The sequence below is a fragment of the Dermochelys coriacea genome, chromosome 7, assembly GCF_009764565.3.
Source record: "Dermochelys coriacea isolate rDerCor1 chromosome 7, rDerCor1.pri.v4, whole genome shotgun sequence".
Classification (NCBI taxonomy): Eukaryota; Metazoa; Chordata; order Testudines; family Dermochelyidae; genus Dermochelys; species Dermochelys coriacea.
In genome coordinates this window covers 29,181,048-29,429,494 of record NC_050074.1, presented here as the reverse complement: position 1 = coordinate 29,429,494, position 248,447 = coordinate 29,181,048, and the positions used below count along the sequence as shown (strand labels likewise).

General features: G+C 42.1%; 1 protein-coding gene and 1 long non-coding RNA gene across 5 annotated transcripts; one reads left to right on the top strand and one right to left on the bottom strand.

The window, feature by feature from the left end:
• Positions 1-71,262: 71,262 nt before the first annotated feature.
• FGD3 (FYVE, RhoGEF and PH domain containing 3) lies at positions 71,263-248,026 on the bottom strand. Of its 4 annotated transcripts, none has more exons than XM_038410836.2 (19): positions 247,735-248,026; positions 154,192-154,362; positions 149,498-149,666; positions 147,866-148,463; positions 135,074-135,163; positions 128,655-128,791; positions 125,306-125,462; positions 120,168-120,306; positions 119,305-119,363; positions 115,402-115,548; positions 114,973-115,065; positions 111,759-111,838; positions 111,337-111,367; positions 110,710-110,811; positions 103,425-103,487; positions 93,160-93,285; positions 90,008-90,160; positions 79,930-80,070; positions 71,263-72,658 (listed from the first exon to the last, which is right to left on the bottom strand). In XM_038410836.2, exons 1-19 carry the CDS (start codon positions 247,748-247,750, stop codon positions 72,434-72,436), a joined length of 2,697 nt encoding a protein of 898 aa, XP_038266764.1. In that variant the 5' UTR covers positions 247,751-248,026; the 3' UTR covers positions 71,263-72,433. The 4 variants fall into 4 exon arrangements, with proteins under 4 accessions (XP_038266764.1, XP_038266765.1, XP_043374206.1 ...); XM_038410837.2 differs by lacking the exon at positions 247,735-248,026 and adding an exon at positions 200,822-200,964; XM_043518271.1 differs by lacking the exon at positions 247,735-248,026 and adding an exon at positions 163,133-163,281.
• Positions 126,611-140,797, top strand: LOC122460930. Its single transcript, XR_006282560.1, has 4 exons — positions 126,611-126,795; positions 133,249-133,254; positions 133,981-133,985; positions 140,787-140,797. It is a non-coding gene; the product is annotated as an uncharacterized LOC122460930 (long non-coding RNA).
• Positions 248,027-248,447: the final 421 nt, after the last annotated feature.

The window sequence follows — 248,447 nt, the reverse complement described above, 5'->3', positions numbered from 1 at the left end:
GACTGGAGAGATGAGATTTTACAAAACACCAAACACACCAACAGTGTAATAAATTCTGCTGCCAATATTGTTTTGGCAGCATATAGTGGAGTGAAGTGAAATGGCTACTAAGCCATAGGTGTGCTATTCTACTGGATATGGACGTTCTTCACTGAAAGTCCACAAAGAATACTGCCTGGTATTTCCACATCTGTAATAAAATACATCTAAAACAGACTTTGGGGAAATACTATAGCTTGTGATGCACTGCACTGAAATTCCTTTCCACTCCCTATGGCTACACAACAGAAGCCGAGTACAAACATGCTCTAAAAACCCTTTCAAGATTCTACACAGAATAAAAACATTTGTAATCATCATGATTAGCACTTATGTTACATAGCAACTTCCATCCAGGATCTCAAAGCGCTTCACAAATATTATTTGATTAAGCCTCACACTCCCTCTAAGAGGTAGGCGCAGTCAGTATTAACCAAATTTACAGGTGGGGAAACTGGGCACAGAGAGATTAAATTATTTACTCAGCTTCAAAGTGGTCACTGGGTAAGCCAGGATCCCAAGACAAGAGGGTTTTTTTTTCTTAATTGGGCCAACCATTGACGTCTCTGGGAGCTGCAGATGTACAGAAATTCTTGGGATCAGGACTATAGAGAAGCCCACTGTACCTGGAATAGACTACTCTCTGGACACCAAAACTAAAGGGATAGTTATCACCTTTGGGTTCCATTGTTTGAGTGATTTAATGAGGTACCGAGTTGTTTGCTAATATTATACAAAATTAAGACTGTTGCAGCTACCAGGGGAAATGCATTTCAAATCCACAAACAGGTACCTGTAAGAGGAGGCAATATTGTGTAAGAGGGTCCTTGTGAGTGACATGTTCCGAAAGTGACTAATAGTATTGTATGCAGTTTTATTGTAGCTGTGTTGAGTCCAGCATATGAGAGAGACAAGGTGGGTGAGGTAATACCTTTCATTGGACCAACTTCTGAAGAAGAGCTCTATGGACCTTGAGAAATTGTCCCTTTCACCAGCAGAAGTTGGTCCAATAAAAGATATTACCTTATCCTTGTCTCTCTAATAATACAGTACACATTTGAGTCAAGCTTCACGGCAGTGATTGCTTCTTAATATGTATTTGTAAAGCCTGTAGCATGGAGTCCCAGTCTTGATGGAGTCCTGTTGGTGTTACTGTAATATCAATAAATAATGTTATGAGCTGGGTGAAACCTTGTTATGGATTGAGTTAAAACCTCATTGAGATTGACGGGTGTGAACACACACTTCAATTAACATAAATGTGTGGGCAAATTAATCACAATCCCCTACCTAAAACAAAAAGGATTATGTGACACACTCAAGAGTTTTGGACTGGGTGGGCAGAGGGGATTTATGCTGATTATTGTTTTGAGAGAGGCAGAGACAGAGTGTGTGTGTGTGTATAAAACACAAAACCAGAGGCAGGCAGACAGCCTGAAGAAATCCAAGCAAATGCTTGCAAGTGCCATTTGACCCTGAAAGAAACCTAGAGAGAAGTTCTGGATGCTGGCTGAAAAGAAGCTTGGTCCTGTAAGCTGAGGGCTAGTCTATGCTTAAAATTTAAATCAACATAGCTAGGGTGCTCATGGCATGAAAAATCTACACCCTCACCAATGTAATTATGCTGACCTAACCCCAGGTGCAGATGCAGCTCTATCAACAGAATAATGCTTCTGTCGACCCAACTACCTTCGCTTGGGGAGGTGGTATTCCTACAGCAATGGAAAAACGCCTTCCCTCATTGTAGGCTGCGTCTATGCTACAGGGTTATGCCAGCATAGCTAGGGAGCCATAGTTAGCCCACTATAGTCCTTGTAGCATAGACATGGCCTACTCCTTTTGCCTTGGGTTCCTCCTACATTCAGAGAAGCAGGACTTTGTACATTCCTTGTAAAGAAAGAAGATTGCATCAAAAAGAACAACAGATTTTTCATCAATTTCTACTATATATAGAATGTCCCCAAGGCTCCAAACTTTGATTAGCCACTAAGGTTAAAGAGGGTTAACAATAGGCAAGTGGATTAGACCTGGGTGAAATTTTTCAGCCAAAACTATTTTTGGTGAAAAAAATGACATTGAGAAGTTTTGCAAAATTTGTGTTGGTTTCACCAATTGTTTCGGATGAAAGAAAAAAACCTGAAAAAAAAATAAAAACATTTCCTTTTGACATTTTCAAAACAAAACATTTTGACTTTTCAGTTCACTTTTCATTTTTAAATTCCCTTCAGTTTTATTAAAAACAATTTAAAAACATTTTTAAAAAGGCTCAAAATCAAAATGAAACATTTCATTTCAAACAAAATAGTTCATTCAATCTCAAATTATTTTCCCCTCTTTTTGTTTTGCTGAACTTTTGGGGGGAAAAAAACATTTTTGGTTGGACTTAAAACAATTTTTTTTTTCAGAATAGCCAGTGAACTAAAAATCTGTTGTTTGCACAGCTGGAGAGCCATCTTCCAGGCTATTGCACAATTTTACATCAGAGTGAAAGAGAAAACATGTAACAAACAGGAGCCAAAATGAGATGAATCACTGATAGAGCAGAAAAACAAAGGTTTTACCACAATCAAGAACCTAAACACCACATGCCTCATATGTCCCACCACAGTCCAGTACCAAAATGCAATCGTGTGAACAGGTCAGAAGTTACTCAGTCAATTTTATTACTTCCACTAAAGCCTTCAGTTCATCTTATGTTTCACCAAACTACACTGTGAAAATAAACAAATCACTCTTTAATATTCTTTGAATATATTTTTAAATGACAGTTTCTTTCAATATATTGCATGTACAACTTCACTGAAAGTCTTCATCAGTAAGTGTGGATGCATTTTTCTGTTAAAATAGGAATACATATATTTAGAGAAATGACGACACTGTACTGCAGTCCTTACCTTAGGCCTGATCCTACCCAGTGCTTGTGGGAAGTGCTGCATGTAAAAACACATGGGGAAAAGGAATGAAGTAGCTCCGAGGACCCCAATCCTGCATTCTTGAGAGCTCTGATCCTGGCCACCCAGCTACTTCTGTCAATTGTGGGACTAAGACCAAAGGCTGCAATCATGCTTAACTAGGGTGACCATATTTCCCTGTGCTGAATATGGGACATGTGATAAAATTACTCATATTCAAGCAAGTTCCACGGGGCGCATAGGTGCCGACTTTGTGGAGCACCCACGGGGAAAAATTAGTGGGTGCTCTGCACCCACCAGCAGCCAAATTCCCTCCTTCACCTGCGCCCCACCTCCTCCACTGCCTCCTCCCCCGAGCGCGCCGCATCCCCGCTCCTCCCCCTACCTCCCAATGCTTCCTGCCTTGCCGCTGCCAGGCAGTTGTTTGGCGGCATGCTGGGAGGGAGGGGGAGAAGCGGGAACATGGTGCGCTCAGGGGAGGAAGTGGGGAGAGGTGGGGCCAGGGCAGGAATGTGGGGAAGGGGCAGAAGGGGGGCAGGGCAGGGGAGGGGCCAGGGGCAGAGAGGGGTCAAACACCTATCGGTGGAGCAGAAGTCGGCACCTATGGGGCACATGCAGGGTTTGGCTCATCCTGGCCAGTGCACCGAGCAAGATGGTCTTGGGCTTTCCCAGAGTGCCGGCCCAGCCCAAGGCAGTGGGGGAAGGAAGGAGCCTGCCAGCCAGGCTGTTGGTGAGCTGAGCAGTATGACCAGCGGCTGGTTCTCCATGCAGAACTGGGAGTGGGACATGCCCCATGGGGAGGGGGGATATGGAGGAGCAGTAGGGCTGGGAGGGGGCAAAGGGGCAAAGCAGGGAGGACAGTGAGGGGGGAGCATGTAAACGGCTGATGTGGTGACATGTAACCGGCTGCTGCCTGGTGACTGGCCGTACTCGCCAGCCACTGCAGAGTGCAGCCAGTGCCAGTCAGAAACGGGACAGGGGCCAAGAGCCAGCACGCTGCAGGGGCTACACTGACAGACCAGGACGGGGAGCAGCTGGCCCCGCATGCTGCAGCTTTGCCCTGCCACTAGCCTTGCACACCCACCCCCATCGTCGGCCGCTGGACCCTCCCACTCACTGCTGGTGTGTGGGCGGCTGGCGAGCAGGGATCCGGCCAGCAGCAGGACCTGCCAGTACTGATCGTGGGAGACAGAAAATACGGGACAATTAGCCCAATTTTAAGAAAAAGTCAGGTTACCTGCAGGAGGGCTTAAATATGGGACTGTCCCTTTAAAAATGGGACATTTGATCACCCTATGAGTGCTGGGGGGTTCTGCCACACACCCAGGCTTGAAGTGGTTTCCATCATATGCACAGTTTACTGTTGGGTTCAATGGCTCTCAGTACCCCCAATATACAAATTGTTTCAGCACTCCTGCAAGGGTAAGGGAGTGGGTACACAAGGGGCTTAAGATTTATTTCTGTCTGTGGGGAAGTGTATGCTTAACCTGATTTACTACCCACTCATTACCCCTGTCCTACCCACACACAATGGGGATAAAGCACAACCTTGAGCTCTGGCAGTAACAAGGGAAACACCCACCAAAATGTATAGCAAAAATGGGATTTTCCTATAACCTAAAAACCCTACACTTTCTTTACAGGGCACAGTCCAATATTATTAAGGGCTTGGGTACAGTGTGTGGGCATAGATCAATGAATTTCTTGTAAATGCTGCTATAAAAAGCACTTGGGCTGACTTATAGTACTAGAGATACAGCAATATGTGCCCATGCATCTCTGATCAAAACAGAATCTGAAAAGGGTACATTCATTTAAGGAGGGATCAAATTCATCCCATGGAACAGCGATGAACAACACAGCATAAGAGGCCAATTGCTCCTAATATACATGCATTTTTGCTTGAGAAAACAAACATTATGGAAACAATCATTTCTGTCTCCAGTACAATACAGCTTTATTTTGTAAGGTGCAAGCTATAGCCTCACAGAGGGATAGCACTGTTACAGTTCAGCAGAGACAGCCTTACCAAGCATTGTTTGGTTTTGGCTTCAGTACCCATGGTAATCTGGACTATGTCACTTGCTAAATTTCACAGTTCACTTGTGAAAATTTTAACAGCAAACAAATAATTCTCTTCCCCTTTTGTTCGCTCCATTTCTAGGAATAGGAGGGAGACAAAAGTTTTAAAAACATGCAAAATCCCAGTGTTACAAACACACATACTGCACAGCACCATGAAGTTAGACAGCCCTCCCATTACTGATAAACACACAGGAACCTAATACAAACCTTCCTCAGGTTGCCTATATTAACATAGAAGCACGCAGCTAAAACAGTCCAGAGCAGACCCCTTCCTCGCTATCCGTCAAACCAATCAGTTTCCCTCTTTCCTGCTTTGCTGCATAAACCCAGCACCAAAACTGGTGATCTCTCATTCTCACTTAGGCCCTGAACCCCCAGCCCCCCATGATCCCCAGCCATCCAGCCTGCACTCCCATCACCCTCTTTTATATCCACAGCCCTGAACACTTATGGATATCTTTGGGGTGGAGGGTCTGGAGACTTCCCCCCCCCTATTGCTCCTTCAGGCTTGGGAGGATACTAAATAGCTATCCCCTCCCACAGTGAATTTTGGTGTGGGCTTATCAGACAAGGGCCACCCCCCCCCATCTCATCGATTGAACCTTCGTGAGGGAGATAGGCACTCACTAGTCAGCTGGAAGTGGGACAGTCAGCCACTGCATAACTACATGACCCAGAAGCCCATAGACTGGGTTGTTGTACCACCCCCTGCCTGGGAAAGGGAGAGAGCCTTCTGAGGATACTCACGGGGGAATTCTGCACAATGCAGAATTTTGCGGAAATTAATGTTGGCCACACAGAATTTCCATTTCCCCCCACAGAAATAGGCTGCAGAAATGTTGGCCACCACTATGGGCTGTTGGACCTGGCAGAGCCCAGTTCGCAAATAGAAGACAAGGCCAGGGGGGGGAGGAAAGAGGAAACTGGAGGGTTTCCAGCAGCTGCAGTTCCCCGCATGCCCTGAAGTAAGGAGGCAAGCACGAAACCCAGTGCAACCCCTGGACCCCGCATGAGGCTGTTTCTCCCTGGGCTCTAGGAGGGTAGGGTCTGTGAGAGTCTGGGCTGGGGGGAGGGGAGGGCACAGCTGGGCTCTGGAAAAGGAGGGGTTGTGAGTGTCTGGGCTGGGGGGGCCCATGGCTGGGCTCGTGGGGGGAGGAGGTGTGAGGTGAGAGTATCTGGGCCAGAGAGGGCCCCACGCCTGGCCTCGGGGGGAGGGGGGCAGAGAAGCAGGAACTGGGTTTTCGTGGGGGTTTCTTTAACTCTCTACTCCTGGGGGAAGGTTTTGTGTGTCTGTATTGTTACAGACATACTTGCTGACAGGTATTTTGAAATAAATTACCAAAATAATTGAAACCGGTGTGATTATATGGTGTTATTTTGACAAACAAAATCTGCAGAATTTTAAAACATTGTGTGCAGAATTTTTAATTTTTTTGGTGCAGAATTGCCCCAGGAGCATGAGGAGGCAGTGAGAAGGAGCAGCAAGTAAGTGGTTGTTTTAAGAGGCCTAGGCTGGGAGTGAGTTGGGGGTGCTTGTGCCGGAAATGCGTTAACCAGAGGAATAGGAAGGATGTAGGAGAAAGAAGTGGAGGGAGAAAAAATACTTTACAGCTGAGAACTGGAATGAAATATGGCCTCAAAAACAGCTGAAGCCAGTTCTAGAGAGCAAGTCCAGCAGAGGCGAAAACTCCCACACTGGGTAGAGTGCTTGTGTAGACGGACAAACAGGAGAATGGTGCTAGAAATAGGAGTGAGTGAGCAAGTGAGAGAGAGATTCCTCTCAGCTAAGAATAGTGCTGGGCTGAGCAATATCACTGAAGACCTAATAGCTCCTAGAAACAAGATCTTTTGTAAAGATTTAAGAATTGTTGCCTTTAAACATGAACAGAATTTCTCACAGGAAACACAAGATCCTCAGAATCCTAGTGTTATCAGCAAGTTAGCAGATTTCACCATGAAAGGAGGCAAAAGGATTTGCTTCTCACACAGGATGACCCTTCCCCACCTCTTCACCCCCCCTCCCCCGGAGTGGGAAAAAATAGACAAGAGGAAATCAGAATGACCTTGAGCAAGGGCACACCTCTTAATCAGTAGCTGGTGCGAGGTGAGGTTCTCTGTTTTAAATCTTGCCGCATTAGAGAACTTGTAATGGAAGGCTTTGACTGTGCACCCACCAATTTAAAAAAGTGTGAGCATATGTGGAGAGATTAGGATGGAAGAATTTCAAAGAAACATGGTCTGTCCAAATGAGTTTCCCAATCCTATACCATACACAGCACAAAACCCCTTATTTATCTGCATAACAATCTATACCTGATCCTTTTTAAATCCCACTATTTTTAAAACAAAACAAAAGCCACAGGAAAAGAGGCTTCTGAGATGCATATTAAAAAATTTAAGGCTCAATTACTCACTTTTTAAAAACATTCTAAAGGATGAACCAAATTTGGCCCTCATGTACATTGGTGAAACTTCGATTGTCAATGGGAGTTGTTGTTTCAGATGGCAGGGTTGCATTTGGCCCTATATATCTTAACCCTTCAGAATGTTTTTCATTGAGATGGATTCTAACCAAAGGACAACAAAATATATAACTGAATTTACCAACTTTGCTTTTTATTAAACGACTCTGATGTTATCTGGTTTTCCTCAGTATATAATAAATAACTAAAAAGGATGCACCATGCCCTTGAAAGTTCAAATTCATAACAGAAAGAACAAGTGCAATGGTGATCACTTTCGCAAAGTCTCTTTAAGTGAGTTATTTTCCCCTATGGGACATATCAATGTGATCTAATACACAAGAAAAGTAATTATTAGGATACTTATGCTAATTTCCCCACCAGAAGCTAAACACCAGCATTGGAGACATTCAAAACACATTGTGTGATTTGGCAGCACTCCAAAACCTGCCAAGATACTAATTATGGGATGTATCTTTTGATTTCTTTGTAGCCACGCAATTTATTCACCTTGATACTCTGAAGATTCAGGAGCTTATTCTTAATGAATGCAGGCAATGAAAGAAATACATTCCTGACCCAAGCTGTCATTAGCAACTTCTGAAAGTGCAAGCGATATGAAATAACTCAATTGAAGCTAGTTGCTCTCTGTTTATTACTCTGTATAAAATACAGTTGCTCTTCATGCAAGCGACTGTCTGCAGTAGTCATTTGTCAGGCTTTCAACATGTTAATGTGAACAGAAAAACTATAACTTAAATATTTGGCCTGAAGTAAAAACCTGCTCTATTACCAGTGTCCAATGTTGTTAGAATTATTTGTGTTTTAAATCCTATTAACAAGGGCTTTTAAGAAAGATTGTCTCATGTCCATTTGATTTAATTGTGAAATGTACCTCCTTAGGTAAAAATCAAGAGGAAGAGCCATCTTCCTGCTGCAAATCTGCCAGCGGTATACTGTATAAACCGCATTTAATTCTACAAGCTGAATAATCTTAATAGCTTACTTTGGGCTTATTCAAAGGAATTACTGTATTTTAACTACAACTCACGAAGGGCTCTATTCTCAGAAAAATAGCTTCTGAGGCAGGCACAGACTTCAGACATTAGGTGCAATTTCAAGGCCAAAAATAAAACAAGTTCCCCTCTGCAGCAGGCACAGAATCCACATTAAGCATTCTGCAGCCCCAGGCCTCAGCATGAAACATGGAGCTTTGTCTGGATTGTTAGGGCACTCTAGTGAGTATGCTCGGCAGGTCCCTGCAAATCCTAACGTGGGGCTAACTTCTGCTTTGACTAACTGTTTTTTTCCTTCAATGAGTTGAGGAGAACTTTATGTCCTAGTGCCAGACTAGAAAATTCAGCAGAGGCACTTCTCTATGAGATATGAGCTGTCTATCAGAAGAAACCTCAATCCTATGTTAGCAGTTCAGAGAGACTCCTTGAGTATGGTCAATGAAGTCTATTTCCTCTTGGTCTTACGGTTGGCCAGATGGCACCCTAGTATCCAAGAAACGAAGCTGCTCAATGGTACTGCCAGAGTAATATAAGGAATGGGTCTGTGTGTCATAGGTGCTACTTTTAAAAAGGCTATCTGGCCATGAATGAAAGATAAAAGGTAGGAAGCTTTCTGAAAGACAGTTTTTTTCCCAGGCAGGATTTTCTAATTTTAGATTTTTGAAGGGTTGCAAAATTTTGAAGATTCAACTCTCTGAGCTTGGTCTTCCCAGCTTCAGTCACACAAGAAACCTGTTACAGCCTTCAGTTTCAAATACTTCCCAAACCGAAAAATTCAATGGATGACTGTGGGTGAGGGATAAAATATTTCACAAAATCAGGTGCAACTTATGAGGAGATTAGTCAAAACAAAGGGTTTTGGCAGACCTGCTGATTTTTCTTTTGCAGAGGACAGGAAATATTTATATTTTAATGGAAGAGATCACTAACTGAGCCTGGGCATCTATCAAGACTCATCATAGTCAGGAAAATCATGAGGTTTCACACAACCATTGGCACTCATGATGGTTATTTGTAAATCCCCAAAATTTACACACTGTCATACAAAGATTTATTCAATCAAAACCATGTCCCAGAATTTGTAGTATTCACGGTTTGTTATTCTCATGTTTAAAGTGCCTCAGTCATCCAGTCAGGGAACTGAATCTATACCATGTGAGTAGGCTGACCAACCACACAACACAACCAAATAGCTGAAGGTTGAAACAAAAAGCCAAAAGAGGTAGGTTGAAAATTATTTTTTCAACTTGTTTGGATAATATCACAAAGAAAATGTCAGACAATCCAGATCAGGTCATGAATATTTCATTGACTGAAAGAGAGATTATATTTGTAACAGACATTATTAACTAATAGTTTGACCACCTGTAGTGCTTACTATTGCAACGTGAGAGAATAGGATGAGGGAGGGATGCCTCCATGTGCTACCTTTGGTCTGTGGAGCAAATGATGGGCAACTATGTAAAATAGATTGCGAAATGGTCTCATGAAGTATGAAATATAAAAGTTTCCAAAGTAGTTTTTCTAAATGGGGCCACCCTTCCAGGTCCCTGATGGGCTGCACGGACACATAAAAGATTTCTCTTTATTTTGTTGACTGCTCTGATTTAATATTTGTCCAGTACTAGGTGGAAAAGCACTACGACCGCTGTGTCTCTGGTCACATCTTTTTGAATATTGTATGTTCACAGTGAAAACACCCTGAAAAATACTACACATTGGACACTGTACAGGACATCCAGGCAAGACGATTTACTTTCCACCCTGATGCACGTACAGTTGAAGCACCACAGTCACCATGTTTCCTCTGTGGGTGGGTTAATGACAAAGCTGAAAAAGAGGCTCAAGTCTCAGTGAAGTGAGTGGCAAAACTCCCATTGAATTCGATGTGGCCAGGATTTTTTTTACCCTACATCTCCTAGTGCATGTCTATTTATAGTCTGAGCCATTATGTCCAAAGAGTACAAGGGAGCACCTTAGCTGGCCAGGCGTGCCTGAAAACAAACCAGTTGTGTGCACACATGGATTCACACTCATAAATCAGGTGCATGCATAATTAGGATAATCTGGCTCCTAGAGCAGCATGTTAGGAAGCAATAATAAATCTTGCGAAGACAAACTTGATTGACTTAGAATTAGCAGGCAATGGGAACTCAAATCCAAAACAGAACATGCAGCTGTATAGGACTAATGGTATCATGGTCACAAAACCTTAGAAGCCCAAAGCATTTCTTCTTTTTTACCTTCTTCCTAAGCCTATTTGGTCCATTAATATTTTACAATCTATGTAGGGTCAAATTCTGCTTTCAGTTATACCATGCACTTTTCAGTAGTAATGCTGTGTGCTGAACAGCTTACCATGTCAAAATGATTGCATGCCTCGTTATTGTGAAGATGTCTGTGTCCAACACCCATTACACAACCAAGACCCCGTCATACTCTCTAGCCAGCATGGTCTGTGCTATCTAATGCTAGCACATGGTTCCTCCTTAGGTCCTTAGTTATCCAGATTTAACAGTCATGGAAGGGATTGCTGACTGCACTACTAGCACAATGCTCTCAGCCCGAGATGAATTAAGATCACCGAGGTCCCTGTTCCCTAAATTAACATAAATCTAAAATAATTGTTAAAAAAGAATAAGCCAAGTCTGAAAAGGAAGTAGTCAGAAATATATAGTACTGACTGCTGCCGTTCAAGCTAAAGAAAACAAAGAGCTAAATACAATACTTTCCTCTCTATCCAACAGCACTGTACCAGAATTCTAGACTCAATGGTATTTAGTGGTGCTTCATTCTCTTAAATTGGATTTCAGATTTAGCAAAAGAAAAGCCAGGAATCTGCAGAAAGTAAAACAATGTAAAATAACCAGGGTACTTTGGACTAGATAGAAAATTCAGGGAAAGCAGCATTGCACCAAATGGGAAAGTCCAAAGACAAGTTCAAATGCATTTCTCCCTCCAGTGCTGTAAATGTGATCAAAGAAACTTTTGTGTGTTTATCCCCTAGGGGAATATTTCCTTTCCTGTTGCTTTCCCATAAAACAAGACATCTGAAAGAGATCTTTCAGTTCCTGCACAGGTAAGATTCAGCCATCTCAGTTTACCCAACTCACAGTTGTGTTATTGCCCAAATCAGTATTGAAGTTCTTAATTCTTGTGGAATTGAAGTGTCAGAGTGTGCCACGTAATACAAGCAGTATGTCTATGCTGCAATAAAAGACCCACAGCAGCGAGTCCTAGAACCTGGATCAACTGATTTGGGCTGGTGGGGCTAAAACTAGTGTAGGCACTCTTGCTCAAGCTGGAGCCTGGGCTCTGAAACGCTACAAGGAAGTTAAAGAAGTCTTCCCCCATGCACCTTATTTATCATCAGCTGTAATTAGCTATTAAGGGACCAGCAATATTCCCAAGAAAACACATGCACACATCAGTTTACATATACTTGTGCATATGCATTTATCACGCATTGCCACATCCCCAGGGATCTTATCACACTGGATTATAAAGACAAATCAGTGGGTGTAAATGTATTCTGGAAATGAGAATGTTTTTTTGGCTGTTGAGGCGTTTAGCCGTCAAGATAACGCAGCCTCCCACTGTTATGGAAACATTTGAGTGCTGAGTGCAAGTGGGAAATCCACGTCACAAACATTTTCAGGCTGCCTAAAAGCAGAAAAGAGGATGTTTGAAATGTACCCAACCAGCAGCTTATCTGTCTGCTGGCCTCTGACTGTAACATTGTCTGTGGAGGTAACCAAAGGGGGACACAGTGAAATTTTTGCTGCATCTAGCTTGCCATTTAAATGCAGCAAAAGGTATTCCAAAGGCAAACCTTATGGCTCTCCTTATGAAGAGTGTAGAAGCATAGAGTATGATTCCACCTTGTTCACTAAACTAACCAGTCACCCAGTGCCAGGAACCAAACTTCTCACCTGCAGGGCATCCAGAGTCAGCCTTGGCAAGTGATCTCACTAGGAGTGGAGGGTGAATTTAGGTCCTAAACCCAAGAAGACACAGTTTATTTTTTGCAATTTATTACTTATAGCAAGAGCCTCAACACTCCCCACTAAAATATGGGATATGGGAACTGAGAAAATGGAATCATATTTTGTCTAGATTATTAAATGTCAAATGTAGATATTACAGCAATTTGTGCTCAATGGGTTTTTAAAACATATGGCAAATGCGCCCATTCTGTAAGACGCTGTGATACATCTATCATAAACAATAAACTTCAGAAGGGGAAAAAAAAGAGATGGAATTAATTTTTCATTTTAAAACCAGATACAATAGAAAATGAATGTTCCCCCCAGAAGATTACTCTTGCTTTTGGCTAATACGATACAATAAAACAGGCAAAAGAGAAAAGCACTAAGATAAGTTCTGCAGGAGTCTTTCATATTCACAACAGTTTCAGTCTGGTCCCAGGTGTCAAAGTTCAGGGCAAGTGCACCTGCATTTCCCCTCCATGGTCCACCAAGGGCATCCACTTTAGGCTCCCAGGGGAAATATATTAAAACAATAAAAGAATCTACACACATGCCAATAAGCTTACCAGAGGTCACCCATCAATCTTACAGGCCCTCAGTAGGCCAAAATCCTTCCAGCCCTTCCCAGGAAGGATTGGGTTTCCCTTGGACAGAAGGTCCTGTCCGCTTGTTGAATCAGAAGCAGGCCCTGGGTCAGTTTACACTCAGGATATTTATACGGAAGTCCTTTCTGTCTGTTTGTCTCAGAAGAATCCAGTCTGAACCAATATATGTGAGTGTCTCCAAGGGGTGGTACTTCTCTGGAGGTGTTACAATCTGAGTGAATTTATCTGATTACCCCACACTGTTCATAGTTCCTGGCGGCTTTGGTCACTCTCCCACAGGGAATTACATACAATCCCTACCCACCATGATACTGAAGCTTAATACAGTAAGATCTCCTGAAGATATTGCAGGACATAGTCACATCTCCAACATCACCTCACTAAAGCAGTGGATGCAATAGAGTGCTTGATGAGCATCCTAGGGGAACCCACAGTTATTTCCTGGCAATTTCTGCAATTACCTTTCATAATTTCACATTTCAACTATTCAGATAATAAACATTCTGCTAGCAAGTGATCCTTCAAAAGTCTGTACAGAGTCATCGGACAACCTGATGTCTCTTTTTAGAGCCTCTGGGGCGGAGCTCTCGCACACCCCATATCTGTCACATTGGGCATTCCACTATAGCACATCTGGAGCGTGTAAGGAGAAAGAGAGATTCAGCAGAGAAGCAAACAAAGCTATGAGTATCTGTCTTGCTCAACAGGTCATAGTTTACCTTTTCAGAGACAACAAAATTGAAGAGATCACTGTGGTGCACCAAAGCAGGTTCTACAGGGTGTTTATATTTCCACCATTTAGATAAAAAACTCAGAATTTACTCAATATGATTTTGCGTCGGTAAGCGTTTTTGGGAAAAGAATTTCTTGGAGGCATTCCCATAGAACACTGTATGCCAGGGGTTCTCAAACTTCAATGCACCGTGGCCCCCTTCTGACAACAAAGTTACTACATGACCCCCGGAGGAGGGCCGGAGCCCAAGCACTGCCCCTGGGATGGGGATAGAGAGGGCCCGAGCCCAAGTCCTGCTGCCCCGGGTCAGGATGGAGCTTGGGCTTCAGCTTCAGCCCTGGGTCCCAGTAAGTCTAATGCTTGCTCTGGCGATCCCATTAAAATGGTGTCACAACTCCACAGTTTGAGAACCACTGCAGTATGCTAAAAGGATGGATGAAGCCCTGTACAAAATATTTCCTACAAAGTCCTGTATTTTTCCGATGGTTGTGGAGAATCTCCATGCATCAATTTCTCTGCAGGTAGCAGTCTGTTTTTCAGAATCACGATATCTAGTCTGATTTCTCCTCTCGGTCTGACAGAAAAGCTTGCATTTAGCCTTGGCGATAATTAAGCTTGCATGCACGAGAGCGCTGTTTAATGATTAAAGTAGTTCAATGGACATCAGAAGAGAAGTGGGTTCTAGCCCCATAGATACTCAGGTGGCAGGCACTGAAGTATTATTACTCCATCTGTTTCACTCCATCAGCTTCAGATGTCTTGCCCTCACCTTCAAAAGGCCATCACAACCTTTCCTCTCTCTACAGTCTGGTCCATGTCACTTCCTCCATTTCCTCTGCTCCACTGGTGGTGCCAGCCTCATCCATTTGTTTATCAGACTCTCATACAAACCTCTGCACACATTTATCCACATGACCCCTTACGCATGGCTCTCCCTTTCTGAACGGACCCCTCTCCTCCAAATCTTTCTTTAAATTCACCTCTACTGTGACATTTATAAGGCCAGGATAATTAGCAAAAGGGGAAGGCTAGCCCTTGCTTAGTAATAAAAAGCTGTGCAAAGGTTTATTTACATCTAAATATTGCCTATGATGCTGAACCACCTCTTGGCACTATGGAAGTATAAATAGTAAATAGGGTACAAAATACCTGGCTTATACTTTCAGTTTCCCCACTTACCTTAGAGAGTGTGACTCAGAAATGTTGTGAGAAATGGGAACCAATATTCAAGTCTAAGTCAAGTCTCACTCAGCAATGGTCCCCAAAGCAGAAAGGCCATGGCACCTCCATTGGCCTAAATTAACCTAACTACAGACCTGTCAAGTGTCATGTGTCTCATGTGACACTCACACCTCCAGGCCCCTGACATCCATTCCCAAAGCACTGTCTGGATGTCACGTAGTCAGCAGGGCTCCAGGAAACAGGAGGGAGTTAGACTGGTGGACACTTGGAGTGCAGTGCCTGCTGAGCAGGTGGCCTTCCCTCTTCTGTACTCCACTCCCTCTGCTGGTCTCCAGCTCAAATGGCACAGGCAAGAGGGAAGGAGGGAGTGGCAGGTCAGGGGAGAGAAAAGGCTAATGAAAGGAAGGGGGGAGCTGGAACTAGCAAGGGACAGAACAGGAGGGACTAGTGAGGAGACAGGATAAAATGGATTGAATCAGGGGACAAGGGCAGTGAGGGGGGCCAGCATTGGGCCAGGCACTCAACCAAAGTGGGGATAGGGGCTGAATATGGCTGGCTGATTGAGGAGGAGCAGAGGAATCTCCTTGACTGTCCCATCACTACCCCAACAACATCCACCTTCAGGATATTCCCTACAGTTGAACAATCTCTATGCCTCCAGGTACCCTCTTCCAACTGGGTAGCAATCCCTGAGGGTCCCTCCCACTCCACAGCAAACTTTCTCCCAGGTTCACTTCAGAACTCCCAGGCTGTCTCCCACACAGTAATTGATACCCCTACAAGTTGCCTCTAGCTCCCCGCAAGCCCTTGTTCCCTCTTCTGAGGGGTGCAAAGAATAAAGTCCTTCCTCCCCACAACCACTCTCACTGCTAAGGGGAACCGGGCGAGGGAAATCCGTGATTTATCATGACTGGGGTCATGTGAAACATCACACACTGACCTGTATAAAACTGGCAGCCATGTCTCTCATTCCCAGAGAGCTAACTTGTGACACAGACAACTGGATTATCATTCCAGTCCCTCAAATCAGTGCATCCCGTCCCTCAAAGAATATTGCACCCAAAGGAGTTAGACAGGCGATTCCAGTGCCAGGCATCCTTGTTTTTATTCTAGCTAGTGAATCTGAAAACACAGACAATTGAGAGGTGCTTACATGCCCGAGTACATTCATGAGGAAGAATAATAGAGAAATTCTGAAGGTGAAGGCATACATCTTACAACTAACCAAGGAGAACAATTCCCCCAAAGAGCATCAAGAGGTGCTTAGCTAATTCCAACTTCTTGGGATGAAGAAGCTAATGACAAGGTTTCTTTCTCAGAATTTTATCAGCTGTTAATAGTTCCTTAAAATTCATCTCTATTCCCCTACTATCATTTAGATAGTTAGCTGGAAACTTAGCTATAGTTCCTAGACTGGAATTTCAATTTGCAGCAGATTAAGTTAAAGTGGGAGGAATGAGTAAATGAGGACATTTTCCCCACTGGACAAAAGCAATACCTTTTCTTACTACTATATATCAGGCTTCTTCCTGCTAATAGATATCTGCATGTTAGTATTTATCCATCTATTTAAACTCAGGAAATCTTCTCTAGGAGCTCAGTGTAATTTCTCAACCATTGAGAGAAGTGGTTTTTCTGTGTCTGTAGTCGACATTTTTCATCAATATTCATAGAATCATAGGACTGGGAAGGGACATTGTCAGGTCTTCTACACTCAAGGCAGGACTAAGTATTATCTAGACCATCCCTGACAGGTGTTTGTCTCACCTGTTCTTAAAAACCTCCAATGATAGAGATTCACAACCTCCCTACACAATTTATTCCACTGCTTTAGTTTTTCCTAATGTCCAATCTAAACCTCCCTTGCTGCAGTTTAAGCCCGTTGCTTCTTGTCCTATCCTCACAGCTTATCGAGAACAATTTTTCTCCCTCCTCCTTGTAACAACCTTTTATATACTTGAAAACTGCAATGTTCCTCCCCACCACCCAAGTCTTCTCTTCTCCAGACTAAACAAACTACATTTTTTCAGTCCTCATAGATCATGTATTCTAGACCTTTAATCATTTTTGTTGCTCTCCTCTGGACATTCTCCAATTTGTCCACATCTTTGCTGAAATGTGGCACCCAGAACTGGACACAATACTATACCACACCATATAGTTCTGTGGTCTCATAGAGGTTTAAGGCCAGAAGGGACCATTAGCTCATCTAGTTTGACCTCCTGTATGACACAGCAGAATTTGTTTCAGAGTAGCAGCCGTGTTAGTCTGTATTCGCAAAAAGAAAAAGGAGTACTTGTTGCACCTTAGAGACTAACAAATTTATTTGAGCATAAGCTTTCGTGAGCTACAGCTCACTTCATCGGATGCATTTAGTGGAAAATACAGTGGGGAGATTTATATACACACACAGAGAACATGAAACAATGAGTTTTATCATACACACTGTAAGGAGAGTGACATATTAACCCACAGAGATCTTCCTACCAACACTACAAAAAGAAGGATTCTGGGTGGACTCCTCCTGAAGGTCGAAACAGCAGACGGGACTTCTACATAGAGTGCTTCTGCCGACGTGCACAGGCTGAAATTGTGGAAAAGCAGCATCACTTGCCCCATAACCTCAGCCGTGCAGAACACAATGCCATCCACAGCCTCAGAAAAAACTCTGACATCATAATCAAAGAGGCTGACAAAGGAGGTGCTGTCGTCATCATGAATAGGTCAGAATATGAACAAGAGGCTACTAGGCAGCTCTCCAACACCACTTTCTACAAGCCATTACTCTCTGATCCCACTGAGAGTTACCAAAAGAAACTACAGCATTTGCTCAAGAAACTCCCTGAAAGAGCACAAGAACAAATCCGCACAGACACACCCCTAGAACCCCGACCTGGGGTATTCTATCTGCTACCCAAGATCCATAAACCTGGAAATCCTGGACGCCCCATCATCTCAGGCATTGGCACCCTGACAGCAGGATTGTCTGGCTATGTAGACTCCCTCCTCAGGCTCTACGTTACCAGCACTCCCAGCTATCTTCGAGACACCACTGACTTCCTGAGGACACTACAATCCATTGGTGATCTTCCTAAAAACACCATCCTAGCCTCTATGGATGTAGAAGCCCTCTACACCAACATTCCACACAAAGATGGACTACAAGCCGTCAGGAACAGTATCCCTGATAATGTCACGGCTAACCTGGTGGCTGAACTTTGTGACTTTATCCTTACCCATAATTATTTCACATTTGAGAACAATGTATACCTTGAAATCAGCGGCACTGCGATGGGTACCCGTATGGCCGCACAGTATGCCAACATTTTTATGGCTGACGTAGAACAACGCTTCCTCAGCTCTTGTCCCTTAATGCCCCTACTCTACTTGCACTACATTGATGACATCTTCATCATCTGGACCCATGGAAAAGAAGCCCTTGAGGAATTCCACCATGATTTCAACAATTTCCATCCCACCATCAACCTCAGCCTGAACCAGTCCACACAAGAGATCAACTTCCTGGACACTACGGTGCTAATAAGCGATGGTCACATAAACACTACCCTATATTGGAAACCTACTGACCGCTATTCCTACCTATATGCCTCTAGCTTTCATCCAGATTATACCACATGATCCACTGTCTACAGCCAAGCTCTATGATATAACCACATTTGCTCCAACCCCTCAGACAGAGACAAACACCTACAAGATCTCTATCATGCATTCTTACAACTACAATACCCACCTGCTGAAGTGAAGAAACAGATTGACAGAGCCAGAAGAGTACCCAGAAGTCACCTACTACAGGACAGGCCCAACAAAGAAAATAACAGAACGCCACTAGCCATCACCTTCAGCCCCTAACTAAAACCTCTCCGACGCATCATCAAGGATCTACAACCTCTCCTGAAGGACGACCCATCACTCTCACAGATCTTGGGAGACAGGCCAGTCCTTGCTTACAGACAGCCTGCCAGCCTGAAGCAAATACTCATCAGCAACCACACACCGCACAACAGAACCACTAACCCAGGAACCTATCCTTACAACAAATCCCATTACCAACTTTGTCCACATATCTATTCAGGGGACACCATCATAGGGCCTAATCACGTCAGCCACACTATCAGAGGCTCGTTCACCTGCACATCTACCAATGTGATCTATGCCATCATGTGCCAGCAATGCCCCTCTGCCATGTACATTGCTCAAACTGGACAGTCTCAGACGTCAAGAATTATAACATTCAAAAACCAGTCGGAGAACATTTCAATCTCTCTGGTCACTCGATTACAGACCTGAGGGTGGCTATCCTTCAACAAAAGAACTTCAAAAACAGACACCAACGAGAGACTGCTGAATTGGAATTAATTTGCAAACTGGACACAATTAACTTAGGCTTGAATAGAGACTGGGTATGGATGAGTCATTACACAAAGTAAAACTATTTCCCCATGTTATTTCTCTCCTCCACCCCACCCCCCACTGTTCCTCAGATGTTCTTGTTAACTGCTGGATATGGCCTACCTTGCTTGTCACCATGAAAGGTTTTCCTCCTTTCCCCCCCCCGCTGCTGGTGATGGCTCATCTTAAGTGATCACTCTCCTTACAGTGTGTATGATAAAACCCATTGTTCCATGTTCTCTGTGTGTGTATATAAATCTCCCCACTGTATTTTCCACCAAAGGCATCCGATGAAGTGAGCTGTAGCTCACGAAAGCTTATGCTCAAATAAATTTGTTAGTCTCTAAGGTGCCACAAGTACTCCTTTTTCTTTTAGAAGAATTTGTATTTGGCTAAAACATCTCTTCAAATCAAAACTGTGTGTCTCTCTGAAAGACATCAAGAGATGGAGAATCTACCACTTCCCTTGGGAATTTGTTCCAATTAATTATAATAATTTTTTATTTTTATGCCCCAAAGTATTTTGTTGATGGGAGCTTTAGAAACAGGAAAGAATATAAGTGAGAACCAAAAAATCTAAGGTTTTCCCCAGATTTCTATTATAGGTCCCAATCCAACTTCCATGAAAGTCAACGGGAAGACTCCCATGGACTTTAATGGGATTGGATCTGGTCCATATTTAGGAAATATCATATTATAGTGCAGCAATCATTTGTCTTTGCTGTAAAATGTGGAATCAGGTTACCATTACACCATTGAGAGTATGAAATATTAAAGAACTCATTTCTAAATCACTGCAATAAAACGTAATTGGGAGACAAGATAGGTATGAGAATAAAAATGTGTGAGAGGGTTAGACTGAAATACACGGTACAGGGCTTTGACCACATGCATCCCACTTTAGAGTGCTGGAGGAGAGTATGCAACGGGCAGTCACTATTCTGCATGGAGGGACTGAAAAGGAGGAGTATGCTTTCACGTTCTTTCACAACTCAATTCCTCCCAGTTTCTGTGCTTTCCCCTTTCTTCCCTCAACAAGTCTTCTCTTACTCCTCTAACCTCCCCATATAACAAACAAAAACGTACATCCACCTACTTTCTCCTTACCCCACCCTCCTCTCAGAGTCACTGACCCCACCTATCTGCTCTCCCTCTGGATAGCTCCACCTTTCAACCTGCATCGTCCCTATTGGTTCCTGGTCTCTGGGTGGGCGAGGGGTTAGAAAAAAGAAACAAGGGGAAGTTGGCCATGTCAGGAGGGAGGCTTAGGGTGAACAGGAAGTTCTCAAGCAAGTGGAGCGTGGAAAGGTTGAACTCACGGCAAGAGTCCTGAACTGCACCATCTTCTGTGCCAGAAACGGTCCTTTCCCCTCTGGCACAGCAGCCAGCAAAATATCCTGGAAATTAGACACCACCCAAGAGACATCCACCTAGGAGTTAGTTGAATGTATAAAGTTAAATTTCAAGTCTCATAATTATTGGCTTTCAAATGTATAGTATTCAATACCAGGTTGCAGGTAGTATTCAGTCTTCTCTCCTAAAAGGGTACTTATTAGGTGAGGGAGAATGTGAAAGTCATTATGTATTATTTGTATACTATCCAGAGTGTTCAAGGGGCTTTTCAGACCCATAAAAGGATATGGACCCTGCCTCAAGGTGTTTAGTCTCAGTTCATCACGTACAAATGCCCAGAAGGAGTTAGGAGGCAACACACGTAAGAACTAGGGCTGTCGATTAATCGCAGTTAACTCACGCTATTAACTCAAAAAAAGTAATCGCAATTAATTTTTAATAGTTTTAGTCACACTGCTAAACTATAGAATACCAATTGAAATGTATTACGTGTTTTTGATGTTTTTCTACATTTTAAAATATATTTCAATTATAACACAGTATACAAAGTTGACAGTGCTCACTTTATATTATTTTATTACAAATATTTGCACTGTAAAAATGGCAAACAAAAGAAATAGTATTTTTCAGTTCACCTCATACAAGTACTGTAGTGCAATCTCTTTATCGTGTAAATGCAATTTACAAATGTAGATTTTTTTTTGTTACACAACTGCACTCAAAAACAAAACAATGTAAAACTTTAAAGCCTACAAGTCCACTCAGTCCTTCTTGTTCGGCCAATCACTAAGACAAACAAGTTTGTTTACATTTATGGGAGATACCGCTTCCAGCTTCTTATTTACAATGTCACCTGACAGTGAGAACAGGTGTTTTCATGGCACTTTTGTAGCTGGGATTGCAAGGTATTTAAGTGCCAGATATGCTGAACATTGGTACGCAGCTTCATGCTTTGGCCATTCCAGAGGACATGCTTTCATGCTGATGACGCTTGTTAAAAAAATAGTGTGTTAATTAAATATGTGACTGAATTCCTTTGGGGAGAATTGTATGTCTACTACTCTGTTTTACTTGCATTTTGCCATATATTTCATGTTATAGCATCTTGGATGATGACCCAGTACATGTTGTTCATTTTAAGAACGCTTTCACTGCAGATTTGACAAAACACAAAGAAGGTACCAATGTGAGATTTCTAAAGATAGCTACAGTACTCGACCCAAGGTTTAAGAATATGAAGTGCCTTCCAAGATCTGAGAGGGATGAGGTGTAGAGCATACTTACAGAAGTCTTAAAAGAGCAACACATTGGTGCAGAAACTACAGAACCCGAACCACCAAAAAAGAAAATCAACCTTCTGCTGGTGGCATCTGACTCAGATGATGAAAATAAACATGCGTCGGTCTGCACTGCTTTGGATGTTATTGAGCAGAACCCGTTATCAGCATGGATGAATGTCCTCTGGAATGGTGGTTGAAGCAGGAAGAGACATATGAAACTTTAGTGCATCTGGAATATAAATCTTGCAACACAGGCTATAATAGTGCCATGTGAATGACTGTTCTCACTTTCAGGTGACGTAAAAAAGAAGCAGGCAGCATTATCGCCTGCAAATTTAAACAAACTTGTTTGTCTGAGCGATTGGCTGAACAAGAAGTAGGACTGAGTGAACTTGTAGGCTCTAAAGTTTTACATTGTTTTATTTTTGAATGCAGGATTTTTGGACATAATTCTACAATTGTAAGTTCAACTTTCATGATAAAGAGATTGCACTACAGTACTTTTATTAGGTGAATTGAAAAATACTATTTCTTTTGTTTTTTACAGTGCAAATATTTATAATAAAAAATAGAAAGTGAGCACTGCATACTTTGTATTCTGTATTGTAATTGAAATCAATATATTTTAAAATGTACAAAATATCCAAAACTATTTAAATAAATGGTATTCTATTATTGTTTAACAGTGCGATTAATCGAGATTAATTTTTTAAGTTGAGCGATTAATTGAGATTAATTTTTATAATCGCTTGACAGCCCTAATAAGAACACATTCAGATAAGGACCAACCTGAATGGAATCTCAAGTGAAACTTGTTAGCGACCCAAAGAAAAAAAAAGTAGTTTCTGTTGTTTGCGTGCTTCAGGGTGATTTGGATTTTCACATGCCTCTGAAATAAAGCTTGTCTGGGACTGAACAAAAATACCAAGATACTGCAAGGAAAGCCAGAATAAGGAAGTAGCAAAAGTCACACTAGATTTACTTCCCAATTCCTAGGGCCAAGATGTGTCCTGACTAAAGCGGCAAAAAGCTGAAACATTTCAATACAAGACCAGACAAATAGACCTATTGGCTATACAGTTATTTCACATGCCTCCACCACTTCAAAAACCACAGCAATTGTAGACAACCAGGCAGAGGGCCAGGGATAAAGACAGATGTGCATCCTTTTGCCTATTTGCGCACCCACCCCTGTGCCTCTCTTGTCCATTTAAGACTAAACTTTTCTGGGCAGGGTCTCTTACTATGCGTTTGCATGGTGTGCAGCACAATGGGACCCCAATGTCAGTCCATGAATTCACTACTGCAATACAAATAATGAACTAAAATAACAATGAAACTTCTAGGCTTTTTTTGTAAATGTGGATTTCAGGCCTAAAAAAAAAAAGGCACCCAAGGTAAGGCAAGGGGACTGCCACAAGATCATGCGCAGGATCTGTAAAACGTTGTAAACGCATTTTCTAATTCAAGGAAGCTCAAGTTCACCAGGGTACCAAGGTGAGGAGGGAAGGGCTAAAAGGAATGAGTTCAGTTAAGAATCAGAATCTTTTCAGGGTCCCTTCACTCCCAGCAGAAGCCAAACAGTTTCACTCTGTTCCCTTGATAGATGGCCGTGCATGCTCAGTATGGTGCTGATTTATAGTGGACATTAGAACACCATGCTCAGGAGCTTGCTAATCTTTCAAAAGCTCTTTAGTGCATCAGCTTTGCCCAGGGTATTTTTTTTTTAACCTTGTGAGAAGGAAATATTTTTGGCACAGGCTGAAAGGCTGTGCAATTATTAAAATTAATTGGGGGAAATAAGTGCCATGGACCACATCAATAACTCTCCAATATTTCGCTACACTGGGGTTCTTTTGGAACTAGATTGTGAGACCCTTTGCAGGGATCCCTGGGGAGAACTCTGACGGTAGATGTGTAGTCTAAATATAAAGGTTTGATCTGTGGCCAATGGAAGGAGAAGAAAACTTAGAAATCAAGGAAGCAGCTCACACTAAATGTAGTATTCCAGGACAGAGAATGGAACAGCTCCTACATTCTGTTAAAGTCAGCATGCTTACACATAATGCTTCTTGTGTCTTGACAAAATATAAAATATAAGGTGCCAAGAAAGAAAGAAAGAAAGAGAGCGAACCTCAAACAATTATCCTTTGCTCTTTTTAATTTGGTATTGAATATAATTGAAGGAATTTTTTTCAACAAGTATTCCTTCATATAGAAAGACTTAGTGAGAAAATTTTTTCATGTTAAAAAAAAAATTAATTTCCTGGGCTTTTATTGTCAGCCATTGTGATGGTGTCTTGTACCCTTAAGTTTCCTGGCTCTTAGATGTCTACAGTGCAGACTTAGTGGTTTATAGATTTATATTTTCAAGGCCAGAAGGAACCACTGGGATCATCTAGTCAGACCTCCTGTATAAAATAGGCCAGAGAGCTTCCCCAAAAGAAAAGCATCCAATCTTGATTTTAAAATGGTCAGTGATGGAGAATTTACCACATCCCTTGGTAAATTGTTCTAATAGTTAATTCCCCTCCTGTCAAAAATGTACACCTTATTTTGAGTCTGAACTTGTTTAGCTTCAACTTCAAACCATTAGACCATGTTTATCTTTCTCTGCTAGACTGAAGAGCCCATTGTTAAATATTTGCTCCCCATATAGATACTTATAGACCAATCAAGTCACCCTGTTACCTTTCCTTTAAGCTAAAGAGAGGGACTCGAAGAGCTCAACCACAACAAGGCGTTTGCTAATCCTTTATTTGTTCTCATGGCTCTTCTCTGGTAAGGATGCTAGCTTGGGATTTAGGAAGACCCAAATTCAATTCCTTGCTCCTTCATAGGCTGTTTGGCCTTGGGCAAGTCACTAGGTCTCTCTGTGCTGCATTTCTTTATCGGTACAAAGGGGATAATAGCACTGCCCTACCTCCCAGGGGTGTTGTGAGGACAGATACAGTGAAGATTATGAGCTACTCAGATACTACAGTAAAGGGTCATGGGTACCTAAATAATCAGGAAAAAGAAAAGGAGTACTTGTGGCACCTTAGAGACTAACAAATTTATTAGAGCATAAACTTTCGTGAGCTACAGCTCACTTCATCGGATGCATTTGCAAATGAAGTGAGCTGTAGCTCACGAAAGTTTATGCTCTAATAAATTTGTTAGTCTCTAAGGTGCCACAAGTACTCCTTTTCTTTTTGCGAATACAGACTAACACGGCTGCTACTCTGAATCCTGTAAATAATCAGGAGCTGCTGTGGCATTGTTTTGGATAAAGATCACAATCTTCCCTGTGACCTTGATCACTACACAGACTCCCTCAAGATGATTCTATAGATATATATAGGGGAGAGTGATTAAAGCCTCAGGATAAAACTGCGAGAACTCAATTCAACTCAGGCTTAAATAGAAAAACTATTTACATTTTACAGTATAAAGGAACACCTTTCATTAGCAAGCGTGTAGGTTCTTTTATTGTTTTCTCTGTAATGCTTTCATCTTAAGAGTAAGTGTGCTTGCTCAGAAAGAACTATGTGGTAGTTTAACTGTGGGCAATAACATTGTTTATTATAGCCTCTGAGCAGAAAGCAAAACAGGCCTGCTGAGGCTGTCTGACTTGCTGGGAACTCACCGTGTAGGCAAGGAGCTACACAGACTGGAAAAATCTTGGTCAGGAGGGTGTGAGACATGGGTCTCCATCCAAGACAGGTGATGGCTGAGGAGCCAGGAGCCTAGAGCATGCACCCTTGCTGGACCAGAGAGGAGAAATACAGGTGGAGTTGCCCTGAAATGTGAAAGTGTCAAAGGCATCCAGAGTTCAGAATTAGTGCCCTTTTGTTTGTTATAGTACAAATCAAAATAATAATAATAAAAACAGTAAGTGTACCACTCACCTAACCTGGACTGGATACTGTTTCCTGATGTAGGTTTGTTTAACACTTCCCCACTGATACCATGTATAACTGTGTTTACTTGTTCTGATTAGATGAAAATAGACTCAAAGGAAAAGAGAAAGTTACAGTACAGATTTTAGAAACACTACAGAAAGGGGATTTGGTATTATTACAGCGGGGGGAATTTTTTGGCTGAAACATTTTTGCGGGGGGAGTGTTGGGGCTGACGGCAAGTTACCTTAGCCTGTTGTTACAGAATAGTTCGGGCGGAGATAGTAGTGAACTCGCTTTGACCCGCCAGGCTGGCTTACAGCCACTTGACTGAATAAACGAGTAAAGAGATATGGAAGGCCAGAGAGTGTTGAGTGTGGGAATAGAGAGCAGTAGTGTTTCCTGCCAGGGCCTGCTTGTGGGTGAATATGCGCCCCCTTAGAAGGAGATGATGATAAAAGCAGCTAAGAGAATTGCTTTAAACAAACAGTCTCACCTGAGGACCTAGGCTTTGTGGGTTCCCAGGAATTCCCCACGCTGGAGTGGCACCTGCTATGAGCTCTCAAGAACAAGGCTGGAGGCAAGGCTGGCATCAGCTTTTTTGCCACCCCAAGAAGCAAAGAAAAAAAAAAGAAGCAGGACCTGCCGCGGAATTGTTGCTGAAGAAGGAGAAAGGGAGTGAAGGACCCGCCGCGCACTTGCTGTCGAAGACACGGACGTACCACCCCAATCACGGACAGAGTGCTGCCCCTTTCTATTGGCCGCCCAGGCACCTGTTTCCTTCGCTGGTGCCTGGAGCCGGCCCTGGCTGGAGGGTCCGGGACTGTCCGTAGCAGAAGGGGCGTAAGCGTTGATTCTTACTTGCTTGCTTGGTTGCTGGAAAGCATATATTTAGTAACGTGTGAAGGCTGGGAAGCTTATTATACTTTGGCAATAAAACCAGTTATACTTATGCACCAGGTGTGGCTTCATTGAGTGTATCCGAGCCCCCCCCTCCCCACTTTGGCTTGACGGGGGCGGGGGGAAAGGGGGCATTCAACCACACCAAAGAATTTTGCAAATTCGTATTGGCTGCAAAAATAAAATAAAAATATTTATACAAAGAATAAAAATCTATATATTTCATTTTGATATAAAGTAAGAGACTTTAAGGCCAGAAGTGACCACTAGAAAGATCATTTAGTCTGACCTCCTGTATAACATAGACACACTTTTGATTTTTCAGTTCAAAATGATCTTTCATTTAAAAATTTCCTTTAAATTTTGTTTTAAAAAAATTTAAAAAGTTTTAAAATTGTCAAACCTAGAAATGTTTTGTTTTGATAATGCGGAAATGAAACATTTCGTTTGAGTCACAAATAATTTACTTTTAGTTTTTGGAATTGCCGCAAACTGAAAAAAATCTATTGTTCTCACAGCTCTAGTTCTTACATACCTAGGTATCAGAGTAGCAGCCGTGTTAGTCTGTATTCGCAAAAAGAAAAGGAGTACTTGTGACACCTTAGAGACTAACAAATTTATTAGAGCATAAGCTTTCGTGAGCTACAGCTCACTTCATCGGATGCATTTAGTGGAAATGCACCACCAAATGCATCCGATGAAGTGAGTTGTAGCTCACAAAAGCTTATGCTCTAATAAATTTGTTAGTCTCTAAGATACCTAGGTATGTGTGTCTCTGGTATCGTAAAGGGCTCTGTTAATCATGTGTGATTAAATGCTAAAGAGTTTTAAAATGCCTTCATACTTTTATGAATTTGCACCTCACTATTTAGGGCTGATCATGCTGCTATTGAGGTCAATGGCAAAATTCACAGCAATTTTAGTGGATTCGGGATTCAACCCATAATTAGTATCATGGTGTTGGATGCCATCAGGTGGTGTAGAGACATCTACATAGAACACATCACCGGACATCGGCAATACCAGGAGGGATGAGCTGGAGTGTTGACGAGAAGCACAATGGGGAAAGTAACTCAAATACTTCTGTGATGGATTGTATTTTCTAATGGACAACCTACCCTCAATTCTCAATCACCGAGGGACAATCTTCACTCATTGCTATATTTGTTTTCCACAACCAGTTATATTTGTATAACTTTTCATGAGCGATGTACCCGAATACTTGGATGCTAATATCTAAACTGTATTCTTAAATTTATTCACCTAAATTTGGGTTATTGCTGATTATGCACTATATGTATCTTATGACTTTAAAAACAAACTTTGTATTTGTGAATAATCTAAGTACTATAGCCAGATGTACAGACACTCTTTTATTAACCTGTATACTATATAATTTTTTAACATTAGCTTTAATACATTTTTTAAATATGTTAAAAGAGCTATTTGTGGATTTGTATGAGAAAATGAGCATTTTATTTCGTGCAGTCAAGGATTAACACCTCTTCACAAATTCCTTGTCTTTTGACAAACTTTGGGGGTTCCCTTCTCCTCTGTATCAGGGTTATAACATACTCCATATACCCAGCTTCCTGTAATGTTGTCAGAACTCCTTCGAGGCATTGCCCAGATCCAGGTCCTGAATTTCCACTGAATGCATCCGATGAAGTGAGCTGAAGCTCATGAAAGCTTATGCTCAAATAAATTTGTTAGTCTCTAAGATGCCACAAGTCCTCCTTTTCTTTTTGCGAATACTGCTTGTGTTGCAGGCTCTTCCTCCTCTGTCAAGAGGGTTGATTCATTATCTTCTAATGTGCTTCTTCTCTGTTTGCAAACAGTTTGGCCCACCATCCTCATCTGCCGTTAACCAGCTCTATTGACTTCAGCTGAGCTATGCCAATATACATACTCCAGCTTAGCATTTTTACTTTTTAGAAGTTGTTTGCAGTGTTGTTGTAGCCATGTTGGTCCCATGATAGTAGAAAAATGGCGAGTGAGGTAATCTCTTTTATTGGATCAACTTTTGTTGGTGAAAGAGACAAGCTTTAGAGTTACACAGAGCTCTTCTTCTCAGGTCACCACAACAACACAGGAAGCTGGTTATATGAAGTATATTATCACCTTGATATAGAGATGGGGGAAGAAACCCCCAAAGTTCATACCAAGCTCAGAAGAAGAGCTTTTTGTAACCGGAAAGCTTTTCTCTTTCACCAACACAAATTGGTCCAACAAAAGATATTACCTCACCCACCTTGTCTTTCCAATACCTTGTATAAGCACAGGCTGGGAAAATCCCTGCTTAAATAGGCACACCAATGTTATGTTTTTACCAGTGCTTACCAATCTGTCTCTCTCAACTTTGGTTGGCAGTAGTGATTTGTCCCACTCCTAGCTAGCCTGTGATACACTGTTCATATCTCTATGGAGATATTTAGGAGGAGTCTCTTAACAATACCCAAACAGAACCATGATTGCCTGAAATGGCTCTGTTGACACAGGTAATAATATTGCCAATGTTGTTGCCACTGTTGTCAAATCCTATTATTAACAATTTATTTTCATAGATACCAATTACTATGGGCTTATTTAAATACCAGTTTAAAACAATTAATGCCAGTTTTCATATGTTTGCTATTCAAATTGAAAATACCCTTTCTAATTGCCTGACATATTAATTGAAGACATCGTGAACACTTAGCAATGCGGAGCCTATATTCTCCATTACTGCAGTTTTTCATATTAATGCAGGAACCCTTTAAAAATGCTGGTATATTTCTAAAGCACATTCAGATAATCTCCAGTAACCGGACAGACTCTTCGACTCAAATTCAGCTGTAGAGCATTTCTATGGTAGTAAAATATGGGAGAGCTGTCATCTTGTCATACTAGGAGCCATGCTGTGTCATAGAATGGTGCATCACATTATAAACCACTCTGACATTATATGACAAGTGATATCAGGCTTTTTTAAAGAATAGATTGGATAGCCACTCTCAATTCAATATGCTTAACTTTGTATCTGATCTGAATTTCTGGGGGGTAATAATTTGATTGATTGGGCATGAGAAAAAGCAAAAAAAAAGATGATACCAGTTAAAATAAAAAGAAAAGGATACTTGAAGTGAGCTGTAGCTCACGAAAGCTTATGCTCTAATAAATTGTTAGTCTCTAAGGTGCCACAAGTACTCCTTTTCTTTTTGCGAATACAGACTAACACGGCTGCTACTCTGAAACCAGTTAAAATAGGCGTGCTTTTAGATTTATGTCAGAGTAGCAGCTATGTTAGTCTGTATCTGCAAAAAGAAAAGGAGTACTTGTGGCACCTTAGAGACTAACAAATTTATTTGAGCATAAGCTTTCATGAGCTGCAGCTCACTTCATCAGATGCATGCAGTGGAAAATACAGTGGGGAGATTTATATACACACACAGAGAACATGAAACAATGGGTGTTACCATACACACTGTAACAAGAGTGATGAGGTAAGGTGAGCTATTACCAGCAAGGGGGGGAAACCTTTTGTAGTTATATCAAGGTGGCAGCAGTTGACAAGAATGTGTGAGGAACAGTGGTGGTGGGGGAAATAAACATGGGGAAATAGTTTTACTTTGTGTAATGACTCATCCACTCCCAGTCTTCATTCAAGCCTAAATTAATTGTATCCAGAACAAATCAGAGAAGAAGGATTTAGGGAGCTAACTGCAGATGAACATGATATGTTGTAGATACAGCTACGGACATTCTTGGTTTTTTCCACCAAATGCATCCGATGAAGTGAGCTGTAGCTCACGAAAGCTTATGCTCTAATAAATTTGTTAGTCTCTAAGGTGCCACAAGTACTCCTTTTCTTTTTGGACATTCTTGGATTCTTATTGCTTGGCCTGGTAGCAAGGGCATAGATCCAGTGGCTCCAGCTGCTCAGAACTTTCCCTTTCACTTCAGCATTAACCCTCTCTTCAACGTGATCCCCCGAGAGAGAAAAAGAAAAACAAAATCACTGAAAGAAAATTAAGGTTGTAAAGACACAGCGAACAAGTTAGCTAAAGCCACATAAGGATAATTTCTTATTAGAAATAAACACAGAACGTACACAAAGGATGTTATCCAAGCTCATCCCCCTTCCTGAGGTTTGGCTTTATTCTTAGAACAAGAAACCCCTAAGGCAGGACTGTACTTGCAAACATAGGGCTAGATTATTACTAGCAGCCCCCTGCCTTTGCATGGCTTTGGCCGAGCTGCTTGGATCACTGCTCTGATTCCCCGGCCCTACACCTGCGATTCTCCCTCCTGGGATGAAGAGAGCAGGGTGGGCAATGTGAAGTGAACAGAACTGGTTCTGCTCCTGGTCCCTGCTCCTCACTGCAGGGAGCTCTACACAGCCTTTGGCACTTGGTGGGTATAGAAAGCCCCTTGGCCTCTTCCTCTCTAACCCTGGAACCCCTTCCGAGGCTTCTTATAGCAAATCCCACCTCCAGCCTACTGTTAGGTGAGCAGGGTCACCTGACCCAACCACTGTCCCAAACCCATCACCTAGGACCAGATAACCAGACACAGGAATGGCTGAGCCCAATTCCCTTAATGGGCCAGTCCAACTTATGACAATGTTCCTCTAGCTCTCTTTTTGCCCTCAGAGGGATGCTCAGCCTTTTTGTGCCCCTGAAAAGGTCGGATCAGACCCACCTGGCCTGGCTCTCAGGGTGAGTCAACAAAATAGTCAGGGCTTTGTCTTATATAGGCTCCTATTACCCCCTACCCCTATCCCGATTTTTCACACTGGCTATCTGGTCACCCTATTCACATTCTTGTTAAGGTACAGAATAGCTAGTGCGATCTAGCCCTTACCGGCATCTAATGATATCATAGCTAGAGGTTGCAATCTATCTTTTACTTCCCAGGTAATGTGCCCTAATCTCTTTCAATTATATCCTCCTCTGATGGGTATAAATATACCTGAAGATCACCCATATTTACTTCTGAAACCATTTTGTTTCATGAACTAGTAATTATTTTTGTAAACATTTTATCATCCATATCCAGATGCAGAGTAGAGGTATCATTTCAATGTCCAGCAGTCCTTGATTACCTTGGGGCAGTTTGGAAGAAGAGTGAGATCTTTACACTTAACATTGTAAGCAAAAGGTAACCTGTGGCCATGATTTCAATGTTCAGATTTTGTAACACCATTTTTACTTGTCTTATAATCATTTTTTGGCACATTGACAGTGGTTTGATGAGGCTGATACAAAAACCCAGACAGATTAAATTATGCAAATGTATCTATCCCATCACTTACCTCTTTGTGGTTAAAAAAATAAAGTAAGACTCCATTGTCTGATTGGTGTCAGTCCGGGAGTCTCTGTTTTAAAGAAACTCTCCCATTGTTTGTAATTCCCTTGATTCAGATTGGGCAAAAATGGGTGATAGGTCAGATTCTGTCACTTTTTCAGTGGGAGTAGCACCTTACAGAAATTAATGGGACTCCACAAAACAAGTAATCTGAACATGGCCCTATATGACAGAGCAATCGGTGCAGGTGAAAGCAGAGACTATTTGTCTCTGTCACTTCACAGATGCATCTGCTATGACTAGAGCTGTGCAAAAGTCTGTCAAGTCTTGAAAGTCATGTTGTCAGTGTTCACAAACTTCTTTGTCCAAAGACTCACACATTTCTTGTCAAAGCTTGGAGGTGATACAGACCTTGAAGAAATCATAAACTCTCAATCTCACCACGCCTCCTGCCCTCAGTCCACAGGAGGGATAATCAAGGAAACCGCCTACATGCCCCCCCGCCTCCCAATAGCAATATGACTAGGAAATGCTTATATGGTCTCTCTGCTGCCTGTATTAATTGCCCTTTCCTCAGTTTGAGTTTCAGATGCCCCAAACTATACATTGGTAAATAGATTAGAGAGTAAAGGCCATTACCTCTCTGCCAAGAAAATTGCTAAAGATAAGTGAAGAAAATAAGGTTTTGTAGTGACTTTCATGGGTTTTGACTATGTTCACTGGGGGTTACACTAAACCTGAAAATCCAGGTGAAACTGGCTGGGTTCTCAAAGCTCATGTCAACCAAAATAAAAAAATAAAAATCGGTGGCTCCTCTGACAAACCTGACTGATTTTTCTGAAAGGAACTGGGCCATGTCCTTCACAGGTGTTACCAGAGAGCAGAATTTGCTCTCTTTTGTTTCTGTGAGCTGTCCTAACCCAGGTCCCAATTGAGGGAATCTTTCATGCTCAGGGGATCTGATTCTCCATCATTTGTCTTATGCGTGGTCATTTACACCAATGCAAAATGAATATGAAGTGGGTTCAAAATGCTGCCAATTCAGAGTGACACCATTTACAGTCCCTTTACATAGGTGAAATGACTACATGAGTACAGCTGGCACCGAAAAAAAAATTTTTGACAGAAAATGGCTGTGCAACTGAATGGAAATTCTCAGACATGATAAATTTCTGTTTTCACTGAAGATTTTTGGACTTTTCTCAAAAACAAAACCCAATTTTTATTTTATTTTAACACAAATATTTTTAATTTGTGATTTTCTGTTTGTTTTTTAAACAAAATAATTTGGTTTGATCAAAACATTTTGTAAGCAGAAAAAAAAGTGTCCCCACCAGCTCTATTGATAGGATTCAGGTCAATGGCGACTCAAGCTCTAAGTGTTATATTCAGTTCATTTGGTTACTAGTGTGCTCTCGCTACAGTGTTCACTGATATCCATAATATATAGCATTGCCAAGGACTTACTGAAAGAATGAAATGTTATTACAAAGGAACAGCCGTACTGGATCAGACTAATGGTCCATCTAGCCCAGTATCCTGTCTTCCGACAGAGGCCAATACCAGTGCTTCAGAAGGAATGAACAGAACAGGCAATCAAGTGATCCATCCCCTATCGTCCACTCCCAGCTTATGGCAAACAGAGACTAGGGACACCCAGAGCATAGGATTGCATCCCTGACCATCTTGGCCAATAACCTGTGATGGACCTATCCTCCATGTACAACTGAATAAACCTACAGACACAGCTGTACATCTAGGGACAATTACATACCTGATGTAACTTCCTGAACTTCAGTGGTCCTACATGAGTCACAAATATAGCCCCATTAACTGTTTCAAAATCAACATAAAGAATGGATCCTGAGATGGTGGAAATGGGTATAGCACCAGTTACTTCAATGTAGATTTACACTGGCTGAGGATCTTGGCCCAGTGTTCATTTTTACAAATGAATGCTTTGCCGAGCAAATTCACAGTGAATGTATTTAATAATGCTATTTCTCCTTTACACAGTTTTAGTGGCTGTCATGTTAAGTCATTTTTATTTAACTTTTTGTCCCTTTTGTAGATTTATCACATTCACTTTTGGTCTAGTCAATAATTGGTTGCTACACGCTCTATAGCAACATCAATTTTCTTTACAAATGGAAACTCTTGAAGAATCTAAGTAACAATGCAAGCACAAGATTAGCTTCATGAGCATTCAGTGCTTATGGTCAGTATTTCTTTCTTCAACTTGTTAAAGGAACCGAACAAAAGAAAATAAGGCCGACCAGCAAAACACTGTGCTGCATTACAACTGCTCAGGTGTCAGCTTACACAACAACATGAAAAGTAAGACAAAAAGAAGATGCTTGGCCCCAGAGTGGAGCTGGATCTTGGTAGAAATGTAAAAATAGAACATTATAAAGGCTGCATTAGCACTCAGCTAGCTTGGAAATGTTACAGGCCCCCTAAGTATATTCTAACATCTAAAACAAGGCGACCTAAGGAAAGGTGCTATTTTAACTCCTTGTGTAGGCTTTACTCTTTCATTATGCATATCATTATTCCCCTTGGATCCTTTTACACAGCAGGATAATATTCACAGGCTGCACATGTTGTTTTTTCCAAATAACTTCCCAGTTGCGCCTTTGTGCCCTCTCCCAGTGGAGGAATTGAGAGCAGGTTGAAAATGTGGCCACAATAGTTTTCTTGGGTCCTCCTATAATAGATCAAGGCACATCTGAATGCACACCAGGCACTGGACGTGTCCGATAGGCGCTGTCTGATGGTGGGGACAGTGTAGTGCTGTACTGCCCCAGGCAGGAGCTGCAGGAAGCTTTGTGGGTCAGGTAGGCCCAGTAACCCTCAGAGCTCCCTGGCACACAGAGGAAACACAGTCACTAGGTCACTCTTTAACGTGGTATAGCATGCCCCTTGCCCCACACTCGCACCCTTGCAGCTGGCCAACTCTTTGATAGAGAGGGGATGGCGGAACGAGGAAAGCACATGGCCTGGCTTCTTCACTGCCCAGTTTGGGGTAACCAACACCAGTCCTTGCCCCTGGCTGAGCCCAAAGGTGGGCACTGTGTGGAGGCATGACAAGTGCAGTGGGCTGCGTTGCTGTACCCTACACACTCATGTAGAGTTAGAGCCTCCTTTGTATAGCCCTGCTCTGGAAAGCAGCAATGTTCATCAGGAAAACAGTGCACCCGGAAATGAGTGACACTCCAATACCCGCTTCAATGCAGACTAAAACTGCTTCTCTTGATACCACCTTTTCTCATGCTTTCAAAGCTGCTGCCGCCATAGGTGCTGGAACTAGAGATGCTGCCGTGCCTCCGGCTTGAAGTGGTTTCCATCATATCCAGGGTTTATAGTTTGGTTCAATGGCTTTCAGCGCCCCCACTATAAAATTGTTCCAGCTCCCCTGGCTGCCTCCACAAACTCTGCTATTGCTTCTGATTCCCCTTCACACCCTTGGGTAGATTCAACAAAGTCCACACTCTGGATCTTCCCTTGCCAAGGGAGCTATTATTAGGGTGACCAGATGTCCTGTTTTTAAAGGGACAGTCCCATTTTCTGGGACTTTTTCTTATATAGGCGCCTATTACCTCCCGCCCCCATCCAATTTTTTCATAGTTGCTATCCGGTCACCCTAGCTATTATTGATCTCAGTCACCCAAAGCAGATCTATTGCTGAAGAAGGAAAGTGAATGTGCCCAATTGCTTGGTCGCACTGTTCCTTTGAATGAGAATCTCCTAAACAATGGCGTTTGCCCAGAACAAGATTCTTTACTCTAGCGTACCCCAGTGTTCTGCCCTGCGCACAGAAAGGAACATGGACACTTATGGAAGAAAGAAACATTCAAGGCAAAGACCACAATCAATCAGAAGGTTGAGGAAAGAAAATAGCTTGGTGGAGGGAAACTATATAGGTCTGAATTTAGTACTCTTGTGAAATAAGTTAAGAAGACAAGCCTCCTACTGCAAGACAAGCCCAAGAAAGAAACCAACAGAACTCCACTGGCCATCACATACAGTCCTCAGCTAAAACCCCTCCAACGCATCACCAGTGATCTACAACCCATCCTGGACAACGATCCCTCACTTTCACAGGCCTTGGGAGGCAGGCCAGTCCTCGCCCACAGACAACCTGAAGCATATTCTCACCAGCAACTACATACTGCACCATAGTAACTCTAACTCAGAAACCAATCCATGCAACAAACCTTGATGCCAGCTCTGCCCACATATCTACACAAGTGACACCATCACAGGACCTAACCAGATCAGCCACACCATCACCGGTTCATTCACCTGCACGTCCACCAATGTAATATACACCATCATGTGCCAGCAATGCCCCTCTGCTATGTAAATTGGCCAAACTGGACAGTCCCTACGTAAAAGGATAAATGGACACAAATCAGGTATTAGGAATGGCAATATACAAAAACCTGTAGGAGAACACTTCAACCTCCCTGGACACACAATAGCAGATTTAAAGGTAGCCATCCTGCAGCAAAAACATTTCAGGACCATACTTCAAAGAGAAACTGCTGAGCTTCAGTTCATTTGTAAATTTGACACCATCAGCTCAGGATTAAACAAAGACTGTGACTGGCTAGCCAACTACAAAAGCAGTTTCTCCTCCCTTGGTGTTCACACCTCAACTGCTAGAAGAGGGCCTCATCCTCCCTGATTGAACTAACCTCGTTATCCCTAGCCTGATTCTTTGTTGCATATTTATACCTGCCTCTGGAAATTTCCACTACATGCATCCGACGAAGTGGGTATTCACCCACGAAGCTTATGCTCCAATACATCTGTTAGTCTATAAGGTATCACAGGACTCTTTGCCAAGTTAAGAAGAGGCCATTTCTTAGCCTTTACCTATCCTTTTAGGGAAATCCCCCACTGCTGCTAACAATGGCAGGAACGCTAGTCTACCCTGGCTGCCAGTGCATCATACCAGACACTGGCTCTACTTACTGAGGTAAAAAACAAGATTCAAAAGGACTAGACATTTATATGGATAATAAGAACATCTACAGCTGCATTAGCTAGGATTGTAAGGGCTAGTCTATGCTAGAAGTGCTGCATCGGCATAGCTGTAGCATGTCTGGTGAAAATGTTCTATGCTGACAGGAGAGAACTCTCTTGTCGGCATAATAAATCCACCTCCGTGAGAAGCAGTAGCTACGTCAGTGGAAGAAGCCCTCCTGCCGACATAGCGCTCTCCACAGAGGTGTTTAAGGTTGGTGTAACTTATGTTGCTCAGGGGGCTGGTTTATTCACACTCCTTTGTGAGTGGTAGGGTAGACCTGGCCCAACTTTTTAAAGAAGTTTGGACAGGATGCAAACTCTCATGCTTCAGGGCATGAACCCACCTCTGACAAAGTTTCTTTTATGAGCAGATTATTCCTTAATTCATTGTCCACACTGGGATACTCATGCCTTCCTCTGAAGCATTTGGTACTGACCACTGTCAGAGAAAGGCGACCAGACTCGACTGATCACTGGTCTGATCTGGCAATTACTGTTATTTGGAAAGCTGTCTATAATGTACCTGAGTACATATCCCTCAGTTCCACTCATCGTCAATATTTTCTCTCTCAATTGCTCTAGCACAAAACACGAAATCCACAATTTTGTCGCCCTCGTTGAAACAGCTATAAGCACCAGTCAATAACAAGTCAATCGATGAGAACAAAAAAGATTTGAGAATCACTTTTTTTTTCTTGCTATTAGAAACTGAATTACTCTGCAAAGGTTACAATTCTCTGACCCTGCTAAACTCCTGGGTATCTCATGTTGCTCTGATCTGGCAGAAGGCCCCACTCCTCACAGCAGGATTCTGCAATGATGCAACTAGAGAACGAATTCTGTTAAACCCTTCCCTTCCCCCACCCCCTTTTGGAGCGCAGAAGTGGAAACAGCTTTTCAATTATTGCGTCTTATGGTGCTTCCTAGCAAGCAAAATGGAGGAGGTCTAGTTAATGAGCAAAACAAAAAAAGTGGAGCCTAGAAAACATAGAAAAAATTAGCTGGATCCAAGATAGACAAGTGCATTGAAGAGGAACTGTTTTTCCATTAAACGCTGTCAAAGATACTCTGGCTCAGATTATCTCCTCGAATCCTATTTCACTGGGCACAGCAGAGAGGGGACAGATTCATCAGGAGCTGACAGCAGCTCCCTCTTTCTCAGGATAGATTTGAGGCAGCCTGATCCTAGTGGAGTTTAGTGTAGTACTTTACAATCACAATATCCCAAACTGGTTGGGCATTTTCACATAGCTCAGGGCCACTGGGCAGTGTCGGGGCAAAAGTATTGTTTGTGGGCCCCCCACAAAAAAAACCCTAAACCCTATATCTGCATGTTTCATGTTTCTCATGCACATCTGTAGGCTGCATTGATTTAGGAGAAATCCCTTTCTTCCATAGACAGGCCTGATTTGCAACAGCCTTGCACCTTGTGTAGTCATTTAGATTGGTGTAAACTGAATGTGAAGTGGGTGTAAAAAGCTATCATTCTAACTGAGTCATGTTTCACATCCATGTTACACAGAAGTTAATGACTACACAAGGTGCAAGGCACTAGAGGCTTTTATTTCGTTCTAGGAAGTACTGCTCTCTGACAGGGTACTCCTAGAAATGACTTTGAAGCAGCGGAAGAAGTGGATAGGTCAGATATTCCCCCATCTGACGGTTTGTTGTCTTGTCTTATACTTAGATCATAAGCTCTTTGAGGCAGGGACTGTCCTTTTGTTCTGTGTTTGTGCAGCACCTAACACAATGGGTCCTGCCCCATGATTAGGGCTCCTGGACGCTACCCCAATATATATAACAAATAACAAAATGAGTTAATGACTCCCTCTGTGGCATAAACTATCTTGATGAATTATGTACCAGATGCATCCTATAAGGAACTACTTCAGACCCCACCTACCTCGAATGTGAATCAGCAGTAGATGAGTATTTTGAAGGCACACTGTACAGTATTGTCTATTTTCATCATATCTCATTAATGACGACTTATGTACATTTCACTCCAAGATCCCCAAAATGCAACACATACAAGACATGGATCACTGAGTGCCCCGAACTCTTTAGGAAACACTTCAGCCATGTAACACTGCGTAGCCACACTGCACAACACTTCAGGGCAAAATGTAACAAAACCATCTTCAGCTAAACCTGCAGAGGAGCACAGAGGTAGGTAATAGAATTGCCAGAAAGGAACTGTGCAAGGATATCTGAGTTAGGATATTTAATGCCCAAAGTTTTCTGATCCATAGATGACCCTTCCAGAAGCACTGTGCCCCGTAATGCTATGATGGGCCAACATTTCAGAATTGATTCAGAAAGAAGAGTATCGCTTACTGAAGACCACGCACTGCTTCCTGCAACACTCTGGTTTTCTATGGACATGCTACAGGCCAGTCCTGACCAGGCTGAATGCTGCTTACCTTCTGAGGAGATCAGACAAGTGTACAACCCAAGGTAGCATAACGGCTGGCACCAATACTTTAAATGCATACCTCATTATTTCCTGATCAATGAATGCTACAGCTAAAATCAAAATCCTTATAACCAGATCAAAAGTCACCTTGTAATTCTTTTAATTTTTGTAATAGGAAGACTCCAACCATGTGGATGAATGTTAAACCCCTTCTCCACTAGGTGCCAACACATTTTTAAACGCCACTTAATTAAAATGCATCAGCTAATACATTGTTTAAAAAAATCTCCCCCTCCCCTACAATATAGACATGCCCCGTGGAAGAAATTCAGTTCTGTGCAGAGCCAGAAAAGGTCTATCCACAACTTAAACCCTAATTTGAGGGTTCAAGTAGGAGTTATGGGATGCACAGGCCTCATGCTGCCCTCTGCATGGGGGTGAATTTCACTCAGAAAGAACAGCTTCTAGGACTGGTGAAAGTCCTTCTTTACACAAGCTTTTTAGACCAGCAGGTGACCTGTGTTGTATGGTCTTGGAGGTTCCTGCTTCCCACTAACTGAGGGAGGGGTGACAAGACAGAGAATATCATCACTTCTTACTAGGCAGAATGAGGCCCATATGCTCAGCGCTTCCAGGTTTTTCAGAGGCGGATGATACATCTCAGGGGAAACCAGTACGCATGTTCTGGGCCCCTTGTGGGGGGGCTTTAGTACAGCAAAGGAACTGGATGTGATAGAGCAGTCTACGCAAAAGCCTTTTGATATGGACCTCTCTGCCCACACTGCTTTGTTCATATATTCTTTTGATTAAGTAGATTTTCCAGTATTTGTTTAGCATGCACATCACTGAGAGATTTATTAATAAAGTCATGGTAAATGAGATTCAGGCCCCCTGCTGCATTTCCTGGCATATTCAACACACTTCTACTGACATGGTTCCAAGAATACAAAGTTTGAGTATGAGAACATTGCAAAGAGCCAGTAGTAAGTGATTGCGGCAATTAACAATCATGGCGCTAAAAGGGGGAGCAGGAAGGAAATCACAGGTTTTTTTTAAAAAAAAAAACAATGTCCAAAAGGGTATTATCTGAGACTGAAAATGTGGTGTGCATAGTTCTTCATGAACATAATCAGATCACTTCCAGTCTATCAGCATATGCAATACACACAGATCAAAGCTTCAGTTTTAGCCTTGAAACCAGCTGTCAGCATTCAATAGTAAGAAATTAAGCAGGCTACACCCCTCTACTCCACAGGTGTCATGGCTTAAATTGGCTGCTAAATTTGAACTAACCTATTATTTGTATTACAGGAGCAGTCTCACCCAGGGACCATCCCCAGCTTATGTCATGGAGGTTTATTCCTATAACAAAGGTTAACAAACAGAGCACAGTCTTAACTCAAAAAAAGAAAAGGAGTACTTGTGGCACCTTAGAGACTAACAAATTTATTTGAGCATAAGCTTTCGTGAGCTATAGCTCACTTCATCGGATGCATTTGGTGGAAAATACAGTGGGGAGATTTATATACACACACAGAGAACATGGAACAATGGGTTTTATCATACACACTGGAAGGAGAGTGATCACTTAAGATGAGCCATCACCAGCAGCTGGGGGGGGGGGGGGAAGGAGAAAAACCTTTCATGGTGACAAGAAAGGTAGGCCATTTCCAGCAGTTAACAAGAACATCTGAGGAACAGTGGGGGTTGGGTGGGGGGGAGAAATAACATGGGGAAATAGTTTACTTTGTGTAATGACTCATCCATTCCCAGTCTCTATTCAAGCCTAAGTTAATTGTGTCCGGTTTGCAAATTAATTCCAATTCAGCACTCTTGTTGGAGTCTGTTTTTGAAGTTTTTTTATTGAAGGATACCCACCCTCAGGTCTGTAATCGAGTGACCGGGGAGATTGAAGTGTTCTCCGACTGGTTTTTGAATGTTACAATTTCTTGACATCTGATTTGTGTCCATTATTCTTTACGTAGAGACTGTCCAGTTTGACCAATGTACATGACAGAGGGGCATTGCTGGCACATGATGGCATAGATCACATTGGTAGATGTGCAGGTGAATGAGCCTCTGATAGTGTGGCTGATGTGATTAGGCCCTATGATGGTGTCCCCTGAATAGATATGTGGACAGAGTTGGCAACGGGCTTTGTTGCAAGGATAGGTTTCTGGGTTAGTGGTTCTGTTGTGCGGTGTGTGGTTGCTGGTGAGTATTTGCTTCAGGTTGGGGGGCTGTCTGTAAGCAAGGACTGGCGTGTCTCCCAAGATCTGTGAGAGTGATGGGTCGTCCTTCAGAATAGGTTGTAGATCCTTGATGATGCGTCAGAGAGGTTTTAGTTGGGGGCTGAAGGTGACGGCTAGTGGCGTTCTGTTATTTTCTTTGTTGGGCCTGTCCTGTAGTAGGTGACTTCTGGGTACTCTTCTGGCTCTGTCAATCTGTTTCTTCACTTCAGCAGGTGATAGAGATCTTGTAGGTGTTTGTCTCTGTCTGAGGGGTTGGAGCAAATGCGGTTATATCGTAGAGCTTGGCTGTAGACAATGGACAATGTAGACACAGTGGTATGATCTGGATGAAAGCTAGAGGCATGTAGGTAGGAATAGCGGTCAGTAGGTTTCTGATACAGGGTGGTGTTTATGTGACCATTGTGTATTAGCAACGTAGTGTCCAGGAAATGGATCTTTTGTGTGGACTGGTCCAGGCTGAGGTTGATGGTGGGATGGAAATTGTTGAAATCATGGTGGAATTCCTCAAGGGCTTCTTTTCCATGGGTCCAGATGATGAAGATGTCATCAATGTAGCGCAAGTACAGTAGGGGCAGTAGGGGACAAGAGCTGAGGAAGCATTGTTCTAATCAACCATAAAATGTTGGCATACTTATGTTATGGGTAAGGACAAAGTCACAAAGTTCAGCCACCAGGTTAGCCGTAACATTATCGGGGATACTGTTCCTGACGGCTTGTAGTCCATCTTTGTGTGGAATGTTGGTGTAGAGGGCTTCTACATCCATAGTGGCTAGGATGGTGTTTTAGGAAGATCACCAATGGATTGTAGTTTCCTCAGGAAGTCAGTGGTGTCTCGAAGATAGCTGGGAGTGCTGGTAACGTAGGGCCTGAGGAGGGAGTCTACATAGCCAGACAATCCTGCTGTCAGGGTGCCAATGCCTGAGATGATGGGGCGTCCAGGATTCCAGGTTTATGGATCTTGGGTAGCAGATAGAATACCCCAGGTTGGGGTTCTAGGGGTGTATCTGTGCGGATTTGTTCTTGTGCTCTTTCAGGGAGTTTCTTGAGCAAATGCTGTAGTTTCTTTTGGTAACCCTCAGTGGGATCAGAGGGTAATGGCTTGTAGAAAGTGGTGTTGGAGAGCTACTTAGTAGTCTCTTGTTCATATTCCCACCTATACATGATGACGACAACACCTCCTTTGTCAGCCTTTTTGATTATGATGTCAGGGTTGTTTCTGAGGCTGTGGATGGCATTGTGTTCTGCACGGCTGAGGTTATGGGGCAAGTGATGCTGCTTTTCCACAATTTCAGCCCGTCGGTGGAAGCACTCTATGTAGAAGTCCCGTCTGCTGTTTCGACCTTCAGGAGAAGTCCACCCAGAATCCTTCTTTTTGTAGTGTTGGTAGGAAGGTCTCTGTGGGTTAATATGTTGGTCAGAGGTGTGTTGGAAATATTCCTTGAGTCGGAGACGTCGAAAATAGGATTCTAGGTCACTACAGAACTGAATCATGTTCGTGGGGGTGGAGGGGCAAAAGGAGAGGCCCCGAGATAGGACAGATTCTTCTGCTGGGTTAAGAGTATAGTTGGATAGATTAACAATATTGCTGGATGGGTTACGGGAACCACTGTTGTCGCCCCTTGTGGCATGATCTAAACTACTACATGCCACAAGGGGCCACAACAGTCTTTCTATTTTCAACGGTTGCCCCATAATCTCAGCCATGCAGAACACAATGCCATCTGTCCACATATCTATTCAGGGGACACCATCATAGGGCCTAATCACATCAGCCACACTATCAGAGGCTCGTTCACCTGCGCATCTACCAATGTGATATATGCCATCATGTGCCAGCAATGCCCCTCTGCCATGCACATTGGTCAAACTGGACAGTCTCTACGTAAAAGAATAAATGGACACAAATCAGACGTCAAGAATTATAACATTCAAAAACCAGTCGGAGAACACTTCAATCTCTCCGGTCACTCGATTACAGACCTGAGGGTGGCTATCCTTCAACAAAAAAACTTCAAAAACAGACTCCAACGAGAGACTGCTGAACTGGAATTAATTTGCAAACTGGATACAATTAACTTAGGCTTGAATAGAGACTGGGAATGGATGAGTCATTACACAAAGTAAAACTATTTCCCCATGTTATTTCTCCCCCCCACCTCACCCCCACTGTTCCTCAAATGTTCTTGTTAACTACTGGAAATGGCCTACCTTGCTTGTCACCATGAAAGGTTTTCCTCCTTTCCCCTCCCTGCTGCTGGTGATGGCTCATCTTAAGTGATCACTCTCCTTACAGTGTGTATGATAAAACCCATTGTTTCATGTTCTCTGTGTGTGTATATAAATTCCCCACTGTATTTTCCACCAAATGCATCCGATGAAGTGAGCTATAGCTCACGAAAGCTTATGCTCAAATAAATTTGTTAGTCTCTAAGGTGCCACAAGTACTCCTTTTCTTTTTGCAAATACAGACTAACACGGCTGCTACTCTGAAACCAGTCTTAACTCAATACCTTGCCCTCAGGGCCACCCCTCCCGGGAATCTCTGGCACTCCAGCTCCTGGCAGCTTCCTTGCCTCCAGCTCTGATCCCTTGTTGGATCTGCACCCATAGGGTGCTTCCCTGGCCCCCTTACTCCAGGGACCCACTGCCGGAGTTAGCTCCGCTCCAACCCAGTGTAGTCTTTGCTACCCACGACTCAGCCTGTCCCAGTCCTTCCTCCCTCCAGCTGCCCACTAGTAACCCTTTGTAGGCCCAGGTGGAGCCCAGCCCTCTTTAATTAGCTGGGGTTAGACTCACCTGCTCCAGTCTGGGGAGCTGAACTTAGTCCAGCCACAGAGACCACCTACCCTGTGACAAGCACCCAGGGCTGGTGGGAGCTTTAACCAGCAGCGGAGGGTGGGGGATCCCAGTGGGCCAGCTTATATTCCATCTTAGTCCCGCGGCCTGCCGGCAATATCAGCCAGCGGCTCCTACATGGTGTCGTGAGCACGGGCATGTACTTGGCGCAGTTCACCTCTGTCCCTGAAGCCTGTCCCTTCTGTGACGTGAGGGAGACCCTGACACATGCGTACCTTCAGTACGCCAGGCTGCAGCCCCTCTTCCAGCTCCTCTAGAACCTCCTACTGAGGTTCTGGTTGCACTTTTCCCCACACTTGTTTATTTATGCACACCCGATCCGAGGCCACATGAAGTTGCGGGACCACCTCATCAACCTCCTCCTGGCCATGACCAAGGTGGCCGTTCGTAAAAGCAGGGAGAGGAGGTTGGCAGAAGGGGGGGCCCTGCGACTGTGGGGCCATCTTTCATTCTTTTATCTGCTCACATATCCAGGCAGGGTTCCTCTAGGCAGCGTCCGTCATCTCTCTTGACACCTTTGAGGAGCAATGGGTGCTGACTGGGGTTCTATGCTCAGTGTCCCCTTCTGGTTCCCTAATTTTGGCCCTTTGACCCCCATGCCTGCTCTCCTTATTGCCTTTGTTTTCCCCTGAATTTGGTTGGGTTCTGGATCCAGTAGCTCCTCCCTAGGCTGGGGGAGGGGCTTTTAGCAGTGGGCAAGCTAGAGCAAGCCCACATCCCGGTGCTCAAAAGGACAGTCACCCAGGGTACATTTACACAGTCCACAGCAGCCAGCCTGGGCCTATAGACTGGGGCTTGTGGAGCTCTTGCTAGTACTTTAAAAATAGCTGGGTAGACAGCGCTTTGAAGTTGCAGCTCAGGCTGGAGCTCAAGCCCTGAAACCTAGGGAGAGGGATGGGCTTTAAAGCCCAAGCAAACAGCAAATCACTTTCTGCATAGCTATTTTTAGAGCACTAGTGCAAGCCCAAGTCGGTTGACCCAGATTGGAAGGCTCGCTGCCATGGGCTCTGTAGACATACCCCTAGAGTTGCTAACTGAGATCAGAGCCACGTTGTGCTAGGTGCTGTACAAATGCCAAGTAAGAGACAGTCGTTTCTCCCATCTCAAAGAGCTTCCAAACTAAACACGACAGACAAAGGGAAGGAGAGGAAGCAGATGAAGGGACTTGCCCAAGGTCACGCATCAGGTTAGAGGCAGATCTAGGAATTGAATCCCTGTCCAAGTCCCAGTCCAGTGGCCTAACCACTAGACCATCCTGCTTTTCATCTTGTCGAGGATCATTTAACACATGAACGATGAAGAAATAGTGAAGTCCTCTGAGCTGTTTGGAGCTATTCATTGATTTCAGAAAAACAGCAACGTAGTACAGCCAAGCGGGGAACACAAACAAACAAAAAAACCTTCCTAAAAGCCCAAGGATAACTCATAAGCAATGAGCTCACGAAAGCTTATGCTCAAATAAATTTGTTAGTCTCTAAGGTGCCACAAGTCCTCCTTTTCATAAGCAATCATTTCCTCTTCTGATGAATCTGCTTTTGAAATGTTGAACTAGATGAAGAACCACTTAGCATAAAACCTCTTCCTCTAGCTTCCATTTATGCAGTAAATGGGTTTTCTAACTCAGTGAAAGAATCAGTAGAGTACTCTCCAGTTTGGTTTTCCTTAAAAACTACTGAGACCACATTGCCTTGCTTAGTGCAGTGGTCTGGCAATTTGCCATTTATTCTTATAATAATACCTGACAAAGTGGTAGCCTGTTAAGAAACTTAAAAAAAAATCCCACCATCTGTGCTGCTTGGCTTCGCTCATGTTGATAAAAGATGCATGCAGTTAACTTTCAACAGGAGTATTTCTTCTGAGAACAAATAAGAAGGGTCACTATAGATGGCAGTGATCGTAACTAACGGAAGAGAAAATAAACCACTTGCCTAACAGAGTTTCCAATCAGTTCTGAATATTCAGCACTTATTTTAAATCTGAAAATGTTGGTTCAAAGTTTATCCTGAAGAAAAAAAATACATTAATTCTGTGATTTTAAATGAAAATATTTCCATGGGGCCATCTTAAGAAAAAATAAGATTGTGCTAGGATTACAGATCAAATTGGAGAAGATGACCAAGTCAAGGATGTTCATTTATCTGCAGAACACTTTCTATCTGTAACACTTTTTATCAATCTTCCTTACCAGCATTACCAATGTGAGTAATGTAAGCAACCTCTAAATCCTTGGGTATCCTCTCCGTTCACATAGACATAACAGATGCTGTTAGGAGGAAACTGCCTCTGTTTGATCAGTGACTCAAAAGAACAATAATGGGCCACCTTCCCTTTACAAATGGTGGTGAAATAAAATGAGGAGTGACTCAGGGGAATCAACATTTTTTACATTTATCTCCTATTGATCAGTCCAGAAAGATACCTGGAAGTGTGATTCTGCTCTGACAAGTGACTGTAATAATGGCATTGCAGAGTTCCGTACCTGATAATTCTCACTGATTTCTATAACAAATGCCCTCAGTTTACAGCTAACTGCTAACCTCACTAACTCACAATCTACACTGTGGGAGTCAAGTGGAAGCTTAGCGTTTCATATGTTCAATCCAGAAATAAAGATTCCATAGGCCAAATTAGACCCCAGATTTCACCCATTGTCTACAAAAATAACTGCCTAAATCCTGCTGCCTTCAAAGCATTTGCACAGATTGGGAGCTAGTAAATAGTTCCGTTGCTGAGTTAGGAGTAGGATCCAATTTGCTCTCCCCCAGCAATGATGGCTCTGTAATGCTAAGAGGCAACAGGAGCAAAAGCTATAAAATCTTATTTTAGTAACTAAAGCTGCGAGATATAGCTCTGAGCACACACTGAAAGCAGATTTGTCAAGAAAGAAGGTGCCATTTTTACACAGTCTTTCTTCAGAGAAGAGCTCCACTCCAAAGAAAGGGGGAAAATGAGAAAGAATCAGGAGTTCTAGTGTTTCCTTTCAGATTTGCATCCTTGACAATATCAGCTCAGTCACTGAAAGGTATCAAATGGGAAATGGGTTAATTCAATGGTTCATCAAATTCAGTTTATCTTATATTCTGAATATGAAGGTATCATTTCCACTCCAGTTCAACCCTGAAATAGGAATGGCGGTTAATTCAGGGGAGAGAGACTGGCCCAGTATTTTCTCAGAAATGTAATTTGGGATACTGGGTGTGAATGGATGTGAAGGATCACATAGCACCTCTAAGTCACTACAAGTGCTTCCTTTCCACTGCTCAAAGACACCGGCAGACATGGACTCATTGCTGGCCTCTGCTTTCCCTGGATTTGCAAATGACACCTGCCCCAGACATTGGTTTAGAAGCTGCCAGCTTCTCCGTCATCTAATTACAATACTTCCCACAGCAGCTTGTGTGGCAAAGGCTTGGCTACTCAGGGCTCACTCCTACAAACTTTTACTCACACAAGTAGTGCCATACTTGCCCAAGTAGTATCAGGGATGTCAGTAAAAATACTTACATGAGTAAGAGTTTGCAAGACTGGGACCAGTTACAAATGAAGATCTGCTTCTACCTGACAATACTCAGTATGCAAATACATTACAGGAGATAGAAATGAGTGCTTAGGGGAGTGATAGCTACAGATGTGCACTCTAGACTCTGCTAATAACTGGATACAGTCTATCTTGTTTGGTCCTAGTATGCAGTAGCTATACCATTATGCAAAAAGAAAAGGAGTACTTGTGGCACCTTAGAGACTAACAAATTTATTTGAGCATCAGCTTTCGTGACCTACAGCTCAAGTGAGTCTCTAAGGTGCCACAAGTACGCCTTTTCTTTTTGCGAATACAGACTAACACGGCTGCTACTCTGAAATATACCATTATGATAAAGGTCCAGAAGAAGCAAACTGCTCTCTCCAGAAGGAGATGTTTACTTACCTGCCTGGATGAAAATATTCATCCCATTTCTCTTTATGAAAGCATATAACACCTGTGGCGTGAGGACCATTTCTATAAGCAGGCAATTCTGCCTTCATTTTGTATTGTACTGGGTTACAATGGGAAAAGCTTGCAGGGTGGGATGTGAAGATTTGACAAGGCATTTTATGCCTCAATTGTTCAGTACAGAAAAGTCTTTTTTCTGCTAGTAAAGCAGGTTCTGTGACAAGCAGAGCAAAGCTTAGGGAATGCTGGGTAAATCACTACTTGGGCAGACACACTGTGCCAGAGTGGGCGTAGAAAACAATGGTAGCAGATGCAGACTATTCCTTGTTGCCATAGAGTAGAGACACAGGAGCATGCATCTAACTGGAGTAAGGCCCACGTGTCACATACCAACAGGTTTTGCAAGAAGAAAATAAAGGCGATTTGGAGCATCGAGGGGTAGAGAGGATTTTTTGTTTTGTTCTCACCCACCCCAGTCCTCCAATACTGAGCCATCCATTCCCCTCTCTTAACATGCTAACATGTGGCAAAAATCCAGCATCAAAACATCTAAAAGATAGATACAAGAACTCAAAAAATGCAGCCCTCCCATTTTCTAGGTAGAATTGAAAAAACTCAGAACCCTAACCCCACAGCAACTCAGCTCTCAGCTAAATGCCCCTACTGCCTACCTTCACAGAGGCCCTTTGGAGTGGGAACGGCTGGGAAGGAGATAAGGAGGGGCGGGACCCTGGGGATGTGAATAAGTAATCTTCACTCCTTCCTCTGCTGCGTAGCCAGCAGGGATAGGACTTTCCCTTTCTCTTCAAGAGTCAGGAAGAAGGAGCATAACCTGAGGGGGAACCTTCCGTTGCCTCTCCTGCTGGCCTGGAAGGAAGAGGGGTAGCCAAAGGAAGCTTCACTCACCTCTTTCTCCTCATCAGCCCCACCAAAGAGGGTCAGAGAAGAGGACACAGTGGACAGGAAGGAGTAAAATGTCTCTCCCCTCTTTCCTGGAGGCCACAGGGAGGAGAAATTCTGCTCTGCACTATGCTTGTGAGAGAAGCTGACTGGTGCTGTCCTAGGGATTTCTTTAGCCAGGCATGATCTCCCAAAGCATCAGAGCAGCCGGAACAGCTCTGCAGAGTCTGGCCTTCCAGAAGCAGAAACCAGACAAGTGAATAGGAGTGGTGGGGTAGACACAGTCCACGTGTCTGAGTGAGCTGATGTGCCTGGACCATAGTGTGCACATTTCCTTTTCAGCCAACCTTTCCTGAGTAATGGCAAAGGAGATTTTCCTCACACATCTCAAAAGAAGGGCTCTGTTCCAGACAAGCTGAATGCCGCCTCCTCACACCATTGTGGGCAGGGAGGTCACAGGAGAGAGATGCCTTGAAATCCTCTAAAGTGGTGCTACTCAAAGTGGTGGTCCGCGGACCGGTGCCAGTCTGCGAGCCATCGGCTGCCAGTCTGAGCGCACATTGATAAAAAAAATTGCCTGTCCCCCCCCATCAGATAGCTTGAGAAGCACTGCTCTAAAGGCCTCCTCTTGGCCCCTAGAAGAGAGGTTGGCCTCAAGCCTGGCACACTTGTGAAGCTGGAAGCATGAGCATGAAACCGTCAATGTTCTGGCTTGTTCCCTTTGAATGAACCATTGCCTGGAGATATAATATTTAGTTATAATGGGGACAACTCCAATTCCACATTGGGAACAACACTGTACAACAGGATACCTTAAGTAGCGCTTTCAAGTACAACAAAGAGGTAGAGATTTGACAAGAATCATTTCCCTGGGTGTTTCTAGGTCTGGCTGACCCACTTTCATTTAGGAAAGAACTGGCATTATCATTCAAACAGACCCTTGAAAACAAGCAGCTAATCTGAGAACTGACAATGAGGTGCTGAAATATTTATTTTAGCACTGCAGAGAATTAAAATTAGATATCAATAAAAATATGTTGAAGAACTATATGGAAAGGCAACAGATTTATTGGGCAAATCACAGGTTTTTTGGACATTTTAGTCTCAGACTAGAGTCAGTAAAGCTACATTATTTATATATTTTGTAAAGGTAATATTAATTCATACGCTAGTACAATTTTTCCCTTCTAATCTCATACTATACCTGTGTTTATTCATTGCAGGAGCCAGACCTTCAAAGACATGTTATAAAATAAGATAGTATTCTCTAAAAGATGCAAGACCCTCACTTGAGTCCTTTTGATGCCAGGGCCTTGAACCTTACACACAGCTGCAGGATAGTTATTACTGTTTCACAGTAGCAAGTGTATCTTTTTAACTCTAACCAAGATGAGAATAGCTTGACATGCCATTCAGAGAGGCAGAGGTGACTAGGGGCTGAGTCAAGAACAGCCAAGTATTTTGTTATTTTGTTTGAATTACCAATAAATCCAAACCCCGAAGCAGGGTAAGTCTGCAGTGTTCAGAGCAGTGTGTAAATTCTAGCTGTATACACAGAAGAGAAACTTTAATAGTGGAAATTACATATGGAGCTTAGGTGCAGCCTAAAACTGAGTTCATTTCAGTATAGAATACAGGAGTCACTATAGGAACATGCAGAATTCATCAGGAACATTTGCAACATTCTTATTCCATACATTGATCTTCCAGGCATTCAGCTGTGCTCACCCTCTATGGTTGGCTAGAGGCTCCAAATGGCTGGAAAAATGGGGCACAGTTAGAGGAAACTGGGAAAAAACCTCATTCTTCTTTTTTAAAAAACTTTTCTTCCAATAAACTTTTTTTTTCCAGGTGGGGATTTTTTTAAAAAGTGGAATTTTCCCATCAGAACAAAGGGAATGAAAAAATGGTTTCAAAAATTTTCATTAAAAATATTCCTATGTTAAATAAAACAAGTTTTCAAGGTTTTACATTTTCCATATAACATGCTTCCCTTTTATTCAACTGTTACTAATTGTAAATCTGAAATCTCCTCCTAACCTGCCCTTCTCAAACACAGGAAGTTCACATGAAGTCCATGATGAACTCCCTGATAAATGCAGAGCACTGCATTCGACATTCGAAAGCCCATTTGTTGGTGGCACATGGGGTGTAAACAAATACACTGGAAGACTTGAATGGAGTCTTTAGCTTTGGGTTGTTTTAGGGTTCAGTGCTACAAGCTACAGCGCACTCTGCACCAGCAAAGCTCTAAAGCATGTGCTTTACTTTAAGCATGTGAATAGTATCATTGACTTTAGGGACTACTCATACTTAAAGCTAAGCGTGTGCTTAAATGATTTACTGGACTGGGATAATCAAGTATGAGACGCTACAATGAACAACCTACAAAGAGTCATCTTATAAATTTTGGGGTAAAATATTCCAAGACACTCTACAGAATAAAGAAACCTATATTCAACAGAGGACAAATGAAGTCAATGGGAGTTTTAACACTGGACTTTGATGTGGTCAGGGCTTGGCCCCAAATCATGAAACCAAAACTAAGAGAAACCTGTCTTCATTTACTTGTAGTCCAGAAAAGCAAAACATTATTTTAACCTGAATCACAAGCTCCATCATGACTACAGTATAATCTCAGAGTTACAGAACCAGAGTTATGAACTGACCAGTCAATCACATTTCTCCTTTGGAACTGGAAGTATACAGTCAGGCAGCATCAGAGACACTTCCCCGCCCCCCCCCCCAAAAGCAAATACAGTACAGTACTGCGTTAAACAAACTACTAAAAACATAAAGGGAAATCAGCATTTTTCTTCTTCATAGTAAAGTTTCAAAGCTGTATTAAGTCAGTGTTCAGTTGTAAACTTTTGAAAGAACAACCATAACGTTTTGTTCAGAGTTACTAACATTTCAGAGTTATGAACAACCTCCATTCCCGAGGTGTTCATAACTTTGAGGTTCTATTGTATTTCTCCATGTAGTTTGATCTGCTCGCAATGAATGCAGGCTATACAATTCATTGCATTCCATATTAATCGAATGCAATACTATATTGATGTATTCTTTGGGAACATAGAATCGGGTCTATTAAAAATACTGTATTATTAAATAGATTGTCTGAAGCATTCTCAGGAGGGATACATATGCTAGCAGATTGTTTGTGATTGCAACAGGGTTTTATGGATCTTATTCTAATTTTACTGGGAGCTGTGCAACATTTTGCCTAAACTGAAAAGCTCACTGCAACAACCTTGAAGCACAAAGAGACATTTGAACACAGATCTTTGACTATAGAATTCAAGGACTCAGTATCTGTAGAATTAGCATGTTCCTTGAATAAATCCAGAAGCTTCATAAAACGGGTGAGACTAAACTAAAGATGTATCTTAGCTCTGTTTATAAGATGTGTTTCATGTATTCATTTATTCTAGCCTACTGAAATATACTCAAAGTAAATTGCATTTGAAATTAGCATTCATTACACAGTATACAGAAAACTCCCTTAGAAAGATAATGTAAAACAATCTTTTTAATTCTAGCTATTTTCTTTCCTAGTGCCACCTCCTCTTCTTCTTGGTCATTTATATTTTATCATGTGCAGCTCTCTGGTGCCTATGAAGAGCTCTTTATTAAATCTGTCATCAGGGAAAGTGTCAATGGAGATAATTAAACCTAAAGATTGTTGGCACTTACCAGAAATTGCCATTTGGATTATTTGGTAGTTCTAGGTCCTTGATGTAGTTTTTATGATATATTTTGCTGCCTTATGAACACAGGAGCACAGTCATTCATTAGATGGGAAACGTACCAGTACCCGAAGCAACCTTATGACTAATTTATGAGTAATGAGGCAGAAATCTTACACTTGTAATTTGCTGTAGTATCTCCTTTTGTGAAGGGTTCCCCCCACTCGCCAAAACAGCACTTGGAAAAGGGCATGGGGTGAAGATCCCAAATGAAATGGTGAAGTTGCTCCATAAGCCTCACCAACCTACAGAAGACAACACTGGAACGAAAAGACAACAGCAGCATGTATTTGCAGCTCACTTATTCTAGGCCTTCCTAGAATGCTTTCAGCTCCCAGCTCAAATGATTTGCTGGGCCCAAGGCTACCTAGGCTCTCGTGCAAGTCAGTGGACCCAATTCAGTGGAGATGTAAATAATGGCATCAATGGCACACTGGGGATTAGCTCGCATTGGTGGGTGTAAACTGCAAGCATCGGCATTCAGTATCAGTGTGCAAAGCTAGGATGTTGGCACACCCAGGGATGGGAGGGAGGTTGTAGTAGGAAAAGCAGCTATCATGAGGGTGTAAGGTAAAGATGATGCGCATCACACGCTCCCACAATTTACTGTATGTTGTACCATCTCCAGCCACACCCTGTGTCAAATTCTGCCCCTGGTATTAAAGGGAACAACTCTCTTTGAACTCACTGGGAGTTATGCAAATTGAGTCCAGCTCTGAATTTGGTCCTCACAGAATACCACAGCACCATCAATTAAATCACACTGATGTTCACCTGGGTGTGCAAACCAAATGTCAGCTAAACTACTTTTCTGCTTACACCCAGCATATCACTAAAGTGGTAACCCCTGCAGATACCCTTTCAGTGCACACAACGGCTTGAGCTCAAAGAGCAGCTCCTGTACCCAGAAACTGTAACAAGCTCACATCTTCTATGGATTGGACACAGAGCAGGGGTGGGGAACACACACGACCAGTGGGTTACACTAACACCACCATATATTCCATTGCTGGATTTGTCCCATGATTTTAGTCATATTAGCCTTAAACTCATGTAATAACCAAAGTTGCAGGAAGGCATTTGTGAGTCCTAGAGACATGCAGTTACTTTCAATTTTACTATTCAAACTGACACGGCTACTACCTCTTTTTATAGACACCGGTGATTGAAACATAAAAATAAAAGAGATGGAGCTTAAACCATCTGTCATAATTTATATAGTGTGACAGGTGTGATTAATACACAAGCATGTTGTTAGCTTTCACTAGATCAGACAAGGGTAAGTCCATGCATTTGAACAAGTAAATTTACTAGGATGATAACTCCATTCCCTGCCTCCTGCACCCACTGAATTGTTTACTTCTCAGGAAAGACACTACTGAGGATCAGCTTAATTATGGGCAACTCTGGAAGTTCTCCGGGCAGGAGGGAGTGGGGAGAACAGGATGGGATGGTAATTGTGTGTGTAAATTTTATGACACTGGGATGGTGAGTACTAGTTAGAACAAGGGTGGCCAAACTGGGGCTCCAGAGCCACATGCAGCTCTTCAGAAGCTAATATGCGGCTCCTTGTATAGGCACTGACTCCAGGGCTGGAGCTACAGATGCCAACTTTCCAAAGCGCTGGGGGATGCTCACTGCTCAACCCCTGGCTCTGCCCCAGGCCCTCCCCCCACTCCACCCCTTCCCGCCCCCTCCCCGAGCTTGCCATGCCCTCGCTCCTCCCCAAGCCTCCTGCACACCACAAAACAGCTGATTGTGAGGTGCGAGGATGGAGGAGGAGGCACTGATTGGCAGGGCTGCTGGTGGATAGGAGGTGCTGGGAGCAGGTTGGGGTGGGCGGGGAGAGCTGATGTGGGGCTGCTGACGTATTACTGTGGCTCTTTGGCAATGTACATTGGTAAATTCTGGCTCCTTCTCAGGCTCTGGTTGGCCACCCTTGAGTTAGAAACTGCCAACTTTGCAAATACATCTGACTCTTGAACAGAGACACCCTGTTATTCCATTATGAGGCCTTTCATATAAACCGACACTGCAGAACAGAGCCAGATTCTAGAGTGGGTTTAGGCTATTCCAGCATAACTGCCCCACGTGGACAACACTCTACTCTGGAATAAAAAGGACTATTTAAGAACAATTACTCTGTTTTGCAGCATCTCGTTATACCTGTGTAGACAAATCCTAAACAATGGATTTTGTCAGATATGAAGGATCAGTGCTTAATTTGTAATGAAAAGGTGCTGGGGCCCAAACATTTTTGTTACATTCAGAACTGATGCAGCAAGCCCAGAGAGGCCGGGGCTATGCGCTGCCAAGCCCAGAGAGGCATGGGCTCAGCCCTGGCAAGCCCTGGCCCAAATTAAGCACCGTAAGGGATATGATGTTGCATGCTTAACCCACAAGGCTTTATTTATTATCAAAGAATCTAAAAAGAGTAGCACGTAGTCTATTATTATTTAAACCAATCAACCCATAAAGAGTAGCACATGGTCTATTATCATTTAAACCAATCAACCCATAAGAGTGGATCACATTACCACATAAGGGACTTTTGAGGACATATATGAAGCTGCTAGCGTGATGGCAAGATCAGAAGCGACCAATCATTTACATTGTAAAAAAGGTTGGAAGACACAGAGGAGATATAAATTGTAGGTATCTAAGCTACTATCTTCTCTGGACTTTTAGGAAGCACCCTGGACCTCTTCCTCCCTGCAGTAATTGAACTGGACAAACTAAAACAGGATTCTTGTCCCTTTCTCATATCTACAGCTACTGAAAGGCAAACACTGTCTAGTACATTAAGCATGAGTTTGGGAGTCAGAAGAACGGGGTTCAAGTCCTGGTTCTGCTGGTGGGAGACTAGGCATGGGGATGCTTTTGGGAGCAGATGGTTGGCTGTGGGTGCTGGGCAACAAATGGTGATGATTGAGAAGATGGGTAGAAAAGACAAGAAGGGGACTGAGGCCATGTCTACAATTAAAACACCACAGTGCCACAGCTGCAGCATGGTTGCTGAACTGCTGTACTGCTTCAGTGTAGACCCTCACTATAGCAACAGGAGGGGTTCTCCCATTGCGTCAGTTAATCCACCGCCCCAAGAGGTGGTAGCTAAGTGAATGGAAGAATTCCTCCATCCACCTAGCACTGTCTAATCTGGGATTGGGTCGTCTTAACTACATCGCTCAAGGGTGCAGGTTTTTCACGCCACTGGACAACATAGGTGCATCGACCTCACTTTTCAGTGTAGACCAGCCCTTAGAGAGTGAAAGATTTTGGGGGCAGCAGTGGGAGAAGGAAGGAGTGATAGAGTCTGAAAGCACAAGGGAGGAGGTAGAGAACATAACAGAAACAAAGATGGCAGCATAGAAGGGATGGAATGTTTGTCCTATTTCTGTGCACTCATGTTCATTCTGAGATTTCTTTATTCCAGCTCCACTGTGGCTATTTCACTAGCAGGACATTTTGTTTCCTGCATGGCAGCCCAGCAAGGGTGTGCAGCAATTTCAGAGACCTTTGCTGCATCTTGTTCTTAAGCAGATTTGTCTGATCAGCAATTTTCCGTCGTTTATATTTGCTCCAGTTACTGTGAGCTCCAGTTATGTATTTCTAAAGGGAGCGTGAGAATTTCCTTGGGAAGCATCCTTTTGTCAATCCATTCCTTCCATTCCCTGGAGCACAGGACCCCTGCGCTCAGCACAGCCAGGCTTCTGCAGATCTCACCCCTTCCATCTTCCTCTTTTGTTACATTGAAAAAATTAACACATAGAGTCAACCTTCCTTTTGCTGCCACCGCTCCCAACCCCAGGACTTTGCCCACTGACCGGGGCAAAGAGCAATGCAAAAAGGGGGCAGTCAAAAATGAGCAGAATGTGGGGTTCAATTTAGGAGCCGGCATTGAAGAATGATATAAGCGCATTAAATTGGTCCCTATGGGATATCAGATCAGTGTAAATCACACCTGCACACCTGCTGAATGCCGAATTGGTGCAAGTTAAATTATTTTGCTGCTTGATAGATACGGATAGCGCAGTGTTTTAATGCACTTTGCCTCTGGAGGCTTGAATTCAACTCTAGTTTATTTCCAACAGCTACTTTCGTATAAACAACCATTTCAATAAGCCACCCGCTTGGTATTTGCCAGTGACCCAGTGAACCAGTGGGGCTGTTAAAGATTGAGCTTTTTGAAACTGGAATTGCAGAGAGGGAGGGGGATTGCCCGATATGGCGGCAGGGCAAGAAAATGTGGAGAAGAGGATGAGAGAAAGGGACTGAAATGGAAAGGAATGGGGAGTCAGACAGAGAAAGGTCAGAGGAACAATGGTGGAAATGTGAAAGCAAGTGAAGGCAGGATGGCCTCTGGTCAGAACTCTGGTGTCTGAGGATACATCTCTATCTATCCACCCATTTCTAAGATTGGTGCTTGTCATAAATATAAAGGGAAGGGTAACCACCTTTCTGTATACAGTGATATAAAATCCCTCCTGATTAGAGGCAAAACCCTTTCACCTGTAAAGGGTTAAGAAGTTACGGTAACCTCACTGGCACCTGACCAAAATGACCAATGAGGGGACAAGATACTTTCAAATTTGGAGGGCAGAGGGAAGGGAACAAAAGGTTCTGTCTGTCTGTGTGATGCTTTTGCCGGTAACAGATCAGGAATGCAACCTTACAACTCCTGTAAAGTTACTACGTAATCTAGCTAGAACATGCATTAGATTTTCTTTTGTTTAATGGCTGGTAAAATAAGCTGTGTCTTTTTGTAACTTAAGGTTTTGCCTAGAGGGATTCTCTATGTTTCGAATCTGAGTCAGCAGTGTGCCCTTGTTGCCAAGAAGGCCAATGGCATTTTGGGATGTATAAGTAGGGGCATAGCGAGCAGATCGAGGGACGTGATCGTTCCCCTCTATTCGACACTGGTGAGGCCTCATCTGGAGTACTGTGTCCAGTTTTGGGCCCCACACTACAAGAAGGATGTGGATAAATTGGAAAGAGTACAGCGAAGGGCAACAAAAATGATTAGGGGTCTAGAGCACATGACTTATGAGGAGAGGCTGAGGGAGCTGGGATTGTTTAGTCTGCAGAAGAGAAGAATGAGGGGGGATTTGATAGCTGCTTTCAACTACCTGAAAGGGGGTTTCAAAGAGGATGGCTCTAGACTGTTCTCAATGGTAGCAGATGACAGAACGAGGAGTAATGGTCTCAAGTTGCAATGGGGGAGGTTTAGATTGGATATTAGGAAAAACTTTTTCACTAAGAGGGTGGTGAAACACTGGAATGCGTTACCTAGGGAGGTGGTAGAATCTCCTTCCTTAGAGGTTTTTAAGGTCAGGCTTGACAAAGCCCTGGCTAGGATGATTTAACTGGGACTTGGTCCTGCTTTGAGCAGGGGGTTGGACTAGATGACCTTCTGGGGTCCCTTCCAACCCTGATATTCTATGATTCTATGATTCTATGATTACCCTGTAAGGTATTTACCATCCTGATTTTACAGAGGTGATTCTTTTACCTTTTCTTTAATTAAAATTCTTCTTTTAAGAACCTGATTGATTTTTCATTGTTCTTAAGATCCAAGGGTTTGGGTCTGTGTTCACCTGTTCCAATTGGTGAGGATTCTTATTAAGCCTTTCCCAGGAAAGGGGGTGTAGTAGGGCTTGGGGGGATATTTTGGGGGAAGACATCTCCAAGTGGGCTCTTTCCCTGTTCTTTGTTTAAAACGCTTAGTGGTGGCAGCATACGGTTCAAGGACAAAGCAAAGTTTATATCTTGGGGAAGTTTTTAACCTAAGCTGGTAAGAATAAGCTTAGGGGGCCTTTCATGTAGGTCCCCACATCTGTACCCTAGAGTTCAGAGTGGGGAAAGAACCTTGACAGTGCCCATCACCATGACATCCCTGCTCAGAGGACAGTGAAATGCCAGATAAAATATTCTTGTGAACAGGCATGCTTAGGGATTTGCTGCCTGTTTGGGGCCTGATCAGACAGGGCACAATGCTTTGGCCACCCCACCCACATGTCTGCTGGAGCTACTCCATCAGCTCTTACCTTTGCAGCATTTGGAGTTTTGATTAAACCATGAAGGGAGAGGGGAACAATCTTCTTCATTAAATACATGTACTTTTTTTAAAAAAACATATGCTCTTGTAATCAGGATTGCTGTTTCCATTAAACTTGGCTCCATTCTCTGCTAACCATTTGTATCCATGTGCATTACTTATTTACATTCCTCTCACATCCCTTTGGACTTGTCTGTTTAAAAGTCATGCATGCTTCTAGTAATTGTGGATAATTTCCAGACTGCAGGAAACAACATATTCCTGTTGTGGTTTCTTAACCTGTAATTCATCACCTCCTGTATTTCAAATATGTCTGTGGATTTGAAGTCATTTGTTATGATCAGCTCTGAAATTCTCCCTCACAGGGCTCCCTCACATCCTGGCCAAGGAAGCAGCAGATCCATCATGTCCCTTTGCAACAAGCATCTGAGATTCCCAGATCTGTGCAACAGCTATTGGCACAGCATGACACAACGAGTGAAATTAAGCAACGAGATACAACAGGGTGGGATGCTATTGAGCAATTAACGTAGCAACCCTACTTTATGCTTCTTGTCCCCGCGTGCTCTGGCTGTGGCCCTGTACCAATGTCAGGTTGATATTACTGTATAAAAAAAGCTTTGTTTTCACCAGACTACTTTGGCAATCACACTACCAATCCAGGCATCTAGCTATCCATAGGGGCATACTCCTAAGGGGTCACACTAGGAGAGTGGCAGCAGTTCTCACCCCAGTTTAGTTCAAGCCTTTGAAGTACTAGTGTAGACAAGAAGCACAGACCGTGAAGCTTTTACTTTTTCAATTGGTGCTCCCAGCACATTCCTGCACTGCTCCTGGCCACCCATCAGTGGCAGCTCTGAGAACACAGAGCAGTGACTATCACCTGTCAACTCCCTTCCACACAAACACAAAATAATTATTAGGAAGCATGCACACAACATGCCCTGAGGTTAGGGATTGCTGTGGCAATGATGCAGCTGCCTCAGCCTCCACCCTCAAGTTCCTGAGACCTGAAATATAGAATACAGCTAAAGGGACATGAGTAAAAGAAGATCCACAACAGGGCTACTCTCCATGCCTGAGATAAGAATTAGCTCTTTACTTATCACTCCCTGGAGCTCCAGCACCCACTCATTGTTTGCTCTTTCCCTGCAGTCCTATATGTGCAAGGGTACAGGACACAGAAAAGAGATGGACAAACTGGCTGGCCCTCAGGGAGACTCCAATAGAGATAAGGACATAAGAACGGCCACACTGGGTCAGACCAAGGGTCCAGCTAGCTCAGTACCCAGTCTTCTGCCAGTGGCTGGTGCCAGATACTTTAGCAGGAATGAACAGAACAGGGCAATTATCAAATGAGCCATCTAGTCCCAGCTTCCGAGACTCTTCTTCAGAGCGACCTCATGCCGATCTCTGGCTCCTAGTGGGAAACACAAGACAGAGACTGTTAGTTCAGCAACAAAACAAAGCACAAAACCAACATCATAAGCTGTAAGATTTTTATACCACTATAAACAGCAAACTCCTCATCTCCTCTGTCATCCAGGCTATACCAAGGCACTATCAAGCAGTGGTGATGAGGGCTGCATTTGGCCATCCAGCATGACATCTGCAGGCATTTGTGTGAAGCGTAACCCCTGCCCCACATGATGTATAAGCACATCCATGGGATGGACTTAACCATTGGAGAAAATCAGTAAAACAAACAAAATACAGCATAAGGGAAACCATTGAACATTTACAAGCTCACTCGCTCTTTACATGCTACAGTACACCATACTATAGGAAGAGCAGGTAGCACCACTTACAGTTAAGGTTACATAACTATATTCATTACAAGTTTCTGTTTTCAGGACTAAAATATTTCAATGTTATACACTCTAGCTGTTTGTTCCTGAAGTGCACCTAGTTACATTAACCAGGCTGTTTCAGCCATTTCAGCATGCCTCCACATAGCCTCCTTCCAGCCTCTGCTGTTCCTGTGCTTTGTGGTACCTATCCCATCCCAGTCACAGCTCCCCAGGCCAGGTGCATACACTGCAGTATATGTACGAAAATAGAGCAATGGAACTCTGCAGTCCCATTGTCTAGATGGGCTTTGGGTACAGGGCAGGTCAATCTTGAAGGAGGAACATACAGTGTGGAAATAGTGCGTTCCAGGTGCACAAACACTAGAGCAGGGAGGCACTTCCTACTAAGTTAAGGTGTGTGGTAGCTGGAGAGGCCCATATTTTGGAATAGGGTGGTGTGGGAGCTATAAGCAGTGGGGTGCTGGACCAGGAATCTCTCATGCAGATTGGGAAACTCCTGAGTAGAGCTGGGTGATTTTTTTTCAGTGAATAGACACTTAGCCCAAAAACATAGTGTGGGGGCACTGTAAAAATTCACAAATCTGGGGCTAATTGCTTGAACAGTTTCAGCCAAAAAACAAAAACCTGGATTATTTCACATTGCATTGACAATTTCAGAATGAACTGCTTCACCTTTTTGTTGCAAAACAGTGTTTCATTAAGAAATTTAGCTAATTTTTTTTTAAAGTGAAAAACACCCAAAGTGAAAGGCTGAAAAAAAATTGTTTTGGGTGAAACAAAATGTTTTGTTTGACTTGAAAATAAATTCTCATTTAGTTTTTTGTTTTGGGGAGGAAAACCAAAAAAGTTCCATTTTGGTTTGGTCTGAACCATTATTTTTGGTTCAGCTCCCAAAACAAAATATCCACAATTCACTCCGTTCTACTTCTTAGTCCTGAAACCAAGGTCACAAATCCTGGGTGTGAAGTAGTAAGGGTCACTTTTCTTTATTGACATCTGCCATTGAGCGGGGACCTTTTCCCCACCCTTCTTTATTCTTGATCAGGGCTTCAGAACACTCAAAGAATCCATCCCAATTTTTATAATGAGCCTAATCCATGCTGGGACAGGACTTTGACAAGTGCCACCTAAATACTGAGACAGTATAGATTGGAAGCATAGTAGTAATAATAAGGTTTATAGATATCTATCTCACTGTAGACCGTCAATGCCTTAAATGTAAGGCACTCTCAGGAACTGGGACCACAACCTGAGGGATACAACCTGTGGCCAGAATAGTCTCAGATCGGTCACTTCCATACAAACTTGTAGGTCTATACTGCAATCAGAGGTGTAATGAGAGTACACACCCAGGGTTCCTGTCTGGGCTTGTAGAACGTGTGCTGCTGTGTCTTCATTACTATTTTTTGCCATGCTAACTAGTGTGCAGCTAGGGGAGGTTATGCCCATGTTAGCTTTAATCACATTTCTGACTGCGGTGTACACATACACTTAGCTGCTCCCCAAGTCCTACGCTCCTCCTCCATAAATAACATGTACTAACTTACCATCAAGTATATTTGCTATAAAACAAGCAAGGCAATTACAGAACAATACATTTAGCAAAAGATTAAAGTGCACCATCAAAGCTAAAGAATTGAAAGCCAAAGCTGAAACCTCAGGCCAGATCCCCAGCTTGTGTAAATAATCACCACTCCATTGAGGTCAGTGGAGTTATGCCAGCTACCACCATCTGAGGATCTGGCCTTTCACCATTTACTTACAAGATTATCAGTCTATCACGCACAGCACTGAATGGTAGGTCACCTTGCACACCAGAGCTGTTACAAAGCCCAGGAACAATGGGTTGATTTAAGGACGAAATGTCAGTCTTTCTAGTTATTTAGCTTTTTTTCTTTTGTGCCTTTTATTGTTCCACCCTTGTTATTTCATTAAATTTAATGCACCATTTGTAGGTAAGGATCCTCTCCCTTTCAACAGCAGCTTGGGTTTTGGTTTCAGTTATTTTTTTTTAAATAAACAAAGACAATCCAGACTGATTTATTGCTCTTCCTTGAAGCAGTTATTTGCAATTCCACAGCCTCTAAACTTTTACTGAAAAAAAGGCAGCTACTGTTCTCCCTACTTTGAATTTTGTCTTTATAGAACGTCCCACTGAAGATTTCAGCTCAGCCGCCCCCACAGATCAACATAATGCAGCGTGCTGCTATGAGCCCTGCTAAATCTTGTTACAAGCTGAGTTAAAACAGGATTGAAAAAATATGCATCACCGTGCCCTTATTTTAAGATAGCAGAAAGAGACAGTTAAGGGGACACACCTCAGATGAGGCCCAGGAAGGAACACCCTGTGGGCAAAGGGCTCTACTGGGTATTGTTCTTATTGTACATGGGGGTGTGTGTGTGGTAAGGCCGAACACACCAAAACTGAGAACAGACAGAACAGGGACAGGCAGAGGCAAAAAGCGAGAAAGCCAAGCGGCCGCCTGTAGGTACCTTGTGACCCTGGAAAAGTTAGAGCGTGCATTTTTGGATCTGGTGTTAGCTTATAGCCTCATGCCTCATTAGCCAAGAAACTGTTCTTTTGTTTTTGGTTCCTCCTGTGTTTGGAGAAGCAAGACTTTGTATGTTTTTTGTAAACAAACACAGCTGCATCAAAGAAAATACCAGACGCTTTCATCAATTGCTACTGCAAATGGAACAACCCCAGCACGCTTAACTTTGACTAGCTGCTTAGATCAAAAAGAGGCAACACAAACCTTCAACAAACTCAGTTTCAATTCCGCCAATCTAAATCTCTTAGTAGGTTTAAACATGATTTCTGCTTATATCCAGCACCATATCACTCAATATAGCTCAAAAGAAGCCACTTCCCCCATTCGACTCCAAGATTTCCACAGTTTCATGCCACTCTGATTAGTAGTAGAGATGTGGAATGTTCCTCTCTCTTATCTCCAATGAGTCAGACCACTAAATGAACCTGGCCCAATTGCTGTACCCCACATGCTCCTAAGGCAAGCAGGTCTGGACAGAGTCAGGTCACGGTTCTTAGCTGAGTCTCTAAGGCACATTTCCAGGTGCAGACCTCATGTCTGCACCCCTTCCATGAGATGTGGGGCTCCACAGCGCAGCCGCCTTAAACAATGGTACTAGTGCATCAGCTGTCTTGAGCCCCCAGTTGCTTATACATGTTCCCTCAGAGCCCTACCTTGTGGGCACCCTGAGTTTCTCGATTAACCCTTTCGGGACAAAGTAACAGGCAAGCATGAACACAGAGTTAGCAAAGGATTTTCTGAACCACAGGAACTTTACTCTTAAGAAACCATTAGAAAGTTACAGATCTTTGCAAAATAACAAACCGTCCTGACACATTCCTCCTTCTAATTTGATCTTGTGCCTTCCGCAAATCTGAGTTCTGGCCTAGATTTCAGACTAGACAGAGTCCCACCTACTTTCTCTCTGTCTCCAGCCCAGACTTCTGGCATGTGGACAGCCCTCCTGGTCAGAGAAACCGCTCCCTGACAGATATAGTCTCTTTCCCTTTTTGCCCATGTGCTCCAACCGGAAAATTCCAGATCCTTCCCCCAGGAGGCATCTTTATAGACTGTCCACTGCCCCATGGTGCTGGGTGAGTAGTTGAGAGACAGAATTGGTGACCCTATATTGCTTTTTGATGGCTTCTCAGAAAATCATTCAACTAGGCACCAAAACTCTCATTCAAATTGGACATTCTAATCCAATGGGAAGATTACATAATGAAAGCCAGAATGAAGGTTAGCTAAGGTGGAGGTTGCAATACAAAACAGAGTTCACAATTAGGTCCTGTCACAGAAGCATCCTGGCAGAACACACATGGAAGCTGCAGGTGATGACAGGCACCATTAATGGGTTCCAAATATAAATCAAAACAACAAAGATCAGGTTTGTTTTTCCCATCTCTGAAAGCCAGGTGTCTGATTCTTCTCTCACATACTCCAGTGTTGTTCCATTGGTCTCAAGGGGGTTACTCAGGACTGACTCCTGCCAGCTGCAAACATTTTTAATTTAAAAAGGAAAAACTTGACTTTTTCCCATAAAAGAACAGCTGTTTTTGCATTATTTTCACCTTTCCCAACAAAAAATACTCTCCACAACCACAAACCTCTTCTGCCGAAAACCTAGAGGAATGGGAAATATACTTGGGAAACTCAGAGCTGATACTTGTGGAGTTTCCAAGCAACCATGAATCAGAGCATGGGTTGGGTTTTGCCCTACTATGCAAACAGGGGACATGGTCCTCCAAACTGCAGATTTTCTATGTCTATCTTCTAGCATATCTTGTGGGGCTAAGATATTTGTGCACAGAGCTGGCTTGTGTTATTCCTTGGGCTTCCATGTACTCCTTGACACCATTTGCCTACAACCTGCAGAATACCTGGTGACTACACGAGGGTAGTTTGCCAATACAGAGTAGGAACTTGCAGGAATGAACATTGATCAGGCCAGCATTCTTTGCTGTGCATATTTCCCTGCTGGTTTGTTGAGGTATGATGCTGTGCAGCATCACTCTTGGAGACATGCCGCTGCATTCAGCCACGTAACACGGGACATGCAGATTAACAACACACACAGAACTAACTTGGAGGGTCTGAAAGTGATGGAGCTGATGCCACTTTTCTCTAATTAGAGAGAGTAATCTGCAGGGTCCACACATAAGGATACTACTCTTCTATTATACATTTTTAGTACTGAGTTCCAAGTTGTTTCTTCTGCTGCTTTTAATTAAATCCCTGATTTATCCCCTTTCTAGATACAAAGGATTCACCTGGCTTTTACTTTCTTTAACTAGAAAAAAAATGTCACAAATCCAACATACTTTTTTCCCTAGGGGACAAATTAAATCCTTTGTTAAATTTTCTAAAGCGAATGAGGTGAGCTGGGATGCTCCTGGAATTAGTGCAGAAAGATGCCCATGGACTCATGTCTGTAGGAATATGCCAATACTTCAGAACAGATGTGCTGAGAACAAAGAACATCACACGTCTATACAAATAGCAACTAAGAGTTGCAAATCAGTGTTTAATTAGATGAACTCTTAGCACCTGTGTCGTGTGAGTCAATAGTAGGCTTTTTACCAAAGGGGAAAGTAGGTTAAAGTGACGTGAGCATGAGATTAATAATGAGTGACTAAAGCCATCATAGAGATTCTGTTGATGAAAGAGACAAGCTTTTGGGCTCCAGAGAGCTCTTCTTCCAGTCTGTGTAGCTCAAAAGCTTGTTTCTCTCCTTCACAGAAAATGGTGCAATAAAAGATATTACCTCACCCATCTTGTCTCTCTAATATCCTGGGACCAAGATGGCTATGACACTGCAGACAAATCCGTCATGCAGTGTTGCATTACCCTTATCCATGCGAGGTCTGACAGTCAGTGGGCACTTACCATCACTTGTCTTGCATCCAGCTGCACCACCTCAGACTGAGATTTTCCGTATGTCTCTTCCAGTAACAGAAATTAACACACTACAGCATTCATTCTAGTTCCCAGTCATTACGGCCCTCATTTTAGGCCCTGGCAGCACAAGATATCACAGAGCAACTATTTCGGGAATAAGAAAAGGAGTACTTGTGGCACCTTAGAGACTAACAAATTTATTAGAGCATAAGCTTTCGTGAGCTACAGCTCACTTCATCGAATGCATCCGATGAAGTGAGCTGTAGCTCACGAAAGCTTATGCTCTAATAAATTTGTTAGTCTCTAAGGTGCCACAAGTACTCCTTTTCTTTTTGCAAATACAGACTAACACGGCTGCTACTCTGAAATATTTCGGGAATGTGTGTGACATACTGTAAAAGCATTACCAGTTTTCTGCCTTCCACCAGGCTGATCTGGGTGGGATTATTAAAGAAAAGGGAAAGATGGTGCAAAGGAGGGTGTCATGGGAGAAGGTTATGTTCTCTTCTCCTGCACATGGCTAGGCCTCAAGTGGTTGTTATGCAGAAGTTTGAGTTGGTTGTGCTGGCTGTAAGCTGTGTTTTTGGAAATGAGGGGCAAGCCCTGAGGAAAAGGACGTTAGGACTTTTGAATTTTCCTTCCCTGGCTTGTGAGTCTGCACACTAGTTTTTAAGCAGTTACTTTGGACTGCAGTGAAATCCTTTCCAACTGGACTGTGAACTAAGGAGAAATATAGAGAAATTAATGTATTTACACAAGGAACCCATCCCCTTCCTGCACAGAGATGCTATCCTAAGCCTGGGTTAGAACTCAGAACTTCCTAATCCAGTGCTGTGTTCACCACTCTCCACCACGCTGCCTCTTACTAGAACAGTTGGCATAGGCAAGTGCTTCCTGTTCAGCCATGTGGTTTTGAATTACCGTTGGCCATTATATCTCACACTCCTATCTCACCCGTTTTTAACTAAGTCACTTTGATAGTACGAGGTATTAAATGTTAGTGGAATAGATGCACTTTCTGACACTTTGCTCTCAATCAAAATAAAACAAACTAAATAATATTCCTACAATGTATTTTAGCACTCACAACATGCAATAGGGGAAAACGTATTTAGCAGCATTCTCTTTTGACAGAGATTGGAGCAAGTCCTCTATGTAAGTTTGTATGACACCAAAGAAGAACTTAAAATTCCTCCTGTTCTAATCTTCTGTGATTATTGATCACACAGCCTCTGTGGATGGCCAGTGACTGCTTTCTGAAGAGTTTATTTTATGATCCTTACATTTTACAGCAAAATGTAATCACTCAACTCAGTCAAGCTTCCTCAGGCCCTGCAGTCTGCCCAGCCAAGTGAAACAGACAAGAGCTCCAGGCAAACAAAAAGCCACATATGGGTTGAAGAACAGAAAAAGAGAAAGGTTAGATAATTTTTTTTTAAAAAAGCAACATACTAGCACAAGTAGGATTACAAGATACACAGCCATTTATATTTAGCAGTTAACACTCAGTATTACAAGTGAAAAACAGCACAGGAAGTGAAACACGCATCACATAGGTTAACCACAAACTTTAATCTACATTTTCAGTACCTGCTGTGCACCTGTTTCTGGGAAACTGTAATAGGATACAAATATGGAAGAGACTACAAGAAACAGACTCAGGAAACAAATGTTTTGGTATCACTATCTCAGACTTTAATAAAGGCAAAATGATATCTTTGCACTTTGGTGCTGATGTGGAGGGCTGATAATTGCCTGCTCATTTAATGGTTATTCTCATTTATCTTTCTTTGAACCAGCATGTAAATAAAGGAAAGATTTGAATTACTATTAGTATGTAATGCAGACAGTTTCTTACTTGTATTATATCCATACCACACAATGTAAAAAAAAAAGTTGTTTTCCTAGTTTATCACCGAGCATTAAAAAAAAATATGCTCACCTCATTACCATTATACCTAGCAAGTCTTAGCACACAGTTGACATAGGTCATACAACCAAATGGAGGAAGCTAATTCTGAGAATTAGTGAACTCTGCTTGATTTAGCTGATGGCAATCTTGGTATATCATCAATATATATCATCATGCAAAGCTAGATACTGGAGTGATTTGTTTTTAATAAAGTCCTCATTTGCACAAGTGTATAAGACAGATGAGTATGGTTTCCTGACACAGCAGGGTATGTGGATTAACCAAGATGAAAGGAAATACGGAGTAACATGCGCCTACAAATCTTAATGAGGTACACATTATTAGAAGCAAACCTTTCCCAGTCTCAACCCTTTTAATCACTGGACCACTTCCCATAGCATCCAGCTTGCAACTCAGTCATGACCCGAGAAGAGGAAAGAAAGACCCAAGGCCTGCATAACACTGGATTTAGAATGAAGCTAACTCACCAAATGTGTGTCTACACTGCAAGGTAAGCCCAGGATTAGTGGGACTTGAGTCAGCTGACTCGTGTTAGGAAATCCTGGGTTTGAGCATCTACATTGTATTTTAACCCTAAATTAGGAATTTTCTGACCTGTGCTCAAACCTAGAGCTCAGTGCACAGACCTGAGTCAAAGTAACCATGCCACAGAGATCCTAGCCCTGCCCCCCGCCCCTCTGAAATGTGGCCACTCTAGCTCTAGGACCATGGTACACTGTGGGAAAACTTTTACTGCCTCTCCTGCACATTACCTGGAAGCAGCTTGCTTCGCAAAAGGCTTGATCAGTTTGCTCTCTATTTCAAACCCAGGAGGCTGTCTGACAGTGTGCTTGCAGATCGGTGATGAGAACAGAATGGGTTAACACTGACCTGAGCTGCTGCTGTCTGCCAAGGGGGCAGGGGGCTTCCGTTTTCAATAGAGTGCACATCAGATTGTTCAGATAGAGAGGAATAAGAAAGCTGTTCCATGGAATTGTGGGATACTTCTGAATGGTTCCTGGGACCTTAGTCAAATGGGGTTACAGCTACACTGCAAAACAACAGGGCTTGGACCTTGGGTCCCAGTTTGACTCGAGCTTGGACTTCCAGCCCTGCGGGACCTGGGACCCTGGGTTCAAGCCTTGGGTTAGCGCAATTGCAGTGTAGATGCAAGGGGTTTAACCTTAAGCGCAGGCTTACATTGCAGTGTAGACATACCCTCAGGGTCTTGTGCAACCCTCCCTGCGGTCAGTGGAGAGAGTCCCATTGACTCCAGTGGGAGCAGGATCAGGCTCTAACATTCAGTCCAGACAAGATAAGGAATACTGTAGACTGAGGAAAGGAACTGCAGGTACATCTACACTGGGGTGGGGGTGTGAAATAAACCCATGGCAACAAGTCTCAAAGCCTGGCTCAGCTGACTTGGGTATGTGCTACAAGGTTACAATAGCAGTTTAAACATTGCCACTTGGGCTACAGCCCAGGCTCTGAGACTCTCCCCGCTTGCTGGGTTCAGAGACCAGATTCCAGCCTGAGCAGGAACGCCCAGGCTATTTTTAGCCTCATAGCATGAGCCAGCTAACCCAGGCTCTGAGACTTGCTGCTGCAGGGGCTTTTTTATTATTGTTCTTGCATTGTAGACATACCCTGGCAGACTTATGACAGGTTATCTTGGCAGCCCTGACTGATGGAATGAGGCCCCAGTGTAACACAAGTCTGCAATTTCATGGTCTTGTTAGATTCTAGGCTGTTTCTGGAGGGAAAGGATTTTTATGCTGAGGTCAAATAGTACCAGAGCTCTGGAATCTGCACTGGCCTCCTGCTGATTTTCAGGTGGAATTTAAGTTTTTGGCTTCAATCTATAAAGCCCTACATTGTTTGGGGCCTGGTTACATGAAACACCACCTCTCTCTGCAGGGAGTCATGATCAGGAGAGATGCTCCAGACAAATACCTACCCAATCCCATTTTAAATGGGAATAGTTGCTGGTAGGGCATTCTCTGCGAGGGATCCTTGACTCTGGGCCACATCTCTCCTTTGGGCCTGCCAGTACACTCATATGCTGACCTCCCAGATACGCTAGAAAATGCTTTCAAAGCATTTGAGGAGGTGCTGAGCTGAGGAATTTAGGATGATTAGACATGGATTTTGTCAAACTTGGACCAGCTCTAAATAAAAAAGTTTTTATGGGAGGGCTGGGTTTCTTCTTCTTCTTTTTTTTTTAAAGATTGTTTTCTTGATAAAACTGGAAAAATGTCACCTTTTCTCTCTTTTGGTTTGTCACTTGTCTTTTTCTCTTCCTTCCCTTTTTTGTGGCAAAAAAAGAGGCGAGCAACGACTTATTGCAAAACAAAAAAATTTTCATTAAAAAATTAAATAAATAAAAAATAATTTCTTTTCAAAACCTGCACAACAAAAATACCTTTGAGAACATTTGAAAAACAGATTTTCCATTTTCTGACCAGCTCTAATCACAGTAATGATGGGCACAACTAAACGAAGTTGTATGGGCAGCTCATTACATGTATGGATTTTATTGTTTACTACTGTAGGTCTTGATTACCATTAAAGCTACGGATAGGGATTCATTCATTCAAAGTAAAAAACAATTCAATCCTTTGTCAGCAGAGTGGCTTCTTTTATAAGGGAAATACTCACTGGTGCAGAACCTTAATTTTTGACACTGCTAACAAACTCTGGCTACACGGACCAGCTTTCTCCTGTTACAAACGTCAGTTAGAAAATGTAGAAGTCTGAAGAGGAAACAAAAGTTAAATGAAACCATTTAAAATTACAGTAATGTGACACTTTATTTCATTTCTCTCCTTGCATATCAGCACTACACGATTGCTATCACTAGAAATAGACATTACTCTCATACTATACCTATGTTAAATGTTGATCTAAAGCTTGCAGTATCTTGGAGATCTGGCTCAGGCTTTAACTGTATGGATTTTATTTAAATAGATAAGCACTTAAGTGTGAAAATAACAAATACAGGTAAACAGGAAAATTACATTACAAATTGAATTCATACAAATCTCTTATTCTATGAACTAAATCCGGTTATTAGCGCAAAAACTTTAAAACGTTTGAAAATACTTATGTAACATTATTTACAAATTATATAAATAAATCCCACATTACTTTAAAGTTAACCAATACAACAACAAAAAAGTCACCTTTTTGTACGGTGTGTACAAAAAATGTTCTTGTTTATTGGTCATGTCCCAGTTTGCAGTATAAAATGTTTGTTCACTTACATTAAAATGGGCTCATAAAATGAAATAAGGAAGGTGTTTTCAAAAGAGAAAAAATTATACATAAGTGATTAATATTAATCCGGCTTCTCAATGTTCTTTTCTGCATGGTTTGCAGTAGTTATTAGAAGTCTCTTCTACAGTATTCATCTTGTGAACATGTCATCTCAAAATAGCAGAGACAAACACTTTTAGCAAAAGAAAAAATTCAGTACATTGCTTGCATTTCACAAAGACCATTTTATCAGAAGGGAAAGGACAGAGAACGGAATGTCAGTGGCCAGCCACAAGCCTTTACAACATTTACCTTAAAGGCAGCATTTATATAACTAATCACAGACTATACACATCCTGCACTGAACAACAATTGAAAGGATTGAAAAAATATACATTTAAGAAAACAAGAGACTGATGGTCTTCTGATACCTTTGATAAAATTAATGCTTTTCTCCTTGTCTTTTTACGCAAAACCAGCATAAACACTTTCAACAACTACAATTACTTTTTCCTTTAACATAATATATGCCAGACAGCTAGCACTGTACGTGATAAATGTACAATGAAAGCAGAGAAAACACTGAAATTCTTATGCGGACTCATGAAAATATAAAGCCATACAGATTCCAAAGTGCTATGAATACTGAATTCAAGTGATGGTTTATAGCATGTACTAAAGAAACTAAATGGAGCTTGCTCTACAGGAGACCAATTCCTTCAGCTATATCTTCAGTCTCCCCTTTAGCTGCTTTGGTGAGAATTTCCATCCATTTTGTTTGCTGTTCTTCATCCTCTGCACTGAAATATATAGTTTGCTGGGATTGGCAAAGCTTAAAAACGTGCTTCACTTCAAACTTCTCACCAGAACTTGGTAAACTGACTGCGTATCCAGGCAGAGGTATAGCACGTGGAGTCTGCCCATCCTAAGACACAGGGGGGAAAGGCAAAGGTGAAACCCCACCAAAATATAACATTTGAAATAGAGAAAAAAAAAGGCAATGTACAGAATATAAAGGCTTCCTCTCACCAACATGTAAGAATGATCTGAGGGAACTCATTTTCCAATGGTTTTCTAATTAAGATCTACCTGGAGCAACAGATAGGGGGACACTTCAGCTCAAAACACCAAGGAAATACCATCGGTCACAACCTATAGCTAGGGTGTCATATGGCAATTCAATACACAGTTTTGTAAGCATGTTAGAGTACATTTGCACATCAAGCGGGGGGGTGGGGGGAGGGAAAGAGTGATTCTCAGCTCATGGAGACATGCTTGCACCAGCTCTCATTGAGCTGGTGTGCTAAAAACAAAATGCAGCTATGGAGGTGGGAGGGGCCAGCCACCCCAACCCAAGTACATAACTAGGGTCTTGGATGGATAAGTAGCCTCTCCCAGTGCTGCAGCTGCATTCTATTTTTAGTGTGCTTGCTCCCTGAGAGGTAGCATGGGCATGTCTCCTCCAGCGGGAATTACACCTTCACTCAAAGTGCAGACATACCCTTATTGTATCTAATTAGGTGACAAACCTTTTTTATATCGTTTTATAACAAATAATTATATGTATTATATACACACACACGTGCACACCGTATGTCACGTTCTACGTTGACTTGCGTTGAGTTCAGTGCAATAGCTGACTTGCACTGAGCTCAGTGCAATAGCTCAGGGTACAAGCTGACATAGAATTTGACCTGTACAGCAAAAATGGTTTTAAATCTAGATTTTATTTTTTAAATGATTCAGTGGTTCTTATTTTCATTTAACAGACACTCCCTGTTCAGGCAGGAATCCTGCCCCAGCAGTGGCATGGCTAGGGATTTCTGTAGCATTTCAACTATGACTACACCCCTTTGGAAACCTAGTATTTTCTGCCTTTAGTCCCTCTTCAAACATTATATTAGCTCAATCTATGCTTCCAACCAAGGATGACCAAATGCGATTCTCCTAGATCCCAACAAGATATCCCTATGGCTAGCTGGAGGTCATGTACGCAGAGCTGGCTTTTGCAAGCAACAAAGAATAAATGTAGTTCTCCTCTAGTTTGTGGGGGGATCCTAGAAGTACACAGAAGAATCCCAGCTTTCATTCACCAATCACTAGGGTTGAAAGCTTTATTCACACTTCCCTCACAGCCATCCACATCTAGGCTTTGGAGTCCAGAAAAATCAGACCCAGAGATCCTTGGATTTCTGAGAAGACCCTGGAGATGAGTTCAGAGTTTGAAGGAATAGCACTGGTGTTACCAGGGCTGCCATAAGCTCACTACCATCCATGTGCTTGAGGATGAACCAACTCCTCTGCTGAGCCACAAGGGAAGGCACCTCAATAGCATGAGAGACACCATGATCTAGTGGACTTAGCAAGAGACAGTGCAAGAGTCTAGTCTCAGCTGACCCTGACCTCATTTGTGGCCTTTGTCCAATGACATAGGCCAGGAGTTTCAAAAGTGGGATCCTAAAGTCAAATGACTAAATCCACAGATGTTGAGCAGCCCCAGGAGCTCAATCTCCAGGAGTTCAGCAGGAGCTGCAGATACTCCGCACCTCTGGAAATCAGGACATTTTACTTAGCAGCCTAAATGTTACACACCAAAGTTGGAGCTTGAGCTCTCTCTGTGCCATAGCTTCCACATCTGTGAAATGGGGAGAATGTTAGAGCATGTTATCCTGCCAAAAGCATGTTTATAAGGGAATCCCATCCCTGGTACCAAGGGATGATTATATGATTTGGGGTGATCTTAAAAGTTTAACACCTGAATTCAAATTCCTGTAGCATCTCATGCAGTCAATGTATGTGAGCATACATAGTTATGGAGATAAAACTCATTTTATTAAATTAGCATGTGAAGCCTGATTTGCATACCAATAGTATTATACTAGCAAGATTTCCTTCAACTCGAGTTTGGTTTTGTAAAGCTGAAGTTAACCTCTTCATTGAACATGCTGGCTCAATCCTCTAGGCCAGCTAAGAGGGGGTGGAGAGAAGGACAAAGTGGCTTTGCAGCTTCCAGTTCTCAGATGGCTCAGCACAAGGCTGGTCTTCTAAAGCTGATTAGAACAGTGTGAATGCTACTGCACCAACAGCAAAAGGCCCCAAGGAACTATTCAAGCAGCAGGGAAATATCAGAGCATTGGGGCACCCCAGCCATGGCTATAACTGGGAAGTGGCAACAAAAGAGCTGTTACAATGGCTCTATGTCACCTAAGACCTCATCTTCATAGGGATTTTCCTTCAATGGGCAGGTCCATGTGCATTAGGGAAGCATTGCACTGGGAGACTGCTGTGAAATGGCCGTAAAAGATCGAAGTATCTGGTTCTGATTTTAGATACAATGTTATTGTGAAATATCAATCCAGGGAAAATTTCTAGACATTGACACCTAAGCTGCACCTACAAAACAATGCACCCGTTGTATTTGCATGCACAGACTGAGCGTTACCTAGGGAGGTGATGGAATCTCCTTCCTTAGAAGTTTTTAAGGTCAGGCTTGACAAAGCCCTGGCTGGGATGATTTATTTGGGGATTGGTCCTGCTTTGAGGGGGGGGGGGGGGGTTGGGACTAGATGACCTCCTGAGGTCCCTTCCAACCCGGATAGTCTGTGATTCTATGATATACATTGTGGCACATGGGCCTGGTTGAAGCAAGCAAATATAGGGTTTGTGCGTGTAATATAAGCACATTCATTTCTGCAGCAGGGAAGACGTGCCAAACTCAGGCCCCAGGCCTGCTTCATTGATCTCATAGTTAACATTTAAGAAAATAAGGATTAAATATTTATCATGATTAAACTGAAGGTCACTGACAGCACTGGAAAATTCTCTCTTTTGCAGTCCTGAAGTACAGCGTAAGAATAAATTGATGTTTGGGCTATATCTGATATTCCTGCACAATACTAACAGACATATTTAAAGTTAACAGTGCATATATCTTTTTTTTCCTCTTAATTTGACCAGTTTGTTTCTTCTCAAAGTAGATTTATTTTGTGTGTATATTTTTGTATATAAACTTCTGGGTGGCCCAAGGTTGTGGACACTACTGAAACAAAAGGAAGGGAATTTGGGTTACCTTTGTGCAGCTGCAACACTAATCTATAAGGGGCTAGTCCTGCCTGTTGACTGCTGGAATGGAAGTCAGTGGAAATAGAGGGCACTCAGCACCTTGTAGAATCAGACCCTTACTTGAGGGCACATATATACAGTTCTCTTTAAGGGTTCAGGAGCTTTATTAGAATTCTTGCACTTAGTATTATCCCATCATTTCTAGGTGTGCACCATTGCATCCTTCCTGTTTAAGTTTTAAACTGAGCGTTAAGTGGAGCCTAGCCTCGCCACGCTGGCCATCTGCATAGCGGTGCATTTTACATGCCATTTGTAAACATCTACTGGATTTGGCCTGCTGTGTATTGTGACACTTATGAAAGGAATGCTTTGGATTACATGGTAGCAAGAAATTATCCAATCAAACTACCCATATGCAAAAGAGAATTCTCTCTCAAGGGTTTACCCTAGCAAAATGATAGCTAAAACTGTGTTAAATTAAAATCAAATGGGTATCGAGCATTGTCACTAATCACACGCAGCATGCGCCATTTTGGTGTTACTGTCTATCATCTGTAGGATTTTTAGTAATTTGAACATTAACAGTAGGTTTATTTGTTGTTTTTAACATTATGGCATTGGTAATTACAACATGCAGCACTTGGGATTTCAAGCAAATAACTCAAGTCCACTTCCTAGTAGGGCTCTCTCAGTCAGTGAGCACCATTTTAGCTCCTCTGAATACACTAGCATAGCTCCCATTAATACTAAGAGGAGTTACATATAAATAGAGGGAAAATAAGCCATTGGCTGCAATAATGAATAATAATAGATATAAAGATTCCTAATGATGGGTTTTCTCTATTGGGTCTCCCACACACACACCTTTGTGGAGTCTCAGTGCCTGGAAGAATTCCTTACCTTTCCCCCTACTAGCTTCCTGTGTACCTAGGGACTGATCCCAAACCCATGGAAGTGAATGGAAAGACTCCCGTTGGCCTCAGAGGGAGGGCTATATATCTTATTCAGCAGCTAGGGTCAAGGATCCTATATATCAGGAATTTGAGGAGGTGCCTCCTATAGTCCTAAATGTTTAAAAGGCACTTACAAACTATGAAAATTTGGGGGGCACCACTGCTAATCTCATGCCTTGTTATTTCTGTATACCATAAGTAGCAATACCACAAAGGAGATTTATGAGGGATGGGATGGGAGTGTTATACAAAATGGATTGCCATCTAAAACACTAGTGATGCCCAGGAAAATAACATTTAAAAATGGTTGTGGAATCTATTAATCTGAATCGGAGAGCTTTTATTTATTTATTATTATCAGAAAGTGTAAGTACATTGTATAATATACCAACTGGAATTATATTGAACATTTGGATTATATGAGGGAATGCGGAATAGATTGCTCTGTAATTGTTTCCCTTCAATTTGCCATATGTGGTGGGAAGCACATGAGGGGGTGAGGGAATGCTATCTTGAAATGAGGGCTCATTTTCATTGTTATGGTTCCAGCCAGCAATTGTTGATTTCTGATAGGAAATCTACAGTTCTTGTTACTGAATGTGAGCTGGATTAACCTGGCCCTGTATGGGATTTTGGGGGGGGGTGATTTATCCTATATTTGGAATAGTCAGAAGTACTAGCCTTTGGAGTTAATGAACGTTCTATACAGTCATCAAACTAATGCTTAGTGTCAAAGGTACCCGCTTCCCCAGAATAGCTCAAGATTAAGTGTGGCAGGGAAAGGAGGAAAGAATATGGTGCCTTTGATTTTGTAGAAATTCCCCCAGTCTCCAGGCATTAGTTTCATTTCCCCAACCCGCGTATGTTGAAAAGTTTTGCATGTTACAGCTGTTTCTCTTCTGCTGTGCATCCAATGGAACTGGTTTGTCTGATGTGAGTTATTAATGCGGTGCTGAGACACTGGATTGTGTGATAAGAGTTAGAGAGAGAAATTCTCTTCCCAAGTCACATTGTGGGAGTGGAGCTGCTTTGCAGCAAATACTGCAGCCTCCCATTTGCAGTATGCTCTGGAAATGATGTACCCTGCCTCTGAGCAGAAAAGGTCAATAGATCTGGGGCTCTTCCCCCAAGCCCCTCTGTGCACTGGGGTACATGCAGAAACCGAAGACAACAGAGTTGTGCAGGACACAGGGACTTCTTGTGGGAGGTCCCTACATCCCACTCAGTCTTGCGGAGGGGAAATACTTCCATTCTGCTGCGTTCAGGGCACCCTGCAAAGGGAAGGGGGCAAGACCTGTCCCAAACAGGGGATTTAGTTCATATTGAACCCTATAACATAGGATGTCCCTTGAGGGTGAAATTCACTGTGTGCAGAGAAATTCATCACGTAAGGCCTATGTTCCACTTAACCTGAGTTTAAATGAGACTCAAATGATACACAGGAATCACGCTGGTCCTCTGCACTGGATGAATTTCACTTCAATTGTCTAATTTTTATGGAAAACAATATTTTCTGCACTATTTTAAAAACTTCTTCTACACAAAACAGACTCCAGGTGAGATCTAAAGATTAGGTTTTAGTGTATTCATTTAAGTCTCATGTCCAAGGTGATTTCTTTTTTCAAACTGACAATTTCAGCCATGCAGGCCCTGGTGCTAGAATGGAAATATGGCAGCTGAGCGCCTGTAAAATGGTTTGGAAGGCTACCCTGTTCCATAGTTCCAGCTGAAGCAAAGCCAATATCATATACACATATTCTTCAGTTCAAGCTTCCAGCTTCCCAAATATTACACATAAAAACACTACAAAAAGTGAGCTTAAAAATCCATTCTAATAGGACATGAATAGAATGCATGTCTTTGAGGATGAGCTACACATATTTACACTTGTTATATGGAAGCTTTATTTTCCTACAGTTCTACAACACATGTATAACACACAGTCACAATAACTAAGGAAAATAAAGCACTCACAGTACATCACCCATAAAAGATACAGTGCCTTGCATAATGACAGGTTTCAGAGTAGCAGCCGTGTTAGTCTGTATTCGCAAAAAGAAAAGGAGTACTTGTGGCACCTTAGAGACTAACAAATTTATTAGAGCATAAGCTTTCGTGAGCTACAGCTCACTTCATCGGATGCATCCGATGAAGTGAGCTGTAGCTCACGAAAGCTTATGCTCTAATAAATTTGTTAGTCTCTAAGGTGCCACAAGTACTCCTTTTCTTTTTATAAAAGATACATTTTCATTTACTATTAGATAAACTGGTGCCAATCAAAAGTAAATCCACTGACATCTCTGGAGTTGCACAGTGGAAACAAGGAGCTGAATTTGGCCCAAATTCTCCCCCCAAACACAGATTAAAACAAGACCACTGGCACATAACAATAAATGAGATGTGGAGCTGTGGTACTACAGCTAAATCTGAAGGACTTCTACTTTAAGCATGGTCATTCTACTTTTCCAACAATAATGGAGGGTTTGATTTCATCATCTTACATTTAGTCTGAGTACCTTTGCAAAAAATTTTAACTTTTGTTTTAAAAAATGTACATTGCATAAGTAAGCACCTAACTTACCACAGTGTATTCCCCCAATCATTTTCAAAGAAACAATTAAAAAAAAATAACATCAGCCTTAGAGCAGATGCTGTTAAGACATATGGCTTTCATTTCACAGAGTTCACTTCACCCATCCTTCAGAACATCTGAATTTGTGTAAATCCATCTAACGTCAACCCAGAATTGGAATAGCATCAATCAAAAAAGGATTAAAGCAACACCATCCTATCAGAACCACTTTGCTGTCCTACGTATTTTCTAGGTCCTATGTATTTTCCAGATAACAGGTATTAACCCTTTCAGTATTTATTTTGAAAATACACCTTTCTGAAACCTTAGGAAAATAAATCTTAACTGAAATAATTATCATTGATTTATCCTTTTCTGCTATATTTTTTAGAAAGAGATGTGAGCCTAGACATTTGCTTAAAATCTCATAAGCTCCATCTCCAGATAAGAAGGAAATTTTAAATCTCTGAGGCTTTGTGCTAAATTCAGACTACCAAATTAATTTCTGTTGTTGAAAGTAAGCCAAATCCTTTGTCCTATTTCACAGATTGACATATTAAACTTATGCTTCTAGCTTCGGATGTCTCTCAGCAATAATGTCACTTTTACCTGACTTCCTCCATGTAGATACAAGACAAGAGGTTCAGTCTTGGGGATGGTGACACACATTTTGCACCAAGTCTTCCCTTTGTCTAGGAACAGGAGGCGGCTGCTGAAAAGGCTGTTTTCAGCTGCCAAAAAGTTTGCTTTCTGTAAAAAGAAAGTAGGAGCTGCTTATACGGATGCTTATGTGGTCAGGATACTTACAATTATACATTAAGTACAATATTTAGTCATACGCAGCCAAGTGATTCAGAAGGGCAAATACTGAGTAGTTCATACCTGTACAAGAGTTTAATTATCATAACGTATCATCAAGATATAATATGCTCCTAGGTACTTAGAGGTAGGTCCTGAACTATTGTTCTCAATGACTGGGGAGTTAAAATTCCACCTCCACAGTGTAATTTGAGAAAGGCAATTAAGATGATACAGCTTGTTTCTTGCTTAGCACCAGTAGGCTGGGAGGAGATTTAAAATTAATGAAAAACATGTCTCAGCACAAGTGAACTCCATCAGAAAGGCACAGAGCCGCTGCAAGGATGTGTAAGAGCTCTGGGTTCACCATCAAGTAGTTCCTTTTACACTAATGTTCAGACAGTACGAGAGTATGACTGAGGCATATGTGGGCCAGGGTCCTATTACTGCCAACTGGCAGAGGGCATAAGGGATATACACTATGGTTTACAGCATTCATCTGGGTCAGGTATCTACATACTAGTTTGCCAAAGGGTGGCACATAAGGTCTCTTCCAAGAGACAGAAGTTTACTGGTCATCATAATCATAGTGAAATGTATGGATGGATGATATTTAACGAGTTATGTACCTGCACTGAAAACTATGTTCTTAAGGCACAAGAGTTAAGACAGGTCACCAAAATGTGGTAACAGATTCCATTCAGGCAGGGGCTGGTAGACACTTCTCTCTCTGGCTGGTCATTGTAAGTCTATTTGCATCACTGAGCAATGAAGAGAATTGAATTCATATGAGAGAACTGCAGGAAAAAAACCAGCAGGGGATGGCATCCTGTTTATGAGTGAAGAGAATGGATTTGGAGGGTATAACTGGGGGTCCTGATGTACACCCGGGGTCCTTCATCAAGGAGATGAACTGTCAGCATATTCTGTCTTATGAAAGGAGGGTCACAGCCAACCTGCCTGGGAAACACTGCGGAGACTTTTGGTGAGCTACATTTCATTCAGCAAGACAGTATTTTGTTAATTAAGATTAGGTTATAAAAGGCATGTGACAATTTTATTTTACATGTAACCATTTGTTTCCAATACTTTTACTTGATACCACTTGAATCTCTATTCTCTTGTACTTGTTTCTACTATAAACATATCTAAGTGCTGTGTGTTAAGTGGACCAGTGATCCTGAGCTGACATTGGTAAGTTGGTGTGTACTGTTCCTTTGGGAGCAGCAAGTCTGAATTCTGTGAGTGTTTAGTGGACCAGGGGCTGGACATTCCAGCAGGAGACTAGGAAGGCTCAAGGGTTGGAACACACCCATATCACCAACCTGTAGACAGACTGAGACCTGCACAGGCCAGGAGGGGTGTGCTTGTGATGCCTGTGGAGCTGTCCCCTAGTAGGCACAGAAAAAACTTCCCTCATGTTAAGGGCAAGTGGTAGCAAGGTGCCTCACAGCCCTGGGTACCCCCCAAGGAGTGTCACAGCATACTGATCATTAATACACAAACATTCTACCCCCCCACCCCACGCATAATGGCTTACCAGTACCTGTACCTCAGGATACCACCCTTCCATACTCCTCAGAAATCTATCAGCCTTCCCTTCTGCACCAGCCTTGTTCATCACACTATTAGTTGTGGTTCTTTTTCGAGTGATGGTCCCTATGTATATTCCACATGTGAGTGCACATGTGACCATGTGCCTGAGTCCAGAAGCATTTCTTAGCAGTGTCTGTTGATCCACACTTGTGTAGTGCACCCCTTCATGCTCCTGGCTGAGGGTATAATAGGTAGTGTGGGTCAACGCCTCCCCAGTTCCCTCTTACTGCCGCATGGCCTGAGTCAGAACTCCTATTCCTTCGCACTCTTAGTTTTCTAAGAGCGTGATCTACCTTTCATTTGGTGTAGATAGTTGTGGATAGTCTTTCTAGTGTAGGTAGATGAGTTAGTTTAGTTAGTGTAGTTTCTTTCCCTGTTTGGGGACTGTCCAACCTCCCCGGGGGTCTATGCCTGAGATTCTGGGATTTAAAAACTGCGTTTCCTGCCAACGTTAATTCTTTGTGAGAGACAAGCACCAATGGTGTCTACTGCCTGGACGAGGCACACATCACAGTGTGCTGCACCATTTGCATGTCCTTCCTGTCCCGAACCCAGGAAGCTCAAGAGCTCTGCTTCCTTAAGAACTTGATGGAGGAAGCTCTGAGCACTCAGATCTGGGACCGGTGGACCACCCTGTACAGTGATTGTCACTGACGCTGAGTGCCCTTCACAGCACCTTGCATGCCCCGGAACCATCAGTATCGAAAGCCAAGGACAAGTCCCGGCATGAGAGTAAAAAACACTTTCACAGGCACAAAAGCAGATCCCTGCTGCGGACTGCTCCCAAGTGCAGCATTTCCTCCCCAAGCCGGGCCGGGTCAGATGAGATGTCATGTACGGATCTGGCTGAACCAGTGCCCAAGCTTCCCCGTGAGGAGGGTAAGGCCAGGCGCAAACATGATCCAAATGGTAACAATGACAACCCCTGTACCCAGACATCCAGAACACTCACTGGCACGTGCTCCACCCACTCCGCTGGTACCTCTGCGTCTTCCAGACAGGCCTGCCTCGCAGATGCTGCCAAGGCCCTCTGGCATCTTCATGGGCACACTGCGGACTCTTCGATGCTCAGAACCTTTCTTGTCAGCAGAGGAGCTGCTCATACTCTATCAGCAGTCTCCACTCCTCTCCACCACTCGCAACCTCCCTACTCCAGAGGGCAAACCTCTTCTGCTGCCGCCACAGAAACCCTTTCCGTTGTCACATCGCAGCCCTCCGGTACCAATGGTTCCACCTTTGCCGGAACCAGCTTCAGAGTCCGAGGAGTTCTTGGAGCCGGAACCCTCGTTCTTCCTGATGTCATGCCAAAGCCCGGCTGATAGCACAGACTGCCTTACTCCCTGGCATATGATCCAGCAACAGAGGATCATTACCCATGGGGCCCACCACATCTGAGGGACCCTTTTTTTGGCTCTGCTGGGGACACTGGGATCCTTACTGCAAACGCCAGCCACCTTCTTAGGGATCCTATCGACTGTCCCCCATTCGCCCATCAGCGCCATCGGTTTATGAGGAAGAGGCAGACATCAAACCAGTAAAGCTGGCTCTGCCAGGTCCCACTGCTGCATCCTCTTTGCCTGACAAGGCTCTCTCTGCCAGACGACCATCGTCAGCACCAGGACTTGCTCCAGGGGTAGAAGCAGACCTAGATATCCCATTGGAGGAGGTTCAGGACCCGCAACACCAGCTCCTGGACATCCTCCTACCCAGGGGCCCTCTTGGGGTAGCTCCACCTATTAACAATGGCATCCTCCAACCAACATGGGCAGGATGGCCCCGACCCGCTTCCTGTGCCCCCACACCGAAGAGGGCAGAGAAGAGGCATTTCGTACCTGCTAAAGGGCAGATTTTCCTTTTACATATCCACCCCCCAGCTCTCTGGTTGTCCACAGGACAGCACAGGAGGTACGCTAGCACTCACAGCAGTCTACTCCTCTGGACAGGGCGGCGACGAGGATGGACCGCTAGGCAGGACAGTATATTCTTTGACGGGAGTACATTTCCAGACTGCAAACTATCAGACTCTGATAGCCAAATACGATTTCAACTACACCAGGCTAGCAGAATTCAAGGACAAGATGCTGCCTGAGAAACAGCAACAATTCCAGGCACTGCTAGACAAAGGACGACTGGTCGCCAAGGTGGGCCTCCAGGCCGCTGTGGACATAGATTCATAGATACTAAGGTCAGAAGGGACCATTCTGATCATCTAGTCCGACCTCCTGCACAACGCAGGCCAGAGAATCTCACCCACCCACTCCTGCGAAAAACCTCACCTATGTCTGAGCTATTGAAGTCCTCAAATCGTGATTTCAAGGAGCAGAGAATCCTCCAGCAAGTGACCCGCGCCCCATGCTACAGAGGAAGGCAAAAAACCTCCAGGGCCGCTTCCAATCTGCCCTGGAGGAAAATTCCTTCCCGACACCAAATATGGCAATCAGCTAAACCCTGACAATATGGGCAAGATTCACCAGCCAGATACCAAAGAAAATTCTTTCCTGGGTAACTCAGATCCCACCCATCTAATATCCCATCACAGGCCATTAGGCCTATTTACCATGAATATTTAAAGATCAATTAATTACCAAAATCACGTTATCCCATCATACCATCTCCTCCATAAACTTATTGAGTTTAATGTTAAAGCCAGATAGAGCTTTTGCCCCCATTGCTTCCCTTGGAAGGCTATTCCAAAACTTCATTCCTCTGATGGTTAGAAACCTTCGTCTAATTTCAAGTCTAAACTTCCTGGTGGCCAGTTTATATGCATTTGTTCTTGTGTCCACATTAGTACTGAGCTTCAATAATTCCTCTCCCTCCCTGGCATTTATCCCTCTGATATATTTATAGAGAGCAATCATATCTCCCCTCAACCTTCTTTTAGTTAGGCTAAACAAGCCAAGCTCCTTGAGTCTCCTTTCATAAGACAAGTTTTCCATTCCTCGGATCATCCTAGTAGCCCTTCTCTGTACCTGTTCCAGTTTGAATTCATCCTTCTTAAACATGGGAGACCAGAACTGCACACAGTATTTCAGGTGAGGTCTCACCAGTGCCTTGTATAACGGTACTAAAATCTCCTTATCCCTACTGGAAATACCTCTCCTGATGCATCCCAAGACCGCATTAGCTTTTTTCACAGCCTTATCACATTGGCAGCTCATAGTCATCCTATGATCAACCAATACTCCAAGGTCCTTCTCCTCCTCCATTACTTCTAATTGATGCGTCCCCAGCTTATAACTAAAATTCTTGTTATTAATCCCTAAATACATAACCTTACACTTCTCACTATTAAATTTCATCCTATTATTATTACTCCAGTTTACAAGGTCATCCAGGTCCTCCTGTATGATATCCCGGTCCTTCTCTAAATTGGCAATACCCCCCAGCTTTGTATCATCCGCAAACTTTATTAGCACACTCCCACTTTTTGTGCCAAGGTCAGTAAAAAAAAGATTAAATAAGATAGGTCCCAAAACTGATCCTTGAGGAACTCCACTGGTAACCTCCCTCCAGTTCACCTTTCAGTAGGACCCTTTGTAGTCTCCCCTTTAACCAATTCCTTATCCACCTTTCAATGTTCATATTGATCCCCATCTTTTCCAATTTAACTAATAATTCCCCATGTGGCACGGTATCAAACGCCTTACTGAAATCTAGGCAAATTAGATCCACGGCGTTTCCTTTGTCTAAAAAATCTGTTACTTTCTCAAAGAAGGAGATCAGGTTGGTTTGGCACGATCTACCTTTTGTAAAACCATGTTGTATTTTGTCCCATTTACCATTAACTTCAATGTCCTTAACTACTTTCTCCTTCAAAATTTTTTCCAAGACCTTGCACACTACAGATGTCAAACTAACAGGCCTGTAATTACCCGAATCACTTTTTTTCCCTTTCTTAAAAATAGGAACTATGTTAGCAATTCTCCAATCACACGGTACAACTCCTGAGTTTACAGATTCATTAAAAATTCTTGCTAATGGGCTTGCAATTTCGGGTGCCAATTCCTTTTATATTCTTGGATGAAGATTATCTGGGCCCCCCGACTTAGTCCCATTAAGCTGTTTGAGTTTCGCTTCTTCCTCAAATATGGCAATATCTACCTCCATTCCCATTTGTCATGCTACCATTATCCCTAAGATCCTCTTTAGCCTTATTAAAGACTGAGGCAAAGTATTTGTTTAGATATTGGGCCATGCCTAGATTCTCCTTAACCTCCACTCCATCCTCAGTGTTTAGCAGTCCCACTTCTTTCTTTGTTTTCTTCTTATTTATATGGCTATAGAACCTTTTACTATTGGCTTTAATTCCCTTTGCAAGCTCTAACTCTACTTGACTTTTAGCCTGTCTCACTTTATCCCTACATGTTTTGACCTCAATAAGGTAGCTTTCCTTGCTGATCCCTCCCATCTTCCACTCCCTGTATGCTTTCTGCTTTTTCTTAATCACCTCTCTGAGATGCTTGCTCATCCAGCTTGGTCTACAACTCCTGCCTATGAATTTTTTCCCCTTTCTTGGGATGCAGGCTTCCCATAGCTTCTGCAGTTTTGATTTAAAGTAATCCCAGGCCTCCTCTACCTTTAGATCCATAAGTTGACACATCCTCTCACTCTCTATCAACGGGGGTAGTTATGCGCTGGGACTTGTGGCTACACAATCGTCTGTCTTCCCCAGGGAGGTCCAAATCGAGGCTCTGCCCTTTGACAAGAACACATTGTTCCACAAGAAGACGGATGAATCCCTCCACGGAAGGTCTCCAGAGCCATGCTACGGTCCCTCAGTATATATACCCCGTCCCCAAGATGCCGGCATCAGAGGCAACCATTCTGCCTGTGCCCATATACTCCTTATCTGGCTAACTACAAACGTCAGCAGGAACCCCCATATCAGCAAACCCGATCTCAATGGCCATGCTTCTCTGCCTCCATCACAACCATCTCCTCAACCCTCTCCCAGCAACAGGCAAAACCTCAGTTTTGACCTGCAGGTTGAGACCCACAAACCTCCTCCGATGCCACCTGTGGTGTCCCATATTGTTTTGGGGGGCCACCTTCCCTATTTGTCCATAATTGAGGACTGACCACCACAGATACCCCCATGGGACCTTAATCTCATTCCCTCTGCCCTCACGAAGACACTCTTTGAATTACTGGCAACACGTTCCCTCTCCCACTTCTCAATGAAAGTGACATTCTTGTTAGTCATTATCTCAGCCAGACTGGGCAGCGAATAGCAGCCATAATGACAGACCGCACCGCCCCTCCCACATCCCACAAGCACAAAGTATCCTTGTGGCTCTACCCCAAATTCATCCCAAAAGTGGTGTCGGAATTCCACCTAAATCAGAGCATCGACCTGCTGGTTTTCTGCCCCAAACCACATGCTTCCCTCACTAAGAGAGCCTTGCATGCCCCTCGACATCTGCCATGCACTGGCATGCTGCCTACACAGGACTCCACCCTTTTGCACATTGCCTTCATTATTTACGACCGTTGCCGAATGGCCCTTTTGTCCAAATGGGTATCGGGGTGCAGCTATGAGTGCTACAACCAATCCAATGCACCCCCCCCCGATAAAGTCATGGCGCACTCTACATGAACACAAGCTGTCACACTGGCCTAACGGATGTGTCCTGGCAAGACATCTGCCATGTGGCAAAGTGGCGCTCCGTCCGCACGTTCACGATGCATTATGCCATTGGACAAGTGGCTGCTACAGAAGCCACGGGAGGCCAAACTATATTGCAGATTGTACTTCCACTGGTATTCTCGCACCCATCTTCACACTAACCACTGCTTGCGAGTCACCCACCCACGTGTGGAATACACACAGGGGCCATCACTCAAAGAAGAAGAGGTTACTTACCTGTAACTGGAGATTCTTCGAGATGCATTCAACTACCCTCCCTCCATCCCCTCTGCTTTAGACTGGATTCCATGACGGTAAGAGGGAGACTAGAGAGGTATCGACCTGCACTACTTATTATACTCTCAGCTGGGAGTATGAGGGGAAGCACTGCACATGTATGGGTCAACGGACACTGCTAAGAAACACTTCTGGACTCAAATGCATGATGCACATGCACACCTATATGTGGAACACAGATACGGACCACAAATCTCAAAGACTCTCCGGTTACAGGTAAGTAACTTCCTCCTGTTTGGTTTGTTTGTAGGAGGTCATTCTCCTTTAGGAGGATAATTACTCTAGTGTGGACTAGGCAAATGTCTTGATTTGAGTAGAAAAAAAAAATCAACCAACAAGAACATCGAGAAGGATAGAGTTAAGAAAATGCAGTACTTTTACTGCTGCTCTTTGGACTGCATTATAGCCTGTGTCTGGAAACCCAGTTTTTTTCCAACATTATAATTAGCAGAGACTCTGGTATATGAATGGGAGGAAGTACGATGAACCATTCCCCAAGGCTATGTGACTAAAGGAAGAAAAAAGCTTTTTGTGAATGAAAAAATGTCTGTACTGTATTGGCCCTTCCAGCGGAAAAAAATTCTTGAGGATTTTTGGCATCTGTAATAGCACTTGTGAAGTGGCAAACTCTCAAGTTGTTATTAAGCTCATTAACAAAGTTTTATGTAAAAAAGGAAGGGAAGAAACAGACTTGCTCAAATATTTCTCTTTTATGCACTTACCATCTTTCTTGCATTTTACCTGATCCTTTGAAGACTTAGCACAGAGCTAAAAGTCTGAGCATCTGAATGAAAACTACTCCATTTCTTGGATTTTTACAGTAAGTAATCTGTTCTCTGAAGTAAAGCCTTGGGTCACATTTCACTGGCTTTTAAATAGCTTTCTGACTTTTAGGATTAGCAGAGTTCTCTGTTGTTTAGGTGCAGGCTTTAACTTTCTTGGCAGATACTTCTGCTGAAATGGCTTTGATAGGTTATTGTGACATACTGCATGAAATACTGGGGCATACTCAATTTTATTCTTGGGCTGTAATCACAGGTGCATGGTATAACAGAGACTTTGCAGCGTGACGATATCAAGCCACAGAGCCAAATACTTCATTGTGCCTTGCAGAAGACACAGTTCAGGAAGGTGGCATGTATCTATGGCTTTACTCCACTTTGCACCGCTAGGATTTGGGACCAAGATGAGGGTACAAAGTTGAGGTAGAGCACCTTGGCAACAGAGAATTCCATTAATCAGAAAGACAGGTTTCAGAGTAGCAGCTGTGTTAGTCTGTATTCGCAAAAAGAAAAGGAGTACTTGTGGCACCTTAGAGACTAACAAATTTATTTGAGCATAAGCTTTCGTGAGCTACAGCTCACTTCATTGGATGCATTTTACATGAATGCATCCGATGAAGTGAGCTGTAGCTCACGAAAGCTTATGCTCAAATAAATTTGTTAGTCTCTAAGGTGCCACAAGTACTCCTTTTCTTTTTATTAATCAGAAACGTCAAGAAACTGCTCTCACTTCTGGCAGCTGCCCACAACAGTCGAAGGGCTATTCTGCAGCCAGAATAGCCAAAGCTCAAAGCACTGTAGTCATATCTCCTCCCACCCCCACCACACACCTAAGCACACCTCTGTGCCAGGGCATATGGTCATTTGCACCAGCCCCAGGTCACCCAATGCAGGCAGTATTCCTTGAGGGACAGTTAAACACATATGACACCTCCACTCCCAGCACCAGGCCTTAAGTACATGATCATCCTTATTTCTTGGTGGAGCATGGAGCAGAGCACAGCTCACTCCATCTGCCCCAAAGAGAAAAGTTGCGAAGACAGTGGCCATCCCACTCTACTACTGCTTGATGTTTCACAGACAGGATTTTTCATTTAAAAATGGCTTGGCATGCCTTTGAATGAATCACTGAGAAAAATGGTCAATTGCACTGGCATTTTGTAGGAAAGTGAAATGTCAAGAGCACAAAGATTTCCAGAATGGGAACAAGAGAAGTTACATGGAAACAGATCTGATGTCTGTACAGCTACACCTAGAGCAAGCTGGGAAAGCTGCCACTCGTTTGAACAGAATCGAATGTCCCAGCAGGCCAATTATTTAAGAACTGGGGGTTGAAATTTCCCTGCAAAACCAGTGTATCCCTGCATGAAAAGTACAAAACTCATGTTTGAAAATAAGATTCACAATGTATGTTCATACAGCTCGACAAGTGCCAGTTTGTCAGGTGTATGTTGTGAGTGATAGCCTATTAAAAGGGTGTAAGATCATGGAGAAAAGCACACCCCAAGGGATTTAATAGCAAATAAAATAACTAGCCTCTTCAGGCATCTAGCATGTTAAAAGCTTATTAGCAAGATAACTGTACCTCGACTGCAGTTTTTTTCTTTTGTTCTCCCATAGATTCAGCTCCTGCGTTGCATGGGACTGCTGATGACAGCAGAAAACAGTCTTTACACACTCGATTGTGACGGCTGTTATCTGCAAGTGGCTTAAATTCAGAGCATTTTGCACAAATAACCTGTATCAGAAAGATAATACTTCATTCTTCAGCCACTATGAAAATATAATCCCTGTTATTACAACCACTTTGCTGCAGATAAATTGCTGAAATAAAATCCTGCTAACTAATGCAAGGATGAGACAGATTGACAGACGTTCAGTATCTTACGTAAGTCAAGGTCTGAGATGGGACACCCCACTTCCCTCAATCAGAAATAAAGGATTTTTTTGTCCTGCATTGTGTTTCTAACCATTCAGAAAGTGACTGATAGGTATCTGCTTTTCTGTTCCCGTATAAAAGGTCTGAGTTATAATAATCTTAAGTTTTCAGTGCCTAATGATCATGAGTGCCCAGTATGAGATACATTAAAGAGGCCTGATTCTCACAGTTGGTGGGAGGTGGTGCTTGGTGCTTAGGACTGTCTGAAAAATCAGGCCCCTTTGAGTTGTCTGGAGCTCAAAAAGCGTCCAAAAATTGAGTCACTTTTGAGAATTTTGAGAACTGTGCACTGCATATAATGATCTGCCTGATGCCACATTGGGTTGGCAGGCAGTGATTTTATGGCTTTCAATTCTTTTTTCTGGCCCAAACAAGCAATTAAACTTGACATGAAATCAGCGCTTGGGAAAAGTGCTGGATTTACAGCGCTGGAGACTCAACTCGTCCGTTTATCTGCACAGCTCTCCTGTACGACCCCAAGCAATGAAGCTAACCACTCAACTCAAGGTACCATCCTCCTCGAGAGGAAGAGGGTAGTTCAGTCTATTGGAATTATGCACAAGAATGCAGTGAGCACAGTTGTGTTTATGTGCCCATCCCTCCAGCAGGAGCAAAAAGCACCAACTTATTTCACGTAGCCCACTGAACAGCTGCCAAAATGGCAGTAACTGTCATTCACTACTAATCTTGGCTGGGTTTGAATTCATGAGCTGGGACCACCACACACAGGGAGGCCAGTGAGGGGGTCTCTCAATTGCTTGGCCATGGAGGGCAGCTTTAATTACGCTACTGGCATAAGGTCCCATAGAGACTGAACACCAGAGGTGAATGGAGCAGAATGGAGCCTTGCTCCATCATACCGCTTCTGCTTCTCTTTCCTCCTAACACAATTTCTTCCCTCCCCCCCCCCCCCCGCATATGCCCCCTGCCTCCCCTCACACTGGGCAGTGGAATTTCCAGGACAGGCGATGATGGAGTTGGGCAACAGGGCTGGTAAAGAAGGGGCAACAGGGCTGGTAAAGGAGATGGCACAACCAGCTTTGTGTCAGCAGAGATTCCCCCTGCAGTGAGGATACTTGTACAAACCTCTAGCTGCTTTAAGTTTTGGTGCAAGGTGAACCTGACAAAGTGGAGGATATGGCCCCTTGACTCCATATCGCACTACAGAGCAGTGAAGTCGGTTTTCAAATTTGCAGTCTCATTGTATTAATTGCAGTAGCAGAAGGAGATCCACCACTTATGTGCATTACAAGAGCAGTCAGCAGGATTTAACTTCAAATCCCATTTTATTATACAACAACAGAGTCTGAATGCTCTTCAGTCGCAATAGTATGCTCTCTTATGTATGCCTACGAGACACGTATTACTACACAAAGCATTGCATTGCTCCAGTTCAGTGCACCATATGCAAGTGTTGAATGCAGCATCATTCTGCTGAAATGCACAAACAAAAGCAAACTAACGTTTTTTAAATAGTCTTTGCTAGAGGCAAATTAACTCCTTTCATTTGCATTCTACTACCCACACCAGAAAACAGTGCACAACCAACAATTGTTTATTTAACATTAAATTATTAATAACTTAATTCTCATTATTTTTTTGTCCACAGGGAGGTTTTTGTTTGATTTCTTTTAAAACTGAGCTTTGATGTAACAGTTTATATACCAAAGTGTATTTATTTTAATAATTATTTTAAAAATCTCCAAAGATTCAAGATAGCTGACTCCAGAATAATAATGTCTCTTCCACTGTAACAGTGTTTGGATTCCTGAGATGAATGTTTTAGAAAGGATGGCTTTTAATATTCTTAGTTACACATTTTACCTTACCTGACCCAAATTTATCTCCATTCTACAAAAACTTGATATTATTTCACTAATTATTCTAAACTAGTTACAACAGGAACATGGAACCATGAAACTGATGTCACCGAAGGAAGGTTTCAAGCCACAATAAGGCAGTCAACCTCATGTAATTTTGGGTTGGGATTTTTGGAAAAGCCTCAGAGAATCAGGTATCCACTGAGATTCAATTGGAGATAGGCACCTAACTCCCTTTGGCTCCTTTAAAATCCAGGCCTTAGGCTTCTAGCACCTGGATTTTTCATGTGCTGGATTCTCCGGGCCTTTCAAGAACAGAAGGACACCGTCTTTGGCCAAAAGCACCCTGATTTAGTTTTGCCACTGGGGGAAATGCAACCCCATCACTTCAGCACTGAATATTGAGGGCCCCTGTAGCCTTCTGATTGATCAAATCAATCGGGACAGCTGGAACTCGTTACCCTAGCCACAAAATGGCTGGTTTCCTCTCAGAAAAGGAGGAGGAGGAAGAAGGCACTTGGAAGCCTGCAGCAAAAGGCTGCTGACAAAGATCTAGAATAGCTGTGTTCCAGGCTATTTATTCTGCTGTTGGTTAATGGCTAAGGGATGCTAGTTATGTGAAGGAAACCCTGGTCAACGAGGTTGTTTCTTGGGACACTAGATACAAAACCCACCCAGGTGCAGAGGCAGCTTTTCTTTCAGCCACAGAAGTGTTACATTTGTCTCCTCAACCACTCACTCACGGCCTTTTACACCACGATTGCTTTGTTTTGCCGGATCCCCAATGGACAAGGCAAGTTGAAAGGTCTGTTCTACCATAGCCCTGCTGCGAACTCCAGTGTCTATCCTACTGTAAACTGAAAAGCTCCCTCAGAATGAAACAAACTCAGAATTTGATTTAAAAAGTCATTTGTTACAGATAGACTAATTAAATGGACAGAAAATAAAACACTGCTACTATTTCATTCTGATACTCACTGCCCCACATTGTTTGCAATGGTGCCGCCTTTTAGTGATGGAATTAAAGCTTTCGTTGCAGCTTTTGCAAGTTTGCTTTTCCTTGTCTCGCTTGGTTTTAGAAGATGATTTTCTGCAGGAATCAGGCTGAAATGAAACGTACAATTAGGTGACATTATACAACATAATTATTGCAAAACAATTTTCTGCCACTCAATTTCTACCATGCTTATGAAGCTCTTTCCCAGATTTATTCCCCACACAGACAATTTTAGGGAAAATTTCCTCTTACCAAGTCTGTTGGGGTTGAGGCTGCAGTGGGGATGTGCTGATTTTTAATTATAAGGCTCTCAGCTGTTTGGGCCTTACTCCTCAGAGTCCATCTCTTCCTTTGTGCATCACCAGAGCCAAAGAGTCACTCTATCTGACAGTCTATTGGTTTAAAGGGGACGGGTCTGGAGGAAGGGCATTTTCAGTGAGGGGGCTTCACTCTGGAACTCACTCTTTCTCTGGTTATCCAACAGAGCCTGAATTTGATTATCCTTCAGGACATGGGTTCAAACTATAACATAGCGGCTGGATAGCCAAATGTCTTGGACGGTTTAGACACAACAAATCCTTCATCTTGGCAGGTGGTTGGACTAGATGACCCTTGTGGTCCTTTTTTGCCCTATAGTTCTATGATTCCATGTTGCAAAACTTATATTCTCTGCGGGGTGAGGGAGAGGGAGATTTGTGCAAGGGTGGCTTGGATGGGAAGAGCAGTCTTGTACTCTGATGTGCCGATTAGTTTTGAAGTGGGCATTGTTTGGAACTGCCTTCCAAAGGGAGTAGTGGGAGCTAACTTGCTTTAAGACTGAGCTTGCTAATTGTATGGAGGGGTGGCATGATAAGATTGCCTATTATGACATATGGCCCACCTGCAACTGCTATCAGGAAACATCTCCAATGGCCAGAGATGGGACACTAGATGGGGGAGGGCTCTGAGTTACTACAGAGAATTCTTTCCTGGATGTCTGGATGGTGGGTCTCACCCACATGCTTAGGGGGTAACTGATCGCCATATGTGGGGTTGCCCAGGAATTTTCTCCCAGATCAGACTGACAGAGATACTAGGTTTTTTCCCCCCTTCCTTTGCAGCATGGGGCATGGATTGTTTGTGGGTTTGAACTAGAGTAAATGATAGATTCGCTGTAACTTTAAATCAAGTCTTTAAATCAAGATTTGAGGACTTCAGTAACTTAGGCAGAGGTTACGGGCCTATTACAGGGGTGGGTTGGTGGGTGAGGTTCTGTGGCCTGCAATGTGCAGGAGGTCCAACTAGATGATTATGACTGGTCCCTTCTGGCCTTAAAGTCTATGAGGAGCTTGTAAAATTATGGTCTTGAGCTCAGAGCTCTGGATGGACACATGCATCTCCTTATAAATTTGGTTAAATAAATCCCTGTGCCTTCTCCTGGTCGGCACTGCTCCCTTTGGGGACTCTACTGGCTGCCGCTGGGGCCTATAGTAGGAAGGAAGATTGTAGTAGGCACTTTGTACTACTCTCACCATGGCAGACTTTCCACACACTTTCTGTGCAAAAATTTATAACCAAATTACTCTGGCGCAGTCCCTGGCGTGAATTTCACTTATGTCTATGCAGAGGAAATACATCACACTATGGGAATGTAAGATGGCTTCACTAGCGAAATAATGTCAAACTGCAACTTGCAAGACAAAAGCCTTAATAATTCACTCCCTATTTCTGTGCTTCAGATAATCCACTCACAATCTGATGAGAGAAAAACCTTTCCCTAATATATTTTTATCATGTGCCCATAACTAAAGCAGGAGCTTTATATAAAATAAAAAAGATATTTTACTTTTGTTATGGAGTTTATATTGGCGCTCCAGCAACCAATTTAAGGGGAACATGTAAGCAGTAATTTCACAATAATGCAGCTCTGTTTTCAGCTTTCATTATGCCCAGAGCAGTCTGAAGGAACCTATATTACCAGATAAAGAACAAACACCCTACAGATTACATTTAAAAAGGGATGCGATTGTACATTGAGAAAAACACACACACCCTTCTTCCTCAGAGAGCTGTGCACCATCAGAAGAGGTAAGTCACAAGGCCTATGTGAGAGAACCATCTACCCAAATAATTGCATCTTCAGAAATCTGAAGTCTTTCATAAGAGGAGAGGGATTCCAGAGGCTTGGGAATTCAGAGATGGGAGCCAGTATATAAAATCAGAGGTGGCGGCCCACTCATTGCCATGCTAGACATACTAGCCCTAAGGGAAGCCTGTAGCCTTCTAAAGGACTCTCTCTCCTCAGCACAGTGAAAGCCAACCCAGTGAGTGAGGTCTCTCTAGTAAGTCAACATGTTGTAGCTGCCCCTGTGGAAGCCACTAAAGCAACCATTTCTAAGACTTGATTCTGAGATGCGCTGAATGTTTGTAACTTTCACTGATTTCAATGCAACCCGTGAAAAGGCCATGATCAGCCAGCAGTTTGAACCTTGACCATTCAATCTCAGCAAAATGAAGGGGGCGAGGGAGGGAACTGTGTTCCATTTCTCAGTAGCAATTTCTGGAGCAAATACTCACCAGCAAATACACACCACATTTTTGCTACCACAAAAACACAAACACAAGAACCTATCCCTGCAACAAACCCCGTTGCCAACTCTGTCCACATATCTATTCAAAGGACACCATCACAGGACATAACCACATGAACCACACCATCAGGGGCTCATTCACCTGCACATCTACCAATGTGATATATGCCATCATGTGCCAGCAATGCCCCTCTGCCATGTACATTGGCCAAACTGGACAGTTTCTACGCAAAAGAATAAATGGACACAAATCAGACGTCAAGAATTATAACATTCAAATACCACTTCAACCTCCCTGGACACTCAATAACAGACTAAAAGTGGCAATTCTTCAACAAAAAAACTTCAAAAACAGACTCCAACGAGAAACTGCAGAACTGGAATTAATTTGCAAACTAAACACCATCAAATTAGGCCTGAATAAAGACTGGGAGTGGATGGGTCACTACAAGAACTAAAAACTAATTTCCCTATGCTAATTTCCCGCTACTGTTACTCACACCTTCTTGTCAACTGTTTGAAATGAGCCACCCTGATTACCACTACAAAATTGATTTTTTCTCCTGTTGATAATAGCCCACTTTAATTGAATTGTCTCATTAGAATTGGTAAGGCAACTCCCACCTTTTCATGTACTATGTATATATATCTTCCTACTGTATTTTCCACTCTATGCATCTGATGAAGTGGGTTTTAGTTCGTGGCTATACCAGCTAACCTCTGCATCATGGTCCTCGTAACCTTGTTTACTATCTGTCCCATCTACTATCACCTTCTTCCATGCTCCAGGCCACAACCTCCCCTCCCCAACCAGCCACTGTCCCTCTTCCTCTTTCCCTTTGCTCTGGGCCCTCTTGCTTTCTCCTGTTCTTCTTAGCCTTTACCTATCTCTCGGTCTCACAGACTGTATCCAGCACACACACTTGATTCCCCTCACTTGCCCTAACTGCACCCTTCACCCTGCTCCTCCGAGGCCCTACACCTTTTCCTGGAGCAGGACAGGGTGATGCAGAGGGGCCAAGCTGCTACATTGCTGACTACATTGCTACTCCTAAGTTTTCTAACTCCTCTAACTGACCCTCTGTTCTGATATTCTCTGTGGACAGTGGAAAGCAGAATGCCAGTCAACAGGAATGACCTTGACTGCAACTAGTCCCTCAGTTTTAAATGAATTTGTTCTTTTCAATTTTGTTTGCTTCCTTCCGGCTTCAAGGGCAAACCTTTACATAGGGACAGATGATATTTTGCGCTAAACTTTATGGAGCGCAGTGATACAGATTTGCTCATTTAAGGAAAATGACTAGAGCTCTTTTTACATGCACATTTACAGCTACCCAGAACAGAGAGAGTTCCTACAGATCCATGTCCTCTCACACACACAGCTCAAATGTGGTGCTGCACTTCACTTGTAAAGAGTTCGCTGCAGTTAACCTGACATTATCACAACTAAGTCATTTACAGATGTCTTAGATGACGCACTACCACTGAGTTTTATTTCAGAATATATCAGACCTTCTCAAAGTAAGGTATACAATTAAGGAGACTTGGAATACTTTCCCTAATCAGCATGAGTCTAAAGAGTATCCATTTTCCTCAGCATTTCTACTGGCTAAAGTCATTCATTTATGATGGATTTGTTTTACAGCTTTAATTCTGGTGTTAATGCTAATTAAATGTTTAGGAGACTGCATTTCCTTTCAACTGTAGAGAAATGAACCCTTCTTAAATGGTTACAGCAAAGCACTGCATCACTGGCTAATTAAACTTGAAAAGTTTTATATTGTTAGAATTTGCACTAATAGATTTTAGTGCTCATACATACCCACACGGCTTCATTGCTGTTAATGGGATTACATGGGTGTAACCGAGGACAAAATTTGGCCTTGTGAGTTAAGTTACTGGAAGGTAATCTTAAAGAATAGTATAAGACCAACACTATGTCTACCTGATGCACAATATCCATTCCTGTTGATACATACTAACAACTGCAGTGAGGAGAAACAACTGCTTAAAATTCCTCACTGTACACTGGCTTACTTTAGCGGGAAGTCAGCTGATTGATTTGGAATGCACTGGGTAGCTCCCTAATAAATGATATGATAATAATAATAATGTGCATTTCCATAGCATAAAAGAGAGGAAGCTGCCAGTAAGGTATTTTCCATGTGAGACCTCAGCTTTGAAACCTACTTTCCTCTTCATAAAATAGCAAGAATCAGGTGACCTTCATGACTGCAAGGCCCATGTATTTACCATGGCTTTGGAGGTGGGGGATAGTGAGGGACAGAAGAGTAAAATAAAGGCTGGGGTTGGGGTTAGGGAGATATTGACTGGGTTTCGGGTGAGCTGATTTTTTTTATGATTGTATTTTAATGTATGGCAAAGGGGCCTAGAGCCCACGACAAGTATTTTACTTTGTATTATTTTTAATAAACCAAAGAAACAAAAACAAAAACCCAAAAAAGTTAAAATGTTTTTAATTCAAAGATCTAAACACTTGACAAACGTTAATTAAGCTTCAGAATGCCCTTCTGAGGTCCATATTTAAAATGGAAAACCTGAGGTACAGAAATGTCAAGTGATTTAATGTCATACAGTTATTCAGTGGCAGTAATGGGGACAGAACCAAAGAGACTTTGCTTTCAGATCTCTGTTTTAAACACTGAATTACATTAAACAAGACAGTCTATCCATTCAACAGAGCATAGGTCACATAGTAAGTGGTTCCATCTACTTCTAATTACATATCGCCTGAAGAGAGTTCCTTGCAAGTCAAGAGAGTGCTTTGAATAACGCATGTGTTCTGGAGGCTAGATCAGATCCTAACTGTCATAGCTCCATTTACCAGCTGAGCATCTGTCTCTTTTGTTTGGCCAACTGAATTAATTATATAAGTTCAAAAAGGACCTACCAAAAAGAGAGCCTGACCCCACCTGAGGCCTTTAGATCTGACTGCAAGTAAACAATAAATAATAATAATAATGCTCAACTTTCCTCATACAACTAATGCTATTGTGGTTAGTGAGACTACTTACATATAAAGTTAACCGCATGTGGAACTCTTTGCAGGATCGGGGCCTAAGAGTTGCTTCCTCAAACAGGGAAGTTTTGACTATTAATCTGCTTTTATTCTACAGTTATCTCACATTTTTCAAAATTTTGATTTCCGGTTAAACTTTTCATTGAAGTTTTGAATTTCGATCAAAAAATTGGAAGACCATTTCAATGACTACACTTTGGAACTACTCATGCCTTAAATCTAAGCATATGCATAACTGTTTGCTAGATCAGCGCTTCGGCCAGGGAAAAATGAGAAAACCAGGCATCGTTAGCGAACATCGTTACAGCCTCCTTCACTTCAGAGGAAGGAAGGAAAGCCAAGAGAGTTCACCATAACATTAAGGAATGAAAAGGGTTTGGGGGATTGTCTGGTTTTGTAATTTCATTGTTTTCTTGTTATTTTTTTCCTCATTTTTCTCTTTCATCTTATGTCTAGTCCAATATTTAAAATTAGGGCTTTCAAGCGATTAAAAAAATTAATCATGATTAATTGCACTGTTAAACAATAATAGAATGCCATTTATTTAAATATTTTTGGATGTTTTCTACATTTTCAAATATATTGATTTCAATTACAACACAGAATACAAAGTGTACAGTGCTCACTTTATATTTCTTTTTGATTACAAGTGTTTGCACTGTAAAAAGACAAAAGAAATAGTATTTTTCAATTCACCTAATCTTTATCATGAAAGTTGAATTTACAAATATAGAATTATGTACAAAAACTGCATTAAAAATAAAACGATGTACCATTTTACAGCTTGCAAGTCCACTCAGTCCTACTTCTTGTTCAGCCAATCACTCAGACAAACAAGTTTGTTTACATTTGCAGGAGATAATGCTGCCTGCTTCTTGTTTACAATGTCAACTGAAAGTGAGAACAGGTGTTCTCAGGGCTCTGTTGTAGCTGGCGTCACAAGATATTTACGTGCCAGATGCGCTAAAGATTCATATGGCCCTTCATGCTTCAACCATCATTCCAGAGGACATGCATTGATGCTCATGACGGGTTTTGCTCGATAACAATCCAAAGCAGTGTAGACCAACGCATGTTCATTTTCATTATCTGAGTCAGATGGCACCAGCAGAAGGTTGATTTTCTTTTTTTGTGGTTTGGGTTCTGTAGTTTCTGCATCGGAGTGTTGCTCTTTTAAGACTTCTAAAAGCGTGTTCCACACCTCGTCCCTCTGAGATTTTGGAAGGAACTTCAGACTCTTAAATCTTGGGTCGAGTGCTGTAGCCAACTTTACAAATCTTACGTTGGTACCTTCTTTGCATTTTGTTAAATCTGCAGTGAAAGTGTTCTTAAAACGAAGAACAACATGTGCTGGGTCATCATCCGAGACTGTAGTAACATGAATTATATGGCAGAATGCAGGTAAAACAGAGCAGGGGACGTACAATTCTCCCCCGAGTCATTCCGTCACAAATTTAATTAATCCATTATTTTTTTAATGAGCACCATCAGCATGGAAGCATGATCTCTGGAATGGTGACTGAAGCATGAAAGGTCATACGAATGTTTGGCATATCTGGCATGTAAATACCCTGCAATGCTGGCTACGAAAGTGCCATGCAAATAAGAGCAGGACAGCATTATCTCCTGTAAATGTAAACAATCTTGTTTGTCTTGGCGATTGGCTGAACAGGAAGTAGGACTGAGTAGACTTGTAGGTTCTGAAGTTTTACATTGTTTTGTTTTTGAGTGCAGTTATGTAACAACAACCAAAATCTACATTTGTAAGTTGCATTTTCAGGACAAAGAGATTGTACTACTGCACTTGTATGAGGTGAGTTGAAAAATACTATTTCTTCTGTTTATCATTTTTACAGTGCAAATATTTGTAATCAAAATATACACTTTGATTTCAATTACAACACAGAATAGAAGATATATATGAAAAAGTAGAAAAACATCCAAAATATTTAATAAATTTCAATCGGTATTCTCTTGTTTAATAGTGAGAGTTATACTGCGATTAATTGTGATTAATTTTTTTAATTGCGATTGTTTTGAGTTAATTGCATGTTAACTGTGATTAATCGACAGCCCTATTTAAAATATAAGCACCTACATTGCACATGCCTGTTATATGCAAGAGTTCAAACTGATAATCAGGTGCTCACATAGACAGGTGCATGAACAACAGAGATATTTCCAAGCTCATTTATCCATTTTATGGGGTTACATATTTTCCATGTGAAAACTACCTGTTCATCAACATACACACAAACACACATACACCCCTTCAGCATGGTCTTTGAAAATGTGTTGAACTAAGTGAAATGGAGTTAACTCATATTAAGAATAGTATGTTTCACACTTTGTAATATTGCAGGGGTTTTTTTCAGTTACATGGTCCAGAATTCTTGACTATATACCAATTTCTGTATGTGTAAGACATTTATACTGAATATTAGGAACTGTAGGTTGGGTTTTAATTTATGTATACAAAAGTATAATGAGTACTATATGTTGGCTGTAAGCAATTACCATAATGCAGTGGTTGTACACTTGTTGCATTTCTTTTATTATTTCTTTATTGTCTTGCTATGCTAATACATAATAAACTTCAAATAAGTCTTATTCTTCTTCATATTTCTTCATTAAGCTGAGCCAAACATAGAAGGGAGCTACTAGTTTGCTGACCACCACTACCACCAAGTGGTTTACATGAATAAGATTAAAGTAGAATCAGTGCACTTCCTCTTACAAGAAAACTGGGATGGTTCTTAACAGGTGTGACAATTAAAATCAAATACGACTTAAGGCTGTGACCTGCAAAACAGTTCACGCTGATGTTACTCTTCCATCACACAACTGTGTTAAAATATAGCACAATGAAAAACAAATTGTTAGGTAGGCGGGGGACCATAAGTCTTATTAGCCTGAGGAACAATGAATTATTTTTTAATTAACTAAAATATGTTATTTAAATTCAGGGTTATTTAAAAGTTATTTTTCTTATAATATAATTTTATGGAAGATTATTAAATAAACCAAGACATACCATTCAAATCCATTGTTACACAAATATGTATTAAAAGTAATTGGACTCAAGTATGTATTGGAACTTTGAATAAAATTTAGATCTAGTTAAAACATTTTATGAAACATGAGACCCAGAGAAATGTTTCCATTTTTTAAAAATTGAAATTGAAACAATTTTTTAAAAACAAATATTTTTCTGTAATATTTGCAACCCAAACATTGCAACACTGAATGTATGACTGAATTAAAAAAAAACAGAAGTGACGTGATTTTCATTGTTTATCAGGGAAATGCAAAATATTAACAAACATAAATAATGAGAACTATGCTAGTTTTCAAAAAGTCTTTCATTTTTAGTAGATTACATGCTGTTAGTGATACAGGTAAGGAATTGTACACTTAAATTAAAAACTTAATTGAATCATAACTGTCTATATCAACTCCCCTTATCTGGTGTTATACATCAACACACGGACTTATACAAAACTGTTAACCCTCTGCTTACTGGTTTCTGAAGTAGGATGTGTCTCCTGGGCAGAACTCTAACAATGTACCAATCCCAACAAAGATACTTGGGGAATCATCCTATTAAATGCATTTCTGGGATGATTCTGTACATATGTGGTAGCTGGACCACAGAAGGCCACCTACTAGTGAGAGGGAGTAAATGGGGGTAAGGAGGAGGAGAGCTGCCATGCAGCATCTCTCATCTGCTTCCAGAAAGGGACAACAAGGACACTTAAGGTATCTACAAAAAGAAAAGGAGTACTTGTGGCACCTTAGAGACTAACAAATTTATTTGAGCATAAGCTTTCGTGAGCTACAGCTCACTTCATTGGATGCATTTTCCACCAAATGCATCCGATGAAGTGAGCTGTAGCTCAGGAAAGCTTATGCTCAAATAAATTTGTTAGTCTCTAAGGTGCCACAAGTACTCCTTTTGTTTTTGCGAATACAGACTAACACGGCTGCTACTCTGAAACCTGTCATTAAGGTATCTACTATTACACAAGTGGATGGGAGGAGATGGGGGCACAATGTGAGGCTGCCTGGAGACAACAGTCCATGCATTGGGCAAATAATGCTATTAAAGACTACTTCTAACCGTTCCACAATAAACTAGGATAAGTTTGGCGAGGACGCTTGCTGTTGAAGGCAGTCATGCAGTATCTAAGACCCTTCCTGAAGACCTGGGATTCTGGTAGGCTGTCTTAGATGGGAGGGAAGAGTGTACTAAAGATAGAAGATAATGAGTGCACAAACTCTCTTAGAGTAGGAGTGCTGAAATGACTCAACAGCTGACATCAAAGGGCTATGAGGACTGTGTTGAAATTGTTATGAAAAATATTTGGCTTGCACAGTACCCAATCTTCCAGGATGTTAAAGAACCAACCTTTACACCACCCAACGCCCTCAGCAGAAATAAATGAGAAACATACTATGGACTAATTATTTCTCAAATTCTACTTCTGAGCTGACGTTCAATTATACAATTGCAAACACATATACCTGAAACCAGTCAATGACTGGATAACAACAGTGAATGGGGAAAATAACCAGAGTTCTAAAAAAACTGAGAAAAGGCTGCCTAAACAAAAATGTTAATCTCACAATTACTTACCCCTCCAGATGCACTGATGCCATCTGCTCCTGGCATAGATTCTACAGAGCTGGTGCTTACTATCTGAAGGAAAAGAAAATCACAAAGAACATTTCAATATGGAGATTGCTCTTAAATTATGTTAATCTTTAAAATAAAAACATGGAATAATGTACTTCTAACCCCTCATTTGTTCTGGTTATGAATATATGTTAATTGCATGTGTATTCAATTACTCTGGAATATTCAGCTGGCAATAAAGTGGGTGATTTTACAGATGGCATTGAATTACAAAGGTCTGTTTACATATTCAGAAATGTGCATGCACACAATAAATACCTAAGCCAGACACCTTAAACAGAAGAAAAGTTTTGGGTTTCACATATAAAACAAAAAGGGGCAGATTTTCAATTTCACAGCTACATTGATTCTTATAATACAAACCAAAAAAGCAAAGTACTTTGTGTAGACATCAGTGTGACGTTGCACCCCATAAGGCTTTATGGAAACATGCTTATGAATGTATATATGACATAACTGGAATATGTTTTATGCTACATATATGCCATGTAACATATCTCTGTAAAGGTTATGATCTACTGAATATATTCATCCTATCTGTATGCATGTATCATTTTTGTATTTAAAGTTATGAATATTGGCTGTGTACATGTTTGATTTTAAGTAGCCTTAGTAAGGCATTTGGTCAGCTTCTTTCAAAAGGAATTTGCAAGTTAAGTGCCCAATCAAGAAACACTTAAGCTAACAATGAACGTTGAGATGCTAATCCACATCTGAGCTTTCCTGGGAATGTGGCCTGGCTTGAAAGGACTGAATCATGCATGGACCTGTGACTTGCCCATGTGACTACAAAACTCCATCTTGGAGCTGGATTTTGCATAGTAGAGAAGAGGGGGTCTCCACCCACAAGAGAAAGTCTATTTCAGACCCTGGGAGACCCCTCCATTTTGTCTTCATCTGGCTCAAGAGATAGCCTCTCCCCCCCTCCCCAAAAGATGCCTGAAAGAAACTGGAACAAAGGACAGTCACCGCAGGGGTGTGAATATTTGCTGGACCCAGACTATAAGGAGGCTAGTCTGTAGAAGAAACTTACTGGAACATCTCTGAGGGTGAGATTTCATCTGAAATCATTTTCTTACCGCATTAGGTTTAGACTTGCGTGTTTTATTTTATTTTGCCTGGTAATTCACTTTGTTCTGTCTGTTATTACTTGGAACCACTGAAATCCTACCTTTTGTATTTAATAAAATAATTTTTTACTTGTTAATTAACCCAGAGTATGTATTAATACCTGGGGGCATACAGCTGTGCATATCTCTCTATCAGTGTTATAGAGGGAGAAAAATTTATGAGTTTATCCTGTATAAACTGTATACAGAGTAAAACTGATTTATTTGGGGTTTGGACTCCACTGGGAGCTAGACATCTGAGTGTTGGAGACAGGAACACTTCTTAAGCTGTTTTCAGTTAAGCCTGCAGCTTTTACGGAATGTGATTCAGACTTGGGTCTGTGTTTGCAGCAGGCAAATGTGTCTGGCTCAAACAAGGCAAAGTTCTGGAGTACCAAGCTGGCAAGGAAAACAGGCTCAGAGGTAGTCCCGGCACATCAGTTGGCAGCCCCAAGGGGTTTTCTGTGATCCAACCCATCACAATCAGAACCCTAAGATGGAAGTGTAGCTCCTTGATACAGATTTCACCCATTTAAGTGTTTGTATAGCTCATTCGTGGTAAGACATTCCAAGAATGTGAACATATGTACACAGTTTATTTAATTAAGCTAAAAATATCAAATCAAAACCACCAAGGACATAACTTGTAGGAACACTCCATAATACTCCAGTTTGTAGTAAAGGAGATTTAGGTTAGATATTAGATGGAAAAAGACAAAAACAAAAACCTAACTATAAGGGTAGTTAAGCTCTGGAATAGGTTTCCAGGGGAGGATCTGGAATCCCTATCATGGGAAGTTTAAGAACAGGTTAGACAAATACCTGCCAATGATTGTCTAGGTATACCTACTCCTACTTCAGGGTGGGTTTTTGGACCAGAGATGACCTACTGAGGTCCCTTTCCAGCTCTGCATTTCTATAAACACAGGCCTGATGCTGAGAGATGCAGAGTACCTGTATCCGTTGTTACCTTAAAGTGTATTAGAAGATGCTCTGCATCTCTAAGGATTAGGCCCTCTGTATCATTAAGTGCCTTACCTATCACACCCATATGCCATCTGCATTACCCACTTTAATACATGTAATATAATGCATAGATCTGGGACCAAATCTATAAGTTCGGAGAAATCCATTAGTTACACTACATCTTCCAACTTTAATTTGAATCAATAAGTTTTTATTTTTGTTGTAAAAACAATTTGTGCTGTAGAATTGTTGAGTCAGCTACTGGACTAAAATACTAACACAGAAAGAGCTGCTAAATTTGAAGTCTAGGTGTAACCCTTTATATGCTAACACAATCAAACAACTGCGCAGAAAAAACACTGTAAGGCAAATAGGAGCCAAATTCTTACAAATGTGGTTTAGATCAATGCAAATCCAGAATGGTAGATTAGCACTATCCCAAAAGGAGCTGAGAGTGGGATTACACCTATTTAGGACGATGCAACGTATGCTGACGTCTCTGTACCCAGCCAGCTGCACTGTCTTCTGCAAAGAGGGGCAACAGTACTGTCTTTGGAGACAATCTACTTACTTAGTACTGCAAGAAGGGAAAGCAGCAAAACCAGGTCTTACAGGAACTCTATCAAATCAGTTAAGGAGCAGCGCTGATGAGTCTCAGTTAATCTTTGATGGCAAGGAGGATGAAGCCTGTGACACAAGGCCTTGAGAGAGTATATATATCGTGGGGTGGGAGGGATCTAAGCTTTAACAGAGATGTGGAGAATGCCCTCCAGGTGGGGGGAAATCATCTTCGTTGTCCTAAAGCACTTCAGTGGCCTCAAGCAAAAATTTGTATATGTAAAACATACACTAAGAAACTGATTACCTTCCACAGGTACTCTCTAGCTTTAAGCTACAGAAGATCTCAAAAGAGCTTTACCAACATTAATACACTAAGTCCTAAATCCCCTGGGAGGTAGGTACAGTATCCATGCAGTTTCCAGTACAATGTTGTTTGGCAGCTGATATTTGCTGGTCACATAGGCTCCCCATCAGTATTTTAACTGCAACTTCTAACATTCTATCAAGATGTCTCCATCCCAGCATGCATCTCACATTTGCTCTGGAGAAAAGCCTCTATGGAAAAAATGTTCTCTCTCCAGAGAAAAATATTTTTATCTCCCTTCCTACTGGAAAATGTACATGTACTCCTGCCAATTTGGAATCCCTAGTTATGGCCCTTAAGTTACTTTTTAAATGTTACTTTCAACATTTATAAAATGTGTCCTATGAGGATGATCATTTTTCATTCATTTTTCTAAACGACTCCACTAGAGAATCATTATTTTAACAGGATCCAGAAGGTACTAAGTAATTGCAGTACATAGCCAGTGCTGGAATTCAGCTTCTAGACCTCGGGAGTCTCATGTGTATGGAGTTTAGCCTCTCAGCATAAGAGGAACCAAGGCTCTTCCTTAGCTTACTTCCACCATTGTGTTCTGTCCACGCATTGTGGGTCACTAGCCTTTTGTGAATTAATGGGAAAAAATAATTTTGCTTGTGAACACTTTTATATTATTTAATAAGAGGAGACATTTACATAGCCTTAACCATGGCAAATGGGGACTGAAAAAAACCCATGTATGTCCTCTATCTAAAGGAGTGGTGCTGCAATGGAATCTCAAGTGACTCAAAAGAGACTCCTTCTAAACTGATGCTGTTCTTATCCTGGGGTTGATGGGGAGGAGGAAAAACAACTGGCCAATAACCAGGCTCAATTTTCGCCCACTCAATAAATCTTTCTTAAGCTGTGAATTAATGATTACTCTGTTATTTGTATTGCAGCAATGCCCGAGGTCATGGCCCCACTGTGCTAGGTGTTATGCAAACATACTAAGAGACACAAGTGGGTGTTAAAACCAATGGCAATACCCAGTTAAGAGAGAGGTTCAGGAACTGTTTTTAAGGTTTGGAGCCCTTTTTTTAGATTATATCAGAAATTGCTGAGTAAGCAATACCTATAAGCCTGGCGGCAGAACTAGGCCAAGGTTACAATAGCACCCTCCCCCTGAGCCCATTTACTTACCCCACAAACCTCCCAGAACCACCCATGCCCCTGCCTTTCTGATACAGTGATCAGGATTCGTTAATGGGAAGGGAGAGGAAATTGGAGCAGGCATGCAAATTTTCAGAACTGCTTTGAAACAGTGACACCTACAACTACACTTCCTTACACACAACATTCTCTCCAGCCTGGTAGGGGATAGATCCTGCAAAGGGATGCCAACAACCCATACACTGAGTTTTGCTATGTCCTACTCAGAATTTCTAATTCTTGGTCACAGAAATGTGCATTCATCTCTTTCGTGGCAGAAAAGAGGCACTTGGAGCTCCTGGAGGTTGAGGCCCACCCTGTCTGATTTGAACGTGTGAATGCCTTTTTGCATCTGCAGAAACACTAGCGTACAGATTCTTGTCAGTGCATAATCACAGACTCAGGGTGACATATTGGCCTGATTTTTAAAATTAGTAAAAAGAATATATATTTTATAATCAAGTCTTTAAACCTCAGTTTAAAAATACTAGTACAGTCAGAGGGGAACTCAATGCACTGCCATGCTGGGATCCAGCTTCAGGATTGAACTTGGTCTCTCTCTCCTGAAAGTAGAAGGGGCTAAAAAGAAAAGGAGTACTTGTGGCACCTTAGAGACTAACAAATTTATTTGAGCATAAGCTTTTGTGAGCTACAGCTCACTTCATCGGATGCATTCGGCTAGACACTTTACTAGATATACATGTTGGGAGCACTTGAGTCACTCCTCAGAAGCCCTCCAAGCTGGCAACTGAAGGGCACTGACAAGCTCTGGTGGAAGCTGCACTCAGTCCTAGTTCAGTTATTCCTCAGCATCCCTATTGCATAACTGAAATGTTCAGCCTAATGTATATGATAGTAAGTAAAAACCTACACTTTAGTCACGTCGTTGACCTTTGCAAACCACAAGATTATGGGAATTCAGTTAACAAAAGTGTTAGGAGTCATCTATAAATTTACACCAAAGACTGACTCTTGTGCCTTGCAGCAGCTACTAATGACTGCCAATTCAGCACAAATACTGGATGCCAAGAGCATAGTATGGGGAGTCTCAACATACTTCAGATCTTCCCCTGAGCTTGCTAGATCCCGGGCCCATTTTGCCCTGACAGATGTGCAAACGACTTGCTCCAATGTACTGCATTGAACATGGATCACAACAGAAGTCACATCATTTGTAGGAGCCGATATAAACGTAAATTATAGCCAGTCAGAATGCAGTCATTCTTGTCATACAAGAGAAAGTGAGGATAATACATCATCTATTTTTCACTCTAATGTGTCCTGATCTGTCTAATAGCTCATGATGATGGCAAACTTACTTGATATACCTACAATGTGATAAAATTGCTGCTCTGAGATTGCTCTTGGTATTTGTCCAGTTTTCCATATTTACAGTATCAATTTCATCTCTTTTTAACTGATAGTAATTTATTGCACATTCGGCTTGACATCAAATCTCAAAGTCGATCATACTGATAATTTACTCTTCTGAAAATACAGATGAGCAATCTGGTACAGAGGAAATTAATGTGTACATTGCATTCACATCACAGCGGAGAAATTAATCATTTATTCCCTGTTTGTCTTTTTACGTACTACTAGCGTGTGAACACTTGGCTACCTCGTGTTCACAATCTCAAAGTAAACTGGAGGTTAAGAAGCAAGATATAATTACGAAGAAATCAGACAGTCAGTCCTATGCGGATAGGGAAAGTCTGCTAGTTAATTTGGCCATTAACAAGAGGATGCTCTGTCTGAACACTTCTGCTTTGAAAGCAGCCCATGGAACCTAAATATTAGCTTATGGGGTTCAGGTTTTTCCCCCAAGTTAATTCTGATTTTAAATAGGGTATTACTAAGTGATGAATAATTTGGGGCTACTTTGTGTCCCTTGACTGGCACGTGAAAGGAACTCTCTGCAAAAGGATCCTCCCTGTTCCTCAAGGAACGGAGGGCTCACTCACTCCCACTGCATCATCCACCCACCTCTAGAGCTTGTGTAGCCCTCTCCCTGCAGCCCAGGGGCCATGCTGGGATGCGATGTATACATAACATCCCTCACTCAGGCTCTGGGGAAGTTACCCCCAGAAGTAATGCTGCATGGAGCTGTACCGCCTCTTCTGCATAGTGCCCCTCAGAGGCATCAGGGCAGCCTAGGAAAGGTAAGTCCCTGAAAAAGGAGGCTCCAACAAATCTGCACTTCAAGGGAATTGGGAGGGACAGAACCTAGACTCCCTGCTCTGAGATCTGCCAGTCCTAAGGGCAGGTTACATGACCCCAAGGGTCAGTTCTACTTGCAATATACATGGACATTTCCCTCCCTCAGAGGCCCATTCTATTGTTTTTTTTTTAAAGTGTCCCTGGCCTTGGTCTTTATCATCAATTTCAAGTGACTGCCTGAAACTAAGTACCAGAGAGACCACATCCCTTATGGAAAAATCCTACAGAATTTGAAAGTGATGAACCCTTTTAAAAATTAATATAGACACTACTCTTAAAATGTGCAGAATTTAATAAAGGTGGCTCTCTACAGGTGTTTTTGAACAATCGTGTAGAACTCTATTGCTAGGATCTACATATCATTCTCTATTAAATTTTTTAAGATGGTACCATTAAAAACCTCTGCAAAAGTTATCTTTTTCTATTCAATTCTATAGGACTATTCTGTAAGAGGTATGCAGCTGGGAAGAAACTCCCAACGAAACGCATCTCTCAAAAAAGGAAGTGTGCAAAACCACCCAGTTGCACAAACTTCATTCCAGACAGCCAACCACTCAGAACATTGAAGAATTACACCTGTTATGCCAAGTGAGCTACTAGTCTGGAAAACATGACTGATAGGTCCCTGCACTGAATTACCCTGGGTAATTTTATTCCATACCTGCATGGCTGGATAACAATGACTGACATAAATTTGAGAGTCAGAAAAATGGGTCTGCACTGCATAACACTGTAATATAAAAATCAAGACCAGACTATAGCGTTAAAAAAAAAGTTAGTTGTATATGAGTTCACGAAAAAGTATGGAAAATACTTACAAAAAATAAGGGCAAGTAGAATTATCATTCATGCTTACCGAAGAGTCTGGAAGATGCTCATCTTCTTGAGAAAAAGAGCTATTAAAAGCCCTAAACGTTTCACTGTTCTGTTTATGTTTTTCAATTGTTGCTTGAATGACCTGAAAAAAAAAAACCCAGGGGAAGACAGAAGTATGGGTCACAAAGCGTGTCCTGGAAAAATTCCGGTTCAGGAAAACTGGCAGAATCTTTGCTCTAGTGGAAAACTGAGAGGCGGATAAACTAACTGTCACAATTCTTTGTTCTTACAAGTTTTTTAGTCTTCTATCAGTCTTCCACTTGCAAGGTACGTACTAACTAATCTCAGAAACCAGGGTCTTCTCTTGCGGCTGGTGGAGCTGACCTCTCCTCCTAACTGCACTTAGGGATTGCTGTCCTCATTTTAGAGATGGGGTGACTGTGGCAGAGAGACAAAGTGGATTACACAAAGACAGACAGCAAAATCAGTGGCAGAGCCACGATTAGAATGCAGGACTTCCTACTCCATACTAAACCCTCCAGGTCACCCTGCCTTATTTCTTACATACAACTTCCATTTGTTCATAATCCAAATGTGAGAATGTTATCAATGAAATGAGCTGGATACATGGGGTTTTCCGTCAGTATAGCAATGTTTTTTTATTAACCTGAATCCATTCTCTTTTCTCCTCTTCTGTCCTGTAAAAATAAAAGACAAGACACATTTGCTCTACATTTAATATTTTCAGTAAGTCAAAATATTGATACCTTATACCTTATATTGATACCTTATACCAGCTACCTTATAAACATTCATAATGTTGACCTTAAATAATAATTACCAAAATTCATGACATGGTGCTGGAATTCGATTTACCAGCCCATTATAAGCTGTTTTTAATAATGAATGCAAATCAATGTTGCACTTTAATATGCTTTGACATAACAGCAGTAAATTACCTGTAGTGTAATTAATCATGTTTGTTATTGATCTCAGGGTCTGAAACGAGGTCATTCTAGCATAGTCATGTCCCTATCTCAGAAATAAAAAGTGTGCCTATTCCTTTGGAATTCAGAAGAAACACTGTACCTAGCTTGGAGTTCCAAGGATCTCTTTTTTCCTGTTATCGAAAATGTATGAGTCACATTTTGCTTGACAATTTCCTGGACCTGGAAAAAGCAAGTTGATAGTTTATAGATTCATAGATTCATAGATACTAAGGTCAGAAGGGACCATTCTGATCATCTAGTCCGACCTCCTGCACAGCGCAGGCCACAGAATCTCACCCACCCACTCCTATGAAAAACCTCACCCATGTCTGAGCTATTGAAGTCCTTAAATCATGGTTCAAAGACTTCAAGGAGCAGAGAAGCCTCCCTCAAGTCAACCATGCCTCATGCTACAGAGGAAGGCGAAAAACCACCAGGGCCTCTCCAATCTGCCCTGGAGGAAAATTCCTTCCTGACCCCAAATATGGCAATCAGCTAAACCCTGAGCATATGGGCAAGATTCACCAGCCAGATACCCAGGAAAGAATTTTCTATAGTAACTCAGATCCCATCCATCTAATATCCCATCTCAGGGGATTTGGCCTATTTACCCTGAATATTTAAAGATCAATTACTTACCAAAATCCCATTTTCCCATCATACCATCTCCTCCATAAACTTATCGAGTAGAATCTTAAAGCCAGATAGATCTTTTGCCCCCACTGCTTCCCTTGGAAGGCTATTCCAAAACTTCACTCCTCTGATGGTTAAAAACCTTCGTCTGATTTCAAGTCTAAACTTCCTGGTGGCCAGTTTATACCCATTTGTTCTTGTGTCCACATTGGTGCTGAGGTTAAATAATTCCTCTCCCTCTCCTGTATTTATCCCTCTGATATATTTATAGAGAGCAATCATATCTCCCCTCAACCTTCTTTTAGTTAGGCTAAACAAGCCAAGCTCTTTAAGTCTCCTTTCATAAGACAAGTTTTCCATTCCTCGGATCATCCTAGTAGCCCTTCTCTGTACCTGCTCCAGTTTGAATTCATCCTTTTTAAACATGGGAGACCAGAACTGCACACAGTATTCTAGGTGAGGTCTCACCAGTGCCTTGTATAACGGTACTAAAACCTCCCTATCCCTACTGGAAATGCCTCTCCTGATGCATCCCAAAACCGCATTAGCTTTTTTCACAGCCATATCACATTGGCAGCTCATAGTCATCCTATGATCAACCAATACTCCAAGGTCCTTCTCCTCTTCCGTTACTTCTAATTGATGCGTCCCCAACTTATAGCTAAAATTCTTGTTATTAATCCCTAAATGCATAACCTTACACTTCTCACTATTAAATTTCATCCTATTACTATTACTCCAGTTTACAAGGTAATCCAGATCCTCCTGTATAATATCCCGATCCTTCTCCGAATTGGCAATACCTCCCAGCTTTGTATCATCTGCAAACTTTATTAGCACACTCCCACTTTTTGTGCCAAGGTCAGTAATAAAAAGATTAAATAAGATTGGTCCCAAAACCGATCCCTGAGGAACTCCACTGGTAACCTCCCTCCAACCTGACAGTTTGCCTTTCAGTAGGACCCGTTGCAGTCTCCCCTTTAACCAATTCCTTATCCACCTTTTGATGTTCATATTGATCCCCATCTTCTCCAATTTAACTAATAATTCCCCATGTGGCACGGTATCAAATGCCTTACTGAAATCTAGGTAAATTAGATCTACTGCATTTCCTTTATCTAAAAAATCTGTTACTTTTTCAAAAAAGGAGATCAGGCTGGTTTGGCACGATCTACCTTTTGTAAAACCATGTTGTATTTTGTCCCATTTACCATTGACTTCAATGTCCTTAACTAATTTCTCCTTCAAAATTTTTTCCAGGACCTTGCATACTACAGATGTCAAACTAACTGGCCTGTAGTTACCCGGATCATTTTTTTTTCTTTCTTAAAAATAGGAACTATATTAGCAATTCTCCAATCATTCGGTACTATTCCTGAGTTTACAGATACATTAAACATTCTTGCTAATGGGCTTGCAATTTCAGGTGCCAATTCCTTTAATATTCTTGGATGAAGAATTTATATTCTTCATTATAACTATTCCCAAACACTACATTCAACTGTCTAACTATCCAAACTGGGGTGACTACCAAAAATAATATAGCAAAAACCTTAAAATGATGAAGAGATTCTTTTCATTATTATTATGTATTATCTGTATTGTAGTAGTGCCTAGAGGAGACACAATCATGGAACCAGACCCCACTGTTTGAGGCGCAGTACAAACACAGGACAGGATCTGGTCCCATACCTCAAAAAAAGGGTGACCAGACAGCAAATGTGAAAAATCGGGACGGGGGTGGGAGGTAATAGGAGCCTATATAAGAAAAAGACCCAAAAATCGGAACTGTCCCTATAAAATCTGGAAATCTGGTCACCCTACTCAGAAATTTTACATTGTAAGTTGGGTGCAGTCAAGATATCACATATTCCTTGCCCCTTCCCATTCATCCCACAGCAATCTGCGCAGGACGGGAAGCAGCAGCCAGGGACCTTACTTATCTACCTATGCTCAAAGTCATACATACTGAGTAAGAGTTTCCAAATTAGGTATGCGTAATGAGCTGTTAAAGGAGTCGTAGCCCACATTTTACAATGATGTATAATTGAGAGAGATGCCCATGTTCCCACTTTATACTAGCCACAGCTATTGGTAATTCTATTGTATGCAAATCTCACACTCAGAACTTTTGACCACTTGATGAAGTATGTGAAGAGGTCAGCATAGAAAATTTGCAGCACAATATTTTTATTTATGAGGTAACAGAGGAAATATATCTGAGTGTTAAATTCCATAGTACATCTGACAGGAGTGTAGGAAACTAGTGCATTAGCTCACAGATGTCTGAACCAGTCCATGGACACCAGTGTTTATTGGTACATCTCTTGAGGATACTGAACAAATTTTGGTTTACTGACAACATTCTACCAGCCCTTAGGCTCGAAGTTTGAGCTCATTTCCAAACCAAACCCCAAGCTGAAGAGTGAAAAAGCTGATTGCTGTGACACCATCAACTTAATCGGAGTGGCACTGTTACTGACATCCCAGCTCCCCAGGGTGACAGAATTAGCTAATGGACTAGCACAGGCAGATAATTCTGTGATGAAGTCTAGCTGCCTTATAGTCAGGAGTATTATCAACTTCCAGCCACAAACTGGCATCAGCCCCAAAGCCAATGCATCACTGCCCTTTTGGCTATAGAGAAGAACTGCGATTAAGCACAAAAAGTAGATACCAACCTGCAAGCCCGCAATGTCCATCTTTTCTCGAACACTGAACTTCTGGCCTATCAGCCTCAGTTTTGGCACACAGTATAACACCATGCTGTTAAACTGTAGTGGAGAAAAGATATGCACTAGGTAATACAGGTAGGAAGGGATCCACATTTTGATTGCAAAGCATCATGACTCAGGGTCATGGCTCTGGTGTCTCATAACAAAATGCCACTATTATAAATAATCTAGTATAGTTCATTTTTACACAACACGTTTCAGAGAGTTAACCACAAATCAAAGGAAAGAAAAGTCTAAGGAGAAGAGAGGGTGGAGGAGCATCTGGGCAGAATAGGCCATTGCATTTTGGACTGTGATCAGAGAGAGGAAAGGAGAGAATGTTTCATAGCAGTAACACTGAATATATGAGTGTGAAAAAATTGGCAAGAAACTCACCAGATACAAGTACCTATCCTGAGCTGTGCCATTCTTAGCTGAGAGTTTCTGGATATGGCCTTCTTTAATGAGTTCATTGGCTGGGTTAACGATGTCCTCTTCACCCCCAAGTCGCTCATATACTTCTAACAGTTTGTGCATCTTTTCCTGTAAGCGCAGAACTTAATGTCTACCCAAGCAGCAATTTTTTTTAAAGTTACTTCACTTGTCGGTTACCCAAAATATCATTTCTTGTGAGAACTACCCAAATAAGCATGGAAACAAATATATTATGGAGGAGGGTGAAAGATCTACCTCAAAAATATATTGCTGTTCCATTCCTTTCAACAGTTTCACTTCTCTACTGTGGTCACTTTTGTCTAACTCTTTGCTTGAAATAGAACAACTGCATGTTTTGGTCAGTCTATTTGAAATTATCTGGATGGTTTTGGATCTTTCCTATCCAATATTAAACATGTATTAATGAAAGCAATGAGGTTAAGTCCAGTATAGTCAATGAATGAGCCAGTAGCACACTGTGAACAGTTAGAGTTCCTACCCTGCTCCAAACAGAGCTCACACACACTGAGTGTAGTTTACACTTAACTCTTTCTTGGAGTTTGGCTTTAATGGTAACCCAACAGCAACACAATATAAATCTCAGCCTAAGCTTTCTCCCAAAGTTTGGCGATTCCTGTGTTTCCATGCGTAATCTCTTGTATTCCAGCCCTCAGTCTCAGATCAATACTCCAGCCTCTCTTGTATTCTCATCCGTATTAACGAGATCCAACTGCCAGCACCATGCACATAATCACTCTGCATTGGTTGCAAGGTTCTAACACCTGAGCTTATGGCGGCTCAATAGAGGAACTCTGCATTCCTATGCAGAGTCTGAAGAACTGCCCCTTAGGGTAAAACTTACCCTGTGAGGGCCAGCACAAAGCCTATGCAGCACTAAAGTCCTATGTCAGTTCTCAAAATATGGTTTTAGGGTAACTTAACTGTTGCATAAACACTGGTCAGGATCTTTGCACAGGAGTGAATTTCAACTCTATAGCACAACCACCACCACATGCCTGCTTTATATTCAACCCTGTAAACATCTTAGCTTCCTTGTTCATTGACTAGTCTTGTAAAGTTGTCTAGTTCATCCACCGGCATTTACCTACCAGTTTTCAATAGCTTTAACAAATTGAAACAGGAAGGATTCTTAAATCTCCAAGCAGTTGCAAAATCAGCTAAACAATCATGTTTGGGGAGTTTCAGTTAATTTAAACTGCAAGCTGGTAGATACGCTCCATCATCTTTTACGGATGAGTTTAAAAAAAAGGTCACATACGAGCCCTCTGTGCACTGAACATCTGAATTTGCTCATGCATATGAAACGGGTTTTGGAAGTGCTTAATAAAGTTTGCATACAGTATTCTCTCATTCAATTAAGACACTCTGCCATAGATGGCAGATATCCCTCCCACATCCAAAAATAAATCACATTTATTAACAGCAAAGCAAAAACAAAACCAGTAAGATCTGAAACAAACAAGTCAACCAAACAAACAAAAGGCCATAGTCCAAGCAGAGTTTTTATGTTCCAAAAAGAGAGATGAGCCCAACACCCCTTGAAATCCAGTCCATTTTGTCCAATTATCAGTCCATTTTGTGTAGGAAGAGCTCAGACACTCTGGTGGTAGATGGCAGTACAAAATACTAAGAGATATCTGTACGCTAGGCAAGATACATTATTTTAATAAAATTTTGAAGCAACGGTTATAATTTTTTCCATTGTTACAAAAGTTGTGAACCTATGGAAGGGAAACTGGTGGGATTTTTTAAATCCAGGTCTAGGAATTAGAGCATTTTGTTACAGTTCTTGCCCTCCTTTTGGTTGTTATGTTTAAGGTCTGATCTTGTCTGTTGATCCATACATTAGCAGCAGGCTTGCATGCTACTTCCGGTGCACATATAGGATATAGCCTTTAGCAGTGGATATTTCACCACACGCTACACTGCCCTGTATGAACCCTATCTTCCCCCTCTGCATTTCAAAAGCACTTCTTGTGTCTCAATCCCTGCAGAGCAGTAAAAGAGGGCATGCTGGAGATAACAAATTTATGTGTTAGGGGACAAAGCAAATTCATGAGCCACTGGGCCAAACGCTGAGTTCCTCATTTCAGTTTTTCCAAAGTGTTAACTCGGGCAAATCCCATTAATTGTAGAGGAACTCACTGCCTACAGTGGGAATTTGCTGGGTTAAAACTGAGTAAAGACCTTAGGGTCTTGCCAGCTGTAGTTAGGTGGAATAAAGTAAATGACCTTCACCCCAGACCTCTTTACAGACCACTCAGTTGAGAAGAGTTTCTTGGAAAGCTCAATTTCCATACATCCCCTGATAGTTGCATTATTCCTTTATATTTCTATATAGTACCCACCACTGTGGAAATGGGGTGGTTGCTCCATATATGGGATGTAATGAAGGTCTATAAAATATCCCACTCCACTATAAGCACAGGTACCTGGTATTTGTGTCCCTAGAGCCTAGTGAAATAATTGCTACCCGCAGTGGAGAAGTTAAAGACACGAAGTTGAAAACATTTATATCAAAAGCTATAAGAGAGAAAAGCTAGAAGAGAACAGAATTCAAACAGAAATAGATGGTTCCTAAATCCTTTTATATATGAAAGGACTCAGACATCAGCTGGTTACCAGCAAGAGGAAAAGTGGTCAGATGATGTCTCGGGGATGAAGGAAGTGGGGATCTGATAATGTGTCTGCCAGCCATGCTGATAAGAGGAAGCTACAACTAATTCCTCTAGTTTGCACAGAGTGAGGTACAAGTGTGTTATTCAACACATTGTCTAGAATTATTTTACTCAAAGTAATAAGAGCATGGGAAAAAAGTAGAGAATGCCCGATATATAGATGGGGGGAAATAGAAACCATATTAGAAGGTAATCTGAAATGAAATATGTAATACAAATGATGTAGGGTGAAAATGTATGGCGGTAATTTTGAGTGTTTTTCCAAACATTTTTGTGCAGAAACAACCTTTAAAAGAGAGGACAATATGCCCGTTATAGAATAAAGAGTATTTTCTTGAGATCATCTTACTGTTACGTAGAATACTACAGGCCTGATTTTGAAAACAACTATGATGCTGCATCCACAAATAATCCATGGGCACAAACAGTAGCATTTTGTATTTTAGACCTCTTATACATCCCTGTGCACATACACAAGTGACACGATCTGCAAGCACAAACCGCCCCCTTCCCTTATTTTAACTGTGTGCAGAATTGTTAGTGCACAAACAGGTCTGTGGAGGCCAGCTTGAGGTCTCACTGAAAATGTGACCCTACGTTTTAAGAGGTAGATTTTACAAAGTCATCTCTAATTCTAGCTGCCCAACTTTAGATATATAGGACTAAATTTTCAAAAATGATGTCTGCAACTTTGAACACGCACACTAGAAGTTGCTACACATATGAAGACTAGGCACAAATAAAGAGTCTTTGTATGCCCAAAAAATTACATGAGAAAAATTGCAAGCACACTTTGAGTAGAACTGGTCAAGAAGATTTCTAGTTTCAAAAATTTTCAGTGCAAAACAAAGACCTTTTTTTGCAAATATTTCTTCCTCATCTCTCTCACATTCCTCAATTGCCTCTGTTTTGAGACTGGTGTGAGGTATCTGAAATCTTGGCACACAAAAACTTCAACGTGTGGTAACAATGGCAGGAGCATTTATGGAACACAGGTATAAGGCTCCTCGATTTCTATTTAAGTCTGATATAACGTATTTGAAAAATTTCCCCAGAACTAAAGTCTTTCTTTAATGGAAGATGTGGCAATAAGAGAATAATTGACTGAACCAAGGATCTCAGTTAATGGGTCACATCATGATTCCATTACACAATTTCTACTCACCATCTTTCGGATGGCTGCATTTGAATGATTTGCTGCTGTAGAAATAAGCTCCAGCGATTCTGCAATTAAGGTAGCAGCAGTTATACATTCTTAAGACTATCAGTTAATAGCACGATTTTTATTTTCCTGATACGTATGTTTCCTCTGCAAAAGACTAGCTGAATTCTGCACTTCCCTGAATTAAATGGAACATTTGTAAGCCTTGACACATAGAATCGCATTTGCATGCTTAGCAGGCATGTAAATGATACTTCATTTTATCCTGTTCTATTTACAAGTCCAGACAAGAAGCAAAACAGCACATAAGGGGCAAAACTGACAATTTAGGAACCATTTCCCTTTCATAAAACTGTAATTTAAGTCCCAATTAAGATGTTTTACACATGTGCTGAACTGCTTTGCTGAATCAGGGCCTACATGCGTTGCCATGGTTCACACCATACTCTAGGCATTTCTTGAGACAATTCCAAGCTGTTGTAAATCAATAAAGGAATATGCTTCTTCCCTCCCAGTCTTGATGTCATGTGGCCTGACTCCCTAGAAAATACTCACATTTCAGACAATTTCTGTTTTCCTCCACCAAGACATCATAAAGGTAACTGAATGTCCTGTGCCTCTGGTATAGACTACAGTATTCTGTCATTGCTTATTTGGTAAAGTTGTCCTAACTTTTAGAACTGTGATTTCCATCTAGCATAGCTTCTCTGCCACTGTTCAAACAGTTAATTCAGTTCTATGCATCTACAATCGTCTCATCCACTGTTAACAACATTTGAACTTTGAAGTCAAGGCTACATAAGAACATGACTCCTCCCAACAACATGGTTCACATTCATGATGCACATAATGGAAGCTACACTTACTTTCAGCATCCTTCCTGTCTGGAGACTCTTCTGGAAGTTTCTTTAGATAATCCTTTAGAAGAAGCTCATAGCGAGGAATTCTCTGCACAGGCTCAAGCATGTGATGCTGCAATGTCAGGTTCCCACACACATCCTGTTTCTGTAACTCAGAGAAAACAATTATGCAAGGATTATGTTGTTTCTTTGTATGTTTTTTTTTCCAGCTCAAACTGCAATTAAAAAAAAATCACATTTGCAGCCACACAAATAGAGAGACACTGTCAGTCTAAAATCTAGTCAGTTTTTAAAAAGTGTTTAATGTAGACAGTTGGCCCTTATTTCTCTACCAATTGTTATACATTCACAGTCATTCTCCTGTTTTTTATTAAAATTTTTTCCCGTGTTGGTGTGTGCAAGACTTTGTGTGAGTCCCTTGTTAGAACTTGGCCCTAGGAGACCAAGTGGAACCAGAAATCATATGACTGATGCAATAAACACAGGGGCACAAAAACACTTCTCCCTTATTAGCATTTATTGTACAAACAGCACAGAGACTGAAAATACAAGTCATTTGTATAAGCTTCTAAAGCATGACACTGCATCCCTGTTTCACTTGACCAGTCTGTGGTTGGTTCAAAGATGGATCATGCATATTACTTTATTAAATGTTACCTATCAATGCACTCATCGGGCCCCAATCATCATGGTACTTATACTATTCCAAGTATTTATATTCACAATATTCAAGCTAAGGAAGTAATATGCCTGTTTTACATGTGAGGAAAGTGAGACAGAGAAAGATTAAGTAATTTGTTCCAGGGCACATGGGAAGGCTCTGGAAGAGCCATGAACTGAACCCACAACTCCTTAATCCCAGTTCAGTGTCTTAACCGCAAACACATCCTTCCTCTATGGAATTAATACTTCAGCCTATCTATTAAAATAAATCCTTTGGACCAAGTTTTAGTCAAGTTCATATATTTCTGTTTGAATACTAGCATCCCCTCAATCACCACATTAATTTCTGTATTCTATTCCTCAGCCAAAAGATGCTTGTGTCAAGTATTTCCAATATTTCTCATAAATATTACAGCTGAAGACATAATGCTGACTTGCCTGATTCTGGGAGATAATTCTGAGGCAAATACCTGACAGAAAAATATTAGCCATCTTTCCAGTAATTCAAAGATGTAAATTTACTTTAAAATAATCTGTCACCATCTACTGAACACTACTGCTGTCTATGGTGGCTGAGGTGAATTTATTATCTTTCAGAGTTCTACAGCATAACATCTCTCAGATGCCACAATTGGGAGGGAAAGAATTTAAGATTCCAGGAAGAGAAAAGTAAAATGGAGAATTATACTTTTGTATCTTACTTTCGCTTTTGTATCTTACTGCATCATGCATCACCCCACAAGGATGACATCCTCTGTTGCCCTTTTGCCCAATTCCCCAACTAGCATCTTCACACCTTCTTCTATCATGCCTCCAATGACATCTTCAAACTAGTCCTCAAAGCCGATACCCAGTCATCCTTCTAATCCTTCACTAAAATTCACTTCTACTAGGATGCCCGCAGGGAACTGCCAAATGATCAAGGCTAAACAGGGGGGTATTGTATATAACTGTTTTATTTATGCAAGTGTATGTGTGACATTACATGTACACACACAGGGTTTGCTAACTCCTATAAGCTCAAGCACAGCTGATGGAATCTGCAGTCACAAAAACCCAATTGCTTCCATTGCATGTAGACGCATTAGTGCACCAAAGTGAGCATATACATGTCTCAGTGTATAAGAGGAAGTCAAACTTAGACCCCAGTGAAAATCAGGTGCTTTGTTTTCTCTTAATGCATATACAAATAATTAATCCATATAACCACTTCTTATGCAGTCACTTTTCCTTCTCACTGATACCCACACACACCATTTCTTCCATGTGTTTGTTGCAACAAGAGAGTGATTTGTATCTTGTTTTAATGAGATTGTAAACTCTTAAGGGCATTTCTTACGATCTATTTGTATGACCCCTATTCGGGGTCAGTGGCCATTAATTTTAGACAAATCAATAATTAGTGTTGATGTGAAAATTTGAAAAATTCAAAATTTAGATAAAGAATGGGGTTGGGAAGAAATTGGTGAGATTTTACATGGAAGTGTTTTGCCCAGCTTTACTGCTGCAACTAAGAATAAAGCACCATGTCTCTCATATTCAGAATCCATTTAATCTAAAAGGAAGAAACAGGCATTTCAAACTTTGGCGTTAAACAAGTTCAAGTGAAAGCCAGGCTGCAGAATGGTGTGAAACCTGTAAATACTAAAAAACCTCGGCGAGGGTACCAGATGTGCATGAAAAGCGAGTTCTCACAAAGCAAACAGTCTCTCTATTAAGACAGGAGATTGTACAAATCTCCTATGACTTCAAAAAAATCAATGTGTCATTTTGGTCAGGAATGTAAGGTGTGAGCCTGTAATAAGCGTTGCGGGCACTCAACACCTAGCAGGATTGAGACCCAGAAGTTGGATATAATGGTAACATAGGAATGTATTTATCTTTAAGGTTGCCTAAAGTAAACAATCAATAGCTTGTGATCAGTTATGGCTTTTTGCAGTAAAAAACGTCAGGTGTTTATGAGCTCAATTTAATTATTGCTAATTCCTCAACCTGAAAAACTATGCCATTCAACAAACCCTAGAGTGTTATTAATAACCTGCATGGAATTTCATAATTAAGCAATAAAACATGAGTGACAGTGCATTTCTGAAGGATTACAACACATTTCAAGTGGTGTTTTGCAAAGCAAGGGCAAAGGTCAAAGGACTAACCAACAGAAATCACATTAAACCACTGGACATTCTCTATCTGTAGTTGAAGGCTCCCCCATGACCTCCATGGAAAGGGGGAGCTAAATCTCTGTAGCAAGGTTCCTGGGTTCTTTGATGTGCTGGCATCAGAGACAGGAAATCCTATGGCAGCTTCATTTAAAATGAAAATGTCAGGTTTGAAATTAATTAAATATGAAAATAAATATGAAAATAAATACAATCAGTTCAGTAGCCCATATGCTGACATTAAATCCAATTTGTTTTACGTGGGCTGCATTTTCCATTTTTGAGAGCTACAGGCTTTTGCATTGACCATGACAATGCGTGTCACAACAGCTATAGGGGCAAAAATAAAGGAAAAGCTGGTAAGAGGGCACCAGAGAGGCAACTGAGATTTCCAGAACACACGCTGTGTAAATCCTCAGGCAATAGATTAGGGCCTATTGACACACCAGTTGGAGATCTAGCCAGCAAGCTGCACATTTCTGCTAAAATAATCAGCAGTGAAATAGTTAACAGTGTTGCCATTTTAGACTACCACCACTAGGCTTCAGAACTGAAGCTCCAGGTATAACCCCTGTGTTAAACTTACTTGTCAAGAACTCTTTTCATGGGGCAGCAGAGGACACTCATGATCGCAGATAGCTGCAGGCATGTTTTGTGGGCTCTGACAGCTAATGTGAACCATTTGTGTGGTTAGCCTGTTTGGTTATGTGACAGAGGAGACATAGCAGAATTTTAGGGAAATATACATCTCCTTGCTGCAGGAAGTAAGACAAATAATGAGTTACAATGGGGCTCCCATATTCTTGAGAAAGGAACCTTCACCAAGGGGCCTGATGCAAACTGAAGTCAGTGGGGCTGTATCTTGGACAAGAGTGAATTATAACAACACTGCTCTATTTTAAAGGGACAACAGATTTTTAGATCAAAATGTAAAGACCAGTTGTGTGTTGTTCTGGAGAACTGGGCTGGGAAGGTTTGGAGTGTGAGGGCCAAAGTGGAAGTGAGCCGAGACAGTCTGCTGGCACAAGCAGAAAGAATCAAGGAGTCCTGCAGAAAGTACACTCCAGAGCTCTCAGACAAATCACATAAGCAATGCTCCATTTGGGGCCCATGTGCCAGGGTCTCAAATTTCAACCAAAAGGAGCACTTAGCTTTTCAGACCCCAGTCAGAATAATCAAAACCTCGCTTAGTCCAAGATTAGACAGATGATTGAGGTAGAAACGGGCATTTGTAGTACAAGTCTGGTAGAAGGACAACTTTCCCAATTAATATTCTCCCCTCTACCAACTCCAGGAAGGAGCTTCTGATTCACATGGGTAACCAGCCCTGGCACACTTCTTCTCTTGCAGTGCAGGGGTTGGGGGAGAGCGAGAGGAAAAGAACCATGACAGCTGGCCCAGCCCTACCACCAGGACAATCCCTGCATTTCGGGTATGCTGCTGTGGTCTTTCCTCTGTGCACAAAGAGAAAGCATTAACCCTCTCCCTGCTAGTCACTGTTCTTTGCAAAGAACTGTGGATACTCTCCCTGCATCTGCAAATATGCTGGGCCTCAGCTACATTCCTAACTTGGCTGGCTCTGGACTCATGCAAAGAAAGGAAGAAGGAAGGAAGAAACAGGAAACATTTTTACAAAGCATATTGATGTGAGCAGAAAGGCTTTCATTGTTTATTTTTCATTACAATTGAAAGTTTTAGGTAAATCATTCTCCTGAAAAATCGTTAGCCCAAACAAGAGCTCTGTGTTGCAGCATAAGCACCAGAAAATTAAATTGACTAGAAATAAAAATGAAACTGAATGCTCTACTTTCATTATCCAAGGAGAATAAGGTGCCCACTGCAAACAAGCTAAGAAAATCAAGATATGTATTATGCTTTTAATTTATCACTTTAAAATTAGCGTTTTATTAGTAAGAAGGGAAAGGAATTTTAAAAAGATTAATATACAATGTGTATAGCGACAGTATCCCTACCCTATTCCTTTTTTGCCTTAGGGACAAACTCAGTGTTAAGTTTTTACAATAATAAAGGAGATAAGTTCAGTGTTTTTAAAATCTCTGTAAACAAAGGGAATAAAGCCAACCAAAATTAGAGTAACTTGGCATTATTGTCAGAGAGTCCCCAAATCATGTTGGAGAAATACTCCACCTGTGTAGTGAGGTATGTCACGTGCAGAAGGAGAAGAAAGGATTTTTACTATATTTATATTTCAGCACTCTACGAACATTACCCTGCAACCCCCTGTGGAGTGCTAGAACTGGAAAGATAAAAAGAATAAAATCCCATCAAGCTGGAGATGTACTGAAAGGAATGGCTTTATACCTGTACATTTTGAACGACATCTTTAAATGGAGATGATCGCTGCATCCATGTGTTCACCATGTCCATTGCTCTGTCAAAGTTCTTTACATATTCTCCATACATCTTCAGAAATGGAGCCAGTTTTTGAAGGATGTCTCCCAGCCGTGGGTTTGCATTCCTATTGCAAAGAAGGCAGATAAAAATGTCTTGAAATCCACACTACTGCACAGATACACACACACACACACACACACACACTTCGACCCAATTTTAGCCCTGGTGTAGAAAGGGGCAATTCCTTTTTGACATCAGTAGGGGCTCACCCAGACTTACATTAAGGCTGAATTCAGCTCTGTGAAATTTTGTCAAGAGAATAATCTAGATTTTTGTCCAATAAGAAAAGTAATTTACTGAAAAGAGTCTGTGATTTTTCACAATTATTTTTTTTCCATATAGCAAAAGAACTGAGGATGCAAAGAAGCCATGTAGTTACATCTAGGCACTCCACCTGGGGGTTACATGTTAGCACATAGGGAGGACACAGAAGCTCAGTGATACATGAAGAACTTCCCACAAATTCACTTTCACAATATAGGAAACAGAATATCCTGAATAAATGCTCCCTCCATATTTTGGACCCCTCAGGAGGCAGAGCCCAGGAAGTGGGGGCTGGGAGCAAAGTTGGATCTAGACTTTCATATCTCCTAAATTTAAGGCTTGATTGGGGGTCTGCCCAGCCTACAGAAAGAGTCAGAGCCGCCATAGGGTTACCCTAATTTACAGAAGCTTTCCATACTCATTTATGGGCTGCTCTGCAGCCCAGAATAGCTTGAGCACAGACAGCTGCCAGCCTGGTCAGATTCTCTTCATCCTACGACATGTCCTTTCAACTGGGGTCACAAAGGAACAGAGCATTTCTCAGGATCCCTCCTGGGCTGGGGAAGTTTTCAGCTATTTTCTATCCCCATTATGCCATTGGAGCAGCATGAGAGGGCCAGAAATCAGACAAGAATGGAAGCTTAAGAGAGACAAGACCTCAGTATGTACATAGGGCTTATTAGGAAAGATTTTATTCAGGAGCCAGAAGATGGTGTTATCCCTTATCTGTGCATTTGCATTCCTATTTCTGACTGCACACACAAGGGAAGGAATAACTACAATAATGGTTAACTGGCCCAACCATCACAATGTTGAAATAAGGCTGGATTGGAAACCGGCAGATTTGGGTTCTATTTCAGTCCTATCTGACCAGGACAAGTCACGCTTCCTGAGCTTTAAGTATCAGAGGGGTAGCCATGTTAGTCTGGATCTGTAAAAGTGGCAAAAAGTCCTGTGGCACCTTATAGACTAACAGACGTATAGGAGCATAAGCTTTCGTGGGTGAATACCCACTTCGTCGGATGCATGTAGTGGAAATTTTCAGAGGCAGGTTTAAATATGCAAGGAAGAATCAGGCTAGGGATAATGAGGTTAGTTCAATCAGGAAGAATGAGTCCCTCTTCTAGCAGTTTGTGCTCTCAACTGCTAGAAGAGGGCCTCATCCTCCCTGATTGAACTAACCTCGTTATCTCTAGCCTGATTCTTGCTTGCATATTTATACCTGCCTCTGAAAATTTCCACTACATGCATCCGACGAAGTGGGTATTCACCCACGAAAGCTTATGTTCCAATACGTCTGTTAGTCTATAAGGTGCCACAGGACTCTTTGCCACTTTTCCTGAGCTTTAGTTTTCCTGTCTATAACAACCCTCACAAACCTCATATGGGTATTGTAAGGCTTAAGCACAGTGACATCTTTAGATAGCTATGTGCTAATATTAGAAATCCTAGGTGGCAATTCTAGAACTGATAGATGTAGGCTGGGATTTTCCAAGGAGCCCAAAGGAAGTTCAGTGCACAAGTTTCTATGGAGATGGGTGTCTAACTCTCTTAGACTTTTTGCAAATGCCAGCTCTAAGTTTCTATTCATTCTCAAAGCTGGACCTTTCTCCTAATGGCTGTCTTGCAGGTCATGGCCATTAGGAGACAAATCCTTCTTGTCATTTCACCTCAACACTAATCTTATAACTTTAATTTTAATCTACGTTAAACTGCACTAGTCATTTAATAGCCTATGCATGTGTTTGACTTCCCAGCACCCTTCTGGTGTCTAGTCTTCCTCATCTTAAGTAATGGCTATCCCCATAGTTTCCAGTAATGTTCAAATGTGGCAAACTTTTTGCTTATTTCCTCTGGTCACTGATGTACAGTTTGAAAAAGAGTGGACTCAGCAGAGTAAGATGTGAACTCTGATCTTGTCTCCATCATTTCAGAGTAGATGAGCAGGTTAACTTTTGGTTGACTTTACAGTTTACTGTAAAAACATTGTGTCAGAACACACTATGCTTTCTATAGGAAGAAAAGTCTTTACAGCCAACTTGTCATCTCAAATTTAATTTTCTAGGTCTATCTTACAAATAGCCTGTCTTTCTTGCATTCCAGATCTTCTGTATTTACAACTTGGTGCAATTTTCAGGGTCTCACTGGAGCATAAACATTATTAAACATTCAAGAAAAACATCTGCTTATGCTTAAAGAAATACTTGTGTGTGTACAATGTGGATGTTAATATAATTATGATTATAGCAGTTTATCTTGCAGGAGACAATGAATTTGGATTTCAGAGTCAAATAGAATTTGATGTAAGGTGTAAAACACTATTGGAAAAGACTTGACAATAGACTAACAGATTTGCAGATCTACGTAACTTGTCTAGATGCTTCATAGATTGTGTGAGAATGCATCCAATGAAGTGAACTGTAGCTCATGAAAGCTTATGCTCAAATAAATTTGTTAGTCTCTAAGGTGCCACAAGTACTCCTTTTCTTTATTTCTATTAAAAAATTAGATTTACAGTTAATCACAACTTAGTTCTTAAATAAATTGACTGGTCAAATCAAGCCTTAGATATAGCACACAAAAATCTATTCCATTATAGGAGCATTCTAGCATCCTTGTATAAGTATATATGTTGATGTTTGCCACTGGCTTTCTGATTGCCTCACAGAACCACTTGTGGGGCCAAAGTAATAAAAAACAATAAATGATCTGGCTGTCTTATAGTATTGTAATACTGGAATGATGGAAATACTGTCAAGGAGGACAGCTCTTGCAATGTTTTGGACCCACAAAGCACTCTGAGACAATATTTTTTTTATTTAAGTTTGCCTTTGTATCTTGGCATGTATTAAAAAAACATATGATGACCTTCTGTATTATACGGGAAATAGTATTTTTTGTGTAATTAAAACCTATGTAGTAAGACTAGGCTTTCTAATTGCTAGAACACCTGCAAACTGAATGTTTATTTGTAATACATTGGTTTACCCACCACTCTTGTGTAATTCTTGTTTGGAGCTCAGGCAGGAGAAATTGTCCATGGAAGCAATAGATGGAGGAAATATTTGAAAAGATGCCAGTTATCACTTCAGTTGGAACACCTGCTTCTGACAATTTAGTGCAAAAAACCTGCATGGGAAAAAACAAGATATTACCAGTTACTTAATATAAATTTAAAACCGGGCATTATGTTATGAACCATATTATTTAAAAGATGACTAATGTGTTTTTGTATAGGGTCACATGTTCTGTATTTTGGAGTGCGTGTTTTTTTGTTTTTTTCTTTGAAGCTACATTGTATGTCACACAGAATAATCTGTTAAACAAGACTCATTCTCATTCAGATGGGGAGGTTAAACCCATTTAGGTTTAAAACTAGTTTAGTCATTTTTTGATGTGAAAACTAATTGAAGAAAAGAAGATTTTTTTTTCTTACCTGTCTTTACTAGGTCCAGGACAAAAGTACTCTATACATGAATGAAAGTGAAAAGCACTCCTTAGATTTTCCTAAAGCCCCTGGAAATAGACCTCTGCTCATCCAAACCCAACCTACCCCAAATTTCCATAGAAATCTTTAGTCCAGGGGGCAGAGTGTAAAGGGCTCTATACAAATAATGACTTCCCTAACTGCATTCATAGCAAGAGGACAGATTTCATTGTTAAGAAATCCAGCACACCTGACTTACCAAAGTGATTCACCATTTTTATTTCTTCTTTCTCCCACATTAATAAATTGCACAATTGCCTGGGTGACAATCATGGTCCAGACCCCCGCAGTGGAAGAAGAGAAGGTTTAAATCCCCAAAATGAGCAGTCAAACCAATTGACTGCATACTGTATTAGTGTAGTATTAAAAAAAAAATCGAGCCTGGTCTTTTATGAAAGCTTGTAGTGTTCAGAAATTGCTGCTCATTACGACACAGGTATGCAGATTGTGGTTAGGAATTTATGTATTTGTGTATATAGGAAACTGTGCTGATAATCTGTGGTGCAGCTTCACCTCCACTTCACAATGGGTTGATGGGCAGTCAGGAAGGGAGGGGCTGCTTCCCCAATCAGATGGGACTCACTCCACGCACCAAGCAATCGTTCAGCCCAGGAAAAAAACATTGAGAAAAAATCAAAGTAAATGGGAACAACTTGAAACTGAAAAGAAAACCCCAGGCTTTGAAAACTAAGAAAGGAGGGAGTTTTCCCCACTTTGAATATCTATAGTGACTGATGGGGAGGGGGGGAGGGAGTGGAAGAGAGACCCACAAAACTGAACCTGCAAGCCATTTTAAATGGAAGGGGGCTAAAGTGAAATCTATTCAGAAACAGAGGGACAGCTTCTAAGTGGGAAGCTGTCTGTGAAATGCTGGATTCCCCCGAGAGATAGGGGATAGCCTGGAAAATTGTTCAAACACAATGGGTAATTTGTATTCAAAAAGGGACTTTATCTAATATAGAAGTTTTACACCTGAATTGGTGCCTTTATGTTTATTTTCTGTGTAACTTGTGTATGTTGGCTTCCCTTACTATTTCATCTTTTTTTTTCATCTGTTTTTTCCACCAAATGCATCCGATGAAGTGAGCTGTAGCTCACGAAAGCTTATGCTCTAATAAATTTGTTAGTCTCTAAGGTGCCACAAGTACTCCTTTTCTTTTTGCGAATACAGACTAACACGGCTGCTACTCTGAAATATTTCATCTTTGAGTCTGTGTTTTTTCTACTAAACAATCCTGTTGTTTATTTTTATCCCAAGCAGGTCTCTGTTGTGCAAACTATGTGGGGGAGGGAGAGGGACTGGTTTCACGCCTTTGGGGGTGACAGATAGGAAGAGAAAAGTCAGAGTTAAGAACTTTTGAAAGATGGGGAGACTCAGAACTGGAAGGACTCCTGAAATCAACCTGCAAGGAATAACTAGGCTGATGGAAGCCAGGATGAGACCTTGGGTAGGCTACTGGCATCAGGGATCTGAGCCATAGCAGCACAGCATTTAAGCACACTAAGGTGACAGAGCTGGAGGTGACAGAAAATCTTACTGATCTGGGTGATCCCCAAAACATCACAGTACTACAGACACTGAAGTCAACTTTTCTAAACAATTCTAACCTCTGACCATTTTAAACACACCAATGAAGTTAAAAACTGCAGTATCATTGTACCAGTTTTACTTTTACCCGCAACATGAAGGAGGTAAATTAAAGACAGGTTTCAGAGTAGCAGCCGTGTTAGTCTGTATTCGCAAAAAGAAAGGAATACTTGTGGCACCTTAGAGACTAACAAATTTATTAGAGCATAAGCTTTCGTGAGCTACAGCTCACTTCATCGGATGCATTTGGTGGAAAAAACAGAGGAGAGATTTATACACACACACAGAGAACATGAAACAATGGGTTTATCATACACACTGTAAGGAGAGTGATCACTTAAGATAAGCCATCACCAGCAGCAGCGGGGGGAAGGAGGAAAACCTTTCATGGTGACAAGCAAGGTAGGCTAATTCCAGCAGTTAACAAGAATATCAGAGGAACAGTGGGGGGTGGGGTGGGGGGGAGAAATACCATGGGGAAATAGTTTTACTTTGTGTAATGACTTATCCATTCCCAGTCTCTATTCAAGCCTAAGTTAATTGTATCCAGTTTGCAAATTAATTCCAATTCAGCAGTCTCTCCTTGGAGTCTGTTTTTGAAGCTTTTTTGTTGAAGTATAGCCACTCTTAGGTCTGTGATCGAGTGACCAGAGAGATTGAAGTGTTCTCCAACTGGTTTTTGAATGTTATAATTCTTGACGTCTGATTTGTGTCCATTCATTCTTTTACGTAGAGACTGTCCAGTTTGGCCAATGTACATGGCAGAGGGGCATTGCTGGCACATGATGGCATATATCACATTGGTAGATGCACAGGTGAACGAGCCTCTGATGGTGTGGCTGATGTGATTAGGCCCTATGATGGTATCCCCTGAATAGATATGTGGACAGAGTTGGCAACGGGCTTTGTTGCAAGGATAGGTTCCTGGGTTAGTGGTTCTGTTGTGTGGTGTGTGGTTGCTGGTGAGTATTTGCTTCAGATTGGGGGGCTGTCTGTAAGCAAGGACTGGTCTGTCTCCCAAGATCTGAGAGAGCGATGGCTCGTCCTTCAGGATAGGTTGTAGATCCTTGATGATGCGTTGGAGGGGTTTTAGTTGGGGGCTGAAGGTGATGGCTAGTGGCGTTCTGTTGTTTTCTTTGTTGGGCCTGTCCTGTAGTAGGTGACTTCTGGGTACTCTTCTGGCTCTGTCAATCTGTTTCTTCACTTCAGCAGGTGGGTACTGTAGTTGTAGGAATGCATGATAGAGATCTTGTAGGTGTTTGTCTCTGTCTGAGGGGTTGGAGCAAATGCGGTTATATCGTAGCGCTTGGCTGTAGACAATGGATCGAGTGGTATGATCTGGATGAAAGCTAGAGGCATGTAGGTAGGAATAGCGGTCAGTAGGTTTCCGATATAGGGTGGTGTTTATGTGACCATCGCTTATTAGCACCGTAGTGTCCAGGAAGTGGATCTCTTGTGTGGAATGGTCCAGGCTGAGGTTGATGGTGGGATGGAAATTGTTGAAATCATGGTGGAATTCCTCAAGAGCTTCTTTTCCATGGGTCCAGATGATGAAGATGTTATCAATGTAGCGCAAGTAGATTAGGGGCATTAGGGAACGAGAGCTGAGGAAGCGTTGTTCTAAGTCAGCCATAAAAATGTTGGCATACTGTGGGGCCATGCGGGTACCCATCGCAGTGCCGCTGATTTGAAGGTATACATTGTCACCAAATGTGAAATAGTTATGGGTCAGGACAAAGTCACAAAGTTCTGCCACCAGGTTAGCCGTGACAGTATCGGGGATACTGTTCCTGACGGCTTGTAGTCCATCTTTGTGTGGAATGTTGGTGTAGAGGGCTTCTACATCCATAGTGGCTAGGATGGTGTTTTTAGGAAGATCACCAATGGACTGTAGTTTCCTCAGGAAATCGGTGGTGTCTCGAAGATAGCTGGGAGTGCTGGTAACGAAGGGCCTGAGGAGGGAGTCTACATAGCCAGACAATCCTGCTGTCAGGGTGCCAATGCCTGAGATGATGGGGCGTCCAGGATTTCCAGGTTTATGGATCTTGGGTAGCAGATAGAATACCCCAGGTCCTGGCTCCAGGGGTGTGTCTGTGCGGATTTGTTCTTGTGCTTTTTCAGGGAGTTTCTTGAGCAAATGCTGTAGTTTCTTTTGGTAACTCTCAGTGGGATCAGAGGGTAATGGCTTGTAGAAAGTGGTGTTGGAGAGCTGCCTAGTAGCCTCTTGTTCATACTCTGACCTATTCATGATGACGACAGCACCTCCTTTGTCAGCCTTTTTGATTATGATGTCAGAGTTGTTTCTGAGGCTGTGGATGGCACTGTGTTCTGCATGGCTGAGGTTATGGGGTAAGCGATGCTGCTTTTCCACAATTTCAGCTCGTGCACGTCGGCGGAAGCAGTCTATGTAGAAATCCAGGCTGCTGTTTCGACCTTCAGGAGGAGTCCACCTAGAATCCTTCTTTTTGTAGTGTTGGCAGGAAGGTCTCTGTGGGTTAATATGTTGGTCAGAGGTGTGTTGGAAATATTCCTTGAGTCTGAGACGTCGAAAATAGGATTCTAGGTCACCACAGAACTGTATCATGTTCGTGGGGGTGGAGGGGCAAAAGGAGAGGCCCCGAGATAGGACAGATTCTTCCGCTGGGCTAAGAGTATAGTTGGATAGATTAACAATATTGCTGGGTGGGTTACGGGAACCATTGTTGTGGCCCCTTGTGGCATATAGTACAAAGCATTTTACTGTGCCCATAATTTCTTTTCAGTAACTGTTCAGTAACTGCTTCCTCTTTGTGGTCCCTACAGTGCTGGTAGTTGAGTTAATTCTTTCCTGCTCCTTACGGCCTGTTTTAATGGTACTCAGCACAGATCACGGGATTTTTTTAAAAAAATTAGGAGGTAGCTGTTTAGAGCCCTTCTCCGCCACCACTGTCTTCTAACAACATCTACTGTCTTGTCTCTAAAAGAAAAGGAGTACTTGTGGCACCTTAGAGACTAACAAATTTATTAGAGCATAAGCTTTCGTGAGCTACAGCTCACTTCATCAGATGCATTTGGTGGAAAAAACAGAGGAGAGATTTATATACACATACAGAGAACATGAAACAATGGGTTTATCATACACACTGTAAGGAGAGTGATCATTTAAGATAAGCCATCACCAGCAGCAGGGGGGGGAAAGGAGGAAAACCTTTCATGGTGACAAGCAAGGTAGGCTAATTCCAGCAGTTAACAAGAATATCAGAGGAACAGTGGGGGGTGGGGTGGGGGGGAGAAATACCATGGGGAAATAGTTTTACTTTGTGTAATGACTCATCCATTCCCAGTCTCTATTCAAGCCTAAATTAATTGTATCCAGTTTGCAAATTAATTCCAATTCAGCAGTCTCTCGTTGGAGTCTGTTTTTGAAGCTTTTTTGTTGAAGGATAGCCACTCTGAGCTGTAGCTCACGAAAGCTTATGCTCTTATAAATTTGTTAGTCTCTAAGGTGCCACAAGTACTCCTTTTCTTTTTGCGAATACAGACTAACACGGCTGCTACTCTGAAACTCTTAGGTCTGTAATCGAGTGACCAGAGAGATTGAAGTGTTCTCCAACTGGTTTTTGAATGTTATAATTCTTGACGTCTGATTTGTGTCCATTCATTCTTTTACGTAGAGACTATCCAGTTTGGCCAATGTACATGGCAGAGGGGCATTGCTGGCACATGATGGCATATATCACATTGGTAGATGCGCAGGTGAATGAGCCTCTGATAGTGTGGCTGATGTGATTAGGCCCTATGATGGTCTTGTCTCTAGTAAGCGAACTCCTCCTTCCACCAGAAAAAACAGTTTTGGCTTTTGCAACCAGCTTCTCTACCATGTGCACTTAACATACTTTGTGCACAGTCACTCTAATGGGGACCAAAGCATGCGCAATACCTGTAGGCTGAGTTGTAAATGGTACAAGAGCTGTCCATTTGGAGCCTGAGCTGGAAATGCCAGCCATTGTAGGAATACTGGAAGCCAGAGAAAAAGGAAGTAGAAATAGGACTGTGGGCTGGAGGATGGAGAGGAAGAAATGTCTTGCAGTGAGTAACCTATTAAGAAATGGCAAGATCATGATTGCATTTTAGTAACACTTTCTATGACTCATGCATGATTTTAAGGGGAAATTACCAAGCCAACTCTCAACCCTACCTATAATATTTACCTAAATTTTACTTGTCCTTACTAATAATCTGATGTCACAGAAAAAGTCTTAAACTATGTACAAAGTAATCACAACATCCACATTTATCTGAAGAAATCTGTTTTGTGTATTGAAAATGAAGCACAACTTGATCCAAGCAGAATTACCTGGTCCAGTAGATGCAGTCTTTTAACATAAGCCTCTTCTGTATGAAGCAGTTCACTGGCAATGTTGAACAGCTTTTGCGGCTCTGTACACTGAAAAAATATTACAAATGAAGTTATCCAAGAATTAATATAAACCCTCTTTTCATCCAACATTCTATTTCCCAAGACTCACTAGTATTAAGTCATCCCATGGGAGAAACTGCCCCAGCATTTCTAATCAAAGGATCTCTTTGCTGCTAGTGCATTTTCAAAGTTATTGTCTAAAACCTAATTAACATGTGATGGCTGGCTGTGATAGCACTTCCGTTCTCTTTATTTTTCTACAAATGATAGAATATCCCAAACCAAAAAAACCTTTAAATTCGGTTTTCAGGCCTTTACAAATATTAGCACACTAATCTGGTGACTAACATACTAGACACCACTTTACCTGATATCCATTTTTAAATTCATGAGCTACAACTACAAACCAGAGTACACTACAGTATATTTCTAATGCATGGTGTAGTTTTAAATGCATAAGTATGCAGCTTCCACTACCTCCCTTTAGAGGTTCTTGCACTTACTATTAGGAAGTTTTCTCTGATATTCAAGCTAAATTCACCTTGTCTTATTTTCATCCCGTTATTCCTAGTGCTATTCCTTCTACCAAACTATTTCTCCCCAGTCCTGGTTTTTACATAATTCAATCATTTGACATTGACTATAAGGTCCCCACTTCAGTCTTAGTTTAGCCTTAGACTGTATATAAATTCAGTCCTTTTAATTCTTAAAATTCATTGAGTCAGCATGTTGCAGACTGAAATACATTTATCCTCTTGACAAATTCTTTAATATCCATCAAAAAATTGTAGTATCCAAGATTTTACATGCAAACTGTGTGCTTATGATCAAACAATATCTCCTCTCTCTCTAGTGGTCCCATTAGAAAATATACAGGTTTTTAAATTAGCAGATGATTACCATGTAAAGATAGGAAAACTTGAGAAGTTTCTATACTAGCATCAGTATTTAGTATTAAAATGATAACACTTTTAATAATCTGGAAAAATGGATGAGCAGAAAGAGGGCAAAATATGCACATATAAATTATTTAGGTTAGTCAAGGCTAGAAGACTGAGAAACTCCAGAGACCTCAATGATTGGGCAATGGCACAGAGATGAGAAATTCAAGGGAATCTAACATATTTTGAAGGAATAATCTGAACTACTTACACAGAGTGCTGGATTCTAAGTTAATTGCACCCGCTGAAGGGAAAAACATGGATTTCACTGTCGGCAGCTCAATGAAAACAACGGCTCAATGTGTAGTGGTGATCAAAAAAGCAAAATAATGGGGTGATTACAAGAGAGAGAGAAAATAATACTGAAAATATTAGAATGTCATTAATATAAATGGATGGTATAGCCTTAAAGGAAATACTTCATCCACTTCTGATCATCCAATCCCCAAAACACATGAAAAACAGAAGGGACCAAAGACAAGTAACCAAAATAATTAAAAGCATGAAAAGATTTCCGTTAGAGAAGGTTTTGAAAAGACTGGATTGTTGAGAGAGGAGATAAATAACAGGGGACATGATGGGGTACTTTTTGCATAGAGAAAGTAAATCAAGTGTTCCTAGTAATTCCTGTTTATAATCAAAACCAGGGAACATTCAGTGAAACTTAAAGCCAATAAATTTAAATTAGTAAAAGGAAAACACTTAAATTTATCCTGTGGACCTCAGTGTCGCAAAATAGAATTGAGATCAAGAACTTGGCAGAATTCAGAAATTAGACATTTATATGGATAAATGAGAACTCTACAGTTACATTAGCTAGGATAAAACATGCATGATTCAGAACTTAAGTCAACCACTAACTGACAGAGAATAGGAATCCATTTCCCTGATTGTTCTGTAAAGATGTTTCTTTCATCTTACTCTGATGCAATTCCTCAGTTCCTTTGTACTGTGTATTGCAGCTTGCTGTGGGCAATGGGATAATTTATGATATAGCTGTCCTGTGAAATAAGCTCTTATTCCAACCCTCCAATATTAAAATCATAGCGTATAAAGTAAACTGAAATAACATATCATTTTAAATGTATTGCATTGTGTACCTGACTCTACACAGAATAAGTACTGATCTTTGTGCCTACTATTTATAGTAAATGATGGGACACCACTGCTTTCATAACCTTTGAACTTGCAAAGGGGAAATAAAAAAAACATATTATTTTATACCAAGATATCTCTTTGGTCGTTCAAGTTGTTAGGAATGGATGGCTCTCTTCATGGGGAGAAAGTTAGTTACTTGCCAATTTTGCTGAAAATGGAGGAGTTTCTAAGTGAAAGGCATGAAGTTCAACCTGCTTTAACTTGACCACCATGCCAGCCACTAAAGCTATCTTTTCAGTTGTTTGAATTCAGAACTTGAAAAGAATTAATTTTAACCAAATACATTATTTCTCAAAAGTAAAGCTTTATATAGCACACAGTTACTTTTAACGTCCTGGGCCTCACCGTCTGTATCTCAGTTTACATTTCCAAAAAACATGTTGACATCTGTCTAAATACCAAACAATGGCTAAAGACAATTTTAGCTCAAGCTGGACCTAATGCTTTAAAGTGATATTACGCTACAGCAGCAACTGCTGGTGGTGGCAGAGATATGGGCATTTAAGTGGCTGTATTTTTCAATCATTTCCCTGTATAGTCACCTTGAACGTTTTACATGAATGCTTGGTTGGTAATTTTCTCACTGGCATAACCTTTAACAAAGTGAATTAATTGTTATAGTCAGTCCTACTCTTGCAGCCTTCTGTAGTTTGAATAATTAAGGGTCTGATTCTACCAAGATTGAGCCATACTTAACTCTGCGATTAGTATTCTTGGAGTAAAGTACTGATCAACATGAGTAAGATTACAGAATCTGGCCTTAAAGATACTAAGGCAAAAAAAAGCATGAAACTTCCAGGCTCTACATTTTATAAAGGTAAAATTAACACAAAGCAAACTGCCATATAGATGAAGACATTATAGGCTAACTCTTGCTCAGTTTACTCATGTATGTAAATAATCCAACTGAAGTCAGTAAGTCTCTTTGCTTGAGTAAAGCAAGCAGGTTTTAACCCAATATGAGTTAGACAACAAATGTTGGTGAAAAAGAGTGAGCCAGAAAACACATGCTTGGGAGGCAGCATGTGTAATGGTTAGAACACAGACCTGTGGATCAGGAAACCCAGGTTGTCTTCCAAACCATACCACTGATTTGCTATACACTGTGGCAGAGCTCTTTCTCCACTTCGGTGGGTTCCATGCTTCCTCTTCGCGGCGGGCTGGGGGATTCCTCTCTCCCTGGGAATTTCCCCACACCCCCTGGTTTACTGTCCCCACATTGTCTGGGCAGGCCAGGTGCCCAGTTCAGTCTCTCCCCTCTGGCAGTCTCTTCTCCCCAAACCTCTGGGGCCTGGAAGGGCTGTATGCCCTGTTGGGCAGGGTTTCCCCTGCTCTTCACCTCTGTACCTGTGAGGTCTTTCCCCAGCGTTTGTCAGTGTCTGCACTGTCCGGCTCTCCAGCAGCACGCCTGCTCCCCACAACTCCTATTGTGATGACCTATCTGACTGGAGGGGAGGCTTTTAATAGGTTCTGGCAGGCTCTTGACTGGCCCCAGCTATCCTAATTAACCTGGAGTAACCCCTGTTCAATTACCAGGGGAAAAGGGACCTCCTTATCCTGGGGCTGATATACCTGCCTTCTATTGGCTAGATTGGCGCATGGGGCTCTCCACCCTTTGGACCCCCCAGTGCGTACTTCAGGAGGTTGAGGCCGCCTTACTACCCGCTTCTCGGGTCAACCTCGAGGGCGTCCTGCGAGAGGACACTCCCCGCCCACTCCTCACCCCAGGCCTTCTGGACCTTTCCAATGGGCCCCTGCCCCGTGAGCCCTCCCGACCCCATCCTCCTCTTACCCCAAGCCAGCTGTGTGCTCTGCAGCTGGTTTGTTTCCAAACCACATCGCGAGAACAGCTGTACACATTCGTGCTCCACACGCTTCATTTCCCCACCCTCACGTCCCGCCTGGACACCAAGTAGTGGGACCTATTACCAGCTGTAGAGGGGAGGGAACCCCGGTGGGCCAGCTTGTATTCTACCCTAGTTTTGCAGCCCGCCGGGGATATCAGCTGGCGGCTCAACCATGGAGTTGTGAGCACAGTCGTGTACCTGGCACGGTTCACTCCCATCCCTGAAGCCTGTCCTTTCTGTGGCATGAGGGAAACGTGTATCTTCAGTGCACCAGGTTGCAGCCCCTCTTCCGGCTCCTCCAGAACCTCTTATTGAGGTTCTGGCTGCATTTTTCCCCGCACCTGTTTGTTTATGCACACCCCATCCGTGGCCCCACAAAGTCAAGGGACCTCCTCGTCAACCTCCTCCTAGCTACGGCCAAGGTGGCCATTTATAACACCAGGGAAAGGAGGTTGGCTGAAAGGAGGCTCTGTGACTGTGGAGCCTGTTTTCATTCCTTTATCCACTCACACATCCGGGCAGAGTTCCTCAGGGCCATGTCCGCTGGCTTCTTGGATACTTTTGAGGAGTAGTGGATGTTCTCCGGGGTTCTCTGCTCGGTGTCCCAGGTTCTCTGCTTCAGGTTCCCTAGTCTTCACACTTTGAACCTTACGCCTGTTCTTGTTCTGTCCTCTATTGTCCCCCAAACTTGGTTGAGTTCTGGGCTCAGTAGCTTGTCCCCCAACTGGGAGAGGGGCTTTTAGCTGTGGGTGGGCTTGTACCTACCCACTTCCAAGCACCCAATAGGATCACTCTCCTATAGCCGTCTGGCCTGACCCCATCACATCACTCATGGGCAAGTCACTTAATCTCTCATTGCCTACCTATAAAAAAAAGTGATGTTTGCCCATTTCTGGAAAGTGCTTTGAGATCTTCTGGATGAAAAGAGCTGTGTAAGTGCCACTATTGATCTGTGGATAGAAACCACTAGCTGATTATAATGTTGTCATCCAGCCATTGAGTTCAGCATTATGTCAAAAGGATTAAGGCTCCAAGGCTTTACCAAGCATAAACTCAGCACTGAAACATAAACTTTTACTCTTGGGAGTAATGGCCAGAGAGATTATTTTATTTATTTAGCATAAATGACTAAAGATACTTGTAAACTTAAACTCCAGACTATGTATAAATAAATTCTTGATATTATACAATGGGCACCAGTGAAGCTAGCTTTACTAATAAGCACATATTATACAGATAACACGAGTGTAATTTTCAGAAAGTTGTAAAATATGTTCCTTTACTGCGTATACACATGTGTTATAAATACACTCAACTTCTGTTCTTCTTTTTCTGCACTGCACTTCCTCAGAGCTCAGTCACATGCCCTGCTATGTACCCACTCAGGAGACTGAAGAGCTCCCTGGTTCCCCAGGATAAGCTATCCACATTGCTCACCCCCACACATTAAGAAGAGCAGCCACTGCTGGGACTGCTACTCCTTCTGCAGAAGTGGGTGGAGAGGGGGAAACATGAGAGGGTTAGTGGGCATAGCCAAGGCCCTGCAAAACACCGCCTCCCCTCCAATGCAAGAGACAGTGCAGCTGAGCCAGAGCCAAAAGGGAAGTAAGCTGTACCAACAAATGGGAGAGTGCAGATTGCTTCTGCCCTAGACCAAGAGGGAAGCAGGGTAGTGGTGAGTAATTCTTTCCTGCTGGAATGGAGCCAAGAGAGGCTAGGCTAGAGAGGCCCACTCCAGGTTAAATCCAGGAGCTAGGGAATGCTGGCCAATCAGCACCTCTCCCTCCCAGCTGGCCAATGGGTCTCAGACACTTGGGGCCGGGGGGGCAGGGGAGAGCTACTTTGTGTCCTTCATCAAGTGTCCCCTTCCTCACTGCTGGGACTATCCCCCTTCACAGACAACCCCATCAAGCTCCCCCACCCATAGAGGCAAATGGGGGGCATTTTGCCTCATATGCATATTGTGTAGAAGTGGGAGGGGACACAAGAAGAGTTGGGTCAGATGAACAATCACCCATAATTCCACATGGGTTCTCTCCCATAGAAAGCACACACACTTGCGGAGGAGCTCCTTAGAGCAGTGATTATGTTAAGAACATACATCACAGCGAAATAACAGGTCAAATCCAAGCCCTGACTTTAAATCTGGGGAAAATTACTGTTCAAGTGACACATGGTACTAACTCCTCATAGACTATGCAGAGCTGCAGGTTAAGTCAACAGGAATATGCAGCTAGTATCTCCAATTTATTATAAAATGGGTGTGTCTTGAATCTTGCCAATCAGACAGACTAGCAACGTATACTTATGTGAAAAGTAATCCAAAGTCAAATATAATTAAGCTCTTTTTAAAATCACAAAAGTTTCCGGCAAATGATTGTTACGGAAAAAATTCCTACTAAAAAAAAAAAACATGGAAAACAGTAGTGAAAGGTAATCTATTTCCTAGGCTATTAAATCCACTTCCTTATAGCCTGGATGCCTCACTATCCCAGGGGTTGCCAATAAGTTGATTGTGATTAGATAGCAAATCCATTGTTTCTTAACCACCATTAAGACAAAAAGACTGACAAAGCAGCTGCGCACTTTAGGGAAAACTAGGTGGATATATCTGTGGCTTTTAAATGTCACTGATTTAGGAAACAAAGAGGCAACACTCCATTGCACATAAGCCACTACAGAAATAAATTAAGAAACGTGTTTCAACCTTTAGAATGGTGTGACTTTAAAGGTTCAATCAGGAAGCAAACATAATGATTTCACATCCTCTTTAAGGCAAAGAAAGTTATTTTGAATACACAGAGATAATCTGACCAATAGTTTGACCCAGAAATCCAGGTCAAGTTTCCCAACAGATAAATTATGCCACAAAATTGGAACTGAAACTCCACTTATAGTTCTTCAACCTTGAGACAGACTGAACTTTCAATTAACTATACAGACAACAAATATGCAGAGTTCTATTCAGATACTTGTCACAGTCAGCAGCAGAATACTGGACTTGATGGAGTAACAAGATCCAATATGGCCAAATCCCGTGAATAAACCCATCTTGGTCAGCCCATAATCCAGGATGATATAGGAGCCAAACCACACACATAGTTACAGCCTATACTTCTGCATCTCTCCTCACCAAGAGGTATTATTGGCCCTAGGTGGTAGTGGGAATAGAAAATAGCAAGAGAACTGGAAGATCTTTCTTTGAGATTGAGGCGTGGGTTTTTTGGCCTCTTTGTAAGAAATAATCTATTGTATAGATACATAGTCACAGCAGGACCTATATCTTGTTTCTAATTTTCAATGGAATAAATAGATCAATCTCCGATTACATTATAGACCTAATTACGATTTATGAACTACCAAGACAGTTGTGCTCCCCAGAGAAATTCAGATGACTCCAGAGCCTGAGCATCTTTAGGAAACATTGCAAAACCTTCCTACTTTATGACGGCTTGCCACCACTATAATGACAAAGTGGGTGAGGTAATATATTTTATTAGACCAACTTCTGTTAGTGAAGGAGACAAGCTTGTGTCTCATATTCTGGGAACAACACTGCAAATACCATAGAAATAACACAACATCGATGCCCCTTTCTATCCAAAGACACCCTCCAACAAAATTGAAAAACAAATCAATGAAAAAACAAAAAACTGCAAATCCCTACACCAAACAGAGTTTTCAGCCACAAAAGGAGATAAGCCAGAGATTCCATGAAGTCCCCTATAGGCTTTGCTATTGCTATCATTGTTATGTGAAAGGCACTCAAACAGTACAGTGATGGACAACGAGGGAGGGGGTCTGCTGAGGAGTTTCTCTACTCATTTTTCCTTTTACTGCAAACATTTAAATAAAAAGACATGAAAAAAGTGTTCTCACTTTCAAAAGTTTTACTCAGTCCATGCGAAGCCGTAGTTCCACCAAAAACCCTGACATTAATAGTCTACAGAACATGATAGTGGCTCTAATCCCACTTTCATTTCATTCATTCTCTTGTAAGTATATCAAGGCTAACATGTCTCGGTTTCTGTGCTGATAACGTTTTCTGAGACATTATCAAAACTGATAAGCTCCCCTTGTCCATTTTCATTTTGACAAAAGACAGGTAAAAATCCCAATTACTTTAAAAATATATTCCAATAATTGTGTGCTGATAGTGAGATGTGTTAGATTCCAAAGAGAAGCTACATGACATAGGATATCTAAAGCTAGTCTAAAGAGAACAATACAAGCTTCACAGTAGGGAATAGTACTTCACCAGCAAAGGTTTATTGATTCAAAAAGTTGTTGTTGTTTTTGGTGGGTGTGTGTTTGTGTGTGTGAAAAATACAGTGTGGGGGGGGAAAATCAGCGATTATTCATGATGTCCACTTAAATTGGTGAACTGGGAATCATCAAATCATTATTAAACCAAACTGCAGCTGTAATTACTATGTACCCAGTTCTGACTACAAGATACAAAGCTTTCCAGAGACATGGATGTTACTACAGTTACTAGTTACTCCTGTTGAGTGGCTGCAACGACTGGGGCACTTGTATGGGTCCGAGTGTGTGTGTAGAGAAAAAGCAAGAAGAAACAGGTCCAACCCCAGGCATGGTATTTTTCTAAAAAGGCCTTTTCAGACAGAGAGGATGCACTCTCTCTGCCCCCAATCTCAAGAGCTGATGGTGATTGATGTTTCCTCATTCCCTTATAACTGTGCAGGAGCTTTTTAATTTCAAGAGAAACCTCCCTTCCACACAATAACTGGTTTTGGGGAGAGTGAAATAAACTTTCAGCCTGATTGGGCCCTACCTTTCTCCAGCTGACAGCTCCAGAATGAGCAGTAATGGAACAGTCAGTCGGGACAGGGCAGCCTAAGAAACCTTCCCAACTCTCCTCCCCATAAGGCTGTCAGATAAGGCAATGAGTATGCTCTGGGCTTTCCCCAGTTCATTCCATAGCACTGAACCATAACAGTCAAAGTGAGCAGAATCAAGGAGGCGGAAGGGAGGACAACGTGGCAATATAATATTGAAATCCTGGCGATAGGGATAATTCCTTCCCCTCAAGTGTTTCTCATTTAAATTGCAAAGTTAAGTCTCTATTTACAGATTCCCTAACCTACTCAAAGCACCAAGCAAAGTAACAATTAGCTTTACTTCAAACACATGGTTTATGTTATTTAAAACTCACAACTAAAACTTTACATATATATTTAATTACATAAATGATCTCAGAGGAACAAGGCATATTATTATAAATGCTGCACCCTGGAACTCAAATATCTTATAAAATGTTGGTGTGTCAGTAAAGCACATCTTTGAAATGAACCAAATCCATCCCACTGCATTTACACAATGGATAAATCTGGTTTGAGCCTGCATTCCTTACAAAACCAAATCTTCCTGGGAGTCCAGTTTGACTTGGACTCTAGACTGGGTCCATTATTAGCTCTGTAACATTTTACATCTGGTTTCAGAGTAGCAGCCGTGTAAGTCTGTATTCGCAAAAAGAAAAGGAGTACTTGTGGCACCTTAGAGACTAACAAATTTATTAGAGCATAAGCTTTCGTGAGCTACAGCTCACTTCAGCCTTCGGTCCACAATAGAAACAGTAAATGCATAGATCTCCCTTTTCTGTTTGGCAACCTGAGATTCAACTAGCTGAATTTAGTGTTCAAAGAAATGTTAAATTGAAAAACAAAATGTGTTTTGGTGACTGCAGGGTTAGTGAGAAAAGTGCCTTATTCACATCTCCTGGTGTTGTGGGGATTTTGCAAAAGTGACACACATCCACTGGGAGACGGACTGAACAATCATGACAGTTCAAAAAGACCACTGAACAGCACTCAGATTGTAACACCTTTCGGTTACTACCAATTTGATTTGAACCAGTGGACTGCAGGGGAAGGCTTCAATCCCTGAGCCATCCAAGCCCTTCTACAATCTGATTCTGTCACATTTTTAGTTCTGGTGTTGGAATTAAGTGATAGAGCTATGAAGGTTTATCACAGGAGACCAAAGAAATACAATATTTCCAAAATTGAGTCTTAGTAAAGGATCACCTACGTGAAAACCAAAAATTATTGGAGCACAGCTTCTCAAGCCTCCATACCCTGATTCCTGCACGACTCCATTTTTACCTCCCTGCAAATGTTTAAGTTCACAGCACCTTCGCCAGACCATAGCATGTTCACAGTAGCTCTGGACCTGATATAGACTTTATAAAGTCTTCATTGTCCAGTGCAGATGGTATAACATCTGTATCAGGTTCATGGTTCTCAGTATCTGCAGTTTTTGTGAACTACAAAAAATGCACAGGGAAGCAAATCCAAGTATATCTCCTCTGCCGCTCTACCCTCATTGACCGATGGTGTCGTTCTGTCAAAAGAGCAATGAGGTTTTTCCAAGTAGCTGTAGTTTATCAAACCCAGATTAGTTATTGCTCAGGGTTCCACTGCCAGAGAAGTGATTCTTTTATCTCAGTATTTGTTCTGAAATTGGAGCATTGCCATGCTGCGTATTGTAAACTATTTCAATTATGCTGGAAAGTTTTGTTTGACAGTAGAATGGACTGTGTATTCATTCATCTCGCTATTTGGAAAATGTAAACAACCTTCACTTTGAGAAGCAGCATTTGCCAGAATAAACTTTCAAGTTTTGCCTTAATGTCAGCTCTTTCTCTGAAGTTAATGGTCTCAGTGACACCAAAATCAATGTTTTTGTCCTTTTTTCTGACTTGGCTTATACTAGTAACTGATAGTGCTACAGGAAGAACACTGTGTTTGATGCATGTGGATTTACAAATATTATTAACAAGTTCTGAGCCCATCACCACAAGATTCACTTGGGTTGCTACATTTCCATTTGCAAGTGGAGGGTTGTAAATGTTCCTGGATCCAGGGATTTGATTCTCCTCTCATTCACACTGGTATTACAGCTTTGTCTTCAAGTAAATTGCTCCCAATTTACACTAGGGTACTTTGGAGGAGAATCAGGCCTTATATTCTTGCTACATAACTGTGACTTTATAATAAGGTCTACACCATGGGCCAGTCCTGCTCATATGAGATGGTGTAAGTTGGTCAAGGAAATAGGCACAATAGCATTTTATCTTTTGCTGGAAAAATTTCCAACCAATTCTACTACTAAGTTTGGTAAATACTAGGGCTGCCAATTAATCGCAGTTAACTCACACGATTAACTCAAAAAAATTAATTGTGATTTAAAAAATTAATCATGATTAATCTCAGTTTTAATCGCACTGTTAAATAATAGAATACCAATTGAAATTTATTAAATATTTTGGATGTTTTTCTACATTTTCAAATATATTGATTTCAATTACAACACAGAATACAAAGTATACAGTGCTCACTTGATATTATTTTTATTACAAATATTTGCACTGTAAAAATGATAAAAGAAATAGTATTTTTCAATTCACCTCATACAAGTATCTCTTTATCTCTTTATCGTGAAAGCACAACTTACAAACGTAAATACTTTGCAATACCATCTACAAAAGTGCCATGCAAACGCCTGTTCTCACTTTCAGGTGACATTGTGAACTAGAAGTGGGCAGAATTATCTCCTACAAATATAAACAAACTTGTTTGTCTGGCAATTGGCTGAACAAAAAGTAAGTCTGAGTGGAATAGTAGGCTCTAAAGTTTTACATTGTTTTATTTTTGAATGCAGCTATTTTTTGTACATAATTCTACATTTGTAAGTGCAACTTTCACATCACGATAAAGAGATTCCACTACAGTCCTTTTATTAAGTGAATTGAAAACTACTATTTCTTGTATTTTTACAGTGCAAATATTTATAATAAAAATAAAGTGAGCACTGTACACTTTGTATTCTGTGTTGTAATTGAAATCAATATACTTGAAAATGTGGAAAACATCCACAAATATTTATATAAATGGTATTCTATTCTTGTTCAGCAGCACGATTAATTGCCACTAATTTTTTTATTGCGCAATTAATCACCATTAATTTTTTTAAGCACTTGACAGCCCAAGTAAATACAGTTAATTACATATCCCTTTAATATAAAATTACAGACCGTTGTGTACATTGCTGCAGCTGTGAGCTACAGTACTCTGTATGCCAGGATGTTGTCTTTTAGTTGCAAAGAATTGCTTGAACAGTGATCCAGTATTGCTCCTTGCTTGTCATAAGTTACGTAATACTGCTCTAGGACTGGACCCTTTGCACACTGTATTCAGATGTATTACTGCCTTGAAACAAGGTAATTTACAGAGACCCCAGCCTTAATAAGAAACGTTTCCACCCACAATATATAAAAGAGAAAGAGGCATAAGCGCCTTTATAAAAAATACAACAAAGGCTTCAAATGGTGTGCAAGTACTTCCATAGCTATAATTTCAAATATGAATATGTGAGGCCCCGATCCTTCCAGGAGCTCCACACTGGTAGACAACTGCACTCAGGGATCCAACAGCTGAAGCTAGACAAATTCAAACTGGAACTAAGGTGCACTTTTTTAGCTTTGAGTGCAATTTGAGCATAATTGGAACAACTTATCAAAAGATGTGTTGGATTTTCCATCACTTGAAGTCAAGTGATAATCAAGACTGAAGGTCTTTCTAAAAGAGATACTCTAACTCTGTGTATAACCTGTGGTATACACAGCAACAGACAACATGATCATAATGGTCCTTCTTGCTTTAAAATCCATGAATGTGGATGCAATGGTCTCTCCCCAGCACAAGGCCAGTTGCAGAATCAGGGCTTACGGTTTGAAAGCGATGAACAAATAAGTATCTTACCTTGTTTACATCTAAATCTTCTAACTTTGGCACTTCTGCTGTCTCTTGTTCCTCGCTACTTCCCTCATCTAGGTCACTGTCTTCATCCTGGGTTGAGTCTCTCTTCTGCTCTACAGGTGAAGACTTGCTACCCTTGCTGTCAGTTTCCATCTCTGTTGGATTCCCAGAGGCAGTAGACTTCTTCTGGTCTGTGCCTTCTTCGTTTGGGAAAGTCTCTCCTGCCACACTACAAGAAGGGCTGTCAATTCCACTGTCTCTGTTGGGAATTTTACCGTTACTATTCAGCTCTGAGGTTGAGTCCTTACTCTCCAGCTCTCCAGAGGGCTCTTTGCTCACATTTACAGCAGTACAGGCCTCAGAGCTTTTGTTTTCCCCGATGCTTAGCTCTTTAATTTTCATTTTGTCTGCATTGGACAGTTCTGCACTGCACAGGACGTCTGGCTCATTTTCATCGGGCTCACTTTTTTCGTTTGTAGAACTGCCACAGGAAGCTACCATTTCACAGTCACTTGAGCTTGGCTGTTTGGAAGAGTCCAATCCAGGTTCCATCTTAAAAGTTAAATTTAATTGGCTTCTTTGAAGAACATGGGTAGGTTGCCTACAAATGAAGAGGAAGCACCTTGGTCATTTGAATTGGAGGCTGAGATTTTCAAAGGTATTTAAGGGAGTTAGGAGCCCAATTTCCATTCAGTTGCAATGGCAGCAGGGCCCTAACTCCCTTAAGAACCTTTGAAAATTCCAGTCAGAATGACTGAAACAAATATTCATTCAAAAGTTGCACACAAAGCCATGCCACTTGCTACCCCTTTAAAATTCTTCCTGTCCTGCAGAGAGGAAGTGTCTTTTCCCCCCCATTAAAGACAGGAACTCATTGTTTTTCAATGTAATTATCCCTTAAGGGCAGGGGATCTCCTACAAGAGAGATGAAATTTTAAAGGGACAGCAGTGTACTATTTTCCTATATCAAAGCATAACTTTCAAAATTCATGTGATCTATCATAACTAGTTGAAAGAACTTTTTTTTTAAACTCCACACCCTGTCCTGCAGGCTTGGCCTTCAATGGGAATTTCCTGTGAATAGGGTTTGCAAGATCAGCCAATTTTACAGTAAAACTGACCAACCAAATTCAGTAAATGTAGTTTCTGTAGAAATTAGCCTGATCTATAATATGCTGTGATCTGTTTTCCTTCCCCATAAACGGTAAACAGTTTGCCTGACATTTATTGAATGTTATAAAACTTTTAATCAATAAAACAAAACCCTCACAATAATCAAGATCTTGTAATAGCTAAACAATTCCAACCCAAACTTTGCCTACTAAAAGCAGACACTGGGTTATTTCTAGGCGCAACTCTTCACTGATTTCAGTGGAAACTCCTATTTGGGGATTCATGGCATGATATAGACCAATACGTTTTTTAGCAACATTGCTTTTTGTATCAAGTCCCCATATGCACTCAGTTAAGTTTAGGGTTTATGATTAGACAAATTGCTCTATGTGAATTTGTACACAATAGTTATAATAAATATTTCTTGATTTTATACACTTGTATTTTCCTCCCATTGAGATGAAGTTTCAAACCGAATGCAAAAAATGACACGGGTAGAAATAGACAAATATAAATATTTACCTAATACTTTCAAACTTTTCAATGAGGATATTGACTCCTGCTGATGTCTGCGTTTCTTCCTCTTCAGGCACTAAGCTTCTTGATGACTTGGGATCAGCTGGCAAAGGCCGAGAAGGTGCTGGAGGAATTCTTTCCTGCCCAGGTTTGAGATGGACAGGTTTAGGAGGTACTAATGAAATTAAGGGGAAAAAAAGAGGATAAAGTTCTGGCTTCTTTATAACAACAAAGACAACAGATCCTCACTCTGAAGAAAGAGCGAGAAGCACCCATTGTTTTACTGCTGTTTATTAATTACATCGGAACCACTGCAGTCACAAGATATTTTTCACACGAAAACACTTTGATATGTTCTAAAGAAACAGGCTAGCTTGTCTTTTGCATTTCTACAGTTTTGTCAGATCTGTCAAAGCACTGAGTAGCTGACAGAACATCACCGCTTCCTTGTTGCCAAACAGGATGCACAGTGCACACACCAAGACTTGGTTGTGCAAGCACTCTCTTCATCTCCACCATAGTGCTCAATTTCACTTACGGTGACTTTTCAAAACTTAGAATTCTTATTGCTCTAATACACTTAACTAGATCCCATAAGAAAAATATGGATTTGGACAGCTCACTCATTCTACTGGAAGCACTGCAAGAAAATGTAAAAAACTTTATTTCCTTCTCCCTCCCCCAGCTTCTCTGTGGTATATTCTTCACAAATTTCCTTCCTCTTTTGGTACCGCACTGAACAAGATACTGTATAAATAAGTGCTTACTTTAAACATGTCTCCAATCTGTTGAAAAAGAAAGTCAACATTGTACCTTAACCTCTTAATTAGTCCTTTGCAGTTCCTTCTAATTAATGTAATTTAGCAAAACATATGCACTCAGTTCTTCATTTTTTGCAGAGTAAATGGTTTTATAAATACGTAAGCAGTAACCCATGGCAACAGTTTCACATGCTTTTACTGTTTTATGCAGTGAAAGCAACTTCACATAAGTGGACCTTAAACTAGACGCTAAGAAAAACTGACAGTGAAATTAACCCAGAAGTGTGCATTTCTTTGAGCAGTGCTGCCAAATATTCACTCAGTCCTAAATTGTCTAATAGAAAATATACTAAAAGTTCGACACACAAGTTATAAAGTGTTTTCCTAAATAACTTTTCAAGAACAGCAGCTGAATTCAAGTTTTTCATGTTAGTCAGAGCAGCTATGTTAAAATGGTCCATTTGGAACATGTTTGCATAATGTGCTTAATGTTGTAAAATGTCTTTAAATATCAACAGTTCTGAATGAGTAATTTTAGGGCTTTGTTTTCTTTTTTAAATTATATGGTAACGAACTTAGAGTGCCAATTCCTGAAGTCTTTACTCAGGCAAAGCTCTGGATGAGAGTTTCAGACTCTAGATCTGAATGAGCCTAACTGTCCTTTCTTCTTGGAGCAGATCTTTAGCTGCTGTCAGTTGTCACAGCTCCACTGAAGTTGATGACTAAGGATGATTTAATGTGTTTGAGTACAACATGCAGGAGGATTTATAACCATTTAAACTGCACAGCTTGTTTGAGCAATACTAGTTAAACACAAAGTACATCTTGTGAAGGATTTGGGCTTTACTGTACATTTTGAGCAGTAGGATTAAACTCCTGGATTGGCCTACTGTCCAAAGCCACCTTGAATTCCCTATCAAAAATAAGAGGGTTGCTATTGGGGTTTTTTCTAGAAAACTGAAAGTGCACAGGAAGAGTGGGGAGATGGTAAAGGAAATGTTCTTGAACGTGAAAGGGTGGCTGTGTCGCTGGCAAACCAGATGCCAGTTCTGACCAGGCTGTTGGCATCAGATCACCACTGACAAATTCACACCTGGAAGCCAGACCAGCTCGCCTATATATTAGTTTTGTTCAGATAGGTGTTAGACTTGTAAGAATGTGTTTAGATTCTATAAAATGTTTGTAAATTGTTGCATGCATTAATCCAGGGGTTCTCAAACTGGGGGTCAAAAGGTTATTATCTGGAGGGGTCACAATTCCTCCTCTTACTTTGTGGAAGAGAGAACAGAGGAGTATGAAACTACATCTTCAGTTCAGCCAATTCTGAGCAAACTTGGATTGATTTAGCAATCTAATTTCCACTAATGATATTGGTGGTTGCACATTTAAATCTCCTCAGACTTAGCTGAAGATTTATCACTGTAGGCCTTGATGAGTAACCTTCAAACAGAACGTTTTACACAGTGACTAAGCGTGGACACACACGTGTTTGCAAAAGAATGTGCAGACCTTTTCCAAGGGAAACCAAACCAGCAATGGAAATTTGGAATGATCTAGAGGCTTCATTTGGTTCTTACAGAAGAAGAGTAGATCTGAGTCCAGCAGGAGAAACAGCTGCAAGTCACAGATCATTACTCCAAAATGTAATGATTCCATGGCTCCATGCACACAGACATGTTTGTAAACTAATGCACACAAGTGGCAATAGGGTTAGAAAACCAGACCTCTACAACTTAAGCTAAAGGATAACCAGAATTAGGTGTAGTAATATTTTTCAAGTATTGCAGGAATTATGAAGTTAAGAATTGAACCTCTCCTGATATTCCCACTGGGTGACTATCAGGAGTGGTGGGGCTGTCAGGAAACGGAGATTGATTTGCTGAAGGTGGCTACTTGGCAACAACTACTTTTGAAAATCTTGGCTTACATTCTTATTTTTCCTATTTGAATATATGTCATCTACTTTTGGGGACTGGTGTCAAATTGGTTTGCAACAGAAGTGTAGGGAGTACTAGCAAGATAAACTTTTCAAAATTATGCCTTCCTTTATGTGTGTTTGTCCATTTTATCGCAATAACTTTTTATTACTCAAGGTGTTAAACTGAATCTCAGCAAGATAGAAAGAGAGTTACTCCTTTTAGTCTAAATTCCTTGCTCCATGTGGGGGAGAGAGGGAAGACTTGGATATACCATTTCAGGAATGTTGATATTTGTGTAATGGAGATGAGGCTGACCAATGCTAATGCAATTTGGGGCACTTTTAAACATGATCTGAATCAAATGGAGCAAGCTGATGCAGATACTGATAATGGGCCAGATCAGCTGTTTTAAACGGGTACAGTTCCACTAAATCTAGAGCAGTTTCACTGATACATACCAGCTGATGATCTAGTTTTAGCTATTCCTATTTATCAGAATACCTTATGGCATTATTAATAATGTTAATGGACTGTTCAATAATGAAATCTGAAAGAGAAAGAATTCTAAATGAAAACTAATTAAGTGTGTGTATACTTAACTGCATGGTTGACAGAGGTCATGAACTTCGGTATTCATTTGTCCAAGCAACTAGTAATTTCTTACTTAATTAGTATACACACTTAATTAGTATATATATACATACACATACACACACATACATACACAGAGAACATCACCTACAGGGAGGGAAGTATTGACTAATGTACCAATATTACACTTTAAGACTGGCCTTTCAGTTTCAGAAATGTCAACTGTTTTCCTTTATGGATACCAATGGTTAAAGGTAAGGCAGAAAGTTGTTTTTTCTACAGACATTCAGGATGATAAGATAGGAGTCTCATTTTGTACAGTATATTTAAATATTTTTGATAGTGACCAAAATGGCTGTTTCCTGTTGTCATGTAATGGTGCTATCAACCTAATTATGTGACTGCTTTTTATAAGCTTTGTTTAAATCAAGATCTCTGGGATATACTCACCTGCACTTGTCAAAAAAAAAAAAAGGCCTTCCAAATTACTTTCAGATAAATGAAGCATGTATCTCAGCTGAGAAGACAAACATCTAGTACGCACAGTTTTCTAAGCAATTTCTAAAGAGCTAGTAAGAAAAATAATAATTGGTACTACAAAGAAACTAACACTTCACTGTACAGACTGCAACATGTGGAAATAATTTCTCCCCATACAAGGGACTGGGCCTTTAGTCTCCTCAAGCAGTTAGCACTTCAATGGAGATGGGGGAAAAAACAGCCTGGGGATTTTAAATGCTCAAACTCTGCACTTTTGGGGCCCACTCCTCACCTGGTGTCAATCAGCATAGCTACACTGGCTTCAACAGAACTACATACATTTACACCAGCTGAGGAGCTAGCTCTTTGTGTCTTGAAGTAAGGTGTCTGGAAGTAAGGTGGAGGCATTTGTTTCACTGTGATTATTCTTGAATTAGATGGGGTTGCACAGTTATTACATCTAATAATGGTATGCTTGGATGTGCACATTGGTTTGGTTAATGTTTCTTTTTAAAAAAATATATTTGTAATTTTTCAGGCATTTTTTTTTGCTAGGTAAAGTGCAGCTGTTTTCAATACAGCACAAGGCTCTCTAGACTGGAGTGCTAAGCTGTTCTTATAATAAAAATGAATAAAGAATTTAAACAATATTTTTAATTAAATCCTAATCTTTACTACTACATGTGATATACACACTGAAAATGTATACGGTCACATTTTTGAAAAGCTAATTAATCTGTGTCATTCATGATTCCATTCTCCCCCCCAAAGCTTTTTCAACTGAATTTTTAACACTGGAAAAATGAAAACAAAGTCACGCTAATTGTACTTTCCCTGTATCAAATGAGACAACAGCTCTAATTTTCAAATTAAAACAATCTTTTTAAAAACATTAGACTTCCAGCACAATAGAAAATTGCATGAATATTGGAGGAACAAAACCACTTGCCTTGGGGTTTCTGCAGAAGATGTGTTTTGGCCAATGGAGATTTGGTTTTGGGTTTCCTTCCAGTTTGATGGATACATTGTACAGGGCTGATGTGCTGCAGCTCGCCACATGCTTCCAATGTCGGATTTGAGTCAATATGACATTTGATTTGAAAAGGAGCACAAGGGCAACCTGGAAAAAGAAATGGGTCAATGTTTATTTCCTCCTTTTTTCCCTTGAAAAGCAGCTTGTCCTGGCTCTGGTAGCTTAGCTTGCATCAGTTATTTGAAGGAAAGAAAAGTCATTAACTTAGAAGTTATCACTTCAGAAACATCCATCTTGACAATCACTTTAAACTGGATGGTTGACAGAGATCCTGAACCTCAGTATTCATCCAAACAACTAGTAATTTCTTCACTAAAAAGCTAAATAGATCTAACAGTGAATGGTTATGGGAGTATGTATATATAAAATCCTTTTTGATAGGCTTCCTCTAAGTCGGAGGTTCCCAAAATGTTACAGGGGGTTCTCGGAAAAAAATTCCCTAATGGCGGACAGAGCTGTCCCTAGGGACCCCAGGCAGCATGGGCCAGCGGCCCGGAGCCCCTGCACTTCCAAGAGCTAAGCAGATCAAAGCAAGCATGTCTATCACACGGAGGAGATTTAAAGTTCAAGCCTCCTTATAAGAAATAGAAAGGGAGGTGGATATTTTTTGCCGTTTTTAAAATTAAATAGGCAGCTAGTATTGTTTTTTAAATGATTATGAAGAACAAGTTTAAGGTTTGTTGTAACGTGCGTTGTTTGCCTGGACTGCTCAAGACCTGAATGCTGGTGGAGGAGGAACTCTTTGAGTTGGCTTCTTAAATACCTTCATGGGGTTTTTCCACATCTGATACTCCTTGATGAAACCTAGCAGCCTTGTCTTATAACTGGCTTATTCAAAGTGATGCAATCTACGTAAGTGAGATCTTGGAAGAGTGTTGCTGTTTTCATAATGTAATATAACTACTGTCATGATAAATAATAATTAATAATAAATAGTGTGTAATAAACATGTCATAAAAACAAATGTTATATTTCCAAGATCACTGCTTTTATCATTTATACTCAGGTATAGGAGAAAATCCCTGGAAATATTCATTTTTAGGAGGGGGTTCGCAAGACTTGACATTTTAGTGAAAGGGGTTCACGGGTTGTTAAAGTTTGGGAACCACTGCTCTAAGTAGAGATACAGGTGCACAGGCACTGCATTCTACTTGGTAAATCAGCACCTAGGTTCAAGAATGGCTGAATCACAAATGCCTGTGATAGACGAGGCAGATGATAAACATGCTTCAATCCTTTGCAAGAATTAGATTAACAATTTAAATGACATAATATTGTTGTTTATTATTTATTAAATGCCTATAAATCAAGACAATATACAAACAGGGTCTTCCCCAGAGGGCTGATAGTCTGAAAGACAGATTAGTCATGATGCATTGAAACGTCCAGAGAAGGAATGCCTAAGATGTTTTGTTTCTTTTAAAAATTTTATTATTTACTCATTTCCTATGGGTTTTAAAGAAATAAAACAACCCACCCAATTTAATATATTGGGAGGTAGGTTTCTGTTTGCTTTTTGTTTTGGCTTTCACTGATGCAGTCTCAACAGATACCAAAGAAAGTTGATACTGTATGTAGATGTGATGTCATCAAAAATGGCCCAACCAGCAAAACAGAATGTACTTTTGGACAGTGTCCAATGTCCCAATCTAATACTGATTCTGATTAAAACTGCTGCAGATAAATACATTGGGCCAAGTTCAGACCTGATGCATATGCACTGAAGTTAATCAAGTTGCACCTATTCACAACAGGTCTTAATTTGGTCCTTACATGGTCGTTGTCAACTTAAGTCACACTTTCTGACATTTTTCAGCCTACTATTGACCCTGATTCAGTAAAGCATTGCTGTTCAGGAAAGGCAATTAAGCATTAAGTTCCACTGGGTGAAATCCTGGCCACATTGAAGTCAATAGGAGTTTTGCCATTGATTTCAAAGGGATCAGAATTTAAGCCATGAAACGTGTTTAAGTGCCCTTCCTGAACAAGGGATGCTTTCCTGAATCAAGCCCATTGTTACAAGTAACATCTCTAACTAGTATAAATGAGAGATGAGAGAGAGAGTGAGTCTCTTTTTTCAGTTTGTTTGGGGAATTTAACAGTATTTATGGGTATGTCTTCTCTATTGTCAGTCTGTGTGGGTGTTAACTTGGTAACTGGAGAGTTTTTTCTTTGAATGAAATACTGTAATGTGACTGTAAATGCACAAAAATTGGCAGGGGACTCTGGAGCAGAGGTAGTCCCTGAAACTAGTATTAATTTCATGTTTTAAAATGGACTAGTTTAATTGTCTCTACCCCTTTAAAATGATAAGATGATCTCAAACACTTGAGAAGGAGGATCTGTCTAAACATTAAAGTAATCTTCAGACTTTTTTGTGAATTATTCAGGAACATGAGCTGAGCTTCACAAATGCAATCTATTCAGGGCTAGCTTTACACTGAGATCAGACTCTGAAGTCAGTGGAGTTACACTGGATTTACATGTATTACCAACTTCAGAACACTGCCCTTTGGATCTAGATTGAGTTTGAGTGAGTTAAAGGTATACAGTATTTCAAATGTTTCACAGGGCTGTTCTCAAAAGGCAGATGGTTACACAGGAGCATTAAGGATTTTTTCAAATTGATGTGGAATATTCCAAAGTTATAACTGTTTGCTGACAAAAATCAATTCAAAGCCATCAAATAAATATGAATTAGCATAAGTCTGTCCACTTCTGTCACCCTAATGCATAATCTCTGAATTCTTCAACACTGCTTCCTATTACTGCTGTTTAAAAGTTCATTAGTGCATCTGCTATGAAATCTACTTTTCAGGGGATTTATTTGATCTCAGCTACTCAGAATTGCTTCAACCTTAAATGCAGGACTTTATAAGCATTGAATTTTAATCATTTGAAGAAACAAAGGGATTTTGCATAACTGGGTGACTGGGTAACAAAATGGCAATGAAATTCAATGTTGATAAATGCAAAGTAATGCACATTGGAAAACATAATCCCAACTATACATACAAAATGATGGGGTCTAAATTAGCTCTTACCACTCAAGAAAGATCTTGGAGTCATTGTGGAGAGTTCTCTGAAAACATCCACTCAATGTGCAGCGGCAGCCAAGAATGTTGGGAATCAGTATGAAAGGGACAGAAAATTAGACAAAATATCGTATTGCCCACATCTTGAATACTGCATGCAGATGTGATTGCCCCATCTCAAAAAAGACATATTGGAATTGGAAAAGGTACAGAAAAGGGGAAAAAAAATGATGAGGGGTATGTAACAGCTTCCATATGAGGAGAGATTAATAAGACTGGGACTTTTCAGCTTGGAAAAAAGATGACTAAGAAGGGATATGACAGAGGTCTATAAAATTATGACTGGTATGGAGAAAGTAAATTAAATAAGTAAAGTAAATAAGGAAGTGTTATTTACTCCTCCTCAGGTTTCAGAGTAGCAGCCGTGTTAGTCTGTATTCGCAAAAAGAAAAGGAGTACTTGTGGGACCTTAGAGACTAACAAATGTATTTGAGCACAAGCTTTCATGAGCTACAGCTCACTTACTCCTCCTCATAACACAAGATCTGGGGGTCACACAATTAAATTAATAGGAGGCATATTTAAAACAAACAAAAGGAAGTATTTCTTCACACTACACACAGTCAACCTGTGGAACTCTTTGCCAGATGTTGTTGTGAAGGCCAAGACTACAACAGGGTTCAAAAAAGGGTTAATGGAGGATAGGTCATTCAATAGCTATTAGCCAGGATGGACAGGGATGCAAAACCATGCTCTGAAATATCCCTAGCTCTGTTTGCCAGAAGCTGGGAATGGGTGACAAGGGATGGATCACTTGATGATTACCAGTTCCGTTCATTCCCTCTGAATTTGGCAGAAAGCGTCTAATGATTTGTTCCCTGATATGTCTGAGCACCAAACACTTAGATAAGTCTTAAACCACTTCCTTTTAAAAGCCGCTGCCTAGCTCAAAAGAACAAATAAAAAAAGTCACTGCCTTAGAACAAAATTGGACATCTTGTGCCTTGCACACTATATACGTGTTATTGTTGACAATATTACTCACCAACTCTCTGCACTTCACATACAAACACTTATTAACAGTGTTGGCTTATCTTAAGTGATCACTCTCCTTACAATGTGTATGATAAACCCATTGTTTCATGTTCTCTGTGTGTGTGTATATAAATCTCTCCTCTGTTTTTTCCACCAAATGCATCCGATGAAGTGAGCTGTAGCTCACGAAAGCTTATGCTCTAATAAATTTGTTAGTCTCTAAGGTGCCACAAGTACTCCTTTTCTTTTTATTAACATTGTATCAAAAGAGCAAGCAGCACAGAAAAGAATTGATAAGCAATTACAACCAATGCTAATCTCTGAATCCATAAGAGCTTTAAACAGCAAATGCAGATTCTTGGCCACGTAACAAGAAAATATGCTCATGTGAAACCACACAAGTGGTGGGGTTCATTTCTTTTTTTAAATTTAAGCCATTCCCTATGCATTTGTGAATGTGACCCTAAAAGTTACTTCTCACATGTAGTATAACTAACTACAACTTTTATTTACTTTCTCACTTATTTTTCCAACACTATAAAATACCTTGATATAAAGAGTTACTAATTGCTAGATTATTATATGCTGAATTCTTCTCAAAGTAAGATACTTATAGGCTGCTATGAGTGCTACACTGTGCTTCTAGGGACAGAACTGAGAAAGAGGTGGTGTAAACTGCACCACCCAGGAAGTTGTCTCAGTAAGAGATAGCCCCTCTGAGACACACCCATGAAGTACAATTCCCTGGCCAAAGCTCCTCCTACTCCAGGCCTTGCCCGACTCCACTGCTCCAGAAGAGGAGCAGACTTCCCCTTACACTTCTGTGCAGGGGCAACCCCCTAGTCACAAGCTAGCCCAGAATGGATTGGCCATAACTATCCCTACTAACTGAAGTCACTAAAATGTAGAAAGTAAAGTTGTTTTGTAGTAACTGCATACAAACATTTCTAACATTGCCATTTCCAGGGTCTGATTGTCTCCTGTAATGTGCTTTACACCTAGTCACAGAGTAGCTAGAAGAATATTATGGTGTGAATAAACTGTGAAATATGCAGGTAATGCCAAAAGGAAATCTGAGACGAACGCTTCTCTTTCAGACTCTGAGGTTAATTTGCATGAGCACTGGTTCTATTTGCAAAGACCAATTCAATTCAAATTTTAAAAAATAATCTGCAAAAAAGAGTCAGTGCATTTTACTGTCCAAGCCTGATTACCACATACATGGTTAGCTCACGAATGCTTATGCTCAAATACATCTGTTAGTCTCTAAAGTGCCACAAGTACTCCTTTTCTTTTTTTGTGGATACAGACTAACATGGCTGCTACTCTGAAACTAGTCAAAAACAAACACCACATAACTGAAGCTCAGCTTCATTAAATCCAACTTTGCAGTTACTGATTCACTCCTGTAGGCCATGCATATGAGTAAAATTACTCACAAGAGTAGTTTCAATGACTTCCCTGAAACTAACATATTCACATGAGTAAAATTACTCATAAGCATAAAAGTTTGCATGACCAGCCCACAGTGAGTACAGGTCACAGCTGTCCATAACTTTTCACATATGAGTCACATAGTACAATTGGTATTTAAGGTTTCCTGTAATATTTATTTAACTTTAATTGAATACAGGATAAACTAGACTCCTAAAGAAGCCTAAAACCTGCAACAACTTTTGCAAAAATACCCACTTTAATCTTTGCTGAAGACTTCAGAACTTTATCAGGAAGACTATTTTTCACACAACAGAGCAATTTCTCAAGAGCATCATTCTTCCTCTGAATCATACCCATGTCAGACGGTTTCCTCACTGAGCTGGCTAATCTTAAGTTAAAAACATATTTGTAGAAGCTGTTTCAGGTTTGAGATTCTTGAAGCCTATAATGTATTTCTGTTAAATTAAGATAAACAGAATACAAAGGGCCAAATATTACAGCTATTGTAAATCATAGTAGCACCAGCTTCAAAGGAGCCAAGTGAATTTACATCAGCTGAGGATCTATCCCATTAACACAGTGGCAGTTCTATCACTGACCCATATTAAATTCCCTAGCCCAGTCTCTCATTCACCTAGCTACCACGGTCTGGGAACACTGTTGGGCTGACATGCTGAGCACCTAGGAGGAGTCTCTCGCACCATAGCACACTACCAGGAATATTAGGGCCAAATGATTTTCCCAGCTTTTAATTTTGTATGCTCATATTTGCAGACCCCCCAGGGGTTTTGCACCTGTTTCGCATGCATAAGCCACCATCTATGCCCTCAGATTGGTCAATTGGGATCCTAGACCGGCATGTTCAAATGTGGATGTTTAACTTTTTTTTTTTTATGAGAACCATCAGTCAGGCATCCAAAAGTGGGTGTACCGCCCCCCAAAAAATCAGAAGATGGCTGAAAACTTACTCCTAATAGGCACTGACTGGTCTGAAGGATTTTCATCCAATCCTTTTGACTAGAAGGATGGTGTTTGCGAGGTGTGTCCTGAAAGCTGGGGTAGGGTAAAGTGGATGAAAATGAAGCTAGCCTCTGGATTGGCAGCAGAGATATGGAGGACACACCTGGATGCCAAGTAGAGAAACTGGTCCTTAATAAGCTTTTAAGGAGCACTCTCTCCTCTGTTCTCAGTTAGCAGCATCATATGCCTAGCCAGAAGAGATCACTTGCAAGATTGGTGTTTTGAGCTTAAAATGCCAGTGGCCGAATTTTGTGCTGATTTAAACCCTGTGCAACCTCAGTGTAATCAATGGGACTGAACATGGAATAGGTCACTGTGAATGTCTGCAAGGACAGAGAGAGATCATGATTCTCACTCCTTGAATCAGTCTTTTAAAAAATAAAATAACCTAACACTCAGCTAGCTTTTAACATCAAGAGATGGACTTCGTTGTGGCTTCTCTATTCCTGGCCTCATTTTATTACAACATGCAGCATGTGCCCTGTTCCCTAAATACAGGCAATACATCAAAGCATAAGCAGAGGAAAATACTCCCTGTTTCTGATCAGCAGACCAAGATATGAACACAGCAAGGTATTTTTATTGTGGTTGCTTGACTCCGCCTTTTGATTTCTATTGTGCACTGAAAGTAGATATACAGTGACGGATACATGTTTTGTGCACTTATCTGGGGGTGGGCACTAAACACTGAAAACGTAAGACAAGATGCTTGGTGGAAAACTATAAACAGATTTGTGGTGCTGATAGATATTAAGACTCTTCATGTGTGGGTTTTTACAAGTTGTTTGTGAGCAGACAATTGCAGCTGCTGAACTTGACATTTTGTAGCTAGCTTGGAGCTAGAGAAGCACAATATAGGGCAGCTCTCTGTATGCACTCTATTGGGCAGCTTTTCTAGAGAGTTCTGCCTCTAACGTCTAGTGTGCTAGTGTTAACATCGAGCTATTTTGAAAAGCTGGTCCCTATTTACGTGCCTGAATGGAAGCTGAGGTCTTGAAAATCTGGGTTCCAAATTTTTTGATGATGCACCTCCAGTAGGTTGTAAGAAGTAACTGCATTTTCAGCTAAAACATCCACTTGATGCATTGTGTAACAGTACTGTCCAATAAATATCATATAGCCAAGAGCTAGGGACTAGTCCTTCATTGAGATATATACAACTTTACTCAGTCCTTGGTTACAACTTCCACGTCACTCAGGCCTGCAGGTCCCCATATACAGGAAATCAACCAGGAAGAGTGAATTGTGCTAGTGTTACCCTCAAGCACAAGTCCATGGGGTGCCCACAGCTGAATAGTACAACACCAAGAAGGGCAGAGCTGGGTAAGGGGAAGGACATAGCCAGGACATTGGAAGATGTGCCGATTCAGTACGTTCACAGGCAAAAAACTCTTGCGAGAGACCCAGTCACAGAGTAAAGGTGCTGTCCCTTGGTAGAACCCCCTCTCCTGAAACTGACTCCTCTTTGGGAGAGCAATTCACACCCCCTGTGCCAGCAGGGGTGAAACATGTGCACAGTGTGGCATAGTATCGTGAGAAATGCCTGTGCTCTATACAACTGCACAAAAACCTCTATGTGCAGCGAAAAGCATTCAGTTGGCAGAAAATCCTAGTGTCACAAGGGTTAAGGACCAAGCACAATACACTCTGATTAAATTAATCCTGATGCTTTTCATTTACTTACAGATTTTATAGCTGCATATCATCATCCTGCCCGTTACCGAACCTGCTACAATATAACCCTATATTAGCTTCAAATGTTTCATGGACTTGTGATGCCCTGAATCTTACATCTCTTCTGTTCTCTCCCATTCCATGTGCTCCTCACTCACCAGAATTTTTTTGTCCCTCCCCTTTCTTGTCCAGCCAGCGTGAGCAACAGATCTCCAGTGCCGTCTGAAACCTCCTTCTCCCTCTACTTCTGGTGCCTAATTGACTCCAGGAGTGTTTTAAAACTCCATTTAAAAACATTTCTTCTTTCTGACCTGTGACCCCTAAACATCTCTAATAAAACAATCAAGTCCTACTTTCTATGTTTCCCTCTGCTCAAATCATTCCCCCTAAAACTTGACCACAGCACTCCTCTTACCTTGCTTTAATGTAGCTGCAGATGGTGCTGGTATGAAACAGACTTTGAATCTACCTGCATGTCAAGCGGCATGTGAGTGCCTTTTTACTAAGCTGAATTACGTTAGTAATTAAAACTGCATCTTCTCTTTTGGCATTGCAGCGATTACAGAAGACAATTTCAGTAACAATAGCATTCTCTTTAGAAAGCTAGAATCCAGCATTGATTGCATTTGAAGTTTTATATCAAAAGTTCTACTTACTTGTGCTTTGGCGGACAGACCCACATTTTTCTTATTTTTTCTAACAATAAGATATCCAAAAATAAAAAGCACAAGTTCCGGCTTCTGACTCTCAGAGCATTGGTCCTAAAATGACAGTGCATTTACATTTCTGGCTTATTACGTGTAAAGCCTCACATTCACAGGAACTGAATTTTTTTTTAAAACAATGTGGTTGTTTGAGCAGCAAATGATAACACCTACCAAACTTGATCTCTGAAGAATGTTGCTAGATAGCTGTTAGTGGATATTGCTTCAAGTTAGCAAAAAAGGCTGTTTGGTTTTAAAAAGATCAAGTTTAATGGTCCTTTGAGATGTGCTAAATAGGAAGGAGAGGTTTCTGTAAGGCAATTTACTGCAAGTTTCAAAAGTAGCAAGAGGGTGATAAAAACAGATCTTTACGTCTGTAAAAACCAAAAACCAGATTTCTCCTTAGTTACAATTCCATACTGCAGAACAAAGGCTTTCCCATAATGATAGTGTATGGCTGAAAAATGACCACCAGCAGCAGAGGCACAAAACTGACAATCTCAATTTTGGCCACCTTGAAACTTCATGGGGATACCATGTCACCACAGGAGTGGCCTATGGGCTAATGCGCCTATCACATGATTCCCAGCTGTGTGTGGAAATCCCTTTTGATCTCAGCAGAAGGAAAAGGAGTGAGGGGACTGTACAGGGAGCTCTCAAAAGCCAGAATAAGGGCACACATAAATGCTGCTGTGATACTGTCCTGCACAAGGGGCTATTTGGGAAATTAAGTCATCATGTGGTACAACTTGTCAGAAGAATTTCCAACAAGACAAACTTTCTACAAAAAAACAGGAAGTGATTTTTCACAGAGAGTTTTCCCCATTTACAAGCCAGGTCTAGTCAGACAGGAATTAGGAACTGGTAAAAGCATAAAACTTAGGAACTGATAAAAGCGTAGAACTAAATGGACAATTTTCAGCACAAGATCTGACTAGTGGGGGTCCCCAATGTCCCATAAGAGAACTATTATTTTCAATAGTGGGAGGGTTCCAGAGAGCTCTGTCCCTCTTCTCCCTCTATACTTTATCCCTACTAACTCTCATCAGCAACCACACATTCAACTACCCTCTCTATGCTGATGACTCACAAATCTCTCTCTCTGCTCCAGACTAGTCTCCTTCTGTCCAAACTAAAATCTCACCCTGTCTCTTTAACATCTCCTTGTGGATATCTAGCCATCAGCTCAACTATGCACGGTCAAAACAAAGCTCCTTCTCTTCCACCCCCACCCCGCCACATACTTCCCGCTATCTCCTTTCTCAATCACCATGGGCAGGATCACCATCCATCCTGTCACTTAGGCATCATCTTTGACTTGGACCACCCTAGGTCTTCACATCCAGGCTAAGTCTAAATCCCATAAATTCCTTCTGCATAATATCTCTAACATGCAGCCTTTCATACCCATCCACACAGCTAAAATTCTCATCCAGGCCCCATCATCTCATGGCTGGGTTACTGCAACAACCTTTTCTCTGACTTTGAGACCCTCAGAACCCCTCAATGCTAGCTGGCAAAGGGTTCACTGTTCTGGAACAGCAACTCCTATCAGGCCTGACAAACTCACTGCACCTAACAAACCACTTTCATGGTATTTATCCACAAACTTTGCCACGTAAAATATCAAATGAAAGCCAGTAACACACTGGTCATCATAGGCATTGCAAAATGTTTGTACGAACGGCATGAAAAGAGTTATGCATACCTACTAAAAATATATGTGAAACTATGTAACCAGGCAGAGTTGACAAACAGGCTTTCTGCCAGACAAAGCATGTCTAATCTGAAAGCATCCCCTGTAGTGTTGAGCCCTTGTCACTGGACACTCACAGAAATAACTAGGCTTGCTGTCCCCAAAGGGCACAGTATACACATTCGCTTGTTTGATTCAACTGGGGAAAACAACACAGCACTGAGATGTATTTATAACACAAATGAAAATAAGTTTATTAACAAACAACAGAGATGCAAAGATTCAAGTGAGTAGCAAGTAAGAACATTGGAAACAGAATGGTTTCATATGAAACAAAAGTATAACACTTCTTAGAGCAGAGGTGGGCAAACTACGGCCTGCGGCCCACATCCATCCCGCAGCTCCCTCCTGCCCGGCTCCTGACCCGGGAGGCTAGCCCCTGGCTCCTCCCCTGCTGTTCCCCCTCCCCTGCAGCCTCAGCTCACTGTGCCGCTGTGGCTGTGGCTGGCTCCGGCTGGGTGGCGCGGCTTTAGCGCCGCCAGCCACTAGTGCTCCATGCAGCGTGGTAAGGGGGCACAGAGCAGGGTGGTTGGATAGAGGGCAAGGGAGTTCAGGAGAGGGGATAGTGGTCGGGGCAGTCAGAGGGCGGAGAACGGGGGGGGTTGAGTAGGGGCAAGGGTACCGGGAGGGCAGTCAGGAAGGAGGGAGGAAGGGTTGGATGGGACAGCGGGGGACAGTCAGGGGCATGGGTTCCGGGGTCATTCCGGGGACAGGGAGAAGGGGTGGTTGGATGGGGCAGGAGTCCCGGGGGGCCGTCAGGAATGAGAGGATGGGTTGGATGGGGCAGCGGGGGGCAGTCAGGGGGAATCCCCATTCCAGGGGCAGTGAGGGCCCAGGGTGGGTGGATGGGGCAAGGGTCCTGGGGGGGACCGTCAGGGAACAGGGGAGTTGGATGGGGCAGGAGTCTCAGGGGGGGAGTCAGGGAGCGAGAAGTGGGGGGGCATATAGGGGGTGAGGGCTGAGCCACGCCTGGCATTTTGGGGAGGCACAGCCTCCCCTAACCAGCCCTCCATACAATTTCCGAAACCCGATGCAGCCCTCAGGCCAAAAAGTTTGCCCGCCCCTGTCTTAGAGTCTAAAAACTTAACTTTAACAGGCTAACATCGTTGTCTAAAATTTACAATGGCTCTCAACCTTTCCAGACTACTGTACCCCTTTCAGGAGTCTGTTTTGTTTTGTGTAGCCGCAAGTTTCACCTCATTTAAAAACTGCTTGTTTACGAAATCAGACATAAAAATACAAAAGTGTCACAGCACACTATTACTGACAAATGGCTTAATTTCTCATTTTGTCTGTATGAAATTTTAGTTTGTAGTGACTTAGCTAGTGCTTTTTAATGCAGCCTGTTTTAAAACTAGGCAAATATTTAGATTAGTTTATGTGCTTCCTGGAAGACCCTTGTGTACCCCAAGTATACACGTACCACTGGCTGAAAACCACTGGTCTAAAATAAGTTCTCACCTAAAGCAACCTTGCAGCATCACCAGCCATCGTGGCTGGGATCCACCATTCCTGGATGCGAATGATAGCTAAAGGGATGGTTCATCACTATTAATTGGGTTTTTGATTTAAAAACCAACATTGTATCCTTTGACATTTTTTCTCCAGAGTGGTGCAACTCTTTCTTCATAGTCCATGTAGCAAGCAGACTATTGTAGCATTATTTGGCACACTGCATAGTGAAATACAGCACACTCTGTTCACAGTTCTAAAACACCATGACCACTACCTAGATTCAGAAAATTAGTGCAATCAAATATTGATTGCTCAACATTTCAAGTATGGACTCAGCCCACATGCCCCTTTTGCAGTGGTGGTGGTGGCTGGCTGCAGCAGCATGGCTGAGAGGAAGATAAATGAGTTAGCAGCAGCAACGAACTTATCATTAGCAGCACACATAATATAAAGCTCTTTTGGGACATTTGGTGGACTTGTATATCTTACCATATAGCGGGGGTAATCAATTACTTTTTGTCAAGTTCCAAATTTCTTGGTCAAGGTATAGTCAAGGTCCAGACCCCAGAGAAAAATAATAAAAAATAACAATAATGATGATACTGAGTAAATAAAAAGATTTCGGGGTCTGTTCAAAAGCATCTGGTGGTCTGAATTTGATCCACGGTCCACCTATTGACTACGCCTGTCTGAGATCTTGAGGAACACACAGAGCTTTGAGCTGCACAGATGGGGGCAATGTTATCTTCAAAATTTCTCTTGTCTGCCAACAGAATACCTACTGCTGCTCAGGAGGGATCTGTGGCCTGTGCTATCTAAGTAAGTGTACCTTACGTAAGCTGCTCTCCTTCCAGTGTTTATTCTGAGTGAGTGTTTAGTACAGCAGGCACACTTGTGTAATGTGTAAACTCACCTTTTGACAGGGACCAGAGAAGTAACTCCCCTATATAAAATGAACATGTACCTGCTGCCACAAAGTGATTGTGTAGGATAGCGTGGCCTGTAGCAAGGACAGGGAGGATGAGGCGTCTTCACTCAAGTCACTGTCCACGGTGCACCCCAAGCTGTACACAAGGCCCTTACTGTATACTGCTACGTCTGTTATGGTGTATGCTGCCCTTTTGTGTTCTTTGCTCATTATTGCAACTGTTAGTTATCAAGTCAGAGGCTACAGAGAGAGGAAGAGTAACTTCGGTCTTCAGCTGACAGCACATTTACTAGTTATAGTGCAAATTACTACACCAGGTTTGTCTGGCTGTCGAACATATCTGTTTTATAACCCTCTAGCACTTGCAACACAGACTTGGGCTGCTGGGCACAGGGCACTCCTGTGAAGGCTTTTGGGGCTCCAACCACAAAATCCAGAGCTCTTAAGGCCTTGTTTACCTGGAGATTATCCTCAGTTGACCTAACCAGTTGCCCCCACTCCTCATCAACAGGCAATGCATCCACAGCTGCTGCTACCCCATCACCTCTTTCTCTTTCCTGCTTCTTCACCATGATAAAGAAAGTACCTGTGTAGAGACTTAAATTCTCTCTCTCCCCCTTGCCTATCAATCCTCAAACCCCCCCCTTTTTTTTACCCATGATCCCATAGCCACTAACAAAACAAAGAGCACATCTCTCCTTTGAGTTAACTTTAGTTGAAACTGATGAAAAAGTTGACTTGAAAACCAAGGGACCACAAACATACACTCAATGTTTCTAGTGATAAATTTTGTGGAAGTCTCACAGCAAGAAGTTGGAAGTGTTCATGCAGCCCCTATTCTTTGTTTCCTCTTTTTTCCCCTTGAAGTGTCATCATGCACTGCTATTGTGCGGTATAAATAGCAAATAATGCTAATAGTACACCTCTCAGCACTGGTATTTCAGCCATGTCTATTAGAGGAGGGGAAAAAGACTTATTTTATTGGACTCTGGAGCCTTAGGTTTACATCTATATTAAACAGAAACAAGTCATGCTATACATCATCTTCTGCAAGGGGTTATAAATTATTAATAGAAAACCCACAAAGCAGTTGTAACTCATGAAAAGTGTATAGCATTCTTACTGCTTTAATCATTTTTGTGAAACAGTTGAGATACATATTAGTGGAGTGGTGCTACCTTTTCTTTGTATGCAACTTTATCATCAGAATAGCTTTCCCCTTTTAAAAAATACACGTTATGAGAAAGTGATAAAGTTTAAAATGATAAAGTTGTGTTTGCTACCTTCCATGGTGTGGAGTAGTGGCATGTGTTATAAAACAGAAAAGCTGGATCTCCACTGAATATGTAGCTGCACCTACAGTGCAAAGTGGACGGATACCAGCTGGTGCCTCTTGTGTAAGGGAAATCGCCATTGGTGTAAGGCTAGCAGAGGTGGCTCCTATCCCAGTCTCCCTACTCCCCCTTTCCTCCCACTTCTGGTATAGCTATTCTTTTGGGTGTGGGGGACAATGTCAGAGCAGAAGTACACTTTGCCTGCCCTCCACTGGCAAGGGTCCCTTAGGGCACAGCCCCCAGCTGCTGTAACATCCTCTGGGTCACAGGGTCAGGTAGATGCAACCTCCCACCTCCACTGCAACCCAGGAGAGCCTGGTTGCAGAGGCGAAGTGAACTCAGAGTCTGTATTTTATGTAGTACTTAAATATGTTATTTAACAGGCAGTGGCTAATATATTGGCGTAATAAAACTAAATTAACATTTTGAGCTTTTAAAACATCCTGCTAATTGGGCAAACCTCATGAAATACAACACTGCATTTTCATTAAATCTTAAGCAATGGATAATTTATACTATGTACATTTGCTAAATGAGAGTTTACTAATGCTAATACATGTCATTAAAAGCTTCAGATGTAGATCACCTATACAGTGTGAAGGATTAATTGAGGGCTGCATGTTATTAGCAAAAACTGATAAAGCAATAGTAAAATGGTAAATTATGAAGTTACCAAAGTATCTGAAACATTTTTGGTGTCACTTAGTTTGTGGTGTTTCTAGTCATATTCATTAGTAGCTGGTAACTTTCTAATCTTCACATTAATCTTGTAAATAACTAGAGGGTGGTCAACATAATGCTCACATTAACAAAGAAAGAAGGGTAATCCTGGGAATTACAGATCCGTGAGTCTCGTCTCAGTTCCAGGAACAGCAGCCCAGAGTGCAATAAATCATCCAGATGGATATAATCTGATGGGGCAATTCAAAATAGCTTTGATAAACTTTGTGTGTTTCTAACCCATATATAATTTTGTGACTTGAAGCTAATGGACTGGTCTGATATTGCAATTCTTATGTTGTTAAAACAGTACAGATACATAGTCTCAAGGGAATTGTTAACTTGAAATATGTTCTTTGGTTAGCATAATCAGTGTAATATAAATCAGGACTCATTCATCATAATAAAACCCTTCTTCCTGTCAAGAAAATGTATTCTGTGTTCATCTGTGAAAGGACTTACAAGAGAGTGATCTGTGACTATTTTGCCCATTCTCATGGAGTTTAGTCCATTATCTTCCTGGGAAAGGAAGGGCTCATGTTTTGGATGTTGAGGTGCACAGACAGAAGGCTCAAATGGTCAGACAGGCTAAATTATAGCTTTAAATTAAACACAAAACCCAGCAATTCTCCCATTAAAAGAAGTTTACAGTTATAAACCCACATACTGCCATGCGTCCTTGGTGGAGTTTCAGCGGACAGAGGGAGTTGTGGTCATGCATCCAGGGCATCTGATGAGGTATATTACCTGGGGCTTCCAGAAAGAGATCTTAGGTTACCCCGCGATTCCATGTTAGATGAATTCCATGTAGGTGAATTAGTGTTGATGGGAGGGGATCAAAATAAATGGAATCCATTAGCTTCCGAGGAAACCAATGTGGAACTTAGAAGAGGAGGAAGAAGGGGAAACCAAAGATCCTGGCTGGAGATGACAAATCAGCTACTTTGGGGAAAGAGAACCCTAGGAAAAACCTGTCACTGCTGTGACTTGTAATAAGGTTAATGACTAGAAAAAGGCTACATCCTAATACTGCTACAGAAGACCCTGGTAATGGGCCAGTTAACATACTGAATTCTAGACTACAGAAACTAGAGAAATATGGCTCCTATTTATCATAATTTTTAAAAAAATAATCTCAGATTGTAAAACTGCAAACCAGAAACTCCTGTCTATAGGCAGTGAAACATCCACCTCAAGAATTACAGCTGTTCAATACATGTTCCTAATATATATGGAAGAAAGGGAATGATGAGTGCAAAGAATCATAAACAGGTGCTAAACCTTTTATTTTTCATTCATAAGAGACCAAAGATAAATGTAAAATGTAAACAAAATGCCAACAACTCCTACCCACAAACACAGTGGGAATGATGCATTTTATTTTATTCATTTGAACATCATAAAATAGTATTGCCAAGAAGTCAATTATTTTCTCTCAAGTTAAGCACTGTTTATAATATTTCAATTAGTTTGTTTACTATCTGGAGATGGGCCCTTTTGACTGGTATCTGGAATTGAAGTAGAACTTATTGCTTTGCAATTTCAGTAGATGATAAATAAACTTTGTAGACTTCAGAGAGGATGCTGGCTGATCTTATATTCCTGTCTATCTTTCTTTTGTAAAAGAATGTTATTCCAGTTCCCTCTTTGGTAGCTTTTTATGATGCACATTGTGAGCAGCATTGCTAGTTCTGCTACTGGGCTACTTCTGTCACATATGATGTCAATCTAGCTCAGGGGTTCTCGCAACAGATTTTTTGGTGGCCTTAGAGTATGGCCACCAACTCTTGGTGGTGGCCGCACTGACACTTTTTCCTAAAATTATTTATTTTTCCTAAAGTTAATAAAGTAATATGCACATATATACATCCAAATCATTATAATTTATTTATGCAAGGTTCTGGGTTTTTTTTGGCAGACTCAAAAAAAATCATGCACAGTTATCTTTATTCTTTACTGGACCTAACAGAATAGAAACACAAATAAGTTGCTTTTCACGTTCTTGTCTTTTTTATTATTTATTGTTTCTTTTGCTTTTTTTGTAAAAGTTGTCTGTATAACAATTCTGAAGTAAATTTAAAAATGTTTTGACATAATAGAAGTCAAAATAATAATGAAAAACGTATCTGGTGGCTTGGGTCTGGGGAAGGAAGGGGAAGGGAGGCATGGCTGCAGCTGGCCCGGGGCTCCTCTAGGCAGGTGGGGGAGTTTGGGGCTTCGGCCGGACTGGAGCTCCTCTGGACAAGAGGGGTGGGGCACTCCGGGCTTAGGCCAGTCTGGGGCTCCTCCAGCCTTTTTATTGTTTATCATACTTCACTTGGTACATGAAGAAATGTGTTTTCTTCTCTATCTCTTGTCTTGAAGTCATGAAGATTATTATGCATGGTTTTTTATCTAGAGAAACATAATTACTCTTCCCATGGAAAAAGTCAACTAAATGTTTTGAACAGAAGCATGAATTTGTCTTGCTCTATCTGCCTCTCTCTCTTTCCTTTGGTAAATCTAAAATTTCTGTTGATTTCCAGTTATGGGAAATGCATATGCAATACCCAACAGTGTTTACTTCAGATACGGTTGGATTTCTCTCTCTACAAACTGTCTGAGTGTACATTTTGAAAAACTTGAGAACTACACTTAAGAAAAAGTATCTCATAGCTGGCTAATTATATCCCGTGATAGGTTTCCAGCACCATGTTGCAGGAATTTTGAATAATCTTATTGTAAACCTATTTTCCATGTCCTGTATGTATATTTCACTCCAACCTTGAAGACTGCTTAATATTATTGTGTAGGTTTTATTTCTACAGTCAAAATAGCAGGTATGTTAAGGTATTACACAAATTCTGGGGGTTCACAGAAGAACTACTAAACTAATGAAAGTGACAGAATGTCTTAGCTAGGAGGATAAGAACAACAGCTTAAGCCTATGCAGTATGAAGCAGATGCAGCTATCTGCATGCATGTACGAATATTTAAAGAGAGATCACTAATTTGGGTACAGTTTGGTCAGATAACAGTGTATGACTCGACAGTTTCAGATTGGCATGTGGGAAATACAGAAACATCAGTTACACATAAAACTTTAATTTTGGCATCAGTCTGAAGTCACTGACTATGTAGATCTAATAGTTCCAGATTGCTATAAGAGATATAGAAACATAATTTAAAGGTAAAATTTCTAATATTTGAACTAAGTACCAACAGGACAAATATATGGACATTCTTGGAAATTAAAAATAAAAAAGAAGCTAAGTTTAGTTTTAAAGACACTTAAGAGCTTATTACCAAGAGATAATCTTTGTAACTTGAATGTTAGTAGCAGAATCTACCTTATAAGAATTTGGGTAATTATTTGGATATCAGTGATGTCTCGAAGTAAAGGAGTGGTTAGTAGCTATTTTAACCCTTGTGAGTCTTGCTCAGTTGGGCCTGGTCTACACTATGAGTTTGTCAGATTTAGCAGCGTTAAATTCGAATTAACTCTGCATCCGTCCACACAACGAAGCCATTTTTTCAACATAAAGGGCTCTTAAAACCAATTTCTGTACTCCTCCCCAACGAGGGGATTAGCACTGAAATCAACATCACCGTTTCAAATTAGGGTTATTGTGGACACAATTCGAAGGTATTGGCCTCCAGGAGCTATCCCACAGTGAATCACTGTGACTGCTCTGGACAGCACTCTGAACTTGAATGCACTGACCAGGTGTACAGGAAAAGCCCCGGGAACTTTTGAATCTCATTTCCTGTTTGGCCAGGCGAGCTCATCAGCATAGGTAATCATGCAGTCCCAGAATTGAAAAAGAGCTCCAGAGTGGACCGAACGGGAGGTACTGGATCTGATCACTATATGGGGAGAGGAATCCGTGCTATCAGAACTACGTTCCAAAAGATGAAATGCCAAAACATTTCAAAAAATCTCAGAGGCTATGAGGGACAGAGGCTGCATCAGGGACGCAACACAGTGCCGCATGAAACTTGAGCTCAGACAAGCATACCAGAAAAGCAAAGAAACAAATGGACGCTCCGGGACAGAGCCCCAGACATGCCGCTTCTACGCTGAGCTGCATGCAATTCTAGGGGGGACCGCCACCACTACCCCACCTCTGTCCGTGGACTCTGATGATGGGGTACTCTCCGCCATGCCTGAGGATTTTGCAGATGGGAAAGATGAGGAGGAGGATGACGAGCTTGGGGAGAGCATACAGGACACCGTTCTCCCCGACAGCCAGGATCTTTTTATCACCCTGACTGAAATACTCTCCCAACCCAACAAAGCCGGAGAAGGGACCTCTGGTGAGTGTACCTTTTTAAATATAATACATGTTACAAAAGCAAGCATTTTTTAATGATTAAGTAGCCCTGAGGACTTGGGATGCATTCATGGCAGGTACTGCTCTTGGAAAAGTCTGTTAACATGTCTGGGGATGGAGCAGAAATCCTCTAGTGACATCTCCATGAAGCTCTTCCGGAGGTACTCAAAGCCTTTGCAGAAGATTTCTGGGGAGAGCAGCCTTATTCTGTCCTCCATGGTAGGACACTTTATCACGCCATGCTAGTAGCAAGTAATCTGGTATCATTGCATGACAAAGCCTGGCAGCGTATGGTCCCGGTGTTTGCTGGCATTCAAGCAACATCCATTCTTTCTCTCTCTGTGTTATCCTCAGGAGAGTGATATTGTTCATGATAACCTGGTTGAAATAGGGGAATTTAATTAAGTGGACATTCAGAGGTGCCCATTCCTACTGGGCTGTTTGCCTGTGGCTGAAAAGGTAACCTCCCCGCAGTTAGCCACGCGGTGCAGGGGGGCATTGGCACTGAGCTGTTCGCATTTGGCTAGCAAGGATCTTCCCTGATACCAGCCAGGTGGTGGGGGGAGGGGAAAAGCGATCATCCCAGAGAATTGTATGGGGGGAGGGTGTTAGTTTGGTTTCTGCTGCTGCACGTTAAGAGGAAAACCGCAGCACTAAATGGCCAACTCAACGGGTTTTGCTTGGTATGGGAAAGGAGGGGGCTGCTGTTATGAAGGTTGCGGAAGCCGAAAGACTATGGCTTACCATGGCTGCCTGCTAACCGAATTCTGTTGCCCAGCACTGCATGTATGATCTCTAACACCAAAGCCGCAAGCATTCAATATAAGATGCAAAATGCGACCTTGTACCAAAATCACATATGCTATGTAATGTGAATAGTATTGTTCACCGTGAAAGAGTATAGCCATTGTTCTGTAAAATGTATCTTTTTAAATACTTCACTCCCTCTTATTCCTCCAGCAGCTGCAAATGTTTCAAGCCTCCCTCCTCCGTCCCAAAGGCTATCTCAGATAAGGCGGCGGAAAAAAACACACGCATGATGACATGTTCTCTGAGCTCATACAGTCATCCGGTACTGACAGAGGTGTGTGGAGGGACACAATAGCAGAGTACAGGACAGTGGCTGACAAACATGAGGAGAGGTGGCGACAGGAAGATCAGAGGAGGCATGAGGCAATGCTGGGGCTACTGCGGGATCAAACTGACATGCTCCAGCGTCTGGTGGAGGTTCATGAACAGCAGCAGGATCACAGACTGCCACTGCAGCCCCTGCTTAACCGCCCTCCCTCCTCCCCTAGTTCCATAGCCTCCTCACCCAGACACCCAAAAACGTGGGGGGGGAGGCTCCAGGCACCCAACCACTCCACCCCAGTGGCCAGCCCAAGCAACATAAGGCTGTCATTCAACAAGTTTTAAAGTGGCCTTTTCCTTCCCTGCTACCCTCCTCCCACACCCCACCCGGGCTACCTTGTGAGTTATCTCCCTATTTTTATAATCAGTTAATAAAGAATACGTGTTTTTTAAATGATAGTGACTTTATTTCCTTTGCAAGCAAGCTGTGATTGAAGGGGGGAGGGTGGGTGGCTTACAGGGAATTTAGAGGCAACCAAGGGGGCGGGTTTTCATCAAGGAGAAACAAACAGAAGTGTCACACAGTACCCTCGCCAGTCATGAAACTGGTTTTCAAAGCTTCTCTGATGCGCAGCGCTTCCTGCTGTGCTCTTCTAAGCGCCCTGGTGTCCGGCTGTGCGTATTCAGCGGCCATGCGATTTGGATTAACCTCCCACCCCACCATAAACGTCTCCCCCTTACTCTCACAGAGATTGTGGAGCACACTGCAAGCAGCAATAACAATGGGAATATTGGTTTCGCTGAGGTCTGAGCGAGTCAGTAAACTGCGCCAGCGACTCTTTAAACGTCCAAATGCACACTCTACCACCACTCTGCACTTGCTCAGCCTATAGTTGAACAGCTCCTGACTACTGTCCAGGGTGCGTGTGTATGGCTTCATGAGCCAGGGCATTTCAGGGGTAGGCTGGGTCCCCAAGGATAATTATAGGCATTTCAACATCCCCAACAGTTATTTCTGATCTGGGAAGTAAATCCCTTCCTGCAGCTGTTTAAACAGACCAGAGTTCCTGAAGACGCGAGTGAGAAGGCAACGGAAGCATGGCCTTTCCTGGCCATCCCACGTTGATGTTGGTGATACGTCCCTTGTGATCCACCAGTGCTTGCAGCACCATTGAAAAGTACCCCTTGCGGTTTATGTACTGGCTGCCCTGGTGGGCCAGTCCCAAGATAGGGATATGTGTTCCGTCTATAGCCCCACTACAGTTAGGGAATCTCATTGCAGCAAAGCCATCTAGTATGACCTGCACATTTCCCAGAGTCACTACCTTTGATAGCAGCAGCTCAATGACTGCGTTGGCTACTTGCATCACAGCAACCCCCACAGTAGATTTGCCCACTCCAAATTGATTACCGACTGACCGGTAGCTGTCTGGCGTTGCAAGCTTCCACAGGGCTATTGCCACTCACTTGTGAACTGTGAGGGCTGCGCTCATCTTGGTATTCTTGCGCTTCAGGGCAGGAGAAAGCAAGTCACAAAGTTCCATGAAAGTGCCCTTACACATGCAAAAGTTTCACAGCCACTGGGCATCATCCCAGACCTGCAACACTATGCGGTCCCACCACTCTGTGCTTTTTCCTGGGCCCAGAATTGGTGTTCCACGGGATGAACCTGCCCCATTAACACCATTATCTCCAAATTGCAGGGGAACGTGGTTTTAGAGAAAAGTGTGTTCATGTTATCACCATGCTTCTGTTGCTTTCTCACCTGGTTTTTCAGGTGCTGGTTCTGCATAAATTGCAAGATAATGCGCAAGGTGTTTACAATGGTCATAACTGCTGTAGTGAGCTGAATGGGCTCCATACTTGCTGTGCTATGGCGTCTGCTCCTGCTCGGGCAATCCAGGGAAAAGATCGCGAAACGACTGTTTTGCTGTTGCTCTGACGGAGGGAAGGGCGATCAACAACATGACTTACAGGGTTGGCTTACAGGGAATTAACAAAGGGGGTGGCTTTGCGAGAAACAGAATGGCCCCCTCAAGGATAGAACTCAAAACCTCAAGGATAGAACCAAAACTGGGTTTAGCAGGCCATTGATTTCACGGAGGGAGGGAGGGAGGAAGGGAAGAGAAAATGAATACAAAACAAATCTGGTCTATTTCTTCTTTTGATCCACTTCATCTATCTTTATACATCTTGCTGGCAGCAGACTGTGCAGTACGACCGCTAGCCATCATCATCTCCTGGGTGCTCGGCAGAAGACGGTGCAGTATGACTGCTGGCCATCGTCGTCTCCTGGCTGCTCATTAAAAGACGGTGCAGTAGGACTGCCAGTAGGACTGAATCGCCATGAGACCAAACTTAAAAGGGTAATGACCTGGCTGAGTCACTCCCATGTTTGCCCAGGCGCCCCTGACCTCATCGAGGTCGGTTAAAAGAGCACCCTGGACTACATCGACGACGGCTACCAGTCATGCTGCACTGTCTGCTGCCAAAAGGCAATAAGCTGCTGCTGCTGTGTAGCAATACAGTACTGTGTCTGCCAGCACTCAGGAGACATACGGTGACAGCTGAGCGGGCTCCATGCTTGCTGTGGTATGGCATCTGCATGGGTAACTCAGGAAAAAAGACGCAAAACGATTGTCTGCTGTTGCTTTCATGGAAGGAGGGAGGGAAGTGGGGCCTGACGATATGTACCCAGAACCACCCACAACAATGTTTTAGCCCCATCAGGCATTGGGATTTCTACAGAGAATTCAAATGGGCGGCAGAGACTGCGGGAACTGTGGGATAGCTACATACAGTGCAACGCTCCGGAAGTCGATGGTTGCCTCAGTACTGTGGACACACTCTGCCGACTACATGCACTTAGAGCATTTGTGTGGGGACACACACAAAACACTTTCTACAAAACCGACTTCTATAAATTAGACCTAATTTCGTAGTGTAGACAAAGCCTTAGAGAAATGACTGCCAGCTTGGGATCCAGATAGGAATGTCTCCCCGTGGAATGTGGACAAGGGGGCCTTAGGAAAAATAGGTTGCCTTCTTTTGGAGAATGGAGCCTTCTCAAGGAATAAGCGTGTGGGCCTCATATTTGAGACAGCAGGGATGTTGGCACGAGTGGAACATGGCCACTTTTGTCTTGAGCAAACTGTGTATTAACAGGTTTCAGAGTAGCAGCCATGTTAGTCTGTATTCGCAAAAAGAAAAGGAGTACTTGTGCCACCTTAGAGACTAACAAATTTATTAGAGCATAAGCTTTCGTGAGCTACAGCTCACTTCATTGGATGCATCCGATGAAGTGAGCTGTAGCTCACGAAAGCTTATGCTCTAATAAATTTGTTAGTCTCTAAGGTGCCACAAGTACTCCTTTTCTTTTTGTGTATTAACAGAAGCACAGGAAGTCAAGTATTGCAATGGCTTTGTGTGTTCTTGTCACTTATCTCCTCAACAGAACTGTAATATGGCCTCCTCTTGATCAAGGAAAAGGTAACTAGTGACTAGCTATGATACCACATCCTGATTTATAAATGAAGTGAAAGTATTTCTGCTCTCTGGCCTTGTACAAGTCTGTTGTTAGTTTGACCTGAGAACACACTGGTTTTTTTTCAATTTTAGCTCTCCTGTTTCCTTCTAATTTCCCTTTTAAGTGAGGCTTCTTTTTTCTATGTAGGCCTAATAATTCCTGTTGCATGTGGCACTGTACACAGCTTAACATGTCTATAGCGTCTTTCTAATGTTCTCTTGTATCATGAATATAGTCTTGGCTCTCTTCTACTCCAATAGCTTCCTGCCTTAACCTTCAGCTTCAGTTAGTATGTGCTTACCAGCATAATTTCCTTTTTGTAGAGCAAAGCTTCTATTTCTTTTTGTCAGGGAAAAATGACCTTCTACAAAACCAACAGTAAATTATGTTTTTTGTTGTGAAGTGTGGTTTAAAGATTCTCTGTAGATAATGAGTTGGTTTGATCCTCTATTTCATCTAGAAAAATACTGATACATTTCTCTTTTTGGTGTGTAGGTGGAGTGCAGTGCCAGGGACCTATAACCTTTATTAGTTTGTATGTGTGTCATGACTGCCTATGGTAGCTAGCTGGAGCAATATAGATAGCTATCCATGCCTTCATGGTTTTTACAATGACCTTCTTCTGTTCCTATGTTCTCTAGCAGCTGGACATCTCTCAAGATGTGAATATTTTTCTGTCTTGTTTTTCCCCTGTAACTTAATGTATACATCAGTAAAGAATGAAAGCTGGTATTGCAAAATTGTTTAGAGTAGTGCGGTCATAAAGAGTTATATGTATAGCTCAGATATTCCATCAATCATACAATTGTTTCTTCAGTTATCTAAATAGAGTATATAGCAAATATCTCTGAAGGAAACCATCATAATAAATGTTTAAATAGTAGTTTGTTCAGCTAACCATAGTTATTTGAGAAAACTCTTTTTTTTTTTTAACCACTTGGTTCCCTCAGAACATGGTTGCTATTTGGCAACAGGGGCAAATCAGTCTATGCAAGATATTTCTTAATCGTTTTTTTATTTAGTCTCTGCATCTATACAGAGCAATAAACAGCATGTATTTATAGAGACTGTATCTTGCTAGACAAGTGTGGTTTGTTGTGTTTGGTTTTTTGTTAGTGATAGAATATTAAAAATGAGATACAGTTCTGTAAAAGAACAACACAGGGAACACAGTACAAATGTTGTTGTTGTGAAGCATTTGATAGAGGATGTCAGGCAATGTTTGCTGAAAACTTAATTCCGGTTGATTTGCATTATGAAAACATGCCATGTGGATAGAAAACTGGATGAATGTCTGTAAAGTAAAGGTAACAATAAACCACGTGTCAAAGGAAGGGGTATATAGGGGAGTTCTAGTGGTGGTCTACAGATGTTTGTTAGGTCTGGCCTTGTTTAATATTTTAGTTAATAATCAAGAAGAAGACCTGAACAGCACTTCAGTGAAATTTCAGATATGATACTGAAATGAGAGAAGCTGTAAATAATTGTGAAGAGAGAGAAACAATATAAAAGGATCTAAAGAGATTAGAGGTAAAATAATGACCCTATTAAGACAATGGCAAAACTCCTGTTGACATCAGTAGGGCAAGGATTTCACCCTAGAAACCTAAGCAGAGAAAAGGAGGTTACCCACCTTGTGCAGTAACTGATGTTTGAGATGAGCATCCCTGTATGTGCGCCACTCCAGGTTAAGGTGCAACCCTGTGCCTTTGCTCAGAGAGTTTTACAGCAGTGCCCGGGTGGGCCTCGCACGCCGCTGGTGTCTCAATAGCACATGTGCGGCTCACACCCCTCAGTTCCTTCTCTACAATGGAACCTGCTCCAAATTCCAAAGTAGAGGGGAGGAAGGTGGGTAGTGGAGCACCCACAGGGACACTCATCTCGAAGAATGTCAGTTACTGAACATGGTGAGTAACCTCCTCTTCTTTGTCAAGAGATTTACCTGTAGGTGCTCCACTCCAGGTGACTTAAAAGCAGTATCTCTTACTCTGGTAGGGACTTCAGATCTGTTAAGAAAGCCATTGACACCACAGCTCGCCCCACTCGACTATCCATTAATGATCCTTGTGTAAGAGTGTAATGTTTGGCAAACGTGTGCTCCGAAGCCCAGGTGGCAGCCTTGTAGATGTCTGTGAGTGGCATGTTATGTAGAAATGCAACAGAAGTTGACATGGATACAGTAGAGTGTGCTTTGATTGAAGCTGGAGGTTGTATTTGCTTTAATTGGTAGCATAAGCGGATGAAGTCTGATATCCATTTAGATATTCTTTGGGTGGATATCGATTTGCCCTTAGATCGTTCCCCTATTGAAATAAAAAGTTTAGGGGAAGCCCTAAATCAGCAGTTCTCAACTGGGGATCCGCAGCCCTCTGGGGGTCTGCGAGCCATTTCAGGGGGACTGCAGAGCCCGGCGGCTGAAACCCGATGCCCTGAGCCCCAGAGCTGAAGCTGGGAGCGGCCTAGGGCTGAAACTGCCAGGTCCCCCCCACACCAGCCGGGAGCGGCATGGGGCTGAAGCTGGTGCCCTCCCTACCGTCCCGCTGAAGGTGGGAGCTGTGCTGGGAGCACCCCCCCCAACCCCGCCTGTACACAGCCACTAGCTACCCCCTGCCCGCACCCTGAGCTGCCGCCCTGCCCGCACACAGCCCCTAACTACCCGCTCCCTACTCCGTGAGCAGTTTTCCAACTTTTTGAACTGAGCCCCCCCGTTTGAGTAATATTTTTTGGTTGTGTCCCCCACACAGCCTGGGTGGCCTCCTGAGTGAGTCAGGGGGTGGAGTTGGCACTCCCTCCCTGTACCCTGCTGTGCCCTTGCCCCCGCAAAATAGAAGTAAAACTATACCTATGCCCAAGGGTCCGTCCCCCCCGGCCCAGAACCCTGTGTTCCCCCCACACACACCCCACCAGGCCCTAGTGTTTTTATAGCATTTGAGGGGGGCCTCAGAAAGAAAAAAGTTGAGAATCCCTGCCCTAAACAGCTTAGTCCTATGCAAATAAAAGGATAACGCCCTGTGAACTTTAAGGGTGTGTACTGTCGCTTCAAATGTATTCACATGTAGTTTAGGAAAGAATGTTGGTAGATGAACAGGTTTTGTTGAGGTGGAAGGACGAATGCACCTTAGGGAGAAATTTAGGATGCATTCGAAGTGTGAGTTTATCTTTAAAAAAGGTAGTGTATGGAGGTTCAGCCATGAGCGCTCCAAATTCTGCCATGCTTCTGGCAGATGTAATTGCCACTAAAAACACAATTTTCATGGATAGGTGCAGGAGACAGCAGGTCACAAACAGTTCAAAAAGTTTGTGCATCAAGGCTGTGAGGACCAAGTGTAGGTCCCATGGTTGAGTAGGTGGTCTAATGTCTGGGTACAGCGTTTGGATGCCCTTGAGGAATCTTTGTGACAGGGTGGGCAAAGATAGTAGTGTTACTGATCTTTTGGTGAAATGCTGTGATTGCTGTTAGATGTACGTTTATTGAGCTAAAAGAAAGCCCGGATAGTATAAGTGGAAGAGGGGTGGAAGTAGGAGAGGTGTGTCTGGCAGAACATCACGTGGTGAACCTAGTGATAGGTAATACGTGTAGAACATATCCTGCTGTGTAACAGTACTGTTGAGACCTGTTTGGAACAGACTAGTTCTTCATTAGGGAACCATTGAGGAACCATGCTTTGAGGTGGAGCATCGCTATGTTGGAATGGTGTAACTGGCCCTTGCGTTGGGATGATAGGTCTGGAAGGGGGGATGCCCATGCCTCTCTGGGCCACATAGGAGCTATTAGGATGATCCTGGCCCTGTCTGTCCATATCATCTGTACTATCCTGTGTAGAAGTGTATCGATGGGAATCCATATAACAGATTGTTGTCCATGTGATCATGAATGCATCTCCCATGGAGTGTTTTCCCAGACCCGCTCTGGAGCAGAATCTGGGGCATTTTGTGTTGGTCACAGTTGCGAAAAGATCTAGTTGTGTATAACCCTAACTGTGGAAGATGCCTTGTAAGATGGTATTGTTTAGCTCCCACTTGTGATTGAGGGGGAAAGATCAACTGAGCTTGTCCGCCGTGGTGTGACCCGGACAGATATGAGGCCGAGATGTGGATATTGTGTTGGAGGCATCAATTCCAAAGTTTCATAGCCTCAGTGCATAGTGAATGGGATCAAGCTCTCCCTTGTCTCTTTATGTAAAACATACATGCGATGTCGTTGGTCATGACCCTGATCTTGTGGGTCTTGATGAGTGGGAGAACGTGGAAATCTAGAAGATTTATATGAAGCATGGTTCCTGTAGGGGACCATAGGCCCTGAGTCATATGATGTCCCATGTGTGCCCTCCAGCCAATGAGGGATATTTCTGTCATGATTATAAGCAAGGGAGGATCCTGCAGGAATGGGACTCCGGAGCACAGGTTGTGTGGTAGAGTCCATCATATTAACGAGTCCTTGACCTTGGGAGGCATAGTTAGTAGTCAGTTTAGTCTGTGCACATTTGATTTGTAGAGAGTGGCCAACCAGCCTCATAGGCATCGCATGTACAGGCATGCATTGTTTGCTACGGAAGCGCATGCGGCCATGTGGCCTAAAAGTTGCAGGCACTCATGTGCGGTGACCTTTGGGATGTTCCGCATCCTGGCAACAAGAGTCTTTATGGTATGGCATCTGTCCTTTGGGAATGATACAAGCCCCATTGTCAAATCGAGGAGGATGCCTAGGAACTCTAGTTGCTGGGTAGGATATAGTGTAGATTTGTTTATGTTTATTTGTAGGCTAAGACTCTATTTATTAATGACATTCCTGAAGATAAACGACAACAGTTCAAAGCCGTGGTCTCTGATGGGCAGATGATATCTCACACAGCTCTTCTGGCCATCCTTGATGTTGCTGACATCTATAGTCATCTGAGCGGTTCAAATGGCTTCTGAATGGGTAGGAGTCTTCAGGAGACAATCGTCCAGGTAAGGAAAAATTATTATTCCCTTTTTTCTGAGATGTGTGATTACTACCATGAGAATTTTTGAGAAAACGTGGGGTGCTGTTAAAAGGCCAAAGGGCAAAACCTTGCACTGGTAATGATCTGTGCCCAAAGCAAATTTGAGAAAATGTCTGTGGGCAGGGTGTTTAGTGACATGAAAATAAGCATCCTGGAGGTAAAAGGCTGAAAACAATCTCCCTGCTCCAGCGCCAGAATTATTGTTGTTAGGGTGACCATCCTCAATTTCTGTTTCTTGACTAACTTGTTTAGTTGTCGGAGATTGAGAATGGATTTTCACCCCCCACTTTTCTTTTGTTTTAAAAAATTGTGCGAGTAAAACCCCTTCCCTCTGTGTTGAGTGGGTACTGTCTCCACTGCTCCTAGTTGTAGAAGATGTTGTACCTCTTGATGGAGCAAGTTGTTATGAGAGGGGTCCCTGAAGAAGGCCAGGAGAGGGGGATATGGACAGGAACGGGATGGCATAGCCCGATCAGATGACTTCTAGGGCCCATCTGTCCATAGTGATAGCTACCCAGTTGGTAAGGAATGGGAGCAGACAGTGTCCAAAAGGGTGGATGGTTGAAGTGAGCGCTGTAGTGAGTGGGAGGTCTTCTATACACTCGACCAAGGCTTCAAAATCTGCTTGTTACATGGAGGAGGTTGAGACGCTGCTGGGTGGCGATGCTGTTGAGGTCTATTTCTCTGGGGCTGGTGCTGCTGCTGGTCATATGGTCTTTGATGATGTGTACATGCCAGATATCTAGGGTGTTGGTAAGGGTGATATCTGTATTGTCTTCTTCTTGTGTCAGGTGTGTGGATGCCGAAGGACCTGAGCGTAGCCCATGAGTCTTTCATGGTGTGCAGCACCTCATTAGTTTTTGCTGCAAACAGCTTCTCCCTTTCTATGGCGAGATCTTCTACAGTATTCTGTATCTCCCGTGAGAATGAGGAGGAGACGAACCATTTGGCTCGGAGCATGACTGCAGCCATAGCGTTGGACCTGGTGGCTGTGTCAGCAACATCAAGGATGGCCAGAAGAGCTGCGTGAGATATCATCTGCCCATCAGAGACCACGGCTTTGAACTGTTGTGATTTATCTTCAGGAATGTCATTAATAAATTCCATGAATTTACCGTAGTTCCTGTGGTCGTACTTCACTAATAGGCCACATAGTTTGCCAATCTAAATTGTAAAGTATGGGGCGAGTAAACTTTGCAGCCAAGTTAGTCCGTCCTCTTACTCTCCCTATCGGATAGAGTGGACCGAAAGTGTTGCTGTTTGTTTCTTTGATTGACCACTTCAACTACCAGCAAGTTGGATGCTGGTTGAGTAAAGAAGAATTCAGAACCCTTGGAAGGGACATAATATTTGCGGTCCGCTCTCTTGCAGGTTGGGGGCATCATGACTGGGATCTGTCATATGGTCTTGGCGGGTTCCAGGATAGCCCCATGGATAGGCACTGCAATCTTGGAAGAAGCAGAAGTTTGTAAAATCAGCTCATGCTGATTCTCCGACACCTCCTCAAAAGGAATCTTTAGCTTTTCAGCAACCCTTTTAAACAAAGTCTGAAAGTGTGTGAAATTGTCTGCTGCTGTTGGTGGCAGAGGCATAACAGCCTCGTCTTGTGACGAAGATGAGTCGTTATTCGTTGGAGAGGTGCTGGATGCAACATCCTCTGCCCGTTGAACTGGTGGCTCCTCCTGTAGCTCAACAGCAGTGTTTGAGGGTGGAGGAGGAGATCTGACATCCTCCCTGTGTGGGTTAGGACGAGTGCCGTAATGTCTTCTGTAAGACCCCCAGGGATTCCAATAGGGCTATTGACCCAGGAAGGGCACAGGTGGCCCCATCCAAGGTTGGCCATATCAAGGTGGTAAGTCTCTGGAATATGAGGACCATGATCTAAACAGTCCAGCACCAATAGGTGTCTTGACTGGGGAAGAAAGGTGTGGGGGAAAAAACCCTTCAACATCATCATCATCATCATCACTGGAAAAGTGTGAAGGAATCAGGGATAGCTGTCGGTATGGTGCCGACAGTCCAGGTGAAACATCAATGCTCAGTACAGGAGATTCTGGGGTAGGAGAAACAGCCAGTTCTCTCTGGTGGAGAAACTGCGGGTGGGGGGTGGGGTGGGATGGAGATTGACGGTGCTGACTGGTGAGGCACTACATGCGTCGGAGGCACCTCATGCTGGGTTGGTACCGATGGGTGAGGCACTACATGCACCGGAGGCGCAGCGTGCTAGGTCGGTGCCAATGGGTGAGGCACAAAGTGCACGTGTAGTGCCGCATGCTGGGTCGGTGCTGGAGTAATCTACGGCAGCAACGCGGGACCAGTCATGGGCAGCTGCGGCAAAGGTGCGGGAGTAGTTGCTGGCACCATGTCCTGTGCGGTGACTGATGGTGCCGCAGTGGAGGCAGGCAATTTAGAGCCATCGGCCTCGGCACTGGAATAAGATGCTACTCAATGTAAATGAGAACCGATGCATGGACTGTGCCGGAGGTGCCAGGAGCATCACATATGCTGAGCTCTGGAGCGGCCGCACCAATGAGACTGACCTGGTCGGCGACTGTTTTGAGGCTATGTGCTCCCTCTGAGCATTGAATCCAGGTGCTTTTTTCTCAGTTTCTTATCCTTTGAAGATGTTGGCAGTGGACTCTGCTGCAAGGAGGACTGATGGCCTGGGTCAGAGGTGGGCCTGAGGGACTTTTCCATGAGGATGAGCTTCAGCCTCAGATCTCTGTCCTTGTGTGCCCTGGCTTTCCATTTATTAAAGTGAGCACATTTGTAGGGTACATGGGATTCCCCCAAACACCAAACACATTGAGAATGGCCGTCCAAGATGGGGATGGCCTCTCTGCACATTGTGCATCTCTTGAAACCTGGTGAACCAGGCATTTTATGGGGTCACTAAATCTGAGGTAAAAAGGGGGGACTTTTTTTTTTTAAACAGGGAAGATAAGTCTAAGAACTAAACCTTATCTAACTAAGAAAACTAAGCTAACTAATATAAATTTGCCTAAACTAACTATGAAGACTCGAAAAACGAGCGGGACCGCTGAGCTCCATCTCAGGCCAGGGAACAGTAGAGAAGGAACTGAGGAATCTGGGCCACGCACGTGCTACTGAGACTAGGGTGACCAGATGGCAAATGTGAAAAATCAGAACAGGGGGTGGGGTGTAATCGGTGCCTATATAAGAAAAAGCCCCAAATATTGGGACTGTCCCTATAAAATTGGGACATCTGGCCACCCTAATTGAGACACCGCACTGGCACTGCTGTAAAGCTCTCCGAGCGAAGGCACAGGGACATCTCTTGAACAACAACAAAATGAGATTCATCTAGGAAAAATGCAAGTGAATATGTCTTCGGGAAAGAATAATCCAAAACACAAGTTCAATTGCGGGGCGGGGGGGAATCCTTGGAAAGCAGAGATACCAAAGGAGACCAAGATGTGATGGTAAAATATACTTGACACTTGGCAGTTCCAAAATATATGTAGAGTCCTGCATGGATACAAAATTTGTATCCGCATCTGATCTGCAAACATGGTCTGTGGATACAAAGCATATCTGCAGATTTGCAGGTCTACAAATATATGAACAGATAATATTTCTTCAACAGGACACATCTGAAGACTTTCAATTAAAACTGTATGGAATAAATCATTGGCTGAACAGCCCTCACAGCTCTACCAATAACTAATTTCCATGAATTATTCCATATTATCCTTTTATTGATGGAAAATACTTAATATGTAAGATGTCGTGCATATTGACAAAGCTGTATCATCCAGGAGAAAGGACAACCAGAAATAATGGCGGGAGATGAGAATAAAAGTAATTATAACAAATTTAGAGGCTATTAAGAAAAATACAAAATGCATTCACTGCAAAAGAAAAAGGGGGGGGAGAAGGTTATTTCTGATTCTGAATGCCTCTTATAATTAATTCAGATTTTTGGATCTTTTAAATTAATCTACAATTAAAGTTAAAACATTATTTCTACTAGCACAATTGTAGATATGATAAAAGAAAATGGTAAAAATCAAATTAATTAAATTTTAATTATAAAAATTTAATGATGAAATTTAATTTTTATGAAAGCCAGTTCCTCAAAATGTTTAAAGAGTAAGTGTTAGATTAAATTTACCATACAATGAAGTCAATTAGCCCTAACGGATATCTTCCCGCTGATTTAAAAAAAATTCAAGAACAAAAATGAAAGAGGCTCTTTAAAATTGAAAGTGTACAAATGAGAGTAAATCAAGAAACGTTATAAAAATAACTAGTAAGTCTGTCACTCTCTTAGTAGAATAATGTTAAATCTTAGAGTCTTCATATGTCTACTGAAACCCAACAGAAGCCTTTCAAGAAAAACAAGGATTGCACTGAATTTTGATTATGTTGTCTGTAAGCCATATCCAATTTTCAGGGTGAAACAATGTAATAAAAACAGCTTAACCTGCAGCCATTCTATAACATCCATTCATGAACAGCTGCCTGCATACATTATACTTTACAAAAGCCACTATAACACAAGAACAGCAACAGTATTTCATATTAGGCAAGCCGCCAGTCCCTCGCTTTTCCTCCTCACCTCTCTAAAAAACAGAGCAAATGGAAGGTAAAATTGCACAAGTCTGTCTTGCTCACCAAACACTTTTCAGATGATTGACATGCATAAAAATGTAGCACAGTTGCAGCTCCTCAGGACTACACTGGAATACTGGGGCGTTTTCTGATCTTGAAATTTTTAGGATTATCACCAAACAAGCTGGGACTCAGAATAGCCTTAATCTAAATTATCCTGCTCATAAATGAACTGGAACAAATTTGGGAAAATCCACAGCTCAGCCCTGGGTCCAAACTGACATCCATAAATAAATTCAAAGTCTATGTATTAGTTATGCCATTGTGCCTCCCACTTTAGGCAAAGCTGACAAAGCAGCAAACTCAGAAAAGGACCTATAGCTCTTGGCAACTTTTATCGATGAAGCTAAGGCTCTGATGCTCTATGTGGTCAATCTACTTTCTTTCTCCAGCTATACATCCACAGAGACATCAGAAAAATAGTACCCATCTACTGGTATATCTTCTGCAGTTATGCCCAAGCCCAGAGATAGGCCGGCAGCCAGAGTAAATAATAGTGAGTAACAGTGATCTCTGGGTTCGTTGAACTGAAACTGGTCTCAAAAAGAGACAACTTTGCTGCTGCTGCTCTTCAGCTATTGTGGTGGCCAGCTACAGAGCAGAAATTTAACAGCATAAAAAGAAAATGTTTTTTAGTTTTAATTTTTTTTAAATATCATTTGCCTAACACTTATGCTGTAGTCATCAAATATCTTAATTGTCCACCTTCTGCTATCTGGTTCAGTAGGAGATATGAAACCAGTGACAAAGCAACTAAGGTGACACTAGAAATTACAAAAGACTCCCTCATCACGTATCTTGGTGTGCACATATTTGCCTACAACATCTTCATTTTTGGCTTTGCTGCTGCTGTTACAGAGACCAGGGAAGAGGGGGCATGATCAACAAAGGAGTACAACTGACTAGACATAAGCTGCTGTTGAACGCACAAAGAAAAACTGAAGATATAGGGAATTATTTTTCTCTGATATTTCTCAGTTACAATAATTTATGTTTCAGAGTAGCAGCCGTGGGTTGCTTATAACAATAAGTACAGAATTCTCCTATGGAAATCTACTGTCCCATTAATTTATTCTGCCACCCAGAACTCATTTTCCAGTGGACAATGAATTTATATTTTTTATGAAGCTGCGTTTCATCATTGCAGTGCAAATACAGCATGACAAAAGATACAACTATGTGTAGAGTAACCAGACATCCCGTTTTAATGGGACAGTCCTATATTTAAGCCTTTTTCCAGGTGACCCGACTTTTTGTTAGATACGGGCAAATTGTCCTGTATTTTCTGGGATTGCAGCACAGAGCCAGCGGGGGGGGGGGGGGGGGAAGAGGGGAATAGCAAGCAGCCATGCCCCACCCCCTTTGCTCTCCCCAGCGCACGCCCACACCAGAGTCTCCCTTGCTGCCGCCTCCTCCAGCAGCATTGGCGGCAGCAGCAGTGCCAGGGATAGGCAACAAGAGCACACCAAAGAACTGCCCAGGCTCCGCCATTTCCCCCCGCTCCCACTACTGCTCCAGCACCACCGCCCCTCCATACCTGCCGGGAAGCACCCCCACCACGCCATCATCAGCTTTGCCTTACACGGGTGAGTATCTGGGGCAGGTCGTGTCCCCCCTCCTCCATGCACCTGCTGTGCCTCCTGCCTGGTGCTTGGGGAAGCCCGCAGGGATGGGGGTCCCTGCTCAGCCCTGGTGAGAGGATCCCTTCTCTTCTCTCCTGGGGAGAGGGGCTCCACTGGCTCCCTGGCAGGGGGAGCAGGCTGCAAGCAGTGTTTCACCTCACTGCCAACCCACTCCGCACCCCCACACGTGGGACTCGTAGTGGGGCATGGAGGAATGTGGGCGGGGGGAGAAGCAACACCTGCCCTGCGCTGGAGGGAGGGCTAGGGAGAGCAACTCAGGCTGGCCAGCCCGCTTCACATGCAGGAGAGCAAGGGGGGCCTCGGGCAGCCCAGTGCGTGGTGGTGGTGGGGGCTTGGACCACCAATCCCACGGGCAGGCATGTGGTGGTGGCGGGGCTTGGACCACCAGCCCTGCGGGCAGGCAGGCAGGCAGCTGGGTGGCTCAGGCCAATCCCAGGCGCCAATAGGGAAGGGGACCTCAGGTTGGCCCCGCATGTCCAGGAAGAAGGGAGGGCTTGGGCTGGCCCAAGTGCAGGGGGGCAAGGGTGGCCTTGGGCAGCCCCAAAGAATCATAGAATATCAGGGTTGGAAGGGACCTCAGGAGGTCATGCAGTCCAACCCCCCACTCAAAGCAGGACCAATCCCCAACTAAATCATCCCAGCCAGGGCTTTATCAAGCCTGATCTTAAAAACTTCTATGGAAGAAGATTCCACCACCTCCCTAGGTAATGCATTCCAGTGTTTCACCACTCTCCTAGTGAAAAAGTTTTCCTAATATCCAACCTAAACCTCCCCCACTGCAACATGAGACCATTACTCCTCGTTCTGTCAATTGCTACTACTGAGAACAGTCTAGATCCATCCTCTTTGGAACCCCCTTTCAGGTAGTTGAAAGCAGCTATCAAATCCCCCCTCATTCTTCTCTTCCGCAGACTAAACAATTCCAGTTCCCTCAGCCTCTTCTTATAAGTCATGTATTCCAGTCCCCTAATCATTTTTGTTGCCCTCCGCTGGGCGCTTTCCAATTTTTCCACATCCTTCTTGTAATGTGGGGCCCAAAACTGGACACAGTACTTCACATGAGGCCTCACCAATGTCGAATAAAGGGGAATGATCTCGTCCCTCGATCTGCTGGTAATGCCCCTACTTATACATCCCAAAATGCCATTGGCCTTCTTGGCAACAGCAGCAAACTTTTGACTCATATCCAGCTTCTCGTCCACTCTAATCCCTAGGTCCTTTTCTGCAGAACTGCTGCCTAGCCATTCGGTCCCTAGTCTGTAGCGGTGCATGGGATTCTTCCGTCCTAAGTGCAGGACTCTGCACTTGTCCTTGTTGAACCTCATCAGATTTCTTTTGGCCCAATCCTCTAATTTGTCTAGGTCCCTCTGTATCCTATCCCTACCCTCCAGCATATCTACTTCTTCTCCCAGTTTAGTGTCATCTGCAACCCCCATGCGCAAGGAGGTTGGGGGACCTCAGGGAGGGCTCAGGCCAGTCCAGAAATGTCCAGTTTTCCATTTGGGAAAATATGGTCACCCTAACTATGCAATGAAAATCAACTCCCAAATTTATTCTAACATCCTGTTTACTTACATGCAATTCCAAAAAAAGACTCTGGATCAAACACTTAACGCATGTGAGTAAAGAAATCAATTGGACTACTCAAGCACGTAGCTGTTTGCAGGATTGGGGCCAATATCATTTGATTTGCTTCTCCATCCGCCTGCAAGTGGGGGGAGTAATTTTCTTTTGTCTTTTAATTTCCAGGAAGAAATAAGTTAATATCCACAATGGATGGTTATCTCAAAGAGCTGAGCTCATCTTTGTGCATAATGCTTTCAAACGGTAGACAGACAAATTACAGCTAATAAATAGTAAGAGCAGCTTCCACACGACCAGGTTTTGTACAAGCTATTTATTCTCCTTAACAATGCTTTAAACCAATTGCTGATGTGTAGGGTAATTAACATCCAAAATCAAATTCTTCACAGATGAATTGGAGCAAGCTGGAATAGTTCAGAATGCAGCTACTCATCAATAGACAGTCCTCAGCCTTGGACAATGATTTAAATTTTACTGCATATTGAAGACTGTAATTAAAAACCTGTAAAGAATGTAATCCATACCACCAAAGAAAGGGTTAGTAGTTGTCTAGTGAAGGATAAACAAGGCAGTAATATTTTATCAAGGAAAGAAAAATTAGTAACTTAAAAACTAAATGCTATAACTTTTCCAAAACCACATGCTCATCAGATTTTCACATTCAAATGTTATGCACAGTTATACTGAGAAACAATATACATAAATTAAGTGAAAAAATGATTTAAGACAAAGAGAGATCGTATATCTGGTGCTTAGAAAAAATATTGGGAGGCAGGACTGTCACTGACTCATCACATTGCCTTGAATTCTCTGTGCCTCTCATTTAATATAATACTACTACTTCTACTTCCCTAACTTAAAAAAGTATTTGTAAGGCTTAATTAAATGTTTTCCAATGTGCTATGAGATCCTTGGATGAAAATTCTCCTTCCCCATATAAAGCCTGAGTAAACAACGTGAGGGTTAGAAGGATGAAATACCATATCCTCAGCCAGCACTCAGGAGACAGAAACCCATGCCATTGACCTACAACTAATATTACAGCCCTTGACAGTTCAAAAGGAAAATGGAAAGAAGAAGAGGAAAAAGCTCCTTAACACTTGGCCAGATTGTGGTTGGGACAGGTATAGACTAGAGAGTTCACTGTAAACTACACAAAGTAGATTATTGGAAAATTTTCAAAAGCACCTAAGTCCTTCTTTAAAAAGTGATTTTCCAAGGTATTTAGGAGATTAAAATACATAGGTTATGGACTTAACTTTCATTGAAACTAGCCTGTAGGTGCTTCTGAAAATCCCACTGGTACTTTTTCTAGCCCTTGGGCACTTACGAGCCTAAGTCCCATTGGCATTCAATGAAATATAGGCTCCTACATCACTTTGGGTAAAATTTTTGAAGAGTGTCTATGTTTTGCAACTCTCCAAGAATTAGCACAACTATTCTAAATGAAAAACATTACTACTACTACTATGTTTATAATGTTATTTTTCAAAATTTCTTATTTGCTAAGAGAAAATCGTTTTATGGAGTATTTGAAATATTAAGGCAACAATTGGTTAACATTTGTATGTAGTCCTACACAGATGTTTGCATCAGTCCCGGAAAAGTAAGTTACAGACACTAGGCAGTTTACAAAATGTTGCTTTTAATATGTGCCATTATCTAAAAAAATAAATTTGTATAAATAGTAGAGAGTTAATAGTCCCTTTTCCAGTCATTTATGGTTCAAACATTGTTTATTCACATTTACTAGGTTACACAGTGAATGTTTAGATAGGTTTCTTGGCAAAAATGTAAACGAAAACTAAAACATTTTACCATGTATTTTGCTAAGAAATCTATTACTCTTGCTGAGCTCAACAAACAAGATGTTTGTGGTTAAAAATCTTCAGCGGCATTAATCTATTTGAGATGGTTTTAAAAAGGAAATTGATCTATTTTGCTATGCAATCCCATTTTTAATATTTCAATTTTATTCACAAATATGCTCACCTACATTTATACTCATATAACCATTCTTAATTTTTCTTAATGCAGATAGTTAGCTGGAAAAAGGAAAAAAAAAACACTACAAGTAGCAAATAGCCATTCAGTTATGGACCTGAAGACACTATATCTGACAAAAAAAAAATTCCCCCAAATATTTGGACATATATAAAAGAGACCCACAGCATGCTGAGAATTGCAGTATCTTATTGTGATGCAAAAATCAGGATGATTGCTTCCCTTCAACTTATCACTATGTTACAGTTAAATTGGCCACAAAGCACATCCTATATATTTTATGGTATAAATGCAACAGCATAATTATCAACTACATTTATGATAAAAGAAACAAGAACAGAAAATAGCAAAAGTAAAAATAGCTGCATTTCTTGACTTTTTAATTTTTAACTGTGCAACCAGCAATATAGGGGTTTTTGCAGCTATCATTCACCCTAGAAAATACTAGTAAACACTGCACAGGTGGAACAACTTTAAATAAAACCAACTGAGAAGAATAGTTCATTTTTAGGAATGGATAATCCTTCCTCTTGATAGAGATAAGAAGTTAAACAGAAACATGAAGTCCAGTCAGAAGGAAATAACCTAATTTATTGCCAAAGGATTATTTTCACTGAATAATAAAATTTACCGATTTTGACACAAGCAATAAGAGATGTGGAAATAAATCTACTTCAAGGTGAATCTTACCAGCTCAGAACCACTGCCACCTGGGATTATCTCACTAGTGTACAATTTGTTTAACTGTCCTTATTACCATTTTGAAATAGATTCTCCCGCCCCAGTTAATCATGAGCTCTTATTTAAAACAAAAGAAGGCCTATTAACATAGGATTCTAAATAATTCTATTCAGCAGATTCTGCTGGTTCTCCCTCCTGAAACTATAGTTACACATGCTATTATTATATGTATTACAACAGTGCCCAGAGGCTGTGATTATGATCAGCATACCATTGTACCAGGCACTGTACAGATAGAAAGTCTGTGCCCTTGATGTGGTGGGAAAGTAAAAGTAAAAACAATTTTAGGTCCCAGTCCTGCAAATGGTTACACGTGAGTAGTCTCATAGATTTCAATGGGAATATTCACACGCAAAAGTATGTATGTGACTTCAGGATCTTTGTAAATATTTCAGGGCAAGGACTATGGGTAGGATTTTCTCAAGCGACTTAGCAGCCATATATCTATAGAAAGTCAGTGAGACTTTAGCTCCTAAACCCCTTAGGCACTTTCAAAGATTGTACCCTATAATTTTGTATTTACAGCACTTAGCACAATTGGACCCTGACCAGGGCCACAGGACACCACAGTGAATAATAAGTTTAGGACACTCATATTTAGACACTTAGTTCACCTCTTGTAAATTCATGGTTGGATACTGGGAGATCAGAAAAAAAATATCCATTTTGGTAACGTGACTGCAGGATTAAAGTTTCACTCCGCAAGCAGTGCAATTGATGTATATTGTTTTCATTTATGCACCTGTAATAACCCATGCCAGAAAGACCACTGCATTTGAGAACATGGTATCAAACCCTAAACCTAAAACACGAGTTGATATATGAATGTGCAAGATACTTTCAAATGCTATATTGTCCAAGTAAAAGCCACATAGTTGTCAGTGCTATTCACAGTCGCTCTCTAGACTCAACATTCCATGACCTAAATATTCACTGAGTAGCGGTCTTATACATGTTAACTCTTCAAAGGCCTGTTCCTACAAGGTGCTGAACACCTCTTCATGCAAAGTGCTGAGCTCCCCTCACTCAAACAGTTTATAAAGGAGTGGAGAGAGCTCAACTCCTTGCTGGGAGACCCTCAGAAGCTTGCACGATTGGGATCTGAAAAAATTTAGTCCTCTAAAGTATAATCGTTTTACACAAAGGAAAAGCCACATTTAATGGCAAATGCAATTCCCTTTTTAAATTAGCACTTCTGATAAAAAAGTCACTAGAATATTAGAAGGTAAAAAGTACTTGGGCTAGACTCTGCCCTGTAACACAGCTGCACAGCTAGCTGGGGGAGGGGTTAAGATGATTCCTGCTCTTGTACAGCCCACAAAGGTATGGATCATAATAATGGCCTTGGCAGCCTGCAGAGAGTAGGGACTGATAATGAATTGCTCAAAACAGGGGAGAGAGAAATGGGAAGTAAGAATAGTCACAGCAGTGGAGTTGGCTATCACAGAGGTGATTACTATCTAACAGAGCTGACTGGAAAATTCCATGATTTCAACATTTGTTTTCAACCTGAATTAGCGCTAACCGTCCAAATTTTATCCCCTCCCCCCCAACACACACACACAAAATAAAAATTTCTTTAAAATATCTGTTTGGAAATTTGGTTTGACACTGAACAGGATCCACCTGAGCTGCCATGGTGCATCATGGGAGTTGTAGTTTGAGTACCTTATGCCCCCATTCTCCGCTAGGGATGGGGTTCCCTGGGTGGTCTACATCTTGCATGATGCACCCCAGTCATAGGACTGCCATGATGGACAACAGCAGTTCAGCCAGAGGTGAGATCACAGTGCATTTTGAGAGATGTAGTCCAGCCAGAAAGCCCACAGGGGAGAATGGAGCCACGAAGAAATCAAACTACAACTCCCATGTGGCAGCACGACAGCCCAGGTAAATAGATTCATGCTGAAGTGACCTAAAACAAAAGAAGTTTGGATTCAGTTCAAGACAATGAAATGTTTAGATTCAGGCTGACACCGCCCAAAATAAAATATATGGTTTTGTTTGTCCTGACTGAAAAATATAAAAATTGCACCAAAACTGAAATTTTCTCTTGTCTACAACAGTGATTTTCAAACTTTTTTTCTGACAACCCAGTTGAAGAAAATTGTTGATGCCCATGACCGGAGCTGGGGATGAGGAGTTTGAGGTGTGGGAGGGGGCTCTGATGTATTTGGTTTATACGTTTCCTTATTTTTCTTTTAAATAAGCTCTAAAATGTTGAAACTAAATTGGGGTATGAAGCCTGCAGGAGAGGAGCCTCTCCCTAAAAGATCTGGGGCCAGATCCTCACGTGCATAAACCAAAATCGCTCAATTGTCTTAACAGAAGAGCATGCAGGGACCTGGAAGAATAGAGGGTGCGCTGGAAGAAGTCAATGAAGCTACATTGATCTAAATCAGCTGATGGTCTGGCCCCACATGAAGCTTACCAAAGCAGAGATTCCCTCTGCCAAATGTTAGCATATCCTTAGGTGTGTGGTGGGAGTTTTACTTGCATGAAAGTGGGGACAGTGGAGGCAAACGGTGGAAGGGAAAGGACAGCTTTTTTTCACCTGGAAAACTGGTTGTATTCTGTCCACCTCTATTTCTCCACAGGTTCCTTGCACTCTATTCCTCTTCCAGTTTCCTGCATCCTGTTCCACGTCCTTTCCCCCCTGAGATCTGTGTCCTCCTCCTTTATGCTTCTGAAGTCACTTGAGTCACATATATGAGTGCATTCATCCTTTGTCTGTACCCAACAAGTGTCCTGCCCCTACCTTCTATGTGCTGCCTTCTCCTGACTCAGAGCTCCTCCACTTCAAGACGGGAAAGAACAGCATCAATCACCCCTCCATATGCCCTGCAATGCCCTACCACAAGTCTATACTCATTCCTGATTACCCGATTCTCCTCCGCAATACACACACTGATCCCACCATCTTTGGCTCAACTCAAGTCAGAACAAGGTAAGTTTATATTGATAAAGAATATTCTTTATACGCTTAAGAACTCTTAATATATTTTCTTATACTATTTCACCTCGCTCCAGTTCCCAATCCCAGAAAACACTAAGAGAATGTCTACACTGCAGTTAGAGACTTGCTGATGGCCGGTGCCAGTTGACTTAGGCTAGCAGGGCTTGGACTAAGGGGCTGTTTAATTGAGACACAGACATTTGAGCTCGAGCTGTGGGACCCTCGCACAGGATCTTAGAGCCCAGGCTCCAGTCCAAACCCAAACATCTATACCACAATCAAACAGCCCCTTAGCCCAAGCCCCACGAGCCAGAATCAACTGGTACGGGCCAGACACGGGTGTCTAATTAGAGCATAGACTACCCTAAAAGGCAAACAAAAAAATTTTGAGTTTATAAGCCCAGACACTTTGGAGGTTGTTCTCTCCCCATATAAGTAAAAACATTCTAAAGTAAAATTTACAGATACCTTTTCAAAAACACCATATCTCTTTGCCTGCATTTGATCAAATTTTCCGGCTGCAATGAGATGTATAATACCATATTTTTAAAAAGATTCTTTCTGCATATCCTATGGGGAGATTGAAAAAATCAGGATTACACTGGGAAACTAGCCCCACCTTGAGCTGTGGAGTAAGTATTGGTGCTCCATAATAGAACACTGCCAAGAAACATTAAAGCACCATTAAACATTAAAGCTTACCCACCCCCAGACCAATATCCTTACAAAAAACCTCCATGGAGAGAAGACAAATCCCTTATACACGTGACTAAAAGTCTACAAAACGGACTCTCACCACAGCACCACAACCAAACTGAAGTGAGGAGGGAATTTAAATCTCCATGGTAGCCAAGTACAATGTGTCTTGCATGATATTCATGCCTTTAAGGAGCCCAGACACCCCTGCTCCAGCCCAAGGGGATCCCCATGAATCCATCAGGGATTCCCTGTACAGGGATTCCTTCCACCACCAGAGCCTGCTGTGATACCTCTTCTGCCACCAGCTCACCATGGAGCAAGAGTTATGGAGAGCAGGGAGGTGGTGGTGGCAGGATTCACTTCCTCCAAATATCCCAACCACACTCCCTCCCTCTCGCATGCATTTCCATCTCTCCAGCTATCCCAGGCACCTCTCTATCATTAACCTCCCACTCACTAATCTGCCCAGCAGGGACCTCCCATCAGCTACTACTTATTAGTGGATATTGGACATAGAATCCTCCTACTCATACTGCCGGTGGTGTTGGGGGATTGGTTTGTGCTCCCCTACACTAGCCACACTGGCTCCACTCCCGGAGAGGGGAATCAGTAGCCAGTTCCCACATGCAAAGAGTGTCATATAGCTCAAGAGCTCTGTAGCCATGGATCCTGACATTTCCAGGTCCAGAAAGTGGACAGATCATTATCTCTGGGGTTCCTAAAGGCAGTGGCGGCAGCAGCAAGTCTCAGAAGGAGGAATGAACCCATCTTCTGGTCTTTCAATACCTAGCTCTCAGAGCAGTAGCTTAAACTAACTTTTTAAGATGTCTTTAACCTGATAGAGTGTCCCTTGAAGGTGGAATCTATTCACCCAGTATAATCAACATCCATGTACCTACCGGTAACTCCAGCAGAACCTTAAGTCAATCATAAGAGCTACAGCTAAGTCTACTGGCCTTGGGCTCACATTCAGGCTGTCCCCAGGTCCGCTTCCAAAAAAAAATCTTAGGATTTCCAGCCATGCCATGGACAAGGCAGCAGGTGCAATAGTTGCCACAACCATGAAGGTGACAATGAATAAGACAGGAAGATAAGGGAGATGGTCATGTGGAAGTAACCATGCCACAGTTGTCTGGATTCATTTAAGAGCAGGGCCCAATCCTGAAAAACTTAAGCAGAACTCTTGTTGAAGTCACTGGGAATTTTGCTTGAGTGTTGATAGGGCACTATATTGTTTTCCTGATTTAGAAATAATTTTAAAAAAAGAAAACATACTGATGTCAGGATTTTTCCCAGAAACCAGTGAGAAAACTTGGACAGCTGAGATGAAGTCTTCATTTTCTCATGTCAAGCAGGTATAGTAATAACTCAAAGACAAAAATTGTCTCTTCCACACTTGCCTTTTAAATTATTTTACTTCAGCCTGATAAATGCACTTGCAGCTGTATTTCTTTGCTGTCACAATGACTACCAGATAAAGCCAATATTTTTGTTCTTAAAAGATATCACAGAAGCAGGATTCTTCTACTCACATTTTTTTTATTGTAAAGCTTACAGTTACAAGAATTTGGGGATCAGTTTGTAAAAAACATAATATAGGATAAATTAACACCAGAAACATATGATGAACCAGAAAAATGTATGCTGGTCTTTTAAAATTTATCAGTACACCTTCCCTTCCCAAATGGAAAGGTTTCATATACAGTCCATACAAATACATCTATTATATACGCATTACACACCTTGTGGTTGTTACTGTAAGGAACACAAACTTGTATAAAATCACTATCCCTTCCAGAAGCTATGCTGACAGGGAGCCTGAGGAGATCTTCAAGGAAACAGGAGAGGTACAAGGCCTCAAGGTCGATGGCCATATGCCTACAGGGGCTCTCCCAAGATGCAGGAGGATCTGGGAGATCCCAAGGGTATGGAAACTAGTCCTCTTGTTTCTTCCATAGGGGAAAAACCCATACCAGCCAACAGACAAATTTGGAGGAAATTTCTGCAAGGGAACACTGGAGAGTTTTTCTCATCCTTCACCCACTCAGGTAGCATTTCTCCCATCGGGATAGGATCTGGCTCAATAAGATATCTAAGTGATACTTTGTCTTTTGATAAGACAGTACCTTGGCTGGTGAATCTCCATAAAAGCTCAGTAAGATATACAAGATAAAATCCATACACAATTTAAGCGTTCTCCTCAAATGATAAAACCTATGGCTACTATGGGTTAGAAACAAACTGCACCATAAATAGAAAAATTAAGAAGCTGTGTTCTCTTTTAAGAAAACAGACTAAATCTGTACAGAATGATGTGTAGTATAGGCTTTCCAGCAATGAACCCTTAAGCCCATAATTCAAGTCATACCCATAACTGCTGCACATAACTATTTCTTTGTCCATAAGAGGAAATGTATTAATGAATGATTTAGTGACACCGTAACAAAAAACAAACAAGTAATTGGAGGGGGGGAATTTCAGAGGGTCCATGTTGTCATGGTGACTTCACAGCCATATGTACTTCAGACCACATTTTAAAGAAAACTACATCTACACCCCTATCAAAACAACAAACACAAAACCCTGCTAATTCGTCACAAACTGATCAAAATTTAAACAGATGTATTTGATCATTCATCACCATTAGAAGTATTCAATCAATGCTAGAATACTGTCTGATTCAGGTATTTAACAAACATAACAGATATAGCCAGAGTTTTTAAAAAAATCTTAACTGTCAAATCAGTTTACATATATGAAGATAGTATATAACTCTTCTGACAAAGATTACAGTAGGACTATGTTTATGCTTTCACCAGATTTTATAAATGACTGGTTACAATACCCTTTTCATTCTTCCAGTTTTGCAGATACTGTTTGCAAGCCATTTGTTTTCTTTGCAAAATACTATCAATCTCACATACTGCTTGAGTCACATATAGTAAACAAATACCCTTAACCTGCTGAAATACAATAAAAACCAACATGTAACTACATGTGAATCTTCCAGAAAAGCAGGTTTTAAAAAGCATGCACTGTAAAGATCATAAAATCAATCCAGCTCATTAAAGCAGGCAACACAGCTAAAAGGTATACTACCAAAATTCTAAATTGCTCACACCCATTGATAAGTGCTTCTAAATACACCAGCTTGTATACCAATAAAAGACAAATGCAACAAACGCCCAAAGATCTAGCAGCTGTTAAGACACCATTTTCTTCATCATATCTGAAAAGACACGAAAGAATCAATGAAAAAGCAAGGTTTGCAACAGATCACAGAGAGCTTACCAGCAGTTCACCAGCAGAGCCTGGACAGCCATCTGCCCATTTTTCTTCCTGGAAGCTGTTTCAGGGAGTCGCCACATTCACTTTACAGAATGATAATTCTGATAAACTCCACCCCTCAAGTTAATCAATTAATGAAACAAGACTGTTTTCCTTACTAAGCAATGCGTACACACTAGGTCATTTGAAGGTTGCCCATTCCTTCCCGCTTTAGGGCCTCCCTCACAAATAACAACTGTCCATCCGAATTCTGCTTTTTTATTATTATTATTATTATTATTCATTCAAAAGCCGTAGGAATACGCTGAACCCTTGACAATACCAGCTTGCATAATGAAAGAGCAAAAGTAGTTTTCAGCCTGCAGAATGCCTTAGAAGGGTTACCATGGAAATGAATGTGGAAAGGGGAGGGGGCTTGTCTGATGACAAGTGCTGCTACTAAATGGAGCAGAGCTTTAAAGGAAGGCTGAATGGGGGCTGTGCAGAAGAGACTGGGGGAGAGAATGTGTTTTACTACTACTACCACCAACAAGATGACACCTGAGCTTGCTTTCATTTTCTATTAGTGTGATATGAACTAAAGCAAGGAGGCTCTAAGCAATAAAGTTCTCTGGGAAGTAAAGGGCAATGCTGTTTGAAACACCTGCTGGCATAAGAGCTTTCCCAGAGACATTAGCAAGAACTGATGACCTGAAAAGAGATTATTTGCATATTTACATTTCCACAAAGAGGAATTTGTGTTTAAATTGAACAAAACAGGTTGGAGAGTATGAACCTGTTGCAGAGTTAAGGCAATTGTAATGAGGATGAATGGTGACAGGAAGACTTGGAAAGGGGCATCTTCTCATCATTAAAATGCAGAGTAGCATTTCTGTTACTGACAATTGTCATGTATATTTTGAGACCATTCTGGAAACAGATTAGATTAATGATTACAATTCTATTAATAAGATCTAGATAGAACATAAATGCAAAAGGCCAGAGATGCAGGAGTCAACATTGTGTCACACGCCTACCCTGACAGTTAATACTGGATGACATTCCTACTTGAAATACTACAGCAGCGCTCACCCATGCTAGGTCTTGTCAGAACTCCCATTCATAATCAACCGGAATAATTCATGATAGACTGAAACCTGGCTTGAAAGTCTCAGCACAGGGGCCTAACACAATTTAAATTTTCAAAAAAAGAAAAGGAGTACTTGTGGCACCTTAGAGACTAACAAATTTATTTGAGCATTTCATCGGATGAAGTGAGCTGTAGCTCACGAAAGCTTATGCTCAAATAAATTTGTTAGTCTCTAAGGTGCCACAAGTACTTCTTTTCTTTTTGCGAATACAGACTAACACGACTGCTACTCTGAAATTAAAATTTTGTAGCTTTCAGGTACTGCCTGTACTCCAAAAATAGGTCAGACATTATTCTGAGTCAATTAATCCAGACTGCTTTGGATCAGACCATGCCATCAGATACACGCATGCAACCTCCACTGACTTCAGTTTTAAGTACTGTTATATTATGAAAATGCTTCAAATAATGAAGAAAGAGAAAAAGTGAATTACAGGATATATTATACAGACAGGGCATTTAAAAGAATGCTTATATATCCAGTTTTCAGAGTAGCAGCCGTGTTAGTCTGTATTCGCAAAAAGAAAAGGAGTACTTGTGGCACCTTAGAGACTAACAAATGTATTTGAGCATAAGCTTTCGAGAGCTACAGCTCACTTCAGTGTTTGCCAGGAGCTGTCAGCAATGTTAAGTCATCCATTTCACCATTAACTATCATTTTTAAAATCCATTTTCTTTCAGTTTAGCACAATTAAAAGTGCTCACACACTAGCTTAGAGCACGCTGAAAAGTATTTAAAATTAGAAAAATAAATCAAAATTCCAATCAGTTCAATCCTGCTATAAACACACCACCAGCAGCACATTGTCCAGTTCTCCAGTCTCCCTTAACTATCCTCTAAGGCCAGGCAAAACAAAACATGCCTGGAAACTCAGCAAGCTGAAATTATTTTGGACCAAAATTAGGAGGGCCAACACATTACCTCAAGGACCTTATAGAGAACACCTTGCCAGCAGTCTCCTTTTGAGGGCAATCTAGTATCAGCACTTCCGCTGCCATAATTGTGGTAGTGGGTCGCAAGGAGAGCAGCAACCTCTCCGGTCATTAGGGTACCTTGATGCTGTAATACATACAGGACATAATATCATGCCCTGTGTTCCAAAACTCACAATGCATCTGAACAACAGAGTAAGTTAAGGACTGGAGACAATGACAATGTCCTATGGTGTTTCTAAGAAGAGGCGCACTTGTGCCATGAAATGTGTGTGATTATGCACCTAGCATTTCTCACTTCTCATGCCAATCAGATTTACACGCACAGTCATTTAGATTCATTGATTCCAAGTCAAGAAGGGACTGTGATCATCTAGTCTGGCCTCCTGTATAACAGGCCATAGAACTTCCCCAAAATAAATGTAGATACCATTTTCACTTATAAACATCTTATTCATAGTAGCTGCACATACATTTTTGCATGTTGGACTTAGGCCTCTAGTTTAAAAAGAACATGGTCCTAAGTATCTGAGATTTTATGGGCTGAAGTCAATTCTTTGCAATAATGTTTTCCAGTCATACAGCTATCAGTTATGTAAATTGGCACCTCAAAGCTAGTATCCTGCATTACCATTTCTGCTACTTTAACGTAGCTTACATAAACTGAGCCTTTATTTAAAAGATCTTTTGAAGAATGCTGGCAGGAAAACATTTCAGCCAGGAGATGAACGCTAAGCATTTGGAGTCAAATTCTATCTGGAGCTATATACAGATATACACCAGAAAATATACTACTGTTCTGGTCATGCAGAAAAACCACAGAGAGGGTGCTTTATGCCCCTCTGCCATAGGAACTGCAGGTACACATATGGCACATGGCCCATGGGATCAGAAAGCATGATTTACATATTTGCACATGTATACTCCCTGAGCTATCCATGGCCCCGAGACACACACTTCTGGTCTGATTCTTCCCTCTCTACCCTGGAGAGATATACCAGGTGAAGAAACTGGGGGGCAGGGGAGGCAGCAAAGGGACTGGTTTTGGCCAGAAGACAGGCACACTAAACACTACTCTTATAATACGTTCATCCATTGGGAGAGGGTGAGGTCTTAACAGCTTTCTATTTAGCCTTCAGAGCGCAATACTTCACTCACTATACTAGCGCATGCAAATCAACAAGGTTAGGAATAATGACTTCCTTTTTGTATGTATTATGACTGCCATAGAAATAACTGTTTAACCAGACTGTTAGATTAATCGTATAGTACCTGGTTACACAGATAATGGTTCCCAATGCTCCTATATCTGCCTGCCCATTTCATCTTTATAACCACTAATATTAAACTTCCTCTCCCTGAGCAAATTCAAGGAAGATTCCACAGCAGAACCAGAACTGCCTACATAAATGCAAACCTGATGAACTGCTAATATTAACAGATGTATACATATATTCAAAAAGTGCCTCATAACTTAACTAGGCAATACAATCCTACTCTAGGAAAGTATTATACAAATCACATTGTTTCCTAGTAACAAGGCAAGATAGCTCAAAGCAGTTTTCACACTTCCTTTCTTTCCTCTAGGAATGAAATGTAACCAAATATTGCAAATTGCTAGCTATTTATCACCAAATGACCTTTTGGCAATCCTTCTGGGACTTCCTATCAGAAATGGTCACATTCAAAGAAATGAAGAATTAATCCCTCAGCTGCTAATAGCTGACAAATCGATAGCTTCTCACTGGAAAAGTTTAAAAAACAGTCCAAAACTAGAAGAATGATTTTTAAAAAGTGGGAAAGACTGTTCTTATGGAAACTTAACGCATCAGATACATCTCCTGCAAAACAGACAGACACTTAGATATTTTGCTATCATTTATTCAATATTCAGAGTACATTCACCTGAAAAAAAGCCAGCACATCTGTCCCATTTTTTTAATGTTAACATGAGATAGACACCTGGTTGGATAAATAAAAATAGAGTCAGTAGTTTCACTCAATTTAATAAAATCCGCAGAAACCACATACCCTGGATGATGTCAAAAGACTCGCGCTGTAATATGGTAATCCCTTGTTAAATAGAGAGCGGATGAGTGTATTATTGCATAAAGGGACTCTAAAACAAACAAAAACTTACTGTTGCACTGTTATCATTTTGTTTCTGATATTTATATGGTGATAATTTGTAAACCTGTTCAACTCCCCAAATAAATAAATGGTGAGAAAAGACTTCATAAACTGGGTTGTGAAAAAGGGGAGGGTATGTAAATATCCATTATCTACATGATTAACCTATGCTTTAAGCTTTCTTTTTGTTTAATTTTTCTCTAAATTACATTTAAAACATGCTCTGAGGGCAGCTCAAGACATTGGTTAATGAGCTATGCAGCTTCTCCCCTCCCTCTCTCCCCCATCCCCCCATGCCACATATTTTACTCCAGCCCAGGTCACAACACCTGTGATAGAGCTGGTTGGAATTTTTTTTTAAAAAAACCTGAAGCTTCACCCAAAAAAAAAAAAAGTCCTCCAAAATTTTCAACATTTTTTAAACCAGCTCTGCTATCGATCAGCAATCCCTGTCTGATGGCAATGAAGTGGCTAATGGGAAACTAATGTCAACGCTTCAGACCAGATCCTAGAGACTACAGCTGACTTTTTTGTTGTTGGTTGTTTAATTTTGGAAATATCAGCAAAAACGACGAGGAGTCATTGTGGCACCTTAGAGACTAAAATTTATTTGGGCATAAGCTTTCGTGGGCTGTAACCCACTTCATCAGATGAATGGAGTGAAAAATACAGTAGGCAGGTATAAATATACAGCACATGAAAAGATGGGAGTTGCCTTACCAAGTGGGGGTCAGTGCTAACTAAGCCAAATCAATTAGGGTGGATGTGGCCCATTCCCAACAGTTGACAAGAAGGGGTGAATATGGGCCAGATCCACCCTGTCTGATTTGGCCTCGTTAGCACTGTCCCCCACTTGGTAAGGCAACTCCCATCTTTTCATGTGCTGTATATTTATACCTGCCTACCGTATTTTTCACGCCATGCATCAGATGAAGTGGGTTACAGCCCACGAAAGCTTATGCCCAAATAAATGATTTAGTCTCTAAGGTGCCACAAGGACTCCTTGTTGTTTTTGCTGATAGAGACTAACACAGCTACCCCTCTGAAACCTGTCACTGGTGATGGAGCAGCATCACCGTGCCACCTCAAGAGACATTCTCTGATTGGGAAATGGAGCACAGCGTTAGCCATCTCTGCTTCCAGAGTCCATTCCTGTGAATGTCTTGCTCTTTGCAGGTTATGTTACTAGTTTTAGGTGTATTTCAAGGTGGAGACTGAATATGGGTTTTCTTCAGATTTTTGAGCTCTTGAGTTTGGCAACACAGCTATTTGTATGGTTGTTCTGCTTCTGGGTCCATTCCAGCAAGCCTCCAAGTGAGCTAGAATGCTGCTTCCTGACTGCTACAGTTGAACCAGTGCTCTCTCAGTGGAAAATTCAAATCACTGAGGCCTGGTGGCATGAGACCAGGGAGCTGCAACCTATTCACCCTGTATTAGGACAGGTCAGACGTGGTATGGTTAGAACCAAGATGCTAGCACTTCATGCTTGTATCATTGCCCCTAACTTGAAGGGAGACATCGCCTTTTACATTGATCATTTATGCCAACTACCACCTATGGTTGTAAAACTCCTATAGCATGTGCCCTGAGATCTGAATTTCCCAAATAATCTTCCCAGGCCAAGTTTGTCACTGGTGTAAATCTGATCAAGTCAATGTCAGGCCAAATTCATCAGCATTCTAACACCTGCCTAGCATGTTTAGATTTCTGCAATCCACCTGAAAAATTTCTATGTAAGATAAACTGACTAAAAATTAAACTTGGAAGGCACTCATATCATGGACATGGTATAAAAGCAGATAAAGATTCTGTAACAATTAGCCAAATAACTTTCACGTTTCCATGAATCTGCTAGATAAATACTCAGTAGAAAACTACGCTAGAACATTTCCTCTTCAGCAAATCCATATGAATGAGTCTTCATTGGACATGTTTGGAACACACATTTTACACCATGATATGACCATAAGATGGCCTAAAGTGGCATCTGGCCCATTCGTGATCACTATTAGCAAATATCTCCAACAGCCAGAGATGGGACACCAGAAGGGGAGGGCTCTGAGTTACGAGAGAAAATTTCTTCCCAGATGTGTGTGGCTGGTGGATCTTGCCCATATGCTCAGGGTCTAATTGATCACCATATCTGGGGTCAGGAAGAATTTTCCCCTAGGTCAGATTGGCAGAGACCCTAGGGGTTTTTTGCATTCCTTTTCGGCATGGGTCACTTGCAGGTTTGAACTAGAGTAAATGGTGGATTCTCTGTAACTTGAAGTCTTTAAATCATGATTTGAGGACATCAGTAACTCAGTCAGAGGTTATGGGTCTATTACAGTAGTGGGTGGGTGAGGTTCTGTGGCCTGCAATGTGCAAAAGATCAGACTAGATTATCATGACAGTCCCTTCTGACCCTATGTGTCTATGTTTAGTATATCAGTCAGACTTCACTATCTGGAGGAGTTACAAAAGGGTAATCATAGATTAAGTTAACAGAAAATGTCAGTATCATTGTATAGTAAATGCATATCTTGTAGCTGGAACTTCAAAAGGCCTTCTTAAAGTTCCGCATAGCTGCTTCTTGCCTGAATGATCTACCGGAGAACAAAAATAACATGGGAATTGATGAGAAATGAGCTGTGAAAAAAACAAAACAAAAAAATAAACAAACCAGACATTATGAGAGAGAGAGAGAGAGAGAGAGAGAGAGAGAGAAAGAAAGAAAGGGTAGGTCTGTGGAGCTCCAATTCACTGGCACCCAACAGGAGTCAGCATGAGAGCTCTGGTGTGCCAGGCTGGCATTTTCAATTCATCTTATACACACAGCCAGCATAAGCTTTGAAAATAAATATTAAGAACTTCCAGAGGATTCCCGAGGCTCATATGAACTTAGTAACATGAACACAATTCTACAGTTGTTTCTAGATTATTAGGGAAGGGGAAGAATAATAGAAAAGACAAGACTACTCTCTTATCCAGCACAACATGTACATGTACTTACATTTGGCTTAGCAACTTCTATTTTGGCTTAATCAGTACAGAAACCTATGGAATCATTTCCTCTGGTTTTCACTCAAGTTCATAATAGTAAACATACACTTTTAAATGGAGTGACCAGCAACTTGTCTCTTCACACAGAAAACAAATATCTCCTTTGTACCAGAGGAAACCAGTTGTGTATCTTAAAAGGTTCATAACAACGAAGAGCTTTGATAAGCATAGCAGGCTGATTAAAAAAAAAGTGGATCTACTGTGATAATTACCCCCTCTAATAAGTATGTGAGTTTAACAGAATGCTTTGCTGTTAATCTAACATTTCATGTTACATTTTACATGCATTCCCGCTCGTTTTTGGAGAAGTATTTATTTACGAAGAAATTACTGAATGAACCATTCTCCCCACCCAGAATGTGTCACTGACTGCACAGTAAACGCTGCAAGAAAGCAGTCTGTTCTGTAACCAGAATGTGTAAAATTCCCAAATCTCTGGCCTATTAAAAGCAACTGCTGGAATACAGCACTACTGAAAAATCTTTGACATTTATTCAATCGCATTGTTGAGTATTTCTACAATACAAGAGCACTTTACATCTAGCAGGCTGTTCAAAAGCAGCTGGGTGGAGAACAGAGATAGAAAACTATTACTACACTTGAGGCTGTAAAATTACTTTGCTATTGGTTCTCCAACCAAGACACAGTGACATGATTGAGGGCCTTTCAGGAGACCTTTGTTACATTTCCACCCCCACCCCCAGCTAGAGGGAAGTGGAGAGCATTTCCTTACCCGCCCACTGGAATCACCTCCTGCAAACACTCCTCATTCTTCCTGACCACAGGTGATTTCTTTCTCTAGGATTCAAACCAATATTTCTGAAAAGAAACATTTGGGGATTCTTTTAAAAATTGGTTTTGGTCCCCCCCCCACTCCACCTGCACCCTGGAATGGCCAAGGTTGCATCAAATGACAAATAAGACCCTCTGACCCCACCTTCTTCAGCCATATTCAGGTTACACAGTGCAAGATGAACGTTGTTGTATACTTTTCAAAGGATAAACATTTCCAGCCTGTCTTGTCTATTTAGATTTTAAGTTCCTTGGGGCATGGACTGTGACTATGTGTCTGTAGAGCATCTAGCACAACAGGGACCTGATCTTAGTGGGTGTCTCTGTGTGTTGTTGTAACAAATAAATAATTGCAGCTTGATATAAGTTCATTTGCTTGGTGGTTATTTTGTATTTGTAGTAGTAGTAGTAGTGCTTAGAGCAGGGGTGGGCAAACTTTTTACTCATGAAATTGGGGGTTGGGGTGCAGGAGGGGGTGAGGGCTTTGGCTGGGGGTGCAGGTTCTGGGGTGGGGCTGAGGATGAGGGGTTGGAGCTGCAGGAGGGTGCTCCGAGCTGAGACTGAGGGGTTTGGAGGGCGGGAGGGGGATCAGGGCTGGGGCAGGGTTGGGGTGCAAGCTCCGGGTGGCACTTACCTCAAGCAGCTCTCGGAAGCAGTGGCATGTCTTCCCTCTGGCTCCTATGCAGAGGCGTGACCAGGCAACTCTGTGCACTGCCCCGCCTGCAGGCACTGCCCCCGCAGCTCCCTTTGGCTGTGGTTGCTGGCCAATGGGAGCTGTGGGGGCAATGTGCGGCGCCCCCTGGCTGCCCCTATGCATAGGAGGCAAAGAGGAGACACACTGCTGCTTCTGGGAGCCAGCAAAGCCCCAGCATGTGCAGAGTGGGGCAAGCTCCAGACCCCACTCCCTGGCTGGAGCTTGAGGGCAGATTAAAATGTCTGAAGGGCCTGATGCAGCCCCCAGGCCATAGTTTGCCCACCCCTGGCTTAGAGATTTCCCATTGTGCTAGGTGCTGTACAAACACATCATAAGACAGTCCACACCCTGAAGAGTTTACAGCCTAAGCAGGTGAAAGGGAAAACAGAGAAATAGAGTGACCTGCTCAAGGTCACACAGCAAGTCGGTGGCAGAGCCAGGAATGGAACCAGATCTCCAGTGTCCCAGTCTAGTACACTATCCACTGGAGAGCAAATAGTGGTGCTGCCTCCTCCTTAGGTCATGGTTATTGAGAAAACAGTTTGGCTTCACAAATGAAGTGAAGAGATGATCCACGCCTTCCTCTCTTTCTACAAAGATATACCAGTATACAGGGCTCATCACAGGCCAAAGGCAGAAATTCTTGTGGGCGTTCTTGTTAAAATATTGGCAGTACATCACTAGCACTGTATGTTCACTTCCTACATCAGTCATGGTCTGATAAAAATATAATATGCAATTTTGCAGAAAGAACCAGGTATTATGCACACAGTAGACATTATGCAAACAACTTAGTAACTATAATGGCATTTCATGCAAGAAGAAGAAAGGGAACACCGCATTCTGCCATACAAATTCATTTGTACTGAGCTACAAATACATTTGCAAAGAAACTGTTCCATTCAAAGGATTAAATTACGATGTTTCCAAGCAAAAACTTCAGGTCTTTCATAGAATTTATTTGCTCTTCATGCAACAATGGAGCAGAGATTAATTTGTAATGCTAGCTTCGGAGTTTAACAATATGGTGAGATTTTAAGAGCAAAGGCCTTATCCTCTTCCACTAGAGAAGTGTTTGAGTTGCATTCTCCTCTCTTATTTATCAAAACAGTTAAAGTTTTACTAAGTTATACACTGACACATGGAAAGGTGCTAGCCAGGCGCACATGAGTCAAGGGACTCACACAGATAGGTTTACTTTTTAAAGCTTTATATATTAGTATTCTACATTTATATACATTACCAGCACATTTCAAAAATTGGTGAGCATGTAATCCTCTAAACACAGCTTGATTTTGACATTCATCTAAGTAGGCCAGATTGTGGCATTCTTACCTAGAGTAGGTTTCAGAGTAGCAGCCGTGTTAGTCTGTATTCGCAAAAAGAAAAGGAGTACTTGTGGCACCTTAGAGACTAACAAATTTATTAGAGCATAAGCTTTCGTGAGCTACAGCTCACTTCATCGGATGCATTCGATGAAGTGAGCTGTAGCTCACGAAAGCTTATGCTCTAATAAATTTGTTAGTCTCTAAGGTGCCACAAGTACTCCTTTTCTTTTTACCTAGAGTAGTAATTTACTACTCAAATAGTCCCATGGGAATTAATGGAGCCATTTAGGAAGTATGCAGAGTAGTATCTAAGTAAGAATGACAGAATCAGACCCAGTAATAGGGGAATCTTTCAGCTTGTGATAGTTTTGGATTGAGTGCAAATACCTGTTAAAATGTGCTGTGTTAGAAGGAATAATAGAACCTACTTTGTGTTCTAATGTGTTATCTGACTTTAGCTACCTACAGAAAAAGATTTTCTTGCTTCTGTCCTGTTGTTGCAGCTCTAGATTGCTAGATTGATTTAAAACAATATCATTTTGTTTTAAATCAACATATCAATTTATCCAAGAGGAAAAAAATTATATAGTAACGGATATTCAGATTAAATTCATTGTAGCATTGACTACTCTACTATTTTTCCATGAAAATAGTTTGCATTAAAACTCTTGTTCAGCAGCCTTTTTCAATTACCTCAACATAGGTATGCCTTCATGTAAATTTCAAAGGTCTTTTGCTCTACAATTAAGAGAAAGGTTACACTTCACTGAACTGATCATTTCTCTTTCCAATAGTAAGAGCTCATACTGGCTGAATTTCCTTTACTGAAACAACAATGGACTTCCTTGGCATAGCAAACCAGAATATCTACCTACACCAAGAAGATAGAAGTTATAACTATCACTACAAAGAAAAATTTTAGTAGTTCCCATTAATCTCTATTACATTAATTAAAGCTCATGCTTTCACAAAGAACTGTAAAAGTCAAGCCAAATTTATGTCAAATTTGTAATTTCCAGAGACTTTCCATTTTGGATTTCAAAATATAATAAGTTATCATTAAATCTTTTCCAATATATGTTAATCATATTTATAAAAGGCCTTTTATCCAAAAAAGAAACCCAAAGCACCTTACCTACTTAAAACACTATACACTGGGATCAATTCATCATCCAGTGAAACATGACCACCCATGCAATGAAATTTGGCAGTTCTTTAAGTTTGTTTAATTTCAAACCTCGCTTGAGTTTGAAAGCTTGGCATGAACTTTAACATGACTGAGTTTGTGTTTTGACAAGGAAATACTGAAAAAAAGAGCAAATAAAAAAAAGTGCAGTAAAAAAGTGAAAGAAAATATGAAGGGAGTGACAACAGGAGCATAGAGGGAGAAGAGAGAAATCTATCTAATAGTCTATTTTTTCATTAAATACACACACACACACACACACACACACACACACCCCACCAAATAGTCCTAGACTAGCTTTTTTCATGGTGCTTGACTCCTTCCATTCTGAATACACAAACTACAGGCATCCCTTGAGCAGTGGGGGAAAAGTCTGCTTTTGTTTCTAACTTTTGCGGGTATGGAGGGGGGAAATCAATGTAAATTACAAGGGTGAGTTTGTAAACCAGGAATAATTTTGCAAACCCAAAAATCATTTGAATAGTTTGCAAAACTTCAGATCCATGAGGTTCATCCAGACCTAATCAAACCCATCCAGATATTGCATGAACCTGTTGTTCTTCCATCTAATTCATCTGTTTTGGCAGTCAGACCCTCCAACTTCTCTTCTCATCCAGAGACATCACAGACTTTACAAGTGATCCATTCTTTAATCCAGGCTCACCAGGAGTTCCCAAATTGACCCCAAGCTAAAAATTTGGCTGAATAAGGCAACACTTGGGCCAAAGCCAAGCATACATGTAGTCAGAAAAATTTGGATCTCTCTAGTCTATTGTCTTTTGCAGGCACTGCAAATTGAGGCCCAAATCCGCCAGTCATCAACGCAGGTAAGTAACTTTAAGCAAGTGAGCAAACTCCTTGATCTCAAGTGTTTGAAAAATCAGAGCTTCGCCTACTACTGCTTTTAGATTTAAAAAAAAAAAAAAAAAAAATCAAAGAAAGAGCATTTACTCACTTGTGGTCTCTCTTAGACAGATCTGTATTTTGGCTCTGCACAGGACATCTGCTTTGCTGCTCAGGTATGTTCCCCTTTGCATTAATACAGTTTTTGCAGTGGAAGCCTGCAGCTTCATGCCTCCAACCCTGAAACAACTATTTTAAATACCATATATAAAGCCTGTTATTAAATACTGGTTGTCTATCGGCGGCATCTAAAATTATCTAAAATTGTTTTTAAATTATTGCTGCAAACATTTATAAAGGCACCCATCACCACAGTATCCAAGTGCATTTAGATTAAGATCATGAACATTTTTCAAACAAAGGGAGGAAAAAAAAAAAATCAATCATGAGCCCTTCCGCCACCCCCCTATAACTTTAAAAGGCGGATCGAGACAAGCTAGGGAATAGGCCATATCCCATATGTTTGCAAAGCAGGAAGTTAACTGAAAGACTGAACAAAGAGATAAGCAATATAATGGTTTCTAATGCTATATCTACACTACAGCCTATGTCGGCATAAATTATGTCGCTCAGGGGGGTGAATAAACCACCCCCCTGAGCAACATCGTTACACCAACATAAGCGCTCGTGTGCACAGCACTATGTCAGTGGAAGAGCTTCTCCCGCCAACTTAAAACCACCTCCATGAACTGCAGACTCTATTATGCTGATCGGAGAGCTCTCTCCCATCAGCATAGAGTATCTTCACCAGATGTACTGCAGCAGTGCAGCTGCATTGGTACAGCTGCACCCCTGAAGCTCTGTCGTATAGACATGCCCTAAGTTGGCAGGCTCAAGCTTATGTGTGTTTCTGGCTGGAGTGAAATCCATAGTTGAAAGCCCATTACCAAAAATGCCTTGCTTCTAATTCCCCAAAGCTTTATACTGGGACAGGTTTCCAACAAATACAGGTGGGCCTGCAAGTCAACATATTGCAATATAATAAACTGATAATGTACCTCACCCAAAGAATTCCAGTAAAATGTGCAAATGTGTATGCCCAGATAAAAGTCATGGAAATGTAAAAAATCCATGTGCTGCAAAATGATATCATGGATGTCAGATGTATCATACACATGTAAGGTGGGTGGGTAGAATCCCAGTACTTTAGTTATAAAAGCTCAAGAGTCCACACTTGTCACTGGTGGCAACTTTTATAGTTTCTTTGTATCAGCCAGTAGAGGACAATATGTTTATACACTTAACCAGTTCATTACAATACCAAATATTGTTGCCATAGTGAGAGAGTGCTGTTAAATACATGCCAACTAATCAGAACCTGAGAAAATGCAGCTGTTCTGTTTTTCCATACACAAAGCCATCATATTCTTTCAGTCTTACAGAGTTATGTTAGGTGAAAGAAAACACGAATGTAAAGTCTCCATGAGAAAGAAGCATGCGTCTCTGCAGCACATTATATCCACCTGAAGTGAAAGTGCTTCCAAAACAGAGGGCCTCAAAGCAGATAGGTTCTGTACTTAAAAACGTAAATCAGTAAATTAAAAAACAAAACATAAATACAAATCATGTCAGTAGGAGAACAAATTAGGTACAGCCAGCAATTTGCGCTGACCACAAGAGCTGCTGCTAGGAAGCAAAGAAATATCCTATACTCTACTTAGAGTGAATTATTTGAAATGTACAGGACAGGCCCAACAAAGAAAATAACAGAACGCCACTAGCTGTCACCTTCAGCCCCCAACTAAAACCTCTCCAGCGCATGATCAAAGAGTTACAACCTATCCTGAAAAATGATCCCACGCTCTCACAGATCTTGGGAGACAGACCAGTCCTCGCTTACAGACAGCCCCCAAACCTGAAGCAAATACTCTCCAGCAACCACACACCAAAAACACTAACCCAGGAACCTATCCTTGCAACAAAGCCCGATGCCAACTCTGTCCACATATTTATTCAAATGACACCATCATAGGACCTAATCACATTAACCATCAGGGGCTCGTTCACCTGCACATCTACCAATGTGATATATGCCAGCAGTGCCCCTCTGCCATGTACATTGGCCAAACTGGACAGTCACTATGCAAAAGAATAAAAGGACACAAATCTGACATCAGGAATCATAACATTCAAAAACCAGTAGGAGAACACTTCAACCTCTCTGGCCACTCAGTAAAAGACTTAAGGGTGGCAATTTTGCAACAGAAAAGCTTCAAAAACAGACTTCAACGAGAAACTGCTGAGCTTAAATTAATATGCAAACTAGATACCATTAACTTGGGTTTAAATAGAGACAAGGAGTGGCTGGGTCATTACACATATTGAATCTATTTCCCTATGTTAAGTATCCTCACACCTTCTTGTCAATGGGCCATCTTGATCATCACTACAAAAGTTTTTTTTCTCCTGCTTATAATAGCTCATCTTAATTAATTAGCCTCTTACAGTTTGTATGACAACTTCCACCTTCTCTCTCTCTCTACACAAACTGTATATATAAGGAGAGAGAAAAAAAACTTTTGTAGTGATAATCAAGATGGCCCATTTAGACAGTTGACAAGAAGGTGTGAGGATACTTAACATAGGGAAATAGATTCAATATGTGTAATGACCCAGCCACTCCCTGTCTCTATTTAAACCCAAGTTAATGGTATCTAGTTTGCATATTAATGTTCCATTCTATGCCTCTGATGAAGTGGTGTGTAGCCCACGAAAGCTTATGCTCTAATAAATTTGTTTGTCTCTAAGGTGCCACAAGTACTTCTGTTCTTTTTGCGGATACAGACTAACACGGCTGCTACTCAAACTAAAATACCAAATTATCAAAAACTTTTGGATTAAAGAACCTAGCAAGGCATTCTACTTCTGTTAACTACGTAACAGGAACACCACTTTGCAATTGATCATACCAATTAGGCCCATTAATTTAATAACATGTTCAGTGGAGAGTAAAGAAAAGACATGGGGGAGAAAAAAGTAGTGGTAATAGAGGAATAACTGATCATTTTATAGGGTGAGCCTAGGAAAGGACTGAAGGTCCTGATTAGTGTACAGTTATGCCTCTAAAATGTACTTCAAGAGCCAAATTCTGGTCTTGTTTACCCCTCTGCATTCCCACCAAATTCAATACAGGGAGCGGCCCGACCAAAAGATCTAAATAGTCTTTTCCATTTAGGATTCTCTCTTTAGGAAGAATGGTGGTGAGAAACTCTGTTAGACTTAGGGAAAAAATTAGTAAAATAAATACATTTGTAATATTGAGGTCAAGGGCTTGCATGATTAGCATGAAAGCTTATGCTCTAATAAATTTGTTAGTCTCTAAGGTGCCACAAGTACTCCTTTTCTTTTCATGATTAGCAGGGGGCTGTAGTATAAAAGAATTGGGTAGTTTGCCCTTAAATTGTTGTGAGCCTCCTAGTGGCAGTCACTGTGTTACATGCCTGAGAAACCAGTTAGAGCGGAAGTCTGTGCATATATAGCTAAACTTTGCATGTTTGAATATTTTTATTGGAAGCCCACTGTGCCTCTGAGGCTTCTACATATTTTATTGTGTAAAAAGCAAAAAAGACAACAGGGAAAGGTATATTATGCAATGAGCCAGATTCTAAGTACACAAAGAGGAAAGCCAGGGGTCTGGGTTTTAAATTTCCATCTTAATCAAGTAGAATGGCAGCATGATAAAATACTACAGGCCAAACTCTGCTCTCATATACACAGCACAGCCGTCCTTTGTCTTCACATGAAAACTACCTTGTGATTTGGCTCTCTTGGAAGTCTGTTTAGGAGATGCCCTTAACAGGGATAAAAAGAAAAGGAGTACTTGTGGCACCTTAGAGACTAACAAATTTATTTGAGCATAAGCTTTCGTGAGCTACAGCTCACTTCATAGCTCATGAAAGCTTATGCTCAAATAAATTTGTTAGTCGCTAAGGTGCCACAAGTACTCCTTTTCTTTTTGCGAATACAGACTAACACGGCTGCTACTCTGAAACTTAACAGGGATAATAATTCAAGACTGGGTTTTACTGGTAGAGCTGTGAAAGAAGCTTTTTTAGTTATGTGTATTGTGGCAGTACTTAGGGGGCCCCAGATCAGGACCCCACTGGGCTAAGCACTGTACAAACAGAACAAAAAGACGGTCCCTGACCCAGAGAGCTTTATAGTTTAAGAGTACAATCTATAGTGTCTGTCTGTTCTAGTTAATTCTGTTAGTCTCACTTTCAATTTGTACTCACCACCAGTTCAGCAAGAAATCAGGATGGTGTTTAAACTTGTGCAATTAAGTATTCTTATTAAACAGCTTTAACAGATAAATACATCCTGATTGTTTTCTTATTGATATGGAAAAATATAACGATTATGCAGAATATCTATATTTTTTGCACACATCTAAATATAATTACACAAGTAATAAAAAAAACAATTTGGGACAGCTGTCAAATCAAGCAAAACAACTGGAGAAATACATAATTTTTCAATGGAAGAAATAAATTGCTTTTCATCCTTAAGCATCAAGTGTCATCTGGTGGATTGACATAGAATTGCACTGAAAGCAACATTTTACAGCAGTGGACAGATTATAATCAGATATTTGGTCTTTGCTTTTTTACAGACATCCTTAGATATACAAATAATCAACGTTTTAATTAACCTACATCAACAGGAGTTATTTATAATGTGCCCAGTAGTGGGGTTCTCTCATAACACTTCTACTTCTTATTGAACTGTTTAACTGTACCTTCCAATTTAAATGATCTTTGAAAAGGACAATTTCCCAGTATTGTCAACCAAAAGTGCTCAGCTATTATGAGTGTGGCCTCATGAAATCATGAGATCAGTTTAAAAAGACTAGGAGATGGTTATTTTTAAAAAAAAATAACCCATTTGGGAAGGGGGTTTTCTTTCTTGTTTCTGAGCTTGTAGAATGCACTCTGGTCACATTATTTCTGCAACCCTGAGGGATAGAAACTTACCCTTTTTTTTTCACATAATTACTTGACTCCAGTAGCTTTAAGAAAAACCACCAAATATCATAAGACTCAAGATAAAATTGTAAAAGGAGTTCACATCCTCCACTCCCACAAATCCTGAGTGTGTGGGGTACTGTCTTTAAAAAAAAAGTGTAAACATTTAGCACGAAACCAAACATGACCCTTCTCCCCGCTCCTTTTTAGCTTTTCAACATGGATTTTGGTCTCCTGTCTACACAGAGATCCAACAGATCCTCTCCAATATCTCTGCCAAAGAGCACACAGAAAGGACAGAGCTGTAACTGTCCTACAAAAAGAGGGAAGGCTTTTAGGTCAGTTACACTTAACTAGATTTTTAAGTCAGTGCCCAAAGGTACAATCACAAAAAAAGAGGGTATCTAATTTAATCTATCAGATTGGTGGTGATCATGATGAGCAAGTTGGCCATCATGTTCAGTGTTATGATTTTTAAAGTCAACTTTTTAGAAGTCTAAGAGGTACCTTTATACATGGAAGATACTTTCAAGCATAAACATTTCACCATTTTTCAAGTAGTCCAGTATACCTGATGGTGGGAAGAACCTACATTATTATGTACATTATTTACTGGAGACAGTAGGTGAGCCCTATGGATGGAAACTCTTAGGCTACCTAAGAGTAGCCTAAGAGCTACCTCCATATCTTTAGGCTAAAGCAGAGGTAGCAGTGATAAGCACATCAGCTAGAAGGTGATCAGCTGTCTCTACATGAGAGCTTTTAACCAAGTCTGTAACTCCACCAGCAAGGTGACATTCCATATAACTTGTGTTATTCCTTAAACCATAGAGATAATTGGGTTTTTTTTCCTGGACAGACAGACATTCCAGGCACAGTAACAATCCACCCTCTTTAACTCCATTCCCCTGAAGTCCAATCCAACGTCTGCATCAAGAATGCCAGGTAAAACAATCAAATTGGGCTTTGCCCAATAAGACTCTCTGAGCCAGCTGTCATTGAATCCCATTGTGCAAAACGTCTGTAGGTGCTGACTGTGTGTGCAATGCTTTTCTTTGTTTGGTATTTTCTGTATAAAATCAAACCACTTAAATGGATGTTACATGTAACAGTCAAGGATAAATATAGTTTCAACAAAAAGACTTTACTGACCAGAGCTGCTTCTGAACAGATCAGTAAGATAAATATTTGAGGAGGTCTTCATTAATATTAAAATCAATATTCCCCAATCAGCTAACCCAATTCACTGAACCCACTCTCCTGGAAAACTAAAAATATAGATGAGTCAAGCCCTTAAGATCAAAATATCCAGGTTCTTTTGGATGAAGGGAGCAAGCAACCAGAGTCAAGGATTTCTCCTAGAGAGAACCTGGCTGGAAATACAATCACTAGGGCCTGCCAGCCAGATCACCCTTCAGTCCCAAGTGCACAGAATTGATCTGTCAAGTTGCCAGCACACAAGCCATTTACAGCTTCCTAGGTCAAAGCCAACACCTCAAACTCCATCCAAAAACTCATTGGCAGCCTGTGTAGAATTTCAGGGACTGGTGGTGTAATCTGCTCTCTGTGCAAAGTGTTACTTTGCAGGAGAGCATGGAAAGTCAGTAAGTTTCTGACTGATTTGAATGTGTATCCCCATGTAGATCCAGTGAGCACAAATTTAACCCCTAATCTCATTCAGATATTGAGTAAATTGCCAAACTGCCCCAGCCAGGGCAGATGGAATGGAGACACAGAGCTTCAGCATACAGAAGGTGCTATAGCCAACAACTCCTTACTAACCCTCAACAGCCACAAGAGGCCCATCAGAATAGACAAGCAAACACCACAAAACATTACCCCCAGGATCTCCCCGCTAAAAAGGGAGTGAAACCAGGGCCACATTAAGTCATTGGCACTATATGATGATGCCTAAGGCCCCAGCTCCTGGAGTCACAGGGTGAGAGCAGAAACTCAGCTGACATTTAAAAAAAAAAAAAAGTAGTATTTTGTCACCAATGCAGTGATGTCTGCCTGAGTCTGCAGACAGCCTGAAACAAGAGTAAGGAGTGGTGTGAACTGCTTCATGCATCTCAATGGGGAGTTAACACTGAGCTCCATTGTCTTGGGGGTCTTGCCAACACCACCTCAGCAGAGGACTCGGTCTGGCAAAAGGAGAAGAGCGCAGCGGATTTGCACCAGCCACCCAAGTAGATATACTTGGCTGCTGGGATAAGTACAGGGGTGCTCCCCTGTTGCTCCTAATAGGAGGAGAGGCCCTGATCCTGGTAAGATAACAAGGACCAGGCCACTAGCTCTGCCTCTGGAATGGCTTGGGCCCCCTGCCTCTTCAAATTTGGAGCAGTATGGGGTGTAGCTACAGGATGTTGTCCTGGTGTGCCCAGGGCCCCAGATTGCCTTAATCCAGACCTGAGAGAAGCCACTCCAACATGGCATCTCATACCCTGCTAAAGACTACAAACCCTGCTTTTCATGGTACGGAAGGAACTTGACAGATCGAAGAGAATTAGCATGGCTATTCCCCGAGTTGTCCTACAAGAACCATCTCAGCCACCTGTTCCAGTACAGGAGATTGTTATCTTAACAGGAGGGATCAATTACATGCCAATTTATACATTACAGGTAAGCAGAACTCTGATTACGTAAACCAATGCCACAGTTTCCAGTAGAAAAAAATTTTGTTCCTGCATGAATCTTAGGGATTCCTTAAATCTACAGCCCTTTAGGAGTGCCTTTAATGTCTATACCAAGCATGCAGTCTGCCAGCACTGTAGTAACTCAGGCTGGCAGTGAGAAAAAAATCATTCCTAACAAAATTAACAATTCGGAATTTCCAGCAGAGCACTGGCAGGCAGCAGCCAGAAAGTGATGACATTAAGAATGACAGAAATTTTTTTCTTTTAGCAGGCTTGCCTGACCATTACACAGAGTGGAACAACTTGTATAGGGGAGGTGCTGAGAGCCACTGAACCAAACTCTAAACCCTATATATGATAGAAACCACTTCAAGCCAGGGGGTGTGACAGCAAACTTAGTTCCAGCATCTATGCCATTACAAGGGCCAAAGAAAACTTTACCACCACCTTGGCTCCCTGCAAGACTGTAGATATGGAGTGCAAAGAAGTCCTACAATGTTTAAAAATGCTTCACATTGAATAAGATCATTAGCAAGCTTCCTCCTGCAAAAGAACAGGAATTTTCCTATTTTTTCTGCATGATGCTCACTCCCACCATTCCCAGTTTTACAGGCTCAGTTCTTCTAATAGCTGATTACCAGTGGAAACACCATATGTATACACACACCACAAGCTGACCTGATACCTGGAACAGTTGTAGTCCTTCCTCAAGAGTCTTCTATGAATCCATGTGCTGGCGGGGTAGAAATCCTTCCAAAGGTCATTGAAATTTGGTCCTTCTAGATCCAACTGTGTTATTTGTTAGCAGAAGTGCAAATTAGTTTTTTCTACAGTGCTCACATTAACTCACTTCTGTGGAAGTGAAGTCCCACCCATCTATTAGTCAAAGAATGAATTCAAAAAATAAAGTTGGTGCCTATCTTTATTTTTTTCCAAGTGGAACACTGGGGTGGAGACAGACAAAACGTGTTTCTCTTTATCACTTCCTGCTTTTTTTGACCAAAGCCCACTATGCCACCTAACAGTGAAGTCCATATCAAGCCTATAATTTAAAAAAAGAATGGAAAAGGGAAGAGAAAAACAGTTTGTAATAGCCTGTTTTTCCCAGGGGGATTGATATGCTGTTGAAGAAAATCATTAACTATTAAGTACTCTTGATTTTAAACATATGGTGCTTTGTAGTCCATTATGCATGCAAAAGCCCTAGCAAAAAAAATCCAAGTTATTTTATATTCAAACACAAAGGAAAACCAGTCACATGATATCACTAGAAATTTTGGGCCTAGCTCCATATGCAATGATCAATAGTTCCATGTGTAGTGAAGACTTATCCTATATAATAGAAAGTGTAATTCTATACTAATGCAGAATACTACACAAGACTGATCCACAGATTCAGGAAAAACATCCTTTTTTAAAAAGAAGCACTAATTCTTTACACCTTGTTATTTATTATTTATCTGTTTAGCACTGACTGGGTTTGTCTTCACTAGAAAATTAAGTATTGTTGGTTAACATGACTCCAAGATCATGCTCTAACTAACATGATGATAAACGTTATTTTGCAGGGAGAATAGACAGGGACAGACAATGTTTGAACTTGCATCAGCTAATTCAAGCAGCCATGACCACCAATGTGATGTTAAACATGATCTGTCCCTCTTTACACAGACTGCAAAGTCATATTTAACATCATGTTTGTTAACCTGGCTCCACAAGATCCCATTCTAACACTAGTTAGTTTTCTAGTGAAGACAAGCCTACCGAGTGCTTGGCAACGTACAACACCAAAAATGAGACATGAAGACAGATTAACTCCTACTAGCGTAAGGAGGTGTGATTTTCACCTTCCTGTATCAGTGAGACCCACCGTGACCCACTGTGGGTAGGAGAACTATATATCTGGCATGGGCTGCTTAAAGATCTTCACTAGTGAAGAATGCCAAGTTAATGCATCCTCAGCCACCATGACTGTGCATCTTATTGGTCTGCATTTTCAGTCTCAAATGCCTGCCTGATTGCCAGGAGGTCTCCTTTGCAAAAGGAAGAGTGCCCCCAGCTGGCACTGCTGCAAACTCCCCCCACCCATCAAATTTACCACCACTGGGTGCTTTGTACCCTGGATTATGCCAAGAAGAGTAAACCAGAAGTGAATGTAGCCCAATTGTTTGTGCCACATAGTGTATATCTTCTGAAACAAAGAACTAACAAATAAGATGTATAATTCAACCTCATGTTCAAAAATAACAGCAATTACTCAGAGCATCCTACATTTTTGGGTTTGAAGGAAGGAAATCATTATTCAAAGTCAAAATACTTTTAAAGTTAAATTACTTTTGAAAGTAACAAGGTAGAGCAGGGGAAGGGGATGCACACCTCTCTCTCCCTCTAATATTTTTCCTTGTAAGTCATTGCAACTTGATTGTTCCATCATACAATACTCATGTTTCATAAAAACAAACCTTTTCCAGAATCCAAATATTAAGTTCAGGATTGTCACTATTGCCCTAAAAATCAAAGTATTATAAACCTGTCAGACATTTTCATTGGAAGAATGTTATATGCAAGATTGCTCTCAGGAACGGATCATATTGTACCTCAGAAAGCATGTGGAATTTAACTTTGGTAGTCAACATAAACTGATATAAGCAAGGAAATACAAACTTGACCCTAGCAATCCATCTTTAAGACTAGATTAAACTAGACACAAGATGCAGTAGGTAACGGCTGGGCCTAAACAGAGAGCAGGGCTCAGATGTTAATCTGACTTCCTGCTTAGTTCAGGCCCACTCTGAATGCAAGACCATACTTCCCAGGATTTTTCCTTCGTCTTCCCCATCTACGTATATGGTCCAAGGAATTATAACATACCTTGTGATCACCCAACTCCAACAAATTCTGATCTTGGCCTCTGTACAAATATGTAGAAACATTTACACCACAGCTTATGGTGTAATGCAATGGTCACCAACCGGTAGATTTCAATTGACTGGTCAATCATGGAGCTTCTGACAGTCGATCTCAGTCTCAGTCACTGAGACTGAGATCGACTGTCAGAGGCTCCAAGAATCACGATTAATCAGCTGATTGCAATAAGGTTGCCAGAACTCCTGCAGCCAAACATCAGCCGCTAACAGGGAGATCAGCCGCTAACAGTCCTGTGGCGCAGCAGGACTAAGGCAGGCTCCGTGCCTGCCCTGGCCTCGTGCCGCTCCTGAAAGCGTCTGGCATGTCTGGCAGCGGTTCCAGGGAGGGTGGCGGGAAGTCTCCTCACGCTGCCCTCGCCTGCATCGCAGCTCCCATTGGCCAGGAACAGGGAACCACAGCCAATGGGAGCAGCAGGGATGGTGCCTGCAGATTGGGGTAGTGTGCGGAGCGACCTGTCCCTTCCTCCCTCCCCAGGAGCCACTGCTGGACATGCTGGCCACTTCCAGGAGCGGCGCAGGGCCAGGGCATGCAGGGAACCTGCTTTAGCCCCACTGAGCTGCTGCCTGAGGTAAGAAGCACCCGGCCAGAGCACACACCCCAATCCCCCTCTAGGGTTGCCAACTGTCTAATCATGCGCAAACCCAAAGACCCTTGCCCCGCCCCTTCCCCGAGGCCCCTCCCGCACTCACTCCGTTCCCACTCCCTCTGTCCCTCGCTCTTCCCCACCCTCACTCACCTTCACCAGGCTGGGGCAGGGGATTGAGGTGCGGGAACAGGTGTGGGCTCTGGGAAGGAGTTTGGGTGTGGGAGAGGGTGTGGGGTCGGGCTCTGGGAGGTAGTTTGGGTGCAGACTCTGGGTTGGTGCAGGGGGTTGGGGTGCACAATAGGGTCAGAGGGTCAGTGCTTACCTCGGGCGGCTCCTGAAAGCGACTGGCACACCCCTCTGGCAGAAGCTCCTAGGCAGGTGACCAGGGGGTCTTCACGCACTGTCCCTGCCCGCAGGCTCCGCCCCCGCAGCTCCCATTGGCCACAGTTCTTGGCCAATGGGAGCTGCAGAGTCGGCACTTGGGGTGGGGGCAGTGCACAGAGATCCCCTGCCCCCTACCCCCACCAGGGACCACATGGACAGTGCCGGCCGCTTCCAGAAGTGGTACAGAGCCAAGTCACATAAAGGAGCCTGTCTTAGCCCTGTTGCCACACCGGACTGTTAACACCCAAAATGTCCCGGTTTGGTTGAAGTAGCCTCCGGGAGATTGGACATGATACCAGGAGACTCCCTTCTGCACCCCAACCTCCTGCCCCAGCCTTGAGCCTCCTCCCACACCCAAACTCCCTCCGAGAGCCAAGACCCCTCCTGCACCTAAAACCCGGGCCCCAGCCCTGGGCCACACTCCCTCCTGCACCCCAATCCCCTGCCCCAGCCCCCTCCCAGAGCCTGCACCCCAACCCACTGCCCAAGCCATCAGCCCACTCCCAGGGCCAGCACCTCACACCCCCTCCTGTACCCTAACCCCCTCCCCCAGCTCTGAGCCCCCTCCTGCACCCAAACTCCCACCAGAGTCTGCACCCTGAAAACCCTCCTGCACCCCAAACCCCTGCCCCTCCCACACTCCGAACACCTCAGCCCCAGCCCAGAGCCCACATGCCCTCCTGCGCCCCAACCCCTGTCCCAGCCTGGTGAAAGTGTGTGAGAGTGAGGGAGAGTGAGCAACGGAGAGAGAAGGGATGGAGTGAGCAGGCCAGGGCTTCGGGGAAGGGGCAGAGCAGGGGCCAGGCAAGGGTGTTTGGGTTTGCGTGATTACTGTTATTTCTACATTTTCTTTGAGGTAGATCGTGGGTTGCATTTAAATGCAAAAAGTGATCTTGTGCTTGAAAAGGTTGGAGACTGCTGGTGTAAGGCCTACTTAAGTCTCACTTCACTACGGCTGCCACTACATATGTGGAAAAATGATAATGCAAAACCATGGTAAACATTTTTCTTTACAAACTGTGGCCTCAGTCCTGCAATTGAAAGCTCTAGCAAGGACTTCCGAAGTAAATGCATTTGCCATTTGATTTGAGTTTTAAGCACAGAGGTCTGGTCTCAAGGGTTCATGCTAGCAGGTTTAGTTGTAGGATTGAGACCTATATATTTAATAGCCCATTGAAAAAAAGTACTCAAAGGCACCAGTTTGAAGTATGGACTAATAACATGGCAAAAAAGCTATTTTTCACTTACAGAAAAATGAAATGAAGTCTGAAATTATCCATTTTCCGTACATTCCTAATATAAAAGTCAAATGTAATAACAAGAAAAATCTTGTTCATAACTAATTTGTCTCATTTACACAATTTACCTATCGAATTATAGGTGCACAAACAATTTAAAACTGCATAATTGAGATATCCTAGAACCAGTTTCAAACCCAAAGGCAAGATTAAATGGAATTCTACATACAAACTATTACAGTACCACAAACACTGGTACTGTTTCCATTAAAACATTTCCCTTTCTATACATATTTTTAAAACAAATGTGCTTTCATTATAGGCATGCACTATGAACAGATCAATTTTAGTCTCATTCTACTATATTGGCATTAAAGAGATACAAAAAGAATCAATGCCAACCATAATACCCTAAATGACATCCCTCCCCTACCCCTTGATCGACACAGCAAGTGCATCATGGAAAGTATTGTCTACTCTGGTTGTTAAGACAAGGGTTTATCTCACTCTGTCGTCCTCTAATCTCTTTAAGTGTGACCTCCCCTTGATATCTGGCACCAGGATAGCCAGCAGCAAAGACAAAAGGAAAAGCTTATTCCTTTAGGCAATATCTTTTAATAACTTTAATAACTTACTGAAACACTGAAGGTGGGTTTTGCAGAAGTCTTGCAAAAAGAAGAGTTTCAAAACTGACTTCCAATGGGACTGGTGCCTGAGTCACTTATGTGACTTTAATTTTAATGTGGGATGGGATTTTCAAACTACTTAAAAAGGTACTTACTTTAAAATTAACACCCCACAAAATTAATCAGCTTTAAAAGTGTCATTGTAAACCATTTGCTAAGGCATTCTCATTAGTTTGAGAAATTTAATTTGAGGGATAATTAGACTTTTTTTCAAATGTCAATTAATGCACTTTTAAAAGTAACCCACAAGCTCGATTACTAGTAATGAAATACTGACTTAGTTATGTAATATCAGGAATAAATATTCATGCATGTGTAATGGACTAGATCCTTTGGTGCCTACATGCTTTGATGAAATCAAAATTATTTTTGCCTAAGTGCAGACTCCAGAATAAAGCCTCTAAAGCTTTTAACAATGATGGACAGTGCTATGTAACCATAGCGATAGTTGGCTTTGTTATTTTACCACACCCAGAATTGCCATTGCACCCTGTCTGAAAGAGTTTACAGTCTGATTTAATACATAATGTAACAAAAAGGCCACAAAATACAGGAGTGGGGATTCAGGAAGAAAAGACAGTGGTCACAGCTATCAGATTATGTGCATGTTATTTTGCTGAATAACCACATGTAATGATGCCCTTGGTTGAGACCTATGCAAGGCCTGAACCCAGATTTATGGATCCAGAAGCATAAGGCCAGGTCTACACTAAAATGTTAGGTCAACCCAGCTACATTACTCAAGGGGGTAAAAAATCCACATGCCTGAGCGACACAGTTAAGCCAAACTAACCTCCAGTGTAGACAGCGCTAGGTTAATGATGGAAGGTGGGGAGGTGGATTAACTACAGTAACAGGAGAACCCCTCCCATCACTGTGATGAGTATCTATACTTAAACTGCTACAATGCCAGCACTAGAGCTATGCTGCTATAGCCGTTGAAGTGTAGACATAGCCTAAGCCTCAACTACCTGACCTACAGGGTCATCAACTGAGATGGAGTGGACAGTCATAAACCTCTATAAAAAGAGATCTAGCCACTACAAAGAGAGACAAAGCTACCCTAAGTTAGCATAGGTTACACAAGGGCCTGTATATGCAATTTTATAGGTTACACAAGAGTCTGTATATGCAGTTTTATAGCTTTTTAGTTTTTACTTTTAGGCCAGGTATACCCCGATATAGGTCTGTAGGGTAACTACATCACTCAGGGGTGTGAAAATCCATGTAGTTATACCAACCTAACCCCCTGGGTAGACAGCTTCTCCTGCCAATATAGCTACTGTCTGCGGAGATGGGGATGTTAACTACACTGATGGGAGATGCCCTCCTGTTGGCATAGGAGTGTCTTCACTAAAGTGCTATAACTGTACATGAAGATAAGCCCTTGGTTAATCTAGGTGGATGTCATGATAAAATGGGTCTTAAGGAAGGATTTGAACAAGGGGGCTCCAATGTCTTGGTACACCCATTCACAAAGGGTATTTCACACTAAAGCAATGTTATGGGAAGAGGGATGATGGCAATTGTGGAAGCAGAGCAGTGTGATCTGAAGGCAAAATGATAAGACCCAAAAGTCAGGTGTGGCCGAGTGCCATTTAGTGGCCTGTGGTATGCAGGAGGTCAGAATACATCTTGAATACTGTGTGCAGATCTGGTTGCCCCATCTCAAAAAAAGATATATTAGAATTGGAAAAGGTACACAGAAGGGCAACAAAAATGATTAGGGGTATGGAACAGCTTCTGTATGAGGAGAGATTAAAAAGACTGGGACTTTTCAGCTTGGGAAAGAGACAACTAAGAGAGGGATAGGATAGAGATCTATAAATCATGAATAGGGTGGAGAAAGTGAATAAGGACATGTTATTTACCCCTTTGCATAACACAAGAACCAGGAGTCACCTAATGAAATTAATAGGCATCAGGTTTCAAACGAACAAAAAGAAGTACTTCTTCACACAAAACACGATCAACCTGTGGAACTCATTGCCAGGAGATGTTGTGAAAGTCAAAAGTATAACAGGGTTCAAAAAAGAACTAAATATCATCAAGGAGGATAGGTCCATCAATGGCTATTAGCCAGGTGGGTCACAGATGCAACACCATGCTCTGAGTGTCCCTAGCCTCTGTTGCCAGAAGCTGTAAGTGGACGACAGGGGATGGATCACTTAATGATTGCCTGATCTGTTCATTCCCTCTGAAACAACTGACATTGGCCACTGTTGGAATGCAGGATATTGGGCTAGATGGACCATTGGTCTGTCCCAGTATGGCCATTCTTATGTACTAGGTGATGTGGTGATCTTTTCTGGTCTTCAGCTTGATGAGTTAACTCAGCAGAAGCAGAATTATGAGGGACTTCATCACATCAGGTGGGGGCTTCTTGAAGAAATTCAAAGGAGGTAACAGTCAATTCTGTAGATTAGGAGGGTGATTTTAGCAGCTACTTTCTGTATAGATTGGAGTGATGCAATATAGATAGATGCTGGAGAGACCACAGAGGGAAAAAGTTTCAATAGTCAAGATAAGAGATGATCCAGACATGGAAAGGAGTCTTCGCCATCTGGTCGGAGAGAAAAGGTTGGATCTAGAACGGGGGTCCCGGGCGCCCTGGGGAGCCGCGAGTAGATTTCAGGGGGTCCACCAAGCAGGGCCAGCATTAGAGTCACTGGGGTCCAGGTCAGAAAGCTGAAGCCTCACCGCATGGGACTGAAGCTTGAAGCCTTGAGCCCCACCACCCAGGGCTGAAGCCAAATCCTGAGCAGCTTAGCTTCATGGGGGCCCCTGTGGCATTGGGCCCCAGGCAATTGCCCTGCTTGCTACCCCCTAACACAGGCCCTGGCTTTTATATGCAGAAAACCGTTGTTGTGCCACAGGTAGGCGGTGGAGTTTTTATAGCGGGGGGGGTAGGGGGCTCAGAAAAAAAAAGGTTGAGAACCCCTGATCTAAAAGATGTTGTGGAGGAAGCTGCAGGGTTTAGACTCAGCCTTGATGTGAGGGGTGAATGAAGGGATTTATTTTAGGGTGGTTTCCTCATCCTACTCCCTAACTACAAGTACCACCCTAAACCCTGGTCTAAACTAGGAGCTGAGATTGAATTTAGCAGCGATAAATCGATTTAAGCCTGCACCTCGTCCAAACGACGAAGCCCTTTTTTTCAACTTAAAGGGCTCTTAAAATCGATTTCTTTACTCCACCCCCGACAAGGGGATGAGCGCTGAAATCGGCCTTGCCGGGTCAAATTTGGGATACTGTGGACACAATTAGACGGTATTGGCCTCCGGCAGCTATCCCAGAGTTCTCCATTGTGACTGCTCTGGACAGCACTCTCAACTCAGATGCACTGGCCAAGTAGACAGGAAACTTTTGAATTTCAATTTCCTGTTTGGCCAGCGTGGCAAGCTGCAGGTGACCATGCAGAGCTCATCAGCGGAGGTGACCATGATGGAGTCCCAGAATCGCAAAAGAGCTCCAGCATGGACCGAATGGGAGGTATGGGATCTGATCGCTGTATGGGGAGAGGAATCCGTGCTATCAGAACTACGTTCCAGTTTTCAAAATGCCAAAACATTTGTGAAAATCTCCCAGGGCATGAAGGACAGAGGCCATAACAGGGACCCGAAGCAGTGCCACATGAAACTTAAGGAGCTGAGGCAAGCCTACCAGAAAACCAGAGAGGCGAACGGCCGCTCTGGGTCAGAGCCCCAAACATGCCGCTTCTATGATGAGCTGCATGCCATTTTAGGGGGTTCAGCCACCACTACCCCAGCCGTGTTGTTTGACTCCTTCAATGGAGATGGAAGCAACATAGAAGCAGGTTTTGGGGACGAGGAAGATGATGATGATGAGGTTGTAGATATCTCACAGCAAACAAGCGGAGAAACCGGTTTTCCCGACAGCCAGGAACTGTTTCTCACCCTGAACCTGGAGCCAGTACCCCCCGAACCCACCCAAGGTTGCCTCCCAGACCCACCAGGTGGAGAAGGGACCTCTGGTGAGTGTACCTTTTAAAATACTATACAAGGTTTAAAAGCCAGCATGTTTAATGATTAATTTGCCCTGGCATTCGTGGCTCTCCTGGATGTACTCCCAAAGCCTTTGCAAAAGGTTTCTGGGGAGGGCAGCCTTATTCCGTCCACCATGGTAGGACACTTTACCACTCCAGACGAGTAGCACGTACTCGGGAATCACTTAGAACAAAGCATTGCAGTGTATGTTTGCTGGCATTCAAACAACATCCGTTCTTTATCTCTCTGTGTTATCCTCAGGAAAGTGATATCATTCATGGTCACCTGGTTGAAATAGGGTGCTTTTCTTAAGGGGACATTCAGAGCTGCCCGTTCCTGCTGGGCTGTTTGCCTGTGGCTGAACAGAAATATTCCCCGCTGTCAGCCACGGGGAGGGGGGAGGGGCTAGCCATGTGGGGGGGGAAGGCAAAATGCGTCCTTGGAACGAAAGTACATGTGCTATATATGTGTTGTTAACAGCAAGGTTTACCGTGAAAGAGTGTACCCATTGTTCTATAAAATGTGTCTTTTTAAATACTACTGTCCCTTTTTTTTTCCTCCACCAGCTGCATGTGTTTCAAGGATCACAGGATCTTCTCCTTCTCAGAGACTAGTGAAGATTAGAAGGTGAAAAAACCGCACTCGCAATGAAATGTTCTCCGAGCTCATGTTGTCCTCCCACACTGACAGAGCACAGATGAATGCATGGAGGCAGACAATGTCAGGGTGCAGGAAAGCACAAAATGACCGGGAGGAGAGGTGGCAGGCTGAGGAGAGTAAGTGACGGGCTGAAGAGAGGGCTGAAGCTGAAAGGTGGCAGCAGCATGTTGAGAGGAGGCAGGATTCAATGCTGAGGCTGCTGGAGGATCAAACTAATATGCTCCAGCATATGGTTGAGCTGCAGGAAAGGCAGCTGGAGCACAGACCGCCACTACAGCCCCTGTGTAACCAACCACCCTCCTCCCCAAGTTCCACAGCCTCCTCACCCAGACGCCTCTAGCCACCCAGCCACTCCATCCCAGAGGACTGCCCAAGCAAAAGGCGGCTGGAATTCAATAAGTTTTAAAGTTTTAAACTTTTAAAGTGCTATGTGGCCTTGTCCTTCCCTCCTCCACCACCCCTCCCAGTGCTTCTCTCCTCCACCACCCCTCCCGGGCTACCTTGGCAGTTATCCCCCTATTCGTATGATGAATTAATAAAGAATGCATGAATGTGAAGCAACAAAGACTTTATTGCTTCTGCAAGTGGTGATCTAAGGGAGGAGAAGAGGGTGGTTAGCTTACAGGGAAGTAAAGTGAACCAAGGGGCAGGGGGTTTCATCAAGAAGAAACAAACAGAACTTTCATACCGTAGCCTGGCCAGTCATAAAGCTTTTCAAAGCTTCTCTGATGCACACTGCACCCTCCTGTGTTCTTCTAACGGCCCTGGTGTCTGGCTGCGCATAACCAACGGCCAGGCAATTTGCCTCAACTCCCACCCCGCCATAAACATCTCCCCCTTACTCAGCACAGCAAGCAGTAATAACAGTGGGAATATTGGTTTCGCTGAGGTCTAACCGAGTCAGTAAACTGCACCAGCGTGCTTTTAAACGTCCAAATGTACATTCTACCACCATTCTGCACTTGCTAGGCCTGTAGTTTAACAGTTCCTGACTACTGTCCAGGTTGCCTGTGTATGGCTTCATAAGCCATGGCATTAAGGGGTACGCTGGGTCCCCAAGGATAACTATAGGCATTTCAACATCCCCAACAGTTATTTCTGGTCTGGGAAGAAAGTCCCTTCCTGCAGCTTTTGAAACAGACCAGTGTTCCTGAAGATGCGAGCGTCATGTACCTTTCCTGGCCATCCCATGTTGATGTTGGTGAAACGTCCCTTGTGATCTACCAGTGCTTGCAGCACTATTGAAAAATACCCCTTGCGGTTTATGTACTCGCCGGCTTGGTGCTCCGGTGCCAAGATAGGGATATGGGTTCTGTCTATGGCCCCACCGTAGTTAGGGAATCCCATTGCAGCAAAGCCATTCACTATGACCTGCACATTTCCCAGGGTCACTACCCTTGATATCAGCAGATCTTTGATTGCATTAGCTACTTGCATCACAGCAGTCCCCATGGTAGATTTGCCCACTCCAAATTGATTCTCGACTGACCGGTAGCTGTCTGGCATTGCAAGCTTCCACAGGGCTATTGCCACTCGCTTCTCAACTGTGAGGGCTGCTCTCATCATGGTATTCTTGCGCCTCAGGGCAGGGGAAAGCAAGTCACGAAGTTCCATGAAAGTGCCCTTACGCATGCGGAAGTTTTACAGCCACTAGGAATCGTCCCAGACCTGCAACACTATGCGGTCCCACCAGTCTGTGCTTGTTTCCCGGGCCCAGAATCGGCATTCCACCGTATGAACTTGCCCCATTAGCACAATGATGCCTGCATTGCCAGGGCCCATGCTTTGAGAGAAGTCTGTGTCCATGTCCTCATCACTCTCTTCACCGCGCTGACGTTGCCTACTCGCCCCGTTTTCATTTTGCCAGGTTCTGGTGCTGCATATACTGCTGGATAATGCGCGTGGTGTTTAATGTGCTCCTAACTGATAAAGTGATCTGAGCAGGCTCCATGCTTGCCATGTTATGGCGTCCACATAGAAAAAAAGCACGGAATGATTGTCTGCCGTTGCTCTGACGGAGGGAGGGGCGACTGACAACATGGCTTACAGGGAATTAAAATCAACAAAGGGGGTGGCTTTATATCAAGGAGAAACAAAAACAACTGTCACACAGAATGGCCCCCTCAAAGATTGAACTCAAAACCCTGGGTTTAGCAGGCCAATGCTCAACCCACTAAGCTATCCCTCCCTCTGGTATTTCAGGCAGGACTGAATCTCCATTAAAGTTTTCAAGGTGCCCCTGACAGACCTCATCAAAACAATTGTCGGACGTTGATTTCACGGAGGGAGTGGGGAGCAAATGAATACAAAACAAATCTAGTCTATTTCTTGTTTTGATCCACTCCATCTATCTTTTACATCTTTGGCCGGCAGCAGATGGTGCAGTAGGACTGCTACCCATCCTCATCTCCTGGCTGCTCGGCAGAAGATGGTGCAATAGGACTGTGATGAAGTGTGACTGTTCTTAATGTTTCCTCTGAATATTGTGGGGATGCCTCAGTTTCCCCTATGCAGTTCTTAAGTATCTAGGTGGTGGGATAAGAGTGTATGATCGTTGCAGAGCCCTAGAGGGCAGGTGTGTGCAGGGGTCTGTACACAGAGAATGGCCAACACCCTGTTTCCTGGCAACTGATGTCCTGGGCCCTTTCGCCCTGCAAGGTGATAGCTAAAGGGTTGGAGAACTAAGGAATCCGGTGACCTCCCGGCGCGGGAAAGGAAAAAGCCCAGAAGAGGAGGAGCTGGAGATAGTTTCAGTTTGGGACTGGCTGGGGACATAGAGTGAAGTGCAGACAGGGTTGTCTGGCTCACTGCCCCCCAAAATGGACCTGGCTGAGGGGTCCTGTTCTCTGTACCTAAAAGCTCTGTTTTAGACCATGTTCCTGTTGCCTAATAAACCTTCAGTTTTACTGGCTGGCTAGGAGTCACGTCTGACTGCGAAGTTGGGGTGCAGGACCCTCTGGCTTCCCCAGGACCCCGCCTGCGCGGACTCGCTGTGGGAAGCGCATGGAGGGGCAGAGGATGCTGAATGCTCTGAGGTCAGACCCAAGAAGATGGAAATTGTGTGAGCTGTGTGTCCTGAAGACAGTCTGCTCACAGAAAGGAGACTCCCCCAGAGTCCTGACTGGCTTCGTAGGGAGCAGTTCCAGAGCATTGCCCAGGGACTCCGTGACAAGGACTGCTAGCCATCCTCATCTCCTGCCTGCTCACCATAAGATGGTACAATAGGACTGCCTGCAGGACTAAAGAGAATGACCTGGTCGAGTCACTCCTAATTTAGTCCCTGTGCCCATGTCTGCCCAGGCGCTCCTGACCGACCTTACCGAGGCGGCCAGGAGCACCTCGGACACGATGAGGATGATTTTCAGGCCTATTGCACCGTCTGCTGCCACAAGGTAATGGGTTGCTGCTGCTGTGTAGCAATGCAGTACTGCGTCTGTCAGCACTCAGGAGATATACAGTGACAGTGAGCTGAGCAGGCTCCATGCTTGCCGTGATATGGCATCTGCGCAGGTAACTCAGGAAAAAAGGCACAAAACGATTGTCTGCTGTCGCTTTTACAGAGGGAGGGAGGGAGGGCCTGATGACATGTACCCAGAACCATCCGCAACAATGTTTTTTGCCCCATCAGTCATTGGGATCTCAACCCAGAATTCCAATGGGCAGCAGAGACTGCGGGAACTGTGGGATAGCTACCCACAGTGCAACACTCCGGAAGTCAACGCTAGCCTCGGTACTGTAGAAGCACTCTGCCGAGTTAATGCACTTAGAGCATTTTGTGTGGGGACACACACAATCAACTATATAAACACGATTTCTAAAAAACCAACTTCTATAAATTCGACCTAATTTTGTAGTGTAGACATACCCTTAGGTTCCTGGTTCTCTCAGATTCCAAACCACAGAACAGAAGCATCAGTCATCTCTCCAGCAGTAGTGCTGCTGCAAACTTAAGTGCGGCATTACTTATTGACCAACACCTGAGTTCAGTTCCAGCAATTTAATGGAGGCTTTGTGTTGAACTCCATTTTTCTCACTAGCACGTAATACCCCAGCCCTATGTGCACTTCCAACAGAAACATCCCCTCTTCATAGCAACAAAACCTAAGTACAGCTGTTGTCCATCCTCCTGAGCAGACAAGGCCCCCTCCACCGCCTGCCAACTTTGCTAATAGCAGCTGTTACTAAAGGCCCAGATCCTGCAAACATATGCTTAACTTTAAGCATGCGAGTAGTACCATTCCCTTCATAGTTAAGGATGTTCATGTTCACAGAATCAGGGCCAAAGTGAGAAAAAACAGAATTCTAGGCAAATTTACAGCAGTGCTTTACAAAAGAATAAACTAGCAGAATTGAAGTGTATCACAAATCCATTGCTTGGCAGAGGAGAAAATGGTGCTTTCAAAGGCACTTTTAGATGCCAGCAAAACAGGTTACATTTCAACAGGTGTTTGAGAAATGAGCAGGGATAGGATTACCCAGTATATCACAAACCACATAGAGAAAAAAAAGCCACTAACAATGCCCCCTATAGTACAGTCAGAAGCAATTTGTCTGTGGGTTTCCCTTAATGAACTCAAGTTCAACTTGCTAGAATTCTGCCAAGCTGTGTGGCAGCTGGGGAAAAAAAACCATGAAGTTCAATGTCAAAACAGATAGATCAAATTTTGGAATGTACAAAAGAAATAAAATTATGGTAGCCACCATTTAATCTACACATTTCTACAAGTCTAAACCAACAGACTGGTAACAAGAAAGGAATTGTTTCTTTTCCCCCTCCTCACCTCCTCAAATCACACACAGGGCACACACTTAGCCAGGGGAATTAACTGCCAGAAGATATTATTGAGGCCAAGAAGTCTGCAGCATTCAAAAGAGAACTGGACATTTATATGGGTGACAGGAATATCCAGAATTATAATAGTAAAGCCTTTAAAACTGTGGCTTCACTTAAGTTAATAATAAAACTCCCATTGACTTAGTGAAACCAGAATTTCAGCATAAGAGTTTTGGACATAAATCCTTATGCTTCAGGATATAAGCCAATCTAGAATGGTTGTTAGGAAGAAATTTCCATTGGGACAAGTTGTCCCATAACTGCCTAATACTTGTTTCCTGCACCTTCCTTTGAAGTAGTTGGTACTGGTCACTGTCAGAAACAAAAAGAAAAGGAGTACTTTGTGGCACCTTAGAGACTAACAATTTTATTTGAGCATAAGCTTTCGTGAGCTACAGCTCACTTCATCGGATGCTGTAGCTCACGAAAGCTTATGCTCAAATAAAATTGTTAGTCTCTAAGGTGCCACAAGTACTCCTTTTCTTTTTGCGAATACAGACTAATATGGCTGCTACTCTGAAACCTTTCAGAAACAAGACAGCAGAACAGACAGATCACCGGTATGACAGTTCCCATGATCCTTACAACACACATGCACTGGGTCTTTGGTACTTGCACAACTTTTCATTAGTTGTAAAAATTAATAGTAAAAATATTTAGATTAAGTTATAGTTGTGTAGCACTTGCACAAATGAGTTCTGCTTACAAACGAGTAAGAAGTATCTTGTGGTAGGAGCCCTCCACACTCTGCAACACAGAAAGTAGCTGCTTTGGCAGCTCATTCATCATCGCTATCAAGCGGCAATAGTTGGACCTTACTGATTCAAGCAACTCCAGACACCAGAGTGTCTGTATTTTAGAGTGTTGTTACTAGCCATCTGCTGCTCAGTTGGTGAACCTTTGGGGCTTGTTGGCATCACAGGTGCTTGCCAGGTAGGAAACTCCTGAACTCTAAACTGGTCTTGCCACTTCTCATGTAGACTCACTCCTCATGTGGTAAAGAATTAATGCCAGGGCCCTGATCCTGCAAAAAGACTTACACACGGGCCTAACTCTGTGTAGTCTTGGTGACTTTCATGGAACTACTCACATGCATGAAGTTAAGCATATGTGTAATTCTTCAAAGATCAGGACTAATGGCAGGGGACCTTCTGTTTTCTGTACTTAAAAGTTTACCCAATAGTACTAGAAGTTTAAAATAACTAGACATTTGCTGAACAAGTATGCCATTTATTTATTCAGGTTAGAAACAAAAGGAATAAAAAAATTCTACCTTTATTTCTTTGATGAATCCAGCCCTTAGAATCCTTTTATTTTCCACAATTGGCTCTGTGCCTTTCTGCTGTTCAGAAACAAGCTAAGAGAATTTCAATTGCAATTAGAAATACAGAGCTACAGAATGGCTCAGCAGGTAGCACCATTAGTTACTCCATGGGAAGCTTCAGTTCAAGTCACCAATTACTTGAATCAGTAGGGAGTGTACCATAAAGGTGTCATACCTGCCTACCACAGCCTGGAAAGGTTGAGATTTTCCTATCTGCAAACCCATCTATCCCATAACTCTGGTTTTTCTGACATCTGGCAGGAGAGGAAGAGAAACATTCAATACATTTCTTTTTTGATTAGGAAAACATGTTCCCTACTTGCAAACAATAATGGAGCTCAATCATTCAAATACTGACTTTTTTTGCAGCCTGTCTCAGCATAGTGGGCCAGATCTTCAGACAGTATAAATCAATGTAGCTCCATTGACTTCACTCACACACATGGCATGAAATCCTGGCCCTACTGAAGTCAATGGCAAAACTCCAATTGATTTAACAGGGCCAAGATTTCATACATTGGGTTCAAGTCAGCTACACTGGTTTATACCAGCTGAGGATTTGGTCCTCTGTCCTACTCTATAAAGAAAAGGAGTACTTGTGGCACCTTAGAGACTAACACATTTATTATGATGTCCATTTGTTTGCATTTGGAGAGGAAGATGATGTTAATCATGGTTGCTATGCTTTGGCACCTGAGCCCAATGGCATCATCAAGATGGCTGAGATTCTGAAGATGCTCTAGGGCAAGGTGCTGCTCGGTGCACTGTTGTTTGACCAGGTGTAAAAGGTCTCTGTAGAGGAGTTTCATGGGATATCTGTCAATTTTTCCCAAAAGGGTCTCGATGTGGGATGCTGCTGTCCTTTGTATACATCCAAAGCCCCATCCCAAGAAACCACCCAAGAAACCACCAAACCACTGAGGATACTATATAGAGCAGACTTTCTATGAAATAAAGACTAGATTTGTTTTCCCATTTATTTCCCTTTTCTCTTCCCATTCTGCACTTCTCTTTCTATGTCCAGAAGTATCTTTTTTTCCTGTGTTTACCAGTGTCCATGGTTTAGCTCAGACTATTTGTTCTGTAATTGTTAATTCTTTTTAAAATGTTTCATATTTATTGGTACATCTTTACTCGGAAACCCTTTTTCTCCAAGACATTTCTCTCTTTATTCACTTTTCTCCTCCTTTTTATACCTTCTGTATTTTCTCTCTATTCCCCCTACTGTCTCAATGTCTCACCTCCACGCTCGCTCTCTCAGCAATTCTCTCCCTTTCATTTCTTCAAACTCCCACCCCCCCAGCCTTCTTAGGATGTGGCTGTAGTAAAGGTCCTACTTGTTCTTCAAAACACAAATGGGAAAGTTCCAGAGGATGAGAGATAACACAGATGATGGCAACAGATAATTTGACTGCATTGGGAGACTTCTCTCTCATTGCTTCCATCAGTGATTTTGCAGTGATGCGTCAATAGATGATCAGCACAGGTTGAAAAAGTGAGCTCTACTAAAGGTGGAACACCCATATCTGGAAACTTATACAGGAACCTCCTTCTACGAGAATGCTACAGCAGATCTTGTACCCGTGACAGAACTAGCAACCAGTGATCAGTACAATAATGTCCACCTCATTCCAGCCTCAATGCTCCAAATCCTTGCTGAAGTAGCCAAAACCTCATTAATGTTAATATTTGTTCAGAGTTAAGTTTCCAAGACAGAATTTGTGCTCAGACAATCTTGCAAGCACCAAAAAAAAGTAGGCCAAGATTTTCAAAAAAAGGAGCCTGAAGCAAGTTTATACATCCATATTTAGATACCTGCCTGATTTTCAGAAGGCCTGAATACCAGCAGCTCCCACTGGCCTCGCATCCATATGTAGGGTACCTGCCTGGTTTTCAAAAACTCAAGCACCCAGTGGGAGCTGTTGTATGTTCAGCACTTTTGAAATCAGACAGGTCCTCAATATGGAGTTTAGCAGTCTTCAAAAATCTTGGTTTTGGATCCCAATATGACTTGTAAAGGTCTGTGTATTGCTGTGCACATAATGGTTCCTAAAAACTTTTGTCTCCAGAACACAGGTTAGATTTCTGTTTGGGACTCCTGTTGGAAGTGAATTCTTTAGGTCTGTCTCCTAAATCAATAGATTTTTCACACTTTCCTTTAACCAGATTACATGTAATGACTATCATAAAATGGCAGTGACAGAAGAGGTTACCCTTCAGTGATGGTACTGCACGTCAGTTCAACCACTTTACAAGTAGTCCATAGCTGGAGAGAGGAAAATGGCAAGTGCTCTATAAATGCTATATTCACTCAGCAATTCTACAAAAAATACACTCTCAAAACTGAATATTCATCCATCCAAGAGATTTCTAAGAGGATGCATCAAAGCAATCTCTGAAGAAATCCCAGAACTTAATTACTTAAAAGAGAAAATGAAACATGTCTTGAAATACAATTTAAAGTATCTACTTATTCATTTTCATATTCATGTTCATGAGGCCCTAAGATGTTTAATAGTTCCTTGTCTCTTACAATAAGACTTCCTGTAGTCTGTTCCAGCCCATCTGTTAACGCCTTGAAGATTCTGTCATCAAAAGGAATGCCTTTTCCTACTAGTAACAGATTTGAAGAGTATGAATTGTACATTATTCCATTCACTGTTTGATGCCAGCTTTTTCGTCAATATACAGAGCTTGCTTCAAAACAGCAATTGATGCTCCTAACACTTTAAAACATACTGTAGAAGCCTTTGCAAAATAAGTTTTTTATAAAATGGTTCCAATTCTTGCTATTAAGAACACTGCATATGTCTCTACTATCTGGGGGATGACGGGGGCAGGGGACGATTAATGTTTGACACTAGTTTTCCTCAACACTGACAACTATCTTCCCCATGCTACTACGGCCTAATAAGACTACCACAGAATAGACCCCAATGAGTCACAGCTGTTAATCTTTCCACAACCACTGCCTCAGGGATTTCATTCCACACTGAGGGCCAGATTCACAGTTACACTATAGCCCCTTGACACCACTCTGGCAGTGTAAAAGGCTTTAAAGGAGTCGATTATCTTATAAATCACCCCTTTAAGGCGCCTTTACACCACCAGAATGCTATAAAAGGGGGATTGGTGTAAATGAATAAGGTTATAATAAAGTTGGGATTTTTTGGTCCAAAGGTTGCAGCCACAGTTTGTTAAAGCTCCAGTTTTGGTGCAGTCAGCTCAAGTAACACTACAAACCACCGCCACCCACGCTTCGGTGAATGGCATTGTAACCTGGCACACAAGGCTGCAATGCTACTCAAGTGTGGCTCAGCCACCCCTCCGTCATGATGGGCAGGTGCATGCAGAGGTGTCGTCAAGGTAGAGATGTGGTGGAGTTACAGAGCAGGCCACGTCCTTGCACTCGAGGAGAAGCTACTAGTGGTCAGTTGGCCCAGCTCACACTTCCTGGCAAAGGCAGAACTGTCCCTGGGCAAAGTGTGAGGCCAGTGCCAGCAGGACTGAGTGCAGACAGCAAGTGGGACAAGCATCCCTGGGAGTTTAGCCCTGACCCGCACAGGTCCCCAGCCTCTTCCTCATCCATCTCCGCCACTGCGTCCACCAGGTCATGGGGTTGGGAGCGGCCGAGCCAAATTTGAGGGAGTGGCTTTGCAACACCATGAGTAAGAGACTTTGCAACATGAGGGATGGGATCACGACACCACTCCAATTTGCGTCAACTATAAGAAGTTGTGGTGAGTGCTGAAAATTGCAGTTTCCACACCAAAAATCACAACCTGCAATTTTCTTACAGCCTTATAAATGAAAATCTGGCTAAGAGCGTGTAACAAAAAGCAAACCAGAGAGCATAGTGTTGTCGGACAGATATTAAAATCATACTCATGCACCGTTTAAGTACATGTAGTTAGGTCACTATTTTTTACTCCTAATTCTTTCATGCCAGTTGCCGAGTTCTAGATCGCCTTTTCACTGTCTGAGGTCACCACAACACAGCTCAAGGGACATTACAGTCTCCCCTGAGATTAAATGACAGTGAAAAACTACTTATGAAAAAGGAGAGCTGTACACAGGAAACCCAGGTGAGTGGAGAGACACACATTAAGTACCCCCTCCTGCCCCTATTAAGTCACTGGGAGTTTTGCCACCAATTTCTTTCACGGCAGGGTCAGTTTCTAAGTCTGGACATAAAATGAAGAGACTTCAACCCAGCAACCATAGAGAGTGGACAGCACTTATAACTTCCACAGAAGTATGTTTTTTATTTACATGAGGACCAAATAGCAACAGAAGTCAGTGACACAAAAAAAAAAAAAAAAAAAAAGAGGAGGAAGAAAGCAGTGGTGCAAGTAGAATTTATTTCTTACCAGTATGCTGTGCATAGGCGACTCGTGGGAGGGACACAAAGGAGGTGGCATCAGCTAAAGGGGGACACGTGACCCCCCACATGACTCCTCCCTGCCTCACCCCACCCCCAGCTCTGTCCTCCCATTGTGCCAGATACTGACTTCTGAATGGCAGGGTTCTCCAGAATCGCAGCAGCGAAAGGAGCAGAACATGGGGCCGTTGAGCGGCCCCACACCGGCAGCTCCTGCAGTGCAGCTGTACCGGCCCCAGCCCTTCCACACAGCTACGTCTCCTGTCTGGGGTCTGTACAGCGCACCAGAGGACAGGGTTGGGGGCGGTACAGCCACGCCAGAGGAGCTGCTGGCATGGGGCCACCCAGCAGCCCCAAGTTCTGCTCCTTTCCCGCTGCAGTAGCAATGCACTTTAATGGTGCTATTAATGGGAAACCATTAACAGCCATCACTGGTATTTCTCACAGTACTGTAGTTAGAGTCAGAAAGACTAGTGCGTACAGTTTGGGAGTGTTTGCAGAAACTTAAGTCTTCCATTCATTTTAATCACATTTTGCCACTGGCCTTCATCCTCTAGTCATGCACAATCAAGAAGGAATAAAAGGATAATGGGGAGTGAGACTTATTCCACTTAGTGCTGCAGACAGGTGTACCAGGTGTTCACATTTCTGCACCATCCCTACTAGCTGGTTTCCTAGTGCTTTCATAGTATTAAGATAAAGTAGTGATGCAGCACCTTAGTACAAGGGGGACCTGCTCATAGTGAGCGTGGATACAGGGAAGGCCCATTAGAGGTGAAGGTTTTTTTGTTTTGTTTTTTTAAAACAACACTCCATAAGGTTTTTAGACCCTGCAATGCACAAATTACAATTCTAGTTGTACTGAACCTCTGGATCCTACTGCCAGATTTGCCCGACGCATAGCATTGGATGAGTCACTTACCCTCTCTATGCCTCATTGAAAATGGGGCTAGATCCGCACTGACCTCTGATACTTATGCATGAAAAGTGCTAGTCACAAAATGTGCTAAATATTAGTAACAACCACAGAGAGGGGTATAGGCTAGTGGAACAAGCATTATATTGGAAGACAAGAGATTTCATCACAACTCTAATGCTGGCTCTCCATATGACCTTGGGAAAGTGTCTTGAACCTATGTCTCAGTTTACATCTAAGAAACAGAAAATACTACCTCTTTTTTTTTTCGGCTTTGCAGCACTACTAGAAATCTTTTAGATATCTGAAAAATGAAAACCTTATGAAAGTGGTGTCATTATTGATCATTTTGCAATAATTGTAAACAAACAAAAAAGATATCTTTAATGACACATTGATTTTCATATGAAAGTTAAATAAGCCAACAAAAGGAAAAGAAAATTTCAGGCTCCCTGAAATCCTTCAAAAAGAAAATACAGCAATAGTTGCTACTGCTTTTTCTCAACTATACAGTTTAGTCCTCTCAATAAAAAACTAATGCTCTTTTATTTGTAACACAATGCTGCAAACTGCAAACACACTGAGCACTGAATAGATGTTAACACTTGGAAAAGAACGAGCAACTCCTTTTTTATACAAACATTTTGTCAGAACATAAGATCTGTTGTATCTTGGCTATACCATATATAGAGAGCATTTACTGCAGACATAACACTGTCTTACACGTGACATATATGTAACTCACTCTTTGTTCAAGATTTTAAGCATCTTAAAACCTGCTTGTTTTTCACAGTAGAAACCTTTATTAAGACTCAGTTTTTGATGACAGGCTATTGTAAATAGCTTCAGATGTTTTTACTGAGTTTTCTGAATATGGCAAATCATGAATAATAGTTTAAGAGTTATTTACAAGCCAGTCTGGAGGACTAAATTCATCTTAAAGTTCACAGTTGCTTCAGTTGGATAAAGTTTATGGTCAGATGAGAAACAGAACATTAGTGCTCACATTTTGACTTTTACATTCCCCTGTCCTTTTAATCCTCAAATGGACTAACTCAGATCAAGCCACGCTGACAGACAAATTAGAGAGGCACCATTTGCACCATTATTGCTTAGGGTCTGTTAGTATTGCTATTATAAAACTTTATTTTAGGGGTTTGTAACTGGGCTGTAAAAAAGCATTCCAAGTGGAAACTTGACATAGAAAGTCTCTGCCCTAGAGAAAGCTTTCTTGCCAGTTTGGAAAAGTAAAAATATATTTGTAAGTTGCTAACAATTTTTTTAAAAAGTAAATATCCTATTATTACTAAGGATATATTTGGCCAGTAGCACCAGAGGTCTCAGTCAAGAACAAGACAGCTTGTATAGTGCCCATTGTTCTGGACACTGTACAAATAAAGGAAGGAATTAAAGAGTCTGATGCTCAAATCTTATTGAAATTCAATGTGAATTAGGATCCTAAATACCTTGGTTCCTTTGAAAATCCTAGCCACAGTGCCTGCAATGTAAATAAACAAGACCAACAGCATATATCCAGAATGTTACTGACAGTGAAACTCTTATTTTGGATTTTGATTTCCCAAGCCATTCCTCCCTCTGTCCAGGTGCTCAGACAACCTGCTTCCACAACCTGCCCTGCTTCCACCCTGATCACCTCACAGATGTTTGCATTTCACATTAAGCTTTCTTGTCCTGTTTTATTACCACCATTCTTTGTTGGATTTTAATGCCTGCTGTCTCCCTCTTCGCTGAATTTGCATCTCTGGGGCATTTCAAGCCCTAAACAACACCAAAACCCTGACCTCCTTGGGCATTATCAGTTCAGTTAGTCCTTCCACAGACAGCAGGGAGATTTCAAAACTGCTTCAATTCTCTGAGAGAGTGTTCCCTCGCCACTGCTGCTCCAATGTGTGCCTCAAGCAGGGGCCTTTGAGCCATGCCCTGGGGAAGAAAGCTGGTGGGCTCCTGCCTGCATGTTCACAGAGACAAAAGGGGAGGCCTCAGGAAGTTCAGTTCCCCAGATCTGGTTTGAGCAATGTGCCTAAGCATGTACCTAATTTTAAATATGAACAGCTGAACTGAAGTCAAATGGGACAAATTCTAGTATTGCCAACCCCCGCATTCAGAAATTATGAGTCCAGCCCCTAAAAGTTATGAGATTGGTTTAAATATTCTGAGATCTTTAAAGTAATACTTTTTTTAGCCTTTTTATAGCTTCTCTGTAACTATGAGAGCTAGAAACGTAATTACCTGAGAATCTCACTTTTTTTTTTAAATGGCAATCACCTGACTCTAGAAATTGGGGCTTTAAGAAAAACACCAAATAGCTTATAATATAATGTGAGAGGTGACAGAACTGTTTAAGCATCTGACTAACTTTAAGCACATAAATAAATACCTTAGTGAATCAGGACTCCAGTGTTTAGAAGAGATGAGGAGTCCAGCAAGCCTGATCACCTTGCTAATGCTCCTGTGCTAACTAAATCTGCACCTACTGCCAGGAAGAATGGGCCTCGTGAATTTGTATTTACAAAATGAATACTCAAAATAGATGACATCATCCCTAGTGGAACTTCTTTGAATTCAGTTAGATTTGTAACAGGCCTTTTCCCCACCTATATTAATCTAAGGATTATGAGTAATAAAGATAAAAAAAACTTGTTGACAATAGACTTCAGAGTAGCAGCCGTGTTAGTATGTATCCGCAAAAAGAAAAGGAGGACTTGTGGCACCTTAGAGACTAACAGGCCACAAGTCCTCCTTTTCTTTTTGTTGACAATAGAGTTACACCAAGAATGAATTTGGCCCACCTTATTTTGAATGGCAGTTTATAAATGCAACGTGCTAGTTTGAGATATGTTCTGAAAACATCATTATCTCTGTTACAACACTCAAGATTTCTCCAGGTGAAAGAATGTTTTTTGTTTATTTTAGAACAGATATTTTATGTTAATAAAATATTTTAAATTTCTAATGTGTTGTCACTATGCTCCATTTACATTTTGCATTCCTCCATTTGGACACTGAAAGTCAATAAAGTCACTATCACTTTTGTTTATAGTCAACTTTCAAATGCTTTGGTACTGCAGTGTTTGGGTTTCAGATGCTACTAGGAATGTTTGACAAAGTAAATGCTTTCATTGGAACTTTTTTTTAACTGTAGAAACATTTCTATTGTGTTAGATTCTATACAAGTTTGCTTTCACAAAACTTCAAAGTTGGGGGGGCTTTTAAATGGAGTTTATCTCTTTAATATAGTTTAACTACTCTTAGTATTTCAAATGGAAAATGTGACTTAAGTATTGAGGTTTAAAAAGCAGCTACAACGTATGCAGCCAATTTTCTAAACATGAATCTCATAAGGGTTTTTTTTGGTTTGTGTTTTTTTTTTTTTTCCTTTGGTAGGAGAATGTATGGCTTTCAAGAGGCAGTCAGCTAGCTGCAATAGACCATAATGGCCCAGAGGTTTTCAATTTGCAGACTGAAAGTGGTTTATGTTAAGTAGTAACAGCTCCAATAGGTATTAAAAAATAGAAAAAAAAGACTCGGGGTTTTCAAAAGTGCCTAAATATGGATTTTCTTGGTCGGTCATAACAGTGCTGAGGAAATAAATAGCCATTCCAAAATAAGTGTTTAACTAGATAGGTTTTATGTGGTTTTTGAAGGATCTAAAAATATATTACACAGCTCAGTACTGTATTTACAGACAAGACTAATCTCTCGATCAATACTATCAGACTTTCCGTGCTAGATTCTGATAGCTGCTACACAAGGTGAGTCAAGGTTGTACAATAAAGGCTGATGCTCCATCTGCAACTCATACTCTTGTCATCTTACCCTAACAACAACGCAAGACCACAGCATAGGCATATACTTTTGAGTCAATGGTTTGGGTCTTTTACTCTTGCTTTTGTATAAGCGGATTTATGCTACAAACTGCCAAACCAGTTCACAAAGAAAAAAATTATCAGCCCAAACTTTAATTCAAGTGGTGAACATGAACCGTTGATAAAGAGTCTGATAAGTCCTTTGTCTGCTCAAACACAACTCTTAACTCTGCTGACATCCCACAAAATCATGCTAAGGTCTCACTCAGCAGGGCGGGCAGTCTCTTCTGAGCTGGCTGTTGTCCTCATGCCTCAAGCGCTCCCAGGATTCTCTGGAGCAAAAGGTGCAAAATGCATTCAGAGCGGCCTGTCTGTCTGCACAATAATTGAATACAGCAGCTGGGCCGGTCTGCCAAACGTGCAGAGACCATGCAATGGAGCTGGCAGGGATCAGCAAAGATCAGGGGTTGCCTGTTGTAGAAGAGCCCTGGTTAATAAGTCAACAGCAGTGAAGCAGGAGGAAATATTAATTATTAGTATTATGATGTTGTTTATGGTAGCGTCCCAGGTGAGCTCGTTGCTTGTTTCCAGGCATGCAAAAGGGGTCGGGCCCTGCCCCCAATCTCCTTTCAGTCCAAGGAAAAGCAATGAATGGGCTCAAAGGGAGCGAGACGACTGGAGATCAGGAAGAATACTGAGCTAAATAAATCTTACCTCAGCTTCCAAACTCACTTGTTGCTAACGTACATGTCGATCCAAGCAATCCCAGTCCCCCCCTAAACCCCAGCCCACTCAAGGGAGACTCGACGCGGGGCTTCGGTGCCAAACGTTTGGGAAGAGCCCATCGCCCCTTTGCAAACATCCCGAGTCAGGGTGAGAGGTGCTGGGACTCGGGGGGCGGGGGGGGGGGGAGGGGGGTTCCGGCGGGAAGCGGTTTCCATCATATCCCGGGTTTACGTTGGGTTCAATGGCTCTCGGCGCCCCCACGGCACACATGGTTCCAGCGCCCCGGCTCGTGGTTTTAGTTCAATAAGGACCCTCCCTCTCTCCCAGGCCGGAGCCAGCCTCTGCGCGTCCGTCCCAGGGACTGCCGGGCTCGGAGAGGCTCTTGGCCGAGGAGCCGCTGCGGTTTCTGTTGAGCTCGGTCCCAGCTTCGCAGCGGGGCGCTCCTTGAACCCGAACCGGTCCCCGTCCAGGCCCCCCGGGCGGCGAGTGCCAAGGCCACGGCCAGGTCCGCTCCCGGGCGCCCAAACCCGTAAGCTCCCTCCCCCGCGGCGCCGCCCGCACAGGCGCCCTCGGGCTCCCCTGCAGGCGCCCCGCTTCCCGCCGGCCGGAGCGGAGCCTGCAGGGAAACTTCTCCCGGGACAACTCCCCGCCCGCCGGCGCGGGGCCGGCTCCGACTCACCCTCCGGCAGCTCCATGGGCTCCAGCGCTGCCTGCAGCCCTCGGACGCTCCCCGGCGCGGCTGCAGCTCGGGCAGGGCGGCGCGTCACGGCCGAGCCCTCACAAAGGAGGCTGCTTGGCGAGGGGGGTGGGTTTCCTCCCCCTCCCACCCGGCCGCCGCATCGCGCCCGCCAAGGCTGCGAGCGGGACGAGGGAGCCTCCCGCAGCCACGGAGGGAGGGAGTGGCGGACCCTGCAGTCCCTTGGGCCAGGTGCAGCTTCCCCGTTGGAGGAGGAGGGGCTGCACCAGTGACTTCAGGCGGGGTGAGGGGGGGGGCTTCCACTCTCTGATACCCCCGACTCCCCCGTCCCACTCAAGTCAAGAGCAACTCTGCCCTCCCCCTTCAGTGCAGCAAGGGCAAGGGGTAAAAACTGGATCCTGCCACATCCTGTTCCGTGTGGGACCAACCCCCCCCCCGTCCCTCCACGGTCTGGACAAAGAAAGTGGAGGGGGTACACCGAAAAAATCCTGTCCGTCACACAGCCCAGTGCAGCAGAGCTGTCCAGACTGGCATCTGACACAGGCACAGCCACCCCTTCGGCCCAGCTTCCGCCCCGAAGGCCAGCACAGCCCTTCCTACCGCATCTTAAAATCTGACGTGCCCTAGTGCAGCAGACACTGCAGCCTCCAAGGCCATGCACATGCTCCAGCCACCTTAAGCTGTCCAGCTCAGTT

Excerpts from the sequence above, each read along its gene's own strand:
- FGD3 (XM_038410836.2), bottom strand. Across the intron at positions 135,164-147,865 it reads AAGATTTAGATGTAAACAAG|TGTACAGAGCCGCAAAAGCT; the intron begins GTAAGATACTTA and ends ATATTTTTTCAG. Across the intron at positions 119,364-120,167 it reads AGACAGGAAGGATGCTGAAA|AATCGCTGGAGCTTATTTCT; the intron begins GTAAGTGTAGCT and ends CCTTAATTGCAG.